Source organism: Balaenoptera acutorostrata, chromosome 1, assembly GCF_949987535.1.
Source record: "Balaenoptera acutorostrata chromosome 1, mBalAcu1.1, whole genome shotgun sequence".
Taxonomy (NCBI): domain Eukaryota; kingdom Metazoa; phylum Chordata; class Mammalia; order Artiodactyla; family Balaenopteridae; genus Balaenoptera; species Balaenoptera acutorostrata.
In genome coordinates, this window is record NC_080064.1 from 110,646,697 (window position 1) to 110,933,680 (window position 286,984).

Consider the following 286,984-nt stretch of genomic DNA (forward strand, 5'->3'; position numbering starts at 1 on the left):
CAGGAGGATTCTTAACCACTGCGCCACCAGGGAAGTCCCACCAATACCATACTGTCTTGATTCTTGTAGCTTTGTGACTAGTCTTGAAATTATTTTCAACTTTGTTCTTCTTTTTCAAAGTTGTTTTGGCTATTCTAGATATTTTGCAGTTCCATATGAATTTTTTAAAAAACTTATTTATTTATTTTTGGCTGCATTGGGTCTTCGTTGCTGCGTGCGGCTTCTCACTGTGGTGGCTTCTCTTGTTGTGGAGCACGGGCTCCAGGTGCGTGGGCTTCAGTAGGTGTGGCTCGCTGGCTTCAGTTGTTGTGGCTCACGGGCTCTAGAGCACAGGCTCAGCAGTTGTGGCACACAGGCTTAGTTGCTTTGCAGAATGTGGGATCCTCCTGGACCAGGGCTCGAACCCGTGTCCCCTGCATTGGCAGGCAGATTCGTAACCACTGCGCCACCAGGGAAGCCCTCCCTTATCTTTTTGATATTTGTGAGGTCTTTAGTGATATGCCATGTTTCATTCCTATATTTGTAATTTGTCTTTTTCTTGTCACTCTTCCTAGTGGTTTGTCAATTTTATTGATTTTTTTCCTCAAAGAACCAACTCTTTGTTTCATGGATATTCTCTGTTTTTCTTTTATAAGTTTCATTGATTTCTGTTCTTTTTCTCGTCTTCTTTTTATTTCCTTGCTCATGCTTGTTATGGGCTTAGTTTGATCTTCTTTTTCTAGGTTCTTGAGGTGGGAGTTTAGATGATTGATTTTTAGACCTTTCTTCTTTTCTAATATATGTGTTTAGTGCTATAATTTTCCCTTAGCACTGCTTTAGCTGTGTGCCACAAATTTTGATATGTTGTTTTCATTTTTTATTTATTTATTTATTTATCTTTTTGACTGTGTTGGGTCTTCGGTTCGTGCGAGGGCTTTCTCTAGTTGCGGCAAGAGGGGGCCACTCTTCATCGCGGTGCGGGGACCGCTCTTCATCGCGGTGCGCGGGCCTTTCACTATCGCGGCCCCTCCCGTTGCGGGGCACAGGCTCCAGACGCGCAGGCTCAGCAGTTGTGGCTCACGGGCCAAGTCGCTCCGTGGCATGTGGGATCTTCCCAGACCAGGGCTCGAACCCGTGTCCCCTGCATTAGCAGGCAGATTCTCAACCACTGCGCCACCAGGGAAGCCCCCTGTTTTCATTTTTATTCAGTTCAATTTATTAAATTTTTTTTTTCTTGAAACTTCTTCATTGACCCATAGGTTATTAAGAAGTGTATTGTTCAGTTTCTAAGTATTTGGAGATTTTCCTCTTATCCTTCTATTATTGATTTCTAGTTTGATTCGTGGTAGTCAGAGGACACATTGTTTGATTCAGTTCTTTTAAATTAGTTGAGATTGGTTTTATGGTCCAGGATATGGCCTATGTTGGTATATATTCTGTGGGAGAATAAAAAAATGTGTATTCTGCTGTTGTTGGTTAGAGTGTTCTATAAATGTTGATAAGGTCCTGTTGGTTGATGGTGTTGTTGAATTCTTCTGTATCTTTGCTGATTTTCTATCTAGTTGTTCTATCAGTTGTTGAGAGAGGGGTATTGAAGTCTCCAAATCTAATTGTGGATTTGTCTACTTTTTAGTTCAGTTCATTTTTACTTCACTTGTTTTAGTTCAGTTCATTTTTACTTCACTTGTTTTTCAGCTCTTTTGTTTGGGGCATATGCATTTAGGATTGCTATGTTTTCTTGGTGGATTGGTCCCTTTATTATTATGTAATGATCTTCTTGGTGTCTGGTAATTCTTTGTTCTGAAATTTTCTTTGTCTGATATTGATACAATGATGCCTGCTTCCCATTGCTTAATATTTGCATGGTATAACTTTTCCCATCCTTTTACTTTCAACTTGCCTATATCATTTTATATATATAAAACCCTCCAGAAAGGGTTTTATAGTCATTTTCACAATGTTGATTCTTCCAATCCAAGAACGTGGTATATCTCTCCATCTATGGTTTCCTTTGCTGTGCAAAAGCTTTTATATATATATATATATATATATATATATATATATCTTCCAGTTTTATTGAGATATAATTGAGATACAGCACTGTAAAAGTTTAAGGTGTACAACATAATGATTTGACTTACATACATCATGAAGTGATTATCACAGTAAGCTTAGTGACCATCCATTATCTCATATATAAAATTAAAGAAATAGAAAAAAATATTTTTCCTTGTGATGAGAACTCTTAGGATTTGCTCTCTTAACTTTTATATATAACATACACCAGTGTTAATTATATTTATCATGTACATTACATCCCTAGTACTTATTTATCTTATAACTGGAAGTTTGTTCTTATTGACTATTTTCATCCAGTTCCCCTTCCTCCCATTGTATCATTATATTTAAAGTGAGTTTCCTGTAGACAGTATATAGTTGGGTCACATTTTTTTTCATCCACACTGTGGATCTCTGTCTCTACTTGGTGTATTTAGACCATTTACATTTAATGTATTTATTGGTATGGTAGCGCTTAAGTCTGCCATTTTATTTTTTATTTTTGTTTGTTCTGTTTTCTTTTTCCTGACTTCCTGAGGATTTCTTGAAAAAAAATTTTTTTTTTCATTTTTTAAATTTTTTAACATCTTTATTGGAGTATAATTGCTTTACAATGGTCTGTTAGTTTCTGCTTTATAACAAAGTAAATCAGCTATACATATACATATATCCCCATATCTCTTCCCTCTTATGTCTCCCTCCCTCCCACCCTCCCTATCCCACCCCTCTAGGTGGTCACAAAGCACTGAGCTAATCTCCCTGTGCTATGCGGCTGCTTCCTACTAGCTATCTATTTTACATTTGGTAGTGTATATATGTCCATGCCACTCTCTCACTTTGTCCCAGCTTACCCTTCCCCCTCCCCATGTCCTCAAGTCCATTCTCTAGTAGGTCTGCATCTTTATTCCCGTCTTGCCCCTAGGTTCTTCATGACCTTTTTTTTTTTTTTAGATTCCATATATATGTGTTAGCATACGGTATTTGTTTTTCTCTTTCTGACTTACTTCACTCTGTATGACAGACTCTAGGTCCATCCACCTCACTACAAATAACTCCATTTCATTTCTTTTTATGGCTGAGTAATATTCCATTGTATATATGTGCCACATCTTCTTTATCCATTCATCTGTCGATGGGCACTTAGGTTGCTTCCATGTTCTGGCTATTGTAAATAGAGCTGCAGTGAAAATTGTGGTACATGACTCTTTTTGAATTATGGTTTTCTCAGGGTATATGCCCAGGAGTGGGATTGCTGGGTCATATGGTAGTTCTATTTTTAGTTTTTTAAGGAACCTCCATACTGTTCTCCATAGTGGCTGTATCAATTTACATTCCCACCCACAGTGCAAGAGGGTTCCCTTTTCTCCACACCCTCTCCAGCATTTATTGTTTGTAGATTTTTTGATGATGGCCATTCTGACTGGTGTGAGGTGATACCTCATTGTAGTTTTGATTTGCATTTCTCTAATGGTTAGTGGTGCTGAGCATTCTTTCACGTGTTTGTTGGCAATCTGTATATCTTCTTTGGAGAAATGTCTATTTAGGTCTTCTGCCCATTTTTAGATTGGGTTGTTTGTTTTTTTGATATTGAGCTGCATGAGCTGCTTGTAAAATTTGGAGATTAACCCTTTGTCAGTTGCTTCATTTGCAAATATTTTCTCCCATTCTGAGGGTTGTCTTTTCATCTTGTTTATGGTTTCCTTTGCTGTGCAAAAGCTTTTAAGTTTCATTAGGTCCCATTTGTTTTTGTTTTTATTTCCATTTCTCTAGGAGGTGGGTCAAAAAGGATCTTGCTGTGATTTATGTCATAGAGTGTTCTGCCTATGTTTTCCTCTAAGAGTTTGATAGTGTCTGGCCTTACATTTAGGTCTTTAATCCATTTTGAATTTATTTTTGTGTATGGTGTTAGGGAGTGTTCTAATTTCATTCTTTTACATGTAGCCGTCCAGTTTTCCCAGCACCACTTATTGAAGAGGCTGTCTTTTCTCCATTGTATATTCTTGCCTCCTTTATCAAAGATAAGGTGACCATATGTGCATGGGTTTATCTCTGGGCTTTCTGTCCTGTTCCATTGATCTATATTTCTGTTTTTGTGCCAGCACCATATTTTCTTGATTACTGTAGCTTTGTAGTATAGTCTGAAATCAGGGAGCCTGATTCCTCCAGCTCCGTTTTTCTTTCTCAAGATTGCTTTGGCTATTCGGGGTCTTTTGTGTTTCCATATAAATTGTGCAATTTTTTGTTCTAGTTCTGTGAAAAACGCCAGTGGTAGTTTGATAGGGATTGTATTGAATCTGTAGATTGCTTTGGATAATATAGTCATTTTCACAATGTTGATTCTTCCAATCCAAGAACGTGGTATATCTCTCCATCTGTTTGTATTGTCTTTAATTTCTTTCATCAGTGTCTTATAGTTTTCTGCATACATGTCTTTTGTCTCCTTAGGTAGGTTTATTCCTAGGTATTTTATTCTTTTTGTTGCAGTGGTAAATGGGAGTGTTTTCTTAATTTCACTTTCAGATTTTTCATCATTAGTGTATAGGAATGCAAGAGATTTCTGTGCATTAGTTTTGTATCCTGCTACTTTACGAAATTCATTGATTAGTTCTAGTAGTTTTCTGGTAGCATCTTTAGGATTCTCTGTGTATAGTATCATGTCATCTGCAAACAGTGACAGCTTTACTTCTTTTCTGATTTGGATTCCTTTTCTTTTTCTTCTCTGATTGCTGTGGCTAAAACTTCCAAAACTATGTTGAATAATAGTGGTGAGAGTGGGCAACCTTGTCTTGTTCCTGATCTTAGTGGAAATGGTTTCAGTTTTTCACCGTTGAGGATGATGTTGGCTGTGGGTTTGTCATATATGGCCTTTATTATGTTGAGGTAAGTTCCCCCTATGCCTACTTTCTGGAGGGTTTTTATCATAAATGGGTGTTGAATTTTGTCAAAAGCTTTTTCTGCATCTATTGAGATGATCATATGGTTTTTATTTTTCAATTTGTTAATATGGTGTATCACATTGATTGATTTGCATATATTGAAGTATCCTTGCATTCCTGGGATAAACCCCACTTGATCGTGGTGTATGATCCTTTTAATGTGCTGTTGGATTCTGTTTGCTAGTATTTTGTTGAGGATTTTTGCGTCTATATTCATCAGTGTTATTGGCCTGTAGTTTTTTTTCTTTGTGACATCTTTGTCTGGTTTTGGTATCAGGGTCTTGAAAATTTTTTAGAATTACTTTTTGTTTTTGAGTGTATCTCCTTGTATAGCTTTTTTAAAAAAATTAATTGGCTGCTATATATATTATATATATATAACTTATCATTGCCTACTGATGTCATTATTTACCAGTTTGAGTGAAGTATGGAAACCCTACCTCTCTTTAATTCTCTGTTCTCTTTCTCATTTATAATATAATTTCTTAACATATTTCCTCTACATACCTTTAGAACCAGATCAGACAGTGTTATAATTTTTTCAACAGTCAAACATAATTTAGAAAACTTAAGAGGAGAAGGAATGTCTGTTGATTTTACCCACATTTTCACCATCCCTGCTATTTCTTCCTTCCAGATATTCCAAGGTTTCTTTTTTATTGCTTCCCTTCTGTTTAGAGAACTTCCTTTAGCCATTCTTTTAGAGTAGTAAGTCTACTGGTGACAAACTTTTAGTTTTCCTTTGTCTGAGAGTGTCTTAATTTCCCCTTCATTCCTGAAGGATATTTTTTTCTGGGTATAGAATTCTTGGCCAACATTCCTTTTCATCCAACATTTGAAAAATAGGGTATCACTTCCTTCCTGCCTCCATGGTTTCTGATGAGAAATCTGCTATCATTTGAATTGTTTTTTTCCCTTATAGGTAAAGTGTCATTTTTCTTTAGCTGTATTCAAGATTTTTTTGTCTTTAGATTTCAGAAGTTTAATTATGACCTGTCTTCACGTGGATTTCTTTGGGTTTATCTTGTTTGGGGTTTGCTTAGTTTCTTGAATTTGTATGTTTATGTCTCTTAACAAATCTGGGAAATTTTCAGCCATTATTCCTTTGTGTACTTTTTAAGCCCTGCTTTCTTTCTCCTCTCCTTCTGGGACTCCAATGACAGGAATCTTAGATCTTTTGTTATAGTCTCACAGGTCCCTGAGGCTCCATTCTTTTTTTTTTTTTTTCCAGTCTATTTTCTCTGTGTTGTTCATATTGGGTAATTTCTATTGTTCTGTTTTTCAGCTCACTGATATTCTTTCCTCTGTCTTCTTCATTCTGCTCTTGAGTCCATCCACTGAACTTTTCATTTCCATTATTACATTTTATAGTTCTAATATTTCCACTTGGTTCTTCTTTATATCTTCTGTTTCTTTGCTGAAGCTATTTTTTTCCCATTTGTTTAAAGCATGTTCATAATTGTTTGTTGAAGGCTTTTTATCATGGCTGCTTTAAAATATGTCAGATAATTCTAATATCTCTCAGTACTGGTATCTATTGATTGTCTTTTATCATTGTTTGAAATCATCTTGGTTCATGGTATGATGAGATTTTAAAAAATTGGAATCTGGACATTTTTGTATTATGAGACTCTGAATCTTAATTTAAAACTTCTGTTTTAACTGACTTCTGTTTTAACTGACTTTCTCTTACACTGCTTTGGCATAGAAGGGAGAAGTAGGTCTTCATTGCTGCCAGGTAGAGTTTCAGATTTCACACTTCACCTCCATTGACAACCAAGGGACACAGAGCTTCTCTTTACTGTTAGGTGGGGGTGTGAGTTCCAGCTCCCTGCACGGTCTCCACTGATACTGTGGTGGATGTGGCCTCATTACTGCTGGGTAATGGTGAAAGTGCCGACTCTCGACTAGGCCTCCTCTGACTTAACCGTGTAGGAACGAAGAAGGGTGCCTCTTTTCTGCCGGGTGAGAGTGAATTCCAGGTTCTCCGCTGACACCATGGTCTTTACTGACACCAGGGACGGGTAGGAGGACTCATTACTGGCTGGTGGGGAAGAAAGTCATAGTTCCCTATTTGATCTTCTGTGACACCACCTGGCAGGGGTGTTGGGGCCACTTGTTATAACCTTGTGAGGATGGAAGTCTAGGTTCCCCACTCAGCCTTGGCATGGTGGGCAGTAGGACCACAGTGTTGTCTGTGGTGTTCGGCTAGAGTGGAGCAGTTATTGTCTAAAAGTTTTCTTGCTAGGCTGCCCCTTTCCTTTGGCTAGCAGGAGCAGGCTTTTATTGAGGCTTCTTATTATTTTTATTTTATTTGTGGCCCAATTTGGCATTTCCAAATTGCTGGTTCTTCAGCTCCAAGTCTGGGATAAATGAGGCAAAAAGAAAACCCAAGGGACTCACTGCAGTGTTGTTCCTTGGGTCCTGCCATTCCTAAGCAGTTTGCTTTCTTCTTTCCACCTCTCAAAGTTATCTTATGTTTGTTTTATGTATAATTTCTAGGGTTTATAGTTGTACTAGGAATGGTGAAAGTATATCTACTCTACCTTCCTAGAAGTAAAATTCCATCAGTGTATTTTTCATGTCAGGTATTGTATTTTTCATCTCTAGAAGTTCCATTTGGGTCTTTCTTATATTCCATTTCTCTCATTATATTTTATTTGCCTTTAGTCTTAAATGTATGAAGCATATTTATAACTGTTTTAATTCCACCATCACTGTCATTTCTAGGAAGATTTCTCTTGGTTTGGGGTAACATTTTCCTGTCTCTCTTTATGTCTCTTTTTTATGGTAATATTTAAATGGGTATCAGACATTGGGAATTTTATGTTGTTTAGTGTTTTTTTTTTTTTTTTTAAGATATAGCTGTTTATTTTTTGGCTGCATCAGGTCTTAGTTGCGGCATGCGGGATCTTTGTTGCAGTGCATGGGCTCTTCATTGGGGTGCAAGGACTTCTCTTTAGTTGTGGTGTGTGGGTTTTCTCTCTCTAGTTGTGGCGCGTGGGCTCTGTAGTTTGTGGCACACAGGCTCAGTAGTTGCGGCGCGTGGGCTTAGTTGCCCTGCAGTATGTGGGATTTTAGTTCCCCGACCAGGGATCGAACCCGCGTCCCCTGCATTGGAAGGTGGATTCTTTACCATTGGACCACAAGGGAAGTCCCAGATTTTTAAACAAATATTTATTTGGCTGCACTGGGTTTTTAGTTGCTGCGTGCAGGATCTTTGTTGTGGCATGTGGGATCTTTAGTTGCGGCATGCAGGATCTAGTTCCCTGACCGGGGGTCGAACCCAGGCCCCTTGCATTGGGAGCGTGGAGTCTTAACCGCTGGACCATCAGGGAAGTCCCTAGTGTTAGATTTTATGTTTGTTGCATTTCTTTCATGAGTGTTGGTCTTGGTTCTGGCATACTTGGTATTAGTTTGATCCTTTGAAGGCTTGCTTTCAAGCTTTGCATGATGGTCCAGAGTAGCCTTTATTCTAATGTCCTTTTGAGGACTCTACCTGGTGCTGTACCCACACTGGCTGTCAGGAACACAAAACATTCCCAATATTGTGTGAGCTCTGGGAATTGTTTGGCTTACTTCTTTCTGGTGTTTCCCCCACGCCCAGCCTCATGGAGTTTCACCTGATGCATGCACAGATCAGTATTCAGACAAAGATTTGAGGGGACCCACCGCAGATCTTCAAAGCTCTCTGTATCATTCCCTCATCTACAGTGTTCTGCTTCTCAATTTCTCGCCAACTTATCCTCCATCAACTCTAATCTCTGTCTTCTCCACTCACTGAGACTGCTGGCTTTACTTGGGTTCCCCCTTCTGCACTGCTCACAACAGTACAGTGCAGGAAACTACCTCTAGGCTGTAAACTCAGGCAGTCAAAGGGCTCATCTCATTTGTTTCCCTTTTCTCAGTTAACAGTGTTCTGCCCTCTACCTGCTTCCCAATACCTATAAACATTTCTTTTTCTTTTTTTTTTTTTTGGCTGCACCGTGTGGCTTGCGGGATCTTAGTTTCCTGACCAGGGATCGAATCTTGGCCCACAGCAGTGAAAGCATGTTGTCCTAACCACTGGACCGCCAGGCAATTCCCTATAAACATTTCTTTTTAAATGTTTTTTCTGGCTTTATAGTTATTTATAGTGGGAGAGCGATTTAGGTAGCAGTAATTCCTTTATGGGTAGAAGTGGAAATCTTTCTGAGTCAGTTTTTCAGCTGGAAACAACTAATGAAAGAAGATGCTAGGTCCCTAGGAGAAAGGACCATGAAACATCATGTCAAGAGTATAAGGTAATAATTCCCCCAGTCCTATCCTGTAGGGACTTATGACCATTTATTTGCATAATACACTTTGGAGAAAGAGGAATATCCAACTATTTCAAGACTGTTGGATACAGGGTCCTATTTGACTTTGAAACCAAGTATCTGAAACATCATCATGGCCCCCTGTTAGAGTAGCAGTGTATGGGGGCTAGGTAACAAATGTATTCCAGGCCCAGGTCTGGCTCTTAGTAAGTCTACTGGGTTCACAGATCCACCTAGTGGTCATTTCACCTGTCCTTAATTGGACTGTTGAGATGGACATAGTTGATAGTTGGTAGACCTACATTAACCATGACAGGTTAAGAGCTATCATAGTGAGAAAGGCCAACATGAAGTTCCTGAAATTGCCTCCACCATCTCAGGCTAAAATAATAAATTAAAAAATATCACATTAGTGCCCCTCTTCAAGACCTAAAGGATGCAGGAATGGTGGTCCCCACCATAATGCCATTTAATTCACCAGTCTGGCCTCTGCTAAAACCAGACAGGTCCTGGAGAATGACAGTGGATTATGGTAATCTCAGTCAAGTAATTTCAATTTTATCTGCCGTGCCAAATGTGGTTTCTTTGCTGGAGCAGATTAACAGCCTCAGGTAGGCAGTAGGTGAACGTTAATCTGAGCAATATATTCTTTTCCATCTCTATAAGAAACAAGGATCAAAGTTTGCTTTCACTATTGAGATGAGCAATAAAATACAATTTACAGTCTTGCACCTGAAACATGTAAACGCTCCCACGTCTGTCATAATATAACATGAAGAGACTTGGACCATCTGGACGTTCCATAGAATACCACATTACTCTACTGATGACATCATGGTAATTGTACAGGATGAGCAAGAAATAGCAAGTCCACTGGAGGCCTTGATAGGATAAACATTCTCAAGTGTTTTACATAAACCCTGCAAATGTTCAGGGAAGTTTTTAGAGATTCAGTAGTTTGGACAATGCTAGGACATTTCCTCCAAAGTAAAGGAAAAATTTTTTGTCTCACACATCTCGCCACTAAGAGGGGGCACAGTGCCTGGGGAACATCTTCAAGGTCTACAGATAGCTTATTCCCCACTTGGGAATACTGCTCTGACTCATATATTGGGTGACACAAAAGATAGTGAGGCCTAGAGCAGGAGGATTCAGCAGCAGGTCCAGACTGTGGTGCAAATGTTCCTGTTGACCGTGGTGCAAATGTTCCTGTTGCTTTGGTCCACAAGACACCCTATTGTATTAAAGGCGTCAGTGATGGGAAAAGATGCCACATGCTGTTTATGGCAAGCCGCAATGGGAAGTCACACATAGACCCCTACCATGCTTGAGCAAGGCCATGCCTTCTGAAAGGGTATTTTTGAAAAGATAGCTCCTGTCGTGCTACTGAGTCCTAGTTGAAACGAAGTGCTTCAAGTGATCATGTAGCCAAAAATGCCTATTATGACCTGGGTTCTGTCAGACCCAAGTCATAAGATTGGATGGGTCCATCAGCAGCACTTCATAAGATGAAAGTGATATGCATAGAACTGGGCATAAGCTGGGCTGGAAGGTCAAAGCAAGCTGCATAAGCAGGTGGCCAGACCCCTGTCACCCACCACTATTGCACTGCTGCTGCTTTTTCAGTTCACATCTATAGCCACATGGAGTGGAGGAATCCCTCATGACCATATGACAAAAGGCTGGGCTTGGCTAATATATGCGTTGTCTCTGTAGGTGGAAGTAAGCTGAAAATACTCTGGATGTACTATGGCCCCACTTTGGGGTAGCCTTGAAATACAGCAGTGAGGGGAAATCTTCCCAATGGGCAGAGCTTCAGGCAGTACACCTGCCTGAGGAAAGAACACAGACTCACAGACAATGGTGAATGGCTTGGCTGGTTGATCAGGAGCCTAGAAGAAAAATTTGAAGGCTGAAGACAAGGAAGCCTGAGGAAAAGGCATGTAGTTTACTTGAGAATGGGTACAGTGTATGGTGATCTTTGTACTGCATGTTAATTCCCACCAGAGAACATCCACCACAGAAAAGTCACCAAACCACCAAGTAGATTGAATGACTTAGCCAGTTGATGTTAGCCAGTCTCGGTCATTGGCACCCCAATGATGGCAAAATGGGCCTGTGAATGGAGGAGCCATGATGGAAGCTATGCATGGGCCCAACATCATGGCCTCACCAAGGCTGATCTAGCTACAGCTACTGTGACTGACTGTCCAACTCATCAGCAACAGACACCAACACTAAGTCCCTGACATGTCACCATTCTTCAAGGAAACCATCCAGCCACTTGGTGGTAAGTTCATTACATTGACTCCCTGCTACCCTGGAAGGGTCATTGTTCCATCTTGACCTAAATTGTTGTGTATTACGGGTATGGGTTTACCTTTCCTGCCACCATCATCCAAGGGCTTACAGAATATCTGATCCATTGGCATGAGATCTTGCATAACAGTGCACTGGACCAAGAGACCACATTATAGCAAGGAGGTACAGCACTGGGTACATATCATAGGATCCATGGTCTGATCATATACCACACTATCCAGAAGCAACCCACCTGATACAATGGAACGTCTTGTTAAAGGCACAGCTGAGACACCAGCTTGGAGATGACACCCTGTAAAGATGAGACACTGTCCTCCAGGATGCAGTATATACCCTGGATCAACAGACAACCTAGAGTGCTATCTCCAAGTAAAATATATGGGTCTGGGAAACAGGGGTTGGATGTAGGAGCAGCCCACCATTATTATCACTCTCAGTGACCCAACTGGGGAAAACTATACCTACTATCCCAGCTCTGAGCTCTGAGGACTTAGAAGTCCTGCTTCCCAGAAGGGGAATATTTCCACCAGTGGACACACTAAAAGTCTCATTAAACTTTAAGCTATGGCTGCCACCAGATTACTTCTGATCACTATCAATCAAAAGACGAGGTTAAGGAGAGGAATCACTATCCTGGCAGGAGTAACTGACCCTGACCATCAGGAGGTAGGGCTGTTATTACACAATGGGGACAAGGGAGAATATATTTGGCACCCAGGTCATCCACTTAGGTATCTCTTGCTCCTCTCTTGCCTAATTTTGATGGTAAATGGACAAGCTGCAGTCATGGCCTGAGAAGGGCATGATGACCAGGTACCTTATCAGGTAACCCATGTGGACTAACAGAAGTATAAATTGAGGGGGTGTGGGGAAGAATCTAGAATGGGTAGTAGGAGGTAAGTACCAGTTGTAGACTTAAGCTACAGCAGCAGGGGCTGTAGTCTGTCCCAGATCTTCCTCCAAGTTTTCCCAGGAAAGGAAGCCCATCAGGATCCTGAAGGGATCGTTTTAGAACTTATGAACAAACTGATCTGACAGCACAAGAAGTGGACTGTAGTGGAGACTATGGTATGCTGCCCAGATGGCTCCCTTCAGCACCGAAGCACTCACTTCCCAAGCTGCTGAGAATGTGCACAGCTCTCATCTGAGTTCCCCTCTGGGAACTGCCTGTGCCTGAAATCAGTCCCCTCACCCAAGACCCTTTCCTGGTCAGCGTGGGGGGGGTCTACAGGTCTGGCCACCTGCCTCGACATGGTACACACCTAGATGGCTCAAGCCACCCTAGCTTGAGCTCCCCAGGGGACTAAGGCCTTTGTTGAGACTGCGTCAGCTCAACTTCTCCCTCTACCGAATTTTGCTTCCTTCACTCCCCAACAGGTGTTAATCTAGAGGACGCCCCCAGTAAACTTCCTGCACCCAAATCTCCAACTCAGTCTGTTTTGCCGGGAACTCACCTCATGACAAGTATTTGGACACTTTTTGAGGTTCGCTCTGTGGAATGTTGCTCCTGTTGCTCAGTTTCAGAGAGCTTCATCATGGTGATGGTGGGGGTGTGGAAAGATGCAGTATTAAGTGAGCTTTCCATTTCAAGGACAGCAGGGATTGATGGCAAATCTGACAATCAAATGGCAATTGCAAACAATACTAGTGCTCGACCTGTTACAGAGTTCTGGCAAGTGTGAGGTTGGATACAGATATTAGTGCAACTACTGATGACAGAATTCTCAATAGCAGGGATGGCTTTGTGTGGATGAATGTAGTTAGTTGGCTTGGCAAGGCAGGTGAGCTCACAAAGGATGATAGAAACCAATTTCTCTGGTAAGGGTAGCAATAGAGTCAATGGTCTCATCTTTATCCTTCCTAAACTGCAAAATCTCATATTTATTTGAGTGACTCTGGCACAACCCACTTGTCAACAGTTGGTCTTTTTTCCAGGAATGGACCTTGAACTTACGCAGAACTATCTATCTACTTGCCTCATCTCCTATTCCATAATTACCTACGAACTAGCCCCATATCTTAACCTCGGTCTGGAAACCAAGGAATTTTCTTTTTCAAAATTTCAGGAGCTGGTTGAAGAAATAAAACAGAAGTTCCCTTTTTAAACTTATTTCATCCCAGCATCATTTTCTCCAACAATTTCCCTTAGGCCTTATTCAGATCTCCTTAGAAAAGTAGACTCCATTGTGCTTATTTGTACTGAGGGCTTTATTAGCATACCTAGTAAGTTTTAAGACCATAAGGCATATCAACTTGTTGAGTAATTTGTCCATAGCAACTGTGGGCTGTAGACTGCAAATGTATTCTCTTTTTTCCTTTTTAGCAGTAAACCCCAGTGGCTCAAGAGGACATCCCAATTAGAGGTCCTGTCCCCAGTCTACTCAGTCCAGTAAACAACACCTAAAAAGAACACAACCTCTTTATTTCTTTTTCAGATACAAATGTTTAGTTTGCATGATGAGAATGAGCTAGCTCTATCATTTATTCCAATGAATTCCAATGTAGGAAGAGGCTAAATAGATCTAGACTCTTTTGGTCTATTAATATTTAGCTTATCAAATCTACAGCCTGGTACTTCTGGAGTAGGCCTGCCCCAATAACACTGCTGAAGATGGCAAATATAGACAATTCAACGTATATTCGGTCTAGTCTGCTGTCGCTGTCTCCATATGCTTTCTAAAATTCCATGTTTGGTCAGAGCTGGGAGTGATATCACGGTGCTGGCCCATCTTCGCTCCACCACTCCTCTGATTCTGCTTTGCTGCTTTCAAGGTAGAACAGGTTCAGATGGTCTGGGAGCTTGTGGGGGCCATGCCCTTGGCAGCTTGCTGGGCTAACCAGTACTTATATATTTTGGTCTTGGGCCTCTCAAAGTTCACCACAGACATAGGTACCCTCACAGTATCAAGCCCATTTACCTGTACACAAAACAACAGGAATCTTCAGATCAGTGGGGCAGATACGAACTAACACCATCCAATCCCAGCTTTCTACCCAGTGAGAAAAAGGAGACAGGATGTGAGACACTCACCGTCACCTCACACCAGTACTCGCCCCTCTGTGTGATAGGCTCTTCTGGTAACTTTAATGCATGTGGGGCAACCACAACACCAAGCTGCAAAAAAAAATCACAGCCAAAGGGAGCTCTGTTTACATGGTTGCCACTCCAGGCAACCTCTAGATTTTCCTCTACATGGGTGAATAAAACTGCGGGGTTTACCCTGGCTGATCCCATGAAAAGGCACAAACCTCCATAAATAGTGGCAGAATAACTCAGTCCTAATTTCTCAGAAAGGGAGGTGAAGTCACAAAGAGAAACAGGGCTTGAGATCAAACTCACTTCATCCACAAAAGTAAAAATTCTCCAGTGAGTCACATTTCCTCAGGTTTTCCCTAGCTAGAGAAAATAAATGATCCCACCATCTTCTCCTATCAGTCTTCAGATTCTATGTGACCATCCTTAGTTATTTCCCTCCCACACCCCTGCAAACCAATCAAGAACGCTTTCCCTAAGTTGGACAGCCGCATGTAAATCAGCGAAGTTAGAACACTTCCTCACACCATACACAAAAATAAACTCAAAATGGCTTAAAGACTTAAAATATAAGACAGGACAACATAAAACTCCTAGAAGAGAACGTAGGCAAAACATTCTGACATAAATCGTACCAATGTTTTCCTAGGTCAGTATCCCAAGGCAATAGAAATAAAAGCAAAAGTAAACAATTGAGACCATTTACAAGCTTTTGCACAGCAAAGGAAACCATAAACAAAACGAAAAGACAACCTATGGAAAAAATATTTGTAAATGAAGCTACTGACAAGGGCTTAATTTCCAATATACTACCAGCTCAAACAACTCAACAACAAAAAAACAACCTAATCAAAAAAAATGGGCAGAAGACCTAAACAGACATTTCTTCAAAGGAGATATACTAATGGCCGACAGGCACATGAAAAGATGCTCAACATCGCTATCAGAGAAACGCAAATCAAAACTACAATGGGGCTTCCCTGGTGGCCCAGTGGTTGAGAATATGCCTCCCAATGCAGGGGACACGGGTTCGAGCCCTGGTCTGGGAAGATCCCACATGCCGCGGAGCAACTGGGCCCGTGAGCCACAATTACTGAGCCTGCGCGTCTGGAGCCTGTGCTCCGCAGCAAGAGAGGCCACGACAGTGAGAGGCCCGTGCACCGCGATGAAGAGTGGCCTCCATTTGCCACAACTAGAGAAAGCCCTTGCACAGAAACGAAGACCCAACACAGCCATAAAATAAATAAATAAAAAATAAATAAAAACTGTCAAAAAAAAAAAAAAGTACAATGAACTACCACCTCACACTGGTCAGAATGGCCATCATTAAAAAGTCTACAGATAGGACTTCCCTGGTGGCACAGTGGTTGAGAATCTGCCTGCCAATGCAGGGGACACGGGTTTGAGCCCTGGTCTGGGAAGATCCCACATGCCACGGAGCAACTAGGCTCGTGAGCCACAATTACTGAGCGTCTGGAGCCTGTGCTCTGCAACAAGAGAGGCTGCGATAGAGGCCCGTGCACCGCGATGAAGAGTGGCCCTCACTTGCTGCAACTAGAGAAAGCCCTCGCACAGAAACGAAGACCCAACACAGCCATAAAAAAAAAAAAAAAAAAGTCTACAGATAACAAATGCTGGAGAGGGTGTGGAGAAAAGGGAACCTTTCTACACTGTTGGTGGGAATGTAAATTGGTACAGCCACTATGGAAAACAGTATGGAGATTCCTTAAAAAACTAAAAATAGAGCTACCATATGATCCAGCAATCCCACTCCTGGGCATGTATCTGGACAAAACTATAATTCAGGGCTTCCCTGGTGGCGCAGTGGTTGAGAATCTGCCTGCCAATGCAGGGGACACGGGTTCGAGCCCTGGTCTGGGAAGATCCCACATGCCGCGGAGCAACTGGGCCCGTGAGCCACAATTACCGAGCCTGCGCGTCTGGAGCCTGTGCTCCGCAACAAGCGAGGCTGCGATAGTGAGAGGCCCGCGCACTGCGATGAAGAGTGGCCCCCACTTGCCACAACTAGAGAAAGCCCTCGCACAGAAACGAATACCCAACACAGCCATAAATAAGTAAATAAATAAAGTTAAAAAATGATCTGTTTGTACTTAAAAAAAAAAAAAAAACTATAATTCAAAAAGATACATGCACCTCTCTATTCACAGCAGATCTATTCAAAATAGCCAAGACATGGAAACAACCTATATGTCCATCAACAGATGAATGGAAAAAGAAGATGTGGTACGTATATACAATGGAATACTACTCAGCCATAAAAAAGAATGAAATAATGCCATTTACAACAACATAGATGAATCTATAGAGATTATCATACTAAGTGAACTAATAAAGACAAATGCCATATAATATCACTTATATGTGGAATCTAAAATATGACACAAATGATGTATGAAACAGGACTTCCCTGGTGGCGCAGTGGTTAAGAATCCACCTGCCAATGCAGGGGACACAGGTTCGAGCCCTGGTGCAGGAAGATCCCACATGCCGCGGAACAACTAAGCCCATGAGCCACAACTACTGAGTCTGCGCTCTAGAGCCCATGAGCCACAGCTGAGCCTGCATGCCACAACTACTGAAGCCTGCGCGCCTAGAGCCCGTGCTCCACAACAAGAGAAGCCACCGCAATGAGAAGCCTGCGCACCACAACTAGAGAAAGCCTACGCACAGCAACGAAGACCCAACGCAGCCAAAAATAAATAAGTAAATAAATTTATATTAGATAAAAGATCTATGAAACAGAAACAGACTCACAAACGTAGAGAACAGGCTTGTGGTTGCCAAGGGGCAGGTTGCATTGATTTACATGAGGCTGTCCAACTTAGGGAAAGCGTTCTTGATTGGTTTACACGGGTGTGGGAGGGAAATGACTTGTGGTTGCCAGGTGGGGGAGGGATGGATTGGGAGTCTGGGATTAGCAGACGCAAACTATTATGTATAGAATGGATAAAAAACAAAGTCCTATGTATAGCACAGGGAACTATATTCAATATCCTGTAAAACACCATAATAAAAAAATATGAAAAAGGATGTATATATATGTATAACTGAATCACTTTGCTGTACAGCAGAAAATTAACACAACATTGTAAATCAACTATACTTCCATTAAAAAAAAAATGCTTCCCGTAACTCCAGCTGGATGATCACACCCTTTCCTAACAAAGGGATCAGTCCTGGGGTAGCTTCTTCTTCCCAGGGGTAGTTTCCACCCTCAGGGGTATAGCAGTGTTTGGGAATACTCACATTTCTGAGGAAGTGGCGGGCAACTATTTCAGGGTTTAGCTCCCATTTGACATTGTTCTTCATTCCTACCTGCAGGTGACATCTTCTCAGAAATCTCACTGTCTGAGAGGAATTATACACAGAAGATAGGTTAAGAGTTGTAATCAAGGAGAGGAAACATGTTAGCAAGAGGCCAAGAGCCACACAGTCTGAGAGTTCAGGCAAAGCACAATTTCTGCCTCATAGCCAAGATAGGTGAGATGATGAATACGAAAGATAAAAATTCTCATTGTCTCAAGGCTGATATTATGGAAAGATGTTTTAGCGATGCTCTGGAAGGAAATGCTGCCTATACGTGGCTATTCCTAAGCAAGGAGAAACAGGCCATGTCAAAGTTAGGCTCATCAGGGACTTCCCTGGTGGTCCAGTGGGTAAGACTCCGTACTCCCAATGCAGGGGGGCCCGGGTTCGATCCCTGGTCGGGGAACTAGATCCCACATGCACGCTGCAATTAAGAAGTCTGCATGTTGCAACTAAGACCTGGCGCAGCCGAAAGAAAGAAAGAAAATTTTAAAAAAACTTTAAAAAGTGTTTTTTTAAAAAAAACCCAAAACCAAGGTTAGGCTCACCAATGGGGGCCGCTGGTATATCTCAGGATGGAATGATTTTCATAGACTGTTTTAACACAATATTCTAGCCCTTCAATCCCACCCCTACACCATAATGATTCCTCCCTGCTTACAGAACGAAGTATAAGTTCATTAGCTGAGGATTAAAGATGTTTTGTAAATCATGCCCCAACCCTCTTTCCAGTCATATATTTCCTAATAGAAGTCCTCTGTTTTAGCTAGACTGGTCTACTTTCTATTTTAGAACATGCTTTAACTGAGCTATCACCTCACACCTGTCAGAATGGCTATCATCAAATAACAAATAACAAATGTTGGCGAGGATGTAGAAGAAAGGGAACCTTCATACACTGTTGGTGGGAGTGTAAGTTTGTGCAGCCACTGTGGAAAACAGTACAGCGGTTTCTCAAAAAACTAAAAATATGACCCAGCAATTCCACTCCTGGGTATATGTCCGAAAAAAACAAAAACACTAATTTGAAAAGATACGTGCAACCCCAATGTTCACAGCCGCATTATTTACAATTGCCAAGATATGGAAGCAACCTAAGTGTCCATCAACAGATGAACTGATAAAGAAGATGTAGTATATACGTGTATGTACACACACACACAAATATGTATGTGCATACACATACACACACAATGGAATACTAAGCCATAAAGAAGAACAAAATCTTGCCATTTGCAACAACAAGGATGGACTTGGAGGGCATTATGCTAAGTGAAGTAAGTCAGAGAAAGACAAATATTGTATGATAACTTACATGTAGAATCTAAAAAATACAACAAACCAGTGAACATAACAAAAAAGAAACAGATGCACAGATATAGAGTGTAAGACAGGCTACAAGGATGTATTCTACAACATGGGGAATATAGCCAATATTCTGTAATAACTGTAAATGAAGTGTAACCTTTAAAAATTGCATACATTTTTTTAAAAATTAAACAACAACAACAACGTGCCTAACTATCTACTTTTTCTCCCTTAAGAATACCTTTCCCACCCTCCTGGTCTATCCAAAGCCTACTAATCCTATAAGGCCTAATTCAATCCCATCTGAAAAAAATCCTTTCCCAATCACCCTAATCCATTTTGGTCCATGTCACTCATAATTTACTGCCTTAAGTTTATCACTTTCTCATGTGTCTATGTTCTCTCCAACTTGTCTGTAAACAACCCCGAAGGCAGAGTCCTCATCTCACTTTTCCATGGGTCCCCTGGTACCCAGCTTGGGGCCTCCCTCAATAAACTAGAGCACTTCACCCAACAGGTCAGGATATCCTAGGATATCTCAACACCAGTTATGGTAGTCACAACACTTCCCCTTGCCCCTACCTTGTGCTTGAAATCAGGAGACTTCAAGGAAATCAAGAAGTCTTTCAGGAAGAGATTGGTGACTTTGTAGGTGACCAATAAATAAAGATTTTCTATGTTTCTACTCACCGTCTCACCTGCCTTGGTCTGGATCTTCTCTAATTTTCCTTCTTGTCTCAGCTAGAAAAGAAAGTTATAGATGGAAAAAAAAAAAAGAAAAATGAGTTTGTGGTAACTAATAACAAACTCTTGCTATGCTCGGCACAGGCTGGGCTTCTGAATTCCTGTTCTTCTAGTCTCTACTTCATTTGAAAATGAAGTAGGGACTCGAAGAAGTTGCTACAGGTAATCTTAAGGTTTTACTTCCTCCAAGTCCCTCTGCCGTCTTCTGGGCTCACCAATTTCTCCTCTTCAAACAGCTTCCTGTTTTCAGGAGATGCATATACAGCCAGTCCTTGAGGAAGTAGTCGATTACGGCCTACAGATTTTTTCACTGAGACCAGGTCACCTCGGACTCCAAGTTCTGCCAACAGAGCACAGAGACACTGGATCAGAATTATCGAGCAATCCCTAAAAAAGGAGACGATCAAAGGAAAAAGGACCTCTTATTCCCTCACAGTGCTTATTCTTCCTAGAAGAAATATTAGCATTCACTAGGACAACACTTAAGAGATTTCTAATTCATTTCTTTAGGACCTGATTTAGAAACATAATATTCCCTGTACAAAGTGAAGCACTGTCCCATCACGGGATTTCAGTATCTGTGGCACACACTGTCAGGCCTCTTTCTCCCCACACACTGTTAATGATGCTGCTGCATTCATGTTCTGATTTTCTATGTAGGAGGCCAGTGTCACCATCACAGTACTTTTTGTGGCTTCCTCTTCTCAAATATGAGCTGGTCATTCCCCCAAATTAGTGAAAAGGCAGAAAAAAGCTGATGCCAAACAGGCCCAGCCTGAGACAGGAAGCACCTCTGCCGGGGCCTTACCCTCCACCGACTGCGTGAGAATGAGCTCCAGGTTGTCTTTGGGCCGGTGTTTCGTGTCCTCCGCCAGCTTGTAGACGCGGTGCCGCCGGTGCAGGCGCGGCTTCCGGCCCTCTCCCGCTAGCGGCACCTTCCACCAGCGCTCCACAATGACCGTGCCCTGGCGGCCGGGGGAGCGAGCGTGAGCGAGTCTCCACGGAGAAGCTTCCTCCTCTGGCCGCCGGCCCCTCAAGGAGAGCCCACCACCCGCAGGCCGGGGCCCCACCAGGTCTCAACGCGCCCCAGTCAAGGAGCCCCAGAACGCACACCCGGCCCTCACCCGACTGTGAGACAGGCTGAAGTCGCGCTCCGAGCCGGAGGTGCCCCCTTCAAGTCGCGGCCGGAGGAGTTCCCAAACCCCTCCTCGCACCAGCCGCTCAGTGCCCGCCCGCAGCAGAGCTCTGCCCGAGGCCGCCGCCATGTTCTCGGGCGCGGACGGAGGCGTAGAAGGCCCCCGGCGCCGGCGGCAGGAAAGGCCCCCACAGGGTGCCCGCGGAGCGCCTGAGCCGGCGCGGCTCTGTCCGAGGTGAGCCCGGGGGAAACCCGGGGGAAGCCCGGGGGAAGCCCGGGCCCGGATTGGGCTGCGACTTGGCTGCCTCGAGACCAGAGATCTGGGATGAATGCTCCACGATTCAGCATTCCCCTACTCCCTTCTCCCAATTTCTTTTCGGGGGAGGGACACCCGTAGCCACTGACACATAGTGGAGTGACTGTTAGGTGCACTGACACCGGGAAAGACACCCTCTCCCTCTTGGCTTCACTTTATCTTTAAGATGGGGGCTTCGACTGAGCTCTAGTAGCTCTCTGAGGTCACTTCCAATTCTGACATTCTGTGATAACTGGATGCTGAGGGGAGAGGGTGCTGCTCTCATTTTTCCTTACTTCAAACCTGCCTAAAAGCGGTGGAAGGATGGGATCCTCTGGAAAACTTGCAAGCCCCAGGAAGTCGTCTAATCCTTAATCGTGACACTGCAGTATTTAGGCTCATGTTTAAAGAATTCTAAGTCACAAGGGAGACGGTTCCCTCCGTGGAGGGTCTCAGTACTGGGGAGTAAACCATATAAATGGAGTGAGTAGGGTCTGTTTGGCAGAAGAGATTTATGGAAAGATGCTCTATACATCATGTTATTTGACACATAAGCAGCCTTTGACCAGTAGTCCCTCCTCTTAATTACACTTTTTTAGCTTCCAGGACACCAATTTGTTTTTATCTCCTTCCTACTTCACTATTTTCCTTCACAGTCTCCTTTGCTGATTTCTCTTTTATTCCCCACTTCTCAGAGTGCCCCCAGGACTCAGTTTTTGGATCTTTACTCTTCTCAATGTACACACTCTTGGTGATCCCATTCAGTCTCATGGCTTAACATACCATTTATATGCCAATGACTTCAAATTTCTGTCCTCACCCTAGTCTTCTGAACTCCAGACATGAGTATCCAACTGCGTGTCATCTTCCCCTTATAGGTCTAACGGACAATTCAAAGTTAACATGCTCCAAACTAAATCCATCTCTATACCCTGCCCCATAGTGCCTCACCTGCAGCCTTTCCCCTCTCAGTTGATGGTAACTCCATTCTTTCAGTTCTTGGACTCAACTTCTCTCCTACGCCAGGAAATCCTGTGGGTGCTACCTTTATACTATTTCCAGAATCCAGCCACATCCCATCACCTGCAATGCTCCACCCTGGAATAAGACACTATCTTTCTCCTGGATTACTGCAATAGTCTCCTAACAAACATCGTTTAAAGCTCTACAGTTTATTTACAATACAACAGTCAGAATCTTTCTAAAAACACAAGTCAGATCATGTCTCTTCTACCCAAAACCTGCAATGACTTCCCCCTTTACTCAGAGTAAAAGAAAAAGGCCAGACAATGGTCTACAAGGCCCTACAATGATCTGGCCCCATTAGCTCTCTTCTTTTTATACTCTCCCTATAGCTTATACTACTCCACCCACAGTGGACTCCTGGCTGTTTGTGGAAAACATTTGACACATTCTCCTTAGGGCTTTTGCACTGGCTGTTGCTTTGACACAGAATGCTTTTACCCTCAGATGTTCACTTGGCCTAAATCCCTCACCCTCTTCAGGTCTTTGATTAAATGTCACCTTTTCAATGAGGCCTATTTAGATCACCCTATTTATTACTGCAACTGCCCCACCCCCTTCACACTCCTGATCCTTCTTTATTCTACTCTATTTTCCTCCATAGCAGCTATCATCTAACATATGAAATAATTTTCTTGTGCTTAGTGTTTAGGTTTGTTCTTTCACTATTAGAAGTTCCATGGGGCAGGGGATCTTTGTTTTGTTTACTGTGTATCCTAAGCTCATAGTAGGCCCTCAATAAATATTTGTTAAATGGATGAATAAATGAATATGCAGAGGTCTCAAACTGGTGGCCCCAGAACCAAATTTGACTCACCATGTTGATTTTTTTTAATCAACAATTTTTATTTTTTAAGTTAGTAGCCATTATTTTTTAAAAATTTGAGATATTTATCACAAAAATCTATCTTTCCAGTTTCTGTTGAAAAATCATATGATCTGGTACCACTGAGTCTGCATTCCTGCATGGCAGCTGTTTGGAGCTATTGTGTCACGTTTTTTTAGGGTGTGAGCTTTTCATTTGGCTTCAGCCCCGCCCCGCAGCTCCACTAATTTCCATTAATTGTCCAGGCCCCCGGAGGCATTTGGTTTGTGATTCCTACCCTATAAGGCAATGAGAAAGTTCAACAACGTGTAGCACCACTGGCTTATTAAAGGTAGGGATGATAATAAAAATATTTAACTGATAGGAACCAGGAACCAACCAGTCAGGTCAGATGCTGGATCAGGGCCTTAGAAGCTTCCTGCAGTGTCAGACCCCAACCCTTTAGTTGCTGAAGTGTGTGTTTGCACGTGCACATGCCAGAGAGGAGCCCACATTGTGTGGGCACAAGTGGTCAGCCAGGGCTGTTTACCAACCACTACAGAAGTGAAAGTATTTTAACTTCTGATATAGCTGTGAAGTGCATACTAGTTGAACAGGAGCCTTGGGGCTACCTAAGGGGGTAATGGGGTAGGGAGCAGCAGAGAGGAGTCCTGAGGTGATGTAAGGGCTGACGCTTTGTCCATGTCATAGTGTTCACCGTGTCACAATGGCACTAGTTGCCTGAACCTCTGCCACCCTTCCCTGAACCTCACTTTGCCTTGGGGAGGCACTGAACTAAGAAACTGCCTTGTAACAGGTCGCGCCCCTCTATCTACTCCCTTTCTTATATCAAGAGGGGAAAAACACGGAACTACCGCTACCCGATCTGGTCACCATACGCCTATTACCTTTACTGTTACAAATACCGGATCACCCTCCGGGAGAAGATGCTGCCTTGTTATAAAAGGTACTTGTTTTCATCTCTACTTGTAGTTGTTTACATAAACTGTAAAGAAAAAAGAACTCGAAAGAACTTCCCAAGTGGCAAAAGATGATAATAGCAAAATAGGGTAGAAGGCTGGCATGGAGCTTCATAAACTTTTTCTATCTGGCTGGCTTGGGAAAATGGAAACAGATCGGTTGGTTCACATAAGATACAGAAGATAGTGCCAGAGCCTGGCCCTGTGTACCTGGAAGTTAAGAGTCTTTCACCATCTCAGACTCAGAAATAAACTAATTTGGACCTCTTTTTCCCAATCAGCATCACTTATAAGGAACAGGAGGACTTGACACTCCGACCCCGTTGCTGCCTTCAGTGCTCCTGAGTCCCTAGTAGGCCTTCAGGGGGGCAGAAGCAGCGAGCAGGGTGATCAAGACCAGCTTAAAGAATTGCATTCGGTAAGTGGACTGGTGCTGTGACACAGTAGCCCCTTGCCGTAATGACATCTTGCAAAGGGACATTAGCTAGTTGGAAAATACATCATAAGAAGCTAGAGCTAGATGAGACCTCGGAGCTCATGTGTAAAAGCTCCTTTATAGACAAGGATTCTGGTCCAGAGATCTTAAGGCAAGGTCCTAGGGCTGGTGGTGAAAAGCAGGATGGGAAAAGAGAAAGTGGAAACAAAGATAGACTGTATTAAGACATAAAGCTGTTTAGATGCTAAGTTCTGGGACTAGAACCCAGAACTCCTGCCCTTGCCTTTGTATCATATCTCAATAACATGCCTGGGTATGAGCTATGCATTTTAAATAAGAAATGGGAGAATTTAGAGAAAACTTATATGATGGAAAAGAGTAGAAGAGTATTATCAGTGAGACAGTAAATAGATGGCCTGGGTATGAGCTATGCATTTTAAGTAAGAAATGGGAGAATTTAGAGAAAACTTATATGATGGAAAAGAGTAGAAGAGTATTATCAGTGAGACAGTAAATAGATGGCACAGCTTTGTTTAAAGAGTAAGCTCTCTGCTGTAAACATAAGTTTCTGAGTGGTTAGAGCACACCGAGTGAGGTCAGCAGGCAGTAATACTCCATTGACTCCAGGTTCCAAATTATTTGTATCAAAGAGAACTCCATGATAGGAACAGAGTTAGGTCCCAGGACTAAGGGATATTGAGTAAGACCTTGGCTCCACTTCTCCCAGGCTCTCCATCAGCCCCTGCCTTGCTTCCACAGACACACCCAAACTGGCCTGAGATATGATTTGAGGGTTAGGTGAGCACAGAAATAGGAGACTATTACTCTCATTTTTACTCCTTTTCTAGGCTGGGAACCTGACGGTTCTGGCTACTGACCCCCTGCTTCACCAGGACCCGGTGCAGTTAGACTTCCACTTCCGCCTCACCCCCCAGACCTCTGCCCATTGGCACGGCCTTCTTTATGACCACAGACTCTTCCTAGATATCCCATACCGGGCCTTGGATCAAGGCAGCCGGGAAAGGTGACTGAGCCTGTATGGGGGAGAGGGGAGGAAAGAGGTTAGGGGATTTCGCTCTTATGTCATAATCAGGTAGTGGGCATGCTAACCAGTGAGGGCTTATTCAGGAGCTGGATACATTCAAACCACTGAACAAGCCTGTGAGCTGAGCCAGGATCTGGGGTTCAAAGGATAACAGCCCATGGGAGGTTGCTAAACTGATTCAGAAACACAAGTGGGAATCCATAAATAGTTGAAAGGAAGCGCTCTCTAGCTGTTTGTCTTTATAGAGTGGCCCCTTCACCCCAAGCCCCTTCCATGGCATGGGTGTCAGTCCAGTAGTGTATAATCCCTTGGCTTCAGAGAAAAAAATCTATCAAAACTAGTTTAGCAACTTTCATTTCCTGGCTTGGGTCAGGAAAAACTGAGTAATAACATTTCTTCTGCTGCAAGTAGGCGTCTTTCTGGATTTTGAGTTTGCTGAACATTACATTGACCATCTTCCCTCTGGCCCCTAGTTTGACTGCAACACTGGAGTATGTGGAGGAGAAGACCAATGTGGATTCTGTGCTTGTAAACTTCCAGAACAACCGCAATGACAGAGGTGGGGATCTGCTCTGTCCTTCCCGGCCCTTTGTGCTGAAGCAGCTGACAAGTGACTTTTCCTTTGTAGACCTTCTTCCCCTCACTCTTTAAAAAAGGGCATGCTCAGGCAGTTCAGGGATTCAACACCCACCCCCTACTCCCCGCCAAGGAAATTAAGGCATCTAGCATTCTGTTCATTCAAGTCATAACTAGACTATGAGGAAGGCCCTGCACGTAGATTTCAGAATCTAGACTGAAGGAGCACTGGTGGAATTACAAAGAAGCCATTCAAGGGATCTGGCTGGTAGGACAGAAAGGATCTCAAGTGTATTAAACACCTATAGAGTGAAAGGGTCAGGCATTAGGCCAGCAGGATAGGAATATAATTAACCAGATGCTAGGCACACGTTACAGAAACTACACCTCCTCCCTCAAGGAGTTTATACTTCATTGGATAAAAGACAAAGATGGTCAAGAGTTTACTATACCATCCCGGCATAGTAAACTCCAGCCAGGTTAGAGTCTAGGTTTGTTTGACTCCAAAGCACATCATCCCAGTGCCTGCACTACACTGTTTCCCACACCCCTCAAGTCATTTCCTACTGGAAGAAGCCAAGGCTGGGGGAACAGTTGTATTGAGTTTCAGAGTGTTCTAATTTGTTCTCTCTTTTCACAGGTGCCCTGCTACGGGCCTTCAGCTACATGGGCTTTGAAGTGGTCAGACCAGATCACCCGGCCCTTCCTCCCTGGAACAATGTCATCTTTATGGTGTATCCCCTTGAAAGGGACCTAGGCCACCTGCCCAGTGAACCTCCCTGAACATGCTTATTCCTACTCTGTGAAGGGCTGGGAGCCTTGATAAATGAGAACCAGGGGCCCAGGATGTGATTCAGAACACCTTCCATCTTAGGAATAAAGGGTAGTGCAATCCTCAAGTGTTCACTGTTTCTTTGAGCCTTACAGAGCTGAATTCACTGTAGGATAGATAGATAAACATTTGACGACTGAAAAGATCAAAGGGGCCTGAGCCAGGGAGAGAAAGGATCCAAGGATTTTCAGTTTTTGCCTTCCCCTATTTATTCTAACCATCTGAGCACCTGCCAGCAGCAAAACCAAGCACTAGGGAATTCAGGAAGACTTAAGCCTTACTGGGAGACTTTCATCCATATATTTTGGTTCAAATTGGAGACAAGTGTTATTTCCTTCTCTTTGAGGTGGAGGAAATCAGAGAAGGTACATGGTTCCTGTGGCATTGGCTCAAGGGAAGGAACACCCCAGGAAGCAGGAGAAGTAGAGAGTTATATTGGATTAGGGAACCCATCAGAATGCAATGTAAACTGACAAGGCTTAAAGGCCATATTAAAGGAACAGGCTTTCATACACAGTGACAAACTACAGTTAAGAATGAGACACTACTCATTTTCCAGAGCAAGAAGTCCTATGAATGTTTTCTATCAGGGGACCTCTCAAGAGTAAAGGCTGATAACAAGGTCCTACTGATAGCACAGGGAACTATATTCAATATCCTGTGATAAACCATAATGGCAAGGAATATATAAAAAATGAATGTCTATATGTGTAAAACTGAGTCACTCTGCTGTACAGCAGAGATTGGCACAACAGTGTAAATCAACTACATTTCAATTAAAAAAATAAATATTCCAAAAAAAAAAAAAAAAAAAGGCGTAACGGCTGAGGAAACTGGGGACTAACTGGCCTCATGACCCTGTTGTACAGCAGCTCCAATTCCAGGGCCGAGCCTGCTTCACTGAGTGAGTGCAGCCAAGGTCTGAAATGTCCTATCAATGGTAGCCCTTCACTGATTCCTGTGGGACTACCCAAGCTACTCAGAGACGCTCCTTCACTGAAGCCTTTCTGCTGCTTGGTACTGAGACTTTTCTAAGACAATAAAATTTGAAAATTGTGCCTATGGGAAAATATAGCTGCCATGTGTATAGGGGTGGATGTCACTAATTCCTGGATTTAAAAAATCCTGCATATGATAGCCTTATATACTAGTTTTAAGTCTTCTACTTTACCTTGCTGATCTTTAAAAAAAAAAAAAGTTCATTTGCCATCATTCTACCACCCACATTACTTTCAAATACCTTCACAGTTCTCACTGGATCCTCAAAATACTGTCAGAAATGGAGAGATGCTATAAGGAAACAGGCCCCGCAAGTTCACAACAAAGATCTATCCCTAGAACCCATGTTTCTAGAATCCTAATCTACTCCTTTTAGGTAGGGTCTTAGTGAATGATTAATTCTGAAGTTGCTTTACGGCAAGAATATGATCTGTGCATGAGAGGGACAGATGTTTCATAGATGGGCCCCTCTGTGTGAGGTGTTTGGCAGTTTTCACCAGATTTCAGTTCACAAGATACCCATACACTTGTTTCCACCTTGTGATTCAACCAGCATTTAGTTTTAAGTAATTTTCTTGAGAACTTTATTCAGCAAAGGACCCCCCAAATGATTTGAACAGCTACATAAGTTCTCTCTATGGCTGTGTGTGTATACATATATATTATAGATACTATACCAGCAATTTAGAATATTTCCTGAGTTACCTCTCAACTATGGGAAATAGTTGGAGCACTGTTTCAAAAAACTTGTCTCCAATAACATATCAGCAGTTGAGGCTGGGAGGCAGTATTCTCTTCCCACTTCCCGAGGCTTTTCAATATAATTATGCTGATTTTTGCCTTTGCCTCCTGACTCAACTGCAGTCTTTGAGTTCACCACTCAAAAAACTCTCCTTAACCAGTCACCTGATGAGGTGAGTCAGAAGTCTGCAGAATCATCATTTCCAATAACCAAACCCTGGCTGTTTCCCAGCCTCAAAAGGACACAGCCTAGCAGCAGTGTGCTCTGTGACTCGCCGAGGGGAACGAGCTGGACGCTGAGCAGGCTGAAAGTAGCGCAGCAGCACTCAAACACTGGAAGGGGCGCAGGGGGTGGTGGTGGAGTAGGGGCATGTGTTTGTCTCCCTCCACCCCTCACACTTTCTGGTAGTCCAGTGGAAGGAGCAAATGCATTTGGTTCACAGCAAGCCAGATCGTGTATATAATGAAGGAAGAACTGCACTGATCTCTATCACAGGCTCCTCTCTTCAGGCACCAAATCTTATGCCAAATCCTGCCAAAGACACAAAGACACAAAAAGCTTGAAAGGGCTCAGTCTGAAAGTAAAGCTGCAGGAAAGCAGCTGCAGAGAAGTAGTAGTAAGATGGGCTATGGGGAAGAGGCAAGGCCCCTGCTGTCACCCTAATTACTTTCCTGTTGCTACAGATAGATGATAGCTTTACTTACCGCAAAGCGGATGGCTGAGGCAACTGAAGGTGACTTCAGAGTAAGCAGTCATCTTCAAGGTTATCATCACCAGACATAGAGGCAGCTTCTAATTAGCGGAAATGAGGATAAAGTTAGATACTGCCCTAATTTAGCAGGCACTGCCACTGAGGCTCAGGGGAAAAAAAATGGGCTTCTTGGTGCTCGATGACCACCTTGGTTAAGAGGTAAGTCTTAACAACCTCCCTAGTTGGAGAGGCTGATTAAGAAATGGTAACTTCCAGAGATGCTCTAGGGAGCAAATGCTGTTTGTACCTAATAAACTGAGGCAGGACAGGGTATCTGCCATCTCTCCAGGGCTCTTCTTGGTCTCAGTGACCGTGCTGCGGAGAGAGACATCTGTTTCTGTGGCCTGAAGGGATGAAAACAAGAGAAAAAGGAAGAATGTGTTTGGAGAAGCCGTCCCATCATTTTGCTCACAGAATCTGGTTTGGCTGCTGAGGCACCCAAGGTCTCCTTTGATCAACTAGTGGAGCAACTCAGAGTCCTTAAGAGAAGAGAACGCTCTACAAACTGTCATGCACGACTAGACGCCCTCTTGTCTCAAGGCACCAGATTTGCCCCAAAGCAGCACCCTGAATGGCTACAATGGCTCACTCACCACACCGTGCAACATTACTGGGACAGCTCTGTTTTCTTCCATGTCTTCAGGAAGCTCAACTGCATATCCTTTACGAACTAATTCTAACCCAATATCAAGTTTCTGAGAAGAAAGATGAAAAGGGAATGATGTTCTCTCTGAAGGAAGGGCAAATCAGAGGAAATAAGGCAGAAGAGCTAGGATTGATACTTTAAAAAATTCCTTTACTGGTTCAGTAAGTAGGATCTTACGAGTTAGAAATATCATCAAGTAAGGGTTTCTGGGAAAGAAAAAGTAAATGAGGCTATAAATACACTGAAGAGACAGTGAGCAACGTGTGAACCCCAGTCTTACCTTCCCATTGCTAGTATCATATAAGTGGATCTTGGGCCAAGTTGAGATCCCAGACTGGACGTAGCTAGAGATCTTGGCCATCAGGGGCTTCCAGTCAGCACAGTGAGTGAGTCTGTCAAACTCATCCAAAGCTTCCTCTTCCCATTGTTCACCTCGTAAAAAATCGTAGAGAGCGCCTAAGAAGGGGTCAGTGCTGACGGGGGTGGGATTATGTCCTGGAGGAAAACCGGAACTACCTTTGTCTACTTCAAAAGGCACCTATGTCTGACTGCCAGGCAAGTTTCTGGCCGTTGCTTTCTAGCACTGGTGATGAAAAGGCACCTGAGCCCCCCGAGCTCAAAAAGCCTGGGAATGTGAGACTCCCTCCCATGTGCTCTATGAAAGTTATTCTATATGGAGGCAAAGTCAATAGGTAATAGGACTAATTTACCTGAGGGGGCTATCCGTGCCAGACTACACTCTATTGCTTGAAATGGAAGGCTTAGGAAGTCACTCCTAAAGTGAAAGAACTTGAAATTAGAATCCTAGTGCCAGAAGGGCCTTCTTATATTCCTGGCTTTTAGACAGCAGTTAACCCAGCAGAAGATGATAATCATCTGATCACTGTAAAGAGGTTCTCTTCCAACGCCCCCTGGTGATAAGTGCCAACAGCTCACCACCCTATGGCCAGGACTGAGTCAGTAAGTGAGACTCCAGCCTGGCCCCCACGCTGACCTGAGCACCCTGAGGTCCCTCAGTGGGCAATCTCCATTATCTCCAAAGTCAACGAAGTAGAGGTCCAGGTTCCCATTCTCCAAGGTGCCAAGGACCCGGGCTCGATACCAGGAACCATTTGTAGGTAAAGGTGCTGCGACAATGTCTCCTACATGTACTGTCAAGTCTTCAGGCTACACAAGGGGATGAGGAGGCAGGAGAGGGCAGAGTTAGGAAGGGGTAGGCTAAAAAATAAACAGTGGATACCAGAAGGAAGGAAGAACAAGCCGCTGCTCCACAGAAAAGGGAAGAGAATATGTCACAATGAAAAAGATATGCCCCCTTTCCATCAAACCCCTGCCCTGTCCCTATGGCAACTCACCAGACTATTTTCATAGTGCTGGGTCATCTCACTGACAAGCTTATCCAGTTGCAGGCTGCGGGAGCCAATGATTTGGATCCAGAAGTGGTTAGGATGTTCAGAGGCAGAGACATAGACTTCTAGGAATTCATCAGCATGGAAACTGAAGTCCGGACTGGGGACTAACCACAGGGATAAGCAAGTTAAGCTGCAGAATCATTATTAACTAATATGGTGACCATTATTAGAATCATCTCTGGTTGAAATGGGAAGACTGCATCAGGAGGGTGAGAGGTACAAATACCAAGTGGCTATTACCATTTAAAAATGGCTAGAGGGACAACTGGATGCATCATACAAGAACATCCTGAAGAAAAATACGAAGCTATGTTCTGTTCCTTTCTATGTATCTGAGTAATAAGAGTTCGGTCACATTCTTAGTCATCTGCCATGTATTCAAATCAGCCACCAGTTATAATGAAGGGAAATCCCCATATGCTAGCTGCAGCATGGACCAGGGAGAAGACACATGGACAGATGTGGGCCTGTTCCAGATCCCTTTCTACCACTGACTCATTATGTGACCCTGGACAAGTCTATGAACCTCTGAGGGGCCCTGGTCTTCCCTGCCCATCCCAGTACCTATACATAGAAGAAAAAGCCCACAGCCTTTTTATTCTTCTTGAATGGTGTCGATTTTTTAAAACAGTAATGATTCAGGAAAAAAACTGCACTCAGTATTTTACTTACTTAAATAAATAGGTTTGGAGAAAGAATACCATGTAATTCAATTATTTGATGTATTACTCACAGACTAGTTTCCTGTGAACTAGCATATTTCTATATTGTTTTCTATAATTATTAGCTGGTTTGTATTCAGAAAAAAAGTATCTGTGTTTAGTACTAATCCCAAGTAAAATACTGCCAGAAAGTCCTATCTGTGATTAAAGACTTGTAAGTGTAGTCGAGAAAATAGACATTTTTTTTTTTTATTGTTTCCTATTTTGGGTTATCTAAGCCACTTTTTCTATCTTCCATACGGCTCATGGGTTCCCTCTTTCTTACTTACTTTCAAACATGGATGTCTCTGGACTGGTCTGGGCTCCAAACTTCTGAAAGTTGTCATCATTAGGTTTCTCGCAGGAACGCTCTTCTGGTCCTACAACAGACGTGTCGCCACCTCCTTTGTGGGGAGGAACGGCCAGAGGTGCAGCCTGCTCCAAGCTAGTGCCAGTGTTTTTCCATAAAGCTGGCTCTCCAGCCCCAGCTGGCTCTGTCACTTCCTCTCTTCTTACGCTGATTGGCTGCTTCCGTGGGACTCTGGTTTCTGCAGAATGAGCAATTCTCTTCCTAAGTTCTTCATCTTCTAAAACTTTCTCCAGTATCAAATGCTGTGGAAAATAAGACAAGGGATGATATCTACGTGGCCAGATATTGACCTGGGATGGAGTAAAGTGTTCTTCTCACTCTTAGATACAATTCAAATCTATCAGCTACTTGCCTTAGCTGCTGCCACCTCCTTCTGTGTTCCTGAGATTTTTATAAGTCTTGATAGTAGCAATGTCCCCTCTGATTCTTTGTCACAGGTTACTCTGGCTCCTGAGGCCTTACAGATAGAACGAATTGTCTCGCCGCCTCTCCCTGCATTGCACAATACATAAAAACCTGTCCTTCCCTCCTCGCTAACCTTAACTACTAGAGATACCACTGTTTTGTACATAGTAGGAGGGGAGAGTCAGTTCTCATTTTCAAACTAAACAGAATGGAAGATAGTGAATGGAAAGCAGGAGCTACTGAAATCTGTATTATACTAAGGGGAATACTGGATTATTTGCTCTATCCATTTTATTTAAATTTTACACATTGGCTAGGTTAATGTGGTCATGTCACTTGCATTTTTTGGCCACTCGGCATACTTTACATCCCCACTTCATTAGAAGATACCCTACACAGTGCGTGAAACAGTGGACCAGGGACAGGACATTTCTCTGCCTCTACCAGCAGCATAAGGAATGCTCCGGGGAAGGCATAATAGGTGCTTTCTAGAGCACTGTCTTGAAAGACTTCGGATAAAATGAGCATCCTTAGCTTCCCTTTAAAAATCTGAGGTAAATACATTTACCTGAACCCTTCTGGAACCTATTTGTAAGGTTCAGATCATACAACTTCTTGAGGTAATGAGTTTTGCTTTACCACTGCTTTTACTTCTGTAAAAAAGTAAAGCTCTGGTCTCAACGTCCCTGCCTTTTTTTCTCAGCAAGGTGAAGCGGAAGTAGGCCAGGAGAAACCCTTGGGAAGGTGTGAAAGAAAGGCAAAGGTAAACAAAAAAGGAAACAGCAGAGGAAGCTGTCCAGTGGTACCTATGATTCTGCCCACAGATCTCTGGGGAACTGAGAGCTGCTCAGACACTGGGGTACTCTCAGTCAGGATCTGATGAATTGCTGCTTTGGCCTTGCACACCTGAACAGGAAAACCACTGATAAGCAGCACCCGCTCATCTCCTACATCCTCTGTGTCCACATCGATCCGAGCACCTGTCTGTTTTCGTAGCTGCAGAGAAAAGGATATGTGGTAGTACGCGCTGGACAAGCTCTCATCTGGGTCAGCCAAGGATACTCTAAACCTAACCCTGGAGGTAGATGGAACTGGACACAGCAGTCAGTGAAATCAGGGTGCTATAAGCAGTCCTCAATTACGTGTACTTATGGAAGGAGATTAGAGACAAAGGTAACCCCAAATAGCAGTTAATCCAAAACAGTTTCTCTGTGTTTAGAACACTCTTTCCCCCTAATTTGGATTAGAGAATCAATTATTTTACTTCACTGACATTCCAACTGAACAACAGGAGATGGTAAAAAGAATCAGGGAGCAATTAGTTACTGTCAATTAATGAGAGTTCATAATTCCATAGTAGAAAGGAATGATTCAAGCTATACCAGGCTGAGAATCATCCAATTAAAAATCCCCATTTCAAGTTAAGTCACCCATTCTCTAGGGAGAAGTACTCATCTCTAGAAGGAAAATAGCAGTTAGCTAAAAAGTTCCTGTATTTTTTCTGTTTAAAATATACATAGTGTGAGTGGGTTTTATGGAATGGGGGCAGAGGAGGGAAAACAGAATCAATCCCTGGGAAAGCCGTTGCCTGCTCACACAGTTACCTGCTTAATATTGGCTCCTTGCCGGCCAATGATGAGCTTCACAGCCTCCTGGGGGACTCGCATCTCTATCTCGATGTCATCCTCCCCAACAAATGTCAGCCGCTCTTCTGCATAGATAAACAGATCATACTTAGATAATACCCAAAGCTACTACCTGCCCTCCCCTGAATCTAGCTGTCAAAGAGATGTGGATGCAAGAGATAAACTGAGGATCTCAACCACAAAGAGAAGGAGAAGTAGCATCTGAGTGGGAATTAAAAGGTCCTGAAAGACCAGAAGATGGGCATTCTTTCTGGGCTACTGTTTTCATATGTTAAAATGGGAAAAGTCATTTGGTTCTGCAAGGAAGGGGTGATGGATTCTGGGCAAACTACTTCTCCCAAGACACGACTCCTGGAGAAGAATGAAGGCTAGAAGTTGCCTGAGGAGCCCACTAGGCTCAGAATTTCTCTTGTTTGTACGTAAATCATTTCTCTAGGTCCTACTCCCTAGGTCCAACCTGTGGGGAAACTGGACGGGACAGTTAGCCTTCTAACAATAGAAGGAAAATATAAACAAGTGTATGGGTATAAAAAAAGGAGAAAGAAAGAACCCATTGTAGTGTTGGTGTTGCTGAAGGGAAGAGATCAAAAGAATTATAAAATGAGTTCTTTATTTCACAGACTAGCTTCACATTAACATAGAAAAGAAAAAACTTTGTTTCAAAGATCCCTCACAGGGACTTCCCTGGTGGTGCAGTGGTTAAGAATCCACCTGCCAATGCAGGGGACGCAGGTTTGAGCCCTGGTCCGGGAAGATCCCACACGCTGCGGAGCTACTAAGCCCATGTGTCACAACTACTGAGCCTGAGCTCTAGAGCCCGCGAGCCACAACTACTGGAGCCCATGCACCTAGAGCCCGTGCTCTGCAACAAGAGAAGCCACCGCAATGAGAAGCCCGTGCACCACAACGAAGAGTAGCCCCCGCTCGCCGCAACTAGAGAAAGCCCGCGCGCAGCAACGAAGACCCAATGCAGCCAAAAATAAAAAATAAATGAATTGATTAAAAAAAAAAAAAGATCCCTCACAGAAAGCCAATTACATCCCAACAAATGATACCCAGTCTGGAACGGAAGTTTTCATTTCAATTTAACAAGGCCAGAACATAGTTTAAACATTTCCATATGTACAGCCATGGATTCACATACCTCTGCTTTCCCTATATCTGCGGTATAGGATATAGGCAACCACTGCACTGGCTGGGATCCCGAGGCCCAGTGCTATTTTCTGAATAGTGGACAAACTTGTCCAAGAAGTCCGTTCAGTGGACATTTTCTGCTGCTTCCTAAAATAAGCAAATGAAGGAAAAGGAGCTTTCAGACAACTTTTATGACAGGTAGAGAATGGGAACACATTACAATATTAAGAAGAATATTACTGCCTAATTTCCAATTTCAAGAGCTTGAGCAGTCTCAAAGTCTACTTCATGTGAAAGTCTCGGTATTTTTTTTAAAAAAGTTAGCTAAGGGACACATATATATACAACTAAATAGAAGGTTACTTCTCCCTCCCCAATTTCCCCAAAGAGAACTATACACTGATCAGTTTTAAAAGACAAAGGAACAAAAAAATTAAATGAATCAAATATTTTTAAAAATTTAGTTTTCATATCAAACTATTTAAAATTCCTTATATGTGCACTTCTATACCTCTTGGTCTTTCCAGAAGCTGTTGTCTCTGCCAAAGGAATGGCTTTCCAGGCCTAGTTTTAGGCTTTGCTACTTCTACTTTTCTTTCTTGGAAGTGTGGTCTATTTACTATCTGTATTCCGTATTTCTACTTACTCCCCATCTGACAGTGAAATGGGGTTCTCTCCTGTTCCTTCATCAAAACTACAACTTCCCAGGTAATCAACCTGGATGGCACATATAAGCCTTAACTAATCTTACCTCTGTGCCCTCTTTCCCATGGTTTTTCCTGTTTACCTAGAGGAGTCTTCTGAGTTTTGAGCTTGTCTTCCAGTGGTCTCTAGCCATTGCTATTGTCAGTCTGCTCTCTTTGGGCAATTTTATCCATACTTGAAGCTTGAACTACTACCTATACGCTAATGACCCCAATATCGTACCTGAATTGATTCAGAAGCTCATCAAATCTCATTTAGACCACTGCAATGGCCTTCTTGCTATTAGTCTCTCTCTGACACTGTATCTTCATTTTGCTGCCTAGCATATATATATATATATATTTTTTTTAATTTTATTTATTTTTATTTATTTATGGCTGTGTTGGGTCTTCATTTCTGTGCGAGGGCTTTCTCTAGTTGCGGCAAGCGGGGGCCACTCTTCATCGCGGTGCGCGGGCCTCTCACTATCGCAGCCTCTCTTGTTGTGGAGCACTGGCTCCAGACGCGCAGGCTCAGTAGTTGTGGCTCACGGGCCCAGTTAGCATATATATTTTAAAAATTTATTTATTTAATTTATTTATTTTTGGCTGTGTTGGGTCTTCGTTGCTGCACATGGGCTCTCTCTAGTTGCAGTGAGCGGGGGACACTCCTTGTTGCGGTGTGCGGGCTTCTCACTGAGGTGGCCTCTCCTGTTGCGGAGCACGGGCTCTAGGCGCGAAGGCTTCAGTAGTTGTGGCACATGGGCTTCAGTAGTTGTGGCACACGGGCTTCAGTAGTTGTGGCACGCAGGCTCAGTAGTTGTGGTGCGCGGGCTCTAGAGTGCAGGCTCAGCAGTTGTGGCACATGGGGCCTGGTGCTCCACAGCATGTCGGATCCTCCCGGACCAGGGCTCGAACCCGTGTCCCCTGCATTGTCAGGCAGGTTCTTAACCACTGCGCCACCAGGGAAGTCCTGCCTAGCATATTTCAGTATGTCCCTCACTCTATTCCTTTATTCCATGTACTTTCTCACCCTCCCAATTATTTCATACCGCCTCTTCTCAAACCTCTAGTGCTTCCTTCTCCATCCTCCCTCTCAACTGATGTCTTTGCTTCCTATTTCACTAAGAAAGTAAAGCATTCAGAGAAAGTATTAACAAACTTCCAAACTGACCCACCTACCTCCATCTGTGCCTAAATATTCTATCTTCTTTCCTGTGTCCATTGATGAACTATCTCTGCTCCATATAAATGTTGCTCTCCTTCCTTATCCTGCATCATTAATGTTTTCTGCTCTACTGAATCTTTCTATCAGCAGACAAACATGCTATTATTTCTCCTTTCTTAAAGAAAATCCTTTCTCAATTCCACTTACTCCTCTAAATACTACTCATTTTTTCCCTTCCTTTTACAAGAAAACTCAAAGAGTGTCAATACTTCTGTGTTCGATTTCTCTTCTTGAATCCACTCTTACTGCTCTTGTCAAGGTCACCAGTGACTTGGACTTGCTGAATCCAATGATCAATTCTCAGTCCTCCCTTTACCCCCACCCCTCCCAGGGTCTGGCACAGCTGGTGACTCCCTCTTCCCTGACACTTTCTTCCCTTGGCTTCACATCACTCTTTCCTGGTTTTCCTTCTCCCTTTCTGGCTGCTCCATCAGTCTACTTTGCTGGTTCCTGCTCCTTTTTCTAACCTCTAAACACTGGAGTGCCCCAGGGCTCTGTCCTTTGCCCTCTTTGTTCTACCTCACTTCTCTGGGGATTTCATCAAGTCTCAGTCAGTCTTGGCTTTAAACCTTATCTATATGCTGATTTAATCCCCAAATTCACAGATCTAGTTAGGACCATTCCCATGAACTCCAGGTCTGTATATCCAACTGCCTATGAGATGTCTCCATTTGATGTTTAATAGGCATCTCAAACTTAACAGGTGCAACACCTAGCTCCTGATCTCACCCTCTTCCTGTAGTCTTTGCCATCTCAGTTAATGGCAACTCCATTCTTTCAGCTCCTTAGGCTAAAAATCTTATTCTTCCCCTCAAACAGCACATCCATCCTGTCAGCAAATCCTACTTGTTCTACCTTCAAGTTATCCAGAATCTGACCACTTTTTAACCTCTCCACTGCTATGACCGCCATCTGCTCTAAACCATTATCTCTTGTCTAGATTACTGCAACTGCTTCTTAATTACGTCCCTGCTTTTGCCATTGTCCAGTTTATTCCCAACACAACAGCTGGAGTAAGTCAAATAGTGCTATTCATCTGCTCAAATCCTTCCAAAGTTTTCCATTTCACTATGATTAAAAGTCAGTCATTATAATAACCTGGAAGGTGTTCACTTTGATTGTCTCCCCATTAGAAAGTTAACTCCCCAAAGGCAGGAATTTTTTTGTTTTGTTTTGTTCCTCAGTACTTAGCACACAGTAGCCACTCAATAAATATTTGGTCAATAATAATTTGTTGAATGAATACACATCCTCTTATTCTTCAGCAACTCTCCTGCCTACATGTAAGCTCAGTGGCATGAAAGGTTCTTTATAATCTAATCTCTGCCTACCATCTTCACAGCCTTATATTCTAAACCTACCCTTACAAGGGGAACAGGATGTACCCTCTTAAGTAGCCTCGCTCTGACACATGTCACTTCCGCCTTCATAGTCTTACTCCCTAGCCCATCAATACACTTACAACCATTCTGTTTTTCACTTTAATAAATCACATGTGATGAAATAAAATTTCATATTCTAAGGCAAGTCAAGGATAATTTAAACATAAAAAATTTTCTCTGCCCTTTGGCCTCCTCTCTCTACTGTGCATTGTGTATCTGCACCATGCATTGACCAAACCTCCCCACTGGCAGAAGTACCTGCCCAACCATAAAGCGTAACATTCTTGGGGAGCTAGACTCAGAAGCAGCACACATTTGATCCACCACACAGTCCCCATAATGCTGTTCAGATCATATCTCATATCTGAATTAGGCTACCAAATTAATAATGGGAAATCGTGCCTCAAAGGCCAAACAGCTCCTGTGGAGACAGACAGCCACCTATGGGAATACCAGCTGGGTTTATGTATGCTTGCAAGTACTTAATTGGAAATTAGAGGAAACCCCACCCTGAAATGGCCAAGATTGGGTTCTCTTTTTGCATTCCAAAACTGATTTTTTTGCATGCAGTTAAAGCTGGCAGTCTCCTGGATGTCTGCCTGCAGGGTCTACTGGAAACAGTGGTAAGAGTTTCTCTTTTACAAATTAGGTTAGCAGGGAGAAATATTTGTATAGGGCTAGCTTTTTGAAACTTTGGATCCTCTGAATTGGAAAAACTTCCAAATTGTTAAAATTTTAGAGAGCTCTCATCTTAAACTATTGTACCCATTTTAAGTGATATGAAGAAGCCCAAAAAAGCTCCAAAATTTCAAAATAGCCTCATTGAAAGAATTGTTGTAGAAGGCTAATGAAAGATTAATGGTACCTAAAACTTTAACTACTGCTCCCCTCTATCCTCCTTTGAGTACTCATTCTAGTGATCCTCTATCTGAATTGCCTTTCTACTCTGAAGACACTATTAAATGGTTACCTTTAGAAATGGGACCACTTGAGGAATGTAAGTTGGTGCAGCCACTATGGAAAACAGTATGGAGGTTCCTCAGAAAACTAAAAATAGAATTACCATATGATCCAGCAATCCCACTCCTGGGCATGTACCCGGACAAAACTATAATTCAAAAAGATACATGCATCCCTATGTTCATAGCAGCACTATTCACAATAGCCAAGACATGGAAATAACCTAAATGTCCATCGACAGATGAATGGATAAAGAAGATACGGTACATATATACAATGGAATACTACTCAGCCATAAAAACGAACGAAATAATGCCATCTGCAGCAACATGGACAGACCGAGAGATTATCATACTAAGTGAAGTAAGTCAGAAACACAAAGACAGGGGGGGATTAACCAAGATGGCGGAGTAGAAGGACATGCTCTCACTCCCTCTTGCGAGAGCACCAGAATCACAACTGGCTGCTGTACAATCATCGACAGGAAGACACTGGACTTCACCAAGGAGGATACCCCACGTCCAAGGACAGAGGAGAAGCCACAGTGAGACAGTAGGAGGGGCGCAATCAGAGTAAAATCAAATCCCATAACTGCTGGGTGGGTGACTCACAGAATGGCGAACACTTATACCACAGAAGTCCACCCACTGGAGTGAAGGTTCTGAGTCCCACGTCAGGCTTCCCAACCTGGGGGTCCGGCAACGGGAGGAGGAATTCCTAGAGAATCAGACTTTGAAGCCTAGTGGGAATTGATTGCAGGACTTCGACAGGACTGGGGGAAACAGAGACCCCACTCTTGGAGGGCGCACACAAAACAGTGTGCGCATCGGGACCCAGGAGAAGGAGCAGTGACCCTGGGGGAGACTGAACCAGACCTACCTGCTGGTGTTGGGGGGTCTCCTGCAGAGGCGGGGGGTGGCTCTGTTTCACCATGGGGACAAGGACACTGACAGTGGAGGTTCTGGGAAGTGCTCCTTGGCGTGAGCCCTCCCAGAGTCTGCCATTAGCCCCACCAAAGAGCCCAGGCTCCAGTGTTGGGTTGCCTCAGGCAAAACAACCAACAGGGAGGGAACCCAGCCCCACCCATCAACAGTCAAGTGGATTAAAGTTTTACGGAGCTCTGACCGCCACAGCAACAGTCAGCTCTACCCACCACCAGAGCCTCCCATCAAGCCTCTTAGATAGCCTCAACCACCAGAGGGCAGACAGCAGAAGCAAGAAAAACTACAATCCTGCAGCCTGTGGACCAAAAACCACATTTACAGAAAGACAGACAAGATGAAAAGGCAGAGGGCTATATACCAGATGAAGGAACAAGAAAAAACCCCAGAAAAACAACTAAATAAAATGGAGATAGGCAACCTTCCAGAAAAAGAATTCAGAATAATGATAGTGAAGATGATCCAGGACCTCGGAATAAGAATGGAGGCAAAGATTGAGAAGATGCAAGAAGTGATTAACAAAGACCTAGAAGAATTAAAGCACAAACAAACAGAGATGACCAATACAATAACTGAAATGAAAACTACACTAGAAGGAATCAATAGCAGAATAACTGAGGCAGAAGAACGGATAAGTGACCTGGAAGACAGAATGGTGGAATTCACTGCTGCGGAACAGAATAAAGAAAAAAGAATGAAAAGAAATGAAGACAGCCTAAGAGACCTCTGGGACAACATTAAACGCAACAACATTCGCATTATAGGGGTCCCAGAAAGAGAAGAGAGAAAGGACCAGAGAAAATATTTGAAGAGATTATAGTCGAAAACTTCCCTAACATGGGAAAGGAAATCGCCACCCAAGTCCAGGAAGTGCAGAGAGTCCCATACAGGATAAACCCAAGGAGAAACACGCCAAGACACATAGTAATCAAAGTGGCAAAAATTAAAGACAAAGAAAAATTATTGAAAGCAGCAAGGGAAAAACGACAAATAACATACAAGGGAACTCCCATAAGGTTAACAGCTGATTTCTCAGCAGAAACTCTGCAAGCCAGAAGGGAGTGGCATGATATACTTAAAGTGATGAAAGGGAAGAACCTACAACCAAGATTACTCTACCCGGCAAGGATCTCATTTAGATTTGATGGAGACATCAAAAGCTTTACAGACAAGCAAAGGCTAAGAGAATTCAGCACCACCAAACCAGCTCTACAACAAATACTAAAGGAACTTCTCTAAGTGGGAAACACGAGAGAAGAAAAGGACCTACAAAAACAAACCCAAAACAATTAAGAAAATGGTCATAGGAACATACATATCGATAATTACCTTAAACGTGAATGGATTAAATGCTCCAACCAAAAGACACAAGCTTGCTGAATGGATACAAAAACAAGACCCATATATATGCTGTCTACAAGAGACCCACTTTAGACCTAGGGACACATACAGACTGAAAGTGAGGGGATGGAAAAAGATATTCCATGCAAATGGAAATCAAAAGAAAGCTGGAGTAGCTATACTCATATCAGATAAAATAGACTTTAAAATAAAGAATGTTACAAGAGACAAGGAAGGACACTACATAATGATTAAGGGATCAATCCAAGAAGAAGATATAACAATTATAAATATATATGCACCCAACATAGGAGCACCTCAATACATAAGGCAACTGCTAACAGCTATAAAAGAGGAAATTGACAGTAACACGATAATAGTGGGGGACTTTAACACCTCACTTACACCAATGGACAGATCATCCAAAATGAAAATAAATAAGGAAACAGAAGCTTTAAATGACACAATAGACCAGATAGATTTAATTGATATATATAGGACATTCCATCCAAAAACAGCAGATTACACGTTCTTCTCAAGTGCGCACGGAACATTCTCCAGGATAGATCACATCTTGGGTCACAAATCAAGCCTCAGTAAATTGAAGAAAATTGAAATCATATCAAGCATCTTTTCTGACCACACCGCTATGAGATTAGAAATGAATTACAGGGGAAAAAACGTAAAAAACACAAACACATGGAGGCTAAACCATACGTTACTAAACAACCAAGAGATCACTGAAGAAATCAAAGAGGAAATCAAAAAATACCTAGAGACAAATGACAATGAAAACACGACGACCCAAAACCTGTGGGATGCAGCAAAAGCAGTTCTAAGAGGGAAGTTTATAGCTATACAAGCCTACCTCAAGAAACAAGAAAAATCTCAAGTAAACAATCTAACCTTACACCTAAAGAAACTAGAGAAAGAAGAACAAACAAAACCCAAAGTTAGCAGAAGGAAAGAAATCATAAAGATCAGAGCAGAAATAAATGAAATAGAAACAAAGAAAACAATAGCAAAGATCAATAAAACTAAAAGCTGGTTCTTTGAGAAGATAAACAAAATTGATAAGCCATTAGCCAGACTCATCAAGAAAAAGAGGGAGAGGACTCAAATAAATAAAATCAGAAATGAAAAAGGAGAAGTTACAACAGACACCGCAGAAATACAAAGCATCCTAAGAGACTACTACAAGCAACTTTATGCCAATAAAATGGACAACCTGGAAAAAATGGACAAATTCTTAGAAAGGTATAACCTTCCAAGACTGAACCAGGAAGAAATAGAAAATATGAACAGACCAATCACAAGTAATGAAATTGAAACTGGGATTAAAAATCTTCCAACAAACAAAGGTCCAGGACCAGATGGCTTCACAGGTGAATTCTATCAAACATTTAGAGAAGAGCTAACACTTATCCTTCTCAAACTCTTCCAAAAAATTGCAGAGGAAGGAACACTCCCAAACTCATTCTATGAGGCCATCACCCTGATACCAAAACCAGACAAAGACACTACAAAAAAAGAAAATTACAGACCAATATCACTCATGAATATAGATGCAAAAATCCTCAACAAAATACTAGCAAACAGAATCCAAAAACACATTAAAAGGATCATACACCACGATCAAGTGGGATTTATCCCAGGGATGCAAGGATTCTTCAATATATGCAAATCAATCAATGTGATACACCATATTAACAAATTGAAGAATAAAAACCATATGATCATCTCAATAGATGCAGAAAAAGCTTTTGACAAAATTCAACACCGATTTATGATAAAAACTCTCCAGAAAGTGGGCATAGAGGGAACCTACCTCAACATAATAAAGGCCATATATGACAAACCCACAGCAAACATCATTCTCAATGGTGAAAAACTGAAAGCATTTCCTCTAAGATCAGGAACGAGACAAGGATGTCCACTCTCACCACTATTATTCAACATAGTTCTGGAAGTCCTAGCCACAGCAATCAGAGAAGAAAAAGAAATAAAAGGAATACAAATTGAAAAAGAAGAAGTAAAACTGTCACTGTTTGCAGATGACATGATACTATACATAGAGAATCCTAAAACTGCCACCAGAAAACTGCTAGAGCTAATTAATGAATATAGTAAAGTTGCAGGATACAAAATTAATGCACAGAAATCTCTTGCATTCCTATACACTAATGATGAAAAATCTGAATGAAAAATTATGGAAACACTCCCATTTACCATTGCAACAAAAAGAATAAAATACCTAGGAATAAACCTACCTAGGGAGACAAAAGAACTGTACGCAGAAAACTATAAGACACTGATGAAAGAAATTAAAGATGATACCAACAGATGGAGAGATATACCATGTTCTTGGATTGGAAGAATCAACATTGTGAAAATGACTATACTACCCAAAGCAATCTACAGATTCAATGCAATCCCTATCAAATTACCAATGGCATTTTTTACGGAGCTAGAACAAATCATCTTAAAATTTGTATGGAGTCACAAAAGACCCCGAATAGCCAAAGCAGTCTTGAGGGAAAAAAAATGGAGCTGGAGGAATCAGACTCCCTGACTTCAGACTATACTACAAAGCTACAGTAATCAAGACAATATGGTACTGGCACAAAAACAGAAACATAGATCAATGGAATAAGATAGAAAAGCCCAGAGATTAACCCACGCACCTATGGTCAACTAATCTATGACAAAGGAGGCAAAGATATACAATGGAGAAAAGACAGTCTCTTCAATAAGTGGTGCTGGGAAAACTGGACAGCTACATGTAAAAGAATGAAATTAGAATACTCCCTAACACCATACACAAAAATAAACTCAAAATGGATTAGAGACCTAAATGTAAGACTGGACACTATAAAACTCTTAGAGGAAAACATAGGAAGAACACTCTTTGACATAAATCACAGCAAGATCTTTTTTGATCCACCTCCTAGAGTAACGGAAATAAAAACAAAAATAAACAAATGGGACCTAATGAAACTTCAAAGCTTTTGCACAGCAAAGGAAACCATAAACAAGACGAAAAGACAACCCTCACAACGGGAGAAAATATTTGCAAATGAATCAACGGACAAAGGATTAATCTCCAAAATATATAAACAGCTTATTCAGCTCAATATTAAAGAAACAAACACCCCAATCCAAAAATGGGCAGAAGAGCTAAATAGACATTTCTCCAAAGAAGACATACAGACGGCCACGAAGCACATGAAACGATGCTCAACACCACTAATTATTAGAGAAATGCAAATCAAAACTACAATGAGGTATCACCTCACACCAGTTAGAATGGGCATCATCAGAAAATCTACAAACAACAAATGCTGGAGAGGGTGTGGAGAAAAGGGAACCCTCTTGCACTGTTGGTGGGAATGTAAATTGATACAGCCACTATGGAGAACAATATGGAGGTTCCTTAAAAAACTAAAAATAGAATTACCATATGACCCAGCAATCCCACTACTGCGCATAAACCCAGAGAAAACTGTAATTCAAAAAGACACATGCACCCGAATGTTCATTGCAGCACTATTTACCATAGCCAGGTCATGGAAGCAACCTAAATGCCCATCAACAGACGAATGGATAAAGAAGTTGTGGTACATATATACAATGGAATATTACTCAGCCATAAAAAGGAACGAAATTGAGTCATTTGTTGAGACGTGGATGGATCTAGAGACTGTCATACAGAGTGAAGTAAGTCAGAAAGAGAAAAACAAATATCGTATATTAACGCATGTATGTGGAACCTAGAAAAATGGTACAGATGAGCTGGTTTGCAGGGCAGAAGTTGAGACACAGATGTAGAGGAAAGACATATGGACACCAAGGGGGGAAAACTGCGGTGGGGTGGGGATGGTGGTGTGCTGAATTGGGTGATTGGGATTGACATGTATACACTGATGTGTATAAAATTGATGCCTAATAAGAACCTGCAGTATAAAACAAACAAACAAACAAAAAAAACAACTAATACTAAACTTTCATTGGGTTATTTGTATGGAAATATGTTAACATAAATGTTTCAGACATTACATGAAATTTCTAAAAATCTTATATGTTCTGGTATAATGTTATAAGTCATAATCCTAGTTATTAGTTTAAAATGTATATCTCAGAAATAACTAATTTTCTTGTCAACTGCATTATTATGAACTTTCATCAAATCTTTAACTGTGGTCATTTTTAAGTCTTTTGTCATCTACAGACAGTTCTGGGTGTACTCTGATGCTTTTGCAAATATGTTCCTATAAAAGGGTTTCATCTTCAAGAAATTCATAGAAAAGACTCTGACAAGTACAGGTTTCTGGTAAGTGACTGTACTACTGAACTGAATGAATAAGCATTTTCAGAACTCTAATGAAAAACTGATGAACTCATAAAAGTGCTAACAAAAGATCAAGATGGAAAAAAAAATTAATTACATGGGACTGAGTGAACTGATGAGGATGAGTATAATTTTTGTGACTTTGTTTGAATTAAAAAAAAAATCCCACAAGGACTCAGAGGCAAAGAATATACAAATCAATTTTCACTGCAAAGTAAAGGAGCTGTCACAGTGGAGGATTACTGGACTGAATGTCAATATTATGACATAGTTTGAGTGTGTTTCATGTTTGGTAATTGCAATCATTGCTGCTTTTGTTATGGTCATCCATGTAAAAAAAAAAAAAAGAAACACAAAGACAAATACCATATGATATCACTTATATGTGGAATCTAAAATATGGCACAAATGAACCTATCTACAAAACAGAAACAAACTCACAGACATAGAGCTCAGACTCACGGTTGCCAAAGCCGGGAGAGAGAGGGACGGAAAGGGATGGGCTGGGAATTTGGGGCTGGTAGATGCAAACTATTACATTTAGAATGGATAAACAATATCTCCTGGGATAAACCATAATGGAAAAGAATATTAAAAAAAGAATATATGTGTAAAACTGAGTCACTTTGCTGTACAGTAGAGATAGGCACAACACTGTAAATCAACTCTACTTCAATAAAAAAAAAAAAAAAGGAAAAGAAAAAGAAAAAGAAATGGGACCATCTGAGGCTGTAGGCCATAGTTAAAAGAACTTCTTAAACCCACGAAGGATCCTTAAAAGTGTTTGTAAATGGATTACCAAGATGGGAGGCCACCGGTCTGACTAAACTGACCATAGCTGATATTCAGAGCCTGATAGGAATTTTACTGGGGAGGGGGGGTCTTTGTACCCTAAGCTAAATGAGGGAACGTAAAATTCCAACAGAGGTGAATGGGTATGTCAGTGCTTTCACTGAGGTGGCCACCCAATTCTTTGAGGAATTAAAAACAACTGTCTTTGTTTTAAAATTCTACTCTTTACAGGACCAGAGATGTGGCTCCAGAAACAATACAAAACCCACCAAACCTTTCACCACTTCCCCAGCCTCACCTATGAAGAGGCTTGTAAGTACTTTTTTAAATTAATTATTTATTTATTTATTTATGTTTGGCTGCATTGGGTCTTCATTGCTGCACGTGGGCTTTCTCTAGTTGCAGCAAGTGGGGGCTACTCTTCGTTGCGGTGCACGGGCTTCTCATTGCGGTGGCTTCTCTTGTTGAGGAGCACAGGCTCTAGGCGCGTGAGCTTCAGTAGTTGTGGCTTGAGGGCTTCAGTAGTTGTGGCTCACGGGCTCTAGAGCGCAGGCTCAGTAGCTGTGGCACACAGGCTTAGTTGCTCCGCGGCATGTTGGATCTTCCCGGACCAGGGCTCGAACCTGTGTCCCCTGCACTGGCAGGTGAATTCTTAACCACTGCACCACCAGGGAAGTCCCGAGGCTTGTAAGTATTGAAAAACAAAAATCTAGCCTTTAAGGAACAAAGTCCTCCTAGGAGGAACTTGCCTTTCTCCTCCTATGCCTTTGAGATGCAAATATTCTATTTGATCTTCTCCAGGAACTCTTATCTGGACCATCTTTTTTTTTTTTTTTCTTCTTATTTTGGCCGTGCTGCTGTGGCTTGTGGGATCTTAGTTCCCTGACCAGGGATTGAATGGGGTCCCCCGCAATGGAAGAGCAGACCACCAGGGAATTCCCCGGACCATCTTTTTAAAACACAAATTTCACGCAAATCAAAACTGCAATGATGTACTACCTCACACTGTGCAGAATGGCCATCATTAAAAAGTCTAAAGGGTGTTGGGGAGACAAGATGGTGGAGCAAAGGGACTTGAGCTTACCTCATCTCACAAGAACACCAAAATCACAACTAACCGCTGAACAACCATCTACAAAAAAGATTCAAACCTACCAAAAAGATATTCTACATCCAAAGACAAAGAAGCAGCCACAAGGAGATGGTAGAAGGGATGCTTTCGCGATATAATCAAATCCCATACCCACCAGGCGGGCAACCCACAAACTGGAAAATAATTATATCGCAGAGGTTCTCCCACAGGAGTGAGAGTTCTGAGCCCCATGTCAGGCTCCCCAGCCTGGGGGTCTGGCATCAAGAGGAGGAGCCCCTAGTGCATTTGGCTACATCAGTGGGGCTTGAGTGCAGGAGCTCCACAGGACTGGGGGAAACAGAGACAACACTCTTGGAGGGCACACACAAGGTTTCACATGCACTGGGACCCAGGGCAAAGCAGTGACTCCATAGGAGCCTGGGACAGACCTACCTGTGGGTCTTGGAGGGTCTCCTGGGGAGGCAGAGGTTGGCTGTGGCTGACTGTGGGGGCAAGGACACTGTTGGCAGAAGCCCCAGAGAATATTCATCATTGTGAACTCTCCCAGAGGTCACCATTTTGGCATTGAAACCTGGCCCCATCCAATAGCCTGCAGGCTCCAGTGCTAGGACACCTCAGGCCAAACAACTAACAGGATGGGAGCACAGACCCACCCATCAGCAGATAGGCTGCCTGAAGTCGTCCTGATCCCACAGCCACCTCTAAACGCACTCCTTGACATGGCCCTGCCCACCAGAGGAACAAGACCCAGCTCCCCCCAACAGTGGGCAGGCACCAGTCCCTCCCACCAGGAAGCCTGCACAAGCCCCTGGACCAACCTCACCCACCAGGGGACGGACACCAGAAGCAAGAGGAGCTATAATCCTGCAGCCTGAGGAACGGAGGCCACAAACACAGAAAGTTAGACAAAAGAGAGTAATGATAGTAAAGATGATCCACAATCTTGGAAAAATAATGGAGGCAGAGACCAAGAAGATACATAAAACGTTTAACAAAGAGCTAGAAAATTTAAAGAACAGAGATGAACAATAACTGAAATGAAAAATACACTAGAAGGAATCAATAGCAGAATAAATGAGGCAGAAGAATGAATAAGTGAGCTGGAAGACAGATTGGTGGAAATCACTGCCACAGAACAGAAACAAGAAAAAAAGTGAAAAGAAATGAGGACAGTCTAAGAGACCTCTGGGACAACGTTAAATGCACCAACATTGACATTACAGGGGTCCCAGAAGGAGAAAAAAGAGAGAGAGGGCCTGAGAAAATATTTGAAGAGATAATAACCAAAAACTTCCCTAACATGGGAAAGGAAGCACACAAGTCCAGGAAGCATAGAGAGTCCCATATAGGATAAACCCAAGGAGGAACACACCAAGACACATAGTAACCAGACTGACAAAAATTAAAGACAAAGAGAAAATATTAAAACCAACAAGAGAAAAGCAACACATAACATACAAGGGAATCCCCATAAGGTTATCAGCTGATTTTTCAGCAGAAACCTTGCAGGCCAGAAGGGAGTGGCACGATATACTTAATGTGATGAAAGGAAAAACCTACAACCAAGAATACTCCACCCAGCAAGGCTCTTTTCAGATTTGGAGAAATCAGAAGCTTTACAGACAAGCAAAAGCTAAAAGAATTCAGCACCACCAAACCAGCTTTACAACAAATGCTAAAGGAACTTCTCTAGGTGGAAAAGAAAAGGCCACAACTAGAAACAAGAAAATTATGAATGGGAAAGCTCACTGGTAAAGGCAAACATACAGTAAAGGTAGGAAATCATCCACACACAAATATGATACCAAAACCAGCAATCGTGAGAAGAGGAAAGCACAAAAGCAGGATATTGGAAATGCATTTGAAATTAAGAGACCAGCAACTTAAAACAATCTTGTATATATATATAGACTGCTATATCAAAATCTTATGGTAACCACAAACCAATAATCTACAATAGACACACACACACACACACACACACACACACAAGAAAGCAATCCAAACACAACACTAACGATAAGTCATCAAATTACAAGAGAGGAGAACAAAAGAGGAAAGAAAGAAAAAAGACCTACAAAAACAAATCCAAAACAATTAACAAAATGGCAATAAGAACAAACATATCAATAACTACTTTAAATGTAAATGGATGAAATGCTCCAACCAAAAGACATAGACTGGCTGAATGGATACAAACACAAGACCCGTATATGTGCTGTCTACAACAGACCCACTTCAGATCTTGGGACATGTACAGACTGAAAGTGAGGGGATGAAAAAGGGTATTCCATGCAAATGGAAATCAAAAGAAAGCTGGAGTAGCCAATATGCATATCAGACAAAATAGACTTTAAAATAAAGACTTACAAGAGACAAAGAAGGACAGTACATAATGATCAAGGGATCAATCCAAGGAGAAGATATAACAATTGTAAATATATATGCACCCAACATAAGAGTCCCTCAATATATGAAGCAAATGCTAAGAGCCATAAAAGGAGAAATTGACAGTAATACTATAATAGTAGGGGACTTTAACAACCCACTTATATCAATAGACAGATCATCCAGACAGAAAATCAATAAGGAAACACAGGCCTTAAATGATACATTAGATCAGATGGACTTAATTGATATTTATAGAACATTCCATCTGAAAGCAGCAGAATACACATTCTTCTCAAGTGTACATGGAACATTCTCCAGGATAGATCACATACTGGGCCACAAAGCAAGCCCCAGTAAATTTAAGAAAACTGAAATCAAATCAAGCATCTTTTCCAACCACAACAATCACAACACTATGAGATTAGAAATCAGCTACAAGAAAAAAAACTGTAAATAACAAACAAGTGGAGGTTAAACAATATGTTACTAAACAACCAATGGATCACTGAAGAAATCAAAGAGGTAATCAAAAAATACCTAGAGACAAATGAAAATGAAAACACAATGCTCCAAAATCTATGGGACACAGCAAGAGCAGTTCTAAGACAGAAGTTTATAGCAATACAATCCTACCTCAGGAAACAAGAAAAATCTCGAACAACCTAACCTTACACCTAGCAACTAGAGAAAGAAGAACAAACAAAACCCAAAGTTAGTAGAAGGAAAGAAATCATGAAAATCAGGGCAGAAATAAATGAAAGAGAGATGAACAGCAGAAAAGATCAAAGAAACTAAAAGCTGGTTCTTCGAAAAGATAAACAAAATCGATAAACCTTTAGCCAGACTCATCAAGAAAAAAAGGGAGAGCGCTCAAATCAATAAAATTAGAAATGAAAAAAGTTACAACTGACACCACAGAAATACAAAGGATCAAAAGAGACTACTACAAGCAATCATATGCCAATAAATGGACAACCTAGAAGAAATGGACAAATTCTTAGAAAGGTATAGTCTTCCAAGAATGAACCAGGAAGAAATAGAAAATATGAACAGACCAACTACCAGTACTGAAATTGAATCAGTAATTTAAAAACTTCCAATGAACAAAGTCCAGGACCACATGGCTTCACAGGCAAATTCTATCAAACATTTAAAGTAGAGTTAACACCTATCCTTCTGAAACTATTCCAAAAAATGCAGAGGAAGGAACACTCCAAACTCATTCTATGAGGCCACCATCACCCTGATACCAAAGCCAGACATAGATACCACAAAAAAAGAAAATGACAGACCAGTATCACTGATGAACATAGATGCAAAAATCCTCAACAAAATACTAGCAAACTGAATCCAACAATACACTAAAAGGACCATACACCATGATCAAGTGGGATTTATTCCAGGGATGCAAGGATTTTTCAATATCTGCAAACTGATCAGTGTGATACACCACATTAACAAATTGAAGACTAAAAACCATATGATCCACCTAGAGGGGTGCGATGGGGAGGATGGGAGGGAGACCCAAGAGGGAGGACATATGGGGATATATGTATATGTATAGCTGATTCACTTTGTTATAAAGCAGAAACTAACACCATTGCAAAGCAATTATACTCCAGTAAAGATGTTAAAAAAAAAACCCAACATATGATCATCTCAAAAAAAAGCACAAAAAGCTTCTGATAAAATTAAACACCCATTTATGATAAAAACTCTCCAGAAACTGGGCATAGAGGGAAACTACCTCAACATAATAAAGGCCATATGTGACAAACCCACAGCTAACATCGTACTAAATGGTGAAAAGCTGAAAGCATTTCCTCTAAGATCAGGAACAAGACAAGGGATGTCCGCTCTTGCCACTTTTATTCAACATAGTTCTGGAAGTCCTAGCCATGGCAATCAGAGAAGAAAAAGAAATAAAAGAAATCCAAATTTGGGACTTCCCTGGTGGTGCAGTGGTTAAGAACCCACTGCCAATGCAGGGGACACAGGTTTGATCCCTTGTCCAGGAGGACCCCACATGCCGTGCAGCAACTAAGCCCATGCACCACAACTACTGAGCCTGTGCTCTAGAGCCCGAAAGCCACAACTACTGAGCCCGTGTGCCACAACTACTGAAGCCCATGAGCCTAGAGCCCGTGTTCTGCAACAAGATACGCCACCGCAATGAGAAGCCTGCGCACCACAGTGCAGAGTAGCCCCTGCTCGCCTCAACTAGAGAAAGCCCGTATGCAGCAATGAAGACCCAACACAGCCAAAAATAAGTAAAAAATAAATAAATAAATAAAACATTAAAAAAAAAAAGAAATCCAAATTGGAAAAGAAGTAAAACTGTCACTGTTTGCAGATGCCATGATACTATACATAGAAAATCCTAAAGATGCTACCCAAAAACTACTAGAGCTCATCAATGAATTCAGTAAAGTTGCAGGATACAAAATTAATACACAGAAATCTCTTGCATTTCTATATACTAGTAATGAAAGATCAGAAAGAGAAATTGAGGAAACAATCCCATTTACCATCACATCAAAAAGAATAAAATACTTAGGAATAAACCTAAGGAGGCAAAAGACCTGTAGTCTGAAAACTATAAGATGCTGATGAAAGAAATCAAAGATGACCCAGATGGAAAAATATACCATGTTCTTGGATTGGAAAAATCAATATTGTCAAAATGACTATACTACCTAAAGCAATCTACAGATTCAATGCAATCCCTATCAAATTACCCACGGCATTTTTCACTAGAGCAAAACTATTTTAAATTTGTATGGAAACACAAAAGATCTCGAATAGCCAAAGCAATCCTAAGAAAGAAAAAGGAGCTGGAGGAATCAGGATCCCTAACTTCAGACTATACTACAAACAGCTCATGCAGCTCAATATCAAAAAAACAAACAACCCAATCAAAAAATGGGCAGAAGATCTAAATAGGCATTTCTCCAAAGACATACAGATGGCCAAAAGGCACATGAAAAGATGCTCAACATTGTTAATTATTAGAGAAATGCAAATCAAAACTACAATGAAGTATCACCTCGCACTGGTCAGAATGGCTATCATCAAAAAGTCTACAAACAATAAATGCTGGAGAGGGTGTGGAGAAAAGGGAACCCTCCTATACTGCTGCTGGAAATGTAAATTGGTATAACCACTATGGAGAACAGTATGGGGGTTTCTAAAAAACTAAAAACAGAACTACTATATGACCCAGCAATCCCACTCCTGGACATGTATCAGGAGAAAACCATACTTCAAAAAGATACAGGCAGCACTATTCACAATAGCCAAGACACAGAAACAACCTAAATGTTCATCGACAGATGAGTGGATGAAGATGTGGTACATATATACAATGGAATACTACTCAGCCATAAAAAATAATGAAATAATGCTATTTGCAGCAACATAGATGGACCTAGAGATCATCATACTAAGTAAAGTAAGTCAGAAAGAGAAAGACAAATACCATACAATATCACTTATATGTGGAATCTAAAATATGACACAAATGAGCTTATTTACAAAACAGAAACAGACTCAGACTTCGAAAACAAACTTATGGTTACCAAAGGGGAAAGCAGGTAGTGGAAGTATAAATTGGGAGTTTGGGATTAGCAGATACAAGCTACTATATGTAAAATACATAAACAAGGTCCTACTGTATAGCACAGGGAACTATATTCAATATCCTGTAATAAACCATAATGGAAAATATGAAAAAAGAATATGTGTACATATGTATAGCTGAATCACTTTGCAGTACACCAGAAACTAACACAACATTGTAAATCAACTATACTTCAATTAAAAAAAAAAAAAGATAAAATTCAAGTTTCAGGAAGGGTGTAGGTAATTTGGCACTTGACTTGTCAATGACAAAATCTTAAGTGTGTCTCCATAAGTATTAGTAAAAAGGTTTAGCCATCTAAACAGGTGACTTTGATTTGTTACATGTGCCAGAAACCCAATTTGAATCCAACAGCTTGTTACTGATGGGTTTAATATTTTTGTCCCTGATTCATGGTTGAAATTTTGGAATGAAAACTATGGGGTGTCTCTTTCTATGTGTCTATGTGTGTTGTAGATGTGTTGTATTGCCAAAATTAATTTGTACAAGAACTCTACTTAACTGGCTTAAAGAAAATTAAGCACTTATATAAATACTTAGAAATATAAAAGAAACTGGCCGGAAGGAATTTCGGATTCACATGATCTTGTAAGCAGATAGGGTAAGAGGTCCCTGGGCATGGTTTTCTTGACAGTAGAGAAGGCATTTTTGGCCCAAGTCATTACATGATCCAAGCCTGGCCACAATGCTTGTCATTGAACAGGTCTCAGTAATTAATGATTTTAAGGGAACAAAAGAATGCAGAAACAATGACTTATCAGGCAAGAGAAGTAATGATGGCAAAGATAATATATCAGTTGTAAAGACTCCTGGTTCTGTTTCAGTGGTAAAGATTAGCCTGAAGCACTGAACAACCAGATCAACTGGCACCAAGGGATGATCTGGTTGATGATGATGATGATGTTGACTTTTTCTGACCCTCCTGACATCAATCAGCTAAAGCTTGGACTCTCAACCACCCAAACCCCTTCATGAATATGCATGTACCCTTACTTAAAACTTCCCCAATTTTGCTATTTGGGGAGACACTGCTTTAGAAAAGATCCTCAGTGTTCTCCTTACTTGCTGCAAGAAATAAATCCTTCCTTCTCCCGATCTTTGGCTTGGTTGTGTTTTTTGGCTTGACAGCCACCAAGAGGTGGACCCAGTTTTCCGGTAACAATCTGGGAAATATTCAGTATTGAATTAATGTCAGGTATTAAAGTTAGCTTAAGCTTGTTGGTTTAATTAACAATATATACCTTTAGAATCATCAACATTAAGTATAATACCTTTACTGTACCTAGGTTTACTGGAAATCAAACAAGACCTTATTATATCTGTTGCAAAGTTTGCTGGCAAGAAAATAACTTGATATGATGAAACTTTTAAGTAAATAAAATAGAGGTAAATGAGATAAGAACTTTAGGTAAACTCTTTAGGAATAATTATGTTTGGGAATGTCTATTTAAAATACTCTCTAGATTTTGATAATTTGAAACTTTAGAGTTTTGCTAAATTAAGTTAAATGATGGAAGTCTACTGAATAGATAACTCCCAAATAAAATGAGATACTGAAGCATTAGTCACTGAACACAGACTTCCTTTTACAAAGAAACTAAAGATATTTGAAACTATTTAATATGTTTGGTGCCACACTAAGACACTTACTATAAAAAAAGCACGTGTTTTCTAGAAACCATAAATATTATTTATAAGCTTGCTAATCTACAGAATGCTAATGTAAAAGACAGTTAATAATTGCTTACTTCTTAGTTTTCATTAAAAATTAGGGATTTAAGAGCTGAGATTTCTAATTAATATACGTAATTTAAGCTACTAGAATAAGCGAAACATTTCAGTATACAAGGAAAGAGGAGTGTTTTCAGGAAAAAGAAGGTATGAGGAATGGAAATACATTTCCGTATTTGCCTTTGAGATCTTTGTCACTTTGATTCAGTGAATAAGTATTGTTCCACAGTGACCTATGATCCTACTTGACCAAGTGTTTTAAAACTTTTTGATATTTCTGACAAACTTCGCAAAGATCAAATTCTAAAGAAAGTTCATTTGACCTCTAGCTAACTTTGAGGTTTTCCAAAGGGTCCCTGGAACACCTCAAAATGTTTTTCTCTCCATCTCAGAGAGAGGATAGAATGACCCTAGTATGACCCGCTATACTGAGTTGGATTTCATTGCTACTGGTTTCCATAGTACACCAACCATCCCTTCATAACACATGCATTGCTTGTAATTCTTGATTAATGGCTATGTCTGTAGTGAGAATGAACTGAAGGCAGCAACAGCAGGTGTAGGGAGACCAATTCAGAGGCTAGTCCAGGTGTCAGTGATAGAGATGGAAAGAAGAAGACAGACGGTTCAGAGTTTTCAAAGGTAGAACACACAAGACCCAGCAACTGATTTATGGAAAGGTTAGAGGGTGAGCCAAGGAGCTGGCTACCAGGTTTCTCATTTGAGTAGATGGTAGCATTTGAGATAGAATATTGATGATTTGGTGGTGGAGGGAGTGTGGGTGGCAGGAAGATGAATGTCCGTGACAAGGATGAATTTATCGGGTGAATTCTATTTGAACCAAAACCTAAATTTTACTAACACCTCTTCAAATATTACAAATGAAGTCTGTGCTAATTTTGTTATCAGCTGATGTCTCACAGAAAATCTACCTGATTAATATTAATCAAGTATAGTTTTGTTTACAATTTACATATCCTTTCATATTGTTAAGTTTCTCTTAAGAAAAATAAAAGTGGGAAATATCATGGAAATGGGAATAACTGTATACTACCAAATGCTAGCTTATGTTTGATTTTATTACTGCAAATTGAATGTGAAGAGGAGACTAAAACTTAAGAGCATAGCTCCTGGGGAAACCAGGTAAAGAGGAGACACGTGGGTCATTTCAAGGTTGAGAAATATGGCTAGACAACGCTTTTCAGAAAAAGCTAACTTTGAAGTTTCCTGACATTTGTATTAAACAGTTGCTAACAACTATCTGATATGCATTTCAAAACACAAAGTGAGCTCCATGGGGGCAAGGATCTATCACTCCAGTATCTCCTAACAACCAGAACTTACAAAGTACCTAAAACATGGTGATAGGCTTGTTGAACTGAAGCAGCTCATTCAATTTTCTCATCCTTGCTACATTTATTTTTAAAGCAGTGCGTGAAAGAAGCCTCCACCCACTTCTCGCAAGCTGAGGAAAGAGTAGCTTTGACACGGGAGTCTTGAGCCAAAACCCACGATTCTATCTGTATTAAGAACTAAAGAGGGAAGCTGGAAAAACAAACAAAACCCCCTTACTCTGATGACTGTAAATAGTCATCCTATCAGAGATAATTAAAGAAAAAGCTGTGGAAAATAAAAGGCAAACTGATAAACTGATGGTGATTGGCTTGGGGCAAACCCTCCCGCACTGGTGCAAGGGTCCGTCGTGGCTTAATCCTGGGACGAGCGCATTTCCCCTGGATACGGTTACTAGCCTCGGGGTGGGGGAAAGCTTTCCCCACACCCTCTCCTCGTCCGGGGGCGCCTCCCTTCCCTAACCCCACATTTCCGCCTCCTTGTTGCCACTGGCACCCCTGGCCCAGCCTCCCCCACTCCCCAAACCTCCGCTCCCGGTCCCCGCCTTCACTGCTCCTCGAGTCAGCCGTCGCGCGCTCCGCCTCGCACCTCAACCCAGAGGCCGTCGTCTCCTCTCACTCACAACGCCACTCGGAACCCCGCGGTCCTAGCTTCAGCCGTCACTTCCCCGCCCCCGCAGCCCGCTCGCACCAATCAATGCCCGGGTCGCAGCCCGACCAATCAGTCTTCCCCCCCATAACCAATCCTCACGGGGGCTGCCCCGAGCGACGGCGTTGCTGCGTGCTGGTACCCAATTACCCGGATGGAATTCAAAGCCGGCCCACCAGGTCAGCCAATAGGCTCCAGGGAAAGCACACATCGTTAATTGAGATTGCACCTGCTGAGTATTAAACAGCCAATTAGAGGCTCCTGGAGTACTCCCTGCCAATCTCTAGGCCAATTACCGATGAGGCTTCCACGTCCTAAGCCTGTGGGGAAAAACCGCGCTCCCAAGGTGCGAGGGGGTGGCATCACTCAGCCGCATCACCGTTCGCACAAAATTAGTGCCTTTGTACAAAGTCAGTGCGACCCCACAACCCAGTGACCATTGGGGCAGCCCCCTCCTGATGGGCGATGCTCCGCCACTTGTTTCATTTGAGATCTTTTGCCTCGATCGGTCCCCATACTGTGACAGGGACTCAGGAGACACGGAAAACATTTTTTTTGCGGGAAAACATTAAATAGGCTTCGTAGAGATGGAGAGAAAGCCAAGGGGAAGGAATTGCGCGGCAGAGAGTGAGGGGCTCACTCTACTTCTCTGTCGAGGAATGAACAGACGAGGAGCACCGACACTGCAGCAGGAGGGATGGCGAGGGACCCGAGTTCGAAGCACCCCGTGGTAAGGGAGCTGTGGGTAGGGCGGTCATCAGGGCCCCCCCCCCCTTTCCTGGGGATTAAAGGGAGACGGGTCGGGGCAACAGGCGCGAAGGCACAAGCCACCGGGCCGTTTCTGTGGGGGCGAGAAAAGGGGAGGGTTCCTGCAGACGGCGGTTTGCTTTGGAAGAGTGCATTCCAACCGCCGTCTGGGTCCTTGGACCGTTTAAGACGGTTGGACCCTGCTACGGACTCTGAGCCGCCGGGAGCCTCGCGAGCTGGCCCTTGGCCCCTCCCGGCCTCCAGTCCCCTCCCCGCACGAGGGGCTCACCCTTGACAGGGGTTGAGCGCTCCTTGTAATGCGGGGATCTTTCGCACCAGCTTCTGTCACAATGCCTGGGGCATGATACGCACGCAGTAAATGTTTGTTGAGTGAATGCAAGATTATATCTCTGGTCAGCTAAGGAGATGCCAGTGGGCCTCAGTTTTTCGTTTTGTGTTAATCTGAAAAATATATATGTGTTTTGAGTAAGTAGTACATGCACATTCTACGAAGGAATAAAAGGTCTGTCTTCCCTAAGAAGCAACCGGTTTTACCAGATTCTTGTGGATTTTTCACAAGATATTCTATAGTAAACATGTATACATTAAATATATTTATATGTATTACCAAGTCGGTAACATGTTTTACATTACTATTTTGCAATTTCTTTTTATATGGTCTAGATATCTGTCCATAGCAGCACATAGATATCTGCCTAATAGTTAAGTTTCATGGTAAGCCTGAGGGATGTATTAAGATATATTCAATCAGTCCCATTAACATTATACTGATACCCAAGTATATTTTGTTTGGCTCTTATATATCTGTACAATAAATACTTAGGGCTGCAAACACTGTCTGAGAAGTGTGTGTATTGTTTTTTCATTTGGATAGATACAATTTCACAAATTCTCTTTCTCCCACAAAGATTTTTCTCATTTTCATTCCACCAACAATGTTTGAAAAGGATTTTGGTTAGTATTGCCAAATTGCCTTCCATGCAATTTTTACCAATCTTCTCTCTCAATTTTTACCAATCAGCAAGCTTATACAGCCTGTTATCAAACTTTTTGATTTTTGACAATCTGATAGTGTAAATGGCATCTCATTGCAATTTAAATTTTCATTTCTCTTATAAGGTTGAGCATCTTTTAATATGCTTAAGTGCCAATTGCTTTCTATTTTTCTGTAAATTGTTCATACACTTTGTTCATATTTCTATTTGGTTGTCAGGACTTTTAATATTTGCCTTTTGTTCATGTATAAGTTGAAAATATTTTCCCCCTTTCCCAGTTTGTCCTATGTCTTTTTACTTTCATGGTGACTTTTTTTGTTATGCAAGTATTTTTTATTTTTATGTAGCTGAATTTGTCAGCATTTTCTTTGATAACTTCTGGGTCTCATATTTACAAAAGCGCCCTATGACCTAAGATAATTAAAAAATTATCCTATGTTTTCTTTAAATATTTTTATAGTGTATTTTTGCAATGTAATTTTTAAAAATTAATTAATTAGTTAATTTTTATCTTTGGCTGTGTTGGGTCTTCGTTTCTGTGCGAGGGCTTTCTCTAGTTGCGGCAAGTGGGGGCCACTCTTCATTGCGGTGCGCGGGCCGCTCACTATCGCGGCCTCTCTTGTTGCGGAGCACAGGCTCCAGACGCGCAGGCTCAGTAGTTGTGGCTCACGGGCCCAGTTGCTCCGCGGCATGTGGGATCTTCCCAGACCAGGGCTCGAACCCATGTCCCCTGCATTGGCAGGCAGATACTCAACCACTGCACCACCAGGGAAGCCCCATATGTAAAATATTTGATTCACCTGGAATTTATTTTGGTGTTAAGGTGTGAAATAATGATCCAGTTTTGTCTTGTCCAACCCTTATTGAATAACACATATTTCCTCCATTGTTTTTGAATGCTACCTTTCATAAGATCCAAATTGTCATGTATTTGGGCCTATTTCTGGGTTTTTCATGTTCCATTGATCTCTCTATTCATGTTCTAGTACCATACTGTTTTTTAAAATTGATGTACATTATGTGTTATTTTTACCACAATTTTTAAAATTGATGTACAATATATACACAGAAAAGTGCACAGATGAAAAGCATACATGTTGATGAATTTTCAAAAATGGAACACATTTGTGTAACCAACACCCAGATCAAAAAAACAGAACATTATCCCTTCCCAGTCACTACTCCCCTCAAGGGTAAACTTGCTTCTGACTCCTAGTAGCAGAAACTAGTTTTGCTTGTTTTGTTTTTTATACAAAGAGAATCACACAGTAAGTACTCTTTTGTGTCTGGTTTCTTTTGTTCAACATTATTTTTGTGACATTCAGCTATATTATTGTGTATAGTTTTATCCCATTCATTCTCATCACTGTGTAGTATTATATTCTGGGAATATACCACAATTTCCTTTCTGAGTATACTGTTAATATTATTTTTGGGAATCACATATTTTTAGATTACATAAGGGAGAATTGTTATATTTATGATATAGAATCTTCCTATAAACATGTGTAAGTCATTGATGTCCCATCAGTAGTGTTTTAAAGTTTTTGTCATGTAAAATTTACATATTTTTTTAAAGATTATTTCTAGGTATTTGAGTGCCTTGATTGCTATAGCTACTTTTACTTTTAAAAAGGTAAAGTGTAGTTCAGACCTAAGGAAGAGTGTCCATTGTTGCTATAAAAAGCACAGGCCTACTTTATGGGCTCATCATCTTCCAGCTCCAATGGGAGCTGGTGAGCAAAGAAGAGGAAATGAAGTGGAAGTCCAAAAAGAGGGATTAAAATTAAAAATTAAACCACAGGATTAATTTCTTAATCAGAGCAGTGAAAAGCCAGGTGTAATCACTTTTCCTGGAAATTTTCTGAAGGAGGGTGGATTTCTAATTGGTTGGGTAGGGAGACTGGGGAGTAGAAAGGATAACTTTAGGTGAGATGATTCCAAACTCACTCTCAAGTCACTGTGTATTTGGGATTTGTCATCTCATTCCCCCTCTAAGAGCCCAAACCAGGATTGAAAGATTGAGTTGTGAGAGACTAGGATTGGGTGAATTGTGATTTCTTTATTCTCATCTCCTGTTCTGAAGAGTCCAGTTCTGTTTCCCTGAAGGGTGTTCCGAACAAGGTGCAGGTGGCAGTAGGTGAAACTGATTAACATAAAGTGTGGGTTGTCCAGAGAGTTCAGTGGGCAGGTGTTTCCACTCAGTAAGCCAAAGCAGGAAAGTAGACTTTAGCTAAAGGGCTGGGCAGGGAGGGGTTCTCAGACACAGTAGCCTAGTTCTAGAGCCTTGGCTGCTTACAGAGTTCCCTTCCTGGATAACATGCAAACCATTCAAATGATATTCAGCTATCTGAGGTTTTGGAAAACAGCACACTCCCTTTGTCCGTTGTAGGAATCACCCCTTCTTCCCCCGTCACTCAAGGCTCTTCACCAGAAACCAGCAACTGGGAGTGTGGGTTTAGTATCAGAAATTATGCTGGTGCTACTCTTTCGTCTTTCGATCAGATTGATGACTTGTGGCAGGGTGTCCTAGGAGAGACACATTCTCCTCAGCTTCTCTGGCCACCACCATCCAGCTCTAAGTCTTCTTCCATAACTCCCCTTTACAAAGCAGTTTGGAGGAAGAGGACTCAGGAGTCCTCTGATCTCACATGCTCGCCGGCCTGAATCATCACCACACTCACTTCTTAGAGCAAAAGTCCTACCCAAAGCCTCCTGCCTCTCTCTGAGAGATGGATGCTGGGGGAAACTGAGAAGAAAGATTAAAAACTAACAACCAATCCTCAGCTTCCTGAATCAGGTGCATTAGAGTTACTGAAGGAAGGTGAGGACCAACAACTGACCCCAGTTCCCCTTAAAAGAGTTGTTCGGAGTGGGTGGGGCTGAGGATGACCCCTGGATTCTACCTTTCTCACAGGTCAGTTCCTGCAGCTGAGAGACCCTGGGAAAGGGGGTTATAAGAGCAGACAGTGACTGGAGCAGTATGGCAGGGTGGTGGAAAGCATTTGGATTTTGAGTTAGCCCTGAGTCCAGAAGCAGCTCCCTTACTAACCAGCTCTGTGTACCCGAGCAAGTTAATCTATTTGACCTTTAGTTCCATCAGCCAAGATTCCCTGTCTTATAGGGTTGATGTGAGGATTAAATAAGAAAACATACATATAACCACTAACATAGAATAAATGTTATTTTTCTTCTATCTCCACGACTGTCCCTCCAGGGGAGAGCTGCCATTGGATTGCCTCTGACCTGGACCATAACATCCCTGCACGTGCACACATACCACCCGCCTGCGTCCCTGGTTGCCATCACACACTTGTCCACACACACACACACACCCCTGAGCTAAGGGCAGCCTTTTCAGGCAGATGGGGTAAGGGGCTGGCTTTCTGATGATTGGACAAGCTGTGGAAGTGCTCATTGCAGTAACCTTGTTACGGTAACTAGCGTCCCTCCCTGAAGGTGTTCTGGAAAGGCCATGTCAGGAGAGCAAGGGGTGGTAGTTGGGGAACCCCACAGGCATTTCCTCTAGGTTGAATGTGCTTCTCGAGGGACACTTTGCCCACCTCTGGTGAGGAGGACCTAGTCTACACCCAGAGTTACAGTGTCTGGAGCTGTGCTGTCCAATATGGTAGCCACTGGCCACATGTGGCTACTGAGCACTTGAAAGATGGCTAGTGTGACTGAGGAGTAGATTTAAAATTTATTTAATTTCAATTAATTTAAATGTTAAAACCAATACTTGATTTAGTTATTGGAAAACTTTTAATATGGAACAACTTGGTTGGAACAACTTGGACGTGTGAATTGACTTTTTCAACAGTGAATTTTATGAAACCTAAATACAGATCAGATATTTCTGGTGAGAATTTAGTTATCAAATTGGAATGTGTTGTAAGTGTAAAGTATACACTAGGTTTCAAAGACCTAATATGAAAAAATAATGTAAAATATTTCATTACTCATTTTTATATAGCTAACATGTTGAAATGATCATAGTTTGGGTACACTGGGTTAAATAAAATAGAGTATTAAAATTAATTGTATCTGTTTCTTTTGCTTTTTTGATGGGATACTAGAAAACTTGAAATCACATAAGTGACTCACATTCTGTTTCTATTGGGCTGCTCTGGCGGCTGTGGGACTCAGGCAGCAGCATCTCCCAATCCAGACACGTGTCATCCATTCCCCACTGCCTCAGGGGGCTTCCCAGGGTGGATTTCTCTGAACAGCATTGCTGCTTCTGCCCTTTTCTGCATTGCAGTGTGGGCAACTAGTATGAGAACCTCTAGCACCTGACCCCCACAAGTCCCAATCTCACAAGCTACTGATGGAAGATTTTAGACATGAGGGAGAGGGCTGTGCCCCAGGGAAACCTTTCTGCTGTCTAATAAACTGGAGAGGGGAGGTTGCTGCAATGCTAAGAGAATTGTGTGTGCACGGTGCCGGGAGCAAGGTTGGAGGCTCCGGATGCGCAAGATTGTGTGATCCTCCAGCCTCACTCTCCAAACTGCCGGGTTCTCTCTCACATTCACCTCTGCCCACAGCCCCCTGCCCCCAGATTCCCACCTCTGCCCCACCGAAGAGCTTGCCTGCTGGTGAAGTCTGGCTGCCCCCATACGGTGCCAGCCTCTCTCACCTGTCAGGGACAGTTAGGGCTGGGAATCTCCTAATGAGTGTAGTCTCCTCAGAGGAAGGACGAGGGCAGCAGGAATGGCTAGGAAGCTGATGACGCTTGCATATTGTTGGGTGAGGGGTGGGTGGGGGCTCCTGAGGGTGGAGGGGAACTAAGGCCGCTGTGCAGATGCTGCTGCAGAGAGAGAGAGAGGCTCCCAGGGACCTCGTGACTCTCCACTTCTCGGCCCCTCCTCCCTGCTCCTTTCCTCTCCCTTCACTCCTCCCCTTCCGGTGGTGCTGAGGCTGCTGCCCTGTCCCTTGAGCTCTCAGCATCTCTAGTTTCCTAGCTCTGCTTTGCCCTCTCTTTGGAGTACACTCAGAGGCAGTCGGCATCTCCTCCTCCCACTCCGCCTCTGCATCTGGGGTCTCCATAAGACAGCGACCTCTATCCAGAGACAGCTTCCCAGCGGGGCTGCACTAAACACAGAACCAGGGGAAGCTGCTGAAGGACGGTGGAAAGGCAGGTAGTTCCTGCTGCTCCTTCTCCCCTCCACTTTTCACTACAGCTTGCAGTGCCCCTCCCACCTTGTTCCTTCAAACCTAGTCCTGCTATGTTCTGGGTCTCTCTCCTTTGACAGCTGCATATTCTTGCTTTTGTTAGTCATTTTCTAGGAGTTCTCTTGCTTTCCTTCAAGGGCACTAGGGATCTGCAATACAGGAATGTTAGGGAGATTCCAACCAGAATGAGAAAGAAGGGAAGGAGCTGGGTGCCCTGGGTTGACATTTCTGCAGAGGGATCCTTTGGAAGGCAGAGGATCTCTCCTCCAACTCTAGAGAGGGAGAGTACAGGGGAAAGGATTGACCCTGAAATGGGCCGGGAGTGCTGATCTCTCCAGGCATGGCCGGCAACCTTTTGCATAAACCCCTGGTTGTCAGGCTCGTTAGATTCAGGCAAGGCCATTAGGATACAGGCTCCATGGGCAGGCAGAAAGGGTAGGAAGGGGGAGATCTGACAGAAATAAGGGGTGGAAAAGACTAAAGAAAACTCCAGGGATCACATTTAGTTGTGGCTGCTACTGTCATGGCCTTTTGGCAACAGGTTTAATGATGTGACAGACAGAGGCAGGTGGTGGGGCTCATGCACACTCAGTGCCAGTGTGTAGTCTGTCCTCCTCCCCGTCCCACACTCCCCTGTCACATCCTCTTCTCCTTAGCTTGAGGTCATTGGCCCTAGTTCTTTGCACCTAGAGAGGGGACAGAGCAGACAAGAGAGAGAGAGACCACCTGGTTGAGGAGCAGAGGCTCCAAGAAGCAAGTGGCACTTCCCAGCCCCATCTCTGAAGTAATCTGTGGCTGTGGTTGGCGATTGGTATTGGTTATGAAGGTGTGTGTAGGTGGGTGTGAAGGAAGCCTGGAGCTTAGACTAGCAGACTGGAGGGTTATATTTCCTGCTTTGTATGTGGTGTGGGGAGGACTGGGCTGACTACAGGGTCTACATCTTCAGCTTCCCGGGACCCTCAGGGAAGAGATGACAGTGCTATCCTCAAACTGCAAAAGCACAAGGAGGCAGGCTATGAGGAGGCAGCATTAGCTGCTGGCATGGTGCAGGCAGGAGGTGTGCGAGATCTATGCTGTTTGGGACTAGCTTCTGGTCCAAGCAGCCTTGGTCCTCTTCCCCTCTTGGATGGGTCCCCAGTGTGGAAGGAAAGGTCAGAAGAGCTTGGCAGTGACCCGGTTACCCCCAGAGTTCTTATCCCCAGAGGTTCGGGGTGCCACAAAGTCAAAGGTCATGTGATGTTTGACCCGGCCTTTGCCTTTGCTCCAGAGGGCAATGAGGCCAAAGCACAGGGTTACTGAGGTGAGGAAGGGGAGGAAGCCGACTGCCAGCACCATAGCTATGCCTCTGCTATCCAGCAAGAAGGGCCCTGGGATCCCTGGCATGGTGATGTTGGGGTCAGAGAGAGTGCTATTTGGTGGTTCAACTTGGATTACTTCCAGCCAGGTCCTCAGGGAGTCATTCCCAGCTACATTGCTGACCACACAGACATAGGCCCCTCTATCCCGTAGCTGCACGGAGCGGATCTCCAGCGTCCCATCCTCCAGGACCCTTACTCTCCCGGCCCTTCCCAGCCAAGCCCCCTGAGGCCTCATCCAGGAGACGATGGGGGCTGGGTCTCCATCTCCAGAGCAGGAGAAAACAGCATGCCCCCCCTCCTCTGCAATGACCCATCGTGGCCCGGACTTTCGGATCAGGGCTGGTTGGCAAGTGAAGTGCCCTGGAGGTAGGATGTCTAAAAACTCCCTCAGACTCTTCCCCTGGACGTGCTGGGGGCCGGCACAGGCAGGGGGGGACATGCCAAAGTCCAGGCGGCGGCGGAGCCGGAGCAGCCAGACGAGGCGGCAGTCACAGGTCAGGGGGTTACCAGACAGCCTCAGGGTGACCAGTTTGTCTGGAGAAGGGAAGGCCGTTTCCTCCAGTGTCTGCAGGGCGTTATCCGCCACGTCTAGGAGGTGGAAGGCAGTCAAGCCATGGAAGGCGTGGGCAGCGATGGAGGTGAGGCATGCCCCTGACAGTCGGAGCTCCTGGAGCCGCACCAGGGGGCTGAGCCCCCGGGCCGGGATGGCAGAGATGGGGTTCTGAGACAGATCCAGGACCCTGAGGAAGCTCAGGTGGTGCAGCGCCTGGGAGGGCACCGAGCTCAGGTTGCAGCGGGTGATGGCCAAGCTGCTGAGATTGAGCCCAGTCAGGCTCCCAGGCTCCAGCGCCTCCAGAGATGGCCAGTGATGGATCTCCAGCTCCTTTAGCCGCCCCAGCCCTCGCAGCGCCCCTCCCGGCAGCCTCCCAATATCTAATTCTCGGAGGCTTAGGGCCCCTAGCGCTGGGAGGCGGGCCAGGGCCGGGCCAGGCACGGCGCTGAGGTTGCAGCGCTCCAGGGTGAGGGTGCTCAGCTTGGCCAGTCCAGCAAAGGCTCCCGGCGCCACAAACACCAGGTGGTTGTCCCCAGCCTCAAGCTGCTGGAGGCTGCCTAGCTCCCCGAAAGCTCCATCGAGGAAGAGGACAATCTGGTTGAGGCGGATGTCCAGCAGCGTGAGGGCAGACAGGCCTGAGAAGACCCCGGGGCCCATGATTCGCAGACGGTTGCCCTGCAGCCTCAGGGTGAGCAGGCCCTGCAGACCATGGAAGGCCCCTGGCTCGAGGGTGGACAGCTGGTTGTAGCTGAGGTCCAGTTCCCGGAGCAGGCCCAGGCGGGAGAGCATTCCCCGCTGAAGCCCCCATAGGCGGTTCCCACTCAGGTCCAGGAGCTCGGTGTCCAGCGGGAGTCCCCCTGGTACAACCTCCAGCCGCCGCTGGGCACAGAGCACTGCCCGGGGTTGGGAGGTGCAGTCACACACAGCAGGGCAGCCGCCGCTGCTCCCCCCAGACAGGAGGAGCAGGAAAAAGATGGGGGGCCACGGGGGCCAGGCTTGCTTTGGAGTAGTGGCTGCAGCCATCCCTTCTTCAATCCTGGAATAGACGATGACATGGCCCTTTTTGGAAAGTGGCTTCAGGTGATGGGAACCCTGGACTTCCCTGGGCCTCCTTAGAGGAGAGAGAGATATTGAGCTACCCATCCCAGCATGGCCAGCAGCTAGGGTGCAGATCTGGGAGGAAATCTGGTGCACACCTCCCTGGAACCTTCTGGAGCTCCTCTTTGGGGACTCTCTACTTTCCTCCCGCTCCCAACCTGGGTAACAGGCCAAGTGCTTACTAGCTTGTGGAACCCTAGTCGGGTGGGGAAAGTTTTATGGGAGGGAGACAGGAAGCAGCAGGGAAGTAACTTTTGAGTTTCCCTACATCTGTGAGATCCAGAAATACCTCAGATCCCTTCTCCTTGATAGCTGCTCTCCCGATCTCTGCTCTGTGCCTCTCTGCTCACCCTTCTCCCAGGTTATCTACCCACAGCTTTGTCTACGGCTTAAGGGGGATCATATCCCTGGATCCTGATTGGAGACAGGCATCACCTTGACTAAGTCATCCAAGGCTGGGAAGCATGTGGGCCTCAGCTCTGCCCCCCAGGCTCCACTTATTGCCTCTCTGCCCTCCTCCAGCCTGGCCCAGGGCCTGAGGCCCCAGACTAACAAGATCCAATCTCCCCAGAACACCTTGTGGACGACAGCCAAGCTGCACATTAGATATGGCACAGGATGCAGGGCGTACATGAATCCCTCACAAGAACCCCAAGGGCAACCCCGCCTCCCCTATAGATGACATTAGGGTGTGCGGGACCCAAGAGATGCCCCAGTTTTGTTGCTTGGTCCTCAGACTTAGGCTTCTCTCATACCCCTCCTTCATGGTGTTTTGATTCAAGCCCAGTGTGTGAGTCTGAGGGAGATCTCTTGTCCCCTTTGGCCTCCGCTGCCTGAGAAAAACACAAGAGACAGACTGAGAGCCAGGGAGGCATAGACAAGTGAGGAGAGACAGCGCCTGGCCAGACGCTATGGTGGGGACCAAGGGAGCCCTTGGCTGGCACAGCAGATCTCTGGGCACAGGCTGTGTGCCCAGCCTGTCAACTTAAAGTGGTTTCTGGGTGCCAGGGGCCTGGGCAAAATCAGGCGGATGACCACTGGAGCCTGACTGAGGTGATGGAGGAGAAGAGGTCCCATAGACTCACCCTGTTTAGTGACAACCGGGACCCCAAGGGAGGGGAGGTATTGGAATTGGCAAGGGATGCTACAGAGATAGGACAAGAGCCAACTGAGGCAGGCCTGGGTTTCTTTCTAGCCGCAGATCCCAATCACCTTTGACCTTTCAGGCCTCAGGCTTTCTGGGCCCTACAGGGTCAGCTTTCTACCCCACGGCCCATTTTCTCCCAGGTGGAACTTAGGAGAGGCAGTTTAAGAGATGGTGTGATTTCTTCCCCTTTATTTCCCACTCTATACCCTCTCCTAGAAGGATCGTTCTGGTGGCTACGCTATAGCTACTTCAGAGGACGGTAGTAGTTCAGAAACTGAAGAAAGAGGCCCAAAGAGCAGAGGGATGTAGGACACCATTCTGAGGCTTGGGTGTGAGAAAGAATGACACGGCAGAGGCTGCTGAGAAGACCCCTCTGTTCCCTATCCCAACCTAGCAGGTATGGATGGCATGCTAAGAGTTCTCCAGGCAGAGAAATGTCCCAGCCACCCTCATTCCCCTGGGAAGTCCACCTGACAGCTAGCTCTTTATCACTACTGCTGCAGTTCCTGCTCATCCTTCTTTCCTGCATTCAGCAAAAGTGCAGCGAAGCATGTAACCCAGCTTCCCTCCTTGCCACTCCTGTGAATGTCCTCTTAGTCTCCGAAGCCCGCTGGGCCAGGGGCTGGGGACCTGGCCCCTTCTCTTTAAAGGTCGCTAATGTAATCATAAACTTCCCTTGCCAATCTCCACGGCTACAGGACTGGCTTCCGGCCACTTTGCAGGAAGAGATAGGTGTCAGGACCACTACTTTCTCTCCTTGTATGGGCTGGGGTCTGGGGCATCACCCTCAAGGAACAGGGAGCTTTCTTCTTCTTGTCTCTATGTGGCAGTCCAGAGACACATCTGATCCTGGATATCCTCTTTAATGCAGACCTGCGTGAGGCATGGGGACCTACACGGGGAGGGGGCTCTTGGAGGTAAGATTTCTGGAATATCCACACGGATTGCAGGAAAACCCCTCCCAGAGGTAGAGAGAGCACCCGGGAAATGGAGGGAGGTCTCCTTGGAGTCCTTCCCTCCGGAGAACCTGGGCCATCTTAGTTTTCCCATCAAAGTCCTATGGGGTCAGGATCGATGGTTGGCTGGGCCTGGGGTGGGCACAGGCCCTCTAGCCTTGACGGGTCTGGCCTTGTCTCTGAGAATGTTATGGAGAATGGCAGCTGCAGCTCTGGGACAGGAGGTGGGTGCACTTACCAGAGAAGCTGGAGGGTGGCATCAAGTTGGGCACTGCATCTGTGCAGGGCTGGGGGCCCGTCCCGCTTGAGCTGCACCTCTGCCCCGCACCTCCCCGTGCGCCTCTCTCCCCGCTGTCCCCCTGCCCGCCTGCCGATGCTGCTGTTGCTGCTGCAGCGGCTGCTGCCAAGACCGAGGTAGAGAGAAGAGCCAGGAAGCATTTCTCCTTTTTTTTTTTTTTCCTCCTCTCTCTCTTTTTAAACCAGGCGAGAATGAGTGTGCAGCAACCCTGTTGGTGCAAAATAAATAAATAAAGCAACCAGGGAGGGCTGCAGCAGGCACCACTTCAGGATGGCAGTGGAGGGGAGGGAGCGCAGAGGGAGGCTCCGGAGCCCCGGAGCCCCGAGGGGTGGAGGGGTCGGCGGCGGAAGCAGCTGGGCAGCTCCGCAGGGTCTCTCGGGCATCCTGATTCCCCCCTGCGGAGCTCTGGGGCCAGGCACTTTCCGTAGGGTTGTCTTTCGGTCTCCCAGATGCGGGGCAGTTCTGTGCAACCTCTCATTCTAAATGTTCCCTGTGGGTATCATTTGTGGGGAAAGTTCTCAGCCCAGAACACCCACGGTGGAGCTTAGTCTGAGACGGCTTCGGTGGGGGGCTCCTGAGGACCAGCTCCCACGCCTCAGTGGGGGACAGCTCAGGGCGGGTGCAGACTTCTTACAGTGCTGACGGCTGGCAGGGCTGGGAACCTGGGTCCTCACGCGGGAATGAGATTGCAGAGCAGCAATGCCTCTTGCCTTTGAAGTCATTTTATAAAGAATGGCACAGGTTAGGGTTTATGTTTACCCTCCCCTGAGAGGAAAAAAAAAAACAAAACCGTCCTGACCACCTGCTGTTTATCCCTCAGAGGAGGGCTCACAGCTATTTATAAAGGCAAGAGAAGTTCTCGGGCAAGATCACGGCTGGAGAAACAGGTCTCCTTCACCCTGCCAGACTTGGCAGTACCCAGGCACAGAGTGGTGGAATCGCATTTGCTGCCTTTCTCCACAACGAGAGCAGGGCTGGAGGATGGGGCCCAGACAGTCCTCCGGGGGTCTGTCCTTGGCCTTCTGACTTATCAGTGTCCAGCCATCTCTTCTTTTAGGGTTTCCTTTGACAGAAGACAGCTGGGGCTGGGATAGAGTTTGGGCCACCCCACGTCTAAGATTGGTGAACTGGGGCACCAGGTGAAAATGTTCTGGGGTCCCTCAGGATTGGGATCTTCCCTGAGGCCACTAAGTTCCTCTGATCTGTGACCTCAAGGAAGACAGAGACTGTCAGATTAAATGCGTCTATAGAGCTGCATGACTACAGGTTAAGTGTGTGAGTATGTGTTTCACATGTATGTGGACGTGTGTCTCTGAGCAGATTTGTGTAACCACTAAAGTCTATTTTTAAAGTGCACATAAGAAGTTTGAGTTCTAACTGTCTGTCTGTCTGTCTGTCTGTGATGCTCTTGGCCTTCGTCATACCCTATCCTTATACCCAAATCCCATAAAAATATTATCCCCAGCCCCTCCCTTACCCCCATCCCGTCCTTACCCTCCACATATCTAGTCTATTTTAGACCCCAGGGTTCCCAACAATTTCCTTGCTGAGCTGGGAGGAAGGGGGAAGGCAGAAAATCTAAAGATCCAGATTCATGTTATATACAGGTCCTTCTGGGCTCCAGATGCCAGTCTCTGAGCTTGATGCATCTCCCCAGCCAAAGCCCCCAGGGAAATGCAATGAGGTATTTCAAAGGCCTATTCTTAGCTTCTGAGCCCAGAGTTGAGTTCTGTTTGTCCAGGGTGTCCTGGATCCCCCTGTTGTCCTGGGGACACCTAGGTCCTCCTAGAGGTCCTTGTATCCCACCCCAGGTCTCCCAGAAGCTGAGAGGGGCCAGGACAAAGCTGAGGCTGGAGATGGTGTTCCTCCATCCCCACCCTCTAGCTCTTGGCCCGCTGCCAGGCAGGCTGGTGGGCAGAAAGCCAGTCTCCGCATTTGCTCACCCCCCCAAAACAGGCAGAGACCACCCTCCAGGGCGCACAGGAAAGGAAAAGGCCAAGGGGAAGGTGAGCCACCAGGCTCTAGGGAAGGGAACGGAGTCCCTCTTCCAGGTCACTTGGACAGCCCCTCAGGTGCCTCGATTTCAGTGCTGAAGAGTTCCTTGTAGAGCGGAGGGAAAGCAGCTTGGACCACGATGGGGTGGAGATGCTGGAAGGTTTGCAGCTTTTCCACATGCTGGCTACACAGGCTCCGAAGCTTCCCCTTGGGTGGCAGCTGGACATGGGTTCATGGGGAAGGAGGGTCAGTACTACAGCTCTGTCCCCAGAGCAGAGAAGTGCCCCCATCCTTCCTGGGCTGGGATAACTCTCCTTGCTTTCTCCCTGCACACTTGGCACTTGTGGAACAGCCAGATCCCATTGGTAGGGGTAGGTCTGTGTTCAGGCAACTGGAGGCTAGCGAGAACTGCTATGGGACAGGTACATGTTTTCTGGCTGAAACCCCCAAATGGTGTTCCTGCTACTCCTAAGATGAGCCCTGTTAAAGACTCTCTAACTCACACTTTATGCTTTTATAATAGTGAAATTCTGTCACTCTCTGTTATATGTTACGTGCCTCTTTGCCTTTGTTGATACTGTTCCCCTCCCCTGGAATGCCTTTCCAATTCTTCTGTGCTTGGCTAATTCTTACTCACCTTCAGTGTTACCTCCTCTAGGACTATTTCCCTGGGTTAAGGGCCCTTCCTTTGGGTTTCCCTCTGTGCAGCACTGAAATCCCATTTTAGGAAAATGATCCAATTTGTCTGTCTCCCTACCCTAGATTTAAACTCCTTAGGTAGGGTCTCTCTCTCTCCCTTCCCTCCCTCCCTCTGTCTGTATCCTGTGTACCTATCAAGCTGCTTGCACATGGCAAATGCTCAATAACTGTTTGTTTGGACTAAGCAATTTCCAAGCAGGTACCCAACACTGCAAATAGTAAACCAACACTGCCAGCACTCAGCTGGTGGAGGGGAATGAAAAAGGCCCGGAGAGCCATGAGGAGACAGAGGCAGGGAGACCTCACTGGAGAAAGGCTGAGAAAACCATTTATCTTCTGCAGTTTCCTGTATAACCAAGTGAGCCTTAAAAATACCTCTCACCAGCCACCCCCTTTTCCCCAGCTTAGTTGCCTAGGAAAGGGACAGTCAGGGAAGAGCAGGCAGCATGGGATCCCTTGAAATCTCTTGAATTCATCCTCTTTTTATTCCTCCTGCTTTATTTTGCGTTTGTCTGGGCTATTGCAATAGCTTCATTCATTCATTCTTTCATTCATTCTCAAATATTTGTTGAGACCCTTTTGGCTAGGAACTGTGATGGATTGTGGTGATAGATCAGTGAAGAAAATAAAATCTCTACCTTTATTAAATGTATATTTTAGTGAGGGAGCCAGAAAATAAATATATGTTAGAAAACTTCTTTAAAAAACAATAAAGCAGAGTGATGGGTAGAGGGCTTTTTGTATGGGGTGGTCTGGGAAAACCTCTCCAGAATGAAGGGATGCAGCAGGCCATTCGGAAAACTAGGGGAAGAACCTTCCAGGCAGCTGGAACAGCAAAGTCCTGAGAAGCAACCGGGCTTGATGTGTTCAAGGAATAGCAAGGAGGCCAGTGTTGCTGGAACAGGTGACTGAGAGGGCAGTGGAAGGAGATGAGGTGAGAAAAGAAGTCGGGGGTCAGACACATCATGAGGCCAGTAGACCACGACACAGACTCTAGATTTGATTTTCAGCATGATGGGCAGCTCTAGGAGCACTGCGAACAGTGCTGTGTGGCTGCCGTAGGACAGACAGGGATGGAGCAGGGGTCCAGTTAAGGAGGCCTCTTTAATGGTCCAAGTGAGAACTGACAGCTAGGGGGTAACAGTGGGAGGTGATGTATTCTGAAGGTGGATCCAACAGAGATTTGCTTTCCAACTGCTCTCTCAGGTTCTCCTCCTCCTAATCTATTCTACCAGACTTGAAGTTTATTTAGGGCAGAGCCTGTCATTTAAGGCATTTCTGTATTCTCAGCACCTAGCACTCTGCCTGGCACATAGCAAGTGCCCATTGCTTGAACCATTACATAAATGGTTCCTTTACACTGGTTCCAAATTAAATTGCCTAAATAATAGCTCTGATGATATCATTCCTCTAGCCTTTGGTGCTCTCCATTGCCTGGAAATAAAGTCTTAACTCTTTAATATGGCCTTAAAAGTCCTCTCTGATTTGCTCCTTGACCTAATTTTCAAGCTTGTCTTCTGCTACTTCCCTGCCCCCATCAATCTATCCCAGCTCCTGACCTTACACTTTAGTCAAAATGTTCCATGAACTATTCTCCGTATATGCATTATCTTGCCTCCTTATTTTTGTCCATATTTTTCCCTAAGCTTGGAATGCCTGTCCCACCCCCTGAAGGCCCGTTAAAATCTTACATATTTCATGGCCTAGTTTAAATGCCACCTCCTCTAGGAAGCATTTATGACCCACTCCTTTTACCCTCAAGTTATTTTTAATCTCTCTTCCATGCTCTCACATTTCCCCAATATCTCTTACTGTAGTACTATATTAGGGGCACAGGGATACGGTAGAAAAAGCCCTGGGATTAAACCTTACATTTATCACTTATGATTGCATAAAATTGGACAAGTCATTTAAGTTTCCTTATCACTACAGGGAGATTTTAACACCTATCTTACTGACTGAGTTGTCATAAAGATGAGCATATCTGTGAAAGCACTTTGTTAATCGCATTATTATTATATCCCATAACACATTCTCCTCTATGTTAGGGTCATTGGTACACGAGTCTCTTCTTCACAGCAGATTAAAAACTCTTGGTGGGGGTAAGGACGGCATCTCTGTATCTTTCCATTCTACGGTACAAGCAGGTGCTGGGTAAGCGGTGGCTCTATTAAACTGAATTGTTCCCTGGAGGTCCCTCCCAATTCCAGGCTCCCTAACTTCCCATCTTTACCCACATGGAAGTGACTGATCAGTCCCCTTGCCCCCAAGCTGTTGCAGGCTCTCTCACACAACTTAGCACTCAAGCACTTCCTCCTCTGGACCCTCAGACCATGGCCCTCGCAAGCCGTGATGTCACAGATCTGGCACTGGGCCTGACCTCCTCTGTCCCAGGGACTGCTCCTACCTTTGCCAGGATGCCGTGGCGATGAGTCTTGCAGAGATGATGATGAAAGGCCAGCTCCAGATTGTACTGCAGCTGTTCTACTTTCCTTTTCTCTTGGAGCCCTGGCCGGTCTGAAGGAGGGGATGGGACCATAGCAAGAAAAAGAAAGAGCATGGACGTTAACTTCCCCAAAAGGGTGTGTCATTCTGGACATCTGTGCTGAATATAGATCTTCCTAGCTGAGTGAGAGAGAGTGTAAGAGTGTGTGTGTGTGTGTGTGTGTGTGTGTGTGTGTGTGTGTGTGTCTTGGTTTGATAATGGTAAGCTATGGGGCCTTGGGCTGGGCTAGCTTTCTACAAGGAAAACTGGAGGGAGATGAAAGGGATAAGACATTCCAATCTCCCAGTTCCAAGCTGCCCTATCCCTGGTACCCTGATATTTCACATAGCTAATTCAAAGCTAGGCACTAAAACTCTGCTGTGGGGAAGAAAAAAAAAAAAAAGTTCTCTCTTCTTCCCCGCCACCTGGCAGGGATGGCCCCAGATAGGAAGATGGGCTTTGTGAAGCCACCTAGGTCAGCATCAAGGCCTCTGCAGCAGTCTGTGGCTAACTCCAAGAGACAAACCACCTTTTGCCCTGACTCCATAAAATACCCAGAAGTCATCTTTTAAGTCTTTATTTCCAGTTCAAGGGGAATGTTTAGGTCTCTACTCATTGGCAGAGCCAGAAGACTGATAATCTTGGTCTGCAAACTAGGGTTAGCAGCTCAACCCACTTCCCCAGGTTCTCTGAATCCTTAGCATTCAGCTGGCTCACCCAGCCCACTCCATTCCAGTGGAGTGGACATCCAGAGTCCTGCCATGATGGCATGTTGTCTTTTGTTTTGTTTTGTTTTTTGTTTCTGTTTCTGGCTGCGCTACGGGGCTTGTGGGATCTTAGTTCCCCAACCAGGGATTGAACCCATGCCCTCGGCAGTGAAAGCGTGGAATCCTAACTACTGGACGGCCAGGGAATTCCCGATGGCATGTAGTCTTGAAATGAGTTCACAACAGAGCAGTGATTCTCAAGCTTGGTGGCACATTACAATCACTTGTGAGAGGCTGTTAAAACTTCTGGTGTTCCGGCAGCACCCCAGATCAATGACCTCAGAGTCGCAGCAATCGTTTTGAAAGCTCCCCAGGTGATTCCAACGTGCGGCCGCAATGGAGTCACTGACGGGGACTCACAAGCAGACTAATTTCTCCCAGGGAAATGGCTCACTTCCTCTCTTCCTCGCGTCTCCCCACTTCTCCAACCCCGCCTGCGCTGCTCTTTTCCCTCTGTCAGGCTCCTCTGTGTCTGTATTTTAACTCATATATTTTTACAGCAATATTCAGGGGGGCTCATTCAGCTCTTTAAAGTGACTTGCCAGATTTAACCACAAGCGAAGGTCCAGACTCTTCAGTATCTGTTGCGCCACATACCCCCCCCCCCCCACTGCCCGAATGTCCTTTACCCAAGCCCAGTGACACTCACTGGCATTGATGAGGACGAGGGCCGTGTAGAGGGCAATCTCGTCCTCGGAAAAATGCAAGGCACTCAGGGAGTGGGAGAAGTCAAAGATGGAGCTGATGAGCTCGCTGCAGCCTGGTGGGGTGGAAACGAAAGAGTGAGCAAGGTGGGTGAGGCCACAGTGCCCGAGGACACCCGCCCCTTGGTGTTTGGAGCAGAGCGGGCAATCTGTCCTGAAAAGAGGGGGCCCCGGGTCTCCAAGCCTCGGACGGGGTTGGCATCCGACTCCTCTCTCTCGTTTCCCCCTGCCCCTCACCCAAGGCTCGGAAGAGCTCCATGCCACCGTATTTGCCTTCAAAAAAGACTGTGTGGTTGTCAGCATTGTAGGCCCGGCACATCCTGACCAGCACCACTTCCATGGCTCCTGGGGAGTGGGGAGAAAGGCAGGTACACCATCAAACACGGCCAGGAGTCTGTCTCTGTCTCCCTCAGTGTCCCAGTTCCCTTAAGTCGCCTCCCTCCACTCAGCCCTGCCCGTTTCCTCATCTGTCCCCACTGCCCCCAGGCCTGCCCCCTCTCCCTGGGCACCTGCTTTGAGTAGCACGATCTGGTCATTCTGGCAGAGCTCCATAAAGCCCGAGAGCCTCTTAGCGAACTCCACCACGTACTGAATGGCCTCGGTGAGGCGGTGGGCACAGCGTTCCCACATCTCCCACATTGACTGCAGGGAAGGAGGGGGTCCCACTGTAGCCCTCTTTATGACCCCGGGCCCCCCGCCAAGGCCCTGGGAACCCAGACAGATAAACTGCAGGGGGTAGATTCTGAACCACCACATTCTCAGCACCCATGTTTTTAGCCTATTCTTAGCACAAATGTGCCCTCCAGGTTAATTCCTGTCACTTGGACGCACTTACTGAGCGCCCACCAGCCACTGGTGCAGAGTTAGCTGTTGTGGGGAATTAACAAACGTCTGAGATACAGCTTTGCCCTCAAAGAGTGTGCATCTTGTTGAGGTGACTAAGACATACTCAAGTTCAGTACCAAACAAGTGCTTTTAGCGCAGGAGGTGTTGTCAGAGTGACAGGACGGAGAGAACAAGCTTTGGAGCCCGATGGATCTGAATTTGCTTTCAGATCCACTACTTTGCGACGAGGAGTAAGTCTACGAACTCCTCTGAGCTCAGTTTCTCGGTCCATTAAGAACAGAGATAGATGCCAGCCTCATAGGTTGGTTGTCCTTAGGGTCAAGGATAATTTATGTAAAGCGCTCAGCACAGTGCCTGGCAGAGAAGGAGCGTTTAACAAATGCTGCTCAGGATTCTGACTCTTGTCGTTGTTGACGGAGGAGGAAGGAGCTTAGGCCGAGGTCTGTTCGCCAAGGTCGGCGTGATGGGGGAGGTAGGATGAAGGCCACGTAAAATGACCATAGGCAGGAGCTAAGGAGAAGCTCTCATCCAACTTCTAGGGTGCATACTTAACCGCGGTACCCACTGTGTCTTTCTGGGATACCCTGCCTCGCCCCAGCCCACTTGCGTGTGCAGGTGGCTGTCTCTGGACCCCCCAGTGGTGGTGGGAGGGCCTCCCTTCCCCGCGCGGTCCCCTGGCCTCACCTTCCTCTGGTAGCCGGCCACCTCCTCTCGGGAGAAGACGGTGGAGCGCTGTCCGAGCAGGTCCTCCAGCCGCAGCTGACACGTCTCTCGGTAGGACTTACAAACGTTCTGCACCAGATGCTCTGGGGCCGGAGGAGGAGGAGGAAAGCAGGGGCTCGATCTCAGCCAGCTCCTACCCTTCCCGTACAAAGGGCACTCCTCTGCCTGGCCTAGCCCCGCTCTGCCTCCCCCCGAGGCCCCTGTGCACGTCTGGTTTACAGAGGGTGCTGACGAGGGCCCCTTTCTTGGAAGCCCCTCCCTTATCTTCCTCCCCCTCCCTTCTCCCCAGCTACCTCCCCAGGGGCTCACCAATCTCCGTCAGGGAGGCATAAGGCGCCTCCGGGGTGCTGCGGAAACTGGGGCTGAAGTAGCTGTCGGGGCCCCGTCCTGGTTCCCCAAGCCCAGGGTGCCTGGGGTCCTCGAAGTGGAGTCCACACCTGTCAGGGGCCGGCTGGCTGCCTGTGCCATAGCAGTTCTCTCTGCCCCCGGCCTTGCCCCGCTCAGGGCTGTATTCCAGGTGGTACGAGGCCCCGTTGAGCCCGGCCTTGGCCAAGCTGTTGGAGTAGGAGGGCCCGCAGCCTGGGGCTCTCAGGAGACTGGGGGGACAGGCTGAGGCCTCCGGCAGGTCAGGCGAGGAGCCCAGGGGCAGCTGCCCATCTGGGAGCCCCAAGGTGCAGGCGAGGGGGTCTGCTCCTTGGGCTCCTGCAGGAGGGGTCTTGGCCGCTTGTTCCCTCTGCTGCTGTTGCCGCTGTTGCAGTTGTTTCTGTACCTCAGCATGCAGGCTGTCCCTTTGCTTCTTGGACATGCGGCCAAACTTGACAGCTGAAAGAGGTTCGGGGATCAGGAGTTTTTGAGGGGGGAGGACAGGGTACAGGGCAGAATGAGTAGGCATCTGGATCATCACAGGATTAACCTGCTGCTCCCTGAATAGCTGACTCCCAGCAGAGCTTCTCCAGTCTTGCCTGAGAGCCTCCCTTCAGGGCACTTTTGTTCAAGACCCCTCCCACCTCTCACTCTGGTTTGCTTCGGGGCTCGGTCCAGCTCAGACATTTCAGTCTCCTGGGCAAACTCTCCTGGCTCGAAACCAGCTTCTACTGGTGGCAGAATGCAAGCAATGAGTCCTAACTGAGGGCCCTGGCCTCGTGATATGGGGCTGGGGGTGGCTGAGTGGGGGGCCTCGAGCTGTATTGGGGTCACCTCGCCTGTCTAGGAGGGTTGGAGGAAGAGGAGAGCCGAGAACGCAGGTCCCCCTGTGGTCAGGCCTGCAGGCTCCCTGGTGACCTAGATACTCACCACAGCCCAACCCAGGCTCCGCGGCTGGTTTCTGAACATCCTCTTCTGCTCTCTCTTTCCTGCCTTTTCATTTGCCCGCCACCCCTCCCAGGTGTGGGGACACAGCCCCTCGTCGCCCCGCCTGCCCCTTTGTAACACTGCGTGTTTCCTTTCACTTTGTTATTTTGGGCGCTGAAAAGTGCTGACAGGCTCCTTCTGGCTCCTCATCACCTCAGGTCTCCCCCAGCCCCGGCCTGGGCTCCTTCTGTGGTGTTGCCGGGGGAGCAGTTTGGGGGCTGCGAGGGGCAGTGGCTGAGGAAGGTGGAGAAAAGCCTCCAGGAACAGCCGGCCTCCCCAGCCTCAGCCTTCTGGGCTGTTCTCAGGCCAACTCTGGTCCCATTCGCAGCCACCACCCCCTGGCCCAGGCTGCGGATGGGGCACTAGGGAGGGAGACGGAGCTGGAACTGGAGCCATGGGGCAGGAGGGAAAGATGTGGAATGCGGATGGGATCTGGGTCACAGGGGAGTCGGGTGAGGAGACTCCATCCCGAGGAAGGAGAAAATGAAGAGTCTGGGACCTTGGGGAAAGGAGGGTTGTTGTAGCAGAGCCTGAAGCTGGGCACTGTGAAGACCTTTGTTGAGGGTAGCCTGCCCACTGCCATGGTGAACAGTGGAAGAGACAAGGGCCTGCCAGAGGGAGGGACGGAGCTCCCGAAGGGCGTTCTAACCCCTGTCTGGCACAGCAGGTCAGGCTGCCCCTCTGGAGACTGAAGCCCCGTGGGCTGCCCGCTTGGCCTCACCGTCTCGGGACATGCCCAGGGCCAGGCATTTCTGCAGGCGGCAGTGCTGGCATCGGTTTCGGCTGGTGCGGTCGATGGGGCAGTTCTGCTGACGGGTGCAGGAGTAAGCCACATTACACTGCTGGCTCCGGCGGAAGAAACCCTGGGGAAGGCAGGTGGAGACCAGGGCTGCTGATCCGGGCCAGGCCCAGCTCAGTCCCAAGTGCCTGCAGCCCGCAAGCTCTAGCCCCACCTTTTCCAGATCTTACACGACGCCTCAGTTTTCTCTCCTCCATTGTAATCTGTCCTGCAAATCACTTCCCTAGTTGAAGACAAGGCCCTCCTGTGCGCCGGGCTCTCCAGGCAAGGTGCCACCCGGGTAGCTCTCTAGCTGTCTCAGGAGACCAGCCCTGCAGGCAGAACAAAGGCCGCCGAGGCCCCTCTCCCCACCTCTGAAGAGACTGTGTATGTGTGTGTACTCACCTTGCACCCCTCACAGGTGATAACCCCGTAATGGATCCCAGATGATTTGTCCCCACAGATTTTGCAAGGGATCACTTCAATTTGTGCTAGAAGAGGGAAAGAGCAGAGGTCAGCCCAGGAGCCTTCGGTGTATCCTACCGCCTGTACCTGGGGGACAGATACAGGGACACGGTGCTTCCCCTGCTTCCCTCCCCCGCTCCAGCTTGCTGTTTCCCTCTTGCAAGACGGATGAAGGAGTGAATGCCAAATGCCACTCAGCAAAGTGTCTGTGGAGGCTGTTTTAGTTTCTCGGGCTGGCCGGGGGTTGTATCAGTTCTACGGGGGCAGAGAAAGCAGCTGCAGAGGCCACCTGTTCAGCCCTTCAAGATGAAAAGCTCTAGTTGCCTCCCTCTTGCCTGGGGACCTAGGAGTCCTCATGGCTTCACAACACCTGCTTCCCGCCCAGGGGGCTTCCTCTGTGCCGCCCTCCCCCACTGGGGCTCGGCCCACAGGGGCAGAGTGTGGGGCATGGTGGGAAGATGTGGTCCACCAGGCAGGAGGCACCTGGGGGACAGGTAGAGATGCCAGCCATCCTCGGCTGGGCAGTGAAGGCTCAGGGAGGGGCTGTGCAGAGACCACGGGCCGAAGGGGGCAGGGTCCACTGGGTGGACCCCAGAGAGGGTAAGGAGAAGCCGAGATGGAGCCCAGGAAAGTGGGGTCAACAAGCCAGCTCTGCTGGATGTCTGAGAGCCAGGGAGCAGATCAAACAGGCCTCCTAGGTTCCTGGCCCCAGAGCAGAGGGTGGCTGTGCGAGTCTCCACGTATGAGAGTGTGCATGCTTACGTGTGTACGAGGGCCTCTGCGTCCAACTGTGTGCGCACGAATCATGAAGGTTAACACTGGCTGGGGCTACGGACCATCAAATTCAACCTCTTTTTTTCCTTCACAGATGAAGGAATAGGCCAAATGAGATCGGGTGGTTGGCCCAGGTTCATACCGCTAGTTTACCCAGGAACTGGGTCTATATCCCAGTTCCCCATAGCTTTCCATTTGGCTGTTCTGTGTATATGACTTTTGGGGCACACACATCAGTGGGCATGTTGCATGTTTGAAGGGGTGCTCATGTGTGTGTGTGTGTGTGTGTGTGTGTGTGTGTATGTGTACACATGAAAGGTACATGTGGTTCGTGAGCCAATAGGCATGTCTGCTTAAGCCAGTGTGCACACGTGCGTATTTGTTAGTGTTTGTTCACTGGCTGCCAGGACCCCCCTCTCTCCCACTGAGCTCACTATAACCTACCTCCCCGCTCCCTTCACTGTGGTTGGTTACTGGCCCCAGGTTTGCCCCATCCTTGTCAATGCCCACAGCTCTCTGCTGAGTTTCAGGGACCAGGCATTGGCCTCCCCCCAGCCAATCTTTGAAGGCACTGGGCAGAGCTGGTGTCCCTTTTAGGTGTTTTCATCACTCCTAAGGGCATGTGGGTCTCTCCTCTGACATTGCTAACCTGCTGCCTCCCCTCCGAGGGGGCATGCCTGGGGTGGAGCACGTCATAAATTGGTCTAGGACCGTAGCCCCTTCTCATCTGTGATCCCAAGGGTCAGAGGAAGCAGCAGCCTGCCTATAGGGCAAATCCACAGTCCTGTGAACTCTCCTCTGGTCCAGGCCTGGACCCTGGTTGCGTGTAGGACCTGCTGATGTGAGGTGGGGAGGGTGACCATGGCTCCGTGGCACTCCCTGAAATATTGTTTCCGTCATCCTTAAACCATCATCCCCTCAGGCTAGCCTTGAGCTGAGTCAGAGTAAGCAGCTGCCTTCTCACGGGGGACGGGGTGCATAGGTGTCTGAAGTCCCTCCATTAGAGCTCGAGCCTTCTCCTCACCCCCAGCCCCACTAGTCTGCCCAGCACCCACACAATAGGCTGTGATCATCCAGGACAGACAGCAAGGGAGCTTTCAGATTCTTTCCAGTAAATTAAGAGCAGATTGGAATGAATGGAGGGAAGAGAGAACAAGGGGGGCGATTGGGTGCCCGGAAAAGGGGCAGAGAACGTGGGGGCACGTGCACATCTAGCCACTGGATTCTCTGGGTCTCAGTTCCTTTGCCAGTAAAAAGGTAAGCATAGCCTTCACCGCCTGTCCAGGGGGTGATGGACGGTAGCACCGTGGGTATGTGGTATCACCTGCGGAAAGCGCAGCGCGGCGCGAGCACCGTGTGTGCTGGCTACCACCAAGCACAGCAGTGGGCACAGAACCCAGAAGGCATTTGAGGCCCAAGAGAAGTGCTTGTGCCCTGTGGAGTCTGCCCTTGCCTCTCCCCAACGCATTTCCTCTCCAGCACCGTGGGATCTCTCTCCTCGGTGGCCTTAAGCCCAGAGAGGGCAGAAACCAACATGGGTCACCCAAAAAAGTAAGCGGGAGGGAGACTAGGCCAAGCCGCAGTGGGAACTCGGGCTCCAGCCCAGTCCTCAACCACAGGCCTCCCTGCCTCTTCCCTTCTCCAAGAGCCACATCCGTGTGCGTGTGTGAGCTGACCACACGGGTAACTCAGACACATCTCTCTGCCCCACAGCCTGACTCACTGCTGGTCCTGGCCCTAGGAACCTCACAACAGTGTCACCAAGACCTCGCCCTTCTCATAGGATGATGTGGCCAGCCACAAACCACCTTCACAAATACCCATGTTTGGGGGACACCAGAGTTTAGACCCCGGCCACCAGGCCAGCCACTCCCCCATGCTCCCCAACCATAGTCCGAGACAGAGGTACACAGTGAGGCAGGCACCCAGGGAATGAGACAGGCACATAGGATCAGGGGTTTCGGGCTAGAGGGTCAGACCCTCTAGCCTCTGAGCTAGAAAGACCAAGAGTTTGGGGACCAGGAGACAACAGAGACAGACCCAGAGAGAGAGGGAGCCGCAGGAACACAGAAGAACCCACACTCGTGTCCTGGGCCCATGCCCAGCCCCTGACCCTCTCAGCAGTGTCAGGCCCTCTTATCCTACTCCTCCCTCCTGGCCCTGCCACCTGTCCCCCAGCAATGCCATCTACCCAAAACCTCAAAGAGAAAGTACCGGTGCACACGAGTGTGACTTGTGGAGGAGGGGAGGGGAGAGAACGGGAAGAGGACTGGCAGAGGTGGCGGTGGGGGGAGCCAGAGCTGAAAAACACCTCGGATAGCTCACCTTCAAAACCTCCCCCTCGAGCCCTGTCCCTGAAGCAGCAGGTGGTGGGAACGCAAATTGGGGAGGGGAGCTGAGTAATCACAGGATTACTCAAGCTGTTTCCCGGGAGCCTGGCCTGCCAGGAACTTACCATCTAAGGGCCTGACAGTGCCAGGAACTAGAACCAAGCCGAGGTCAGGAACGTCTAGGCCAGCCCCTGCAGCACGGCTCCTGCAGCAGCCCTCACTCTGCCCGCCCTCACTTGCCGCTTCGGGAAGATCTTTGTAGCTCACACTGTAGCCCTCTCCCAGGGCCCACCAAAGGAAACCCTCCAATTCCAAGGAGGGAGAAATGCCCCTGTGCACATGATACCTCCCGAAACCACCTAGTGACTGCGTGACTCTAGACCTCTGAGTCTTAAACAAGATCACCTAGGGAGCTTGTTAAAATGCAGGTCCCTACGCAGCAGGTCTGAGGGGGAATCCAGGCTCTCCGTCTGAACAAGCTTTTGGTTGGTGCCCAAGCTTGCTGGTCCTCACCCTACCTTTCTGAGTAGCAAGAATTTAGTCCCTCTTCCTGTTTATGCCTCTTTCTGGGGCATAAGGGTGGGGTTGGTGGTCTCTTCCCCAGCTCATTCTTGTATCTTCCCTGCCATCCAGTGTGACCTCTAAAACTTTATTCTGACATGGTACTAGGAAAAGAAAATGAATCTCTTCTGGACTGCTTCAGGGATTGAAGGATCCCCAGGGAGCTTCCTCTGGGCACCTCCTGTGTGGGGAAATACGGTAGAGACAAAGTAGGCTGTCCCCCCTCCCGCCAGCCTCCTCTAATCTCACCTTTCTCACAGCTGCGAGATTCATTGATAGGGCTCTTTGAATGCATCCAGAGCCTGGCCCTGTGCCACCTTAGGAAGACAGCCCTGGGCCCTGTCCAGGTGCCCTACGCCACAGAGAGGAAGTGGTGGGAGCAAAGGAGGGGCTGCAACCCAGGGGGATCTCTCCCCTCAAACCCCGGAACCACCCCCCAGCTCTGGTAGAGAAAGGATGCAGCCAGAGGAACCGTGGGGTCCTCGTCTTCTCCTGGTGCCGCATCAGTCTAAAGCTAGGCTTTTCCTCTTTTCTCTTTCTCTCTCCTTTTCTCCAATGGACATTGATTAAGGGGGAGTAATAAAGATAGACATAAGCACTGACTGAATTCTTACTCTGTGCCAGGCATTACATACATTTTTCATTTAATGATCACAGCAATCCTGTGAAGTAGGTACTATTTGTATTGTCCCCATTTTACAAATGAGAAAACTGAGTCCAGGGGAGAGTAAGCGGCTTGACTAAGGTTACACAGCCAGAAGTGGCAGATCTGGCATGTGAACCCAGGTCTCTGTAACCTGAGAGCCAGTGTCCCCAACTATTGAACCATATACTCTATAAGGATGAGACGCCCAAATGCACTGGGCAGAATGGGATGGGGGACAAGGTTACCGGCTGCAGGGGAAAGTGTGAAGTGAGGGGGTGGGCTAGGAACGGAATTCAGGGAGGACACCCGTGGAACTAAAGCCAAGACTCACGTCTAGTCTAAAGATCCAGAGAGACGTTATTCCCTCTGTCCCACACCTTCTGTGGTGCCAGCCCCCTCCTGCCTTTACCCTTGGCTTCTAAGGCCAAGGAGGCATGGCTCGCCCATCCCACCAGAGCTCCTGACTTGGGGCTACTCGGGAGACCACAGCTCCCTTGGGGTGTGGCCTGGCTTTCACACACCTTGGTAGGTCTCTCTGCAGGAACGAATGAGTGAGTGGGCAAGAGGAATGCATCTCTTTTCTTAGCTTAGGGCCCCCTCACCCCACAGCCAAAACTAGTCCCTCTCCTCCCACGGAGACCACAGCTCCGACCAGGGAACCCCTGTGTACCCCAGCCTGTCACCAGCCTCCCTCCTTTCTCAGCTCTCAGTTCCCGCAGCTTCTGCAAAGCTGGAAACCACGGCGGTGGGCTCCGCCACAAAGAGCAGGAGGGGGAGGGTTGGGTTGGGGGTCAGGAGAGAAGCAGTTGTCCCTGGTGAACGCTCCTCCCTGCCCATGGTGAGAATTTTCTGCTGATACACCCAGATCCCAGGCTGAGAAAGTAGTGAAGCTAAAACTCAGGTGGGCGAGGGAGAGTCTGGGGTTTTGAAAAGCCACGAAAGACAGCCAGCCACCTGAAACCCCCCGCTTGGTGCCCTGCCGCCCCCGCAGTCTGGGACAGGAGAAAGGAGGGGAAACAAAAAAACTGAGTGAAAACAACCAGTGGCTGGGGGGAGGGCATGAATCACCAGGAGGAAGCTGTGAGGAGCGGGAGCCCAGACGTCACAATCAGCGGCCTTCCCGGCCTCCGGGCTGCATCTCCTCTCCAGAGTGCCTCTGCTGGTGCAGGAGACCAGTGGACCCAGAAGGACCCTGGCTCTGGCCCCGAGGCCCTGCCCTGTTGCCGTCCCTCCTCCCAGATAGACATCTCCATCCTTTCTGAGCCCAGAGGCCCAGGGAGGGGCAGCACTGCAGCAGCAGGAGGAGTGGAGATTAGATCTCAGAAAGGACTAGTCACTGGGGGACGGGAGGAGACCCCAGGGCTGCCTTTCTTGGAGAGCTCTTAGCATGGGAAAGTCCCCGTTCCCTGTTTGAGGCAGTGGCCTGGGGGCAGGGGAGGGGGAGGGAGCCCCTGGGAGGGGCAGCCGCACCAACACCCACATTTCGTTGCGGTGGGACGGGCTGGGATGCTCCCAACATCTAGGGCCTTGGGCTGGGGGTGTTTGGGGGTCCCGTTAGGAATGGGAAGAGAGGAAAAGGCGAAGGTGCGACAGTGATGCGAGGAAGGAGGGGGCCCTTTGTAAAGTTCTCAGATGGCCCTGGGCTCTCAGGCTGAGGTCTGTGGCACCCGGGGACTTGGACTTCTTTCTGGCCCATGGCTCCTCATTTTCATGACCAGACTTGAGAGAGATCAGGGCACAGCAAAGACAGGCATGCAACCTCATACCCCTCGTCCTCCCACCTCCCCATCCAGGCCTAATGGTGGGGCCTCATGTCTATTGGCTCCACACCGTCCGTGCCCCAGAGTGAGCTGATGGGGCCACCCTCCCTCTGGCTGGCTGGGGAGTCTTTCTGGCTAATGGACATTTCCTCTCTCCTGACCAGCAGGTTGCCATGGCAGAGAGCCTGTATCATTCTTTCAGAACTTCTATAAATACCATGCCTCCCACTTCCTGCCTTCCTAGACCCGATCAATACTCAGTGTCTCCCCTCTCCTGCCAGCTTTCTTTCCTCTCTGTCTCTCCCTGCGTCTGTGTGCCTTTCCATCTTTGCATTCCAGTTCTGTCTCAGGCTAGACACCGCAATGTTTTGACTCTCCTGGCATTTCTCCAGTTATCTCTCTATCTGGACATCACTCTCTCCCCATGTGTTTCATAGATCTTTCGTCATTTGAGTTTGGCCTCTGCATCTCTCTTTATTTCTTGATCTATTTCTGCTTCTTGTGTGTCTGGCCCTTGGGTCTTTGGGTGTGTCACAGTCCCAAGACCCCAGTGCTCTGCCCGCCCCAGCTAAGGTCAGAGAACATGGTGATGGCTGGTACTCCCTAGGGGGTCAGGGCAGTCAGATAATCTGGGGCTATGAGATACCCAGGGATGTCCAAGTGAGAAGGACCAGTGGTACCAACCCCCAGATTGGAGGAGACCCCTCTCTTGCCTACTGCCCAGGGGGATATCATGTAGAGCTGACCAAGTGTCTCCCCTGTCCAGTCCCAGGGACTCCTGCCCTCCTGCCATGCTCTGAAGCACATCTGATCATTGCTTCCCAGGGTGGATTTGCTGATCTGAGACCATTTCTGGGAAGACCGGTTTGCTAACCTTTGCTGCTAATGGGAAGAAGCTAGAAGGGAAACTGAAGCCCCAAGAGGCCCTTCTTCTTGTGGAAGATTTTGGCTCTTCTCCTCACCCCTCCTGACCTGCCCCAGCTCATACACAGGTACTGGAGTCTCTGTCCAGTGAAAGCTCTTTCCTTTCCTTGGCCGCCTCTCTGTGTACCCTCTGGGAGAGCTGAGTTTCCTCCACTACCCTTGGAGGTGCTTAACTCAGAGACCAGCGCTCTCTCCTTGGTCCTGGGCCCTCAGAACTGGGCGCTTCTCCAAAGTTGGTTTTGTTTTAAAATTCAGCTTACTTGTTTTACAGGAGACAAGGGCCCAATGACTTGCCTAAGGCTACAAGGCTAGTCTGTGACAGAGGTGGCACCAGAACCTGGTCTTTAGACTCAGCCCACGGGTCTTTCCAGGATCTAATATGGCCTCTCTTTTGTGGGTTGTGGGAAGACCCCAGGTTGAGGCTGGGGGTACCTCAGGCCTCAGGCCACAGGGGCATGGGACTTCCCTTTTCCTCCTTCACCCTGTGCTCTGAGAGGTCCTCTGGCTTCCCTTACAAGGGCGAGTTGCCCACCCCTGCTCTGCTAGAAGGCACAGGGACCCCAGACATCTGCCCACCAGCTGTTGGCCCATGGCTCTGGGCCAGGAAACGGGTGAAGCTGAGGGCTTTTTGCTCCCATCTCCACTGTCTGATCCTACTCATCAAACAGGCATCTGAACCTGGGGTGGGGGGGTCTCTTTCTCTCTCTCTTTCTCTCTCTCTTTCTCTCTCTCTCTCTCTATCACACACACACACACACACACACACACACACACACACACACACACACACACACACACACACACAGCACCCTGGCTGGATTCCACTTGGTCATCTTGTTCCTGCATTGGGCAGAGAGCGTGATGGCTCAGAGGCCTGGATGCTGGGGTTCTGACCGCCTCTGCCTGCTGACCTGGCTTTACCCTCACTGTCCCACCGCTTCAGGGTACAGCAACTCCTCCGGACTCTTTTCTCACCCTACTCTCAGGCAGTTTGGAGGCACGGAGGGAAACACTGCAATGGGAGCCAGGGGAGTGAGTTCAGGCTGCCTGTTAATTACCAGCCTCCACCTACTACAGCTGTGTGATCTGGGGTGAAGCACTGGGCCTCTCTGGGTCTCAGTCTCCTTTTTGTAAAACGAGGGGCAGGGTACCTCAGATACTCTTGGAGATCCTTTGCAGAGCCCATGACACAGGAGTTCCTCAATAGTCCCTTTACTGTGGCTGCTCTAAGAGAACTGCTCAGGGAGCAAGACTCCCCGACTATTCCACCCATCTCCCCACAGACCTTGGCCTTGACCGGGACACACCCTGCCGGGGAAGAGCACTCAGCTCTGCTCACACTGTTCCCAAGGTGCCCGTCCTTTCCAGAGGGCCCCAGGCTTCCCCTCTCCCGGGTGGCCCATTCACTTACTTCTCATGACTGAGTCGTGGGCTTTGCCGCCTGGGCTCCCTGTCCTTCTCAGCGGGGGTGTTCCAGGGATGGGGCGCAGCTGGCAGTGGGGCTGCGGGCCGCGGCTCTGCACCTAGCTCTCCCCCAATGCTTCTGGGCGGGGGGTTTAAGATCTGCACCCCACAGGTGGCCGAGTGACAACCCCCCCCCAGCTCCACCCCCCCCACCCCTCTGGGGTGTAGCGGGTAGGATGACAGGCGCCCCATGTGGCCAATCTGGGCCTGGGGCAGAGTGTGAGGGGCGGGGCAGCCAATCGCAGGGGGCGTTGGAAAATTCCAAAACCACAGGCGACAGACACACGCGGTAAAAGCTGTTTCCACCCGCCAGGGTAGTTCTGGCTGGGGAGCCAGAATGGAGCCCACGCGAGCCTGGGGCCAGGTCCCTACTCCCCCTCCCCCCGAGGATCCCAGAGCCTGACCCTCTTTGCCAGGTGACTCCAAGGACAGGGATATTTCTAGAGGTAAGTCACAGAATGTCTGCCTGGGGCCACCTGCGACCCTGTGGACTGCCGAGAGCCGAGCTCAGTGAGATGCAGTCTGGGCGGCTGCCCCACCACCTACCACGCTCACGCCCTCCCTACAGACACGGTGCATGCCCTGGGCTAGGGAATAAATGATAATAGCAGCAGTAATAATCATCAGACCAATGCCACTATCTGTAGGAGGGGTTAGTCCATCAGAAATTTCCTCAGGAGCAAAACTGCTGAAATTGGAATGCAGATGATGATGATGATGATGATGATGATGATGGCTTAACTATATGTCAGAAATGGTTCTTAATGTTTTATGTGGATTAGCTAATCCTCAAAAAATACTTTATGTGGTAGGTACCATTATACCTATTTCAAAGATGAGGAAAGTGAGACACAGAGGGGTTAGGTATCTTGCCCAAGGTCACACAGCTAGTAAAGTGGTGGAGTCAGGATTCAAAATCAGGCAGTCTGGCCCCAGATTCCACTCGAGGAATGGGAAGTTTTCTCTGGTTCAGGTCTGCTTACGAGGGTCTCCTGGTGTGCGAATCTCTCTGTAGAGTTTCTTGGCCTTGGGGTCCTTCTGTGGAGCCAGTCAACTTCAGAAGCTCTCTGAGCCTCATATCTGCTCCGTGGGGTACCTCAGCCTCGGGGTTCCCTCTTCAGGATCCCTTAGTAATCAGGCCCCCTCTTGGTCTGGGGGTCCCTCTCGGGTTCCTCCCTTCTTGGGGTTGTCTCAGACCCCCTTTGGGGGGCTGTCTCAATTCTGGAGCCCATTTTTCAGAGCCTCTGGGCCTGGAGGAGGTGTTCATCTCTCCTGGATTCTCTGGGCCAAAACTCCTAAGAGGTCTCTGATCTTGCCAGGACTCCAGGGCTCCTCAGCCTGGCACAAGCCTTTCCCCGCTGGCCTTCCTCGGGCTCTCAGGAGCTGGGCAGTGGCTTGGGGGAGGACACTCATCGGTGGGGGTGGGGTGAGGGTGCGGCTGCACGGGGCCAGTGGGTTGCGAAGGGGTAAGGGGGTGTGGTCCTGGCCGAGGTTTCTGCGGTAAGGGGTTAAGGGTAGGAATGGAGTTGAGGCTCTTCCAGTTCCAGATGCTCCGAAAGTCCCCCATCTCCCCCCACACCCACATATGGTCCCTGGTCCTCACCTCCCCCACCTCACCCGCGTCACTCCTTGACCCGCTTTCCTCCCAGGGCCCTGCTCAGCATTTCCGTGGGGCCCTGTGGCTAGGGGCAGGCGAGGCACCGATCAGGATTGTGCTGAGCAAAGCAACCCCCCCACCAGAAGGATGTAGCCTCCCGGTGGCCCCCCAGCCCCTGTCTGACCAGCTCAGGGAGGAGGGTGGTACTTTTGCCCTCTGAGATCTCTCTGCTTGGAACAGGGAGCTCTAGGCAGTTGTGACAGCAGGAGGAGCCGCAGTGAGCTCTCAGGGGGAACTGGTAGGCAATCCAAGGGAGGGCCATAGAGAAATGCAGGTGGCCTTTCCTACCTCAGAGTTGTCCTCATCAATTCAAGGATGCTTAGAAGGCCTTCCTCAGAGTGCCCTCAGGCTGGTAAGGGCATGTGGCTGGGACATGAGCTTTGAGACCAAGGTGCAGTGGATGCATTTTCTGGGGGAGTAGCCTCTCCCGTGAACTAGGAGGATAGATCTGATGTGCTGAGAGTTCCCTAGAGAGGATGTTACTTGCTAGTATCCACTGGGAAGTCCTTCCTGAGTTCTAACCCCTTTCTCACACGCTATAGCCTCAGTCTTTCAGGGCCCCAGGACCCAGAGTGTTCCTATCTGTATGTTTCCTACGGAGATGAAGGCTTTCCTGCTCTCTAGCCCTGCACAGGCTGGCCCCAGGCTTGTTCACACCTCGGGATGTGTTAACCACAGAGATGAACACCAAACCTGGCTCTGCCTCCACAAAGCCTGGTGCAGGCTCCCGGAGTTCCTGAGGCCACCCTGCCTCCCCGTCTCCCCGCTGGCCCAGCGATCTGCCCCACCCCCTTGCGGCTCCTGTGCCTCTGTCCAGCAGCTTCCTCTCCTTCTACCATGGCCCGCTTTCACTGTTCTCTCCTTGTTTCTTTGCGATGTTCCCTCTCACTCTTCAGGCTTCTTTCTTATCTCTTCCGATTGCCCTGATCTTGAGGTTTCTTCACCCCTGCCTCTCCTTTCCCCATCTCCCCATCTCCCCCGTTTTTCTGGGCTCCACCTCCCTTCAGGCCCGGACATCTCTGCCCAGCTGCTCCATCTCTGTGCAAGGCACATGCCTTTCTTTTACACGGACCTCCCTGGAACCCTTGCTGAATTCTTTGCCATCTCTCCACGCCCCAGCACCAGTTCCTACCCCAATTCTCTACTCACAGGTGTGGGTCTTCTTTGCAGCCAGCAGCTCTGTGAAGAGAAGAGAGGGGGTCAGGGCCAAAGGTTGAGGACCACGGAGGACCGAGAGACACTCCCCAATGCCCAGGCCCTCATCCCCACCCCATTCCTTCCCAGCAGAACCTGCCATCTGAGGAGAAGGTAGGACCACCCTCCACTGCACCCCTCTCTTCACTCTCTGCCCTACAGTCACACGAGGCCTCTTCCGGGTCCTCAGAAGTGCCAGGCTCCTCACTACTCTGGGACTGCTCCACACTATTCCTTCTGCCTGGAATGCCCTTCCCTTGCCCCTCCTCAGTCTAGATAACTTCTCATCCCCCAGGTTCCTGATTATGTCTTTTCCTTGGAGAACTCCTCCTGCCTTTGTGCTTACACACTCAGCACGAGCATTTGAGTTCCTGGTACTCACCACATCATCTCACTGCTATAACTGTGAAATCTGTGAAACGGGGCTTTCCTGCTAGACAGTGAGCCCCATGGAGGCAGGGACCGTGTCTGCCTTGTTCATCTTGTGATTCTGTTGTGCCTGCCCCTTAGAGGTGCACAATAAATACTCCGCAGCCGGAGTTCAATCTCTTGGTTGCTTATTTGTGCCTGAGAACAGCTGGGAATTCCAGAGGTGTGGTGGTTGAGGGTAGGGTAGTGAGGATGTTAGGGGGAAGAGGAAGGGAGAGCTGCAAGCACAGACCCCTGCTATGCCTCCTGCAGGCTCTGGCTCCACTGGCTCACCAGCCTGCAGAGGACAGGATCCCCCCCCCCCGCCCCGCCTCCGCCCTGCTGCTGTGTGTGGCTGGTCCAGGGGGAGGGCAGGCAGTAGGGAGCACAGGCGGGTTGATGCGGGGTGGGCAGGGAGGCCCAGACCTCCAGAGGGGCAGCTGCTGAGGGGAAAGCCTTAGCTGGAGCCTCGTTGGAGTGGGGGGCGGGGGGGAGCGTGTCACTCATTCATCCATATGGTTAGCTTTTATTAAACACCTACCAAGGGAGCCCCTGAGAAGAAGCTTCCCCTGCCAGGCCTTGGTGCATTTCTTACATCCACACAGCGGCTCCTCACAGAGCACAGGGCCAGTCTTTCATTTCAGAAAACCCTGCAGGCCTGCCTTATGGCCCCTATAGTTTCCCTAACCTCTGACTCTGCTCTCCTGTAGTTTTCTTCCTTCTACTTGTCCAGTCCTTGACGCCCCCCCCTCCCCCCGCTTCCGTTCAAGCCCCCCGCACACACACACGCTGTCCGCCTGCCCAGGAGATGCTCCTTGCAAGCAGGCTTCCTCTGCTGGCCTGGGCGGGGGCGGGCGAGGGGACCTGAAGGCCTGGGTTCTGCCGGGGGCGGGGTGGGCGGAGGACTGCCCAGAGAGGGAGTGGCGCCATCCGGCCCCTCCCACCTCCCCACCCATCCTGCCTGGCTCCACCCAGCTTCCTCCCTGACGTGGCACCGTCTCTTTGGCCTCCAGCCTTGCGCCTCAGAGCAGGCCTGGGGTAGGGGTGGTCCCCGTGCTTGCCCCGGCAGTGGAGTTCTTCCTACACCAGGTGGCCCTGCAGCTTTTCCCCTCAGCGCTCACACCTGACCTAGCACGTGGCCCTGGGATCCTACCGAGAGAGTCTCTGAGTTAGACCATCTGCGGGCCCAAGGACCGCCTGACTCTCCGTCCCCCGCTGCCCCGTCCCCCTGTAGTGCCCCACATTTTCTGCAGAAATGAGGCCCCATCCCGCCAGGCCAGCGGGGAGGAATGTGCTGGGCTGGTGGGCAAGGGCGGTGGACAGGGTTCTGTTGCTTTCTCCCCGACCCTTTGTCATCCCTACAGGCAGGACGGCTTCCTCCGTTGCTGAATGAACAGAAGAAGGTGGAGTGGTCAGCCTCCCACTGCTGCCTGGGGTCCCAGCCAGATGAGCAGTGCCTGCCTTTTCTCCCAGGGGGCGCTCACACTTGGGACGTGGACCCTTCCTCCCTCCAGCTTCCCTGACTCTGCTCCCCTCTCTTCCCCCATCCCACCCGTCTCTTCCTTCTTCAGCTCTCCCCTTCTTTCCCCTCCCTGTGCTTCCTGTCTCTCTCCCTTCCTATTTCTCCTCCTCTGGCAGGTCCCCAGCACCCCCTCCCATTTCTCCTTCAGTCTCTATCGAGGCCTGTCCTTTCTCACCGGCCTGCCTTCCCCTGCCGACTCATCTTTCTCTCCTTCTGTCTTTGCTTGCCCCTCCTCCCTCCTCACTTCCCGACCAGTCTCTTGCCATCTCTCCCTCTCCTCTGAACCTCCTGGCAGCCCCTTCCACCTGCCTGCAGGGCCGTAGGGCCTCTTACCCTGCGAGGCTCGGTGGTGTCTCTGTGGGGCCCTGTCCATGGGGCAACTCCCTTGGTGCCGTCCTTGCTGCCCTGGCTGCCCAGGAGGGCAGGGAGCAGGGCCCAGGGGAGGGCAGAGGGAGGAGGGAGGGAGCACCTGGCCCAGCATCAGGCAGGGGAAAGGAGTGGCTGGCAGAGCATCCTGGCATCAGGAGGGGACAAGGGGAGAGATGGGAGGAACAGAGTTTGGAGCCTTGAGGAGAAACAGGATAGGCGATGGGAAGGGGGCTAGCATTTATCGATCACCTTCTGTGTGCTGGGCCCTTTGCCGGTCACTTTATGGAAATCCGTGATTGTCTCCAATCCTCCCAGCATCCACCATGAGGCCAGCACGGCTGCTCCAGATAACTATGTGGTGCTTATAAGCTAAGTGATGCTCAGAGATAGTCATGAGTTGCCCAAGGGCTTGCACAGGACAATAAGTGGCTGAGCTGTGATTTGAACCCGGGTCTCTGTGACTTTAGAATCATGTGCTTTCCACTTGACCAAGACAGGTGACAGGAACAGGGGAGGTGGGGACGGGAGAGATGAAGACGGGATGGCTTATTCGGGGGATGGTGCCTCTTCTACAGGATGAGGTCAGACTCATCTCCATGGTTCTTGGGTTCCTTGAGGCCTCCGCTTGCTTAGCCTCTGCCCTTTGCTGCCCTTCCCTAGAATTCCCTGGCTCCCTGATGCCTCCACATCCTCCTGGTCTGCTGGGGGCTGGGGGCAGGCCTGGAGGAGTGTGCTGAGGCCGAGGAGCAGTGGGACGGGAGAGGAGAGGAGCCACGCTACACTGCACTAGTTGCGGCAAGGAGACCCTCCCACACTGGGCAGACCCACGCTGAGGAAGGGCTCTGTGGAGGGCTACAGGATACTGCTTCCGCGGGACCCGGATGCCACTAATCTCCTGCACAGCCTCGGCCCAGAGTTTGATTAGCTGGGCCTGGCTCTCCTGCTTACCCAACAGGCCGGCTGGCCAGAGGCCAGGCTGCAGCGGGGAGGCTCCCTGGCACCTCCTCCTGCTCTCACTCCCAGCTGGTAAACAGCAGAGCAGGAGCCAGCCACGCCTCAGCCTCGTGACTGCAGCCCACTCCCCCCAGCATGGTGCACGTGGCACCTGGCGTGGAGAGGGCAGGCAGCTGTCCCTTCCCTCACCTGCCCTCCCATCTCACCATCCTCCACTCGTGCCCCACCCTGGAACCTCACGCTCTGCTACCATCAACACCTCCGTTCCTGGGTAGCTCCCAGAGACTCCGGAGGGGCTGCAGCTTACGGGACAAAGGTTGGAAGTAGAAAAGGACTTTCCAGCTCCCAGGATGGTTGACAAGGGTGCAGGGAGTGAGGAAGAGTGGAGTGGAAACTTTTGGGGGCCTTCCTGTACCGAGAGTCTGGGGGCGTGTGTCTGTTCCTCTGAGACTCTGATTATCCCCGTGTCCTTTTGGTAAATGCATGGCCCACGCGTCTGTGTATACTTCTCTGCACAGAACAGGATGTTGGTCTGTTTGGGGGCTCAGCCCCTTGGGCAAGCTTGGAGTAAGAAGCGAAGCTCTCTAAAGCACCACACAGGCCAGTGCCCAGCAGACAAGTAGAGCCGGCAAGAGGCAGAGGGGCAGGGTGCAGGGGGTGCTGGGGCAGTGTTGCTCTGCTGTCCCCTTCCCTGCCCACGATTGGCTTTGCTTCCTCTCAGTATCCTCTCTCTGTGTCTCTGCCTGCCAACCCCTCCATGCCTGTGGCTCTTCTGTTTTCTGTGCCTTGGTAGCTCATCCCTCTTTCTATTTTCTCCTCTCTAAGCCTCTCTTCCTCTGTGACTCTGGGTCCCTCAGGATCCTTCTTGACCTCCCAAGGATGGGCATGGAGTAGAGGCCGTGCAGAGAGCCTGGGGATGGGCACTTGGCCCTGGCATCGTGCCAGGCAGCCCTCCCCACCCCAGATATGGTAGGTCTGGCTGCCTCTCTCAGCCATGCCACTTCGTGCCACTGTGTAAGGTGGGGAGGAAGTGACTGGTGGTTGGGAAGACAGGGTCCTGGCCTCTAGGCCTAAGCTAGTCTCATGCTTCCCAGACATTCTCGTATCTCTACGCCTTCCTTACCCTAAGCATGGATGGCTGGTGTTCTTTCTCCCTGGGGCAAGTAGGTACCCTGATCATCCTTTTGGGAAGTTTCCCCCCCCCCTCATGCCTACACTTCCTCCCCACTGCTCTAATCACAGCTGCTTTTCTGGAGGAATCAGTCCTTTCAGAGCAGGGCAGTGGTTATTTCCTCCCCAAATACATTCTCACATTCTTATGCAAGGAAGAGGCTGATAGGGATCAGAGAATCAATTCACCCACCACTTGCCCAAGTTCCCTTATCAGGGGAATCTGAAGGCCAGGGGCAAGCAGCCTGGGGGCGTGGAGGGTGGTAGTGGTGGCTTGGAACTGGGGAGCAGTCACCAACTTCTTCTTCCCTTCCTTTCCACCCCCTAGACCACAGAAACCACTTAAAGCTCGTGCAAGCCTGCCCCTCCTGGGAGGGCCTGGGGTGTAAAGGTGGAAAGTTTGTGGGGCCTGGGCAGCCTGCATGCCACATACCACCTCAGCTCCATCCTTCGAGGGCCACCCGCTCTGGGAGGCCTGATCCAGTGATTAGGAACACCTGCCTTTGTGTCCTTCCTAAGAGGTCCATGCCTGGGGAGACCTCAACCCACTGGAGTGACTCAGGGAGGGGGCACAGTCCCCTCAGCCATTAAAAAAAGGACATCTCCGGCTCTATAAACATCTGTAGATCTCACAGTCACAACCCCTCCCCTTTCCTGTTACAAAGGCCACTGTGGGTGGAGGGCCCAGTGGGAGTTTGACCTCAGCTCCTGGCCCTGAACTTTCCATGTGACCCTGCCTGTAGCACTCATCTGTCAATTAACATTTGTGGTCATTTAGACTTGGACGTAGCAAGGAGGGTTGAAAAGCAGGAGCTCTGATTTTTGGAGCCGAAAGACGGGTAAGAATGTAGCCTACTATTAGTCCTCAATTACCACATTGTTAAAAAGGGGACAGTAATATCTGTCCAGACTTGTGTCTGTGAACATGCTTTGAGGCCAGAGCAGTCTGCACACAGGAGGGGTTCTTACGACCTTATTTGCCCCAGGGCATGCTTCTGTGGCTTTAGTTTAGCCTGGAAGTTCCTCCAGGGACATTGTGGTCCCCATGGGGGTGGGGGGGGTGGGGAGGGGGAGGGTCACAGCTGTGGATACTGAGTGAACTGCTCCTGACTGGAGTGGACTTGAATTCTCACCTTGCGGGCCTCCTCTGAATGGCAGGTGAGGTAGGAGGTCTGGATAGAGCCACAGTCCTAAAACTTCCCTGCAGTCAGGGCTGATCCTCAGGCCAGTTTACTTAACCTCTCTGATCTATCTTCTCAGTAAAATGGTAACAGTACCCGCCTTACTGAGTGGTTGCAATGATTAACTGGCATAACAATAAAGTACAGGACCTACTGGTACAAAGTACTGTGGTTAAAAAGCGATGTTTCTGTCCCTCCCTCCCTCTTTCCATTCTTACAATCTTCCTTTCTTCTCTTTGTCTGACTCCCTTCCTAATCTTTCTCCTGCTTTATTTTTCTCTAGAACATATTACCAGGTAACATTTCTACATTTTACTTATTCATTTTGTAAACTGTCTGATCCCCGTGTCTGTTTTGATCACTGCTGTATTCAATGCCCAGAACCTCCTGGCCTTCCCTAAGTATTTTGTTGAAGCACTGCATAAACGAAGGGTAAATGGCCTCTACTTCTCTTTCCAGCTACTTTCAAATGGGCATCAAATCGAGTTACTCACCAAAGGTTGTTAGGGGAGGATTTGGGACTGAAGTAGGACAGTACTAGGGATAGAACTGGACCTATGGGTGGACTTCACAGGCTGAAAAGATTGGAGAGCTATCATCCTGGAGAAGGAAGTGATCTGACTGGGAGGTGGCAGCTGGCATTTAGGGATATTATAGTGAGGTGATTAAGAACCCAGATTCTGGGGGCTTCCCTGGTGGCACAGTGGTTGAGAATCTGCCTGCTAATGCAGGGGACACGGGTTCGAGCCCTGGTCTGGGAAGATCCCACATGCCGCGGAGCAACTAGGCCCGTGAGCCACAGCTACTGAGCCTGTGCGTCTGGAGCCTGTGCTCTGCAACAAGAGAGGCCACGACAGTGAAGAGGCCCGCGCATGGCGATGAAGAGTGGCCCCCACTTGCCGCAACTAGAGAAAGCCCTCACACAAAAAAGAAGACTCAACACAGCCAAAAAAAAAATAAATATGAAAATAAATAAATAAATAAAAGATTAGTATTAAAAAAAAAAAAGGAACCCAGATTCTAAGGCCAGACTCTCTGGGTTTGAATCCTAGTTCTACCCCTCACTGGATGAGTAAAACCCAAGGTCACACTGGATAAAAATATTAACAATAGTACTTAACCCTCAATGGGGTTGTTGGCAAGTTGTTGGAACAGTTCCTTGCATGGTGATTATCTTGGCGTAGCTGTTAGCACTTAATATTATTTGATCAATGCTACCACCTAGTGGACATCTGGAGCAAGATTTCCCTGGCCTAGGGGGTTGAGGGTGGGGTGGGGAGGGACCTAATCAGGGGAGGGAGAAGGAACCGAGGGGTGCTCTGAATGCAAGTGTGTGTGTTTGTGTGTGTGTGTGTCGCTAGCATTACACATGCTGAGGTTTATCTAGATCCAGCAGGCTTGGCCCTGGTTAGGGCCACCGGGCAAAATGCGAAAGGGGGAGGGAGAAAGAAGTTGGGTTGGCACTGCACCTCCCTTCCTCCCTCCCTCTCCCCCTCCCTTCTTTCCTCCTCCAAGCCTGGCCTGAGCCAAGAGGAACCAGCTCCAGGGAAGGTGGGGAAGAGAGAAGAAGGTCACTGCTGACGTCAGGGACATTCAGGTAGGAGGTAAACACAATGTGACCTACATTTATCCATTTTCCACATTCTGCCCCTACTCACTGGGGTAGCCTTTTCAGGGCACCCCTGAGAACAGCTCTCACAGTCCAGTGGGACCCCCTCCTTCCCCAAGACCTCAATCCCTGGGACATTCTATCTTGGTCTTTCATTACCCAGGCACTGTTCTAGCTCCTGGCTCCAGCATTACCCCCAAGGGTGGCACAGGTGTGGAAGGGACAGGCAAGAGAGAGGACACCTAAAGGCATAGTGTGCTAGTCTTACAGCCACTGACTCACTCCCAAGACACGGAAATTTCATCTCTCTTCAGAACAGATTGGGGTGGGGGGGGTAGATGGGTGGGGTAGTGCTGCTTTCCCCTGTGCAGCCCCAAGGAACCCCCAGCGGAAGGTGGCTTATGCTGGTTTCAGTCACAGAGATTTTTTCTGGAGTGACTCAGTGATTGGAGGGCCCCCTGAAGGGGTAGGGACCTTGTTGAACAGGGAACCTGGGACCTACTCAGGCCAGACCTACTGAACTAGTGTCAGGGTCTCTCAGGAATGGAGCCCAGGATTCTTTCTGCATGTTTATCAAGCTCATCCAGGATTTCTGATGTCTGGTTATCGTGATGCTCATTCAAGTTTGAGAACCACTGCTTAAGGTCTGCTCCAAATCAGTCAACTGAATGAGCTTCCTCCATCCCGTGTATGGCCAGGGCAGAGGGAGGAGGGTAGGCTGCAGATCTGAGAGCGTAGGGTGCCAACAAGTGGGAGAGATACCGCTAGAGACAAACAGATATTTTATTAGCAAAAATAAATACATGCCGGGCAGATGGAAAGAATGAGGACTGCAGACCCGGTGGAGTCCTCCGGAGGAAGAGACAGTCTCTCAGGCTACAGGCTGAGATGGGCAGGCGCCAGGGAGGCTCCGGGACCTGGCCCATCACGCATGGGGGGCAGCAGGGCAATCAGGGGCGTCTCACACTCCCCCAGCAGCACGTCCCTGCGGAAGCCTGCTCCCCTGTCCAGCACCTTGGCCCTCAGACTGTGGGCGGCCAGGTCTGGCGGGCCGAGCCCGTCGAAGAAAAAGTCCTCATTGAAGATGGGGTTGGCGCTGCATTTGACCACGCGGCTCCGCTGGCCCCACGCCCGGGCGCGCGGCCGCAGCCTCAGCACCACGCAGCAGCCGCCGCCGCCGCTCCCGGGGCCGGCCGGCGACCCGGGCAGCCCCTCGGCGCTCACCAGGCGCAGCCGCAGCCGCCCGGGCCAGGCCTGGTACTCGGCGGAGAGCCGCAGCTGCCCGCCCAGGGGCTCGAGGCGCAGCACGCTCTCCTTGGTCGGCCGCAGCTGGCGGCACAAGAAGTCGAGGTGGAAGAGCGGCGGCCTGGGCGGCCCCGCTCGGCGCGGCGCGTACGGGCTGGTGTCGGCCGAGCCCGCCTCCTCCGGGGACAGCGAGCGCGGCCTGGGCGGCCGGGGCCGGTCGGGGCCTGGCCGCGGCGAGCCAAAGGGCGACGAGTCGGGCGACGAGGCCGCGTCGCTGTCGGGGGCCCGGCAGAGGCGCAGGTCCGGGGAGGAGACGTGCAGCCTGGACTGCGCGGGGGGCAGCCCCCCGGCGGGGGCGGGCGGCGGCGAGTGGAACAGGGACTCGCGCCGGCGCGTGTGCGGACTCTCGGGCAGGAAGGCCCAGCCTTCGCGGCCCGCCAGGTGCGGCAGCCAACAGGCCGCGGGGAGGCCGCGCCCGCCCACGCGGCGCCCGCTGAGGGGCTCGGCGCCGCCTGGGTCGGGGAGCCGAGGCGGGATGAAGAACTGCGGAATGCGATCGGGGGTGAGGACGTTGGGGCAGGCGCGAGCCAGCGGGCACGGGGTGCGGCGCTTAGGAAACAGGCCGGAGGGCGCCCACCGGGGCCTGGGCTCCGCGGCCCCCACCTGGTAGCCAGCTTTCTCCACGAGCCACATGCGGTGGGGTGGGGGGCTGAAAGGCCGAGTTCCACGAGGCCGAGACGGTCCAAACCCAGCGTCTCAGGTGGAGGCCTGCACAAAGAAAGAAGGAAAGTCCAAGGTGGGTGATGCTGCAAATGGACACCGGGTGGTCTGCCGCCGTGCCCTTCTTTACGGTCCCACGGGGTGCACAAGCCCCTGTTTGAGCGGGGTCGGGGGAGGATGGGGAGGGACAAAGGGCTTCAAAGTCTGGGGGTCCGGGGAGAAATAGAGGGAGCCCAGGGCTAGACAGTCACATTTTCGGATCAGGCCTCGGACATCCGAGTACACAGGCTCTCCCATTGCTCCCGCTGGTACTGAAGATGTACACCCACTTCAGATTTAGAAGGCCTAACACACCCACTAGAAGCCTAGACTCCTATTAGGAGAATAGAGTAACACCCTCATTAACAAAAGGTCTGTAGCCGCAGACACCGACCCGGGTTCGGAATCCCCGCTCATATACACTCTCCCCCTGAAGAGACACCGCGGCCCTTGGAGGGTTCACCCCCTTCTCCCATGCCCATTCCAGAAGACTAAGGCTCTCCTCCAATGTCTGATCTGGCGCCCCTTGGGACTACCCCCCTTTCCCCAGCACCCCATCCCCGCAGGCTGCACTCCTCGGCGGCACCGCAAGCTTCTCCAGGCTGAGCCATCCTTCGGCCCTAGCCCCACCTGCCTCCTCTTGCTCCTCCCTCGCCTTCCCGAGTCGTTCCAGGCCAGAAGCAGACTCGCTGCGCACTTGGCTGCTGCTGCCCTGCGAGCACCTAGGGCCGGTTCAAGGAGACGCACCTCTCGGGAGCACAGAATCCCACCCCTCCTAAAGCCCTGACTGTTCCGCTCCCTGCGTCCCAGCCCTACCGCATCCTGAGTTCTGCAGCGCGGGCCCAGCCGTTGGGCCGCCCCTCCCACTCTCCACTCCCTTTCTCCCTAGGAAACCAGTGAGCACAAAGGCAGCATTGATCCTCTGCCACCCCCTGAGCTGACTCCGGGAGGCCCCGCCGCCAGCGCGCGCTTACTGCACCCCCTCGCCGCACCTCAGGGAGCGCGATGTTCAGACTTTCTGCCTGGGAGTCTGAGCCCACGGCAGCAGGCTCGGTCAGGCGCCCAGAGTGCAGGCCTCACCGGTGGGCCGGCGACGTTCAGAGCCCGGAGGCGAGCAGCTTCCTCTCCAGCCTGCTACCCAAGCCCAGTCCTGGGAGGAGCTGGCAGGGGCCTCCGTTGCCTACGTACGACCTCTTTTCCTGGGTAAACACAGCTCTGTCTTTGCGGCCATCAGCCCGTCCTTCTTAACTCCTTCTTTCAGGTTGCTAGCAGCAAGCCAGCCCTGTGCCCTGGGGCCTTCTCTGCTGGGCCCCGGCTGCTTGGGAGTTGGGGAGGGCTGCAGTGAAAAGGGAGACAGCCATTAGTGGGCAGTGGCCTCCATCCCTTAATGCTACGCTGGCCCCACCCAGCCCTCCTAGGTGAAAGCCGCAGCCACTGCCACACAAGTGGTAACTTCTGCAAAGCCCTCCTTGCTGGAATCCTGCCTTGGCCCCCATTGTTCAGTTCTGGAGACATCCCAATTGCTCCCAGAGAGAGTTATCTGTAGTGACTGGTTCTCTCAGTTACACTGGATCAGGGAAAAGGGACCAAGCTCGAAATTTCTGGACATAGAGACACTGAGGACAGAGCTGTTTCCATCAGTGAGTCAAAGTCAGGCTGTGCCCACCCGCCCCCCATCCTTGTCAGAAGTGTGTTAAACTGCAAACATGGAGGATGTCTCCCCCTTCCTTCCCCTCCTCAAAGGCAGATCCTAGGAAACACAGGCCACCACTGACAAGATGAGACCATCAGCTGTACTCCAGGCACACTCACTATCCTTCATTCACTCCTTAGGATGTTTGCATAAGCTATTTCCTCTTCTAGGACCACTTCCCCTTCACCCTTCAGATCTGGAGGCCCTCACTGACACGCTCCCATTGAAATTAGGGGGTTCTCTTGTCTACTTTCACAGCATCCCATACTTTTCCTTTATGGTACTGTTCACAGTTCTGTTTTGTTTTTGTTCTTTTCTGTGATTTATTTCTGTGATTATTTAATGTCCTCCTCCCTTAGCAGACTGTAAGCATCACAAAGACAGTGCTTAGAACAAGGCAGGTGCTCAATCAGGATTGTTGAATGGATGAATGATATTAAGCAGAACTGTGTCTGAATTAGTTCTTTTATCCCTTCATTGTGCTAAGTGCTGGGGAGACATAGAATGGGGAAGCAGACAGGCAATAACGACAGCAACAAGACAAATTGTGAAATTCAGGAAACAAGATGATTATTTTGACATCTGATACTTGAGGGTTTTGGGGGAGCAAATGTTTCTTTTATGGAGATCCCTGGCGGCACGCAGACCCTCCAATCCTGTGGCTGCTGACTCAGCTCAGCCCTGGTGTCATTTCTGGGGAGGGTGGTCTGTGTGCAGTGCTGCAACCAAGAACTCACAGCTGTGGCATCAGTTAGGTGGGTTGGGGATCTGGGGACTTACTAGCTGTGTGACCTCTGGCCTGTAACTTAATCTCTCTGGGGTTCACCTTTCCCATCTGAAAAATGGAGAGAAAATACCTAACTCTCAGAGTTGGCATGAAGATTAAATAAGATCACAAGTGCGCATCAGTTAGGCTGACTTCTGCTAAAAGTACATGAAAAGAGAAACCCCACTTCAATCTGACTTGACAATAAGGACATTTTTGTCTTCTATGATAAGCAGTCCAGAGGAAGGGTAGGATTTAAGGAAGTTTGATTCTGTGGCTTCATTCATTCATTCATCCATAGTTATTGACTACCTACTATGTGCCAGGCACTGTATACTGCACTCTGGGGGTATAGCAGTGAGAAAACAGAGAAATCTTCTGGCTAGATGGAGTTTATACTTTAGTGGGGGAAGAAAGACCACAGACAAAAATAACTGAGCAAAAAATACAGTTTATTAGATGGAAATCACTGTTGGGGAGAAAATTAAATTAGGGGAGGATCATAGAGGGTGTCAGGAGAGCATGCAATTTTAAATAGTGTGGTCAAAGATGGCCACCTTGAGAATGTAACATTTCAGTAGTGATATGAAGGAAGGAGGAAGGATATCTGAGGGAAAAGCATTCTAGGCAGAAGCAATGGAAATGCAAAGGCCCTGAGGCAGAAGTGTGCCTGGAGTGTTCAAGGAGGCGAAGAGGCCGGTGTAGCTGGAGCAGAAGGAGTGATGGGGAAGTGAGGTCAGAGAGAGCAGGGCCAGACTCTGTGGGGGCTTGTAGCATTTGTAACAATTTTAGCTTCTCCTTGTGGTGAGCTGAGGAGTGATATGACTTGACTTATGCATTAAAAGGGTTGCTCTGGTGGCTGCGTTGAGAATAGAATAAAAGGGGTAAGGCCATAAGTAGGGAACTCAGACAGGAGAATATTGAAATAATCTTGGCACAAGATGATTGGGGCATGGATCCGTGTTGTGGTAGTCAGTTTCTGGATATATTCTGTAGATAGAGTCAGTAGGATTTCCCGATGGATCCATCCCCATTTAAGAGAAAGAATTATCCAAGGTTTTTGGCCTAAACAACTGGAAGAATGGAGTTGCCATTTACTGAGAGGGGAAAATATCAGGAGCTCAGTTTTAGATCTATTAAACGAGATGTCTGTTAGACATCTAAATGGAGATGTTGAGTAAGCAGTTGGATATACGAATCCGGACCTCAGAGGAGAGGCCCAGACTGGAAGTATAAATGTGGTCACCAAGAGAAATGTAGATGGAATTTAAAGTCACAAGATTTGATGAACTGAAGGTAGAAAAGAGAAAGGATCCAAAGACCGAGTACTGAGTGCCCAACAGTTAGAGTGGGAGAGGAGGAGGAACCAGCTGTGGCAGATGCTGTGGGAAGGTCCAATAAAATAAGGACTGAGAGTTGACCGTTGGATTTAGCACTGCAGAGTCCTTAGTGACTTTGACAAGACCAGTTTCAATGGAGTGGTGAAGGCAAAAGCCTGATTGGAGTGGGCTTGAGAAAGAATAGAAGGAAGAGAGCAAAGACAACTCTCTGGAAGAGTTTGCTAAAAGAGTAGGGAGAAGTGGGGCAGTGGCCAGAGAGGGAGTAGAATCAAGAGAAAAAATTTTAAATGACAGAAATATGGTATGTTTGCTGATGGGAAAAATCAAATAGGAAAGGAAAACTGATAATGCAGAAGAGAGAAAGGAGAACATTTGGAGCAATATTGCCAAGTAGACTAGAAGAAATAGGTGTCACGCATAAGAAATAGAGCTAAGGATGGTCCCCTGCCTGCTGTGTGAACAGTTCACCCACAGCTACTGGAGGGGAAGTAGAATAAATTGGTAGAGGTAGTAGGTGGAGAGATGTGGTAGTGGGAGCTTGCTCTTTCTGAATGCTTCTAATTTCTCAGTGAAACAGGAAGCAAGGTCTTTAGCTGAGAGTGATGATGGGGGAGGAGGTGGTGCTAGGCGTTTGAGTAGAGAGGACCAGGAATGAAACAGTCGCCTAGGAAAGCAGGAGAGTGAATGATCTAGGAAACTGCAGGATGACTGCTGGGCAGTATCACTAGGATGACTGCAGGGCAGTGTTACGGGCCCACTTTAGGATAGCGATCTAGACTTTAAAGTGAGACCGGACAGCAAGCTTGTGTGGGTTTTCTCTAGCTGTGTTCAGCTGTGCAGTGTGCTGGGGGAAAACGGGCAGAGATTTGGATTTAGCCAGGATTATGCTCAGTCTTTGACAGTTCATTTTCCTCCTTTCTCTTGCCTTCCATTTCCTTCTCTTGGTGGATATTAAATTAAGGATGCATGCAAGGGTGTACAGCAGTGGGATTGAAAACTGACTGCAGATAATCCACAACCTGCCTGTATTAGTTGGGGTCTGGTGAGGAAAACAGCAGTTGCTAGATGGTTCAACAGAGGGAGTTTAACACAGGGAATTTGTTACCAAGGTGGTGGAAGAACAAAAAAGGCAAATAGGAAGGTGAAGGCTGTCCAGCAGGATCTGTAACCATGGAGACACAGCCACTACTTGAGTTGCCTCCCAAAACAGAGAAGGGGAGAAATACCCTTACATCTCTTTATTTCCCACCTTCCAGTCTGCCGCCAGAGCCTTCCAAAGCCAGATGACAAAGGAGACTGGGAAATGTAGATTGTAAGCACTAGCCCTCTGCAGTCTACGGCAGAGTAGGGGAAGGGTGGGGATCTGAGCGCAATCAAGCAAATGACTGACACACTGGGTAGCCAAACAATAAGACATCAGACCAGGAACTTGGAGATCACCTCATCTACTCCTTCATTTTTATAGAGCAGGAAACAGACCCAAAAAGAAATGATGACCAAACAGTAGCAGAGTTGAGACTAGAACCCAGATCTTCTATCTTAAAGAGCACTGTTCTTTCTTGTACCCCAGGGGTCTTCATAATTGAGCAGAGCTTCTCCCTTGAATGAGGACCCGGGATGTGGCCTCCTCACCTCTTCCAGCACCATTGCTGCCACTCAAGAACTATGTAGGGGGGCTTCCCTGGTGGCACAGTGGTTTAAGAATCTGCCTGCCAATGCAGGGGACACGGGTTTGAGCCCTGGTCCGGGAAGATCTCACATGCCTCGGAGCAACTAAGCCCGTGCGCCACAACTACTGAGCCTGTGCTCTAGAGCCCGCAAGCCACAACTACTGAGCCCGCATGCTACAACTACTGAAGCCCGTGCGCCTAGAGCCCGTGCTCCCAAACAAGAGAAGCCACCGCAATGAGAAGCCCGCACACTGCAACGAAGACCCAATGCAGCCAAAAATAAATAAATAAATAAATAAATAAAATTTATTTTAAAAAAAAGAAAAAGAGAAAGAACTATGTAGGTGACCCAGGGCCTTGACCTCCTTTTTCTCACCAGTGCCATTGTAGAGGGACACTTAGAGGACTGGGCAGTACCGAGTGCTTTCCTGGGTTCAAGCCAGATGAAGAGACACAGAGGGGACAGACCTTTCCTCCAGGTCGGCAGACAACTGCTACAAGACTCCCTGGGCTTTTCGGCTAAATTGTCCTGTGTCTTTGAGCGGTGGCCTCAGGCAGCATGACTTGGCCACCAATGCTCACTGCAGGTGCTGGCAGGTGATAGGGTTGGTGATATACTGTGTCTTGCAGCTCTGGCTCCTCACCTAGGACCCGTGATAAATGACCTAACTCTGCGGTCTTAGTTTCAGGAAGACCTTAGGGGCCCCTTCTTTAAGAGCTGGTATGAACTATTGATGTCTCTTGCCTTCTGGAACTGGTTGGTCTTACAATTGCCTTATTCACTCTTTGGTTTCTCTTGGCACTTGATTCAGACATTTGGAGAACACATATCCTTCAAGCAGAATAAGCTGATTCAAGCACAATAAGCTGTCACATTTGCCTGGATGGCCTGTTGGATTCTACCCCATCTACCTATGTAGTAGCTGTATTCCAGATGAATGCACTACACATGGAATTGGTTTTTAAAGTGTGGAGGCAGAAACTCCCCTTGTTTCTGCCTAGAAAGCTGCAATACTTGGTCTCCTGGGAGAAGAGAGGCATCTGTCAAAGCCCTCGACACTAGAGAAGTATTCCAGCAGCTGATGACCTCATTCCCCTTACCAAGATCCCTGCCTGCCCACTTGGCCTTCTCCAGTCAAGGCTGACACTCCCAGCCTGGCTGTGGGGCCTTGACTGAGAGCCTCCTACCTCTGTAGATTTCCAGCTTTTGCCTGTTTCTGTTAGAAGCTGGCCCCAGTAGAGAAGTGACAGTGTGCATCCAACCTCTGAAATCCTCAACACATGACTTCCAAAGTCATCCTGGGTGTTGACATCCAGTTTCCAGACGAGAGAAGAGGGAAGCAAGCTGTACTTGAGTTTCCAAGTACCACTGTTTTGGTTTCCTTCCTTTTTTTGACTGCATAGGAAGGATAGAACATATTTCCCTTCTTCTCTTGGAAGTGTTTAAACGAAGATTAGGTCCTTTTTGACCATGAATAAAGGACAATATGTTTTTGGTATGCACTGATTTAGACTCTGGGCTTAATAGGTTATCAAAGGCAACTGTGAAAGCACAGCAGAAAGAGATTTTCTGTGAGTATATGGGGGAGGGCATAGTTGGCTGCCACAAGATTTCTGGCTATGGGCTCTAGTAAGTCTCCCATTTTTGGAGGGCACTGGATCAAGTGCCTTCAAATCCATGTCAACCAATCTTTTGCTCGTTTTTCAAGACTGATGGCTTAGGAAGTGTGTGGTCTAGTTACTAGAAAGAGAACCTGATCCACCCACCTCTCCACCACTGCTGAATTTGTGTCCAACTCTCTGACCCTGTTCCATGCCACAAAAACTGCCTTCTCTCTGATCCCCTGAATCCCCAGCCCTAGTCCCAGGTCCTGGAATCTTAGCTGAGGCCTGAACTTGAATTCTTCACTTGTTAGGTTGAGGGTTTGGACTCAGACCCATCCCTCCTCTGCCTATCCTCCTTTCAAACTGAGGCAGTGGCTGCTAGCTACTTACCAAACCTATTTCTCTTTCTTCTGCAACATATAGTTAGATCATATTTTCCAGCCAACCTCCCTTGCAGTTTGGTGGGGTCTTGTGACTGAGGAAACACTTTGAGGTTTGGCCCCCTAAACCTCCCTTGTTATTCTCTCTTCTGGCAACTGGATGTCAACACCCAGGATGACTTTGGAAATCATGTGTTGAATCATGCTTGTCAGTCAGGTTCCTGAATGACTGCTAGACACCAAAAATTGGACTTTGTGTGAGTGAAAAGTACAGTCTATTTAAGATACAGGTTAGATTATGGAGACGTAAAGGTTTATCTGTTTCAGCATTTGGCATCACCATACCTAATAATAAAATCCTTTATGACATGTCACTTGGAGCTCTCACTCTTTGGTAAAACTCCTCTAACCTTTGACCTCTTCCTGGACATCCCCTCCACCTACTGGCCTTGATGGAATCCTGCCTATCCCTGTGGAAGCTGCTCAGTTTCCCACCCCTCTCCTCTGCAGGCCCAGAGGAGATACAGGCTTCTCCCGGGTGGCCATTGCCTCCTCCAGTCCATTGTTCTTCCCCCTCACATCAAACCTTTCCTCCCTAGAAATGTGCACCAGCCATGTTGCTCTTTTCCCTCCTTTACCACTGTGCTCACCTGACTCGTCTGCCATTGCCCTTGGGTCTTGCCGGCTGGTTCACACCTTGCTTTCACTCCAGGTTGGTGCCACTCCAGATACCCGCTTTTCACCAGTAGCTGGGCCTTCAGCATGCCTCAGCCCACGTGTACTTGGTCAGTTTGTTTTCCTGTCCCCCACCGTGGCTTATCCAAATCACTGCCCTTCCTCTGGACCTCTTTCCCCACTGATGGCCTTGCCTCCTATTTCACTGAGGAAGTCGAGGTGCTCTGGCATAAATCCCGGCAACCTTCCATCCTGCTCTGCACCCCCCACTTCTTCCTTTTGGTCTCAGAGTCATGTTGATGCTGTCCTGTGACTCTTGTCTCCACTTGTGCTCTGGATCCATCTCTAAGACCAGATAGCTGTTCTGTTGGATGACACCTCTCTCTCTCCTAGGGTTTCAGCCTCTCTCCACTGGCTCCTTCCAAAGCAATTTATAAATATACTCAAATCTCTTTCTTTAAATAACATAACAACAACAACAACAACAAAATTCCTAGAAAGAATCATCTAGCTTCACTTTGTCATTCCCATTCATTTTTTCATCCACCATAATCTGGATTTTGTTCCCACCTCCTGGCAAAGAAGACCACCACCTTCCTCTCTGCCAAGTCCAAAGGCCTCTTTTTAGTTCCCATCTACCTTGCCTTCTATTTAGCATTTGATACTGTTGAACTCGCCTTCTTTTTTTTTTTTTTAACATCTTTATTGAAGTATAATTGCTTTACAATGGTGTGTTAGTTTCTGCTTTAAAACAAAGTGAATCAGTTATACATATACATATGTTCCCATATCTCTTCCCTCTTGCATCTCCCTCCCTCCCACCCTCCCTATCCCATCCCTCTAGGTGGTCACAAAGCACCGAGCTGATCTCCCTGTGCTATGTGGCTTCTTCCCACTAGCTATCTATTTTACATTTGGTAGTGTATATATGTCCATGCCACTCTCTCACCCTGTCACATCTCACCCCTCCCCCTCCCCCCTCGCCTTCTTAAGGATGGTCCATCCTGTCCTATTCTTGGCTTCCTCAGTGGGTTTTTGATTCTCTGCCCCAGCTTTAAGCCTTAGTGTGACCAAAGGTTCTGTCTTTGACCCCTTTCCCTGTCCTTCCTTTCTCTCCCATCCTGTCACTCTCACACCCCTTGCCTCCTCTTCACTTTCATTCTGCATAATCCACTCCCAGGGATTCTGTGTCAGCTTTTATATTGATGACTTACAAATCGAGTCAGTATGTCATCAATTCTGAGTTCCAAATTACAATATCCAGGCTCCTGCTGGTGATCACCATGTGGTGGAGGTTCCATGGGCACTTCAAGCTCAATGCATGTGAAACTGAACTCATTATCTTCCCCCACCTCAAACCTGCTTCCCTGTATTCCCAATGATGCCACCTGGAACCACCAAGCTGGGAACTTGGAGTCATCCTTGAAGGCTCCCCTTCACAGATCCACTACATAAAATTAGTGGCAAAGTTCTGTACTCTTTTGTTTGCAACATTTTCCATATCTCTCACCTTCATGGCTTTGAACCATGTCAGGTCCTTCCTATCTCTAGTTTGGAGCCCTGCAAGGGTCTCCTAACCAGTGCTCCCGCCTTCAGTCTTGCTGACCTCTTATTGCCACCAGAGTCATCTTTTGAAAAGACAAAACTTTGTCACTCCCTAGCCCAAACACTTTAAAGGCTCCCTGTTGCCTACAAGACAAAGTTCAAGCTCCATTGCAGGGTTTAAGGAGCCTTCCATGGCCTGCACCTGCCCTGCCCCCTTCTCTTTCCCTAGACTCCTGCCCCACTCAACACTTTTCTGTTCTCCAGAGTCACTGTGCTCTTTCATCCCTTTGTGCCTTTGCTCGCAATAGTCCCTCTGTTTGGAATAGTCCCCTGCCTGCCTGGTGGACACCACTTAACTTCTGAGACTCAGTTCAAGCACAGCTTCTTCTAGAAAGCCCTCTAGAAAGCCTTCTTTGATCGCTTTCCTAGAGTAAAATTGACCGCCCACCCCCCTTTGTGTCTGCACTGCACCCATAACCAGAGCCACGGTGGGGTGGGAGGAGCTGCTCCCGGCCCACAGTTGTGCATCTCGAGGCCAGGGGCCCTGTCTTTCATCACTGTGTGCTTGGTGCCTCACCCAGTGCCTGGTCCCTGGCAGATCTCAGTACTTCGCTTCTATTGGTTCTGGATGGGAAGGTGGGTATGTGGAAGGGCCTGGAAGGATTTTGATTTCCAACTGCAGAAGGGTCTTGGACTGCGAACAGGGCTGTGAGACTTTATTTATGCAAAGGAAAGTGCCTTCTCCCTCACTTCACCAGTTACTTCCCGGACACCCCTCGCTGCTCTGGGGTGTGTCCCAGGTAGGCAAGGCGGTTGGCAGTAGGCTCTCCTGAAGGCATAGTTTCTAGTATTGAGATGAATCCTCTTCCAGCTGCAGCTGGAGGAAAGTGCCTGCAAGAGAAGGGGGAGCCAAGTGGCAGGAGCCAGAGCACAGATGGTAGGAGCTTGATGGGGTGCTCAGAGCATTTGCACCCCGTTACTCAGTACCTGGGTCCTCTCCTGTGCTACAGGTTGGGCCACTCACACATAGAAAAAAAAATCCTGGCTGGGTTTTCCCTCACTTTGTCTGTGTCTCCTGCAAGTACCCAACCCCACTCTAAAAAGCTGGACCCCGGCTTGGGACTGGATCCTTAACATTCCCCTTCTATTTGTTCTGGGTGTCGCGGTGGCAGGACAGGGCCTGGGGCTGAGGCTGAGGACCTCTCTACCTGAAGCTTTGGCGTAAACTGTCTGCCGGTCCGCGCTCTGGGCGACACAGGATATGTAAAGCTTCTGGTCCTCAATCTTTTCCACGTCAACGTTCAGCACAGCCAGAGAGCCCACGCGGATCAAGCTGGGAGAGGAGGCGGCTTAGCCCCTCCCTCACATGAACCCCTGGCCGCCATCCCTTTACCTCTTTGTCCCCCCATCCTTCTCTTCATCCCACCCTGCCTCGAGGACTAAAGTGGCTCTGGGCTCAGGGCCCATCTGCCAGCAACCAGAGTCTGACAGCAGAGGTTGCATCCCGGCCGGGGACCAGAGGACCGCGTGGCTGGGGAAGGAGAGTGACAGGCAGGACTTCTACACCTCAACTGCCACGCATGGCTGTCCCCTCAACGGCCAACACCCCAAGGATCCGTACTTACTTTTTTTTTTTAATTTTTATTTATTTATTTATGGCTGCGTTGGGTCTTCGCTTCTGTGCGAGGGCTTTCTCTAGTTGCGGCAAGCGGGGGCCACTCTTCATCGCGGTGCGCGGGCCTCTCACTATCGCGGCCTCTCCCGTTGCGGAGCACAGGCTCCAGACGCGCAGGCTCAGTAGTTGTGGCACAAGGGCTTAGTTGCTCCGCGGCATGTGGGATCTTCCCGGACCAGGGCTCGAACCCGCGTCCCCTGCATTGGCAGGCAGATTCTCAACCACTGCGCCACCAGGGAAGCCCCGTACTTACTTTTTGAACCTGATGCTGAGATTTAGTGTGAACAGCCCCTCTCCAGCCAGGTAAGCAGTTTCAGAGAAGGTCTCGTCTATCATGGCTGCCAGTGACCCTCCGTGGGCAAACCTAGGGGTGCGGGCAGGGAGCAAGGCCAGGGCTGGAACCACCCCACCTCCATCTTTCCCCAGGAAAGGAAAGGAAACAGATCTGGATCCCGTCTGATCAAACCAGTCAAAATCAACTGATTTTTCTTCCATGTTGCTACAGCATGTGTTAGCAACCACTGATACCGTGATTTTATTTCACCAGGAAAAACACTTTTTTTGCTGTTAGAGTTAATGGAAAAACCTTTTTCAGATTCATCAGCTAATTACTGGTGGCAACTACCGTAATTTGGAAAGGTGCACTCCTACAGGGAATGGAAAAGCCCCTGAACTTCTGGGCTTTAGTCTCTAAACCATGACCTTGGGCCAGCTCTCACCTCACCAGTCACTATGGCCAGTGCTGAGCCCACATTTTCAAGGTGGGTAAACGTGGAACTTAACTTAGGACCTATAAAGTGCTGACGAGATAGACTCCCGAGCAGTGCTGCCGGTGGAAAGCCGAGAGCCGGCTTCAGCAGGATGATGCCAGCACGTGCTTTATGTACAGCACATAAAACTCTCATTCTCACTTGTGTAAGCTGACCTTCATGCCAAAGCTCCATTGCTGGTCAAGCTGGGGACAATAGAAAGGCACCCAGCTGGGGGCCATGCAACCACACCCACCTGGCTTGACTCCTTGCCTCCACCTTCACTACATGTTTGATCTTGTGCAAGTTGCTAAACCTTTCTGAGCTTTAGTTTTCTCACTGTGAATTGTGAATAAAAATAATTTCTATCTCATCAGATCAAATGAGGTAATGTTTACAAAACTTCTTGTACGCTTCTAGTCACCTCCCTCCCCATATTGCTTGAAGGAGGGGAACAGTTGTTGCCAAAGAACCCTAAGCCTGCTCTTCCCTTGTTGTCCTCGCTGGCCAGGCAGGAGACCCATCCGCAAGTGTGTAGGTGCTGCAGGGTAGCTCTTGGTCAGCCAGAAGCCTACCCCGCCTCATTGCCTAGGGGCTGGGTGGGTACTTGTCAAGATAATAGAAAATACAAATATTGGTCTCTGCCCCTGATTCCTGGCACAGAGCTCCTGAAACCCTCTATTTCCTGGGTGATAGGAGTGTCTTTTGTTCTAATGAGGTGACTCTGGGCCGGCTCCTGGTTGAGGGCTGGTCACCAGAAAGACCAAGCCATGATTGGAAGCTTGGAATTTTCAGTCCTGCCCCCCGCGCCTCTCCCAATTCTCTTGAGAAGAGAGAAGGGCTGGAAATGGAGTTAATGATTGATCATACCTATGTGTTGAAGCCTCCATAAGAATTCCAGTTAGTATGGGGCTCAGAGAGCTTCCAGGTTGGCGAACACACCCACACTAGAAGAGTGACGCACCCCAACTCCGCAGGGACGGGAGCTCCTGAGCTTGGGATTCTCCCAGACCTTACCTTATGGGTTTCTTCCACCTGGATGTTCATCCTTTATCATATCTTTAATAAACTGGTAAATATAGTTGTTTCTCTGAGTTCTGTGAGTGGTTCTAGTAAATTAATCCAACCACAGGAGAGGGTTCTGGGAACCACCAATTGTAGCCAAATCAGACAGAAGTTGTGGGTAACCTGGGGACTTACACTTGCCATTGGCACCTGAAGAAGGGTGCGAGCAGTCTTGTGAGACTGAGACTTTAACCTGTGGGATCTGACACTACCTCTAGGTAGACAGTGTCAGAATGGAGTTAAATTGTAGGACACCCAGCTGGTGTCACAGAGCATTGCTTGTTGTGGGGAAAAATCTGTGAACATTTGGTGACCAGAAGTGTCGGAAGGGAAGTGTTCTATATGAGAGTAAAGGAGACTCACAGGAAAGACAGACGTAGCAGGGAAAAACTGGGTTTTTCCTTACCCAGGAGATAGACTGAACTGGGTTTTTCTAATTGGGCACTAATTTCTTCTCTGGACCCCCTCAGTCCTCTGGCCTCAGTGTTGGGTGGTCCTCCTCTGACTCCACTGCCCCACCTCCATGAGGCCCTAAATAAAGTCAGCCACACTCCGCCCTATCCCTGCCTTCTTGGGGGTTTTCCTCTTCAGAAGGGAGGGGACCCATGGCCTGGGTAGAGCTCTGACCTAGTCCCCCAGCGTCTGCCCGCACTAGTGTGGGAATCAGTGTCCCCACGGAAGATACTTTAAGGATGGCCAAGGTGACAAAGGGCTGCAGTCTGAATCCATGGCCTGTAGAGGTGCTGACATCTATTAAGCTCTTTGAATTCTGTTTAACTGCAATTGAGTCTCTCTCAGGCCTTGGGACCCTAAAGCTTCTCCTTCCCCCTCCTCCCTCTTCTCCCTTGCAGGAATTCTGACACCAACAATAGCATTCAGTGAGTGTCTAAAGCAGGAACAAGGATGGAGAAGGCAGACAACCGTGGACATGGTGACCCAGTATTCTCGGGCAAGAAGCTCAGGGCCAGCCTGATTTCCCTCGTGAATGTATTTATGTCCAGTGTGAGTTCTTTCCTGGGTCTATTCCCAGTTTGGAGGCAATGGAGTACAGTGGAAGAAACAACGGACTTGGAATCCCAGCTCCTGGATTAGAGTCCTGGTCCTGACCTTGATTGCCTGTGCTACCTTGGGCAAGATAACTTACCTCTATGTGCCTCAGTTTGCCCATGGATAGAAGGTGAAGTTTGGATAGATGGTCTGATAGCTATATTGTGCTTTATGGTTTATGAGCACATACATATAGGCCCATAATATCATATCTATCAGCTATTCTGGAAGGTAGATATTATTGCATCAAGATTTAGGTAAGGAGGGCCTCCCTGGTGGCGCAGTGGTTGAAAATCTGCCTGCCAATGCAGGGGACACGGGTTCGAGCCCTGGTCTGGGAAGATCCCACATGCCGCGGAGCAGCTGGGCCCGTGAGCCACAATTACTGAGCCTGTGCACCTGGAGCCTGTGCTCCGCAACAAGAGAGGCTGCGATAGTGAGAGGCCCGCGCACCGCGATGAAGAGTGGCCCCCACTTGCCGCAACTCGAGAAAGCCCTCGCACAGAAACGAAGACCCAACACAGCCATAAATAAATAAATAAATAAATAAAATTAAAAAAAAAAAAGATTTAGGTAAGGAGACCGAAGGCTAGAGGTTAAATTGCTTGCTCGGTGTCTCCAAGCAAGCCTGACAGAGCAGGACTGGAAGCCTGGCTCCTAACTCCAGATTCTGTCTTCTTCCAAGTCCAACACATCCTTCTCAAAGTGGCTTCTAAGACCCCTTCTTAGGGGAAAATTCCCAGTCCTGAATAAGGAGGCTCTTTATTATCTGCACAGTGGGGACTGGACCAGATGACAGAATATCCTTCCAAGTCTGATACTGTGAGACTGGAGCCCAGAGCCTCCCACTCCCAACCCAGCTCCTTAGAGAGAGGTACAGATCCCAGAGCCCGGCTGTACCCAGTCCGTCTCCTGAGCCAAGCCCAGGAAGCAGCAAAGATGTCCCCCCGCGGGCCTGCCTGTGGCCTTACCCTGGGGGCCCTCCAGGGAGGGGCCTGGTTGGAAAAGACAGACGGACTTCTTGGATGGGTGGAAAAAGATGCCATACTCGTAGCCTTGTCCTTCCATTTTGATACACCTGGTGAAGATGCGACAGTCACTTTTGTCTGGGGAGAGATGGGGAGTGACACAGCTGAAGAAAGGAGTGAGTGAGGGCATGGGGCCCAGTCAGGATGAAGGACCAGTGGTTCAGCAGCATGGATGGAGCCCGGCCTCAGGTATAGGGTTGACGAGAGAACCAGAGGACATACAGGCTCTGCTCTCAGGGAGCCTTCAATTGGAGAGCAAGGCACGGACCTGTCCTCAGGGCCCTCGGTCTGAGGGGGACACAGCCCTGTCCTCAGGGAGCCCTGGGTCTTGAGGAAGAAACACTCATGAAGTTCCCTGGCTGAGAGTAGATGTAGGGTCAGGGGCAGGTCAGACTTGAAGAGACCTTAAACATTGAAAATTAAAGTGTATGTCATTTAATTCACATATAATTCAAAATAACAATACTGAACAGAAAAATAAGTGCAGAAGAGTCCCCCAAAGTTCTGATTATTTTTCTCAAGGCGACTATAAGAACTATATCCTTTTTGGATGGAATCCAAAGTCTTCAAAAAATTTTGGTGCGCCTGCTTTGTTTTTTCCCTAAACCCAATGTACCACCCATTCATCGCTGGGCTGGAAGAACACATATGTGAATGAGAGAGGCAAGTTAACACACACACGTGCTCACACACACGCACACGCAGAGAGATCAAAGTGGAAAACTCTGTCACTCTGATCCGTGGGTGTTTCAGGAGAGCCTCTGGGCCTAGCAGAGCAGGGATGGTGTGCGGAGGTCTGCACTGGGCAAGGGGGAGTCCTCAGACCTTTGTGGGGTGGGGAGGAGGACTTGGGATAAGGCTTGACAGTAAGGGAAGCAGCCCGGGTGAGAAGGCAGCGGGGCAGGGAGCTGAGTCAGCAGTTCTCCTGGGTGCAGTTCACCCAGAGTGGGTGCACTCTGGGCTGGGAGCAGAGGCAGCTGCTAGGGTGTGCTCTCTTCCCCTGGGAGGAGGGGAGCCAGGGGCCTGAGAGGATGCTTTTCTCATCCACCTGCCTGGGGCTGCAGTGGGAGGGGTGGAGTTAACAGAAAAAACTTCTGGCTGAGAACTGGCCCAGAGCTTGTGAATTTCCTTCTTGAGCAACTCTGACCACAGGGAAAGGGGCTGGCTGATCTGACCCTGGTGGGCTGGGGTGCATGTGTGCCGATGGGCCCTCTCTGGCCAGGCCTTACCTGAGGTAACCGTTAATGCTAATGGGAGCTTGAGCCCCTGGATGTGGTTTCTGTTGGACTTGAAGGAGGGCAGTCTGATCCAGCCATCGGCCTTAGTCTTCTCCAGAAATTCGTGGTACAGGTTCAGCATGTCTGGACACCAGCTGGCATTGGGCAGGGTGTAATTCTTCAAATCTGTCTTCTCCTGACAGAATCTTGAGACCTGGGCAGGAAAAATCAGGGAGACTAGACAGCTTCCTGGGAGGTGGGCTGCTGCTTGGGCTTCGGGACCTGTGGGTAGTGTGCTCCTGGGTTCTTGGGCTCCTTAATCCCTTCCACCAGTGTTGACTTGAGGGAAATGGCCCTTGGGGACTCCTGTGGGGTGACCAGGGAAGGGGACACTAATGTGCAAAGGAAGGGAAGGAAAGGCATGGGGGCTGACAGTTAGAGGCATGCTGCTCTGTGGTGGCGCATTAAAATTGTCCTGTTTTAAAGCCTGTGAGGTATTCTTTGAGGCTGAGAACGGCTAGTATTAGCCCCACCTTCCAGATGGGGAAACTGAAGAAACACGGCTAAGGTTGCCAAGCTTGTGAGTGTGTGAGCTGATGGTCAGACTAGAGCTCATCCTGAGACACTGTCTACCCTGGGGGTGTGACCACAGGTGAGGATCACTGCTACCACCCCCTCACCTCAGGGGCTACTCCAGCTCTGTCCATAGCCGTGGGCCTGCCCGGGGAAGGGGGGCTCCTTTGAAACCTGTTCTGGGTGCCCACAGTGGTGCGGTACCTTCTGTGGGATGAGGAGGAGTCCTCTGTGATGCCGGATGCTCACGCGCCAAATGCACCCATGGGCAGTCGGCCACACACAGGGTCCTTTGTCTGGGGGTGTCGCAACTCAGCTGCAACGGTCTGAGTCCCATAGGAGGAAAGTGAGTGGTGGCCACACAAGATTCAGATCAGGATGAAAGTCACCTGGTAGTCTTAGTTGTGGATCTGGGCTACTTGGTTTCCTTTGCCAAATCAAATAGCTCCCAACAAACTGCTCACCTGCCCCGGCCACAATCGGGGAAGAGGAGATTCAGGGTGCTCCCTACACCCGCGGCCCCCAGGAGAAGGGCTGCGCATCTGGCTGAGCGGGGCACTCACTCACCAGGGAGTCCGTGGAGGATCCGAATGCTGAGGCAGGGCTGAACCTGGGCAGGATGTAGGGGCCACCAGCGAGGGCTCCGTGGTGGCCACGTCTCGCTGCCACCTGGAAGCCTCTTCTTATCGTGGCTGAGCGCTGGGATTGGGGTTGGCAGGGCTGCAGCAGCGAGGCGAGTGAGCCCTTTTCAGCTGCACCTTGGGGCTATCGGGCCAGCCACCTCTCAGACAAGCCTCACTCTTCTCTGTCACAAGGCTTTCATTAGCAAGCTGCCACCGCAGATGATTAGGCAAGGCTGGGCTGGTTTGATACAACACCCATAGATGCTTGGGGACTGTACCTGGTCCAGAGTCCCACCCAGCACTTGGGGAGGGGGCAGATGCTGCTTGGGCATGAATGCATAGCAGGACTGGCCTGAGTTCAGAAAGAAATATTTATTAAAGGAGCAAAAAAGTACATAATGAAATAGTATAGCGTATAGGAAGCTTTGGAGAGTTGCCCTGGAGATTTTCTGGGGAGAGCCCAGTAATATTCCCAGAAAGATAAGGGAGGTCTAATCCTTGATTGGAGGCTACTGGTGGAGTGTCTGTGTGTGTTGGTGGAGTGTTTGTGGCAGGTGCTCTGCAGCAAGACTCTGAAAGCTCTGGTATGATCCTGGGACTCAGAAAACCAACTCACAGCCCTCAGCCACTCCCTTCTTCTATCTCATACAGAGGGAAGCCCAGGCAAGCCTCCACCTGCTGGTCCCTGGTGAGGACGGGGTGGGGAGGAGTGGGGTGGGGGGAGGAGGCCTTGGAAGGGGAGGCCAGAAAATCATTCAGGGAGGAAGCAGCTTAGCAAGGGCATTCTGTGCTTTGGGAACCCCAGGGAGTGGGTGATGGCAGCAGGCAATGCTGGGAGTGAGGCGGGGAGTGGGGCAGAGGAGGCTTTGCTGATGATGAGCCTGGAAAAGAGCCAGCTTTGAGTGGGGGAGTGGGGAGGAGTGCTCAGTCAGCATCTGCAAGGGTGCGGACTCTTTTTGGTGGTGGTATTTCTTGCACTGAATTAAAACTGCCAGTTTTCAACTAAAAGTCCCAGATTTTAATTCACTAGAATAAAGCTTATTCTAAAGGTCAGAACTATGCAAAGATGGAATTATAATGATGATGATGATGATGATGATGAGTTTGGTAGGTTCTGAAAGATCGTACTGATTTAATATGGAAATTTAAAGATTTTATCCCACCTTCTGTAGTTAGCTGCCCTAGAAGACGAGGATATAAATATTTTCCTCATCTCTTGTCAAGGTTCGAAGGAAACTTCTTCAAGGACTGGGGGAACCCAGTTTTTTGGTTGATTTAGTCTCTGGGTCTAATCATAAATATCTGAGTTAGTTGCCAACATTTAAAAACAGGGAGTTGGGACTTCCCTAGTGGTCCAGTGGTTAAGAATCCACCTTCCAATGCGGGAGACGTGGGTTCCGTCCCTGGTCTGGGAACTAAGATCCCACATACCACGGGGTGACTAAGCCCGTGCGCTGCAACTAGAGAGAAGCCTGTGTGCCACAACAAAAGATCCCACGTGCCGCAACTGAGACCCAATGCAGCCAAAAATAATACTCTGGTGCCCACAGTGGGCCCTTTGGAAAGGAAAATATGTTGGAACTGATGAATCATTTGGCTCTACGCTGCTTCAGGGTTTTTGCTTTATCCATTTTCTAAGGTTCTTGGTCTTTGCTGTGGGTGGGAAGTGTTAATGGGAGGCTGGGCCTCAGACTGGCCAAACAGGAGAAAAGGCTGTCTTCACCAAACCTGGGGCACCGGGTGGAGTTAAAAGGAGTTGTTGCTAAGTACTCTGCCCAGAGGGGCTCTGGGTGGGCTGCTGGGATGCTCACCTGGGAGAAGAATAACACAGGGAGGGCAGGGCTGTGGCAGAAGACCCCATGCCCAGGGGAGCTGAGCAGCTGATAGGCAGCTGCTGGCTCCAAGTGCTGCTGCCTGGTGTGGTCACTGGGCTGAAGGAGGGGGTCCCCCCGGCAGAGTACAGAGTCAGGGAACTAGGCCAACCCAGGGAAACCTGAGCTCCTCCCAGAAATGCGAGAGCTCGCCCAACTGCTCAGCTGGAACTGATTTCCTATCTGTGAACTGCTAAGAGGCAGAGAGAGGCAGGATCTCTAAGCTCAGAAAGTGACAAATCCTGAAGGGGTGTGTGTGTGTGTGTGTGTGTGTGTGTGTGTGTGTGTGTGTGTGAGTGTGCACATGTGCACTCATAGGCCTGGCCAGGCCTGCAGCTGAAATTCCCCCTTTCTCATACCCAATCCCTTAAGAGATGGTACCTTCAAAACCAATGGGACAGTCACATCTGTTTTCCAAGCATGGGGTACAAAGTAAGGTCACATTCATTTTATTTATTTATTTATTTAACATTTATTTATTTATTTGGCTGCGCCAGGTCTTAGTTGCAGCCCGTGAGATCTTCGTTGCCACGTGCGGGACCTTTAGTTGTGGCATGTGAACTCTTAGTTGTGGCATGCGGGATCTAGTTCTCTGTCCAGGGATCGAACCTGGGCCCCCTGCATTGGGAGCACAGAGTCTTAACCTCCTGGTGGCACAGTGGTTAAGAATCCGCCTGCCAATGCAGGGGACACGGGTTCAAGCCCTGGTCTGGGAAGATCCCACATGCCGCGGAGCAACTAAGCCCGTGCGCCACAACTACTGAGCCTGCACTCTAGAGCCCGTGAGCCACAACTACTGAGGCTGTGTCCCACAACTACTGAAGCCCGCCTGCCTAGAGCCCATGCTCTGCAACAAGAGAAGCCACAGCAATGAGAGGCCCGTGCACCGCAACCAAGAGTAGCCCCTGCTCCATGCAGCTAGAAAAAGCCTGACCACAGCAACGAAGACCCAACACAGCCAATAAATAAATGAATGAATGAAAAAAAAAGCATATTAAATGACTAACACCTGCCCCCATGATATCCCGAGCCCCTTTCTCCCCTGAAAACTCTGAAACAGGGTTTTGTTAACTGTTGAACTGGCTCAGGGGCCAAGTTCATGAGCCCTCCAAGTATAGGTGATGGTGACATCACCAACTGCTGCTAGGTGCCCAGGACTCCTGCCCTCTTCCTCAGGGCCATGGGCATCCTGGGGCTGGAGTATGTCCACACAGGATAATCAGATGGGTATGGAGTCAAGTCCCACGGCCCTGATGGGGTGGGGCGAGGGCCAGGTGAGAGCCTTGAGGGCAAGTCCTCTTCAGGTTCCCAGGAGGAACCATGTCAAGCCCTGGGGCCAGGTGGAGGGAGACGCTCACTAGGTGATTCGGCTCCCAGGTGGCTGCTGGAGGAGGTTTTGAACACTGTCCTTCGCAGGGGAGCCTCCCAAGACTCTGCCACCTCCAGCCTCCATCCCTGTGCTTCCCAAACAAGGAGGCCTCACCTTTGTTGGGCCATTTCCCCTGCTACCCCCACCCCATAACCACCCTCTCGACCTCCTCTATCCCCAGCCAGCCCTCCAGACCTCCACGTAGTCGGGCAGGAGGCCCCTTTCTTCTCTGAATTCTTCCCTCTTTCACAAGAGTTCCCAGAGCTCTCAAAACCCAGCCAGAATGATTAGCATCCAAAAAAACCTGGTTCTTACTTCCCTGGGGGCTGGTAGGGCTCTGTCTTCACACTTCCCGGGGACTGAGGGGAAACACTGGCATTCCATTGTCTGAGTGCTGTGAAAAGATCAAGTTTCATATTCAACTGGCCTGACCATGGATTCCATTCTCGAAGCCAGGTTGTCCAGGAGCATCTGGCTCTGGGGCTTGCCCTAGATTCTGTCTATTAAGACAGAGAAAAGGACCTATTGGGAGGTCTCTTCCTTCCTGTTGCTGTGGTTTCTGGCCTAAAGCAAGGCGGGGCAGCTTGGGACATGTGGCCTCCTCTCCTATCCACAGCTGGGCACCAGGCACTTGACACACGGCATGACCACTGTTGCTTGGTGGCCCAGTCAGCAAAGAACAATGTTGTTACAACTCTGGTGTAGAGTTCCTTGGTGCAGAGAAAGCCCTTCTCCCTCCGCAGTGCCCTCTGCTAGGCTGAGCTGGCCTGGCTCCTGGACACTGTAGACCCCAGTACTTTACTCCCCGCCCCCACCTTCGGCAACTACAGTTCCAGAGTTACCTGGCTCTTTTAGTGCCTGCACAGGCACACACACAGAGGCACGCACACGCACTCACAAACATACTATGCATGCCCACACGCACTAACATTCACATGCACACTCACACTCATACACGGATGTGGATATGCGTGTATATACTCATGCACACAACACACACATGGGTTTATGTGCACACATATATACATTTACACACATGCATGCATACTCGTATGCATGTATATACATTACTTGTATGCGTGTATTGTATATACAATACACACAGGTGTACACACGCAGCCTCACAAAAACACAAATATGAGCACACTCACATGCACAGAGACACAAATGCACGTGCATGCATACACATGGCATAAGTATCCACATTCGCATACATGCATGCTCACTCACACACTGACTCACATAAATATCACACATGTACACGTATGCACATACACTCACCCATTTACATATTGTGATATTGAGAGTTATTGCCCCACACATTGCTCATCATGGTTTAACGTTTTGCTTCTCCTTTAAAATGTGAAGATTCCAGCGAAGAGCCACTTCGCTGGAGTGGCTCTTCAAAGAGCTTAGTAACTGTAAGCAGTTAGTTATTTTACTTCTTAGTTTAAGTGGGATCCTGAAAGTAGGTTTTGATAAGGAGAAGGAGAACAACCTTGAGTCTGAGTTTATGGAAGCAAAATTTCCCTGGATGCACAATTTTTTTCAGGTACCCCTTCCCTGAAAGGGCGTGGCTGGACCAGACCGACTGACTTCTTCCTAGGTGAAGTTCAGAGAACCCTCAGACTATCTGAGTCTGGAGGTGCCTCTAAAGAGCCTTTGGTCTAATCCCCTCATCTTATAGATGAGGAAACTCAAATTCATTGAGATTAACCAGCTTCATTGATTGTACTTCCAAAGTATATTTTAATCCGCTTCCCTCCTCCATAGAATCAAATGAAACCTGGAAGGGCCATCTGCCAAGTCAGCATAGTTCTTTTACCAGAAGACAAGGAGGAAGGGATGATGGACAGACAAAAAACAACTGACGTCCATGGCTGTATCTTAGCAGTAGTCCAGAAGTTTTTGCCCCAGAGATGAATAGAAGTAAACAAAGAGGTCAGTCATGATGGGGAAGGGTGGCCGAGGAGGCATGTCCCCAGTATGAAGATTGGTTTTGGGAGAGAAGGGATGAAATGGAGCCAAAGTAAAAGAAAGGAGGAGTAAAAGTGGCTCTCTCTCTACTGAGGCTCATTTAGAAGCACTACAGTTCAGAGGCTGTAACTCCAGAGTTCTTCAGAAACGTGGGAAAGTTTGTGGGGCATGTCACAAATGGCTGAGGAAGTGGGTGACTTTATGGAAGCATTTCGCCCCCACATTTTAGATATGGGTGAGGTAGATATTATTCCTGGGTCTTAATTTCAGTACTTTTCCTTTTATCACATTTATCCTTACCTGTGTAGGATTTATTTTTTTCCTGAGAACAATAAGTTACTTCAGAGGGAATCGACAGCTGGCCGAGTGCTTCTCCTTGGAAAATTTATTTCATTTGCATTCCTGAGTCAGCTAATGTGCATTTAGAGACAGTTAGCTACAACTCTATAATGTCCGTCCCCAGTCCTCTACACTTTTACTTACTTATTATTGTTATTATTTTACAGGTTGTTTTTTCCCTTATCCTAAATGGAAACTAATGATATCTACTATTAAGTTTTGCCCTATTATTAAATTTTAACCAATTTCTTGATTGGGGTATTTATAAAGTATAAAGTTTTCAAAATTCAAATTTGAAAACTCTGGCCTTCAGACGTAAAAGAAATGTCTCTTCCACCTCTGCCTTCTCCAGGATCTCTCACCAGGGTCTAGCACTTACTCCATCACACTTTTACACACTTCAGTGCCCGAGTCAGTAATCACAGGGGACAATAAATCCCAGTGTTGGAAGCTTGGGGATCTGGTCTGGAGTCAGGAGGACCCAGATGCAAATCCCAGGTTTGCTTCAGCTTCCTCATCTGTAAAACGGAATAATCAGAGTACCTATTTCATAGGGTGGCGGTGTGATTTTGGGAAATGTACTTAACCTCACACAGTTTGCTCACCTGTAAAATAAGGCCATCAGTAGCATCTAAGAAGGAAAGGGGGTGAAGTAAATAATGTGTTTACACAATGCCTGGAAAATTGTAATTTTAAGAAATAGCTACTACTTTTTTTTCTTTTTACAATACTTGTCCTGCAGTAGGCTTGAACCACTCTGGAGGAGAATTATGGGCCAATTCACCTTCGTTCACTCATGAATACAACCTCTTCATAGGCAGCCTCTGCATGTCATCTTGAACATTGCTTCTCCCCTGTGGCAACTCAGGACACCATCAGCTGAGGAGGGCAAAAGCCTTGCATTAAAATCTGTTGTACTTGTGCTTGTAAAGATTCTTTAAGGCCAATGTAAATCACTGCCACCTGGAAGTTGGCAGCCCTTAGCTTCTGACTCTCTTCCTTCTCCCTCCCCTTTTGTACTTGGCTAGATTGCCTTGTACTGGAAGCAAACAGCTGAGGGCATAAAAGGAGGTGAGTGAACTATCACAGCTCAAGTCCCGCTCTATCTAGCCCCAGAGGTGAATCATCCGTTTGTCTGTCGTATCCTACCTGTTAGTTACTTAGCCATTTCCCTAAGATTCACTGCCATAGTATCGCAGTGCTTGTGTTCCAGTAACCCTTATTTTATTTAAGAATGGCCCCAAAGCACAAGAGTAGTGATGCTGGCAATTCAGATATGCCCAAGAGAATTGCCAAAGAGATAGTCTCTCTTTTAAGTGAAAAGGTGAAAGTTCTCAACTTAATAAGGAAAGAAAAAAAATTGTATGCCGAGGTTGCTAAGATCTGCGGTAAGAATGAATCTTCTATCCGTGAAATTGTGAAGAAGGAAAAAGAAATTCATGCTAGTTTGCTGTTGCACCTCAAACTGCAAGAGTTATGGCCACAGTGCATGGTAAGTGCTTAGTTAAGATGGAAAAGGCATTAAATTTATACAATAAGATATTTTGAGAGAGAGATATCACATTCACATAACTTTATTACAATATATTGTTATAATTGTTCTATTTATTATTAGTTACTGTTCTCTTACTGTGCCTAATTTATAAATTAAACTTCATCATAGGTATGTATGCAGAGGAAGAAACATAGTATATATAGGGTTCAGTACTATCCGAGGTTTTAGGCATCTACTGGGGGTCTTGGAATGTATCCCCCACGGATAAGGAGGACTAGTGCTTATTATCTGTGACTGCTTTTGTGCTACAATGTCACAGTTGTGACAGACTATGACCTACGAGCTTAAATATTTATCATCTAGTTCTTTAAGATAAAGTTTGCTGACTTCTGCCCTGTTTAAATAACAGAATTGACTAGATAGAATTGTATAAAGACGTTAAAGAAAAAAAAAAAAAAAGACCAGTTTGTTCCTATTCCATAATTCCCTTCCTTCAAGGAAAGGGTTTAAATAGTTTTATTAAGATTTTGAGGTTAAGACGTCAGTGGGAAAACTTTCTGATTTCTTATTACTTTGTTAGATAACTAGGCAATTTGGTAAGATTCAGGTCATAGTACTGAAAGGTTTTTGAGAGTTAAAGATAAGTGGAATGCGTTTGAAAAAGCTCTGCTATTGAGAATGGCTGTAGCCTAGGAAGAACCTGGCAGAGAAGGAGTAGAAGAAAAGTTTCTTCTTCGAAGAAAACTTTGAAGTCTCTTGCTTGGGCAATTTTGATTTCCTCTGAGCAATAAATTAAACAAGATCTGCAAAATAAACACATCACAAACACAAAATTGATACATTTTCCAGCCCACTTAATTTTTAAACAATGAAAATAATTTTAATTTTATTTAGTATCAATACAAATCATATTTTTGCTTTTACTAGAAACACCTTATTATAATAGTATTTTAAATGAGATCAATGAAACAGAATACGTCAGTCAGTTTTATCCTTGTAATGTGACTGACAAAGGACTCCTGGAATGTAAGTGACAGCTCTGCTGTTTTCTTGTGTTTGCTCTTCAAAAGTTTGCTTTACTCAAATTTGATTTTACAAAAGACCTATATTAGTACCTGTTTTCACTAACTGAAAGATACCTGAAGAGGATTTTCGCTTTTACAAAAAAAGTTGAAAAGCAATAATAGCATTCAGCACTTTACAGCCAGCCTTTTATTTTTTTTATTTTTAAAAATTTTCTTGGCTGCCGTGCTGCGCGGCATATGGGATTTTAGCTCCCCGGCTAGGGACTGAACCCATGCCCCCTTGCATTGGAAGCATGGAGTCTTAACCACTGGACCGCCAGGGAAGTCCCTACAGCAAGTCTTTTAGATGCAGTGGGTACCCTGAGCAGCAGTGGCACTGCCAACTCCTTCCCAGGGAACTACACTCAGCATCCCAGCAACAAGCAGCCACAGCTTTGAACTGTGTCTGTGAGCATCAGTGCTTTATCTTAATTTATTAGCAAGATGTGTACTTAGGTAATTGCTTCTTTGCTTTACACTATTTCAGTTTATGAAAGGTTTCATAGGAACATTGTACTTTGGGATAATGGGGGAAACATGTACTTGCATTATTTAAATTATTAAAAAAAAATTATTTATTTGGTTGCACCGGGTCTTAGTTGTGGCAGGCAGGCTCCTTAGTTGCAGCATGCAAACTCTTAGTTGACGTATGCGTATGGGATCTAGTTCCCTGACCAGGGATTGAACCCAGGCCTCCTGCATTGGGAGCACAGAGCCTTAACCACTGCGCCACCAGGGAAGTCCCTGTACTTGCATTTTTAGTATTACCTTTTTTAACAGCTTTGTTGAGATAAAATTTATTTAACATACAATTCACACGTTAAAGTATATAATTCAATGCTTTCTGTATATTACATTAAATTTTAAAAGTTGCGGTAAAAAAATATAACATAAAACTAGCCAGTTTAACCACTTTCAAGTGTACAACTCAGTGGCATTAATTACATCCACAATATTGTGTAACTATCACTATTTCCAAAACTTTTTCATCATCCCGAAAAATTCTGTACCTATTAAACAATAACTCCCTATTCCTCCCTCTCCCCAGCCCCCTTTTAACCTCTATTTTCTGTCTCTATGAATTTGCCTACTCAAGATACTTCATGCAAGTAGAATCATACAACATTTGTCCTCTTGTGTCTGGTATATTTTGCTTAGCTTGTTTTCAAGGTTCATCCATGTTGTAGCATGTGTCAGAATTTCCTTCCTTTTAATGGCTGAATAATATTCTATTTTATGGATTTTGCTTACCCATTCATCTGCTGATGGACACTTGGATTGCTTCTACCTTTTGGCCATTGTGAATAATACTGCAATGAACACTGGCATATAAGTACCTGTTTGAGTCCCTCTTTTCAATTCCTTTGGAATGGCTGGGTCATATGGTAATTTTATGTTTAGCTTTTCGAGGAACTGCCAAACTGTTTTCCATAGTGGTCGCACCATTTTATATTCCCACTAGCATTGTCTGAGGGTTATGCCAACACTTGTTATTTTCCACTTGGGTTGTTTCCACCTTTTGGTTATTATGAATAATGCTGCTATAAACTTTTTTGTACAAGTTTCTGTGTGGACATATGTTTTCATTTTTCTTGGACACATACCTAGGAGTAGAATTCCTGGGCCATATAGTAATTCTATGTTTAACCTTTTGAGGAACCACCAAACTGTCTTCCATAGCAGCTGCATCATTTTATATTCTGACCAACAATGTAGGAGGGTTCCCATTTCTTCATATTCTCGTTGACACTTGTTATTTTCCATTAAAAAATTATAGTCATCTCAGTGAGTATGAAGTGTGGTTTTGATATGTATTTCCTTAATGACCAATGATGTTGAACATCTTTTCATGTGCTTGTTGGCAATTTGTATACCTTCTTTGGAGAAATGTCTAATCAAGTCCTTTGCTCATTTTTAAATTGTGGGCTTTTTTTGGGTTGAGCTTTAAGAATTTTTTATATATTCTGGATACTAAACCCTTATCAGATATATGATTTGCAAATATTTTCTCCCATTCTGTAGGTTGCCTTTCTACTTTCTTGATAATGTCCTTTGATGCACAAAAGTTTAAAATTTTTATGAAGTCTTGTATGCTGCAACTTTGCTGAATTCGTTTATTAGCTTTAGTTTTTTTGTAGGTTCTTTGGGATTATCTACATATAGACCTTGCCCCCCCACAACCCAGCCCAATTCATATGTTGAAATCCTAATGCCCAGTGTGATGGTATTAGTAGGTGGGGCTTTGGGGAAGTGCTTAAGGTGGAGCCCTCATGAATGGGATTACTGTCCTTATAAAAAAGGATCCAGAGAGATCTCGAGCTCCTTCCATCAAATAAGGACACAGTGAGAAGGTACTAGATATGAACCAGTAAGTGGGCCCTCACCAGAAGGTGACCATGTTGGCATCTTGATCCTGGATTTTCCATTTTAACTGTGAGCAATAAATTTCTGTTTTTTATAAGCTACCTGGTCTGTGGTATTTTGTTACAGAAGTCCAAATGGATTAAAACACTTAGGAAATGAATACAGGCTCCTTCCAGTGATGATATTACCAATACTGTGCTATTGGTAAGATACAATAACACAGCCTATGTTAAAATGGCACAGTAGTTTAATCCCTAGAATCCAAGACAACAGATGTGAGGTATCCAATCCTATAGGAACTAGTTGTGTTTCCTACTGTAGCCAAAAAGATTTGTTTAGATACAACAAAGCTGGTTTTGTAATTTATAATGCACACACACACAACACATACACATACACACGTATTCGTGCACTCACATATTTATTCCTTCCTTTGGTTTTCTGGCATTTCCAAGTTTGTGGTAAAAGTTTCAACATGATTTTTTTCTCCAGAATGCAATGGATCAGACATCACACCTATGCAAACTTAAGGAGCCTATTCAAATTTTAGGAGAACCAGACACTTATCCAAAGGAGACAGAAAGAACTGCTGATACTCTCACAGGGAGTGTCTCTGTGTAAAAAAGTTTGGAAGGTGGAAATGGAGCTCCTTCAATTGTATTCAAAAGACTTGTTTAGGAAGGTCCGTGTTAGCAGGCTTCACCTGATGGGGGATTTAACAGTGGATGAGTAGAACAGGACTGAAGACAACTGCTTCTTCTGGAGGAGGGAGAGCCTTACGCAGATTGGTGTGGAATTCACCAGAAGCTCTTTTATGTCAAACTTTTTTCAGGATCCAGCTTTATAAATAAGCCTAAACAACAAAATAACAGAAGATGATTATAAGTCAACTGACTTCAATCTGATGGGACTTCTCTAAGTAGAAATACATATATACACATACAAAAGCACTTTGATTCATATCGGTACCTTCAGGATATATGCCCACTCTCATTTTTCAGCCAAATTAAGAATCAACTTTTGGGGACTTCCCTGGTGGTCCAGTGGTTAAGAATCCGCCTTTCAACGCAGGGGACGCGGGTTTGATCCCTGGTTGGGGAACTAAGATCCTACATGCCGCAGGGCAATTAAGCCCACGTGCTGCAACTATTGAGCACGCAGGCCACAACTAGAGAGGCCACGTAGAGCAACTACACAGCCCACGTGCTCTGGAGCCTGTGTGACACAACTAGAGAGAAGCCCCGCTCCACACTGAGGAGCCTGCGCACCACAGGGGAGGGTCCCGCGTGCTGCAGTGAAGATCCTGTGTGCCCCAACCAAGACCCGGCACAGCCAAAAACAAATAAAATAAAAACAATAGAATTAAAAAAAAGAAAAGAACCTTAAGAAAATTTATTAAAAAAAAAAAAAAAAGAATCAACTTTTGATTCTCACAATACTATATTAGCTCTCCTGGGTAACCAGGTCCTCTGCCACTTGGTCATTTCATGGTTCATTACCACTTCCATTAGAGATAGTCAAGGAAGTGAAAGGAAGTAAAATTACAACTGAGCCGTCTGTTACCTTTATGATACTGAAAGGTTTAGTGAGACAGAAAGTATAAACCACAGCCTGGAATAGGATTTTTAAATTGACTGTGGATTCAAATTATTCATGATCTTCCTCCTGCTTCTTTTATCTGTCATTCCTGCAAACAGCTGACACTTAAGGGAAAAATGAATTTCTTAAACAAGACACAAGAAGCATTAACCATAAAGGAAAAAATTTAATAAATGTGACTACATTTACATTAAAAACTTCTGTTAATATAAAAGATAACTTAAAGCAAATAAAAGACAACTTATATACTAGAAGGAGATATGTGCAACTTATATAGCCAACAAAAAGATTCGTTTTATAAAAAATAAAAAATTCCTATAAATCAGTAAAAAAAAAAAAAGAGGACAAAAACCAATAAAAGAGGCTGAGAAATCAGGAATTTCACAGAATAGGGAACAAATATGGTCAATAAATATATGAAGAGATGCTCAGCTCCATAGGTAATCAGGGAAATGCAACTTTAGATCACACTGAAATACCATTTTATAACCATTTGATTGGCAAAAATCAAGAAATTTGACTTTACCAATTGCTAGAAAAGATAGGGATCAACAGAATGTCATATATTGCTGGTGGGAATGTAATTCGGTACAGCTTTAGAAAACAGTCTGGCATTTCCCTGTAAGGCTGAACACTCTTATACCCTCCAACCCAGAAATTCCACTCCTAAGTATATGCCAAGCTCTTGCCCATATACACCAGCAGGAGACATGAATAAGAATGTTCATAATAGCGCCATTCATAATAGTCAGAGGCCCACCATTAGAGGAAGAGATAAATCCATTGTGGTATAGTCACACAATGGAATATTATACTGCAGTAAATGAGCAAACTTCATAGCCAACAACATGGGTGAACTTCAGTAACATGAAGCTGGGTAGAAAAAAAAAAATCAAGTCCCAGAAAAGCACATATAGCACAATCTCTTTTCTACAAAGTTCAAAAACAAACAACTAAACAATATATTACTTAGGCACAAATATATTCTTAATCAAACTTAAAAAAAAAACAATAAGGTATAAAGGAATGAAAATCACAAAATTCTAGATCAGTTACCTCTGAAGGAAAAACAGGAGGATGAGGTGGGGAAAAGTAATTAGGTAGGGATATAATATTATTAAGATTCTGGTTCTTGTTTGATTGTAGGTTTCAGGATGTTTATTATTAAATTAGAAAAATAATACATTAGTGAATGAGTAAGTAAAAGATGACCATTCACGTACCAATAATAGCTGTGTATCCTAAATCAAGGATTCTGAGTAACCGAAACATGTGCATCTGAGGTCCATTAAAATAAAAAATAAAAACAACAAAAAGGGACTTCCCTCGTGGTCCAGTGGTTAAGACTCCATGCTCCCAAAGCAGGGGGCCGGGTTCGATCCCTGGTCAGGGAACTAGATCCCGCATGCTGCAACTAAGACCTGGAGCAGCCAGATTAAATAAATAAATAAATAAATAAATAAATAAATAAAAACAAAACAAAAAGCATTGGATATCTAAATTAACTTGTCTAAGTCTGAAGCTACTGAAGGTGAGGCTTCCAGGACCCCTCACTTGCAAATGCCCTGTGACAGCTGACGATATGCAAAGTTACTCATTACAACAGTATTTGCAAGAGCAAAAGACTGAGAAAATATCCATGTCCAGCCTCTCCAACTCCAATCCAACACAACAGGGCTCATTCTTGTTAACTCTTTTTCCATATCTGGAACTCCTCTGATGTGAGAAACCTGGCTCCCGTCACGGCTGCCAGCCTGTGCAGACGCCACCCTCTCCCTGTGGGCTCTGACACCCACGCTGCTCCCCATGTGGACTCCTTCCTTCCCATAGTTGGGCTCTGACATCCTGTGCTGGGCCACTCCCCTGTGCAGACACCCTCCACTCCACTCAGGCTCCCAGACAGCAATGGGCTGTTGTAGCCACCCCTCCCTGTGGCTTCCCCCTTATCCCCCAGCCTACCATGCCCGACTCTACCTAATAGTTTTAGAAATATTTAGGAAGGAAGGAAGGGGTGAAATGGAAGGAAGAAGAAAAAGGCAAGAGAATGGGAAGAACCTCTCTATTTTTTCTACACTGATGATAAACACATTCACTGCCCCGTAGCTTGTGTTTTTCATTCAATATATAGTAATGATAAATAGCTCCACACGATACAAGAAGAGTTTCCTTATTCTTATTTATGGCACACACAATATAGTTTACGGATGAGCTGCAGTCTCTTTACCTAGTCTCCTTTTGATAGGTACCTATGTTTTGCCAATCTTGTGCTAGTCCAAATAACACTGCATGAGTAGCACAATTACTGGAACCCTAGAGCAACCTTACACGTTGTAATGGTGCACACATGTTAGCATACCTATGGGATAAAATCCTGAAAATGGGTCAAAAGGTACATGACTATAATTTTGAGAGATATACCAGCTCTCTACCAGCAATGAGTTAAGAATACCTTTAACTTGTTCTTTGCATGCAGGGAATTAAGAATTTCTTGGCATGTATGGGTTATAAAACCAAACCAAAACAAAACAAAAAAACCCAAAATAAATTAAACCAAACCTAAAATAGAAAGTGGCAGCTTCTTACCTGTTGCCTCTGAGTACAGGATCTTCTCATCAACACTTCGAACATTACAAGAAAGAAACAATTTCCTCCCCTCAATTTTATCAAGTTGGCTATTTATCACAACAACAGAACAAAGAGGGATAGGTCTGCAGAAAAAAAAAAGAAAGAAAGAAAAAATCCAGCTTTTATCAGATTTATGTAGCATTGAGAGATGATCAAGTTAATGACAGGAGTGGAAATTTATGATACCTGGTATCAGTGGGTGCTGTTTTAGATAAAATGCTCCTAAAAGGGGTTGACACCACCAGTTGCTCACACCCCCTTCCTCCCAAGCACCATTGCTCTCAGGCGGCTCCTGGGCACCTGGTCCAGAGACTGCTGTTGTGGGTTAGGTTCAAAGAAATCACCAGATGATTCCAGCTCTGCGATGGCAGAGGCTGTCCCATCTGAAGGGAGCTGAAATCCTTTAAAGAAATGAAAACAGGACCAGGGGATGGTCCCAGTCAGCTTCTCTCATTTTCTCTGTCATAACTGAAATTTCTCACCCAATCCCCTTTAGAGTAGTTGTCACTAGAAAGACACCGAATAACAAACTCCTGGTAACAGCTTAATGTGCTAAGTCAGTGCTGTCCAACAGAACTTTCTGTGATGACAAAAATGTTCCACAGCTGAGCTGTCCAATATGGTAGCCACAGATGCCTACTGAGCACTCAAAATGTAGTTATTGTGAATGACAAACTGAATCTTTACATTTATTTAATTTCTATTAATTTCTATTTAAATTTATATAGCTATATGTATCTAGTGGTTACAGTCACCTCTGGGAATCTTAGAGATATAGTACTATAATGAAAAAGGTATCTCTTTAAAGGTATAATTTTAGTTGGTAGAAACATAATGTAGAGTAGGGAGATGTGTTTTATGTTCCTATAGTACCATCATGTGGGTGAAGGAACTACTCCATGTGGAAAGGAAATTAACACTCTGATTACCCCTCTGTCCAGTTTTTGCTCCCAGTAGATTTTCCTGAACTTCTCGATGGAACAAGTGAGCTTTGCCAATCCAGGATTTACTAAGACCCAGCGGACATTAGGTGTTCTTGCCTGCTCAGCATCTCCCTTTCCTACTAACACTGCGTCTTTCATTTATCCATCTGTCCTACCCCTCACCACACTCTCTCATTCACACACTTACATTCCCCTTTCTTTGGGGAATCACCTCAATTTTCAGCCCATGTAGGTTAACTAGAGTTGACAGCTGACTCTTACCCCCCATGCCCCCTGCCGCCCCCCCCACCAGTGACTGGTTGTGCAGGTGGACATGGGTTGAAACTGTCAATCCTGGAGCTTGTGCTGGAGCCCTTGGGGCTGGGTTCTTTTTCTGCTGGAGTTGCTAGGATTGCAAGATACAAGCCTGCCTGGTAGCTGTGGCACTACATTGGGAAAGGCTACCCGAGGATGAAGACGACCTAAAGGAAACGTGTGGCTGAGACACAGGCACAGATTCCTAATGGCATCATTGAATACCTGCACCCAGCCATAACTGTCTTCTCAACCATGTAAGCCAATATGTTCCTTTTTTCCTTAAGCTATTGTGAATTAAGAGATCTATCCCTGGGACTTCCCTGGTGGTCCAGTGGTTAAGAATCTGCCTTCCAACGCAGGGGACACAGGTTCGATCCCTGGTTGGGGAACTAAGATCCCACATGCCATGGGGCAACTAAGTCCACGTGCCACAACTACTGAGCCCGCGTGCTGCAACGAAAGATCCCGCATGCCGCAACAAAGATCCCACGTGCCGCATCTAAGACCCGATGCAGCCAAAAATAAAATAAATAAATAAATAAAATAAATATTAAAAACATTATCACCACCACTGATACATTAAAAAAAAAAGAGATCTATCCCTTACAATGAAAAATTCCTTGATTAATAAGAGAAAGAGAAAGGAGAAATACAAAATAATATAATAACTGTTTATAGAGTATAATTTTCTAAATGCAACTAATATTTAGGCACAGGTAAGTCTGATTGGCATAGAAAGCAGGCTTCAGATCATTTCATTTATCCAGTTTTGTTAGACAACTTACTTAGACTTGTGTTAAAGGCAAAAAAAAAATAAATAATAGAGATAAACAAATTTTAAAAATAAAAGAGAAAACATACATATATAACAGAGAGGCTTAAAAAGCTAAATGGTGGCTCTTTGAAAAGGCTTATAATCTCTGGCAAAATAGATCAAGAAAAATGAGAGTGAGCATAAATAAATACTATTGGCACCAAAAAGGACATAACTACATATTTAACTGAGGTAAGAAAAATTGAGAACACTGTGAATAACTTCATGTCAATAAATTTCAAAACTTAGATGAAATGGAAAAGTATGCAAAAAAAAAATTATCAAAATTGACAAAAAAGGATTAGAAAGCCTGAATAGTTGAATAAAAAATACACTGAAACCCTAAGAGGATAGAGAAGCCACACCCAGGAAGAAGCCCAGGTCTTTGAATCATTTCAGGGGTGAGTCCTTTACTAACTTTCACACACAAAACTATATGCAAACAAAAAAAGTCTATCGATTTAAGTAGGTAAAATGTAGGGTTTGTAATAGTACCTAGTGCTACCCCAACTAATTTACTACAATTTTTTTTTAAGTCCTTATTTTTTACTCCTAGTTTAATGTGGAGAGAACTTGGCCTGTAAAATTTTGACTCTTTACAATATATTGAGATTTGATCTATGGACCAATCTATGACCAGTTTTTGTAAATGTTCCATGAATACTTGAGAAGAAAATGTATTTTTCTCTAATTACTAAATATAGGGGTCTACATATGTCCAATAAATCATACTTATTATCTTGTGGTGTTTAAATTTTTTTTTCTAATTTTTTTTTTTTTGGTCTGTTTGATCAATAATTGAGTGTGCTGGAATCTCCCACTATGAAAATGGATTAATTTCTTCCTATGAATCTACTAATTTTGTTTATATACCTTGAAGTTATTTTATTATGTACATACTGAATTAGAATTGTTACTATCTGCTGCTGAATTGAATCTCATTACTATGAAGTAGTCTTTTCTCTCCCCAATATTACTTTTTTGATAATTTATTATTTTTTCCTGATATTCCAGTTTCTTTTGACTAGCTTTTGCCTGGCATATTTTTTCTTCCATTTTCTGTGTCATGTTTTAGATGTCTCATATAAACAGTTTATAGCTTTTTGTATTTTAAAACTCAATTTTATAGTCCCTTTCTTTGAACTGATGGTTTGGTCCATTTACAGTTAGTGTAATTAGTGACTTATTAAGAGCTATTTCTACCATCTTATTTTGGTGTTCTATTTGACTCTAATGATGCTTTTTTCCCCTCTTTCTTGCATTTCTAAAAATTAAAATTTTCATTTATTTAGTTATTTGGTTTTTACTCTTCTACTGGTTAGGCTTTAATTATATGCACTCATTTTTTATTATTTTAATCACCCTCCCCACTGAAAAATACAAAGATTAATTATGTTCACCACCTCCCCAAACTACATACTATTTTTGTCCAGTATTTTAGCTGTCCTTTTTAAAATCCCCAGAATATAGCCATTATTACTATTTACATATAGACTTTGTTGAGATTTATGTTATCAACATATTTACTGATGTAGTTGCTTATTATTCTTTCTTTCATCCTCCTGCCTAGTGGCATTACTTTCCTTCTTTCTGAAGTATATCCCTTAGAAGTTCCCTAGGTATTGTTCTGCTGTTTGTAAACTTTTCCCATTTTTGTTTAAATAAAAATGTGTTTATTTTGCTTATTTTTGAACTTTAGTTTTGCTGAGAGCATGATTCTAAGTTACATGTTTCTTTCAGCACCCTGAAGATATTTTATTATCTTCTCACTTCCACTGTTGCTGATAAGAAGTATACTGCTTCTAAGAGACAAGACTACTCTGTTATGGGTGCCCTGTCTTTTATCTCTGACTACTTTTAAGATCTCTTTGCCTTTAGTATCTGTAATTTCTCTATAATATCTCAAGATACAGATTTATTTTTATTTATCTTGCTTGTTATATGTTGTACTTTCTGTATCTATGGCTCGTGACTTTCTTTAGTTCTAGAATATGCTTACCCATAATCTCTTCAAATACTAGATCTCTTCCATTCATTCTACTGTCTTCCTCTAGGACTCCAACTATAGCACATTAGGACTTTTCATTTGTCCTCTTAGCTTAACCTCTCTTGTTTTTCACCTCTTTTTCTCTCTGTGCTGAATTCAGGTTAATTTCTTCAGCTCTATATTTCTGTTCACTTTCAGCTGTGTTTAAATAGCCCTTTAACCTATCTACTGAGGTGCTTCTGTTTTTAAACAATTACATTTTCATTTCTAAAAGTTTTAGGTTCTGTGGCAAATCTGTTAATTTTTATAGCTTCTTGTTGCTTTCTCTTTTTGTGATTTCATCTTTTATTTCTTTAAACATCTCATACATAGTTCTTTTATACTGTGTATCTAATTATTGTGTTATCTTAAGCCCCTGAGGATCCAAGTCCATTATTTATCGTTTCTGCTGGTTCTCACTTATGGTGGTTTATTTCCTTACACATTTGGCACAGGATCTAGTTGTTCTGAACAAGGAATGTCCTTCAGAATTTCTTGTCTGCCCTGTTGCATGAAGAAGTCTAATTCAGACCTTCCCAACCAATATGCCATGAATGGGTTATAGAAATGTTGAGATATTGATCCTTTCAGCTGGCTAGCCACCACTAATCATTAGCTTCTTTGTCTACTTATCTTAATGTGCTAGGCACAAGGAAATAAATCAAGTGTGACATTTGGATCAGGGGGCTGGAAAGTATTTGGGATGATTAAGAAGCAGTTTTGCTTCTTAGAAGAAGGAAAGTAAATTAAGACACCTGATGATTGACACTGTAAATTATCTTCAATTAAATTTTAATCCCAGTGGTTGTCTCTAGCATCCTGGAGGGCCAAAGATTGATTAGATTAAACATGTTTTTATTATTATTACTGTTATTATTATGAATCTAACAATCCTATACAAAAATATAGGGACTGATAAAGTTCTAGACTACTTACACAATCTAATAATGTAATGTTTTATTCTGGTCTTTAATCATCAATTAATAGACGAGAATGGAGGTTGTGCATTGCAGTGAAGAGAACCAGACTTAGAGTCAGAAGACATGAGTTCTAATCCCGGCTATATTCTCTCTATGTGACTTCAGGTAAAACTTGTTTTCAGTAAGTTTTCCAATTGTGGGTAACAAATGAATAGCTAAGTAACTGATTTATGTGAATAGTTTGTTGGATGAGACAAGGACTAGGGATAGGACCTGGCAAGTAGCATGTGCTCATACACAAACACAAGTTGAGCTAAATTGTAATCGAAATACTCTGCTGAGCTTGTTTTCAAATGAACCCCTTTTTTTGTTGAGAAGAGAGGTTGTATTGCATTCTTCACCTTTATTTGAATATAGAAAAATATTTTAAAAATTGTGAAATAAGGAAAAACGTTAAAACATAATTTAAAATATATTATTTATCATGTTAAGAAAGGCATTTCTAGAATCTAATTTTTAGTCATAAATAATATAAAATATTGACTACATGCAAGGATGACAATTTCTCCCAAATTAATCTTTAAAGTTGGGACTTCCCTTGTGGCACAGTGGTTAAGAATCCACCTGCCAATGCAGGGGACATGGGTTCGAGTCCTAGTGGTGGGAAGATCTCACATGCCATGGGGCAACTAAGTCTGTGTGCCACAACTACTGAGCCTGCGCTCTAGAGCCCGCAAGCCACAACTACTGAGCCTGCGTGCCACAACTACTGAAGACCGCGTGCCTAGAGCCTGTGCTCCGCAACAAGAGAAGCCACCGCAATGAGAAGCCCGCAAGCTGCAAAGAACAGTAGCCCCCGCTCGCTGCAACTAGAGAAAGCCTGTGCACAGCAACAAAGACCCAATGCAACCAAAAATAAATAGATAAATTTATTTTAAAAAAAAATCTTTGAAGTCAACATAACTGCTAACAAAATCACATTTTGCTTTTGGGTAGATTTTGACAAATTTATTCTAACTTTAATTTGCTTCACTCAAGTGATACAGAGAGGTGGTTGATGAGACATAGGGTTATATAAGAGAAAGGGGTACAATAACAGTCTGGGTGAGGGGTTAAAAATCTAAGGCACAACTAGGAATATGGGAAAACTACTTCAACATCATAAAGGCCATATATGAAAAGCCTACAGCTGACATCATACACAATGGTTGAGAGACTGAAACTTTTCCTCTAACATCAGGAACAAGACAAGACTCCTACTCTTGCCATTTCTATTCAACAAAGTACTGGAAGTCCTAGCCAGTGTAGTTAGGCAAGAAAAAGAAATAAAAGGCATACAAATCAGAAAGGAAGAAGTGGGCTTCCCTGGTGGCGCAGTGGTTGAGAATCTGCCTGCTAATGCAGGGGACACGGGTTTGAGCCCTGGTCTGGGAAGATCCCACATGTCGCGGAGCAACTAGGCCCATGAGCCACAACTACTGAGCCTGCGCATCTGGAGCCTGTGCTCCGCAACAAGAGAGGCCACGATAGTGAGAGGCCCGCGTACTGCGATGAAGAGTGGCCCCCGCTTGCCGCAACTAGAGAAAGCCCTAGCACAGAAACGAAGGCCCAACATAGCAATCAATCAATCAATAAATCTTTAAAAAAAAGAAAGTACATGAATTCTTAAAAAAAAAAAAAAAAAAGAAAGGAAGAAGTAAATTATCTCTGTTCACAGATGAAATGGTCTTATCTGTAGAAAACCCCAAAGATTCCACAAAAAAAATGCTAGAACTAATGAATAAATTCAGCAATGTTACAGGATATAAAATCAACACACAAAAATCAGTTGCATTTTTATACACTAACCATGAATAATCTAAAAAAGAAACTGAGAAAACAGTTTCATTAAAAATAGCATCAATAAGAATAAAATACTTAGGAATAAACTTAACCAAGGAGGCAAAAGACTTGTACACTGAAAACTACAAAACACTGCTAAAAGAAATTAAAGACACAAATAAATGGAAAGACATCCCATGTTCATTGATTAGAAGACTCAATATTTTTAAGATGTCAATACTACCCAAAGCGATCTACAGATTAAGTGCAATCCCTATCAAAATCCCAATGGCATTTTCTGTAGAAATAGAAAAATCCATCCTAAAGTTCACATGAATCTCAAGGGACCCTGAATAGCCAAAGAAATCTTGAAAAAGAAGAAAAAAGCTGGAAGTCCCACACATCTTGATTTCAAAACATATTACAAAACTACAATAATCAAGACAGTGTGGTACTGGCATAAAGACAGACATATAGATTAATGGAATAGAACAGACAGCCTAGAAATAAACCCTTTCATATGTGGTCAAATGATTTTCTACAAGTGACCAAGACCACTCAATGGGGAAAGGACAGTCTCTTCAAAAGTGGTGCTGGGAAAACTGGATATCCACATGTAGAAGAATGATCTTGGACCCTTACCTTAAACCATATACAAAAAATAATGTGAAATGGACTGAAGACCTCCATTGGGGAAAAGCTTCATGACATTGGGTCTGGCAATGATTTCTTGGATATGACACCAAAGGTACAGACAACAAAATAAAAAAATAGACAAATGGGACTACATCAAACTTAAAAACTTCTGTGCATCAAAGGACACAATCAACAGAGTAAAAAAGCAACCTTAAAAATGGGTTGCAAATCATATATCTGATAAGGGGTTAATATCCAGAATATATAAAGAACTCCTACAATTCAACAACAAAAAACTCACAACAACCTGATTTAAAAAATGCTCCTTCAAGTGAAGGACTTGAATAGACATTTCTCCAAAGATGATATACAAATGGCCAACAAGCATATGAAAAGATGCTCAATGTCACTAATCATTCGAAAAATGCAAATCAAAGCACAGTGAGCTATCACCTCACATCCATTAGGATGGCTACTATTAAAAAACAAAACAAAACCCAAATAACAAGTGTTGGTGAAGATGTGGAGAAATTGGAACCCTTATGCATTCCTGGTGGGACTGTAAAGTGGTGCAGCAGCTATGGAAAACAGTATAGTGGTTCCTCAAAAAATTAAAAATAGAATTACCATGTAATCTAGCAATTCCACTTCTGGGTATACATCCAAAAGAACAGAAAGCAAGACCTCATAGAGATATTTACACACCCATGTTCATTATAGCATTATTCACAATAGCCAAGAGGTGGTAGCAACCCAAATACCCATCAACAGATGAAAGAATAAACAAGATGTGGTATACACATACAATGGAATATTATTCAGCCTTACAAAGGAAAGATATCCTGTTATATGCTACAACATGGATGAATCTTGAAGACATTATGCTAAGTGAAATAAGCCAGTCATAAAAAGACAAATATTGTATGATTCCACTTATATGATGTAACAACAGTAGTCAGATTCACAGAAACAGAAAGTAGAATTATGGTTGTCAGGGGCTGAGGGAAGGGGGATATGTGAAGTTATTGTTTAATGGGTACAGAGTTAAAGTTTTGCAAGATGAAAAAGTTCTGGAGATCTGTTTCACAACAGTGTAAATATACTTAATACTACTGAACTGTACATTTAAAAAAGGTTAGGACAGTAAATTTTACGTTATGCCTTTTTTTTAACTAAAGCTAGAAATTTAAAAAATATTTTAAAAATATAAGGCATGAAAGATGTTAAATCTAAAGTATCAGAGTGAACTCATGACCTTATTAAAGATTAATAACTTTCCAGCTCTGACACTGTAATGGCCTAGCGGCAAGGTCATCCTGCTCATCATGAGAATACATGTGGAATAATCTAATATTTTTCTGGTCTTTAGCACTATTCTTCATTAAAAGGAATCAGGGATCTTTGTAGACTAGCTATTCTATGTCTTGGCACAGATGTACTTTAAAACGTTGTTGTTAGAAGTAAAAGTAATAATAACAACAATGTTAATGATAAAAATAACAAGCAGCTAACACTTACTGAGTACTTGTTATGGGGCCAGATACTGTCCTAGATGCTTTGTATGGGTTAATTCATTTATTGCTCACAATGACCCTATGAGGTAGGTATTATTATCCTCTATTTAAAGATGAGGACATTGAAGCACAGAGAGGTTAAGTAACTTGTTGAAGGTCACACAGCTAATAAGTGGCAAAATGGGCCTTTGAACCTGTTCCAATGTCTGTCCTCTTAACTAGGGATTATACTGTCTCTCAGGAGACAAGAGTACTTAAAAGCTAGCACAAGAAGTCAGATAGCACAAGGAGTCAGTCTAAAGAGACTTCTATCGGCCAAATGTAACATAAGCATAGAAAAGAGGGTGATAATTATAGCTAACTACATTACGGAAAGTTCCTAATGATTCTCAAAAAAAGGAAAAGCTAGCTCAAGGAGTATAAAACCATAGCTATAATTCAAGGACGACTACAATAGGATAAGTTTAATTTTTTAAACAGTTTACACATAGAGAAGAGTGTTGACAAGTAAGTGTTTCTTCTATGAAGTATGTATCTGTCTTATATGTATTTTACTCTGTAGAAGTAGTAAATGGTAGACACAGAGTAAGGGGTGTGTACAGGTAAGGTTTGGGGGGGCTGTATTCAAAGAATTATGCTCACACACACCATGGCATAAGCAAACCAATAGTTTTCTTAGCTGTGAAGTGTGGGTAGAGGTATGTAGAGGATACCTACATTCATCAGGGAGTCTTTCATGTGTTAGTCAAAAAGGCTTGAGAGTCTGCATGAACAAGGCAAAGACTTGTACAACCCTTAGCATCTGCATCAGGGCTGTTACCTCTTATGTTCCCCCAAAGTGTGTGAGGTGCAGGTGAGCTGACAGGTGAAAAGAATATTAATGTACATTCAGTGGATTTACATCCATGGATGTATGCCATTTGGGGGTTCAAAGTCCTGCATAATCTCCATAAGAACCCCCAATAATCCCCTCCCCCACACCAATAGGCAGAGAACTGTGAGGAAGCCAAACAATTCTGGAAAATGCAAGAATTATTCTCTTAACAAAATGCAAGAATTATTCCCCTAACAGAAAGGACTGATTACAGAAAAGAACCAGATAGAAAGAAGGTGAATGTCTTGCCCATTTGAATATCCCTGAAAGAAAACTACATAGTCACTTGTCCTATCTCATGAGAGATGTTACCTCTGCCAATTAAATGAGATGCATTTAATTGTAGGTAATCAGTAAACCAAGGCAGAATAAATATGACTAAGACAAGTAGACTTAGATACTAAATAAGGGGAAGTACTAGGTTGTAAGGACAGGTGTAGATTTGGAAAGTCCCCCTGACACAGCAAGGAATCCTCAACTCCAAGAGGAGCTCAGCCTCATGAATTCAGGCTCATGTTCCAATCATCTTCAAAGGCAAAATCCTGTCACATCAAGAATCACCAGGTTGACAGATTAGAACGTACAAATTTGGCTGATGTGAGTTGGTTTCTTTACAGTCTGATACAATTACCATAAGCCTGGGGAGTTTATAAGAATGAGTTATTCTAACCTCAGGAAAATATAGGTATTGACAGCCTGAAGAAATTAATCAAACCCAGAAAAAAAAATTTAATAGGCTAAGTGTAGGTGAAATAATAAGTTTTGTAATCACTGAGATAATTTTGCTTAGAAAAAACTACCATACTAGGCTTGTTATTTTCTTTACTGAATTAGTTAAATCTGATTATGTTTTTAATTAATGCTTCAGTATTTAAAATAATTTATGTTGTATTATTTATAAGCATGGATTTATTAATATGTCTGTGGTTGTGTTAGTTGCTGACACTGAATTTATTTGAGGTGATAGTATTAGCAGTTAAGGGACCACTTTCCCAATCTCCCTTAATGCTAATGAGATTAAATGGGCGTGTTGTGTAGTACTTCCAGGAAGTCTCTTTGAAAGAGAGAAGACAGCTCTTCCCCCCTTCCTCAATCCTGCTGTGTAGGACATGTGATGATGGCTCTTGCTGCCACTCTGGACTGTAAAAAAGATGAGCTACAAAGAGCCTGCATCTCTGGGAACCAGGGAGCTGCCATACTAGATTTCTTTCACATGATAAATTTCTATCTTAAGTTATTTTTATTTTGAAGTTACTAATATTGGCAGCTGGGGAGGAGGAAGTTAAAGCAGCTGGCCTCCAATTTATTCAGTGTGTGTGTGTGTGTGTGTGTGTGTGTGCGTGTGCGTGTGCGCGTGTGCGTGTGCGTGTGTGTGTGGTGGGGAGCAAAGAGAAACACTCCTGGGGAAAAAAAGGAGGCAAGTGACCCTGTCTAATTTTTTCTCACTGGGCCTGCAGGTAAATAGACCAGGAGTTGACAAACTATGTTTCACTGGCCAGCTGCCTGTTTTGTAAATAAAATTTTATTGGAACACAGCTATACCCATTTATTTATATATTGTCTGTGGCTGTTTTTGTGCTACAGTGGCAGAGTTGACTAGTTGTGCCAGAAACTGTATGGCCTGCAAAGCATAAAACATTTATAGGAAAAGTTGTGATGACCCCTGAAATAAACTAATGATATTTGCTAGGGGGAAGAGTCCTTTTCTATAGAATGCCCTGAGTAGGATATGCCTGGCTAAGTATTACTTAAAGTATTCAATAAGTAAACCCATAATCTATGAAGCATGGCTCCCTGATGACTGCCACATAAGCCATACAACTCTCTGGGGTATAAAATGGAGATGTTCCTACATGCTTCCTACTGTGTGAAGTAATAACCCACAGAACCTCATTTGGAGATCTCTATTGAACTCTGTTCTTAAACTCTGTTCTGCCCTATTGCTCTCTTTCTCTGTGCCTATGCCAGTATCCATACTACTTGACTGTAGAGATATAGCTGCATAATTGAAGAATTAAATAAGCTCATGTTGAGCTTTGTTTTTGACAGATACCAAACTTTTCTTGCTGCCCTTTTACTTCTTTGTGTGAAGTTATGTAAAACTTATGTTTTGTTATGTAGTGGATGCTGGTGCTTCACTCAGATCCCCTTCAATCCTTTTTTCACCTTTGTTTTTTGGATATTTTTCTTAGAGCCTGCTTTGCTCAAACACAGTGAGCAAGAAGTACCTGGGAATTTATAGTCCCCTGGATAGCCTTTATCCTATGACGGAAGTGTGAGAGAATATGAGGACACCAGCTCCCTTGCCTGAGGTAGGGAAAATACTGAGGCACACATTTCACTCCAGAGTTCCTTCCATGATCAGGCTGAAGCTACCCTTTGCAGGACTGAGAGCCCAACCTTGGGTGGCTTCTTCCCCTTCCCTGTCCTTCTTCTCCTACACCCTAGCTGGTTTCCTCTGGGAGTACTTCCTTTCTTGCATAGAAATCCTTTTCTCAGGGTCTGCTGCTGGGGAACCTGACTTATGACACCTAAGTAAAGAATACCCATGACTTTACCTTTTAAAATTGATGTTGAGATTGGCAGTCATGACAATTCCCCCAGGTATAGCTGCACACATACCAACAGTAGCATCAATCATTGTTGCAATGGCACCTCCATGAAGGAATCTAGTTACAAGAGGAAAAGAGAAATGTGTTCACAAGTTCTGAAAACAGCCCCTTAAGAGAGAAAAATTATCCAAGCCTCCCATATAATCTACTTCTGAAAGTTCCACTTAATTCATGTTCAATGTACTGAATGTCAAATTATATCCATGTTCTCACCTTCATTTTGTTCATAGCATAACACTGTAGTACTTGTAACAAAGCCAGAACCTAATGATAATCAGGTCACAAGTAAGCAAAAAGCTAAAATCCAATTTAGAAAATTTATATTATGTTTTTATTAAACTAACTATATACATCATTGTTTAAAAATTTAGGAAATGCAGATAAACAGAAGAAAAAGAAAAAGAAATTAAAAATTATAAGGCTGGGCTTCCCTGGTGGCGCAGCGGTTGAGAATCTGCCTGCCAATGCAGGGGACACGGGTTCGAGCCCTGGTCTGGGAAGATCCCACATGCCATGGAGTAACTGGGCCCGTGAGCCACAACTACTGAGCCTGCGCGTCTGGAGCCTGTGCTCCGCAACAAGAGAGGCCGCAATAGTGAGAGGCCCGCGCACCGCAATGAAGAGTGGCCCCCGCTTGCCACAACTAGAGAAAGCCCTCGCACAGAAACAAAGACCCAACACAGCCATAAATAATTAAAAAAAAAAAAAATTATAAGGCTATCTAGTGACAAACCAATATTAACATGTTAATGATACTCTAAAATTATACTCTTTTGCCCTATGTCCTACACTTTTGTCATTTAATAATTTACAGTAAACATCTATCCATGTCAATAAATATATATCTACATTACCACTTTAATGTCTTCATTGTAGTCCATGGATACAGGGCGGTACTATAAGATAACAACCTCTTAGAGCCCCATTTCTAGGCTATCATTCTTACCCAGGTACTCCTTGCAGATAAGGACCTCCTTGAAACAAGCAAACTGTCCTTTTCTCATCATCGTTATAGAAGATCACATATTCAAAGCCCAGGCCATCCTCATAGCCTCTGGTGAAGAGCTGGGCCTGTGACAGTTGTTCTTTCACAAGCTTTGAGTCTGTAAGGAAATGAAGTAGATGGGCACATGAGAAACAGGTATGAGAAAAATACCATGACAGAGACAAATATCTGTACCCTGCAAGAATCACAGGTCAGTGGATGATTGATTAAAATGCCAACCAGGTGCAAAACTGAAGGGGCTGGGAGGGTCCCAAAGAAACAGAATACAGGATCTTTGCTCCAGTGGAATTAGTCTAACTGGGAACATAGTAAAAATAAATGAAATCAAAACAAAGTACTAACACATGGCAATCAGGAAATATAGTACATAAATACAAAGGGTATATGGAATAAAATAGTAAGGTATAGACAGAAATCCTTCTTAGAATAAGTGTGATTTAAATGAGATTTAAAGAAAGTGAGTAATGTAACAATAGAGAGGTTTTCCTTGCAGACATGAGTTTAGCCTGAGCAGAAGATAGTTATCATACTGAATCAGAAACAGAGGCAAGTCAGCCCAATATTCAATGTGATTATGACTCCTGAGTCTCCAACTCAGGGTTAGAACCGTTAGGGTTCATGAAATCAAATTAGTGGGTTGTAGGCAGACTTTAAAAAGAAACTGAATGCTTCACATATATCCTGGATAAGTACTAATGTGCTCATTTAGATATGTTTTTTCAATTACACAACTGTGCACAAGTTGTGTGTTCTGGGTTGTGAGTCAAAATGTAAGTAACTTCAAAATAAAGACTGAAAGCTACTGCTGTGGGAAGGGCATGTTTGTCCTTTCATACCCATTTTAAGATTTAATTCCCCAAACTCTTAGCTTTCTTTCACAGCTCATCATGATTTGCCATGTATAACGCTGATTCTTTTATTGATACCAAATTTACATTTACAAACTTGGAAAAGGATATGAGATGAGAAGATCTGGGAGAAGTGGGGAGGACAAGGGAAGATATTATTTAGGCCCTGAGCATCTGGGGGCAGGCACCCTGTCTCTTGGACTTTGTGTGCTCAACGACTGGCAGATAGGCACACACTGTATGCGCTCTAGCAGTGGTTGAGAAATTGAACGATTTGGAGGGCCAAAGAAACTTAAAATTGAGAATCAGTCTCATGGTACAGTAGAAAAGAACCTTGTCCTGGAAGTTGGGAAATTTTTCATGACTTAGCTTTGGCCTAGAACTTGCTCCCTTCTCCATACTTTATCCATACAGTGGGGGGATAAACCTAAATGACCTCTAAGATCTGTTCCAACTCTAACACTCTGGGACTTCAGGAAAAGATAGGCATCAAACCCTTCTAATTTTTTAGTTAGGAGTTCAAAATTTCTGGTTTAGATTACTAAACCTTGAGGTTACCTCATAAAAATGGGAAAAATAAAGATGGTGGGGAAGTCTGTTAGAAATGCAGAATATTGGGCTCTACCCCTGACCTACTGAAGCTGAACCTACATTTTAACAAGACTACCAGTTGTTTCATATTCATGTTAAAATCTGAGAGGAACTGATCTTTTAAGCCATGGGATAACACTGAAGGTAGCAGAGGAGTAACACGATCAGATTTGAATTTTGAATCACTCTGCTAGCTGGACGAAAGGAGGGGGATAAGAAAGATGAGTGAGAAGATCACTGAAACGCTATAAAATCACAATCACCAAACTTTTCTGCTTGGTGGGGTGATTTTCTCCAGCTATGTTCAGCTATGTGAGGGCCTGAGCAAATAAGAGATGGCAGATGTTTAGATTCATCCAGGGCCGGGGTTTTCCTAGATAAGTACACTACAGAAGTTCAGATAAAAGAGGGCTATGGGGACAATGAGAAAGTAGAGGACTCAATGAACTGAAGGTCTTAATGAGGCCAAAGAATTTTTTCTGTGGGGGCTTTGAACAAGTAAGCTGGAAGGAAAAAGGTTGTGGTCAGAAAAAGGATGTCTAAATGTGTGGATTTGGAGGTTGTGCACTTTCTGAAGATGATAAGGCTCAAGATGTCCTCAGGAGTGCATTGCTGGGGCTGTGCAAAAGAAAGGTCATAGGTGATGAGAAGGTAAATAAACTGAGGAGCCATGGTGTGGATGGTGGGTTGCTGAGAATGGTGAATAGAGTTGGGTAGAGAGGAAAACAGTTAACCAGGTGCTGAAATACTCAACATATAGGGAGAGGTTGGTAGATGACAGCTACAAGAAGGGGAAGTTGAGGGTGATAAAGTCGGAAAAAGTGAGATGGTATAAACCTCAAAAGGAATGGGGGTTTTCTAAGAAGCAGGGGAAATAATAATTTGAAAGCAAGTATGGGTAGCAAGGAGGACCTCAAACTCCTCCCTCTTCTGAGAGGGTCAAGTTTCCAACAAGAGACGATAGTTAGGTTGGATGAAGGGATGAGCAGAAACATGTGGGAATTGAACCCTGGAAACTACTGACATTTAAGGAGTGGGTAGAAGGAGAAAGGGAAAATTGGTCAGAGGTTTGTGAAAGCCAAGAGACAAAACATTTCAAGGAGAATGAGATTAACAGTTAGGTCCAGCACAGTAAGGGCTGAAAAATGCCCACAAAATACGGCAATTCGGTCGCTAGTGGCTTAAGTGAAGAAATTTCAGTAGAGCTACTAGAGTAGAAGCCAGATTGCACTGGGTTAAGGACATTCAATTAATTTTGTGATATGATAAATAGTTAGAATGGAATTAGTAACACAAATTACTAATTTTCCCCTTCATTCGTAAAACAGAGTTAATTCTTATTTCTCTCTATATTGGTGGTTCTATAAAGAAACTTATGAACTCTACCATTTTTCTTGGTTAAGGTAGTTTTATTTTTGTTTCATTCATTTCTTTTTTTCTTTTTTTGGCTGTGTTGGGTCTTTGTTGCTGCACGGGCTTTCTCTAGTTGTGGTGAGCGGGGGCTACTCTTTGTTGAGGTGCGTGGACTTCTCATTTTGGTGGCTTCTCTTGTTGCAGAGCATGGGCTCTAGGTGTGTGGGCTTCAGTAGTTGCAGCACATGGGCTCAGTAGTTGTGGTGCGTGGGCTCAGTAGTTGTGGTTTGAGGGCTCTAGAGCACGTGAGCTTCAGTAGTTGTGGCGCAAGGGCCTCGTTGCTCTGTGGCATGTGGGATCTTCCTGGACCAGGGACTGAACCCGTCCCCTGCACCAGCAGGTGGATTCCCAACCACTGCGTCACCAGGGCAGCCCCTGTTTCATTCATTTCTTCAGCAAATATTGAAGTATTCAGCAAATACCATGAGGAAACTGAGGCAAGAAAAGGTAGAGTAACTTGCCCAAGGTCACACAGCTTTAAGTTGTAGAACCAGAATTTGAACCCACTCACTATATTTCAACCATGAAATTAGTTAAGTCGTCAGCTTTTGGATGGCCTCTAAAGCCATGTGACTGAATGAGATTACCAACAGAGTACAGTGAAGCAAGGAGTACTAAGGATTGAGACATGGGGCACCCTAACATTAAGTTTGAGGACAAGGAGGAACTGGCAAAAGAAACTAAAAAGGAAGAACCAGTGAAGTAGAAGACTATGGTGTCCTGGAAGCCAAGTTCAAGGAGAAAGGAGTTATCAGCTGTGCCAAAAGCTGAGCAAGGTCATTGGTTAGCAACATGAAGGTCACCGGTGACAGTAGTTCTGATGGAGTGGTGGGAGTGAGAGTCTGCCTGAAGAGGTTTAAGAGAGACCAGGAAGAGAGAAACCCAGTTGTGGCATGTCGGTACACTGATGAGAAAGATCTAGCAGAGAGGGATATCCTTAAGTAGGCCAAAGGGATAGAATACAGTACACCAATAGAAGCCTTGGCCTCTCATAAGAGTATGGTCAGTTCATTCATAACAGGAAAAAGCAGAACATCAGGCACAGACGCAGGGAAGAGGGTAAACGAGGTAGGGGTTGCTTGGAAATTCTCTTCTGATTGCTTTTATTTTCTGTGAAACAGGAGGCAAGATCAGCTGAGAGTGAGGCTTGAGAAAAAGAAGGTAGGAAATAGTCATCTAGGAGAGCAGGAGAGTGAGTAGACAAGGGAAAAATGAAATATGATTGTCAGGCAATGTTAAGGGCCTACTTGAGGTCATTAAAAAAAAAAAATCACGGGAGTTCCCTGGAGGTCCAGTGGTTAGGGCTCTGTGCTCCCACTGCAGGGGGCATGGGTTCCATCCCTGGTCACGGAACTAAGATCCCGCAAGCTGCGTGGCGTGGCCAAAAGAAAAAAAACAAAGAAAAAACCCTCCAAACATCACAATCCCCAAACACCTACTAAAGGTATGTTTAGATGATTAACAGACAATGAGTAAAATAAGAAATATCTGTATAAGCTTCATGCAGTCAGGAACCCCATCTATGTACTCAGGCTTGTTTCAGGAATGCGACACTTTGCACAGCACAGATACTCAACAGATAGTTGTTGAATGAATATATAAGAGACGTTGTGAATAAGAAAGCAAAAAGGTCTTTACAGGCTGACTCTAAAAATGAAGAATGTACATATATTAGGTATATATATAAAGTTCTTCAGTTAGGCTCAGTAAGTCAGCCACATAGGTGCAGAAGAGGGGAGACAAATAATTCAAATGAAAGCCACAGGGTGTTAGCTGACTGTCAGTCAACAGTGTGACGTGGCTACCTACTTAGTGCTAATGTCTTACTCTGCATGGAAAGACCATAATTTGAGTTTCAATCTTAGTTCTGGGAAGCATATACTAAGGATCTGAGAAACTGGAACATGTCCTGGGAAAAGCAACTAGGAATGTGAAGGAGACTGAAATACCCTCTGGGAAAAAAAGCCAGAAAACAACAGAGAAGATTGGCCTGGCAATGAGAATTGGCAGGTACACAGGAGTGAGATACATAGATCTGATTCCTAAATTCCAATATATATTGATATATTCTAATCCATATAAAATGATGCCAAATGAAAGGATTATACTTACTCTGTGTGTTCGTAGATGGTAGAACTAACTGAATGGATGAAAGTACAAGAGAGATTATAGCTCAATACAGTTAGAGCTGTCCAAAATGAAAAAAGCACCCCAGTCCCAAGTACTCCATGATTGGAGGGGTTCAAATTAAGTCTAGATGACTGGCTGTAAGGTTTAAAATAGAAAGCAAGAGAAGACAGAGAAAGGTTAAGACTGTAGTTGTAGCTCCCAACCCGTTTTCTATTCCAAAACAACTGAGGTTAACCTTTTGCAAGGAAAATTTACATTTATAAAGGAAATCTCCATTTGTAAGGGTGTCTCCCTCTCAGTACCAGGAAGAGAAGAACAACTCTAAATCACAAGAGAATCTTTTCAATGGAGAAAGCAGCAACTTACATCTTTTCCTGGTAATCTCCTCCCAACGCCCCTTACCCCCAACACCCTCCTTTTGTCTTTAGCTGAAAATGGTATTTAAAGTGGTGGTTTAGGACTTCCTGGTGGCACAGTGGTTAAGAATCCACCTGCCAATGCAGGGGACACAGGTTTGAGCCCTGGTCTGGGAAGATAACACATGCCACAGAGCAACTAAGCCCGCAAGCCACAACTACTGAGTCTGCGCTCTAGAGCCCGTGAGCCACAACTACAGAGCCTGCATGTCACAACTACTGAAGCCCGTGTGCCTAGAGCCTGTGCTCCACAACAAGAGAAGCCACCGCAACGAGAAGCCCATGCACTGCAATGAAGCATAGCCCCCACTTGCAGCAACGAGAGAAAGCCTGCGCGCAGCAACAAAGACACAATGCAGCCAAAAGTAAATAAATAAATTAATTAATTAATAACAAAAATAAACTGGCGGCTTAGGCTACCTCGGGGAGTTACTCACTTTTCCCTGGGCATCTCCCAGGTATACATGAGGTATATGTGCTAATAAACTTCTGGTTTTTCTTTTTCCTTTTTTAAAGAAAGCAACGGGGCTTCCCTGGTGGCGCAGTGGTTGAGAGTCTGCCTGCCAATGCAGGGGACACGGGTTCGAGCCCTGGTCTGGCAAGATCCCACATGCCGTGGAGCAACTAAGCCCGTATGCCACAACTACTGAGCCTGCGCGTCTGGAGCCTGTGCTCCGCAACAAGAGAGGCTGCGATAGTGAGAGGCCCGCGCACCGCGATGAAGAGTGGCCCCCGTTTGCCGCAACTAGAGGAAACCCTCGCACAGAAATGAAGACCCAACACAGCCATAAATAAATAAATAAATAAATAAATATTTTTTTTAAAAAAAGAAAGCAACGGGCAAAAAAGAAGGTAGTCCACTGTTCCTCCCAATTCCTATATGAGGGATCTCCTTTTTTTTGTTGTTATTAAAGTGCATTTATTTTTTTCACAACATGTATCACCATCTGACCTACTTTGTTTTTGGTTTTTAGTGGTTTGTCTCTCATCACTAGAGTGTTCACTACAGGAGGGAAGAGATTTTAGGTAAAATAAAAACCAAGTAGAGCATCTTAAGCAGGTTGCCTGGTGTGTGTTTCTTCCCTTCCTTCCTATCTTTCTTCATCCTACAAATATGTATAAGGCACTTACTATGTATCAGGTACTGTTCTAAGCACTGGAGATATAGTGGAATAAAACATACAAAAATCTCTGCCCTTATTAAATGTCAACTATGAATTGGTATTTTCCATTGGCACTTGCCATCTACCTCTACAAGGATTAAATCATGTGCTGCTGCAGCTGCTGATTTTCGACACCCCCTGAAAGGAGTTCAGCATGGAGAGCAGAAATGAGGCATCCTGTGCTCTGGGAAAAACTGGCAGAAAAGGTCTTCAGACAGTTAGATATTTTCAGGAGCCGATTTTATGAGCCCAATTCTTGTATCTCCTCATATCTAGAAAAGCACTAAAATCCTTCACGGTGACATCTGCTCCTTGTGACTAGCAGTAACCTTCACTAGAGACTCGCTCGATTGCATGCATTCCCCCTCCACCAAAATCACATATATACTGACCTTCCTCCCCTACCTCTTTGGAGCAGATTTTCAGAGCTATCTGAAATGCTGTCTCCTGGGCTGCAGTCCTCATTTTTCCCAAAATAAAACTTAACTCACAACTCTCACGTTGTGCATTTTTTTCAAGTTGACAGTTTTATGGCGACCACGAAGGGACCCAGAGTGGAATTCTCTCCTTCGCCTAAACTCTACGAGGAACCGGAGCCTTGGTACCAGCAGAGGCTCCTTGCACCCATCCGCCTCCTTGGAGAGTCCAGATGAATTTGGGTAAGTCTCTCCTGGTTCTCAGATCTCCCGTGTTGGTTGATGATCCTGAGTTTTATTTGGCAGAGTAGCAGGTACCTGCCTCCTCCTAGTTGAAAGATACGGGGTGGGGGCCCTGGTTAAAAGATACTAGGGAAATATCCACCCAGTTGAAAGATACTGGGGGAGGCTCGGTTGAAAGATACCAGGGAATACCCACCCAGGTGAAAGATACTGTGGAGGGGGAGCTGGTTGAAAGATACCAGGGTTTGCTCAGTTGTAGGAGACTGAGTGGTCTGCACTGAGTGGTTAGATAAGAGGCTGATCTGATGCTTTTCCTCAGTTCAGCTGCCTTAATAGAATTTGTCAAGATAAAAGTGAAGATATTACATGAGAGTTTTGCTCCGAAGAAAGGGCACAAGACTCCTCCCGGCCTGTTCTGGCTTTCTCAGGTGACTGAGAAATTTACGGGAGTGGTGGAGGCAGAGTCCTCATGCCATGCAGTGATCCCATAGGTAAACCTACTCATTAATTAAAAGGCTTCCTCATCCAGGGGCATGCATAAGAATTGGCCATTCAGTGATCCGAGCACCCGTGGTGGCCTTAGACCACTGAAGGGAGAAACTGAGACATGTTAAGAGGGCTGAAACAACTCTGGGGTGAGGCCTAGAGGAGCTAAGCTCACAAGCAGCACACTGGCCCACCACACAATTTCACTAGTAAATTTTATCCCTGACAAATTCAACTTAAAATGGGAGATAGAGCCTCTCAAACACAGAAACAAGGGGCATCGAAAGCCAGCCTCTGACTAACACTCCAGGCAGGTTTATGTATGTACAAAACTCATATTTGCAAGTACCTATTTAATTGCGGAAATATACCAAAGGAGATCTCAACCTAAAATGACCAAATTGGGGTTCTTTTGATATTCCAAAATTAATATTTTTGTGCACACAGTTAGAAAAAAGCCAGCCATGAGCTCAAACAGACTGAATGGAATGTTTACTTCAATTGGTATCTAGAAGCTTCTAAAAGAGGAAATGATAGAGTAACTTCTTTTCAGGAAACCAACAATTAATTACTTGAAACTATATCAGACCAATTTTTCAAAACCATTAAAAAGAACGAAAAGGGGGTATCTATGAAAATTATGAACCTTCAATTGTGCCAATTAAGTACATAATGCCAGTTGTAGGTTAACCAACCCCCATTTAATTCCCAACTAGTAAAGAAAGCTAGCTTGAAGGAAAAAAAAAAACCCCAAAAAACAGAAACATATCTTTTCAGAATTCTGACCCTGAGGAACAAGTCCTACTAGGAGAACTTGATTTTCTCTCCCTGTGCCATGAAACTAGGGTTCTCAGGAACAATTATCTTATATAGACCATGTCTAAGTCCTGAGTCTGAGGAAAATAACAGGGAACAAAGCCTTTAAAATTCTTTCTTATTCCAACTGTTAGTTAGAAACTAGTGAGTTTTATATTTTGATATCTGATTCATGACTAAGTTTAGAAAATGAAGCTATATAGATCTCTCGCTGTGTCTGTCTAGATATATGTATGTCTCAGTATGTGTGTCTCTTTGGATAATGCTGCTGAGGTTAATTTGTAAATGACCTCTATTTAATTGGCTTAAAAAAAAGTAAGCACTGACATTCACAGAAAGATAGACAAGATGAAAAGGCAGAGGGCTATGTACCAGATGAAGGAACAAGATAAAACCCCAGAAAAACAACTAAATGAAGTGGAGATAGGCAACCTTCCAGAAAAAGAATTCAGAATAATGATAGTGAAGATGATCCAGGACCTCAGAAAACAAATGGAGGCAAAGATCAAGAAGATGCAATAAATGTTTGACAAAGACCTAGAAGAATTAAAGAACAAACAAACAGAGATAAACAATACAATAACTGAAATGAAAACTACACTAGAAGGAATCAATAGCAGAATAACTGAGGCAGAAGAACGGGTAAGTGACCTGGAAGACAGAATGGTGGAATTCACTGCTGCAGAACAGAATAAAGAAAAAAGAATGAAAAGAAATGAAGACAGCCTAAGAGACCTCTGGGACAACATTAAATGCAACAACATTCGCATTATAGGGGTCCCAGAAGGAGAAGAGAGAAAGAAAGGACCCAAGAAAATATTTGAACAGATTATAGTCAAAAACTTCCCTAACATGGTAAAGGAAATAGCCACCCAAGTCCAGGAAGCGCAGAGAGTCCCATACAGGATAAACCCAAGGAGAAACATGCTGAGACACACAGTAATCAAATTGGCAAAAATTAAAAACAAAGAAAAATTATTGAAAGCAGCAAGGGAAAAATGACAAATAACATACAAGGGAACTCCCATAAGGTTAACAGCTGATTTCTCAGCAGAAACTCTACAAGCCAGAAGGGAGTGGCATGACATATTTAAAGTGATGAAAGGGAAGAACCGACAACCAAGATTACTCTACCCGGCAAGGATCTCATTCAGATTTGATGGAGAAATCAAAACCTCTACAGACGAGCAAAAGCTAAAAGAATTCAGCACCACCAAACCAGCTCTACAACAAATGCTAAAGGAACTTCTCTAAGTGGGAATCACAAGACAAGAAAAGGAACTACAAAAACAAATCCAAAACAATTAAGAAAATGGTAACAGGAACATACATATCGATAATTACCTTAAATGTGAATGGATTAAATGCTCCAACCAAAAGACACAGGCTCGCTGAATGGATACAAAAACAAGACCCATATATATGCTGTCTATAAGAGACCCACTTCAGACCTAGGGACACATACAGACTGAAAGTGAGGGGATGGAAAAAGATATTCCATGCAAATGGAAATCAAAAGAAAGCTGGAGTAGCAATACTCATATCAGGTAAAACAGACTTTAAAATAAAGAACGTTACAAGAGGCAAGGAAGGACACTACATAATGATCAAGGGATCAATAGAAGAAGATGATATAACAATTATAAATATATATGCACCCAACATAGGAGCACCTCAATACATAAGGCAACTGCTAACAGCTCTAAAAGAGGAAATCGACAGTAACACAATAATAGTGGGGGACTTTAACACCTCACTTACATCAATGGACAGATCTTCCAGGCAGAAAATTAATAAGGAAAAACAAGCTTTAAATGACACAATAGACCAGATAGATTTAATTGATATTTATAGGACATTCCATCCAAAAACAGCAGATTACACTATCTTCTCAAGTGCGCATGGAACATTCTCCAGGATAGATCACATCTTGGGTCACAAATCAAGCCTCAGTAAACTGAAGAAAACTGAAATCATATCAAGCATCTTTTCTGACCACAACGCTATGAGATTAGAAATCAATTACAGGGAAAAAAACATAAAAAACACAAACACATGGAGGCTAAACAATACATTACTAAATAACCAAGAGATCACTGAAGAAATCAAAGAGGAAATCAAAAATACCTAGAGACACATGACAATGAAAACACGATGATCCAAAACGTATGGGATGCAGCAAAAGCAGTTCTAAGAGGGAAGTTTATAACAATACAATCCTACCTCAAGAAACAACAAACATCTCAAATAAACAATCTAATCTTACACCTAAAAGAACTAGAGAAAGAAGAACAAACAATACCCAAAGTTAGTAGAAGGAAAGAAATCATAAAGATCAGAGCAGAAATAAATGAAACAAAGAAAACAATAGCAAAGATCAATAAAACTAAAAGCTGGTTCTTTGAGAAGATAAACAAAATGGATAAACCATTAGCCAGACTCATCAAGAAAAAGAGGGAGAGGACTCAAATCAATAAAATTAGAAATGAAAAAGGAGAAGTTACAACAGACACCGCAGAAATACAAAGCATCCTAAGAGACTACTACAAGCAACTCTATGCCAATAAAGTGGACAACCTGGAAGAAATGGACAAATTCTTAGAAAGGTATAACCTTCCAAGACTGAAGCAGGAAGAAACAGAAAATATGAACAGACCAATCACAAGTAATGAAATTGAAACTGTGATTAAAAATCTTCCAACAAACAGAAGCCCAGGACCAGATGGCTTCACAGATGAATTCTATCAAACATTTAGAGAAGAGCTAACAATGCTTCTCAAACTCTTCCAAAAAACTGCAGAGGAAGGAACACTCCTAAACTCATTCTATGAGGCCACCATCACCCTGATACCAAAACCAGACAAAGATACTACAAAAAAATAAAATTACAGACCAATATCACTCATGAATATAGATGCAAAAATCCTCAACAAAATACTAGCAAACAGAATCCAACAACACATTAAAAGGATCATACACCACGATCAAGTGGGATTTATCCCAGGGATGCAAGGATTCTTCAATATACGCAAATCAATCAATGTGATACACCATATTAACAGACTGAAGAATAAAAACCATATGATCATCTCAATAGATGCAGAAAAAGCTTTTGACAAAATTCAACACCCATTTATGAAAAAACTCTCCAGAAAGTGGGCATAGAGGGAACCTACCTCAACATAATAAAGGCCATATATGACAAACCCACAGCAAACATCATTCTCAATGGTGAAAAACTGAAAGCATTTCCTCTAAGATCAGAAAGAAGACAAGGATGTCCACTCTCACCACTATTATTCAACATAGTTTTGGAAGTCCTAGCCACGGCAATCAGAGAAGAAAAAGAAATAAAAGGAATACAAACTGGAAAAGAAGAAGTAAAACTGTCACTGTTTGCAGGTGACATGATACTATACATAGAGAATCCTAAAGATGTCACCAGAAAACTACTAGAGCTAATCAATGAATTTGGTAAAGTTGCAGGATACAAAATTAATGCACAGAAATGTCTTGCATTCCTATACACTAATGATGAAAAATCTGAAAGAGAAATTAAGGAAACACTCCCATTTACCACTGCAACAAAAAGAATAAAATACCTAGGAATAAATCTACCAAGGGAGACAAAAGACCTGTATGCAGAAAATTATAAGACACTGATGAAAGAAATTAAAGATGATACCAACAGATGGAGAGATACACCATGTTCTTGGATTGGAAGAATCAATATTGTGAAAATGACTATACTACCCAAAGCAATCTGCAGATTCAATGCAATCCCTATCAAACTACCAATGGCATTTTTTACAGAACTAGAACAAAAAATCTTAAAATTTGTATGGAGACACAAAAGACCCCGAATGGCCAAAGCAGTCTTGAGGGAAAAAAACGGAGCTGGAGGAATCAGACTCCCTGACTTCAGACTATACTACAAAGCTACAGTAATCAAGACAATATGGTAATGGCACAAAAACAGAAATATAGATCAATGGAACAGGATAGAAAGCCCAGAGATAAACCCACGCACCTATGGTCAACTAATCTATGACAAAGGAGGCAATGGTATACAATGGAGAAAAGACAGTCTCTTCAATAAGTGGTGCTGGGAAAACTGGACAGCTACATGTAAAAGAATGAAATTAGAACACTTCCTAACACCATACACAGAAGTAAACTCAAAATGGGTTAGAGACCTAAATGTAAGACCGATACTATAAAACTCTTAGAGGAAAGCATAGGAAGAACACTTTGACATAAATCACGGCAAGATCTTTTTTGATCCAACTCCTAGAACAATGGAAATAAAAACAAAAATAAACAAATGGGACCTAATGAAACTTAAAAGTTTTTGTGCAGCAAAGGAAACTACAAACAAGACCAAAAGACAACCCTCAGAATGGGAGAAATATTTGCAAACGAATCAACAGACAAAGGATTAATCTCCAAAATATACAAACAGCTCACGCAGGTCAATATTAAAAAAAAAACCCAATCAAGAAATGGGCAGAAGACCTAAACAGACATTTCTCCAAAGAAGATATACAGATGGCCAAGAACCACATGAAAAGCTGCTCAACATCACTAATTATTAGAGAAATGCAAATCCAAACTACAATGAGGTATCACCTCACACCAGTTAGAATGGGCACCATCAGAAAATATGCAAACAACAAATGCTGCAGAGGGTGTGGAGAAAAGGATAACCAGCATAGTAACTAGGAAATTGGGCTGGGAGCCTTATGGACCGTGACAATATACCATTTCCCTGAAAGATAACGATTGGTACAGAACAGACTAAGTCAGGTGACCTGAAGATATACTGGGCTGCACCTAATGGAAGTTCTTGGCTTAATTCTCACCTATGACTTTAATAATATTGCTAGCTATGTTATTTGCATTTTGCCTGTTTTACAAGATTGTTTTTTCTTGCATTACCAAATGTGTGACTGAGCCTCCAACAAAAATACATAGTTTTATATGAGATCAATGATTGTAATACTGTAACTCTAGATATGGGAAGATACAACAAGAGGGAATTTTCCTGGACCATAACAGATTAGTAAGACAGGTGGTCCAGAGGCCTTAGTTACTGTTAAAAGACCTAGTCCAGTAATAGCACACTGAGTGGCCTATCAGCGAAATCTTTGCCAGACCTAGGAATGAGCCTTCCTAGCACCATGGGACAAAATGGTCATGAAATGCCGCCCAAATCATGGTCGAATTTATGACCATGAGGAGGCCCTGTCAACTACAAACTGGCACTTGCCATTGAAACTTACCATCTCCCTTTACAAGGATTAAATCATGTGCTGCTGCAGCTGACTTTCAACACCCCCTGAAAGGAGTTCAGGGTGGAGAGCAGAAATGAGGCATCCTGTGCTTTGGGAAAAGCAGAATAGGTCTTCAGATAGTTAGATATTTTCAGGACCGGTTTTATGAGCCAATTCTTGTATCTCCTCATATCTAGAAAAGCACTAAAATCCTTCATGGTGACGTCTGCTCATCATGACTAGCAGAAACCTTCTGCAAAAAAAATATGTGCTTGATTGCATGCATTCCGCCTTCACCAAAATCACATATATACTGACTGACCTTCCCCCCTACCTCTCTGGAGCAGTTTCTCAGAGCTATCTGAAATGCTTTCTCCCGAGCTGCATTCCTCATTTTGCCCCAAATAAAACTTAACTCGCAACTCTCACATTGTGCTTTTTTTTTTTTAAGTCGACAGAAGCAAACACTCTAGTGGTGAGAGACACACCGTTAAATAAACACAAAACATGTCAGATGGTGTAAGTGCTGTGGAAAAAATAAATGTACCTTAATAAACGTATATTATTAAGTGAAAGAAAACAATCTGAAAAGGCTACATACTGTGTGTATTCTGGAAAAGGCAAAACCATGGAGAGAGTAAAAAGATCAGTGGTTGCCAAGGGTTCGGGAGAAGGAGGGACAGATGAACAGGAGGAACACAGTGAATTTTTAAGGCAGTGGAACTATTCCGTATGATATATGTCATTATACATTTGTCAAAACTCATCAAGTATTACACAGTGAACCCTAATGTAAACTATGGACTTTAGTTAATGTATTAATACAGTCTCACCATTACAACAAATGTACTTTACTATCGCAAGATGTTAATAAATGGAGAGCTGGCAGAAGGAATTAAGGGGTATATGGGAACTCTGTTCTTTCCACTCTTTTTTCTATAGACCTGAAACTACTAAAAAAAAGTCTATTAATTAAAACACATACACACACACACACACACACACACACACACACATACACAGGACAGGAAGTGCAATGTGTATGTGTTGGAGGTGGGGTAGTTTGCCTTGGGAGTTTAGAGTCTGGGAGATGAGGGGATGACTTGAGTATTCTGAGCTTCTTAGGGTGACAGAGCCATATATTGGGATAAACAGTAAATTGAGGTTAGTGATGACAGCCTCAAGACAGAAAGGTGATGAGAATGTGGTAGGGTGGAGGCTTTCTGGGGCTGCTTCCTGATAATGGTGATGATGATGCCATGGTGGGGGCATTCTTATTAATGGCAACAGACTTTATGCTCTCCCACAATCTGTGAAATTTATTGAGATTTCTGGCCTATAAAACTGGAGAATATAGCAAACCCCCTGCACTATCCTCCTTCCTTTTTCAAGTGGTAACAAGTACTTCAATCTGTTCTTAGTTTTGTATTTGATATTTAAATATTCTTTATGGGAGTGTAGCTATTCCTACCAAGAAAATAGGTTTTGAAATCTTCACTCTTTTGAGTATATTTACTTTTATATGAAGGCAAACGTTCCCAGGAGCCGTCTTCACATTTCTTCATGAACTGGTCAAAGAGGAGTCTTAAGTCCTTGCTCCAGCTGGGGTTGGGGAGAGCATGGTCCTTAGGAATGACTTTCTCAGTAGAAAACCACCTCTAAAAGAAAGGAAAAAACGGAGAGTAATGGGAGGTACATCCTATTTCATAACATATTCTCTTATTTTCTAAGACTATCTTGCTGCTTTTCCTCTTCCCAAAAGCTTGTTGTTTTGAAGTGGAAACAAATTTCTAGGATCACCTGGTCCTCCCTCCTTGGGAGAATTGGGAGATTGAGAGAGGATAAATGATTTGCTCAACGTCATCCAACTAGCCATTGGCAGAGTTGGTATTAAGCCCAGGTCTGCAGACCCCCTTCTTTTTTTTAAACCTTAATCAAGCACAGGTGAGCCACGTCAACTACAAACTGGCACTTGACATCCACCTCTACAAGGGTTAAATCATGTGCTGCTGCAGCTGCTGATTTTCAACACCCCCTGAAAGGAGTTCAGGGTGGAGGACAGAAATGAGGCATCCTGTGCTCTGAGAAAAACTGGCAGAAAAGGTCTTCACATAGTTAGATATTTTCAGGAGCTGATTTTATGAGCCCAATTCTTGTATCTCCTCATATCTAGAAAAGCACTAAAATCCTTCATGGTGACGTCTGCTCCTTGTGACTAGCAGTAACCTTCACTAGAGACTAGCTTGATTGCATGTACTCCCCCTTCACCAAATCACATATATAGTGACCTTCCCCCCTACCTCTTTGGAGCAGTTTCTCAGAGCTATCTGAGATGCTGTCTCCCGGGCTATAGTCCTCATTTTGCCTCAAATAAAACTTAACTCGCAACTCTCGTGTGGTGCATTTTTTTAGTCAGCAGCCAGCAACTGGTGATAAAGAGAGATGAAGGACAGACAGTTTTCCTCCATGTAAAAAGTGTTACCAGTAGGAAACACACAGGAAGCCAGAGCACAGGGGAGAGGTATTCATCTCAGATTGGGTATTCAGGTAGGGGTTCTTTGACTTGAATCTTCATTAGACAAGCAGAAATTAGCCAGATAGAAAGAGTATTGTAGGCAAAGGAACACTGTGTGCAAAGGCAAGGAGGCATGAAACAGTTTTGAGGGGCCTTACAACAACCATATGAAGTAGGTACTAATTATTATCCCCATTTTACAGATGATGAAACTAAGGCCTCAAGGAAGCTTGGTATTGTTTCAGTACAAGGGGAGGAGCAGATGGCTGCAGAGACGTAGGCAAGGGCCTGATTGTGCGAAGCTTCCACACTAAGTTAACTGGTTTGAATTGCATCTGCAGTGCTCTTGGAGGGATTTTGAATAGGGGAGTGACAAGATCAGATTTGGCCATAATACGAAAGATAGTGGGAGTGATTTCAAGATTGGAATCAGAGGGCCCTGTCTAGAGGCTACTGGAATAATGCAGGTGAAAAATTATGAATGCATGAAGCATAACTTGGTAACTATTTGGATAAGGAGAGTGAGGAAAGAGGAAAAATGCAAGAGCCAATCTCAGGTTTCTGAACTGTTCAACGGAGTAGGTGACAGAGCCAGATGCCAAGAAAGAGAATACAAAGAAAGAGGAGGAGGGGGTTGGAGGGGAAAAGTTCTTGGTGTCATAATAACCACAGCTTCCACCACTGCTACTTTTCTGTAGCACTCAGCACTGCTACCACTCCAGTGCTCACACAGCAGATGGAAAGGTACATGGGCCCTGGAGGACTTGGGGGACAAAGTGTCACCTACAAAAGAGCTGGACAAAGCAAATGCCCGTCGGCACCAGAAAGGAAAATCAGTTATTTTGACTTCTGCAGAAATCCTGGAACATTAAGATCACAGAAGCTATCAACTCTGTGGCATTCTACTTCCAGGCACCCTTATCAATTCATTCAGATTCAATGTACCTACAACACTTGCACTACATGCCAGGGTACAGGGAGGTGCTGTTATTGTGATGGAAGAACCAGCCAACCAGCCTTCTGCTGACCTCTGGGCTGGCTCTGATCCTGGCCTGATGGTAAGAATTTAGGGAGCCTGTCCCAAGAACTCTATGAAACTAAAAACTTCCTGGCTAACAAAAGGAAGTCTTGAATTCGTGAGGGGAAACATGAGTAGGGCTGAGACCACTCCACTCCCTAGCTCAGTATTTGTACCTTTGTTTTTTCCTATGGTTTTGGATTCGCTTATCCCTTCAGACTTTCAGCTCAGAAAATTTGGGAAGGAAAGAAAAGAAAAACAAAAATTTTTAACCCACTTATTATCTCTCCATCTTAATATAACTAATGGTAAAATTTTGATATATTTCCTCCAAGTTTTTTTTTTTTTTTTAATATTTATTTGGCCGTGCTGGGTCTTAGTTGCGGCATGTGGGATCTTTGTTGCCACGTGCAGGATCTTCAGTTGAGGCATGAGGGGTTGCAGCATGAGGGATCTTTTAGTTGCAGCACGTGGGATCTTAGTTGCAACATGTGGGATCCCGACCAGGGATTGAACTCAGGCCCCCTGCATTGAGAGCTTGGAGTCTTAACCACTGGACCACCATGGAAATCCCTCCTCCAAATTTTTTTAACTACAGCTTTTCTTAATATACTTGTAATCTCAGTAAGAAATATAATTTTTCTTTTGCTTCATTACTTAAAATTCTTTAGCGTTCACTTTCTCATGCCCTTAATCTCAGTTATCACCATTTTCAACAGCAGAAAAATTGTCCTTTAAAATGATATACTATAATTTACTTAACCATTTAAATTGTACATGTAAATTGTTTCCAATCTTTTCCTGCTTTAAATGAAAAGGATCATTGGAACACTGAATATAGTCTTTTCTCTACTTTGGATTATTTCCTTAGAATCCAGTCCCAATCATATAGTTTTTCTTTTTTTCTCTTTTTATTTATTTTTCAAAGCTATTACTCATGTGCCTATTCTTGCCATCAAATTCCTGTATGCACTGATGGCTTTTTTTTTTAAAACATCTTTATTGGAGTATAATTGCTTTACAATATTGTGTTAGTTTCTGCTGTATAACAAAGTGAATTAGTTACATGTATACATATATCCCCATATCCCCTCCCTCTTGCGCCTCCCTCCCACCCTCCCTACCCACCCCAATCATGTAGTTTGTAAAGTACATAAATTCTGGAAGTAACCTAACACACACAATTAGTCATAAATTAATATGTATTGACTAATACCTGTCAATTAAGAGGTAGAATAGGATGTGTAAGCTTTGGAGTTGTGAATTTGGGCTTAGCGCATCCATAGGTCTCATCTTAAATAGGGAACTCTAGGTTTGATCAGTTCTAGCATCCTTTCATGGACCAGTGCAACAGAGATAATAAAGGCTCTTAGGAATTAGAATGACTCCCTTGACCCTGGGCTCTCCTACCTGATTGTAACTTTGAAAGTCTGGGGGATTCAGCTAAATGCAACAATCTTTTTTTTTTTTTCCCCCTTTTTTGGCACTGCATGGCATGTGGGATCTTAGTTCCCTGACCAGGGATCAAACCCAGGCTTCCTGCAGTGGAAGTGCAGAGCCTTAACCACTGGACTACCAGGGAAGTCCCGCAATGAACTTTTTTGAGCCCTACTATATGCTCTGGTTCTGTGCCAGGAACAGGTAATACAAAGAGAGAAGACTTAGGCCCTGTCCTCAAGTGACTGCTGCCTCGAGTGTGAAAAATGTTACAAAAGAAATAGAAACAGACATAGAAGGAGTGACTTTCAGGGAAAACTTCAAAAAGATGAGGACTGACACAGTGATTTCTAAAGTATGAAACGTTCACTAAGGAAAGAATAGGAGGGCTGCTCCAAGCAAAGGCACAGAGAGATGGCGAACTGCTAGGATTTCAGTCTTCATAGATGAAAGGTGCAAAGAGAACAGCAGCAAGATAGGGATGGCAAAGCAGTAGAGGGATGACACTACAGTGGCTCTTTGGCTTTAACAAAGGCTTAGATTTCATCTTCTGGGTTAATGTTTCCAAAGGCCAATAGGAAAGATGATTTTAGCTGGCACAGGACAATGATATATGTATTTTTAAATGAATATTATATCAATAAAAGGACATAAATAGCACATCACACTTCGGATTTCATAAATGTTATTGCTTAGGATGAAGCTAATTAAAGAAAGGAGTCTTTAAAGAATCATGAAGGTGGTACTTGAGTGGCAAAGTACTTTTTCCATTATGGGGAGGCTTAAGGAGTTTTAAGCAAAGCAGTAACATGAACTTAGGTTTTAGAAAGCTCCCTCTGATGTAAAGGATGAATTGTAAGGTGAGAAGCAATGGTAAGGAAACCAGTTAAAAGACTGTTGTAAAGGTCCAGGAGAAATGTGGTCAGAAGGTGAACTAGGTAGAGAGGAATGAAAAAGATTTAAGAGATATTTAGGATATTGGGACCAAGGATTGTGGCGTGGGTTTGATCCCTGGTCACGGAACTAAGATCCCACATGCCATGCAGTGCCAAAAAAGGGGGAAAAAAAAAAAAAGATTGTTGCATTTAGCTGAATCCCCCAGACTTTCAAAGTTACAATCAGGTAGGAGAGCCCAGGGTCAAGGGAGTCATTCTAATTCCTAAGAGCCTTTATTATCTCTGTTGCACTGGTCCATGAAAGGATGCTAGAACTGATCAAACCTAGAGTTCCCTATTTAAGATGAGACCTATGGATGCGCTAAGCCCAAATTCACAACTCCAAAGCTTACACATCCTATTCTACCTCTTAATTGACAGGTATTAGTCAATACATATTAATTTATGACTAATTGTGTGTGTTAGGTTACTTCCAGAATTTATGTACTTTACAGACTACATGATTGGGGTGGGTAGGGAGGGTGGGAGGGAGGCGCAAGATCATGGGGGAAGAGAAAGTAGAAGAGTTTTGGATGATTCCTTACTTGTGGTTTGAAGGTTGGAGTGGAAAGAAGGAAAAGAAACAGGAGGTTTTCGTTAGTGTTCATGTACACGTCAGGAGGCGGAAAGTAGGAGTGAAACCATTAATTTTAGTTTGGGGCATGCTGAGTTTGGGACCACAGATGAACACTATGATGTTGTGAGAAATAAAAATGAAAGTTTCAGTCCAAGGAGATGAGAATTAAGAGATACTTGAAGTAAAGGCACCTGTAAATTCACAGCATAGACTCTGTGCATGAGGGATAAATGTTAGGGATAATCACTATTTTTTGTTGCCCTGAATAGAGGAGAGGTCTTGCTAGATCTTTGATTATGTATTTTTCAAGTGGGACTTAAGTTACAACTTTTTAATGTGTCTCTTTTTAAGATTCAGTTACTGAACCAAAAGAAGCATGATTTGTAAGCCCTGTAAATACTACTGTTATAAAGCCCGTAAATACGTTAATATAAATATTCTCAACATAGATTATAAGACACCAACATATTAAAGAAACGAATCTGTCTTTGTTGTGAGATTAGCACAGGGCATTTTATTTTCCAAAGTGCACGATGGTACAGGATTAATAACCGATCTGCACTCATTATTCTTTAAAAGTAAGCTGGCACAGGCTCCTTCTCTGGGCTTCGGTTCTGCGGGAGACGCAGCAGAGCCCGCGTCGTCGCTTCCTGGCGAGCTTGAGGGGGCCACAGGGCCTTGTCCTACCGTAGTGGTCCGCCGCTGGCTCGCTGGTTCGGGAGCAGGGCGCTGCAGCCACCCCATCCCGGTCAAGGTGTTGGGTAAACAGAAGCCCCAGAGTATCGGGAGCCTGCAACCCTTCGCCTGGAACGGCGGTTCAGGCGTGAACCGTGCTGACGGAGGATGGCAGCCTCCGGGGTGGAGAAGAGCGGCAAGAAGACCGAGAAGAAACTTGCTGCTCGAGAGGAAGCTAAATTGGCAGGCTTCATGGGCGTCATGAATAACATGAGGAAACAGTGATTTAAATCCACCACCCAACTATAGTTGAATCTACAGTCTACCCAGGGATTTATACCCAGGGTCAACTTGAAATCACGCTGGGAGGGACTGACTGCAGAACCTTGTTGACAAGCTACATAAATCCAAAGAAAACACTGTGTGATGTGATCCTTATGGTCCAGGAACGAAAGATAGCTGTTCACTGTGTTGTCCCTGCTGCAGCCAGTTATTTTTTAAACTTAATGTTCACAACTAACATGCTTGAATTAAAGTCCTTTGAAGTAAAACTCAGAGATGCTGAACCTGACATTATTAAATAACTTGTGGAATTCGCTTATAGCATTAGAATTTCTGTGAATAGTAACAACGTTCAGTCTTTGTTAGATGCAGCAAACCAGTACCAGATTGAACCTGTGAAGAAATGTGTGTTGATTTTTTCAAAGAACAAGTCGATGCTTCCAATTGTCTTGGTATAAGTGGGCTAGCAGAGTGTCTAGACTGTCCTAAATTGAACGCAACTGCAGATGACTTTATTCATCAGCATTTTACTGAATTTTATAACTGAAGAATTTCTACAACTTGATGCCAGGCGAGTTACACATCTCCTCAACCAGGACACTCCAACTGTGAGAGCAGAGGATCAGGTTTACGACGCTGCAGTCAGGTGGTTGAAATATGATAAACCTAATCGCCAGCCATTTATGGTTGACATCCTTGCTAAAGTCAAGTTTCCTCTTATATCGAGGAATTTCTTAAGTAAGACAGTAGAAGCTGAACCACTTATTCAAGACAATCCTAAATGCCTTAAAATGGTGATAAGTGGGATGAGGTATCATCTCCTGTCTCCAAAGGATTGAGAAGAACTGGTAGAAGACACAAGGCCCAGAAGAAAGAAACATGACTACCGCATAGCCCTATCTGGAGGCTCCCAACCACAGTCTTGTAGATATTTTAACCCAAAGTTGAAAAGAGAAGTATATTCTGCACGAGCCTGGAAGTGAGACTGTAACTTTAGAATTCTCTTTTGATGTCTTTGTTCTTATAAATGGCCCATACTTAATGCTCTTTTGTATATTCAACCACAAGTTTTTAGACTTCAAGTGGAAAAATTTAAATAACTGAGGAAATAACTGCCAATAAAAATATCCTCATTCCATCAATGATTACTTATTCCCTAAAGCTAACACCATTAGAATTCCATTACAATATTTATTAAATGTTTCTATTAGAAGTGCCAGTCTCTCCTTTCTTTTTGCTAAAAACTTCACCTTAAAATTTTTTAACCGTTTACTATTACTTATTTTAATATAAGTTGGTTGTCTTTATTATTTCTAATATTAAAACAATCAAGGAAGCTGATTTCATTATAAATTATTATTAGTTACCTTGACTCTGCCAAAGTGAACATTATTTCATTATTCAATTCAAGCAGACTGCTTAATAATAAGGACTGTATAGAAATTGTCTTAACATTCTTGAACTTGGGACTTCCCTGGTGGTCCAGTGGTTAAGAATCTGCCTTCCAATGCAGGGAACACGGGTTGGATCCCTGGTCTTGGGGAACTAAGATCCCACACGTGGTGGGGCAACTAAGCCTGTGCACCACAACGAAAGATCCCGCGTGCCGCAACTAAGACCTGATGCAGCCAAAAATAAAATAAATCAATATTTAAAAAAAAATAAAAATTCTTGAACTTAACATTTTCAGAGATGTTAAAATGGTTTTAACTATCATTAAATGGGATCCACTTGTGTGTGTCCTTTACGAGTCCAAAATGATTATTTTCATTGAACTGATCTCATTCAGAGAGGACAATTTAAGCAGTACTACTTAATTGAATTATTTAGAATTAAGCCAATATCCCTATAAACTATTATCTTTAGATATTCCTTGGATATAGCTGGTGAGAGGCAGCAAATATTTGTATTAATTGCTGACTGAAAAATGATAAGACAGAATATCTTAAGTTTTTCTAGTAGATAAGTAAAGCAGTAGATAAACTAGTAGTAGAGAACTAGGATTAAACCCTTGTTAGAGACGTGCTCTTCTCCTGAGGGTATAATGTAATGGTTAGGAGGCGGACTGCTTAGGTTCAGATTCCAACTGTACCACGTGTTTTCTATGTGACCTTGCTTAAGGCACAACCTTTCTTTATTAATATTAGTAGCAGCTGTATTCCTTGACCTGCTGACATGACTCAAGCATCCTGCACACTGCTTCAAAACGGGTCACCCCACCTAGAGGGGGGGTGGGAGGGAGGCTCAAGAGGTAGGAGATATGGGGATATATGTATACGTATAGCTGATTCACTTTGTCATACAGCAGAAACTAACACACCATTGTAAAGCAATTATACTCCAATAAAGATGTTAAAAAAAAAAAACCAACAAACGGCGTCACCCTCCTGTGCAGTTTCTTACGGCTTGAATCTCAGGACTGAAAGATCCGGTGACCCCGTTAACATTGATGCCTCTTGGAGCTGATGTTAGCTTTTATTCTGAGGTCAGTCGGATGAGGAAATGGATAAACAGCTGAACATATCCATATCACAGGGTTGTTCCTGACGGAAAGTCCCACCCCTCTGTCCACTTCCGCCGCTCCGCGCCCGGGACTTACCCGCGCGAGTACCGGGTCCCTCGCTGCGGGGGACGCGCCTTCCCGCCTGCCGCGTAGGGCCCGGAGCGTGCGCAGTGCCGCGGTGCAGCTCCTCAGCATGGCTCCGAGCGTGCGCGGGGCTCCGGCCGCCGGAAGCGCGGCGGCTGGCTCGCGGCCGCGGCAGAGGTCAATTCACCCAACCAGCCACCCAATGGCCCGCTCTTCCTCTTTAACTTAGGGGAGCGGAGGGCGAGGCCTGGCGCGCGGGGTGGGGGCGGGGCGTGAAGGCAGCGGGGGCGTCGGTCTTTTCTTCCGGTTAAATCTTAGGCCCTCCTCGGGCGCCGGAGCCACTTCCGGAGCAAATGTCAAGCCTCGAGAGGGCGCCTGGAGCGGCGCGCGCGGCGCCGGCGGCTCGGCGGCCTGGGGAGGACGAGGAGGTCTGAGAGGGTGGGTCCGCGGCTACAGCTCACGGCCCTCAGCCCCTCAGCCCAGGCGGCCACGCGCTACTAATGAGGATTCAATGGCTTTTTTCCCGTCTCGCGCCGGCCGACCGAATTCTGTGCTCTCTGTTCCCTAGTAGTTCTCCCTCCCGCAGAAGACTTAAGCCGTCAGGTGGGTAGGACCGCACACAGCGGATTGTAGGAATAGAATATTTTCTTGGAGGCCATGGACAAATCCATGGTTGGGATTGATCTGTAGAGAGACTTCTGGGTGCAAAGGACATACGCTTACAAAGCTACGTTCTCTACCTCTTGCGCCGCCCCTCTACACACACTCTTAAGGCTCCGGGCAGAGCTAAAAGTCCTGGAGTCTGGCTTTTTCAACTAGAAATCGTAGCAACACCTGACGGATGCATTCATCTCTTAGCTTTGGAGACATATCTGAGCTCCAAGTCCCACTCCACCACCTAACACCTTGTACGCTCTTTAATTGTACCTGGGCTCTTGTTTCTTCATTGTTGTATTAAAAAGAGTATATCAAATTTTACTTGTTGCCAGGATCTTCTCTTTCAGTAGGAGTCACGGAAGTTAGAAGTTACTTGAAGTTACCTTGTATTTATCTCAGAAAGAAAGTACCCCCAGGCCAGTGGTGTGTTGAAGGTGACTTGTACGGTCTCGTTAAAATTGTAAGTATTCCGCTAGCCAATCCTTAAACACTGACATTATTAAAATTTATATAAACTTACAATTAAGTAATATGAAAAAAATGAAGGTATTGTAATGACACTCCTCAGTCAGTCCCCAGCAAGTGTCCTTCTGACCGGTGTCTTGGAGCCAGTAGGAGACCGAGTTTGGTTCGGACGCAAAGGAAGTCAGAGAATGAAGAGGTGGGAGTTCAAGCTCTCAATTACGTGCTCATCCCCAAAGGCGTTTGACTGGGGCTGCTTTATAGGGTTCTTGTCAGCAGGGAGGGGCCGGGTCCACGCAGGCACCCCCCCCCCCCCACCACCACCACGTTTGCTGCTCAAGGCTTCAGAAAGCAGTGTGTGGGAGGTGTGGGTGCAGTACATCTGCACTGGGCCTGCCCCTGCCATCTTGCATAGCAGGGGCCTGTGCAGCACTTCTGGACAGGGGCCCAGAGCTGAGGTGCCAGGCCCAGCCTTTTCACACTAGGAACTCTGGTCTGAAGGGCCTGGTGTAAGATCTCTGCATGCAGCACCCTGTGAGCAAGTGAAACTAGACTAAGCACAAAGAAAAAGAAAAAGGTTAAACTTTGTCTTATTACCCAGATTCTATTTTTATTTCCCGGGAATTGTTAATGGGCTTGGCCAGTGACAGTATTAGATGCTAAAAGCTGTAACTACCTAATTATTTTTAGTGCATTTTACTACTGTATGTGCTCTTGAGGTTATTTATCTCTATCTCATTTGTATGGGGGGAATACTAGGCACACATCTTCCCAACATGGCATTTAGTCACATCACAGTGGTAGCTTAAAATTGGCTGACTGGGAGTATTCACTTAGATACTGCAAATGAGGGCCTTCCTTTCTTACATTATTAAATATTTACCAATATACCACAGTCTTGGTCCATCCCGAGGTGAAGTTTTAAGACTCTTAATGGTTACTAGAATAACGGGTTACTAGAATTGCTTACCCCCAGCACATCATTACACAATATTTTCCCACCAACACAGCTGTGTAACTACTCACATAGTAAAGGTGGGACTGGAGGGACTATTATAAGGAGAGATTTATCAGAGATAAATAAACTTGGCTTTGGGCTTGGGTCTAAGTTCAGAGAGTCCCCTTCTACTTTTTTTTTTTGTGAGCAATTAGTATCAGATATTTTCCTTGATTACATGAACTTCTCCATCAGTTTGTCAGTAGGAAAGAATGCCTGGTGTATTTTAAACCCACCATATTAACTGGGAGTAAGGGTATAGCATTCTGAGACAGAGGGAATTTGAGAGTTAAGGCATGTAAGAGCGACTCAAACTGAAGATGATTCGGCATAAGGGGTGGCTGTTGATATTATGTAATTTTTTTTTTTTTTAAGATTTATTGATTGATTGATTGATTGATTGATTGCTACGTTGGGTCTTCGTTTCTGTGCGAGGGCTTTCTCTAGCTGCGGCAAGTGGGGGCCACTCTTCATCGCGGTGCGTGGGCCTCTCACCATCGCGGTCTCTCTTGTTGTGGAGCACAGGCTCCAGACGCGCAGGCTCAGCAGTTGTGGTTCACGGGCCCAGCTGCTCCACGGCACGTGGGATCCTCCCAGACCAGGGCTCGAACCTGTGTCCCCTGCATTAGCAGGCAGATTCTCAACCACTGCGCCACCAGGGAAGCCCCCGATATTCTGTAATTTTAGGAGACTATCTCATGGCCTGCCTTCCCCCAACACGGGTACCCTCTATCTCTAAGAGAAGTTGTCTCCTTTTCAATATAGTATTCCAGTTTCCTGAGGGCGTGGACGGTGCCAAATTGTCTTGTTAATTGTAGTACTTCTTTTAATAACTCACACACATTGCTTCAATACTTGTTTAGCAGCAAGAGCCGGAAATATTTTTTGTGTTTATTGTCTTTCCATGTGGTGCATGCAGATAGAGGCACATTATAAAACAAACCCATAAATCAAGATGACTTCTGTTAGTGAATAAGAAGATAGGTTATACAGATAACTTAAAATTGTATATATGTACAAATTACAATGTAGCTAGAGTCCATCAAAACCCATAAATAGACTCCAGCCCTGCTAAGATTGTAAATGTACCAACAGCTCTTCTAGGTCAGTTACATTCAGTATAACTTTCAAATTTGTCAGGTACTGGTAATGCATTTGGATCAGTCACCCACACTCTGACCTGGCTTCCTCACCAGGTATTTATCTGAGGTATTCATGTCGACAACACATATGAAATGTCTGGCCGAGTTTGGAGGGAGATGGGGTGGATGACGGTCTAGGAATAGGATTGGTAGTCTTGGAAATGGAAGTTTTTCTTGGATGTTTGTGTGGCTTATGCAAAGAATAAATTTTCATCCTTGTTTTTGATAAAACTATGCTTTAATGAAATAAGCCAACTGTGTGAAACTTGTGTTTTCACCATTCTCCTTTAATACTGTAAACAGCTTTATAGAGGTTTAATGGGGGCATATAATAAGCTGCATGTATTTAAAGTGTACAAGTTGGTAAATTTTGCTACATGTAGACACCTATGAAAACATCACTACAATCAAGATAATGAGCCTGTCACCCACAAGTTTCCTCATGCCCTTTGTAAACTCTTCCTCCCACCCTCAAGGCAAACACCGGTCTGCTTGCTTTCTTATTTTTAAAATAAATTTATTTATTTTATTTATTTTTGGCTGTGTTGGGTCTTCGTTGCTGTGCGCGGGCTTTCTCTAGTTGCTGCGAGTGGGGGCTACTCTTCGTTGTGGTGTGCAGGCTTCTCATTGCGATGGCTTCTCTTGTTGCAGACCGCGGGCTCTAGGCGGGCAGACTTCAACAGTTGTGGCACGCAGGCTCCGTAGTTGTGGCTTGCGGGCTCTAGAGCGCAGGCTCAGTAGTTGTGGCGCACGGGCTTAGCTGCTTCGAGGCATGTGGGATCTTCCCAGACCAGGGCTCAAACCCGTGTCGCCTGCATTGGCAGGCAGATTCTTAACCTCTGCGCCACCAGAGAAGTCCCTGGTCTGCTTTCTGTCACTTACAGTTTGCAATTTCTCACGTTTTAAATAGAATCATATAGTATATACTCTTTTTTAACATCTTTATTGTAGTATGGTTGCTTTACAATGTTGTGTTAGTTTCTGCTTTATAACAAAGTGAATCACCTATAAATATACATATATCCCCATATCCCCTCCCTCTTGCGTTTCCCTCCCACCCTCCCTATCCCACCCCTCTAGGTGGTCACAAAGCACGGAGCTGATCTCCCTGTGCTATGTGACTGCTTCCCACTAGCTAGCTATTTTACATTTGGTAGTGTAGGTATGTCCATGCCACTCTCTCACTTCGTCCCAGCTTACCTTTCCCCCTCCCCATGTCCTCAAGTCCATTCTCTACGTCTGCGTCTTTATTCCTGTCCTGCTCCTAGGTTCTTCTGAACCATATATATATTTTTTAGCTTCCGTATATATGTGTTAGCATACGGTATTTGTTTTTCTCTTTCTGACTTACTGCACTCTGTATGACAGACTCTGGGTCCATCCACCTCACTACAAATAACTCAATTTCGTTTCTTTTTATGGCTGAGTAATATTCCATTGTATATATGTGCCACATCTTCTTTATCCATTCATCTGTCAATGGACATTTAGGTTGCTTCCATGTCCTGGCTATTGTAAATAGTGCTGCAGTGAACATTTTGGTACATGACTCTTTTTGAGTTATGGTTTTCTCAGGGTATGTGCCCAGTAGCGGGATTGCTGGGTCGTATGGTAGTTTTATTTTTAGTTTTTTAAGGAACCTCCATACTGTTCTCCATAGTGGCTGTATCAATTTACATTCCCACCAACAGTGCAAGAGGGTTCCCTTTTCTCCACACCCTCTCCAGCATTTCTTGTTTGTACATTTTTTTAAATAATTAATTAATTAATTAATTTCTGACTGCATTAGGTCTTCGTTCCTGCACGCGGGCTTTCTTTAGTTGCGTCAAGCAGGGGCTACTCTTCGTTGTGGTGCGCGGGCTTCTCATTGTGGTGGCTTTTCTTGTTGCAGAGCACAGGCTCTAGGCATGCGGGCTTCAGTAGTTGCAGCATGCGGGCTCAGTAGTTGTGACTCGCGGGCTCTAGAGTACAGGCTCAGTAGTTGTGGCGCGTGGGCTTAGTTGCTGCATGGCATGTGGGATCTTCCCGGACCAGGGCTCAAACCTGTGCCCCCTGCATTGGCAGGTGGATTCTTTTTTTTTTTTTTTTTTAATTTTATTTATTTATTTATTTTTGGCTGTGTTGGGTCTTCGTTTCTGTGCGAGGGCTTTCTCTAGTTGCGGCAAGCGGGGGCCACTCTTCATCGCGGTGCGCAGGCCTCTCACTGTCGCGGCCTCTCTTTTGCGGAGCACGGGCTCCAGACGCGCAGGCTCAGTAGTTGTGGCTCACGGGCCTAGTTGCTCCGCGGCACGTGGGATCTTCCCAGACCGGGGCTCGAACCCGTGTCTCCTGCATTGGCAGGCAGATTCTCAACCACTGCGCCACCAGGGAAGCCCGGCAGGTGGATTCTTAACCACTGCGCCACCAGGGAAGTCCCACCAGTACCATACTGTCTTGATTCTTGTAGCTTTGTGACTAGTCTTGAAATTATTTTCAACTTTGTTCTTCTTTTTCAAAGTTGTTTTGGCTATTCTAGATATTTTGCAGTTCCATATGAATTTTTTAAAAAATAAATTTATTTATTTATTTTTGGCTGCATTGGGTCTTTGTTGCTGCGTGCGGGCTTCTCACTGTGGTGGCTTCTCTTGTTGTGGAGCATGGGCTCCAGGTGCGTGGGCTTCAGTAGGTGTGGCTCGCTGGCTTCAGTTGTTGTGGCTCACGGCCTCTAGAGCACAGGCTCAACAGTTGTGGCACACGGGCTTAGTTGCTTTGCGCAATGTGGGATCCTCCCGGACCAGGGATCAAACCCGTGTGCCCTGCATTGGCAGGCAGATTCCTAACCACTGCACCACCAGGGAAGCCCTCCATATGAATTTTAAAATAAGTTTGTCAATACCTACAAAAAACGTGCTGGCGAAGACCCAACACAGCCATAAATAAATAAATAAAGAATCCTGGTCAAAAAAGGTGATGATTTACTTTCTAAAAAAAAAACCTGCTGGGGTTTTGAATTGACATCTTAGCATATTGAGTCTTCTCGTGAGCAAGTTATACTCATCAACAAAACTTTTCATGAACAGGTTGTATATCTACATTTATTTAAATCTTCTGTGATTTCCCTCAGCTATAATTTGTAATACAGGTCTTGTCCATCTTTTGTAATATTTATCTTTAGGTATTTCATATGTATTGATGCTATTGTAAATAACGTTTAAAATTTCAATCCCTGATTGTTTATTGCTCATATATGGAAATACAATTACTTTTTAATATATTGATCTTATATCTGTAAACTTGCTAAACTCATTTACAAGTTCTAGTAACTTGTTTTTTTAAATTTTTTTTATATGAATTTATTTTATTTTTGGCTGCGCAGGGTCTTCGTTGCTGCGTGCGGGCTTTCTCTAGTTGTGGCGAGCGGGGGCTACTCTTCGTTGCAGCGTGGGCTTCTCATTGCGGTGGCTTCTCTTGTTGCAGAGCATGGGCTCTAGGCATGCGGATAGTTCTAGTAACTTTTGATTAGATTTCTTAGATTTTCTACATAGACGAACATTTTATCTGTAACTTTTAAATAGATTCCTTAGATTTTCTACGTAGATGATCATGTTATCTGAGTTTTACTTCTTCCTTTACTCTCTGGACAGCTTTTTTTTTTGCCTATTGCACTGGCTAGAACCTCAAGTACAGTGTTGAATAGTAGTGATGAAAGCAGATATGCTTGCCTTGTTGCTGATCTCAGAGGGAAAGTATTCAGTCTTTCACCATTAAGTATGATGTTAGCTGTACATTTGTTGTATTGATAGATGCTCATTAACACATGGAGAAATCCTTCCTATTCCTCATTTGCTGAGAGTTTTTATTAGGAGTGGACGTTGGATTTAATCAAATGCTTTTTCTGCATCTATTAAGATGATCATGTCATTTTCCTTTTTAAATTTGTTTAATATTGTGAATTACTCTGATTGACTTTGAATGTAAAACTAACCTTGCTTTCCCCAGATAAACCACATGAGGGATATTGGTCTGTACTTTTCTTTTCTTGTAATATCTTTTTCTGGTTGTGATATTAAAGTAATGCTGGCCTTATAGAGTGAGTTGGGAAGTATTATCCTCTTCAATTTTCTGGAAGAGTTTGTGTAGAATCGACATTTTTTTCATAAATGTTTGATATAATTCACTAGTAAAGCCACCTGGGCCTGGAGTTTACTTTGTGAGAAGGCTTTTAACCATGCATTCAGTTTCTTTGATAGATGCAGGACTATTTCTACTGTAAGAACCTTGCAACATTGTAATTTCTTCTCTTCTGGCCTTTATGCTCTTTTTGTCATGCATTTTACGTTTGTAAATGTTAAAACCCTCATAGTACATTGCTATTATTTTTGTTTAGGCAGTCATTTGTCTTTTAAAGAATTTTAAATAATAAGAAAAAAATCTTATTCATTTAACCATGTAGTTTTAATTTCTGGTGCTCTTCATTCATTTGTGGAGATCCAGATTTCCATCTGGTATCATTTTCTTCTGCTTGAGAACTTCCTTTATTTCTTGTACTGTGTGTCTCTGTGTGTGGTGTGGGATTCTTTTAGTGGGTGGTGTGGTAATGAGTTCTTTCAGCTTTCATGTGTTTGAATATATCTTTATTTTGCTGTTACTTTTGAAAGATTTTTGTTGAGTATAGAATTCTATGTTGACAGTTTTTTTTCTTTCAGTATTTTAAAGATACTGCTCTACTATATTCTCGCTTGCATTCTTTCTTTCTTTTTTAAAAAATTAATTAATTTATTATTTTTATTTTTGGCTGTGTTGGGTCTTTGTTGCTGTGCGCAGGCTTTCTCTAGTTGTGACGAGCGGGGGCTACTCTTCGTTGTGGTGCGTGGGCTCCTCATTGGGTGGTTTCTCTTGTTGCAGAGCACGGGCTCTAGGCGCGCAGGCTTCAGTAGTTGTGGCGCTCAGGCTACTGAGTTGTGGCGCACAGGCTCTAGAGCACAGGCTCAGTAGTTGTGGCTTATGGGCTTAGTTGCTCCGCGGCATGTGGGATCTTCCCAGACCAGGGCTCGAACCCATGTCCCCTGCATTAGCAGGCAGATTCTTAACCACCGGGCCACCAGGGAAGCCCTCGCTTGCATTATTTCTGATGAGAGATCTGATGTCATCTTTATTTTTGTCTGTACATGAGATGTCTTTTTTCTCTGGATGCTTCTAAGATTTTCTCTTTATCACTGTTTTTTTTTTTAAACAATTGGTTATGATGTGCCTTGATTTTTTTTTTTTTCATATTTCTTGTGTTTGGGGCTCATTGAGATTCTTGGATCTGTGGATTAATAGTTTTCAACAAATTTGGGAAATTTTTGGCTGTTATTTCTTCAACTTTATTTTCAGTTCTCTCCTCTCTCCCCTTTCTTTTAGGGACTCCAAATACTTGTATATTAGGCCACATAACATTGTCTCACAGCTCACTGTTGCCCTTTTCTTTCTTTTAAAGTTTCATTAAAAAGATTCTCTTTTCTGTGTTTCATTTTGGATAGTTTATACTGCTATACCTTCAAGTTAACAAATCTTTTTTTCTGAAATATGTAATCTGCTGTTAAATCCCATCCAGTGTATTTTTCATCTAAGACACTGTAACTTTTATCTCTAAAAGTTTGATTTGGGTCTTTTTTTATATCTGCCATATCTCTACTTAACCTATTGAACTTATAGAATACAGGTATAATAACTGTTGTAATGTCATTTTATGCCACTTCTAATGTCTGTGTCAGTTCTGGATTGGTTTCGACTGGCTGATTTTTCTCCTCAATATGGGTTGTATTTTCCTGCACCTCTGCAAGCCCGGTGATCTTTATTTAGATGAGGAAGAACTGAATGCCAGACATCGTTAAATTTACCCTGTCAGGTGCCAGATAGTTTTGTAGTCCTGTAAATCTTGAGTTTTGCTCTGGGATGCAGTTAATTTACTTGGAAACAGTATGATCCTTTTGAGTCTTGCTTTTAAGATTTGTTAGGAAGGACCAGAGCAGCGCTGAGCCTGTGACAAGGTTTCTCAACCTCAGCACTGTTGACGTTTTGGACCAGATAATACTTTGTTGTCCTGTCCACTGCAAGATGTTTAGTAGCATCCTTGGCCTCCCCTCTGGATGCTAGTAGCACCTTGCCTCTAGTCCTGACAAATCAAAAATGTCTCCAGATGTTACAGACATTGTCCCCTGGTTGGAGGCGGGGGAAGCAAAATTACCCCTGGCTGAGAACCATTAGTCAGGGGTTAATGATTTCCCACTACTGAAGAAAGACCTTTTTGATACTCTATCCTATGGCCTATGAAACATGATGTTTTCCAGTCTAAGCTGTTGGGAGCAGGCTCTCTTCCTGTTTACTCTCATTCTTTCAATAGTTCTCTCCTCAGCATCTGCAGGATAGTTTCCTCGCACAAAGGCACCAATGAATACTCTGAATACCCTCTGCAGATCTCCAGAGTTCTTTCTCTGTACAGGTCTGTCCTCTCTAGCACTCTGTCCCACAAACACTAGCCACCTTGGGTTCCCCATACTCTCAGCTGCACTTCCTCAACTCAGGGAGTCCAACAGGTTCACCTGAGTTCCCCTCCCCTGTGTGGCAGCCTGGAAACCCTCTTAAGTTAATCGTAGGGCTCTCTCCTCATTTGTTTCCAGTCTCTCAGGGATCACTGTCCTTCATTGGCTGATGTCCAGTATCTTGAAAATTGTTGTTTCATATACTTTGTGTGGTGGTGGTGTTTTTTGTGGGGAGTGGGGTGGGGTCAGTGTTCTTTAAGGTGAGAGGGTAAATCCAGTCCTTGTTACTGCATCTTGGACTACAAGTCGGTCCTTTAATTTTTAACCTTAGACTGGGTGCCTTATTTCCTGGTAAACTTACCCCCCCCCCCCCCGGTAAACTTTTACATTACTTTTTTAAAAACTGCAAACTTAGACCTCTTTATAAAACAGAAGTCAGAATGAACATGAACATATAAGCTATAGTGGACCTTAGATATTCTTGAGAGTTAAGTTTCAAGACCTTCACAAATCTCCAAAATTTCCGATATTACCATTGAGGGGGAGCAGAATATGTGACCCCAAAATATACCACTTTGGCATGTGGATTTTAAGTTGATGAACAAACAAGGCCCAGCGGACTCTGGAAGAGCTGTTTACCTTCCCCTCAACTGCCTAAAAGAATTTAGATTGACAGCAGGAAAAGAGCTAATACCAAAGATAACTTTTTATCAGAGAGACTTAGCTATGTGGTATGGCAAACATTTGTTTATCAAACATTTGCTCACCAAACATTTGCTCTTCTCATCCTCCTGTGAATTGCCTTCCTCCCATTTGAAGCCCCAGACCCTTACCCCTTCTTCTTAGCTGAGGGTGGCATATAAACCTCAATTGCCTGAGTATCTTTGGGGCTCCGATATGCATGAAATTTGTTTTTCTTCTGTTAATCTGCTTTATGTCAATTTAATTATTAGACCAGCCAGAAAGGAAGAAGGGAAAAGTTTTCCATCCCTACACCGTAATATACCATCTCTTCTAAAATTTAATAATTTTATTAGGGAACCAGTGGTGATCCAGTGGTTAGGACTCAGCACTCTCACTGCCAGGGGCCCCAGGTTCAATCCCTGGTCGGGGAACTAAGATCCCGCAAGCCACAGGGCTCGGCCAAAAAAAAAAATTTAATGAAGTATAATGGAAAAAATTTAAGAGGTACCTTAATGAACCATGAACATACATGAGTTTTAAAAATTATTATACTTATTATGTAATGAGGGAACCAATGAGATGTACAACTATTTTAAAGTAGAATTCAAAGAGCAGATACATCAATGCAATCACATATGCTAAAATGGATTTGTTAATACAAATATAAATTCACAAGGCAATAATTGCAAATTATTGCAAATACACAAGACAAAGTCAGCTACCCTCATCAGGAGTTATTTGCACTGTTGTCAATTCTCTGTGTGAACATACATGAATTGTGAGTTAATCTCAAATTTATATTTCCTGGTTATAAATCTAGGGATCACCCTTGACCTGTCCTTGTTTCACATTCCTATACCCCATTCAGTTAGCAGACACTCTTGAGTTAACCCTGTAAGCCAGTGGTCTTCACATTTTTGTTTTTTGCTAGAATAACCTGAAAATAATTTTGAAAAATTATGTGTTCTCATACATCTTAAAATTGATATTTAAATTTTTTCTCATAAACTTAAATAGTTATAAGGTTTATAATTTTTGTGTATTGTATAATGAATATGTACTTTAAATATACTTTTGTCAAAATCTTATGGCTGCATATTTAGCTCATTTAAGTTTTGGAAAATGTTTGCCATATGAACTAATAGGCAAAATCAATCCTCATTGGAAAATCAGTCAGTGAAATCAATCTTTCTATTAGATAAAGTCTGTAATTTTTCAATTCAAATAATGGTGTTAATATGTATCGCTCTGATAACCATTTCGCTTTTGAATTTTAAATTAAATTCGGAACCTTGCATTTATACGTAGCCTGGATGACAGTAAGATGCTGCCTCATTTAATATTTCTTGCTGAATTTCTCTCTGATTTGTTATCACAGGACTCTTCCTCAGGAAGAACTTATTCTTGACTTCTTATCCCCGGAACAATGCACCAAAGTGAGATGCTGGGTAGGTGAGGGTACATAGTGGGAGAAGGGTGACTGTGAAAGGGGAAGTTGGAAAGCAGACTGCAGGCTAATTTTCAGACAGATACAATTCATTTGCATCATTACTATTTTGGTGTAGTATCTAGAGTTGTTGTGTGGTTTCTTAAAATGATTTTCGTCACTTGGGGGAAAGGGAGATTTCTACCTTGGGTGGCCAGGTAGAAGGTGTTATCATTTCCCAACTATCATGTGCTCTAGCCATACAGGTCCCCTTTCAGCTCTGGGAACATCCCAAGCTCTTTCCTGCCTCAGGGCCTTCTTGTATGCTCTTTCACCCCATTCTCTACGTAGCCAACTCCAACTAATCCTTTGCTGTCAGCATAATTGTCACTTTCTTAGTGAGGCCTTCCTTGGCTAGAGGGTTTACTATATGTCAGACACTATACTAAGTGCTTTACATACAATATTTTATTTAATCTGAATTAGGTCCTCATTAAATTCTCTCATAATGGCTGAAACTTTTCCTTTAAAGCACTTATTATAGTTTGCAGTTAAATATATATTTCTCTGCCTCCCTCAGGAGACTATAAGCTTTCTCTGTGTCTCTTTGGCTCACCCCTGCATCCCTAGTGTCTAGTACAGTAACTGACTGATCATGGGCACTCAGAAAATAGTTGTTGAATGAACAAATGCATGGGAAACATTTGGAAAGAGGGCTGGGGCTTTTTATTTGTCTCTCTGAACCCTCTCTCTTTAGGTTACCTCATCAATTCTCAATTTAAACACCATCCATATGCTGATGCTCCCAACTTTTTATCTCCAGTTCAAAGTTCTCTTTACTTAATCATCTGGATAATTGTGTGAAAGAACCATTATTATCCCTATTTTACAGATAAAACCCCTGGAGAAAATTACATGGTCCAGTGCCATCATCAAATGTAGGGTTTCATGGATGCTATAATGCATTCCTAAGAAGGTTCTACTATATCATTCTCATTACAGAGTGCTGGATCAGTCTTATTCAACATTACTTTCATTGAATTCAGAGTTAAAGACTCCCGTAAGATTTGTTACGTAAAGACACCTGGATTGGTTGATCCAAGCTGTTAGATAAAGATTCTGGTAATGAGTGAGGTCTGTTGTACTGGATAAGAAGCATTCTTTACAGAATTCTGATTTAACAAAATTGGTATGCCATGAGTAATAAAAAGCACGATTTATAAATACTTACAAATGCCCAATACAGATTTTAAGGCACCAACATGTACCTAAAACAAATCCACTTCTGTAGTTGTGGCATTACTATAGGCCATACTTCCTTTACTTTTGTATAAAACCATTTAGGATTAGACACTAACCCAAATGCCTTAAGAGTCTTGGAAAGGAAAGCTACAGTGGATTAACAGTAACACTGTCCCTGCATGAGTTACTAAATCCCTGAGCAGGTGAGGTCTGAGTTAAGTCTTGAGGGGCAGATAGGAGTTGGCCCAGAAATGAGGTAGGAGAGGACAGGACGTTGCAGGTGCAGGGTGTCCAGGCGTCATTCTCCATGCCAGAGGACAGCATGGGGGTCACTCAAATTCAGGGAACTACCAACAGTTTCTGAGGTTTGAGCATGGTTAGGACAAAGGTGTAGGGAGAGACGAGGCTGGAGAAGCAGGTGGGGCCTTCAAGATCCTGAAGGATCATTACCACCCATACTGATATGCTGGGGGTTTACTCTGGGCAGCGGGAGCCAAGGAGGACTGTTATGTCCTCTGAGGGACATTATCTGATCGATATTTCAGAAAGATCATGATGGAGACTATTAAAATTGTATTGGAATCAGGAATACACTTGAGACTTGTGGGGGTGGGTTGGAGTGAAGGGATTTGGTAATGGATGAGACCTGGGGCATGGAGAGAGGAGGAGTCAGGGTGTCACTCGGTTTCTGAGCTTGGATGGGGGATGGTGGAAGGTACTCTTCAAAGTGGGAAAAGAAGTGTTTGGGGGCAGAGGGAAGAAAGGTGAGCTCTGTTTTAGAGATACCTGTGGAGATGTCCAGTGTGCAAATAGAAAAGTCAGGAATTTGAGAGAGAGACCTGAAAATGTCTTTTGATTTAATGACACAGAACATATTAGCGACCTTAGCAAATTGCTGCTTATGTGAAGTGAGGCTGGAGGCCAGACTGGAGGTTGCAGAGGGATGAGTGGCATGTGGACAAATTCATACAAACAGGAATAGAATGACTGTTCTTTAGACACCTTACCCTGAGGAGGGGAGAGGGCAGCAGCCAGGGGTGAAGAAAGGATTGTTTTTTGAAATAAGGATTTTTCTTACTTTTTTTTTTTTCTTTAAATACAGAGAAAATATCAGTTGTACATGCTGAGAAAATTTAACAACACAGAAGTTATAAAAATAAAAGTAAAAACTTGTCAGCCTGCTTTTTGACCAGACTCTTCAGTTGTGGGCCTGGCATCTACCATTAAGCACTCTCCACTTCTGGCCCATTTCTGTTTAAACCTGTTCAAGCCTCTTTCACCCAAAACAACAATCAATAATTATAGTAGAAACCCTCACTCCTATACTACTAACCCATTGCTATCCCTTCTCTTTCTACCACGGCCGAAGTTCTCAAGAAAATAAAACAAACACATTTTTCAGCTCTTTATGTTCAGGCCCCAGGTACCGTTTGAATTGTCATCCACAACTACTAAATTTAGTAGATATTTGTCAAGCCTTGTCTTATTTAATCTCTTCACAGCATTTAATAGTATTGATTACTTTCCTTTAAACTTCCTTTTCTCTTGGTTTCCTCAACATCAACTCATCCAAGTTTAATTCCCATGTCTCTGGAAATTTGCTTCTTTGTGGAATCATTTACTTTCTTACTAAATTTTGTGACATCTGTCCTCTGCCCTCTTTTCTTTTCATGTGGCATGATCTGGCAACCTTAATTATTCTTTAACTACATTGTGGAACAAAATTTGCGTTCAAATCAAACTGTCCCTTCCTGACTGAATGTTTGGTTTTTTTCAAACAATGACCAATTCTCCAATTTTCCGATACCAACTGGGTGTTCTATAATTTAATTCAATTATGACTCCAACTATCTGGAGTCAGTACAGACCCTGGATTAAGGGCCCAATCTCACAAGACTGCTCCCACTTCAGATGCCAGCTGCAAATGGGGTGCCCAGGTTACCGCCACTTCTGCCTGGCTGACTATAAATTCAGGGATTCTCATGTCCCTCTCCCTGTACCCCCCACCCCAATTCAGTAATTCACAGAACTCAAGAAAGCATATAGTTTCCATAACAATTTTATTATAAAGGATATATAACTCAGGGACAGCCAAATGCAAGTTCTAGGGTAGAGGTGAGAGGGTGGAGGGGCATTGGTGCAGAGCTTCCATGCCCTCTAGCATACTACCCTCCCAGCACATCAAGTTCACCAACTTGGACTCTCCCCCAAATCTTGTCAGAGTTTTTATTGAGGTTTCATTATGTAGGCACAATTGATTAACTCATGGGTCACTGGTGATTGAATTCAATCCCCAATACCTCTCCCCTCCCCAGAGGTCAGGGGGTGGACTGAAAGTTCCAAGCCTCTAATCACATGGTTGGTTCCCCAATCCTGAAGATAATCTAGGGCTCTGCCCTGAGTAACTTCATTAGTATAAATTCAGGTATGGTTGAAAAGGGCTTGTTATGAATAACAAAAGACTATCACTCAGGAAATTCCCTTTATGTCTGGGGTATTAGACTCTCTTAGTTCTTTTTCCATCTCTGGCTGTTCCTTCTGTCTCCTTTGAAAGTTCATCCTCTTTCATTAAACCTTTAAATGTTGGCAGTCTTTAAGATGTGCTTGATTCATTCATTCATTCATTGAGTTTATTCAATAAAGTGTTTATTGAACATCTACTGTATATCAGGTTCTCTTCTTAGTGCTAGGGATAGAGCAGTCAACAAAATATACAAATATTTTAAAAAAGTCATTTATGGGGGCTTCCCTGGTGGCGCAGTGGTTAAGAATCTGCCTGCTAATGCAGGGGACGTGGGTTCGAGCCCTGGTCCGGGAGGATCCCACATGCCGCAGAGCAACTAAGCCCCTGCACCACAACTACTGAGCCTGCGCTCTAGAGCCTGTGAGCCACAACTGTTGAAGCCCACATGCCTAGAGCCCATGCTCCACAACAAGAGAAGCCACCGCAATGAGAAGCCCATGCACCGCAATGAAGAGTAGCCCCCGCTCGCCGCAACTAGAGAAAGCCTGCACACAGCAACAAAGACCAACTCAGCCAAAAATAAATAAATAAATAAATTTATTGAAAAAAAAATCATTTATGGATGTTATGATGCATTCCTTAGAGGGTTCTGCTGTACGGTTCTCATTGTAGAATCTGGCCTGGTCTTTCTCAACATTGCTTTTGTTGAGTTCAGAGTTAGAAGGTGATCAGAACTAAGGAAAAAGATAAAGCAGGAAAAGCTGATAAGGAGTACTAGAATGGGGATTGGGTTACAATTAAATAGGACAGTCAGGGTAAGGCCTCCCTGAAAAGATGACATTTTTAACAAAGACTTGATGAAAATGGGGGAGCTAGCCATTTTCATATTTGGAAAGATGACAAATGCAAAGGCCCAAGGTGGGCGTATGCCTGGTTTTTCAAGGCATATCAAAGAGGCTAGTGTGTCTACATCAAAGTGAGTGAAGTGTATGGAAAGAACTAGTGAAGGCCAAATTATGTAGAGCTTTGTTGGTCATTGTAAGGATTTTGGCTCTTACTCTGAATGAGATGGGGCACCACTGGAGGATTTTGAGTAGAGCAGGGACATGATTTGACTTACACAAGCTAACTTAACAGTTACTTTGGCTGTTAGGTAGAGAAGGGACTGAAGGGGTGACTTTCTTCCCTCTACCCCCAAGCCAATTTCTTTCCTATCCCACTTTGGAAAGCAGTTACTACCATCCAAGCCCAGAAACCTGGATGGCATCTGACTCCTCCTTCTCTCCCATGCCTTACATCCAATCAGTTACCACTAATCAGGGAGACCAGTTAGGAAGTTATTGCAGTAGTCTAGATGAGGGAGGACGTTGGCTTGCACCGGGGGGGGGAGTGATAGAGGTAGTTATTCCAGATGTAATTGAAGGTAAAGGCAACAGGATCTGCTGATGAATTACAAGTGGAATGTGAGAGAAAGAAACAAGTCAGGATGATACCAAGGATTTTGGCCTAAGCAACTGGAAGTATGGAATTGTCCGCAGTTGAGACGGGGCAGACAGTAAGGAACAGGTTTAGGGAAGAAGATCAGGAATTCGGTTTTGGATGTATTATGTATGAGATAGAAAGACCCATGCAATAGAATACAGTGCAGATATGTGGACATACGTGGACACCTGATTTACAATGAAGGTGTCATTGCAATTTGGCAGAGAAAATATGGTCTTTTTAACAAATGATGCTGGATCCATTGGATGGCTGACGAAAAAAAAATGAGCCTTGACCCTATTATATCGCATGCACAAAAATCAATTCCAGATGGATTGTATATATAAACATGAAAGGTACAACAGTAAAACTTCTGGAAGATCTTCATGACTGTAGAGGCAATATTTCTTAACAAAATACAAAAATAGCTAACCATAAAGGAAATGTATTGATAAATTGAACTTCATTATAGTTAAGAATTCTTATTAATTGAAAGATACCAGTAATCATGAAAAGGCAAGCCTCAGAATGGGAGAAGATATTTGCAAAAACACATATCTGATGAAGGACTTTAAGTATAAAGAACTCCTACACACCAATAAGGAAAAGTCTAACAACACACATACATATACATAAGACTTGACCAGGCACATCAAAAAAGAGGATATCCAAATGATTAGTAAGCAAATAAAAGGGTACTCAGCTTTCTTAGTCATCAGGGAAATGCAAACTAATAAGTACACACCTATCAGAATAGCTGCTAAAAAACTCCTGACAATACCAAATTTTGATAAAGAAGTGGAGAAACTGGAATCCTCATGCTCAGCTAGTAAGAGTTTAAATTGACAAAACCACTTTGGAAAACTGGCTGTATTTACTAAGGCTGAACATACACACTCCCTATGACCCAGCAGTTCTACTCCTATGGTATATACCTAACAGAAGTGACTAAAAGAGGCAAGGAAAAGAATGTCCATAGTAGCTTCTTTTATAATAGCACTGAAGTGGGAGCAACCCAAATATCCACCAGCAGTAGACCGGAAAAGTTGTGGTAAACGCATACAGTGTCTTTACTGCAATGATGAAGAATAGACCCAACAGCCTGGTCAATCTCATAATATTGAGAGAAAAAAGCTAGGCACACAAGGGTATATTTAGTTTCATTTATACAACCTTTGAAAACAGGCAAAACTAAAATGATAGAACTCAAGACGGTTTTACCTCTGGGGAGGTAACACCATTGTTGATAAGGAGGGGCACAAGGGAATCCACAGGATGCTGGTAATGTTACACTTCTTGAAATGAGCAGTGGTTACATGGGTATATCCATTTGTATAAACCCATTGAGCTGCACGTAAGATTTATATCATATTCTTAATGTCTTGCAGCTCATTTTGAAATAATAGGTTACAGTTTTGGTCTGTTTTGTGGGTATGTCTTTCTGGATGCTCTATTGTTTGTAGGGATAGTATTCTGTTCCTTACTCTTTTTTTTTTTTTTTAACATTGTGAGAATTCAACCTAAATCCTTTTTTGTTGTTGATTTTTATGTATTCTTACTGAACTTTTAGAGTGAGGCAGGAAAGCTTTTTATACCTTCACAAAGATCCCTCTGTGTTTTGGTATAATGTTAAAAATATGAAGCCTGCTTTCTGAGATTTGTGGGATCTGTTCTTCCTGGACTTTGATCAGGACCTTGCCTCTCTCTTGTCCTTGTCCTGCTCAATTTTGATTCTACTCCCTGCATTTTCTCTCCAGCAGGGGGCCCTGTTCTGGAAGGAAGCCCTGGGAGTTGAGTTCTGAGAGTTCATAGGGGCCAAACTGCCCCAGCCTCCTCAGTCCTTACTGGGTACCCTTTGTACTCTCCCAGTTTCACCTGTGCCTTCTGTACCTGTTGCTATTTTGGAGTTCTGTTCTCAGGTCCATCATACACTGCCTCATTTCTTCCTTCTTCTCACACATGCTGATACAGTGCAGGTTTTGTGACTGTTGATTTGTCCCTGCTTGCTTTCATTTGGAGGTTCATGGGGATACTTTATCATTAAAGCTTTACTGTGAATGTCCGTAGGGTTTAGTTTTGCTTTCTAGTTGCTTATCTGTTTTTACGTGAGGATTCAGAGATTGAAAAGCTGTGCTGCTGCCACTGCTGCCACTATCTTCCCAGAATCTCCTGTATGTATACTTTAAAAAGACTTCATTTTTTAGAGAAGTTTTAGGTTTATAGAAAAATTGAACAGAAAGTACAGAGAGTTCCTATATACTCCCTCTCCTCCAGTTTCTCCTACTATTAACATCTTGCATTAGTGGTACATTTGTTATAATTGAAGAACCAATAGTGTTACGTTAACTGAAGTCCATAATTTACATTTGTGTTCATTCTTTACGTTGTATAGTTCTATGGTTTTTGACAACTGTGTAATGTGATGTATATTATATTTCTATAAGAGTTAAAAAGCAGAATCACCCTCCGCTTAGAAGCAGCTTACCTGTTTCTGGTACTGAGACCTTAAGACATGGATTTATACAGAGGTTCTCATAGAGGGGATTCTATTCAATATATAATGAAGCAAATAACATTCTCAAAGACAGCAAAAAGTCTCTCAGGGGCTCTACCATGTAATGTCTCTCAATATAAGCAATGGCACTGAAGTCCAGTGAAAAATTCAAGGCGAATGGAAGAGACCCAGCAGGGGAGGCAAAACAGTATAGTATATGTATACAGCTTTCTGATAATCTGGCCTAACTCAGAGGGTAATGTACAAGCATACCTCATTTTATTGCCCTTCACAGATATTGTATTATTTTTTTTTTACAAATTGAAGGTTTGTGGCAACCATCTGTTGAGCAAGTCTATCGGCGCCATTTTTCTAACAGCATTTGTTCGCTTTGTTTCTCTGTGTCACATTTTGGTAATTCTTGAAATATTTCAGACTTTTTCATTATTATATTTGTTATGGTGCTCTATGATCATTGATCTTTGATGTTACTATTGCAAAACAATTATGACTTGCTAAAGGCTTAGATGATGGTTAGCATTTTTTAGCAATAAAGTATTTTAAAATAAAGGTATGTACTTTTTAAGACATAATGTTATCACACATTTAATAGACTACAGTATAGTGTAAAAATAACTTTTATATGCACCAAAAAATTCATGTGACTTGCTTTATTGTGATATTTGCTTTATTGCAGTGGTCTGGAGCCAAACCCACAGTATCCCTAAGGTATGCCTGTTCTGAGACTTATATATACTTTAGGTAATCCTACATAAAAATTTTGATAGATACTGAGAAGCAACAGCAACATTATAGAGCTGTTTGCTTATTAAATATTCCTTCTCCAGTGCATGCCATTTTTTAGGGGGCTTGAGAAACTATAAATCTGCATTTTTAGGCTGATATTCTATATGGGGAGAGGTGGGCTTTAAGCATGGTTAATAGTCCACTGACAGCTGTGATATCTTACTAGTTGTGGAGACATGCATTGGGAATAACACCAGATTCCTTATAGCATTTTTATTACCCTCTTTTTGTGTCTCTGTGTGGAACTGCTTACAGCTATATATTCCATGAAGTTTGTGGTTTTAATCCTTCCACTTAGATTATAGTAACTCTGCCTTCCATTTCTTTCTTAAAATTTTTTTCCCCTTTCATTTCTTTTAAAATTACCTTATAGTATCACTGAGCACACACAAAAAGAACATCCCAGAATTTGCTGACAATTTTGATCAATATGTTCTCACCAAAATGCACATTAACCTTAATAGCCAAAAAAGTTTCCTATTGATGCTGGAACAAACAAACAAACTTAGTGGCTTAAAATGACAAAAATTTATTATCTTATAGTTCTGGGGGTCAGAACTTTGAAATGGGTCTCATGGGGCTAAAATCGAGATGTAAGCAGGGCTGGAGGATTTGCGGGAGAGTCTGTTTCCTTGCCTTTTCCAGCCTCTAGAGGGTGCCCTCATTCCTTGGTTTGGGCCCCCAGCCAGCAATTGTATATCACTCCAACCTCTCTTTCTGTTATCACAACTCCTTTAACTCTTCTGCCTGCCTCTTTCACACCTTAAGGACTGTGTGATTACACTGAGCGAAACCAGACAATCTAGGATCTCGAGATCCCTAACTCAATCACATCTGGCAAAGTCCATTTTGCCTTGTGGGGTTGCATATTCCAAGGTTCTGGGGACCAGGTGTAGACATCTATCAGGACCCACTATTCTGCCTGCCACAAATACATTTAGATAATTATCTATTTCTTCCATTTACTTTTTAAAAATTGAAGCATAGTTGATTTACAATATTATATTAGTGTCAGGTATAAACATAGTGATCAATATCTTTATAGATTATACCACATTTAATTTTTCCATCCTGAATCTTCTGAATTTCTGGTCAGTAAAATTTTTGGTAATTAGAAACATCCTTTGAGTAATTAGGAAAATTTTATACATCATTATTTCCTAATATACTTTAAGGCTATTTTTCCTCAATAAGCTAATAGGTATGTTTATCTCAATACCTAATAATAGTTTGTACCTTTAACTGATGACCACTGTCTTATTAGGGGCTTAGAAGAACTTCAAAATTTAATCTGCTGGGCCTCACACAGAGATAGATTTCTCCATTATTTAACCTTTTTGGTTTCCAAATTGGGTATAAAAGAGCCAACAGATATATAAAATGAGATCTTGGCAACTCTTTCCTCTTCTGTAAAAAGAGTGGTAAGATGCTCCTCTTGTATTTCTACAATTCTTATATCCATGGCAGGACTAAATATGCTAGAGGATGATGAAGTATGTTTAGCGATTCAAACTAGCTCAGAAATTACCACCAAGAATACCCATCTAACTAGTTCTCCTTGAAACCTGGACTGCAGTGCTTGTCACCATCAAATCTTCTGGAAGAGCAGAGGGGATAGACTTTTGAATTGTTACTTTTGGGTGCTCTGCCAGTGTGGCTGTGCAGCAGACACATGAAGAGTGGCTAGAGCAGTGCCTATGTCCTCCCCCAGTGGGATTAAGGTCAGAGAAAGCAGGTTCCAAGGCACAGAAATCTATTGTGTGAAAAGTCTGTAGGTGGAGGCTCTGCCAACTTTCTAGGGCTGCAAGACGATAGCACTATGAGCCCTGGAAAATGCGTCACACGGAGGACAGCGCTTTCTCACAGGGGAGCTGACAGCTGCAGGTAGCAAGGGCTCTACCTCTAGAACTTCTCACTTCAGAGCACAAACCACAGAAACTACAACCATCTTTCGCATGGAGGAATAGGCGAAAAAACAAAAAAATAAAAAAGAGAGAGGAGAGAGGGAGGAAGAATAAAGAACATAAGACTATTATTTACATTTCCTTGGTTTCTGGTATGACAAGGGATATAGAGCTCTTAATATAATATTTCACTATTTTTCTCTTTGGAATGAGGTAATAAAAGCTACCACTTACTGAGGAGCTACCAGGTACTAGATATTGAATGAGGCACTTTATACCCATAATATCTCACTTTATCTCATAGCAACTGATAAGGTCTGTCTTGATATCTTCATTTTAAAGGTGAAGAAATAGCTTCAGGAGATTAATGAACTTTCCCAGGATCACACAGTTAGTAAGTTATAGAGCAGGAATTCAAACTCAGGTCTTTCTGACAATATAAATCATGGTGAAATATCTCATTTCATAAATATGGGGAATTCCAAGGCATAATCTCAGTATCATTCCCAGAAACATACACTTGTTGAAGCCTGTAGTTGCTCTCTCTCATTGCTGGACCCAGGTTTCTATGTAAAGATTAAGTACCATCTGGTAAATCACATTAAAAAAGAAAAGAGAAAGAGAGAGCAGTTAGACTTGAGGACCTGCAGGGGGCATCAGAGGACCACTGAGCCTTAGGACTCAGCACAATTCAGAAAGAAGCCAAAGGGCACTGTGACTAGGGGTGTGGCTCTGTGTGTGGGGATGAGGGGCAGGAATAAAGTGAAATGAAGCTGACAGATGGAAGGAGATGTCTCACTTTGCTTCCTGCTGTTTTCCTACCACATTTCTGTTCCTCTTTTTTTACATTTTTTGTTTTGTTTTCATGCTCTTTCAACTTTCTTCCTAATCCTGTCTACCATTAATTGCATTTTACTCTCCTCCCTATTTTTTTCCCCTTCCCTTTAGGTTATTTCTCTCTCTCTTTTTTTTTTGGCCACAACTGCGGCTTGCAGGATCTTAGTTCCCCGACCAGGGATTGAACCTGTCCCTGGCAGTGAAAGCACCGAGTTCTAACCACTGGACCTCCAAGGAATTCCTTTTCTCTTATTTTTTTTTTTTTTTTTTAAAGGATTTTCTTATTTATTTATTTATTTATTTATTTATTTTTGGCTGTGTTGGGTCTTCGGTTCGTGCGAGGGCTTTCTCCAGTTGCGGCAAGCGGGGGCCACTCTTCATCGCGGTGCGGGGACCGCTCTTCATCGCGGTGCGCGGGCCTTTCTCTATCGCGGCCCCTCCCGTCGCGGGGCACAGGCTCCAGACGCGCAGGCTCAGCAATTGTGGCTCACGGGCCCAGCTGCTCCGTGGCATGTGGGATCTTCCCAGACCAGGGCTCGAACCCGTGTCCCCTGCATTAGCAGGCAGATTCTCAACCACTGCGCCACCAGGGAAGCCCCTTTTCTCTTATTTTTAAGAACCTCAGATTTGTCTTAAAATGTACTCATTTAAAATTGTCTCTACACATGTAAATTATAGGTAACACTGGACTTCCCTGGTGGCGCAGTGGTTAAGAATCCACCTGCCAAACCCACGCACATATGGTCACCTTATCTTTGATAAAGGAGGCAAGAATATACAATGGGGAAAAGACAGCCTCTTCAATAAGTGGTGCTGGGAAAACTGGACAGCTACATGTAAAAGAATGAAATTAGAACACTCCCTAACACCATATACAAAAATAAACTCAAAATGGATTAAAGACCTAAATGTTAAGGCCAGACACTATAAAACTCTTAGAGGAAAACATAGGCAGAACACTCTATGACATAAATCACAGCAAGATCCTTTCTCACCCATCTCCTAGAGAAATGGAAATAAAAACAAAAATAACCAAATGGGACCTAATGAAACTTAAAAGCTTTTGCACAGCAAAGGAAACCATAAACAAGACGAAAAGACAACCCTCAGAATGGGAGAAAATATTTGCAAATGAATCAACTGACAAAGGATTAATCTCCAAAATTTACAAGCAGCTCATGCAGCTCAATATCAAAAAAACAAACAACCCAATCCAAAAATGGACAGAAGACCTAAACAGACGTTTCTCCAAAGAAGATATACAGATTGCCAACAAACACATGAAAGAATGCTCAGCATCACTAATCATTAGAGAAATGCAAATCAAAACTACAATGAGGTATCACCTCACACCAGTCAGAATGGCCATCATCAAAAAATCTAGAAACAATAAATGCTGGAGAGGGTGTGGAGAAAAGGGAACCCTCTTGCACTGTTGGTGGGAATGTAAATTGATACAGCCACTATGGAGAACAGTATGGAGGTTCCTTAAAAAACTAAAAATAGAACTACCATATGACCCAGCAATCCCACTACTGGGCATATACCCTGAGAAAACCATAGTTCAAAAAGGGACATGTACCACAATGTTCATTGCAGCTCTATTTACAGTAGCCAGGACATGGAAGCAACCTAAGTGTCCATCGACAGATGAATGGATAAAGAAGATGTGGCACATATATACAATGGAATATTACTCAGCCATAAAAAGAAACGAAATTGAGTTATTTGTGGTGAAGTGAATAGACCTAGAGTCTGTCACACAGAGTGCAGTAAGTCAGAAAGAAAAACAAATACCGTATGCTAACACATCTATATGGAATCTTAAAAAAAAAAAAAAGGTTCTGAAGAACCTAGGGGCAGGACAGGAATAAAGACGCAGATGTAGAGAATGGCCTTGAGGACACGGGGAGGGGGAAGGGTAAACTGGGACGAAGTGAGAGAGTGGTGTAGACTTATATATACTACCAAATGTAAAATAGATAGCTAGTGGGAAGCCGCCGCATAGCACAGGGAGATCAGCTCCGTGCTTTGTGACCACCTAGAGGGGTGGGATAGGTAGGGTGGGAGGGAGATGCATGAGGGAGGAGATATGGGGATATATGTGTATGTATAGCTAATTCTCTTTGTTATAAAGAAGAAACTAACACACCACTGTAAAGCAATTATACTCCAATAAAGATGTTAAAAAAAAAAAAGAATCCACCTGCCAATGCAGGGGACACAGGTTCAATCCTTGGTCCAGGAAGATCCCACATGCTGCGGAGCAACTAAGCCCGTGCACCACAACTACTGAGCCTGCGCTCTATAGCCTGAGAGCCATAACTACTGAGCCCATGCACCACAACTACTGAAGCCCGTGTGCCTGGAGCCCATGCTCTGCAGCAAGAGAAGCCACCGCAGTGAGAGGCCCGCGCACTGCAATGAAGAGTAGGATCCGTTTACCACAACTAGAGAAAGCCTGCGCGCCGCAATGAAGACCCAACCAAAAAAAAAAAAAAAGGTAACACAACAGCAGCACCGACATTATAAATAATTACTACCAAGAGAGGAGAATGCTAAGTGCTAGTAGGTGCTCATTGGGTTTTTTTGGGGGGAGGTGGGGGAGACACTGAATTAAAATTGAATTGGGTAATTCACTGGCAGTCCAGTGGTTAGGACTCCATGCTTTCACTGCTGGGGGCCAGGGTTTAATCCCTGATCAGGGAACTAAGATCCCACAAGCCACGCAGCGCCGCCAAAAAAAAAAAAAGAATTGAAAATAATAGCAATACCTATACCTTAATTTGGAAAAAAGGGAAAGTTTAACAAAGGTGCTTTGAATTGAGATACATTGAGATTGTGCTTCCTTTTACTGTTTTAGAGAAAATTTTTCAGTGATGTAACCACATAACTGCTTCCTGCAATCTAAAAAAACTTATGGACTCAGGCAACCTAACAAACACATCCATGAAAGGCAGTAAGCATTAAATTCTATTTAGACTCAAGGACTTACAGACAGTTAAAGATGAATGAGACCTCAGAGAGCATCTAGTCACCCCCTTTCTCTCCTGCAGTGACTGTGAATCTCCTTGAGACCAAGGACAAGGTCCCATTCTTGACTCCATAAAGCCTAGCCCAAACCCTCATCAGTAGCAGGTGTTCTGTAAATACTTGAATGAGAACACTTGAGGCCCAAAGAGATGACTGATCCTTATAACTCCATACAGCAAGTCTGTTGTGGAGCCGGACTCAGACGGGCGTCTCCTGACCCTTGCTCACTGGTCTAGCTTGTCCATCTTGAATCACTGCAGCACCACCTTTGCACTCATCTGTCCACCTGAATTTAAAACCAGCTGTGGGCCGTGTGTGTGTGTGTGTGTGTGTGTGTGTGTGTGTGTGTGTGTGTCTGTATTCTGAATTCCGCTTTTTTCATTTAATAATATTTTATATTTTCAGGTGTATTGGTTCTCTATTGCTGCTGTAACAAATTACCACAAGTTTAGCAGTTTAAACAACACAAGTGTACTGTTATCTTACAGATCTGTAGATTAGAAGTCCAACACGGGTCCCACTGGGCTAAAATCAAGGTGTCGGCAGGACTGTGATCCTTTCTAGAGGCTCTGTGGGAAAATGTGTTTCTTTGCCCTTTCCAGCTTCTAGAGTCCACTCACATTCCTTGGCTCATGGCCCTTTCTTCCATCTTCAAAGCCAGCAATGTTGCATTTCTCTGTACCTTTCTTTAATCACATCTTCCTTGACTCTCACTCTTCTGCCTCCCTCTTCCACTTTTAAGGACTCTTGTGACTACGTTGGGCATACCTGGATAATTCCTAGCTTAAGGTGAGTAACCTTAATTCCATCTGCAACCTTAATTCCCTTTTGTCATGTTATCTAACATATTTTTATGTTCTGGGGATTAGGACATGGACATCTTGGTGGGGGGCATTATTCTGTCTGCTACATCAATTACCAACATAGCTGACCTACTTAACATCTATTGACTAAAGAATTTGTTGTTTGCATAATCTGTCGGTTAATGAATTCTCTTTTAATCATGGGCTCTGAGTATGGTCTTTCCATCACTTATGTGCATCCCCTTTCATAACAAATACTTTGTAATGATCCCTTTACTCTGCTGAAACAAAATTCATAGATAATATAACATCTATATGCATAACTTAAAAAAAAACTAACATCCAAATAGTCATGTAAAAGAGAAATAAAAGAGAAGTAATTTATAACAAAACACTATCAGTTCCAATATGTAATTGCTCAGGCATAGCTCCCTTAGAAGACATAATGATGCAATAAGAATCTTGCAAGTACACATAGAATCACTGTGATTGCAATAGCTGTAGATACTGGCTGATACAGGTATGCTGATGACTCAAATTGTTGTTGGTCATCTAATTTCACAAAATGTGAACACTTAGGAAGGTTCTGAATAACATGAAGTTTAGCTTCACTTGATTTACATGATAGTTGCATTCCTGGAAAATTCAGTAATATTTAAGCTGTGTAAAAAATGCTTTGCATTTATATGTGAAATGGAATTAGGCTCCAGGTTCAGATAATCAAAGTTTTTTTACCTACATGAAGACTGGGAGGATATATAAAGTTGTGTAGGATGTGGGACCGTTGACCATTGCACTGACCCATGAATTGCAGAACATCTAGTATCTAACGCCAGCCCTAACCCTACCCAATGAGTGCTGGCAGTGCTTGCTAATCATTGTGACAACCAAGCCAAAACATAACAAAACAAAACATCACACTTGTAAATTTCCCAGGCTAGAGGTGACATCATCCTTGATGAGAAACACTGGTTGATGGGGTCATCATTTTTGAGTTACCAGTGATTTTCATTGGGAGAGATGATAATAATAAAGTTGACATTTGTTGAGTGCTAATTATGTGCCATCCACTGTTCTAAATAAATATTTAATCTATTTAAACTCATTTAATCCTCACAACAACCCTGCTAGGTAGGGTCTATTATTATTCCCAATTTACAGATAGGGAACTTGAAACTTACTAAGTTTAGGCAACTCATTCAAGAAAACCTAGCAAGGGAATTCCCTGGTGGTCCAGTGGTTAGGACTCTGTGCTTTCACTGCTGAGGGCCTGAGTTCAATCCCTGGTTGGGGAACTAAGATCCCACAAGCCACACTATGTGGCCGGGAAGGAAATAAAAAAAAAAAAAAAAAGAGAGAAAGAAAAAAAGAAAAGAAAACCTAGCTAGTAAGTAAAGAAATCGGAACTCAAACCTGGGCAGTCTGATGCCAGAGCCTGTGTGAGTAACCATTGCACCCCACTGCTTTACGTCAGAAGCTGGTCAATCTTGAATCACTTCTGCCCAAATAATAGTGATTCCATTATAATTTATCAGCGTGTCCTAAACTAATCTGACTAAGCCTGCTGCTGGGGAAATTGATCAAGATATTTGACTCCCTTTCTAGCTGTCCTGCCCCATTTCTCACTTATACATACACACACACGGCAGTCACATTTTTTTTTCTTTCCCTGTGGCTCACTGGAAGGAATGATGATATCAAAGCTACTGCAGATCTCTGAGCAATGGTAGTGAGGACTGGAGAAAATGAGTCAGGAGCCATTCATTGGAAAGATCATGTGTGTGTGTGTGTGTGTGTGTGTGTGTGTGTGTGTGTGTACTGTATTTTCACTACAGATGTAGTAACTTGGTTACAGTCGCTTGGTAACTATTCACCGTTATACATAATTTAAAAAAATTGAAACTGGTTCTGGTAAAAGTCTACACGGCTTTTTCCACCACTTTTACAATCTCTAGTTCTCACTACTGTCATGGGAAAACAAAAAGCTAGTAGCTCCATGCTTTGCCTTTCCCCTTAACTCCTCTTTTGGGTTTGGCGGCCACTCCTAACACTCTTTATGCCAAAGTTTGCAAGTTCAGGCATTTGAATGCATGGCATGGAATTGCTTCACAGTAGCTTTTTAGATTGCTAATTTTAGATATTTGCTGGCAAAACTGTAACACTGCTAACACTGCAAAACTGTAACACTCCTTCACTGAAGGAGAAGAATTAAATACATTTTGTATTTGGGGTGGTCAACATCCTACCGCACTGAATTTGAATGTAGTAGTACCCCTAGTCTGAGAGGTGGGCCCAGTGGAATCCCAGGACTTTAGGCCGAGGTGCCAGTAGAGCCCCACTCCTCAGCTAGAGTGCATGGCTGCCCGGTGACAAATCCCCAAGGTGTACTTGCTCTGGGACCTTGGGTAGGTTACTCAAACTCTTCAAGACTCACTTTTCTCATCTGTGGGTGGAAATAGTACTAGTGTCTAACTCAGTGTTGTTGTGGGGGGTGAAATGAGATGATGGGTGTACAACAGCCAGGCCCGTGGGTACCTAAGCAAGTAGTAACGTGGGACAGTAACGTGGGACAGTAACTTAATATCATGAGTGCTCCAAGGTCACCAGACCTTTAAAGGTGAGATGCAAATGTTCAGGGGGTGTCATTAGTGGTCAGAGGTAATGAATTACATATTTGGTCACCCATGCAGTCCCTGAAAAACATTTTATTAATTTTTCAACTTTAAAAATCAGGAGATTTCATATAATAACCTGAATTTCTGGCTTCTCTTGAAAATGTGGGAATGTCTGAAAATCTCCTGCCATCTTTCCTACCTGGCAGCAATAAACCTGAACTGAGATGGGGTTGTACCCCCAGGCACTCTCTCTTCATTTGTCATCTGCCAGCTCCAAGGCATTTGAGTTAGCTGCTACCTGTTATGCAGACAGTCTTAACCAGTGCGTGTACCTAGAAACAGTAATCGCCATTGTGTGTCCAGCCCTTCCCACATAGAGGAGCTGGGAAGCAAGAGCCCAGTAAAGCAAAGTTACTGAAGGTCACATCATCTAAGAACTCCTGTAACTGAACTGGAGCATCAGTAATCTTACTAGTATTAGCAGCTTTAGGCCCATTCTTGAGAAACATTTCAAGCTAGTGGACAAGAATCTATTTACATGCCCGTCACATTGGGGTATTTAGCTGGAAATTCAAAAGGAAGTTCTCGAATCAGGAGAATGGCTCTGGTCAAATAGCATTTATATGGCCTGTCTTTTTCCCTTTTCTAATACATCTAGACAAAGCCTAGTTTTGAAATACTCCAGGATGCCTCATTGATCTTGATGGGGGAGGGGAGAGTGGGAAAATAGGAAATTCTCAAAATACTCTTAAAACATGATTGATAGACGTCCTTGATGTAACTAAACACTTCTGCCATAGAGTGTGAAATGAGAGAAGTGGCAGTAAGCAAGGGGCAATTTGGGGCACTTTGGCACTTTATTCTCCTCATGAGTACCTGCCACAAGGCCCTGCAAGTAAATAAGTAAATATGCAACCAGGTCAAATAATCCTTTTTGCTATCGCAAAAGAAGCTGCAAGGTAAGTACCCATGGCCCCCCACTGCCCCCCTGACTGATACCTCTAGATCCCTTCTTTTTAGGAATTCTGAGGAAATGTGGCTGATGGCAGCTTGCACCCCTCTTGCTGAAGGGTATTGTGAGTTAAAACAATGGGGATTGGGTCCCCTTCCTCAGAGCTGGCCATCCTTGCATTAGCGGATTCATAGCAAAGAAGGAGGTGGCCTTATGGTTTGTTTTTCTGAAATCCATCTGACCCTACCCGACTCCCCTTCAAACTTGATCCAGGTGCTTGGTTGGGACTGTGATCTGAGTTACAGGATTTTAAAAAGTGACTGTGCTTGACTTTGCCCTGTTAGGGCTCCAGTATTCTGGGGAGGCCCCTTTGGCTGTAAATACTTCAGAAGAACTGAACATGAGGAACATAGAGACAAATTAGATAAATCTGAAAAACCCCTTTTTATATAGTGGCCTCCCAGTTAGCAAGCAAACTGACCTCCCCCACAAAGCATATTTCAGAGGTCAGACTGAGCTCAGGTAGAAATAAGTAAGCTCAACTGAACGGCAAGTTCTTAAATCTAAGATTGAAATGTGTGGCAGGATGTCCAGGAAGCACCTGGCATGAATTAGTTTCTTTAATCCTCACAATCACCTTAAGAGGTAGGAACTATTACTATCCCCTTATTTTGAGTAATGAAACTGAGGGACAGAGAAAAAGGTAACTTGCCCAGTCCCAGAACTAGTAGATGGCAGAGGTAGGGGATGAGCCCAGGCAGCCCCACTGCAGGGTCCGCACTGTGACGGTGAGATGAATTTCTGGCAATCACAGGTTGCTGACCTCTCTGGGGCAGGCCTCACAGTGACAGGCTGGTGCACTTGTTTATTGTGGCATAGCCATTTTGCATCATGACATAGCATAATGCCATAAACCCACAGGGACTTCATCTTACCTTTAATGACCTGAATTAGGTCTAAGAAAACTGCTAGCCAAAAGTGACAGAATACTTAAATCACTTCAATGCCTTAAAAAGTGATTACATTTAATTCTCTTTGCTTTTGAATGTAGGTTCAACCAAATCTCCACTCTTAGCTGCACATTAAATGAATGTGGTCACTGCCTCCCTTTTCATCTTCTCAAATCATGGCTCTGGACCCAGAGTTAATAGCCCTTTCTTGAGTTCAAGCAATTCAAGCAGCAGATGGGGGCATCCTGGCGAATAAGGACACTTCTTCAGGGCATAATGCTGTCCTTGGTGTCCCTGATGGCCCTCTGTTGGTAGGATAGGTTCCGTGGGTTGTGTTTCCAGTAATGGCGGCGGACTTGTGCTGATCTGTCCCCAGCAGAACACCCCTGTGATGAGGGCTGGGATTTGTGAGATGCCTGGCCAAAGTGGGCCAAATCTGTGGTTGTGGAAGAGTGAAGCTGCCTGGTGTAAGGAGGATATTTAGGTTGATTGGCACCAAACACAGAACTTTCTCCATGCATCTGTGTGTGGAGCATGTCCGTCCTACTAGTCAGGTCTCTGCTGTACCACTTCTTCTGTTTTTTGCTTATTTATCAGTTAACCTTCAAATTAGAAATCCATCCTGTTTTAGTCTTTAAAGCCTTGATATAATTTGACTTTAGTTGGGAAAACAAATAAACCAACAAAGAACACAATCACACAACTTGTGAGGCTCCTCCCCTCCTATAAGCTGTGGTGACCAGATATAGCTGTTAGGAGTGTGGGTCCTTGGATCAGGCTGCCTGAGTTTGGATCCTGGCTCTGTAGCTTACCAGTTGTATAACCTTAAGCTCTGAGTGTCTCAGTTTCTTCATCTGTAAAACAGGAATAATAATAAGTGAGAGGATTAGGGTGCCTCATAGTAAGACCTCAGTAATTATTATCTCTATTTCCCATCTTCCTCAGGTCGTTCAGTGTTGTCTGTGACAAAGTTAAAAAGTTATTTGTTTTGGTAACAAAAAGTTAATTGTATTGTTTTGGGTCTCCCTCTTTTTGCCTCTTGCACTGCTGTATGACAACTCTCTCATACCAAATGGCCTCTTCCTGTGATTAATATTTCAAATCTATAACTAGTCAAATAAACAAAAAATAAATAAAAAAGCGGTAGTACTTAGTCTAACCACACCCAAGTGAGGGCAGATGCTTGGCTGTTGCCATGGTGATGCACAGTATTTTGTAAAACACTTGGCCTGGGGGACAGGTGATGAGTCATACTCATGGCTGGGTGGGGAGAGGGCAACTGCTTTCAATTAAAACCGCCAGCCAGACCAATAGCTGAGTTGGGAGACTCCCGTGTTTCCTGCAGTAAATCAGAGACATCTCAGGTCTGGGGGTTTGGTTGTACACATGGTTCATTCGTCGTGTGAACATTTTCTCCTCTTTTCTTCCTCTGGGTAGAGGGAACTATAGATACCCTTTTGCTCTTCCATGTATATCAAGAAACTGCAAACTTAGTTCTGATAAAAATAAGGTCTGTTTTCCCGTGCAGTCCTGACACAACTAAACCTAGAAAAGGCTTTTTTTGTGAGCTGCTTCTTCGCTCATTCCCTGTCTCTTCACACATACTCATTGTCCATAAGTAAGGCATGCTGAAATGTGTTATTCAGCATTTTCTTTTTAGTAGGAGTTAAGCACACGGGAGGACATTTTTCAGACAGAAGTGTTTGAACAACTACAGGCATTGTAATTTCAGGATGGAAAATCTGTACCAGATAGACTCCTCTGGAATTTACTATCTGGCTGAAGTCAGTAAATCAGCATCAAGCAAGCTGAGAAGCAGAGTGACATGCTATCCCCTGATTAGGATGCGCCGTGGGTCTCCAGTGGTTAGTCCTGATCAATATTGCTCAATTGTCATTGATCATCCATAGCATATTGGGCAGGAGCAGAATTTACATATGCCCTCTAGGTCTTACTGAGCTGTCATCATGCCCAAGGTACCAGGCTAGGCCATGAGCAGAGATGTAACCACTCTAAAACACAGCTCTTACCTTCTGAGAGTTTCTAATCTAGGTGAGAGAAGACAAAAAAAGCAGGAAAAAATAATTAGCAATAATATGATGCACGAGGTAATATAACATGAATAGTATCAGCAATGGGTGACACGTGTGGAAGAGAGAGAAATCGCCATGGGTTGTGGTCAAGGCAGGTGGGATTTGAGATGAGCCTTGAAGGATGGGTAGAGAACGGGGAGAGGGCACTCAGGAATGGGAAAAACAAGAGCAACGTGCAAAAGTCAGGTCTCAGTACTAGAACTTGGTCTAAGAAGGGGTGTTAGCACAGGTCTAAGGAGGGTCAGAAACTGAGGACAAGACAAGGCATAGGTGTGGGGTGTTATTAGCCTATAGTGGAGGGGTGGGCGATCAGCAGCACAGAGATTAAAGATTGTGGATCCAAACAAAACCAGGAGAGACATGTAGAATCCAAAAGAGGCTATTTAAAAATTTGTGAGTTATGGCCTTGCCAAGAAAGGAAAAGATGAGAAGAATACAGAATTTGGTCAACTCAAATCATGCAATAAAGCACAAAAGTTTACAATGTAATTCCATTAGGATCAGAAGATCTGATGATATTACAATGACTTGAGAGCCAAATGGAAGGTCTCATTAATAGAAAAAAAATTAAAAGTAAAAGCAATATATACTAAATCTACGAAGTCAATTTTAAATTACTTAAGGGCATTTAATTAATTTGTGAAGGCACACCTTAAATGTGATTGTTGAATTTTGCGATTGTTGAATTTTGCTTGATTAATAACTAGAATATGAAGATTTATACTAGAAATACTAGGCTTTAAATTTTAACTTTAATAAACCAAATGTTAATCTTAAAAATCAAAGCATCTGCAAATAATTTTTTCTGTGTACAACTGGACACCAACAACCTGATCTTGGTGTGGGGCAGGTTTCAGCAGCAGACCTTCTGGGGAGGAAGACCGTGGCCGCTGCTGAAGAGCAGGGATGGCTGCAGGCCCAGCACAGCGTGGAGGTGTCCATGGTAGGACAAAGGTGGTTCAGGCGGGCAGGGGGTGAGCACCAGAAGAGGGCTGTCAACCATTGGGATTGAGGTTTGGGGAGGGACTTTAGTCCCCGGAAGCACGGAAAGGAACAAGATACAATGACAGCATAGGATCCCGGGCAGGAAATGGAGTCAGCTGTCAGACATTCTAAGTGGCAAAAGGTCTTCTCCCACAAGGTAATTGAGCACAGGGAAAAAGAGAACTTCTTATAAGGAAGAACATGTGGAAATCTAACTAAATATTTTGTTTTTGCTTTGTATGTAATGAAACCCTATGTAACCATGAATAGAACTGGTACTGGTCTCTTTGTCATACTGGACGTTAATTATCATTAATCTGTACCTTTAAGTAGAATTCAGTGTGCGCTGAGATCGGGCCAAAATTCAGAGGCTTGATGTAAGGCACATTAGAACAGGAGAGCTTTTAAAAAATAATACTGATTTAGGTTCCACTGCTGACCAATTGAATCAGAATCCCTGGGGTGGGGACCTGGCATCACTGTTTTTTTAAAAAGCTCCCCCCACGATTTTATGCACATCCAGGGCTGATTTTTTGAACCACCAGTGTGATGGAAACCATGTTCTGAACTGGAAGCTGAAAGACTAGTTTTAGAGTCCCTGGTCTGAAATAGCTCACTGTGTATCCTTAGGGAAGTCATTTTAACTCTCTGGTTATCTGTTTACTTCACTAAATAAGATTGGCCCCTAACTAGTTCCAACATCCTGTGATTCACTGAGGAGAAACTGCCTTCTTCATTAGCTCAGATACTGACCTGTCCACAACCACAACCCAATGGCCCACTCATTCTGGAAGAGCTTCACACTGGAAAGAAGATGCTTGCAGTCACTCCAGAGGCAGGCAGGGCTGGTCAGGAAAACAAATGAGAAAAGAAACAAATAATAGGAACAACAAAAGCAGACTCACCTTCCCTTGGCTTGCCTGCATCCTTGTTTCTAAAGTAAACTTGAACAGGCAAAGAATAATTAACTCTCAGGAGGCTTATGTCTTGTGTTAATTTTCTGTTGTTGCTGTAACAAATTACCACAAATTTAGCAGTTTAAACAACACAGATGCATTATCTTACAGTTCTCTAGTTTAGAAGTTTGACATGGTTTCACAGGGCTAAAATCCAGGTGTCCACAGGCTGCATTCCTTTCTAGAGGCTCTAAGGGAAGACTTGTTTCCTTCCTCATTTGGGTTGTTGGCAGAATTAGTTCCTTGTTGTAGGACTGTGATCCCTGAATCCTTGCTGGCTGTCAGCTGAGGACTATTCTGGAGACAACCCGCATTCCTTGACTCATGCCCCCTTTCCTCCCTCTTCAAAGTCAGCAATGGTAGGTTGAGTCCCCCTTACCCTTCCAATCTCTCCTTCTCCCCTTTCTTCTCTCTAATCTAGCCAGGAAAGTTTCTCAGGACTAGTGTGATAACATGGAACCCATGCAGATAATCCAGGATAATCTCCCTATTTTAAGGTCCTTAACTATAATCACATCTTCAGAGTCTCTTTTGCCATGTAAAATGACATATTCACAGGTTCCAAGGATTGGGATGAGGACGGGGGTGGGGTGGTGGGAAAGCATGGGGCGAATAAGGCATTTTTCTGCCCACACTATGCCTCTAGGTGAAGATTTTTTAAAAAGATAGGAAACAGGAGTGTGAGTTTGTGGTATGGGGTGGGTCTGAGTTTTATTTTCAGAATCACTGCCTACTGATCCTGGAGGGGATGAAAATATTTATCTGATATAAATGGTTTCCCAGAGTAGGTAGAAGGGAATCCCAGACACTGAGAATGATAGGTCTTGTCTTTCTTTTTAGTTCAGGCATAAGGAAATAGCATGTCCAATTCTATTAGTGTACATTCTTTGAGAGCAGGCATCAGGGGCTAAAAACACCCTACCTTCTGGGCAGAGCTTTTCATCCCTGTCCCATGGAATTCTCTGCTTTTCTAGGGATCCTTTTTAGAAAGAAGGTCTGACCCTGTTGGTTATGCTTAATTTGCTTCCAGTTCATCTTCTTTAGCACTAACAACATCAAGGAATGGAATTTGGGGCATTGACAAAATGAATGAAAGAAGCTTCAAAAAAGATGAAAATAATTTCTGTTTTTCAGATCCTCCATATATTTAGGATCTGAACTCCAGGTTAGATGGCTTTGAACTCTTAATACAGGAATGGCGAGGATCTATTTGTTCAATAAGTATTTATTGGGTGCCCACTGAATACAAGACACAACAAGTCGAACGATCTCTGAGAGGAAGAGGCAGGGCAGTGTTCTAATCAAAACAGGCATGGAGCCAACTCTGTGTTCTTGTGAAAGGACTGGCCTTGTTGACTTGCAGTGTGTGCACCTCCCACAATTGTTTAATGGAAGAGAGGACTCTGAGTCTCCCTGGAGTTATGTCCCTTAATTATATAGTCAATTAATTATTCAAAAGTTTGTTTCCACTTTATAGCAGGAGGAAAAAAGATACAGTCTTTTGACTTTTTCTTAGCTTTCTTAGGAACATTTTTTCCTGGCACACTCTGGCAGAGAAAGGAAACAGGTTTGTTTTGAAGAGGATGGAAATATTGCATTCCAGTGCTTTCTACTCTGGTGGTTGATTCTGATAAGCGGAATTTGGAAAATGTTGCTGGAAAAAAATGATTTTTCCTGATCTTCCATTGAAATGTTGTGCATGACTTTCTCTACGTTAATTTAATAGTGTCTTTGATTTGAAGGATTTCAGTTCTGGATATTGCAGTGTGCCAGAGTGGGAAAAGCACAGACGAAGAGAGACAAACGGGCCTAGATCGAAACCAGCCCTGCCACTCCTGGGTTATATCTTATTTTGTGGGTCACTTAATCTCTCTAAGATTTTGATTTCCCTGTGAGGGAAATGAGATAACATCCACCTGTATTAGCCAGGGTTCTTAGTTTATAACAACAGAAACCAACTACACATTTAATTGCACACTTAAGCAGATAAGGATTTATTAAAACGGTATTGGATAACTCATAGAGTCTCGAGAAAGGAAAATGCATAGGAACAGGAGGGGCCAGGCAGCTGCCAGGACTACAGGGGAAGTATGTTACAAATACTTCTCCTCCACAGGTGGAGACAGCAGTGTCCTGAAGCTAGACACTGATGCTGCTGACACTGGACACTGGATGTTATATGGTACCTTTGCCCTCTCTGCTTATGGAAACTCAGGATTGCTGCCCCCCTGCCCCGCCACTGAGTCAGTGGATTCTCTGCAGTCTCTAACTAGTGTCACTAACTTCCAATTCAATGTTTGGGGCAAGGTGTGTCTGCTTGGAGAACTTAGGTCATCTGCTATTCTCTAGCAGTGAAGGAATCTGGGAAAGAAAGTATGTAGTGTTTCAGCTTTCAGTAGAGAGAGGTGGGCTCTCCCCATTCACCCAAACTCGGAAGACTGGAAAATTTCCAAACACAGGAAGAGCATCCATATGCCAGGTAACCCAAAAAAACCCCACAAAAAACCAAAAAACACCCCCTACTGGAGTCCATTCCATTGGTAGCCCAACAGTGACCTACCTCCTTTTCCCTATATTTATACTTACAAAAGAAAAAATTTCTCCCACTCAACCTAATGCAACTATAATTTGTATAATTTAAAATGCTTTCACTTTTCCCCCAAGGGGCATACAAAAGTCTCATTTGTTCATCTCCATATTCAAGATCTGTAGGTGGTGTCCATTCCTTCTTCAGGTCTAGCATGATCCCATCTCAATGTTCTGTAATATTGTAGACTGAGTTGTAAAGTTAATCATAACCAACATACCCTATGTAAGAGAGAGAAAGAGAAAATTAGTTTAAATATGTATTTACATATATATCATTGCAAGAAAGAAACTATGGATAAATGCTATATTCCATGCTACTGCATCAGGTCACAAGGCCAAAGTAAGTATTTGACTTCCCTCCTTCATTCCCCCATTCCACATCCTTTTATCTTGGCAGACTGATGTTCTTTATACAGTGGTGGTGTGAACCAAACCTCCACTCCTGGGGATCCAAGCCCTTGGCAATCCTATCTGTATCTTTTCATTCTGGTCATTGGACATCATGGCAGTACTAGGAGTTACCCCAAGGATCTCCTGCATCCAGCCATCCTCTTCCCAGCCTTATTATATGGCAGCATCCCAATTTCCTCTTAATATTCAGGGTCAACCATCTCTAACAACTCCGTAACAAGCAGAAAGCCGTTTCACCAGTGGCATCAGGAGTCTGACCTTGTAGTTGGCTCTTCAGGGCATGTTGAGATCTGCTCTGGTCAAAGGCTCAGGACAATGAATGTCAGTGTGGGTCAACTGATAGGAGATGAACTGGCTTCCCCTTGTGCAGTGATGGCAGAATCATCAGGGGAGGCTGTAACAGTCTCATTGGACAAGGAAGGAGTGGTGGCTTTGGTTGTTTAGGAAGATTCAGTGAGAGTGAGATTTTTGAGTGCTCTGAGTAGGCCAAATGATACCATATTTCCCAATTCCAGTACAGATATACCTTGGAGATATTGTGGGCTCAGTTTCAGACCACTGTAATAAAGCAAATATCGCAGTAAACTGAGTCACACAAATTTTTTGGTTTCCAGTGCATATAAAAGTTATGTTTACACTATACTGTAACGTGTGCAATAGCATTATGTCTAAAAAAACAATGTATATACCTTAATTAAAAAATACTTTATTGCTAAAAACTGCTAACTATCATCTGACAATGCAGGGTTGCCACAAACCTTCAATTTGTAAAAAATGCAATATCTGTGAAGTGCAATAGAACGAGGTATGCCTGTACTTGGGGTTAAATTCTTTATGCTCAGTGCCCTGAATCTCACACAAAAGGTCTTGCAAGGCTATGAATTGAACATATAATTTGGTGACCCACAGAATCAAACTTTGTGATGTTTTTTGACTATCTCAGTCTTGTGGCCGTAAAAGATAAGAGTTTCATATTTATTTTTTAAGCATTTAAAAAAATTGTGGTAAAATACAGATGAGAGCTTTATTTTTTGAGTTATATAGTTTTGGATTTCAGTCTATGTTGTGCAGGTAAAATGTAGGAATTTGTGCTTATTATTGTCTTTGTCTTTCCAGTAATATTAGAAGAAACCACTCTACTACACAGTCCTTGGAATGGAATTCCCTGTACTGTTCCTATTGGTCTATGATTGTTTTGGCCGTCATATCTTCCCTGCTTTGGTTCTTTATGCCGCGTGACCACAGGTAAGCATTTAATTAGCAGAGATTCTTCATAGTTCCTGCTTCTCTGGGTCACTAGCTTCTGATTCATGTCTGGATCTGTCTGTCTGATAGGTGGCCCAGGTCTCCTGCTAACTTCCTAGTTGTAAGGGAGTCTTAGAAAATGAGTACCTGGCTTTCCAGCCTTTTAGAGGGAGCCAGACTGCGTCCCACAAGACTCCTAAGATAGAGAATTCCTCAAACACATGCAGGGAGTTCAGATGCTGGGCAGCCTGAAACCTGTCCAGGGTTTACTGCAATTCCTTATGAGGTTGTTAGGGAGATTAAAAAAGATGATATAGATAAATCATCTAACATAGTACCTGGTATGTATTACATCTCAATCAATGTTATTTCCTAGCATCTCCCTGGTTAATAAAATTAACAGGACTGTGAAAATATAGTTAGACTCAAGCATTGAAACTATGATGTATGATTTATATCAAAGTTTAATAGGCAGGCTAGAAAAGGTTATATTAAGGCATTGTCTTCTGATACTTAGAAAACTTCTATTTTTGGTATAAATATTGACATTTTAATTGAGGAAAAGTGTGAATATACTAGTCCCTCAGCATCCATGGGGGGATTGGTTCCAGGACCCTCAGCGATACCAAAATTTGCAGATGTTCAAGTCCCTGGTATAAAATGGCATAGTATAGTTGGCCGTCCTCATCCAAGGATGCGGAACCTGCGGATACCAGAGGGCCGACTGTATTCAACTTTTTCCCTAAAAAGTTCTTTAATAAAATCAGTTCACCTATTTTTATCTGGTTCTTGTTATTATAAAGAAGATTAAAAATTAAACAAAATTGAGTCCATCTTCATCCATAGAAAGTTGTTTAGACTGGACATAGATTCTGTATTGCGTTGATTTCTCATTGGACAGGAACTTGTTCCTGCTTGCTGTTCCATCTGGGTGTCTGAGTTGGTTTTGCGTGTTTGGTTTAAATTTATGAATATGTATGAAAGGATTAGTAAAAATGAGAAAATACTGTTTTGACCTCCTAGCCAAATCTGAAATCAGAATGAAATTGTTGATGCATTTTCTAGTCACAAGCTGCATTGAAATTAGAGGCCCCAGAGGCATATTTATTGGCTTGGAAATATTATCTTCATCTGTTGGCTTCTGTAAGCAGCAAAAGAATGTCAACACTGAAGATTTACTTTGCATGACTTGTGATTCCTTCACATGTATATACATGCATTAATTCATTCATCAAACATTTATTGAGCTCCTAGTACATATTGGATATTTTGTAGACTCTGAAAATACATGAAAAGACTTGGTCCCTGAACTTAAGGAGTTCACAGTCTAAAAGGTAAGGTAGATGTTTAAAGCAAGTAGTTGTAGTGTAGTATGATGGTCCATGTATGTACAAGAAAAGTGGTGGCTCAAAGGAGAAAATGGTTAACTATAGTTGGGGCAGGGTGGGGGATGTGGATTTGCAGAGAAAGAGGGACTTGAACTGAATCTTGAAGAATAACATAAGGGTGCCCTGGGAGAAGGGGAGAGGGCATTTCAGATAGAGGCATGGCATGTGCACAAGCTTGAAGGCATGAAGTTGCTTGATGCTTTGGGGAACTGCAGGTAGTTTGGAGCATAGAGAGAGAGGGAATGGCAGGGGATGAGATTGGAGGGGTAGGCTGAAGCCAGACCTTGGCGGGCCTTTGATGCCATGCTGAGGAATGTACACTTCATCCTAAAAGTACTGGAGAGCCATTGATATGATTTAAATGGGGCAGGTTTGAATTTAGAACAGTGACTCTGAAAGGCAACTGTATGATCAATGGGAAGTGGAGATGAGGGTGGAACAGAGTGAAATTGGAGGCAGGGAGATCAACAAGGGCAGAGAATATTGCAATGATCCCTGTGAGAGAAGCTAGCAATGTCCATCTTTGACTCTGTCTCCATTCAATACGATGAAGGTATTGGAGCTGTAAGCTACAATTCAGTTTCCTGCAGCAGGTGGCAGAGGCAGCTAGCTGACCACCAAAGATTTGTGTTCCCCTTCCATGGCCTAGGGCAGTTGTTGGGAAGCAGATGCCCAGCCAGGAGCTACGTTAGCAAGTCCCTGACCTTGCATCTTGGTGGGGACATGTGACTGGTACTCACAGAGGAATGTAAGTGGAAGGGAAGGTATTTACTTCAGGGCCAAGGCACTTAAATATCAGATGTGGGCTCCTTCATACTCTCTGTTTTCCCTCTTTCCCTCCTCCCCCTTGTTGACTGAAGTCCCTGAGTTACCACTTGAAGGAGAGCTGCCAGGCCTGATTAGACTTTATTGTGCTATTTGATGCAGCAGTTAACCTGCTCTGATACAGCCTCTCTTCTGTTGCCAGATTACAGAAATTTGTTATTAGACTTTGAGGACCTGCTGCTAACTTATTAAAGCTAACCGTAAATCAGTTCATCCAGTTATGGATTATTTTGACAGTGATACTATCCAAAGACCTACATAATTTGTGTCCTATTTATTGAAAGCTATTTTCATGATTTCTGGAGTTGGTGGTTGGTCCATTCTGTGTTCCACAGAGTGTCTCAGGTGACAACCAGAAGGAAGTTGAACCATAGCATCGTATGCTGCTTCTCTGAACTGTGTCTTGCCATTTTGGCTAAGTTATACTGTGACTTGTTTTGAACACTGCTTCAAATTCTTTCCTTTTCATTTCCACAAATATTTTTTGGCAACTATCATGTGCCAGGCACAGTCATAAAGTTTTGCTTTGGGCCTAGAACTGTGCTAGATTGTTCTGGTGCAGTAATGAGCAAGTACTCCTGAAACTTAGTGAGTGCTGAGGCAGAGAATTGAGGAAACTTTTACAAAATGATATGATAAGTGCTATGTTTGGGAAGAACAGGATGTCCTGAGAGCAGATAGAAGGAACACAAAACATGAATTTGGAAATTCAGGAAGGCTTCCTGGAGGAAGTGACATTTAAGCAGATATTTCAGGGTTGAATAGGAACTAGTCAGATGAAGAGTAGGAGATAGAGTGTTCTAGGAGAAGCAAGATAGAATGTGCAAAGGCCTAGAAGAGCGAGAGCATGAAAGGAGCTGAAAGAAGGTCTACACACCTTGAGAACAGAGTGCAGATTGGGAAGTGGTAAAGGCTAATGTTGGAAGAGGAAGCAGGGCCCCAGTGATGAAGGGAATTGTAGACCGTGTAAGGGCACTATCTTAGGTTGGGGTACCCTGAAAGCAGCAACTGAGGCAAGGGTTTGGGCAGAAGTAGTTTATTTGGAAGGTGGTTCCAGGAAGCATGGTGAAGCAATGAGGAAGTAAGACAGAGAAGGAAGAAAGCTTGTAAAGGCTGTATTGACCAGCAGGGTACTGCCCTGGACAGCTGAAGCTCAGTGCCACTGGAGACCCCTGAGAGACCGTGTAGGACATGCCTCTTAGTTGTCACATTGATGTGAGGAAGGAGGCACATTTATCCAGCACTCTTGTCCCTCGTCGGTTGGAGGTTGCTTCTGGGGACCTGCCCCAGCTTCTCAGAGAATGCCCTCAGGCAGGCTGAGAGGCACAAAGTCATTGCCTGTATGGGAGCGGTCTGTAGGTGATAACCAGGGTGGGCCAATAGGTTGTGAGCAGGGCACTAACAGCAACACCTAAGTGTCTAAACTTTGCCCTAAGAACAAATGGAATCAACTGCAGGGTTTTCAGGAATGCATTTTAGAAAGCTCACTTTGGCTGAATGGAGAGGGTTGATTGGAGTGGGGCAAAACTGAAGTAGACAGATGAGTTAAGAGTTACTTTAATAAAATTGCCCTTCTGCTTCAATAAGCCCAAGTGACTTTTTATTGTTTGAACCAAGAACCCCCAAAGGGTCAGCTTTTTATTTGTGGGGTGGGCTAGTATAGGGAAAATGGTAAGTATAGGTTTTTTAAAAATTATACTTTATTTTTTTAGAGCAGTTTTAGGTTCAGAGCAAAATTGAGCAGAAAGTACAGGGATTTCCCATATACCCCCTGCCTCTACCCACACACAGCCTTCTCCCCCTTTATTAACATCCCCCACCAGAGTGGTAAATTTGTTACAGTGATGAGCCTACATTGAGGCATCATTACCATCCAGAGTCCATAGTTTACATTACAGTTCACTGCTGGTGTCGTACATTCTATAGGTTTGGGAAAATTTATGATGACATGTATCTACCATTATAGTGTCATTCAGACTAGTTTCACTGCCATCTGTGCACCACCTGTTCATCCCTCCCTACCCCTTAGCCCCTGGCAACCACTGATCTTTTTACTGCCTTTTCTAGATATAGTTGGAATCATACTGTATGTAGCCTTTTCAGATTGCTTCTTTCACTTATAAGCATTTAAGTTTCTTTTGTGTCTTTTCATGGCTTATAGCTCTTTTTAAAATAAAGAGCTAAATGATATTTCATTGTTTGGATATACCACAGTTTATTTATACACACACCTACATCTTTGTTGCTTCCAAGTTTTGCCAGCTATGAATAAAGCTTCTATAAACATCCATGTGCAGGTTTTTATGTGGACATAAGTTTTTTCAACATGTTTGGGTAAATACCAGAGAGCATGATTGCTGAATTGTATATTAAGAGTATGCTTAGTTTTGTAAGAAACCTCCAAACTGTCTTCCAAAGTGGCTGTGCCAGTTTGTATTCCTACCAGCAATGAGTGAGAGTTCCAGTTGCTCTACATCCTTGTCAGCATTTGATGTTAATCAGCGTTCTAGATTTTGGTCATTCTAGTGTCTATGTAGTGGTATCTCATTGTTGTTTTAATTTTCATTTCCCCAATGACATATGATGTGGAGCACCTTTTCACATGCTTATTTGCCATCTGTATATCTTCTTTGGAGAGATATCTACTAAAGTCTTTAGCTCATTTTTTAATGGGCTATTTTTTTTTTTCTTACTGTTGAGTTAAAGAGTTCTCTGAATATTTTGGATAACAAATATTCAGAGAACTCTTTAACTGCTCTCTATATGCTTTAACTACTCTTTATATGTCTTTTGCAGATATTTTTTCCCAGTCTGTGGCTTGTCTTTTCCTTCTCTTCTCGCAGAACAGAAATTTTTAGTTTTAATAAAACCTATCTTATCAATTCTTTTTTTCATGGATTGTGCCTTTGGTGTTATCTAAAAAGTCACCACTAAACTTAAGGTCATTAGATTTTCTCCCATGCTATAGCCTAAGAGGTTAATAGTTTTGCATATTACGTTTAGGTCTGTGATCCATTTTGAGTTAATTTTTATGAAGGTGTTAAGGTCTGTGTCTAGATTAATTTCTTTTGGCATGTGGATGTCCAGTTGTTCTAGCACCATTTGTTAAGAAAATTATCTTTGCTCCATTGTATTGCCTTTGCTCCTTTGTCAAAGATCAGTTGACTATATTTATGTGGGTCTATTTCTGGGCTCTCTTTTCTGTTCCATTGAGCTATTTGTCTATTCTTTCACCAATACCACACTGTCTTGATTAGTGTAGCTTTACAGTAAGCCTTGAAATTGGGTAGTGTAAGTCATCCAGCTTTGTTCATCTCCTTCAATATTGTGTTGGCTATTATGTGTCTTTGCCTCTCCATATAAACTCTAGAATCTGTTTATATCCACAAAACAAATTTCTGGGATTTTAATTAGGATTGCATTGAATCTATAGATCAAGTTGGGAAGAACTGACATTTTTTCTTTCTTCTTTTTCTTGAAATATAGTTGCCTTACAATATTATATTAGTTTCAGGTGTACAACATAGTAATTTGATATTTGTATAGATTATACTACATACAAAGTTATTATAAAACATTGACTATATTCCCTGTGCTGTTCATTACATCCTTGTAAGTTATGTATTTTACACTTAGTAGTGTGTACCTCTTAATCCCCTTCACCTATTTTGCCCTTCCTGCCACCCTTCTCCTCTCTGGTAGTCACTAGTTTGCTCTCTGTATCCTTGAGTCTGTTTCTGTTTTACCTGTTCATTTGTTTTATTTTTTAGATTACATATATAAGTGAAAACATACAGTGTTTGTCTTTCTCTGTCTGACTTATTTCACTAAACACAATACCCTCCACATCCAGAAGAACTGACATCTTGACAATATTGAGTCTTCCTATCTGTGAATGTGGAATATTTCTCCATTTATTTAGTTCTTCTTTGATTTCTTTCATCAAAGTTTTGTAGTTTTCCTCATATAGATCTTATAAATATTTTGTTAGGCTTATATCTAAGTATTTCATTTTTTGGGGGGTGCTATTGTAAATGGTATTGTATTTTTAATTTCAAATTCCACTTGTTCATTGCTGGCATATAGGAAAGCAATTGACTTTTCTATATTAACCTTGTATCCTGCAACCTTGCTATAATCACTTATTAGTTCTAGGAGATAGTTTTTTTTTTTTAACATCTTTATTGGATATTAATTCTAGGAGTTTTTTTTTAACATCTTTATTGGAGTATAATTGCTTTACAATGTTGTGTTAGTTTCTGCTGTATAACAAAGTGAATCAGCTATAGGTATACATATATCCCCATATCCCCTCCCTCTTGCGTCTCCCTCCCACGCTCCCTATCCCACCCCTTTAGGTGGGCACAAAGCACTGAGCTAATCTCCCTGTGCTGTGTAGCTGCTTCCCACTAGCTATCTATTTTACATTCGGTAGTGTATATATGTCAATGCTACTCTCTCACTTCGTCCCAGCTTACCCCTCCCACTCCCTGTGTCCTCAAGTCCATTCTCTACATCTGTGTCTTTATTCCTGTACTGCCGCTAGGTTCATCAGAACCATTTTTTTTTTCTTAGAATCCATATATATGAGTTAGCATACAGTATTTGTTTTTCTCTTTCTGACTTGCTTCACTCTGTGTGACAGACTCTAGGTCCATCCACTTCACTACAAATAACTCAATTTCATTTCTTTTTATGGTTGAGTAATATTCCATTGTATATATGTGCCACATCTACTTTATCCATTCATCTGTTGATGGACACCTAGGTTGCTTCCATGTCCTGACTATTGTAAATAGTGCTGCAATGAACATTGTGGTACATGACTCTTTTTGAATTATGGTTTTCTCTGGGTATATGCCCAGTAGTGGGATTGCTGGGTCATATGGTAGTTCTATTTTTAGTTTTTTAAGGAATCTCCATACTGTTCTCCACAGTGGCTGTATCAATTTACATTCCCACCAACAGTGCAAGAGAATTCCCTTTTCTCCACACCCTCTCCAGCATTTATTGTTTGTAGATTTTTTGATGATGGCCATTCTGACTGGTGTGAGGTGATACCTCATTGTAGTTTTTTTTTTTTCCACACACACACACTGTATTTTATTTTTACAAGAGATAAATAGACTGACACCAAGCATTGTAAATGGATGACCACAACAAAAGCAACAATGATTGCAATTACCAAACATGAAACACACTCATACTATGTCATAATATTGACATTCAGTCCAGTAATCCTCCACTGTAACAGCTCCTTTACTTTGCAGTGAAAATTGATTTGTATATTCTTTGCCTCTGAGTCCTTGTGGGATTTTTTTTTTAATTCAAACAGAAAGTCACAAAAATTATAATCATCCTCATCAGTTCACTCAGTCCCATGTAATTAATTTTTTTTTTCATCTTGATCTTTTGTTAGCACTTTTATGAGTTCATCAGTTTTTCATTAGAGTTCTGAAAATGCTTATTCATTCAGTTCAGCAGTACAGTTACCAGAAACCTGTGCTTGTCAGAGTCTTTTCTATGAATTTCTTGAAGATGAAACCCTTTTATAGGAACATATTTGCAAAAGCATCAGAGTACACCCAGAACTGTCTGTAAATGACAAAAGACTTAAAAATGACCACGGTTAAAGATTTGATGAAAGTTCATAATAGTGCAATTGACAAGGAAATTTAGTTTTTTCTGAGATATACATTTTAAAGTAATAACTAGAATTATGACTTGTAACATTATACCAGAACATGTAAGATTTTTAGAAATTTCACGTAATGTCTGAAACATTTATATTAACATATTTCCATACAGATAACCCAATGAAAGTTTAGTATTAGTTGTTTTGTTTGTTGGTTTTTTTATACTGCAGGTTCTTATTAGTCATCAATTTTATACACATCAGTGCATACATTTCAATCCCAATCGCCCAATTCAGCACACCACCATCCCCACCCCACTGCAGTTTTCCCCCCTTGGTGTCCATATGTCTGTCCTCTACATCTGTGTCTCAACTTCTGCCCTGCAGACCGGCTCATCTGTACCATTTTTCTAGGTTCCACATACATGCATTAATATATGATATGTGTTTTTCTCTTTCTGACTTATTTCACTCTGTATGAAAGCCTCTAGATCCATCCACGTCTCAACAAATGACTCAATTTCGTTCCTTTTCAGGGCTGAGTAATATTCCATTGTATATATGTACCATATCTTCTTTATCCATTCATCTGTCGATGGGCATTTAGGTTGCTTCCATGTCCTGGCTATTGTAAATAGTGCTGCAATGAACATTGGGGTGCATGTGTCTCTTTGAATTATGGTTTTCTCTGGCTATACGCCCAGTAGTGTGATTGCTGGATCGTATGGTAAATCTATTTTTAGTTTTTTAAGGAACCTCCATACTGTTCTCCATAGTGGCTGTATCAATTTACATTCCCACCAACAGTGCAAGAGGGTTCCCTTTTCTCCACACCCTCTCCAGCATTTGTTGTTTGTAGATTTTCTGATGATGCCCATTTGAACTGGTGTGAGGTGATACCTCATTGTAGTTTTGATTTGCATTTCTCTAATAATTAGTGATGTTGAGCATCTTTTCATGTGCTTCTTGGCCATCTGTATGTCTTCTTTGGAGAAATGTCCATTTAGGTCTTCTGCCCATTTTTGGATTGGGGTGTTTGTTTCTTTAATATTGAGCTGCATGAGCTGTTTATATATTTTGGAGATTAATCCTTTGTCCGTTGATCCGTTTGCAAATATTTTCTCCCATTCTGAGGGTTGTCTTTTCGTCTTGTTATTGTTTCCTTTGCTGTGCAAAAGCTTTGAAGTTTCATTAGGTCCTATTTGTTTATTTTTGTTTTTATTTCCATTACTCTAGGAGGTGGATCAAAAAAGATCTTGCTGTGATTTATGTCAAAGAGTGTTCTTCCTATGTTTTCCTTTAAGAGTTTTATAGTGTCCAGTCTTACATTTAGGTCTCGAATCCACTTTGAGTTTATTTTTGTGTATGGTGTTAGGGAGTGTTCTAATTTCATTCTTTTACATGTAGCTGTCCAGTTTTCCCAGCACCACTTATTGAAGAGACTGTCTTTTCTCCATTGTATATCTTTGCCTCCTTTGTCATAGATTAGTTGACCATAGGTGCGTGGGTTTATCTCTGGGCTTTCTATCTTGTTCCATTGATCTATGTTTCTGTTTTTGTGCCAGTACCATATTGTCTTGATTACTGTAGCTTTGTAGTATAGTCTGAAGTCAGGGAGTCTGATTCCTCCAGCTCCGTTTTTTTTCCCTCAAGACCGCTTTGGCTATTTGGGGTATTTTGTGTCTCCATACAAATTTTAAGATGATTTGTTCTAGTTCTGTAAAAAATGCCATTGGTAATTTGATAGGGATTGCATTGAATCTGTAGATTGCTTTGGGTAGTATAGTCATTTTCACAATATTGATTCTTCCAATCCAAGAACATGGTATATCTCTCCACCTGTTGTTATCATCTTTAATTTCTTTCATCAGTGTCTTATAATTTTCTGCATACAGGTCTTTTGTCTCCCTAGGTAGGTTTATTCCTAAGTATTTTATTCTTTTTGTTGCAATGGTAAATGGGAGTGTTTCCATAATTTCTCTTTCAGATTTTTCATCATTAGTGTATAGGAATGCAAGAGATTTCTGTGCATTAATTTGTATCCTGCAACTTTACCAAATTCATTGATTAGCTCTAGTAGTTTTCTGGTGGCATCTTTAGGATTCCCTATGTATAATATCATGTCATCTGCAAACAGTGACAGTTTTACTTCTTCTTTTCCAATTTGTATTCCTTTTATTTCTTTTTCTTCTCTGATTGCCGTGGCTAGGACTTCCAGAACTATTTTGAATAATAGTGGTGAGAGTGGACATCCTTGTCTTGTTCCTGATCTTAGAGGAAATGCTTTCAGTTTTTCACCATTGAGAATGATGTTTGCTGTGGGTTTGTCATATATGGCCTTTATTATGTTGAGGTAGTTTCCCTCTATGCCCACTTTCTGGAGAGTTTTTATCATAAATGGGTGTTGAATTTTGTCAAAAGCTTTTTCTGCATCTATTGAGATGATCATATGGTTTTTATTCTTCAATTTGTTAATATGGTGTATCACATTGATTGATTTGCACATATTGAAGAATCCTTGCATCCCTGGGATAAATCCCACTTGATCGTGGTGTATGATCCTTTTAATGTGTTGTTGGATTCTGTTTGCTAGTATTTTGTTGAGGATTTTTGCATCTATATTCATGAGTGATATTGGTCTGTAATTTTCTTTTTTGTAGTATCTTTGTCTGGTTTTGGTATCAGGGTGATGGTGGTCTCATAGAATGAGTTTGGGAGTGTTCCTTCCTCTGCAATTTTTTGGAAGAGTTTGAGAAGGATGGGTGTTAGCTCTTCTCTAAATGTTTGATAGAATTCACCTGTGAAGCCATCTGGTCCTGGACTTTTGTTTGTTGGAAGATTTTTAATCACAGTTTCAATTTCATTACTTGTGATTGGTCTGTTCATATTTTCTATTTCTTCCTGGTTCAGTCTTGGAAGGTTATACCTTTCTAGGAATTTGTCCATTTCTTCCAGGTTGTCTATTTTATTGGCGTAGAGTTGCTTGTAGTAGTCTCTTAGGATGCTTTGTATTTCCACGGTGTCTGTTGTAACTTCTCCTTTTTCATTTCTAATTTCATTGATTTGAGTCCTCTCCCTCTTTTTCTTGATGAGTCTGGCTAATGGCTAATCAATTTTGTTTATCTTCTCAAAGAACCAGCTTTCAGTTTTATTGATCTTTGCTGTTGTTTTCTTTGTTTCTATTTCATTTATTTCTGCTGTGATCTTTATGATTTCTTTCCTTCTGCTAACTTTGGGTTTTGTTTGTTCTTCTTTCTCTAGTTCCTTTAGGTGGAAGGTTAGATTGTTTACCTGAGATTTTTCTTGTTTCTTGAGGTAGGCTTGTATAGCTATAAACTTCCCTCTTAGAACTGCTTTTGCTGCATCCCATAGGTTTTGGATCGTTGTGTTTTCATTGTCATTTGTCTCTAGGTATTTTTTGATTTCCTCTTTGATTTCTTCAGTGATCTCTTGGTTGTTTAGTAACGTATTGTTTAGCCTCCATGTGTTTGTATTTTTTATGTTTTTTCCCCTGTAATTCATTTCTAATCTCATAGCGTTGTGGTCAGAAAAGATGCTTGATATGATTTCAATTTTCTTAAATTTACTGAGGCTTGATTTGTGACCCAAGATGTGACCTATCCTGGAGAATGTTCTGTGCGCACTTGAGAAGAACGTGTAATCTGCTGTTTTTGGATGGAATGTCCTATAAATATCAATTAAATCTATCTGGTCTATTGTGCCATTTAAAGCTTCTGTTTCCTTATTTATTTTCATTTTGGATGATCTCTCCATTCGTGTAAGTGAGGTGTTAAAGTCCTCCACTATTATTGTGTTACTGTCGATTTCCTCTTTTAGAGCTGTTAGCAGTTGCCTTATGTATTGAGGTGCTCCTATGTTGGGTGCATATATATTTATAATTGTTATATCTTCTTCTTGGATTGATCCCTTGATCATTATGTAGTGTCCTTCCTTGTCTCTTGTAACGTTCTTTATTTTAAAGTCTATTTTATCTGATATGAGTATAGCTACTCCAGCTTTCTTTTGATTTCCATTTGCATGGAATATCTTTTTCCATCCCCTCACTTTCAGTCTGTATGTGTCCCTAGGTCTGAAGTGGGTCTCTTGTAGACAGCATGTATATGGGTCTTGTTTTTGTATCCATTCAGCAAGCCTGTGTCTTTTGGTTGGAGCATTTAATTCATTCACGTTTAAGGTAATTATCGATATGTATGTTCCTATGACCATTTTCTTAATTGTTTTGGGTTTGTTTTTGTAGGTCCTTTTCTTGTCTTGTGTTTCCCACTTAGAGAAGTTCCTTTAGCATTTGTTGTAGAGCTGGTTTGGTGGTGCTGAATTCTCTTGGCTTTTGCTTGTCTGTAAAGCTTTTGATTTCTCCATCAAATCTGAATGAGATCCTTGCTGGGTAGAGTAATCTTGGTTGTAGGTTCTTCCCTTTCATCACTTTAAGTATATCATGCCACTCCCTTCTAGCTTGTAGAGTTTCTGCTGAGAAATCAGCTGTTAACCTTATGGGAGTTCCCTTGTATGTTATTTGTCGCTTTTCCCTTGCTGCTTTCAAAATTTTTCTTTGTCTTTAATTTTTGCCAATTTGATTACTGTGTGCCTCGGCGTGTTTCTCTTTGGGTTTATCCTGTATGGGACTCACTGCGCTTCCTGGACTTGGGTAGCTATTTCCTTTCCCATGTTAGGGAAGTTTTCGACTATAATCTCTTCAAATATTTTCTCTAGTCCTTTCTCTCTCTCTTCTCCTTCTGGGACCCCTATCATGCGAATGTTGTTACGTTTAATGTTGTCCCAGAGGTCTCTTAGGCTGTCTTCATTTCTTTTCATTCTTTTTTCTTTTCATTCTTTTTTCTTTAGTCTGTTCCGCAGCAGTGAATTCCACCATTCTGTCTTCCAGGTCACTTATCCATTCTTCTGCCTCAGTTATTCTGCTATTGATTCCTTCTAGTGTAGTTTTCGTTTTAGTTATTGTATTGTTCATCTCTGTTTGTTTGTGCTTTAATTCTTCTAGGTCTTTGTTAAACACTTCTTGCATCTTCTCGATCTTTGTCTCCATTCTTATTCCGAGGTCTTGGATCATCTTCACTATCACTATTCTGAATTCTTTTTCTGGAAGGTTGCCTATCTCCACTTCATTTAGTTGTTTTTCTGGGGTTTTATCTTGTTCCTTCGTCTGGGATATAGCCCTCTGCCTTTTCATCTTGTCTATCTTTCTGTGAATGTGGTTTTTGTTCCACAGGCTGCAGGATTGTAGTTTTTCTTGCTTCTGCTGTCTGCCCTCTGGTGGTTGAGGCTATCTAAGAGGCTTGATGGGAGGCTCTGGTGGTGGGTAGAGCTGACTATTGCTGTAGTGGTCAGAGCTCAGTAAAACTTGAATCCACTTGACTGTTGATGGGTGGGGCTGGGTTCCCTCCCTATTGGTTGTTTTGCCTGAGGCAACCCAACACTGGAGCCTACCTGGGCTCTTTGGTGGGGCTAATGACAGACTCTGGGAGGGCTCACGCCAAGGAGTACTTCCCAGAACTTCTGCTGCCAGTGTCCTTGTCCCCACTGTGAAACAGAGCCACCCCCTGCCTCTGCAGGAGACCTTCCAACACTAGCAGGTAGGTCTGGTTCAGTCTCCCCCGGGGTCACTGCTCCTTCCCCTGGGTCCCGATGCGCACACTGTTTTGTGTGCGCCCTCCAAGAGTGGGGTCTCTGTTTCCCCCAGTCCTGTCGAAGTCCTGCAATCAATTCCCACTAGGCTTCAAAGTCTGATTCTCTAGGAATTCCTCCTCCCATTGTCTGCAGACCCCCAGGTTGGGAAGCCTGATGTGGGGCTCAGAACCTTCACTCCAGTGGGTGGACTTCTGTGGTAAAAGTGTTCGCCATTCTGTGAGTCACCCACCCAGCAGTTATGGAATTTGATTTTACTGTGATTGCGCCTCTCCTACCATCTCATTGTGGCTTCTCCTTTGTCTTTGGATGTGGGGTATATTTTTTGGTGAGTTCCAGTGTCTTCCTGTCAATGATTGTCCAGCAGCTAGTTGTGATTCTGGTGTTCTCACAAGAGGGAGTGAGAGCACGTCCTTCTACTCCACCATCTTGGTTCCTCTCCCCCTCATTGTAGTTTTGATTTGCATTTCCTAGGAGATTTTTTTGTCAATTCTTTTGGATTCTCTACATAAATGATTATGTCATCTGTGAACAAAGACAGTTTTACTTCTTCCTTCCCATTCTGCCTATCTTTTGTTTACTTTTTCTCTCTTATTGCATTAGCTAGGACTTTCAGTATGATATTGAAAAGCAGTGGTGAAAGGGGACATTCTTACCTTATTCCTGATCTCAGTGGGAAAGCTACTTGTTTCTCAGCAGTAAGTATGAAGTTAGCTGTAGGGTTTTTTGGTAGATGTTTTTCATCATGTTGAGAAAGTTCCCCTCTATTCCTAGTTTACTGATAGTTTTTATTTCAAATAGGTGTTGGGTTTTATGAAATGCTTTTTCCGTATGTGTTGATATGGTCAAGTGATTTTTCTTATTTAGCTTGATTTGGTGGATTACATTATTGATATTTAAAAATTTTTTTATTTTATATTGGACTATAGTTGATTTACAATGTTATGTTAGTTTCAGGTGCACAGCAAAGTGATTCAATTATACATATACATATATCTATTCTTTTTCAGATTCTTTTCCCATATAGGTTATTACAGAGTAATGAGTAGAGTACTGTGCTATACAGTATGTCCTTGTTGATTATCTATTTTATATGTAGTACTGTGTATATGTTAATTCCAACCTCCTAATTTATCCCTCCCCCCCACCTTTCCCCTTTGGTAACCTTAAGTTTGTTTTCTAAGTCTGTGAATCTGTTTCTGTTTTGTAAGTAAGTTCATTTGTATCATTAATTGATTTTTTTTTAAGGCTTTTTTTTTTAATTAATTAATTTATTTTTGGCTGTGTTGGGTCTTTGTTGCTGCGCATGGGCTTTCTCTAGTTGCGGCGAACGGAGGCTACTCTTGGTTGCGGTGAGTGGGCTTCTCATTGCGGTGGCTTCTCTTGTTGTGGAGCACAGGCTCTAGGCTCCTGGGCTTCAGTAGTTGTGGCACGTGGGCTCAGTAGTTGTGGCTCGCGGGCTCTAGAGCGCAGGCTCAGTAGTGGCACATGGGCTTGGTTGCTCTGTGGCATGTGGGATCTTCCCAGACCAGGGATTAAACCCATGTCCCCTGCATTGGCTGGCGTATTCTTAACCACTGCGCCACCAGGGAAGCCCCATATCATTAATTGATTTTTGAATGCTGAATCAACCTTGCCTATCTGGGATAAATCTCCCTTGGTCGCTGTGTATAACTCTTTTTATACATTGTTGAGTTTGATTTGCTAATGTAAGTGGCCTTTGAACAATGAGAGGTTTAAGGGCACCCTCCCCACAGCCAAAAATCTGTGTTTAACTTTATGGTCCACCCTTCATTTCCATAGTTCCACATCTATGGATTCAATCAACTGCAGATCATGTAGTACTGTAGTCTGTACTTGTTAGAAAAAAAATCCATGTGTAAGTGGACCCATACAGTTCAAACCTGTGTTGTTCAAGCGTCAACTATATTTTGTTGAAGATTTTTGCATCTGTGTTCATGAGATATATTGGTCTGTAGTTTGTTTTCTTGTAACGCCTTTGTCTGATCTTTGTATTAGTGTAATGCTTGCCTCACAGAATGAGTTAGGAAGTATTCTCACTGCTTTTCCATATATAAGAGATTATATATAGAATTGGTGTACTTCTTTAACTGCATGGTAGAATTCACCACTGAAACAATCTGGGCCTAGTGCTTTCAGATTATCTATTCTTCTTCTGTAAATTTTGACAGATTGTGTCTTTGAAGGAATTGGTCCATTTCATCTACGTTATCAAATTTGTGGGCATAGAGTTGTTTATAGTATTCCTTTATTATCTTTTTAATGTCCATGGGATCCGTAGTGATGTCCCTATTTCATTTCTGATATTAGTAATTTGTGTTCTCTCTCTTTTTTATTTTATTAATATTTTCAAAGAACTAGCTTTTGGTTTTGTTGACTTTCCCAATTGATTTGCTGTTTTCAGTTTCCTTGGTTTCTGCTCTAAGTTGCTGTCTTCTTCTTCTTTTTTCTGCTTACTTTGGATTTAATTTGCTCTTCTTTTTCTAGTTTCCTAAAGTGGAAGCTTAGGTATTTGATTTTTTTTGGCTGTGTTGGGTCTTCGTTGCTGTGCGCAGGCTTTCTCTAGTCGCGGCAAGCGGGGGCTACTCCTCGTTGCGGTGCGCAGGCTTCTCATTGGGGTGGCTTCTCTTGTTGCAGAGCATGGGCTCTAGGCGTGCTGGCTTCAGTAGTTGCAGCACGTGGGCTCAGTAGTTGTGGCACGTGGGCTCAGTAGTTGTGGCTCACAGGTTCTAGAGTGCAGGCTCAGTAGTTGTGGCACATGGGCTTAGTTGCTCCGTGGTATGTGGGATCTTCCCAGACCAGGGCTTGAACCTGTGTCCCCTGCATTGGCAGGTGGATTCTTAACAACTGCGTCCCCAGGGAAGTCCCAGTAATTGATTTTAGAGCTTTCTTCTTTTATAATATATGCATTCAATGTTATAACTTTCCCTCTAAGCACCGCTTTCACTGCATCCCACAACTTTTGATAAGTTGTGTTTTTATTTTCATTTAGTTCAAAATATTTTTAAGTTTTGCTTGAGATTTCTTCTTTGACACATGTGTTATTTAGATGTGTGCTTTTAATCTCCATGTTATTGATTTGTAGTTTAATTTCATTGTGGTATTAGAACAGACATTGTATGATTTCTATTCTTTTAAATGTGTCAAGGTATGTTTTATGGCCCAGAATATGGTCTATCTTGGTGTATGTTCCATATGAACTTGAGAAGAATCCAACTGCTGTTGGATGAAGTAGTCTATAGATGTCAGTTATATCCAGTTGATGGTACTGTTGAATTCAACTATGTCCTTACGGATTTTTTTTCCTGCTGCATAATTGAATACAGTGCTACTATTATTATTTTGAACAATCTATTTTCTGTTAGATCAATTAAGAATAAAAAAAATAAAAGTTTTAATTTTACCTTCACTTATTCCTTTTCTGATGCTCTTTCTTTCTTATGTAGTTGCAAATTTCTGACCTATATAATTTTCCTTCTCCCTAGAAAACTTTTTTTAAAAAATATTTATTTATTTATTTGGCTGTGCCAGGTCTTAGTTGTGGCACACGGGATCTTCGTTGATGTGTGTGGGACCTTTGTTGCAGCATGTGGGATCTTTAGTTGCAGCATGTGGGATCTTTAGTTGTGGCATGCATGTGGGATCTAATTCCCTGACCAGGGATTGAACCCAGGCCCCCTGCATTGGGAACGTGGAGTCTTAGCCCCTGGACCACCAGGGAAGTCCTGAGAACTTCCTTTAACACTTCTTGCAAGACAGATCTACTGGCAACAAATTCCTTCAGTTTTTGTTTGTCTAAGAAAATCTTTATTTCTCCTTCATTTAAAAACATTAATTTATTAATTAATTAATTTTTGGCTGCGTCGAGTCTTTGTTGCAGTGCATGGACTTCTCATTACGGTGGCTTCTCTTGTTGCGGAGCATGGGCTCTAGGTGCATGGACTTCAGTGGTTATGGCATGCAAGCTTCAGTAGTTGTGGCTCATGGGCCCTAGAGTGCAGGCTCACTAGTTGTGGTTCACGGGCTTAGTTCCTCCACGGCCTGTGGGATCTTCCCGGACCAGGGCTCAAACCCATGTCTCCTGCATTGGCAGGCAGATTCTTAACCATTGCACCACCATGGAAGTCCTCTCCTTCATTTTTGAAGGGTAATTTCACAAGATAAAAATCTCTAGGATTTTTTTTTCCTCTGAACACTAAAATTTACACTCTACTCTCTTCTTGCTTGCATAATGCTGGGTGTAATTCTTACCTTTGCTTCTCTATAGGTAAGGTGTTTTTTCCCTCTGGCTTCTTTCAGCATTTTTTCTTTATCTTTGATTTTCTGTAGTTTGAAAATGATATGCCTAGGTATAGTGTTTTGGGCATTTATCCTGCTTGGTGTTCTTTGAGATGCCTGGGTCTGTGGTTTGGTGTCTGACATTGATTGGGGGAGTTCTCAATCATTATTGTTCAAATATTTCTTCTGTTCTTCTCTCTTTCTTCTCCTTCTGGTATTCCCAATATGCATATGGTACACCTTTTTTAGTTGTTCTGCAGTTCTTGAATATTCTGTTTTTTTTGACATTTTTTTCTTTGCTTTTCAGTTTTGGAGGTTTCCACTGAGATATACTCAAGCTCAGAGATTCTTTTCTCAGCCATGTCCAGTCTACTAATAAGCCCATTCAAGGCATTCTTCATTTCTGTTGCTGAGTTTTTGATCTCTAGCATTTCTTTTTGCTCTTTCTTAGAATTTCTATCTTTCTGCTTACATTGCCCAGTTGTTCTTGCATGCTGTCTATTATATCCATTAGAGTTCTTAGCATATTAATCATAGTTGTTTTAAGTTACCTGTCAGGTAATTCCAACAACACTGCCATATTTGAGTCTGGTTCTGATGCTTGCTCTGTCTCTTCAAACTGTATTTTTTGCCTTTTAGTATGTCTTGTAACTTTTTCTTGATACCCAGACATGACGTACTAGGTAAAAGGAACTGCTGTAAATAGGCCTTTAGTAACAGTAGTGGTAAGGTGTGGGGGGAGGGGAAGCATTCTATAGTCCTGATTAATCTCAGCCTTTTGGTAGGCCTGTGCTTCTAGACTGTGCACTTCACACATACTTCTCCGTTCCTCCCTACCTCCCTTTAGGTGGGACAAGGTGGCTACAGTGGGCTGAAGTTTGGTATTTCCTTCTCCCAACTGTGGAAGACTAGAGCCAGCTGGAGTTGGGTATTTCCCTTGCCTCAGGTCAGTTAGGCTCTGATAAAACCCTAGCAAGTTCTGGTTTTAATAGTTTCTTCTGAGGACAGACCTTGTTAAGAAAGACAGAATGCGCTGGAGTATTTCATAATGGTTCTGTTTCTCTTCTCCCCGCTGGAAGCACTTTGGGATTTTTCTTTAATAGTCACTGTAAGAACCTGGTGGAACTTGAGGAGCTAAACTTTTTAGAAGTGTGGGGGCCTCCCTGGAGTTTTTGTCTTTCAGACTTGCCCACATTGAGCCTCCAGTAATTTATCAGTTACAGTTCAGATTTCCCTACTCTGACACTGATTCTTATGGACATTTCTGTTCTAGTGGGTTGTGATTCTTTATATTCTCCTGTTGACCTATCCAATTTGGGGGGCAGTGGTTTTCCCTGTGACCTCACTTCTCCCATGGATCTAAGAAGAGTTTTGATTTTTCAGTTTGTTCAGCTTTTTACTTGTTGTTAAGGTGGAGTGGTGACTTCCAAACTTCTTACATGCCAGACTGGAAACTCATAACTGTAATTTTTATGTTGAGTTTGAGAAGCCTGTGGAACATCCAAGTGGGGTTTTTGCAATATTGATGGTAACTGAATGGGAGAAGAGGTGTGGTGAATGAAACTACCCAGGGCAGAGTTAATGTGGGAAGAGAAAAGGGCCGAGGCAATATCCTTAAGAAAGATCAACATTTAAGGAAGAAGAGATGCCAACAAGGGAGAATAAAAATAAACCTGAGAGGCAGGAGAAAAATCGGAAGAACGAGACCTTGTGGAACCCAAGGGGAGAATGTTTTAAAAGAAGGAATAGCCAACAAGAGTGAATCCTGCTGAAAGGTCAAATATATTAAAGGCTAAAAATTATCTATTGGAGGGAGTTTTTTGGTAGTTTAGGCGAAACCATTTTCAGTGGAGTGGTATGGACATAATATAGAGCAGAAAGAATTAAGAAGGAGGAGGTGAGGAAATGGAGATAGCAGGTGAGATTAATTTTTTTTCAAGAAATTTGTGGAATATGGATCTGAGGGAGTATTTTTTTCTTCTAGTAGGAAGATTTAGGCATACATAAACACTGATGGAAATGAGTGGAATGAACTGGTAGAGGGAGTGATGGGAAGAAGGTATAGAAGAGAGTAGATGACTGGTGGAGTGAAATCTCTTAGAAGTCAGGGAGGAGCTGAGAACTAGAGCACAGGAGGAGGGATTAACCTTAGGGGGAAGAGAGATGTCTGGTCTATTTGAAAAGGAGAAAGGCAGGAAAGAATCAGTGTGGGTTACATATTATGGCATTTAGTCATTACAAAACTCTCCAGGGATGGATATTGTTTTCCCCAATTTTCAAGTTACCCGGCAAAGTTAGATAACTTGCTCAAAGTCAAAAAGGAGAACCTAGGTCTTCTGACCCCTAGGTTGCTTTGAACCCAAACTGTGATGCTCATTTGCCTGCAGTATTTTATAAGCTTAAGTTCCCCATAGGAAGTCCCCTGAAAATGACTAAAATGTAGTTATTCCCTTGTTTTATGACTTGATAAGCTAGAATGGAAAGAGTTTTTACTGGCACAAATGTGCGGTGTCATCTGGTAGAGATCTAGCAGAAGAGGCTGCCCTTAATTAATGTTTGACCAACTCAGTATCAAAGGTCTGCCTTTTCTTCCTGAGCAAGACTTTGCTAGAATAAACAACCTTGCTTCTGCCTCTGTGTATGGCTGAGAAACACCAATATGCATATTTTATATAATTATCTCCTTTATTCCTCCTAACAATCCTGCCACTTGGATATACTTGGGTCTGTGTTACAAATGAGAAAACTGAAGCTCAAAGAGGTCAAGTAACTTGCCCAGGGCTACAGAGGAGGTGGTGAAGTAAGAGTTGAACCCAAGTCTTTGTGACTCCAAAGGTCTTGCTCTTTTTTTTTTTTTTTTTTAATAAATTTATTTTTTATTTATTATTTTTGGCTGTGTTGGGTCTTCGTTGCTACGCGCGGGGTTTCTCTAGTTGTGGCGAGCTGGGGCTACTCTTTGTTGCGGTGCGTGGGCTTCTCATTGCAGTGGTTTCTCTTGTTGTGGAGCACGGGCTCTAGGCGCGTGGGCTTCAGTAGTTGTGGCTCACGGGCTTCAGTAGTTGTGGCTCACAGGCTCTAGAGCACAGGCTCAGTAGTTGTGGCGCATGGGCTTAGTTGCTCCGTGGCATGCGGGATCTTCCCAGACCAGGGCTCGAACCCGTGTCCCCTGCATTGGCAGGCGGATTCTTAACCACTGCGCCACCAAGGAAGTCCTTGCTCTTTCAACAAAGCATTATTTTGTGTAGCTTGAGGGTAGGGAGGGACCTGCTGGTTGGAAGATGAATTATGTGGCTTTATAATATCCCCTGGCATATAACCTGTCTACCAGGATTTTGTCTTTCTCCTTTCAACTTCCTAAACTTAAACCGAGAAAAAGTTGCATGACTAATAATAGTCAAGATTTATATAGTGCCAAGCATTGTTCTAGGTGTTGTAGACATAATAACTTAATCCTAGAGCAACGCTTTGAGGTAGGTTCTGTTATTGTCTCCATTTTACATAGGAGAAAACAGAGGGACAAAGAGGCTGAGTAACTTGCTCACGGTTACATAACCTGTAAGTAGCAAAGCCAGAATTTGAACCCAGAAGATCTGGCTCCTGAGTGTGGACTCTTAAACAATGATGATATTGCCCTGCAGGCTGGGATTGTTGGTCTCTAATGACGAGAATAACTAGACTTGATTCTCAAATCTGTTTTTCTGACTTCTTCCCTGTCTACTCAATAGTTATTTGACTAAAGGCATAGACTTTGGAGTCAGACCTAGGTATGAATCACAGCTCTACCACTTAAAAAGTTTTGTGACCTTGGACAAATTGCTTAACTTCTCTGCAGCTCGGTTTCTTCATCTGCAATGTGGGGACAATAAGAATACTCAACTCAAAGTGTTGCTGTGAGGATTAAATGAGATAAAGCATATTAAGAGCTCAGCAGAATGCCTGGCCAATAGAAAATGGACAATAGGTGGTACCTATTCTTATCAATATGTCATAAAGTTGACAGTAACAGGCAGGATTTGAGCACAGGTCTGCTTGACTCCAGAGCCCTAACGTTAAGTACTGTACCAGGTACCTCCCAAGCATTCTCATCACAGGGCTCGCAAGTCCCTCTCCCAGGCTTCCGGGATGTTGTCAATGGACCTCTCAATCTTCTGTCCACTCAAGCAGCTCCTCTGACCCCTCCCTCTTCCTGTTCCCACTCTGATGAGTGGTCAGTGCTGAGAAGGCAGAACCAGGCCCAGACTGAGAGTTGGAGGCCAGTAAAGGAGGGATAAGAAGGCAAAACCTGGTCCATGAAGTGTAAGTGGAGGCCACAGGAGGGGCCAAGGTCACACACCTGACCCACAGCATTGCTGACAGATTCCAGCAGGGAATGTGCAAAGTCTATGGGCTAATGTCAGGTCAAAGTCAGGATTTGGTTTAGACAAATACTCGTATATAATGATTCACTGCAGTTGGGCTTCTTTTGGAAGTCTGCCACCCCAGCCCCCAGCCCAAGGGGTCAAGCTTGCATAGGTTTTGAAGGTGCAACTAATACTTCTATTTTCCATCCATTTTAATGGGTCATTGAGTCCTGTTACATTTTTAAAATACTTTTGTTTGTCATCTGTGACCTGAGAATGCCTGGTGGGAGTGGTGCTCCCTAGGAGACTGCAGTCGTGTAGAAGGTTCTAGATTTTTCAGGGTGGTCTGAGAAAACATAGATTAGGGAGAATCTCTGTTAAGGAAGGAAGTCAGTATTGTTAGCATGCAAAGTGTGGGTGTGCCTCAGTCCTAAAGTTGGAGCAGGGCGGTAAATAAGAGCATAAACAAAGACATCAGACATGGGGGAGACAGGAGAGTGAAGGGCCCAGGGTAAATGGTGGGGGTCTAAGGGTAGAAGGGGTGTGAGGATGCTGGAAGCTTGCCACATGGGGCTGTTTGCATTGCATGGGGTGAGCCTGGCTGCCCAATGTGGGCTTCTCAAGTGGGTCCTCCAAACTGCTGGTTATAGCAGAGGAAAGTGAACACCTACCTCGTGTGTGTGTGTGTGTGTGTGTGTGTGTGTGTGTGTGTGTTGTGGGGAGGTATCCAAAAAGTGCAGCCAAAAGGAACACCCTGTAGGAGGGAATTTTCTTAGAAGTCCTGTGTTTTATGCTGAAGATCTGTTTTAATATAAAATTGTTTTAAATGACACCATTAAGTAAAGTGGGTGCTCCAGAAAAGTGCTCCCTACTGAGGCTATAACTTGAGTAAACTCTGTCATTGACTCTCACCCAAAACCCCCTGGCCACAGTGTGAAGAAGCACAGGCTTAGGGGATCCTTAGCAGATCCTACTTATCTGCTGTTCATTGTATATATTTGGTGTGAAGAGTGGCTTTTGAAGAATAAGTTCTTCAATTCCAATACCCATCCTTGCTTTCGATATCATTCTGTCTGTTTGCATCCACCTCATCCTTACATTCTTGCCTTGAGTACTCTAGTCCAAACCTTAACTTATCTTACTCAGATTATTACAATATGCACATAAAACCTTAAGAGAATAATGTGAAGCTTTGATTATTAAAACAATACATGTTTACTAAAGACAGGAAAGTTCTTTAAAATATTTTTTAAAATGAACTATTTTTTAAAGTATAATTTTATTAACTTTTGGTATCTCTACATGGACTCAAATTCTAATGATACAAAAGGACACATAAATATTCTCCTTCCCAATTCTTGTTCCTGCAGCCATCCTGTTCTTTCTGGGAAGCATCCAGTTTCATCAGTTTCTTGTATATTCTTTTCGGATATGTTTTTTGCATATTTAAGTAATTATGTGCTTACATTCTCCCCAGTCACTTCTTCACAAATGGTCGTTTAATAGACATATAGACAGACAGACGCACACTCTTCTGTACTTTTTCACTCTAATACTGTGTCTTGGAGACCATTCCGAATCAGCACATTGAGATCTCCCTCAGTGTTTTCACAGCAGTCCAGTGAGCAGTAGACTTGATTGGTAGGTCTCTAGTCTCTCCCACATCTGTTACTTGTGTCGCATTAATTGTGCTGAAATACCACTCCCTTGCTCAACACCTTGATGAATCCTACCAGCGGCCCCCACCCCCCATTAGCCGTGAGGAGGTCCGTGCCCATCCTCCATCTGACAGCACTCCCATCCCAGGTCACAGCCCTGCCAGGCTTCTCATTGCTTCTTCTTGCCTTTTCCACGTTTTCTATGTGTTCCTCTCTGTTCTTCCCAGCCTTCCCTGCCCAAAGCGGACCTTCCTCTCAGTCCTTTGTGGCCAAGTTGCTTCCTCCACGAAACCCCCAACCCTCAGAGCTAACACCACTGATGCTATTTCTTTACCTCACACACTGTCATGTATTGTTGCTGTGATATGTACAGCTCTTGTTCCACCAGACTGTAAACTCTTTGCAGGCCAGTGACCACATTTTCTGTGTCGTTTGCTACTCCTGCAGTGCTTTAAATCACGTCGTTGAAAGGAAATTTTAACATTTGTAAAATTTGTAAGAATGCCAAGAAACCTGGCTCTGTGCACTGACTCACCCAGGATTGGGTAGGACAGAGCAGAGTCTTCCCTGCCGAGACCAAAGCTGAGTCATCTCCCTCCTCCTTCTAGAAGAACAGGCTTGAGGCTAAGTGCTATTAATGCTCATCACAGCCTTGATGGATATGCCTAGAAGAGCTTGAAAGGGACAGGCTGAACCTTTTCAAGAAGAACCCGAAATACAGGGGCTGCTCATTGGTTAGCTGCTTTGGGTAACATGACAAATAGGATTTTTACATTGAGCAGTAGAAGTTCTGTGTCTGGAGAGCTAATTGAAATTATTTTTCCACCTTTGGTCAATCTTATTGAAAGGATGATGTATAAATGTTAAAGAAAACTTTAATAACACGACCATTTTTACTTTTACATAACTCTTCCAGACTTTACCCTAAAAAAATATAGGACAGGGACTTCCCTGGTGGCGCAGTGGTTAAGAATTGCCTGCCAATGCAGGGGACGCGGGTTCGATCCCTGGTCCAGGAAGATCCCACACGCCACGGAGCAACTAAGCCCGTGCGCCCCAACTACCGAGCCTGCACTCTAGAGCCCTTTAGCCACAACTACTGAATCCACACGCCTAGAGCCCGTGCTCTGCAGCAAGAGAAGCGATTGCAATGAGAAGCCTGCACACTGCAACGAAGAGTAGCCCCCGCTCACTGCAACTAGAGGAAGCCCGTGTGCAGCAACGAAGACCCAACACAGCCAAAAATAAAATAAATTAATAAATTAATTAAAAATATATATATAGGGTAGCTACAGTTGGAGTGAACATACCATTTTGCAGGTAAATGGGACTCATGGTGGGAAACAAGGTGAATTCGTGTTCCATGGAGGCAGCTTTCTCACCCAGACCTTATGGCCCCATCATCTTGATTTTCTCCCTCTCTTGGTTTTGGTATGACTTGGCAGAGGTCAATTTTTTTCCTTCCTCCTCTGTTCTCAGAGCTTCTTAGAAAGACAAATAAGAATCCCCACCCTGCTTTATCTTTTGTAGCTGGAATGTGACTGGAATGTGAAAGCTAGAGGAAAGTGGGTAGAACATTCACAAGAACACATTTTCTGCTGATTACCTCCTTTTAAACAAGAGGCTCATCTCTGTCTCCCAAAGGAGCAGAGATAACTCAAACCTTAGATTTGTAGAGTTTTTAATTCAGTGACCTCACCCACCACACTTCTCATATCGTTTACTATTTCCCAGTTATCATTCACTTATCACCTCCTACCTTTCCTGTGCCACCTACATGCACTTCCTTACGTGAATACACTCCATTCTAGCCTGCTGGACTGTGAAAGGCCTCCCAGGTGTTCTTTGTCTGGATATTACTTTGTGCTAGCATTACCATGTCCAGAGATGCACCAGGGAAGAGCGGTTAAAACCTTAGATGGTCTAGGTTCAAATTCTGCCCCCACCACTTATCAGCTTGGTACCCTGGTCAAACCACCTGTAAAGTAATAGCACCTACCTCATAAGCTGGGAGGAGCAATGAGTTAATATTTGTAAAGCACTAGAACAGAACTTGGATTGTAGTAAGAACACTATTATCCAAACTTCTTCTACTCTTTGAAGACCAGATAAGATCCTACCTCTTACACAAAACCTTCTCTGACTAGTCTTGCCCAGCCCACAATGATTTCTTACTCTTTTGAATGTTATAACATGCAAATAGCATCTTGACACAACTGCAGAATGGAAAGAAAGAAAGAGAGAAAGAAAGAAGAGAAAGAAAGAAAGGAAAGAGAGAAAAGAAAGAAAGAAAGGAAAGAAAGAAAGAAAAAGGCAATATCTGAGTTCAGATCTTGTCATTGTCACTGTGGGACTTTGAGGGAGTTACTTGAGTCTTAGTTTTGTCATCTGTAAAATGGATATTATAATGCCATAAGAGGGTTACTGTGAGGACTAAATAAGATAATGCTTAAGAAGTATCTCATACAGGTCTTGACTCATGGTAGATCCTCAATAAATACACATGCGCTTTAAAAAAATATTATTTAGAATTTTGTTTCCCAGATTGCGAAAGTAGAATTATTATAGAAAATATAGGTAACTTAGCAGTGTGTAGAGAAGAAAATTAAAATAAGCTCATAAACTTCTTTTGGGAGACAACAATTTCCCAGGCCAGTAACTCCTACCTTGGAAACTAAAACACATGTGGGTGTATTTCCTTTGGTCTTTGTGTGTGTATGCAGACACATATTTTAAAAAGGGTTTTATATATATATATATATATATATATATACACACACCAATTTTGCTGTCTGCTTTACTTTACATAGACAATTCCCCATCTTATTTAATATTCTTCAGTCATGGTTTTCATGAGTCATATAGTATCCCATGTGCATCTACACTTATTTAACCATAACCGTATCGTTGGACATGGAGGTTTTATTTGGGTTTTAACTATTCTAAAGAATGCTGCGTTAAATATCTTTGCATATGAATCTTTGTCACTTTCTTTGATTACTTTGTTACGAGAAATGCTTAGGGATAGAAATATTGGATCCAAGAAAACACATCAGAGGATCCTGGTACCTACTGCCAACTTTTGCCTCCTCCAGGGGTTGTATAAATTACATTCTTACCAACAGTGACCAAGGGTGCCCATCACATCTCACCTTTGCCAATCCTCTGTTGTGTTGTTATTTAACTTTTTGTCTGTTTTATCTATTCACTTGCAACCGGATTATAATCTCCCCAAGCAGGCCCTGTTCTGCTTCTTTATATCTGCCACAGAACTTTGCTTAGTGTCATTCATATAGTCGCCCTCGTAAATATTTGCCAAATGACTGAATTTCTATTCACAACTATTCCTCTGTGGTTAAGAGCCAGAGAAGTTACCTGAACAATCACTTTCAAATTGGCCGAATTGAGAGAGAGGTTTATATACTTGCCCTTGGTCTCCCACTGAGATGAGTTGGATAGAAAAGTATTACATCACAAGTAATTGGCTCATGGTCAGGCTCCAAGAGAGAAAATGAGGTGTTTTTCAGGGTCAGCTCTGCAGCACGTTTGAAACTGGCTTTCTGTACTGTTAATCGTTCTTCCTTCACAGCTGGGTGTGGGGAGGGGCAGGATCTGCTTATACAACTCAGCCCTGTAGCAGAATGAGTGGAATTTTCCAGATGGTTCCTCTTGATGACTGTTGGCATAATTGCAGCTTCGCCCCTGGGAGCCATTAAGCTGCGGCTCCGAACGGCTGTTTCAGCAGGTCAGATTGTGAGAGCCCTGTGTTTTCGTTGGCATGGAAAGCCGTGTAGGATTTCAAACCATAAATAGCCTTTTAATTTTCCTTGTACTAGCTCCCTACTAAGTGCTTCGAGCATTGGGGCTAAGGTGAGAAAAAGTATGTTATTGTCCACTTTCCCTCTCCTCTCCTCTCAGCCCCAACACACACACACACACACACACACCCCAAATACAGTGACTCAGATGATTCCCTGGCCAGAGCATCTGAGGCCATGTTCTGGGAATAATACGTTGCTTTAGAAATTTTTAGACTCTACAAATCCACTGTGAAGATGAATGATACTTCCTTTCTCCTAGCCCCAGAGCCCTCTCTCCTGGGATAGTTCTCTTTCTGTTTTCAGGTAAAGAGGCTTAGAGTGTGAAAGCTTGCTATGGATTTGGGGACATCTGAGCCTATAATATCCCTGTGTTACAATTTCACCTGCCCATTTGCAAACTGAACACCAATTTTATAACACCCAGTAAACATAGTTGCCCCAGGACGCAGGTGGTGTAAACTAAAAGGGTAAATTTGGACTGATACACATTCTCATGTAGAGAGACAGTTTGCCTTACTGGGATGGGCCAGTTTGCTTCTCTAGTCCCTGTAGCTGTCAGAGGTTATCTTTTAGAGTCTCGTTTCCTTAGAGCAATAATCTCTTTAACATACAGGTTGGAAGAGTTCTCTTATTTTTTTTTTTAATTAATTTTTATTGGAGTATAGTCACTTTACAATGTTGTGTTAGTTTCTGCTGTACAGCAAAGTAAATCAGCTATATGTATACATATATCTCCTCTTTTTTGGATTTCCTGACCATTTAGGTCACCACAGAGCATTGAGTAGAGTTCCCTGTGCTATACAGTAGGTTCTCATTAGTCATCTGTTTTATACATAGTAGTGTATATATGTCAATCCCAATCTCCCAATTCGTCCCACTCCCCCTTCCCCCCTTGGTATCCATACGCTGTTCTCTATGTCTGTGTCTCTATTTTTGCTTTGCAAATAAGTTCATCTGTATCATTTTTTCTAGATTCCACATATTAGCAATATTATACGATATTTGTTTTTCTCTTTCTGACTTACTTCATTCTGTATGACAGTCTCTAGGTCCATCGGAAGATTTCTCTTAGAATTAAGAATTGTCACTGTGGCAGATATGGTGGACTAGCATGCCAACTCCTAGTGTATAGAGGTTGGAAAATGTAAAACTTTATTTCCCAGACTCCCTTGCAGTTCAGGTTTTGATGTGATTGAGTTTCTGGTAATGAGATGCACTTCTTTGATACTTGGATGTGGGAACCAAGTCATGTGTGGAAAGAGGCAGGGTAATGGGTACCCATATTTGGTAGTGTGGACTGTGCCATGGGTTGTGTGGTTCTGGAGCTGCTAGCTTTAGCAACGGCTTCCCAGTTCAGCAGGCAGCTTCCTGAGCCAGCAGTTCCCTTGGGGGCCCAGTTCTATGGCATGGATTTGGGAATCACTCCTCGAGTCAGTTCTTTAGCTAGCCAACTCCGCTCCTCCATTTAATATCTTGCAGTAAATCCCTCTCTTTGTAAACCTGCTGATTGATATAACTCTATAGCTGCAAAGCTATCTGTTAACTATAGCTAACAAGATAAGTTGTCTTACCTTGTTCATTTGTTGGCTGAGACAAAATAAAATAGTTGGAATTTTATCTTTGGCCTTGATTTTATTACAGATATCCTTTCCCCAAAGATAGTTTTGGACTATCCTGTTCCCTTTTACATGCTTTTCCTTGTGATGGTGGATGACCTTATATTGAACTTTCCCCCAGAGTTATATTGATGTTTCCATCTTCATTGACCTATTTAATTGGGACAATTTCATGTGCCAATTAATACCTCATCACTCTATAAAAATATAGAATATTATATTATTAATAAGCATAGCTATTTAATAATAGCTATGGAATGCATATCTGCTGAAGCTTGTAACAGACACAGAAAGGGCTGGGAGAAAAATTCTGCTATTTATCAAGACATAAGGACTGGCATTTCATTTTCAACAAAAAAGCACTACCCCATTATATTATAAATCATGGCTAGCCTATTTCCTGACATCTTAGTACAATCATGGCATCTCATGACAGCTAAAAAAATGTTAACGTTATATTGTTAGAGGCATCACACTAGACTCTGATTTTGATTAGTTGTCTTATGGAACTATTCTTACCCTAGTTTGCTGAAACTTTGCTATGAGAAATGGACTCAGACATCTCAGGCATACAAAGTGCTGGTTGGAAAGGCACTGATTTAACTGGGCAGGACTATGCCAGGAATTATAAAGGTGGAATATACCCTGAAGTGCCTTCTTTAAATCCTTGGAGTTGTTGTCCTTCAGCTAGGAACAGCTACAGGGCAGATCAATTTGAGAAGTTAGACTCCAAGCCTGAGTGGAGAGTGCTTTCCCATTTTGCAGGTTCTGTGGAAAGAGCTCTGCCTTGCACTAGATGCTTAAGGGCATGTGGGCTCTTTGTGAATGAAGCAGGGAACAAACATTTCTGAAGAAGAACAAACATTCTGTCTCAAATTCAGAACTAAAAAAGGAATTTGTTTATTGAGGGCAAGGGGATGCAAGCAATATAAAAATCAAAAGCTTATCTGGCTTTAATTGACTCTTCTTTCTCTGCTTCTCAAGGTGGAGCTGGATTTTATTTGTACATTTTCTAAGGGTCCCAATCTGCTCAGGAAATCCTTATACAGGGGTAGCTGTGGGGCAGATTCCTTAAGTGACCCTTTATGAGAATTCTTATCAGGGTGGGAGTAATTGCTCAATGCTGCCTACTTCTTTCCCCTCTGCTTCATGTGTACTACAAAATAGTCATTGCATGCGATGGTGAGCCCAGCGATTAGTGAAAAGAAGCTCTGGAAGCCCACTTTGCCATCTCGGCACTGGTCCAGGTCCTTCATTATTTTGTCCACAGCCAGAGGGTCTTTTTGATTCTGAAAAAAAAAAGGACAGAGGCAAGAAATACGAGTCAATTTGGTTGCAATGACGAGCTTCTTTGATTTGTACTGCTGACAGCTATATATATAATCTCCTAATTATTTGAATTCTTGCTTTAGGTCATAGTGATCTTTGGAGGTCATCTAAATGTATTTTTCTGCTTTCAGTAAATTTCAGTAAATTTCAGTAAATTCATATTTATTTCAAGCTAGGAAAGAGGTTTCCATGGCATTCTTTTATATAACTCAGGGACTAGAAACAACCTATTTCTAGAAAGAGGAGATTCAGTGCCAGAGAAGGGAGACTCACGACTCTGAACTCTCAGTCCACTTAGAAACCAGCATGGCCTTCTGACATGCTTTACTTACAGTCCAACTGTTACCACGATTTTCAAAATCACAAAATTCTGTCTGAGAACCACCCCAAATTCCCCCATTTTGTAGTTTAAACTTATATTCTCTTGACAAACTTTCATTCCTGATAGCATGGTCAAGTCCTTAAAGAAGGAAACTCCTATGAAAGACCTCATGCGATTATTTAGGGAGTAAATTTCAGATCATTGTCCTGTGGATTTTAAAGAGGTGTTAAGGATGCCCTGGGGTGTGTTAGGTTTAAAGAGTTCAGGCAGATGGTCCTCATTTCTCGGCACAGCTGAGGCCAGTCTAGGGTGGCTTCATATCATATTAGCCAGGTGACCTTGAGTAAGTCACACAGCTTGGTGGGCCTTCGTGTAACAACTAAGAATTGAGGTTGGACTAGAGCGTTTCTAAGATTGCTTCTGTTCTTAATAAGTTGGTCAATCTATGCCATCCTCTACTCTTTGCTGGACGTACTCTTTGTTTTACACTGGATGTACTTCAAAAGCAGTATGTGTGATGGAGTTATAAAACTCCCCATGGAAAAAAAAAAACAAAACAAAACTCCCCATGATTCTCAATGCCTAGCATGAATACATGGAACTAAGATGAGCAGGTAAGATCCCCTTTGTTTTTTCTTTTACTCTGTTTTCCAGGTGATTGGCTTGATCACTCCTTTTCATAGTGATGATGCTTAGAAGTGGGAAAGTGTGGTTTCTCCCGTAGGGTCCATGCCATCAACCAGAGGGAAATATGGCCCTTTACAGGTGTTAAAGGACTCAGGTAAAATATTTATGAATTTCATTGATTGTATAGATGAGTGAGGGAACTGATACTCAGTGTCTCAAGTGTGCTGGATGTTTATAAACTGCACTCAAATCCCTTAAGGTAAAGCAGCAGCATTTCCTACACGCCCTAAGCAATCAACTATAACCTGTCTATGCAGCTACCTCTGCTTTTGGTGGGTTTCAGTTAATTCTGGCCTTAACCCCAGCTTCCTGGCTGTGGTCAGAAGGAGTGAAATTTGGATGATGTAAGGGGTCAACTTTAGAAACAAAACGATCTGTGAATGCAGCGAGTGTGGGTGTGCTTGGAATTATGACCCCATGCTTAGAATAAATTATACTGCCATGTTCAGTACTCGGTACTGAACACTTTATGTTTATCAAGCCACAAAGCCTTTAGGGAGGAAGGATCTTCGTCTCACGTGATATCATCCTGGCTTCTAACTTATGCAACAACACAATGAGTGTTTAGAAGTAGACCGAGAACACCTTTGTTTGTGTGATGGGCAGGTTTACAATGAGCACATTTTGTCCTTGAATTTTAAGCTTGCCTGGAAGGATCACAGAGAGTGAATGTGGTCTTGGAGATAATCATGTCCAGCCTCTCATTTTCCAGAGGCAGGAACTGAGGCACAGAAAGCTGAAGCAACCTTCCCAGTTAGGGTCCTGGCCTGGGGCTCTATCACAGAACTGTACAAAAGCAGAACAACAGTATCCTCTAACTCATTCTGGGATAGCATTGTGGTAACTGCAGCTCTGAGATACTAGTTAAGCTATTTATATCTGTTTATTTGGTATTGATAACATGTAAATCATCATGTACTACAAAACCCTGTGTTTAATGAGTCAGGAATCAGGGGCTTGATTAATGCTGTTTACCAGGCAGATGACAAGAGGCAGAACCCTGTCTTTTACCATCTCCTCCCTTCACCCTTTAGAGGCTAATGCACACCAAACACAGTACTGATCCCTTCAAATGACTCTGGCTGTGGCAGGGAGAGAAGGGCCTGCATTTCAATCTAATATTTTGTTAGGCAATGTTTCACCTTCAGTGAAACGCAACAACCATCTCTTGAGGGGCTATGATGTAAAAGGGCAACTGTGCCTTGTTGCCTAATGTCCTGAGTGGTGTATCTGAGCTCATGGCAGATCCTTTTCTGGTCTTCACGGACCTCTCGATCTGTCAAAGGTGTAGCATAAACTCAAACTGCGCTCCTGTGTTCTCATTGCATTTTCAATGTGAAAAGCAGTTATTTCTGGAGTGTCGCTTGGCTCTCATTCAGCAGATGCTTGACACCATTACTTTAGAGCAGTGCTGGAAAAAAATGTTAAAGCCTTTATCTAAAGGGATTTAATTTAAGAAGGGAGATTCAAGTTGCTCAAAGTGTATATGACCAGGATGTGGTACCTCCAGTGCCAGGTTTATGGACCTGAGGGCAACAAGGCAACCTGGTTGATTACTCTGGTGAAAGGCCTTCTTTCCTGCAACTCTGTCTTAATGGACACAGATGACTCCAGATGGAATCCTTCTAACACCTCGCATTATGGTGATTTGTGTGTAGTCTCATTTCACTTCCAAACTGTAAGCTCCTTGAGGGCAGGGGCTGTGTCTTCTTTACCTTCTGTTTCCTCCCCTAGTATATTACAAACAGTAGGCATTCAATAATGTTTAATAAGTAAATGAATGAAAACACCTTTCTAGTAGTGACTTCCACAGGGAAGGGCTGGAAAGAGGAAGGGAAAGGAACTAGGGCCCAGAAGCATTGATTTTTACATCTGGTTCTGGTTCTTTCTGAGCCTTTCAACACTTACTTCCAAAAATCCAGGGAACTCCTTTTCCATGAGTACTCTCAGGTCCTCCTTTGTTAAGTAGCCTTTATCCCCAGCAAATTTGTGAAATGTGAACATCATGGTTTCCATGGCGTGTTCCATTTGAGAGGGCATTTTGGTGAGGTCTGTTGGAACCTATTAAAGGATGTAAAGAAACAATTTACATTAACTTTTAAGCGACATGAATTACCAGTCTTTTGAGAATGATTGGAAGAGGGTGATTAGCTCATTCATTCAATCCTTTTCAGCTGTAAAATTCAATGAATATAAGCACTCAGGTTTTATGCCTCCTGCTGATGGAAATAGGCAGTTCAGGTATTGGTGCTCTGAATAAGGGATTTATCTAGTTGCCTGCTAATTTTGCATAAATCACCTAATGAAGAATAAAAATACTAATTATTTGTAAAAGCAAGATCAGTGCCCCTCCTTTTAACTGACAAAGCACCTACTGAAAGAACAGACGTTTCTCTGTTTCTCTTAGCGCTGGTAAATGGGACTCTTCGATATGGATATGGCTGAATACCAACAACCCACACAATCAAGCCTGGTTAATATAAAAACTTCAACTCTCCAAGCTTAACTAGGTAACCTTGTTCAGTCATTCTAGGGTTTAGAAATCTGCTTAAAAATGAATTTTGTCTCCTGAGCATGTATTGGCCTCACCGCGTGGCTCGCGGGATCTTAGTTCCCTGACCGGAACTGAACACAGGCCACTGCAGTGAAAGTGCCGAGTCCTAACCACTGGACCGCCAGGGAATTCCATGTATTCTTTACTAAAGTTCTGAACTTGTTATTGATTGTAACAAAGACATTTGCATCTTTGGTAGTAACATGCAGTTGCCCTACCCAAATAAAAGCTACCCAAAGCCCATTATCTACTTCCTTGAGAAGGAACAAGTAATAGTATATCCTAGTATATCCTAATTCCTTTGGGGATCTGATATATTCTTGGTAGCATTAGACAAAAGAGCTACTCTCACAGTCTGGGGTGCAGTGGAAAGAAAGGAAGAGCTTTTCATTGTGAATAGTTTAAAACAAAGAGACTTCCCTGGTGGTGCAGTGGTTAAGAATCCGCCTACCAATGCAGGGGACGCGAGTTCGAACCCTGGTCTGGGAAGAGCCCACATGCCGCGGAGCAACTAAGCCCGTGTGCCACAACTACTGAGCCTGCGTCCCACAACTACTGAAGCCCACACACCTAGAGCCCGTGCTCTGCAACAAGAGAAGCCACCGCAATGGGAAGCCCGTGCACTGCAACGAAGAGTAGCCCCGCTCACTGCAACTAGAGAAAGCCCGCCTGCAGCAACGAAGACCCAACACAGCCAATAAATAAATAAATAAATAAATTTAATTAAAGAAAAAGAAAAAAAGAAAGGAAAGGATGTGTCAGATCATTATATTCAGGTGTAATAATCTGGGGGCATATGTCTCATCAAGACCCAATACCTGGTACTTAATAGGAGCCCAGTGAATTTTGCTTAACTGGAAGGCATGCTTTAGCCAGAATGGAGTAGTTTTGGCTAACACCACCTAAAATCACTACTGGATAGGAAACAGGTGAATTTGAATTGAGACTGTAATATACCACTCAAAAAAAAAAAAAAAAAACCACAAAAAACCGTCAAGAATAAGTTTAGAGCAGAGATTGAAGGAGAGGCTGGCAACTTCCCCTGAAGAGTCTCAATAGGAACTGGAGACATGCTTTCAGTCTGGTTCCTTCCGCTGACGTATGCGTGCTCAGCACAGATTCGTAAATGCTGTCTGTTACAGAGAAGGTGGAGTTGGTGAACATGAGGATTGAAAAATTACACTTTAAGAGTCGAAAGTTCTACCCCTTAATCCCCAGAAAAGTACAGGAATCAGCATGCCAAAGAATGCTATACTCTAGAGAATGCTATAAACCAGAATCTGGCATGATTCATCTGGAAAGCAGTTCTCTTGGAGAGAGCAGCCAACTCAAGGTCCACTGTGGGATGAATTCCAGGGGAACCACACCCTTTCCCCTCTCTCCTGACACAGCCAGGATCTGGCTTCAGATGGCAGTGGGCTTAGAGGGAGTCAGCCTTGCCTGGATTGGCTCTGGAAGTCCAGCGACACAAGAGAACTGAACTGAATGAGTCACCTGTGGGAGAAGGCTGTGGCATCCCACCCCAGTTCTGAAATATCTCAGGAGAGGAGTCAGCCACCACAGAGGTTTAAAAATACCCGTGCCCAAGCTCAAGTGGCAGAGCACTTCACAACAAATGCCCAAAGATCCCAGAAACTGGAACTGGCTGTGGGACACCTAGTTCACATTCTTCACAGGGCAGAGCAGAAGGAAAATGCACTGCAAAGCCAGAGAAGTAAGAAAGGGAATACAGCAGGGTAAGGACCCCTAAAATAGGAAACAGGCTAATTTAGGAACCTCTAAGAAATACAACTTGTAAGCTGAGGAAGTCCTGGCCACCCCTGAATACCTTCTTCAAGAGAGTGAGGCCAGTCTTCCTCTAGTGAGCACTCAGGTCACTCCACACCCAGCCCTGGATTGTCTATGCTCATTGTGAAGTGCCAGAGCTTTCCTGCCCCACTGGATCTCCCTCTGCTGTTTACCCAGCACATGGGCTGTGGACACAGCAGTCAGCACAGACTCCCTGTTTGTTCTGCAATAAGAATGTAGATCAGGGGCTACTCAGGAGATCTAAGGTTGTGAAAGTGAAAACAGCTTTGAAAACCAGAGATGACCACCCTCTCATCAGTAACCAAGGCCCCTGAGGGCACTGACCTGGGTTATGAGCAAGTTATTCCGTTTTGAAGGTGAAGCCAGTACACTGGTTTTAAAGTAAGATGAAGGAAAAGGGGAAGATGTGATTAATACTGTTCTTTCGGCTAGTGGATGAATCCTACAGCTCTTCCAGAGTGCAGCGGTTGACCTACTGAGTCAGCCTGCCCGGCCCTCCCATCTTAGGTGGGGCTTGCCCGGCCTGGGCTGACGGAAGCACTGACCATTGGTTGCTAAAGCAGCAAGCAGTTCAGGGACTTGAATTCACCGTTTCCACACGCCCCTGCCCCAGAAGAGTCCCACCCAGGGACTCTATAGCTTCTGGCTCGGAAACACTTCCAATGGATAGCCTTGGGCTTGGGGTTGAGGGGCTGCAGCGTCCTCTGTTCCCCAGACAGCCTACTCTGGCACCTGAAACACTCCATCCATTTAATCATTTGCCCGTCTCTCTATCTTAGATTTAAGTTCCTCTAGGTTAAGAACTGTGAATTATTCAGTTCTATCCACGAACAACTAAATAGTGGTTTAGTGTTTGATAATGAGCGAATGAATCAATCTAACAATTCCCTTGGCTGGAGCTGACGTGCAGGTGTGATTACCGGGTCTGGGCTGAAACCCTTGAGGCTGGGAGCTCTGCGGGAGGAGGTGAGGGCTGGGAAGGGCCCGGAAAGGGGCGGCCTGTGAATGAATCGCAGAGTACATTCCATAGCAGAGTACATTCCATAGCGGAGGAGAAAACGGTGCGCCCTGCTAAACAGGTCTGGTCACCCAACACGACTTGACTTTTCTTTCTCTTCTCACTCTTACCGTTTTCTTGAGTTTTGGTTTATCCCACTTTACTGCTCTCTCACTGTGAGCTCCACAGGCTCTAACTACTTCATCATTCACTCACCTTTTATTGAATCATTTTATTCTTATGTCTGTGTATCTCCTACACAGGTCTGAAGAGTGGAAGCTCACGTGTCTTTCTTTGTGTAGTTTTCGCTTCCGAAAAGAATTCTGAGCTTTACAAATTTAGTTACAGTGGTGGGAATTCAATTTTCCATTTTTTCTGTTCCTTCACCGAGCACCTACTTTGCATGACCCTGTCATGGCGTTAGGCACACGTGGGTGTGCTCTCCACCGCCTCTGCCCCATGATGCTTGCCTTTGGGGAGTTCACCAGCTAAGGTCATACTATTTTAAAATATGTCCTGAATTCTAGTTAACTGTGTTTGTTTCTTTCCACACTAAACTGTGGGCTCCAGTAGCAGGGTCCCAGAAGCTAGTGCCCTGTCCTCAGAGCCTGCTCAATGAATCAGTAAGAAGGAAATTGACAATAATGTAAATTTTGATCCTTCTGGGAGTAGCAGGGAAGTAGGAGGCCTCCTTAGAAAAGTGTCTGCTCCTAAGCAATACCAAATGTTTGCTCTGGACCCATGCCCAGATCCAGGCCATAATTTCAAAAAGGAGACTTCCAAAGAGCAAGAAGTCTGATCTACTTTGCTCTTTCGTGTCTTGTCCATACCCTACTTTTCTTACAGCCCACCCAGAAAATAATTGGCAGAATGTCAGTAAAAACAAACATCTGTTATCTAAAATGTGTTTTAGGTTTCCTTCCTTTTGCTTTGAGGAATTTAAAAAGAAAAAAATTTGGGGGGTGGGGGTGGGTGGGATGGGGCATTGAACCCAGAAGGCATTCTTGATTTGATCCCTAAAGGAATTTCAGAAGAAGTGAGTGGAGGCAATGTATCTGATCCAGGCTGTCTCTCCCACCTCTCACCAAACATAAAACTTTCCCACTAAAAAAAGTAAGCAGCAAAAGAAAAGCTCCAGGTGCAATTCAATAGGAGAACTCTGAAGCCTTCTCTACCCTAAAAGAGTACATCTAGTTTTCCTTGAAGAGTTGTCAGGCATCACCAGAATTGGCAAACAATAGCCACTGTGACAACTGCTGTTAAACCCACTGAAGGGCTAGGAAGTGCTGAAAATTGTTAAAAATAAGCAAATTCATTCTTTTTGCTTTTGATGTGAGATTCCTAAATTGTTGAGTCCCAGGAAAATGAGAAGCTTAAGAAAGATCCTAATAAAAAGATCAGTCTAGCTTTCCCAGCACTCTGAGTGCTAATCTGCACATTATAACTCTGAAAGGATTCCATTGTTTCCCTCAACTTTAAAAGACTGGACTGGATCAAGGCCATACCAAGTGGGTAGTGCTCTAAAAAATTCACATTTTTGGAGCTGTCCATGGAAAGCAAGGAGGCACTCAGTCTCAGCTCCACCCAGCGCAAGGCCTGACCTCACTGGAGTGGCTGCTGGAGAGGCTGGACAGGGGCCAGACATGGGAGGAAAAGGGGCCATCTGATGTTGTATGCAGGAAAAGCCAGGGAAGACCATCACCTAGAAATCAGGGTGCTATGCTCAGTAGACCCTCAGGAAAATTTGAAGAACCAAAATAAGAATCTCCAAATGGTGTATCAAGGACCACAGTGAAGAAAGTAGCTTCTGGCTGTCAAGGAAGGAATACATCATTTGGAAGAGATGATTAAATAGAAACTGGAGAGGAATCTGTGGGGGCAGGGCTGATGAAGAAATTCCAAATGAGTTATATGAACTCATTCCTGCCCTAATGCCTATCATTACCTTTTGCAATTTGCTGCAACACGTTGGAGGCAAAGATCATTGACAGGGTGTTGAGCCTGGCCTCACCTGAGGTGCAGGATATAAAAATCCACTGCTGCAGGTTGAAACTCAGGCTGCAGGGGAAAAAGCATCTGCAGCAACTGCAAACCTCTTAACGGGAAGAGCTACCTCCCAAATAAAGCTGGGGCAGCCTGCCAGCAGGCATACAAGCCGATAACCCAGCAGCAGTTCTGCCATGGCCCTACCAGTCTAACTGCTGTCTTCACCCACAGTTCAGTCAAGAAACCTCTCCTTCAGATTGCGGGCCAAGTCCTGGTGTGACTCACTTCCTCTTGGAAAATGCCCTCTAAGATGGCCCAGTTCCCCTTTTCCTTCAGGGAGTGTTCTGTCTGAACCATCTGCAGAGAGAATCTGGAACCATCCGGGCCACACCCACACGGTCTCACAACTGAGTCACAGGCCTCCACTAGGAGAATCCGGGAGCCCTTTGTGCTAACCACGCCCTGCAGAAAGCTCCCAGCGAAGGGGGTGGGCTTAATGTATTCCAGAGTCTGGCCCAGGGCTCGGCTGCGCCTGGCACGAGGCTAGCTGCTCTGCTTTCCCCACCACCCCGGCCCAACAAGGCAGATTCCGGGTTTCAGTTAGGTGGAGCCCGGTCGAGGCGAGAGAGTGTGGTATCCAGACCTAGGGGCAGCGCCTGTCTTCTGGCCAGGCTCAAATCGTGACCAGGTACCAACAGCTCATTGCACTGGGCCAGATTAGTCTGGGTTAGAAGATCCTTCATTAAGTCTGCTCTTCCTCTATCTCTGTATAGTTCCACTTGTTTAAGACAGCAAGAAGGGATCCCTTTCAGTACACAAATCACTTCACACAGGTTTCACATAGGCTTCCCTCCTCCTCTTACCCCTACCCCCCAGCAAAACTGCGTTATAAAGAAAACTAATAGACCTTCCTCCCTCGGTCGGCAGTAAGAACCTTCCCGTCTAGCAGACAAAACAACAGGAAGCCCAACCTGAAGCATCGGGGAGAGGGGCTGAGGGGTGTCCTTTGGGTAGGGAAACCGCCGGCCCTCCCCGAGCCTGCACGGGCCGTCCAGCTAGGAGGTGGCTACGAACATCTGGACAGAGGTCAGCCTGCAGCCGGAGCACACAAAGAAATACGCCGGCCAGGACAGGGGGCCAGAAGCGGGGCTTCGGGTAACGGGCGACTAGTCGAAAAGTAGGAAAGTGGGTGTAAAGAAAGATAAACCGAAAGGTAGGAGAGAGCAGACCCCGGGGCACCAACACGGAGGTACAGTAGTGAAGGACAAGGGCTCCCTCCCCCCGCCCGCGAGGATCTGGGGGGTCGCGCCGGGGCGGGACAGGGGCGCTGCTCGCCAAGCCAGGGTGTGGCCCAGATACCTCCCCATCTCCAGCCGATCCTCGACCAGGCCCCCTGGCGCCCGGGACACCCGGCGAAGCCAGCCGGGCGAGCCAGAGCCGCCGATGCGGGGGTTTCCACGGGCGCGGGGCCTGGGGCTGGGAACCGCCCGGGACCGACGGGCGGAACTCACCGTGGCAGGAGGCGCGGCGGGGAGGCTCGGCTAGCGGGGGCGCTCGGGTGGCGGGGACGCGCGGCCAGTGAGCAGAGCGCCGCGGGCTGGGCGCCTTAGTAAGTGGGGGTGGGGAGCGGGGGAGGCAGGAGGAGCCTGGGCCGGTGTCAGGGCCTCCGCTCACCCCACCCCTTCTCCTCCCTCCTCTTCCTGCCCCCGCACCCAACACTCACACCCCGGGCGCAGCGCACACACACCCTTCTTTCGCTGTGTGGAGGAGCCTCGCTCCAGGGCTCCCCACCGCCCCCAGTGAGAGCAATACTGTAAACTTCTCTTCCTACTCAAATACTTTCGAATATTGTAGGGTATTCCCCACCCTCGGCCGTGCCCTTCCTCTCGGGTTTGGTTTTAGAGAGCGAGTGAGTGTGCAAATCCAAGAATCCAGCCATTCTGTGGGTGGGGCGCGCTGGCCCAGAACCAGATTGTAAGCACTCGTCCGTAACCTAAAGGTCTAGGAATTATTTTCTAGATGATACTGCAGGGAGGGGCCCGTGGAGTCCTAACGACCGCGAGGGCGTCAGACTTGGTTGGTTTCAGATTAGGCCCTAGGAGGTCAGTTGGTTGGGTCATCCAAGGCCTGGGCCCCCTGTCCACGGGCAACTCTCGGAGAAGCCGAGTTCCCTGCCCGCGCCTGCTCGCAGAGTGGAGGGGGGTGGCTGCCGTTTGGTGGCTAGTCAGCTCGAGGGCATTACAAACCCTTTGTTGAACTGGAGATTTACCCCTTTTAGTGTGAATGGCTTCCGTTGTAGTCGATATTGTTAAAACCTGTTTCAGGATCTCCTTTTTTTTGTCCTGAAATTGGCCTGTTTGGTCCTCGAATTCTTTAGAAGAAATTTAGAGAAAACCTAAGTGTTTCCTAGCTGACGCTATCCCCCCCCACCATATTTTTTTTATAATATTTATTTATTTGGTTGTGCCAGGTCTTAGTTGCAGCAGGAGGGCTCCTTAGTTGTGGCATGCAAACTGTTAGTTGCGGCGTGCATGTGGAATCTAGTTCCCTGATCAGGAATCCAACCCGGCCCCCTGTACTGGGAGCACGGAGACTTATCCACTGCACCACCAGGGAAGTACCCCCCCCCCTTTTATTTTAATTGTGGTTTAGGGTTAAATGCAAACTACTAGCAGCTGTTGGTGGAAAAAGGCCCAGTCCCAAGTCCTGGGTTTTCCTTTGTTCCCAGGGGAGGTCCTGGGAGGAGTGAGTGATCCCAAAGGAATGAGCAGACTTGGGGAATCCTCCAAGTGCCTCCAAGTGACTAATCTTGGCTCTTGCCAGAAAAACTCAACTTGGATTTCAGCTCTCACTCTGCTGAGTTCCTGCAACACTGGTGCTGAATGTTCAGGGGGGCACTCCTGCAAAAAACATAGGCTTCCTAAGTTCTTCCTAGGCCCTAGGTTACAGTCAAGAATGGAGAAAATTCTAGATCCCTTTAGTTCCAGGAAATATGCAACTGGGTTTAGAATGAGAATACCTGAGTTCCGTATACTATAGACTCCTTATTTGATTTCTTCATTTGATTCACAAACATTTAGGAATGCTTAATGTATGTGCTAGAGCCTGGGGATTCAGAAATCAAAGAATCAGTCCTGTCTCTCAAAGAGCTTCAAATCTTGTTGGAAGATAGATTAGCAAATGGCTAAAATCCAGTGAGCTCAGTGAATGATAGAGGACACGAAGGGACACTGTGAGAACATTGAGGAGGGTCCTCCAAGTCCCCATGGAATGGTCGCAGAACAATTCCTGGAGGAGGAACATTTGATAGACGTTCTTAAATAACAATAACGTTTACCATGACTTTTAAATCTGATTGTAAAAAAGGTTACATTCTTATTGTAGAAGGTTTGGAAAATATACCAATGTATAAAAAGGAAAATAAGATTATTTGTGAACTCATGGACCAAAGAGAAATACTTTTATATATTTCCTTTGATGGAAGAAGTTTTTACATTATGAGGTATGGGGAAGCCATTTTGGCTTATACATGATTTCACTTAAACTTTATGCTAACTAGAACAGCCTATTTTGTGGCTAAACATGCGTTGTACATCTGCTTTAATCATTAAAGAAAAGAGTACATTTAAAAAATCAAAATGGAGTAAGTGTGGCTCAGGCATCCTAAATGGAGTCCATTGTGGGTGACCATTGTGAATGTGATTTCAGATAGTTCCTACATCGTTAAGAACTTGAATTTTCTGAACTGTATCAGACTCAAGAACACCACCAGCCCCTCTCAAAACAGTATCTGCTAGGGACTTCCCTGGTGGTCCAGTGGTTAAGACTCCTCGCTTCCACTGCAGGCGGCGCCGGTTCCATCCCTGGTCAGGGAACTAAGATCCGGCATGCCGTGCAACGTGGCTAAAAAACAAACAAACAAACAAAACAAAAAACCCAGTATCTGCTAGCAGCTGCCAGCTGCAACCTCATGGTCTTAAGGTCTTCCTTTGTAACTGTGCAACCATTTGGGACGCCAACCAACCCTTACTTAATAAGCACCCTTACTTCTTGCCAGATCTAATTTTAATTCTCGACAAACAACTTATGTAATTTTGCAGTTTTTGCGTTTATAAGCCTCCTCATTTGTAGTCCAGTGGAACACAATTCAAGTGCTTCTTGATTCTGTGTCTCCTTTGGTATCATCCTCAGTTTGGCTCAAATACAACTATTTTTTATTCCTTTTATAGATTTTTTTGATTATTTCTGTCCATACCTTTTAGTCTTTTTATGCATATATATTACATATATAAATATAAATAAATAAATATATATATAATTTGGGGATTTAGGTAGATTTATTTATTTATTTATTTTTGGCTGTGTTGGGTCTTCGTTGGGCACACAGGCTTTCTCTAGTTGCTGCGAGCAGGGGCTACTCTTCGTTGCAGTGCGCGGGCTTTTCACTGCAGTGGCTTCTCTTGTTGCGGAGCACAGGCTCTAGGCGCGCCGGCTTCAGTAGTTGTGGCGCACGGGCTTAGTTGCTCCGCGGCATGTGGGATCTTCCCGGACCAGGGCTTGAAGCCACGTCCCCCACATTGGCAGGCAGATTCTTAACCACTGCGCCACCAGGGAAGTCCAGGAAGGATTTTTTTTTTTTTTTGAAAATTGAACCCAGAAGGGATTGTTGAATTTGATCCTTAAAGGGAATTCAGAAAAAGTTAGTTGAGGCAATGGATCTGTCTCTCCCACCTTTCACCAAACTTGCTCACTAAAAAACTGGGCAGCAAAGGAAAAGTTCCAGATGCAATCCAATAGGAAGAAAGAACTCCAAAGCTTTCTCTACTCCAACAGAGTACATCCAGTTTTCCTCAAAGAGTTGTCAGGCATCAGCCAGAATTGGCAAACAATAGCCATTGTGACAACTGCTATCAAATCCATTGGTGGGTTGGGTGGTAGTTATTTAGTGAAGAGCTAGGAAGTGCTGAAAATTGTTAAAAATAAGCAAATTCATTCTTTTTGATTCTGATGTGAAATTCCTAAATTGTGACCACACTGATTATAAAATTATGTATTCTATTTTTGTCCCATAATACCGTATCTTTATTACTTTGTATGTCATTAAATATCAAGAGCATGATTGTTCATTTACTCACTCATTTTTTTTTTTTTTCCCACTCAACAAGTAACTACAGTTGGCTGTCCATATCTGGGGGTTCCTCATCCTCAGATTCAACCAACCATGGATCGAAAATTTTCAGAAAAATAATTCCAGAAAGTTCCAAAAAACAAAACTTGAATTTGCCTTTCTGGCAACTATTTACATTGCATTTACATACTATCTACAACTATTTGCATGGTATTTACATTCTATTTGGTATTACAAGTAATCTAGAGATGATTTAAAATATATCGGAGGGGGGCTTCCCTGGTGGCGCAGTGGTTGAGAATCTGCCTGCTAATGCAGGGGACACGGGTTCGAGCCCTGGTCTGGGAAGATCCCACATGCCACGGAGCAGCTGGGCCCGTGAGCCACAATTGCTGAGCCTGCGCGTCTGGAGCCTGTGCCCCGCAACGGGAGGGGCCGCGATGGAGAAAGGCCCGCGCACCGCGATGAAGAGCGGTCCCCGCTTGCCGCAACTGGAGAAAGCCCTCGCACGAACCGAAGACCCAATACAGACAAAAATAAATAAATTAATTAATTAAAAAGAAAATCCTAAAAAAAAAAAGAAATTCTTTAAAAAAAATAAATAAATAAATAAATAAAATATATCGGAGGATGTGTGTAGGTTATATGTGATACTGTACCATCTTATATAAGGGACTTGAGCATCCGTGGATTTTGGTATGGGGGGAGTTTCTGGAACCAGTACCCACAAGGGTACCAAGGGAAAACTGTATTCAATTACACTGTGGCTTCTCTACTCTCTTCTTTGGCCTGCTGGCCAGATTCTGAGGGCTCCCACGTCTTAGTGGCCACAGCTCCACAAGATGGACAGGACTTCCAAAGTCCTGGGTTTCCAAAGCATTGTATTAATGGTTTGAATCATAGTTGTAGCAAAAGAAAACTTTATTCACCAATTACAGAGCCCTAGTAAGGAGTCACAACAGTCCTCCATGGCAGTTCCGTTGAGAACTACCAATTTACAGTTGCCTGGTCAAGACTTTTTGCTGGCAACCCCCAAATCAAAACAAAACAACAAACCCCCAAGCATGGCTTTACTAGTACACCCTAAATAGGGAAATGCAATTTATTAAACATTTCCCATATTTTTCAAACATTTAGGTTGTTACCAATTTTTTACTGTCATAAATAATAATTATATATAAAAGAACTACTTTTGAATAAACATCTTTGCCCATGTTTATTTTCTTAGGATAGATTCCTATCAGGGACTGTCCTTTTTGTTTGTTTGTTTATGGCGATCTTAAAGGACCAGTAAGGGTTAGCCACATTCTGTGGGTGGGCAGATAGGAGGGAAAAGCATGTGCCAGGGCATGGAATTGTGAGGTATTGTGTCTATTCCAGGAATTGCCTCAGTTCTGCATGGGGAGAGTGCAAAGTCCCTTAGGGCCTCAGATGGGGATGAGTCTCAAGAGGAGGTGCCTTTCTCCAGGGCACCTGGGATACTCTGCTTGTTATTGAAGCAAACTTCGGTCTGCTCGCCAGTGTACAGTAAAGTCAATCTACTGACCCCAGGTTGTGGTGAAGGAAAGTGCAGCGTTTATTGTAGGTGCCAGACAAGAAGTCCTGGGCAGCTAATGCTCAAAAACCTGAACTCCCCCATGGGTTTCAGGGAAGCATTTTTATTATTTTTTACTTTTTAAAATTAATTTTTATTGGAGTATAGTTGCTTTACAATGTTGTGTTAGCCTACTGTACGGCAAAGTGAATCAGCTACATGTATACAAATATCCCCTCTTTTTTTGGATTTCCTTCCCATTTTGGTCACCACAGAGCATTGAACAGAGTTCCCTGAGCTACACAGTAGGTTTTCATTAGTTATCTATTTTATACAAAGTATCAATAGTGTATATATGTCAATCCCAATCTCCCAATTCATCCCACCCCCTCTTCCCCCCTTGGTGTCCATATGTTTGTTCTCTATGTCTGCGTCTCTGTTTCTGCTTTGCAAATAAGATCATCTATACCATTTTTCTAGATTCCACATATGTGCATTAATATACGATATTTGTTTTTCTCTTTCTGACTTACTTCACTCTGTATGACAGTCTCTAGGTCCAACCATGTCTCTACAAATGACCCAATTTCGTTCCTTTTTATGGCTGAGTAATATTCCATTGTATATATGTACCACATCTTCTTTATCCATTCCTCTGTTGATGGACATTTAGGTTGGGGAAGCATCTTTAAAGGCAAGGTGAGGGAGGGGAGTCGCAGGGTGTGTGATCAGCTTGTGCACAATTCTCTGATTGATTGGTGGTGAAGTAGCAGGGCTGTGTCACAGGGGTTAACATTATCAATCCTCAGGCTCCAGTAGCTCTGGGGGCTACAGTGCTCCTGGTCATCAAGTAGTTAACTTCTTCCATTTGGTGGGGGTTTTAGCATCTGTAAAACAACTCAGGAAGTGTGCATCAGATACTGTTATCTGTATACTTCAGATAAGAACTAAAGATTCTGTGACTGCCATATGGCCGATTTACTCTTTAAATTCTTATAAGTTCTCCTGGCCCAACTGCTATTTTTGCCACTACATGTTCACATCCTCTCAATCATTAACTCTTGAGCCAGGCTTCTGTGACTCAGGGGCGGCCTGGGAGACTACAGCTTTTCTACAAAAAGGAGGCAGTCAGAGGACAAGCTGGTGAGGGGTCTGTCCCAGGAAAGTTCTATAGGGTCCTGCTCTGTTACGTGCTAAAGAATTTGGAGTTCATTTCTGAAGGTGACAAGGAGCCACCGAAGAATGTTAAAGGAGGAGTGAGTGACTCTCCCACTTACCAGCTGCGTGGCTCTGGGAAAGCCATCTCACCACTGTGAACCTGAGTCTCCTAATGGGTAAAAGAGGGATAGACGCCTGTCGTCTGGGGTGATGGCAAAGAATGAACTGGCTCATGACCATGAGGCATCCAGCTCAGCCCTGGTATGCAGCAGCTTCTGGGCAGCAGATCAGATTCTGTGTGATCCCTCCCTGCAGAGAAGAAGCTTTAAGGAGGCCAAGCAGGGCTGTTCTGTGGCCCAAGGTCCCTGGTGTGGGATTTGTGGGTGAACACCTTTGAGCAGACTTCCTTCTAGGGCACTGGGAGGACTCCTTTGAGGCTGTGCTTGCTGTGCTAACTTATCTCTTGGAGCAGCAGAAGCTGAAACCTTTCTTTTTTTAACACAAGAGAACTCTTAGCTTGGGGTTGGAAACCATCTGCTTTCTTCTATTGGTGAGCTGCAAATTCTAATGATTATAATCTATTAAATATTTACAGAGCACCTATTAATACCTGGAATCTTCTGGCTACTGGAGATATGTCAGGGACCAAGACAGACAAATTTCTGCCCTCATAGGCCTTTCATTCTAGCGGGAAAGGCAGATAAAATACAAGTAAAATGAAACTAATATAAAATTTTGGGTAAGTTGTAATGAGTGCCTTGATGGGAAAAACAAGGATCTGAGTGAGATAAGAATCGAAGTAGAAAGTCAGGGAAGACTACACTGAAGAGGGGACATTGGAACTCAGACCTAGAGGAAGAAGAGGAACTAGGGTTGCAAATAAGGGAGGGACTAGGAGGAAGCTTTCTGGGTGGAGGGAAAAGCACATGCAGAGGCTGGGAGGTGGGGAGGGGCTTGGTCTGGGATGGGAATTGAAAACCACCAGTGTGCCTGCAGCAAGGGGAGCACGGGGGAGGGGGACTGGACATTCAGAGAGACAGTTTGGCTACATATCACAGGGGTTAAGAGCGCAGGCTTGGGGAGTGAATCATATTTTCTCTGACACTCATTAGCTATGTGATCTTGGACATGTCACCAACCTTTCCAAACCTCAGTTCTCTCATCTGGAAAATGGACTCAAAAGGAATACCTGCCTCCTAGGAATATTGTGGCTATAAATGAGTAAATACTTAGCAGAGTGCCTGGCACATAGTAAGTGCCCCACTCCTGTTAACTATAATTATTATTAATAAGTGGAGGGTGGGTTGGAGCCAGACAGACTTGTGTTGAAACCTGGCTCTGCTGCATGATTGCTTTGTGCCATGGGCAAGTAAGTCTCCGTGCCTTCTGTTTCCTCATCCATAAAATGGACTTCATATTCCTATCCTGGGGGGTAGGTTATTATGGGGATTATATGAAGTGATTTATGTGCAGCCATCCTGAAGGTAGGAGCCAACCTCGCAAGGTCTTTTAATTATTTTAAAGTATTTTCCTGAATATATCCAGCCTCTTTTTAAACACTCAAAAAAGAGACAGACAAAACCTTAATGAGGGACTTCCCTGGTGGCACAGTGGTTAGGAATCTGCCTGCCAACGCAGGGGACACTGGTTCAAGCCCTGGTCTGGGAAGATCCCACGTGCCACGGAGCAACTAAGCCCGTGCACCAAACTACTGAAGCCTAGAGCCCGTCGTGCTCCGCAACAAGAGAAGCCACTGCAATGAGAAGCCTGTGCACCGCAACGAAGAGTAGCCCCTGCTCGCCGCAGCTAGAGAAAGCCTGTGCGCAGCAACGAAGACCCAAAGCAGCCAAAAATAAATAAATTTATATAAAAAAAAACCTTAATGAAAATCAGTCACAAGTTTGCGGGTCCACTTATGTTATGGATTGGGGTATCCGACAAAGAAAAACCTGGGAATTCTAGCCTTTCTCTTCCATCTTCTAGTCATAAGGGACTCTGATTTTCCAGATCTCTTCAAAGGAGGAAGAAAAATGGATGCTGTACCTTGAGTTAAGTAATCAGTCCAGAACAGAACACCAGCTTGTCTGGACCCCAAGAATGCTTGGAGTTGGGGGAGAACTCTGCAAGATAAGACCTGCCCATCATGGGCTGTAGTCTGCCAGTCTCATATGCAGTTACCTTTTCTTTATTAAAACTTGAGAGGAAGTGGTGTTCCAGACAGAAATTCTGGGGGCTGTATGAAAGGGAAAGTTATTTAAGCCCCAGATACTCTGTGTTCATGGATGATACTGGAATGTAGCTGAGGAGTTCTCAGACCCACAGAAATGTGACTCCATGGGGCCCTGGTGACACAAACCCCTTGTGAAAAGCTGGCCACTTAGTATGAACTGGTGCCTCAACAGTATTAGCCAGCAAGTAGCTCTGGGGGTTCCAGGCAATCCTGTTTGGGGGCTGGAAGCTAGGGAGGCACCGGGAAAATGTGAGGCACCGGGGAAATGTAAGCTTGGTGGAGATTTGTGCTAGGAGAGGGTGTGTCCTTGCTTCCTAGCTAATGCTGTGGGACCCTCTGGTGGCTGCAGAGTGCGTAGCTCTGCAGTTGGGTTTGCTTTCTCCTGACTGGGCCTGGCAGCATATGGAGCAGGAAGCCTTGTTGAGAAACCCGAGGGTTGAAGCTGGTGCTGGGAAGTGTACAGAGCTGTCCTGAGATGGAGGCTGTGATTTAGGTGGGAACCCTGCCCCAGTGGCTCATTCCTTTGGTAGCATTTCTCAGGGCTTGAACAGTGGGAACAGTAATGCTCTGTGTACATGATGAAAAAAAAAAAAAAAAAGCATGAAAATAGAGACATTAGGTTGAACTAGTGTTTGGTGCTATATAGATAAAAGCCTCAATTGGGACATAGAATTCAACCAGTTTTATTGGTTGCCTTTTAAGCACATTCATTCTAACAGTTTTGAGCACAGATATTCTGAAAACCCAAGTGCCTGGATATTGGAGGATATACTTGCTGGTAATTAATGGGGGGCATCTTTGAGGTCTATATTGGTCATGTCATATGAAAAGAAAAATGTAATCCAGGTCTCCCTTATTAAAAATTAACATAATAATTTCATAGTCTACAAAGCTCTGTCTCATGTGTTATTTTATTTGTTCCTTATAATCACCCCAAGAAGTATTTTAGATCGATTAAAATTATGATTATTGTAATTTATTGTGGTTTACATATATTATTTCTAAGTCTCATAAAATCCCTGTAAGACAGATGCTAAGTGTGTTTTCAGATGAGGAAGGGAAGCTCAGAGAGTTTAAATAATAACTTACCTAAGGGCATCTGTATGGCCCTATTAGAACCCAGATAAGCCTACTGTTAAAGCCTCCCTATTGCCACCACCCCCCTCTGCTTTTTTTTGGGTAGAGCAGCAACAGGACAGCTGCTTAGGAATGTAGCCATAATCTAGGCAGGAACATGGGAATATTCCCAAATAGCTCTAATAGGAGGTAGTGTGTGTGGCCAGTGTTGCCTGGGCGTAGACAGTAAGACCAGCAAGAATTTAGAAGAGCAGGCTTCCTTTGCTGGGATCCTTAAGCATAACTTCACGGGAGATAAGATTTGAAGAGAGCCTTGAACATTGGGTCTCTATCCCATTTGATAGGCATCGATGGGGCATGTGGAACAGGTGCTGAGAGGAGGACCATCCGGGGGAGGAGTAACATGAATAAAAACACAGAGGAGCGAATGTGCAGGACACGTTTAGAGAAGGAGCAAGTACAGCTAGAAAAAGGGTTAGGGTGAGGGATAAGGGCTAGATTATTGATGCTTTTGAGTTCCAGACTACAGATTTAAACTGTAGATACAACTAAACTGCAGAAGCCAGAACCACTGACTACCGGAGGTGGGAGAGAATGGGGGCCAGGAGATGATGGGGGTGAAGCTGGTGATGATACAGGCCTGCACTGGAATGGTGGTGGTAAGAGTAGACAGGAAGGTACAGATCTGAGAAAAATCTGCAGGAAGAGTCCTCAGGGCTGCCATTACTGAGCTGCAGGGCGTGAGGGAGAGGACGGGCACAGCTACCCAGAATTGTCCAGCCCAGGCACCTGGAGTATTGTGGTGCCTGCCCAACGCGGAGAGGAAACACTGGCTTCGGAAGGAAGGTGATAAAAATGCTGCCGGTGGGATTTCTAACTGGAAATGACCTGCTTTGTTAAGAGTGTGTAGACACAGGCTGTCCCAGTTGTCTGTTTCCCTGAGCACTGACCTTTGGCTACCTGTGCGTGTTTCATGGTCAGGCAGGGTCCTGGCAGGATTCCACTCTTGCAGAGTTCTTCCCAGCCAGGCTCATTCCACATCCCCTGGACCCCAACACCATTCACTAGCAGGCAGACAGTAGCCCCAGGACCACTGCAGCCCTGCAATCTGCCATGGCAAGACACAGCCAACACATCAGCAGGCCAGAACAAGCCCTGGGAGCCCTCTGGGCCCTGGCCCTCTCTACCAACTGGCCAACACAGCCTGTGGGCCCCTCAACCAGTGGTCCTGGGATCCAGCCCCACCCACCAGCGGGCTGACACCAGCTTCAGGACCCCCAGGGCCCTGTAACCAGAGACCACTGGGCCCCAGCCTCGGCTACTAGCAGACCAACACCAGTTATGAGACACATTGGACTCTTCAGCCAGCCACCCCAGGATCTATCCCCACTCACCAGTGGGCTAGCATCAGCTTTGGGACACCCCGGAAACTGTAGCCATCTGTGTCAGGAACCAGCCCTGCCTACCAGCAGGTCAACACTAGATCTGGGAACCCTGGCTTCACAACCACCCACCCTAGAACCTGGCTCTGCTCACCAGTGTGCCAGCACTAGCCTTAGGACCCCCCTGGGGTTCTGCAGCTAGCTGCCTTGTGACCCAGCTCCATCAACCAGCAGCTGGCAGCCTCTGCACAAGGTGGGGCCTGGCAGCCAACTGGACAAGGAATGAGCCATGCCTACCAGACTGCCCACAGTAGTCAGCCACCACAGCAGGACCCACGCAGCCCACATAGGGGGTGCCCCTAGAGCATACAGCTCTGGTGACCAGAGGGGAGTATATTGCTGGACACATAGGACATCTCCTATAAAAGGCCACTTCTCCAAGGTTGGGAAATATAACCAACCTACCAGATACATAGAAATATAAACAACAAATTAGGCAAATGAGGCACCAGAAGAACATGTTTCAAACAAAGGAATATGATAAAATCCCAGAAAAGCTAAGTGAAGTAGAGATAGGTAATGTATTCAATAAAGAGTTCAAGGTAGTGATCATAAAGATGATCAAACAACTTGGGAGAAGAATGGATGAATACAGTGAGAAGTTTTTAATAAAGAGAAAATATAAAGAAGAACTAAAGAGATGAAGAATATAATATCTGAAATTAAAAAAAATCACTAGAAGGAATCAACAGTAGATTAAACAATACAGAGGAATGGATCAGTGAGCTGGAAGACAGAATAGTGGAAATCACTGAAGCTGAGCAGAGAAAAGAAAAAAGAATAAAAAGAGATGAGGACAGTTTAAGAGACCTCTGAGACAATATCAAGTGTACTAACATTTATATTATAGGGGTCCAAGAAGGAGAAGAGAGAAAGGGGCAGAGAACATGTTTGAAGACATAATAGCTGAAAACTTCTGTAACCTGGGAAAAGAAACAGACACCTAGGTCCAGGAAGCACAGAGGGTCCCAAATAGGATCAACCCAAAGAGGACCATACCAAGACACATTGTAATTAAAATGGCAAAAATTAAAGAGAGAATATTAAAAGCAGCAAGGGAGGGACTTCCACCACTTCTGGTGGTCCAGTGGTTGAGAATCCGTCTTGCAATGCAGGGGATACCGGTTCCATCCCTGGTCGGGGAACTAAGATCCCACATGCTGCGGGGCAACTAAGCCCACGTGCTACAACTACTGAGCCTGTGCGCTGCAACTGGAGAGAAGCCCGCACACTGCAATGAAGAGCCTGCGCACCGCAACAAAAGATCCCGCGTGCTGCAACTAAGACCCGATGCAGCCAAAAAATAAATAAAAAATAAAATAAATAAAGCTTAAAAAAAAAAAAAGCAGCAAGGGAAAAGCAACAAGTTCCGTACATGGGAACTCCCATAAGGCTATCAGCTGACTTTTCAGCAGAAACTCTGCAGGTCAGAGGGGAGTGGCACAATATATTTAAAGTGATGAAAGGAAAAAACCTACAACAAGAATACTCCACCCAGCAAAGCTCTTGTTCAGATTTGATGGAGAGATCAAAAGTTTTACAGACAAGTAAAAGATAAAAGAGTTGAGCAACACCAAACCAGCTTTACAAGAAATGTCAAAGGGGGACTTCCCTGGTGGCGCAGTGGGTAAGAATCTGCCTGCCAACGCAGGGGACACAGGTTCAAGCCCTGGTCCAGGAAGATCCCACATGCCGCGGAGCAACTAAGCCCGTGCGCCATAACTACTGAAGCCCACACGCCTAGAGCCCGTGCTCTGCAACAATGAGAAGCCCACGCACTGCAACGAAGAGTAGTCCCTGCTCGCCACAACTAGAGAAAGCCCGCGCGCAGCAACGAAGATGCAACACAGCCAAAAATAAATAAAATTAAATCTTTAAAAAAAAAAAGAAAAAAAAGAAATGTCAAAGGAATTGCTCTAAGCAAAAAAGAAAAGGTACAACTAGAAACATAGAAATTACGAAAGGAAAAAACTCATTGGAAAATGCAAATATATAGAAAAAGTAGTAAACCAACCATGTATAAAGCTAGTAGGAAGGTTAAAAAACAAAAGTAGTAAAATCATCTATATCTGCAATAAATAGTTAAGGGATACACAAAACAAAAAGATATAAAATATGATGTCAAAAACAATAATCATGGGAAGAGGGAAGTAAAAATGCAGGGTTGTTAAAATGCATTTGAAATTAAGACATCAGCAACTTAGAATAATTTTATATATATATATATACACACATATACGTATATATGTATATATATATAGACCTCATGGTAACCAGGTTCTACCATTCATTAGCTTTGAGACTTAGGGCAAGTTACCTAACCTCTCTGAATTTGTTTTTTCATCTTCAAAGTGAGGATAATAATAACCAATATTTGGAAAAGCCATTGCACTTTATTATACAAATCATTTTTGTATATTCATTCAGAAACGTACTGAGTGCCAACTATATGCCTGGCGCTATCTAAACGCGAGGATATAGAAATACAGAAAATATAGAAAAATATAGAAAGACATAGTCTCTGTCTTCAGGAACCCCACTCTAGCAGGCCAGGCAGAAAAATAAAACATGTTAAGGTGAAAAGTATTATGGTCAAAGTGCTTCTGGTTGTTGGCTGGAGTGCAGAGAAGAGAGCAGAGATAGGGGAGCTGGGGAGGCTTCCTGGAGGGGGAGCCACCTGAGGCTAACCTGAAGGATGAGTAAGAGCCAGGTGAAGAAGGTGGGGGGATGAGGGAGTAAGGAAGAGGCATCCAGAGAACCACAGATGATTTGGAAGGTTTGGTGGGTACGTGGGATGTGTGGGTACCTGGGAGCTTGCAGGAGATCCAGACAGAGAATCTGTGAAGGGCCAAATCACAAAGAGCTACTGGTGCTGAGTGAAGAAATCTGAACTTTATTTTGAATACTGTGAGGAACATTGAAAGCTTAATACTTTTTAAAAATAATTAATTAATTAATTAATTTTCGCAGTGCTGGGTCTTAGTTGCAGCATGTGGGATCTTCTTTGTGGCATGCAGGATCTTTAATTGTGGCATGTGGGATCCTTAGTTGTGGCATGCGGGATCTTTTAGTTGCGGCATGTGGGCTTCTTAGTTGCAGCATGCGGATTCTTAATTTCAGCATGCATGTGGGATCTAGTTCCCCGACCAGGGATTGAACTCAGGCCCCCTACATTGGGAGCATGGAGTCTTACCCACTGGACCACCAGGGAAGTCCCGAAAGCTTAATACTTATATACCTTTTTCTGATTATAAAAGTAAACGGTATCCATTGATAGAAAAATGAAAAATACAGAAACATATAAAGAACAAATGGAGCATCCAGAGATAACCATTGTTCATATTTTGGTAAATATACTTGATGAAGTTATATGTGTATGTCTGCTATATCCTGGCTACTTAAGATGTGGTTCATGGGCCAGCAGCAGTGGCATCACCTGGGAGCTTGTTAGAAATGCAGAATCTCAGGTTCCACCACAGACTCAGGGAATCAGAATCTGCAGCTGAAGTGGAACGAAGCTGCGTGGCAGTGTATTCTTAAGCGCCTCATTGGTAGTGAAGTAGTTGAGGGACAGGGCGAGTCACACTGGTCAGAGTAGGAAGGGAGGCTTCTTAGAAGACCCGAGACTTGAAGTAAGTTTTGTAGAATATGTGGTATTAGGCCAAATAGAGGGGAGGGAAACAACAAATGGATTAGTGGTCAAGATAGGGTTTGGAAGTGTTTTAGTCAGAGTTCTCCAGAGAAACATAACCAAGAGCATATGTAGATACATATAGAAGGAAATTTATTATATCAATTGGCTCATGAGGTGATGGAGGACGAGAAGTCCCATGATATGCTGTCTGCAAGCTGGAGATCCCGGAAAGCTGGTGCGATAATGTAGTCCAAGTCCAAAGGCCCGAGAATTCGGAGGGCAGATGTTGCAAGTCCCCACCTGAGTCTGAAAGCCAGAAAACCAGGAGTGTCGAAGTCCGAGAGCAGGAGAAGGTGGATGTCTCAGCTCAGAGAGGGCAAATTCGCCCTTCCTCTGTCTTCTGTTCTATTCAGGCTCTCAAGGGATCTGATGCTGCCCACCCACATGGGGAGGACCTCTTGCTTTACTCAGTCTACCAATTCAAATGCTAATCTCTTCCAGAAACACCCTCACAACACACCCAGAAATCATATTTTATCAGCTATCTGGGCATCCCTTTTGCCCAATCAAGCTGGCACATAAAATTAACCATCACGAGGAGTCAGGCAGACTTGGCCTTGCCTTTTATTTACTGTGAGACCTGGAAAAAGTTCTCAGTCTCTCTGTGCCTTAGTGTCTTACTCTATAAAATAGGCCATTAATAATTGTGCTTATATTATAGGATTGTTGAGGAATACTTGTTAAGATATATGTAAAGCTCTTAGACACACAGTAAGTACTTAATAAGTTTTAGCGGGCTTCCCTGGTGGCGCAGTGGTTAAGAATCCGCCTGCCAATGCAGGGGACACGGGTTCGAGCCCTGGTCCGGGAAGATCCCACATGCCGCAGAGCAACTAAGCTCGTGCGCCACAACTACTGAGCCTGCGCTCTAGAGCCTGTGAGCCACAACTACTGAGCCCAAGTGCCACAACTACTGAAGCCCATGCGCCTAGAGCCCGTGCTCCACAATAAGAGAAGCCACCGCAATGAGAAGCCTGCGCACCGCAATGAAGAGTAGCCCCCGCTCGCCGCAACTAGAGAAAGCCCGCACACAGCAACGAAGACCCAACACAGCCAAAAATAAATAAATAAAATAAATAAATTTATTAAAAAAAAAAAAAAAAAAAAGTTTTAGCTATTAGAATTATTACTATTAATGCCAACAATAAGGGTACAACATTTAGGACGTGGAAGACAGTAAATTTAAGTTGAATCATGTCAAATTGAATTCCATGTGAAGGAAGAAACAGCAAAGGTGCAGAGGTAATCTATTTGTTGTTCCCCTCCCCTCTATTTGGCCTAATTTCACATATTCTACAAAATTTACCTGCAAGCTGGAGATCCTGGAAAGCTGGTGTGATAATGTAGTCTCAGTCCAAAGGCCCGAGAATTTGGAGGGCAGATGGTGCAGGTTCAAACCAGGTTGAAGAGCTTATTATTGTTAAGAGTGCAGAAATTGGACTTCCCTGGTGGTGCAGTGGTTAAGAATCCGCCTGCCAATGTGGGGGACACGGGTTTGAGCCCTCGTCCAGGAAGATTCCACATGCTGCAGAGCAACTAAGCCCGTGCACCACAACTACTGAGCCTGTGCTCTAGAGCCCGCGAGCCGCAACTACTGAAGCCCACATGCTTAGAGCCTGTGCTCCGCAACAAGAGAAGCCACCGCGATGAGAAGCCTGCGCACCACAACGAAGAGTAGCCCCCGTGTGCCGCAACTAGAGAAAGCCCGCGCGCAGCAATGAAGACCCAACACAGCCAAGAATAAATAAATAAATTTATTAAAAAAAAAAAAAAAGAATGCAGACATATAGGCCAGCAAGGAGTGCTAGTTGAAGTGTGACTGGTTATGACTTTCATTGATGGGAGAAACTAGGGACATAAGAGGAGAAGGTCAAAGACTGAGTTTGAGTCTTAAGGTACAGGAAGAAGAGTGGGCAAAGGAAACAAAAAGGATGAGAGGCTGCTAAAAGGAAGAAGGGATCCTTGAAGAAAGGTCTGGTGCAGGAAATGCACTAGATGATCTAGGAACATCTTATACCAGGAAGAAGGAAGTTATCAAAGACTACTAGGGTCATGTCATAGGAACTTAGGCCCCAACTCAAAGGAACTCCCACTGGCCAAACATGAGACAATATGAGTATTGATAAGGAAGATAACGGAAACATATTTAATATGCTTAAATCTATGAGTTAATAATGATACTAAATAATGACAGCAAAACGATCCCATTGCTCACTTTTTTTTTTTTGGCCATGCTGTGTGGTATGTAGGATCTTAGTTCCCAGACCAGGGATCGAACCTGCGTCCCCTGCATTGGAGGCATGGAGTCTTAACCACTGAACTGCCAGGGAAGTCCCCCATTGGTCACTTTTAGAGGATGCTAGGTAATGATTCTGACACCAACTACTGTGTGTGTGTTTTTTTCCCCACACCACCAAGCAATTCTCTGACACCAGCTGGGTGTCCTACGATTTAACTCAATTCTGATACTATCTACCTGGAGATAGGGTCAGATCCACACGTTAAGGGCTCAGTCTTTTCCCTCCCCTCACTTCAGAGCCAATTGAAAGTCCAGGTTGTCACCTGTGCTTCTGACCGACTGGCTATACTTTGGAGGTTCCCATGACCTCCTTCTTGGGTTCCATCACTTTGTTACAGTGGCTCACAGAACTCAGAGAAACATTTTATTTATTAGATTACTGGTTACATAAAGAATATAACTGAGGAACAGCCAGGTGGAAGAGATGCATAGGGCAAGGCTTGCGGGAAGGGGCTCAGAGTTTCCACATCCCCTCAGAGCACTCCCCTCTCTCCTTGTCTCCATGTGTTCACCAACCCAGAAGTTCTCCAAACCCCATCCTTTTGGGTTTTTATGGAGACTTCATTACATAGGCATGATTGATTAAATCATTGGCCATTGTTGATTGAACTCAATATCTAGTTCCTCTCCCCTCCCCAGAAGTCAGCAGGGTGAGAACAAAAGTTTCAACCATCCATTCAGGAGGTTTAATGGTGATGAAATGAGGAGAGTGTTGCTAGCATTTATGAAGCAACCTCTGCTGCCTAGGTGATGTTAATGTACACCTTCTCCAACTTCCACATTTGGTTTTCTTCCTCTGTCAGAAGTTAATCTCTTTGTAGACTGGACTTACAACGTTCCTGAGTTCTCTTTGTTTTGATTCCTACCAGAAGTTCTGGTGACTCCATGCATCATGTTTAAGATAATGTTGACACTAAGTCGCTGTGAGGATGAGATATGAATCTGGCGACAGCAACATTTCTCTCTGCGTGGGTTGCAGTTTCAGCCGAGAGAGGTGCGGCAAGGGCCCAGGATTACCGTTGTTCCTCTCCGCCCTCGCTGCCTGTTCTCACAGGGTGCTTCAGTCACTGAGAGCCAGTTCCCAGCCAGTGCAGACTTGTCTTTCCCTCTCAGAGTCTTCTTTCTTGACTGTGGCCATCCAGGTATGTTTTCACTGGTGACTGGGGGAGATTAGAGAGAGCAGAGAAACAAAGCGTGAATTATCAGTCTTGCTGTACAGGTGTGGTCCTCCTTGTCTCTCTGCCCAAGTTCCCAAAACATCTCTCACCAGGTTCGTGGAGAGTACAACAGGGTCGTTGTGAGGTGGCCGGGTGCAGTGAGTCAGCGAGGTCTTCCTGAGGTCTGGCGGGCGGGGACAGATCCTCCCCGTCATCACCCCAGCAGGGCCAGGGATTGTTGGTGCAACATCCAGCTTCATGATCCTTTATATATTTGCATGACTGTATATTTCATGTATAGACTCTCTATTTGCTTCTCTTTTTTTTTCCTACTTCATGTATCCCTGTTCTTGTTTTATGTATCTTACTTCCTGCCTTTATTTATTTGAACATTTTAAACATACTCATGTTAAAGTCCTTTCCAGATTGCTCTCTCTCGTTACTTGGGTGCAAAGTCTCTCATCTTTTGCATATACTGATAGTCTCTCATGTGCAGTGTAATGTTTGTAATGTTTGCAGCCTATTTTAGCAGGATTTGTCTTCTGTGGAAATCCTCCAGATGCCTGGGGTGTCTCCATGAGGTGGTTTGCATTTGCCTAGGGTTTTATTGTGTTTACTGCTCTGGAGCACTTTTAAGGCAGTTTCTTAGCCTGGAGATTCTGTACAAAGCAGCAGTGTGTGTTTGAGCCCCATGCCTCCAGGAAGCACAAGTGCAGCATTTTGACTTCTCTCAGATAACTTTGTTCCCCCTATGGCTTATTCTGAGTCTTGTCTGGGGTGGTGGGCTGAGTTTTTCAGTCTTCATCACTGATAGGGCAACTCTTTAGTGGTTTGTCTCCTTTAGCTAAGAGCTCCTGTTCTGCAGCCTAGGTTCACATGACCTCAATTCTGGCATAATTACAACTGTGGGTTTGTTTTTTGCTTTTGGCATCTGGATATTTCTCTTTCTGAATTTTGAACTAAGTATTTAAACTTATTTTGGGAGGGGGGTGTTCCATTTTATCCAGCATTATTTGCAGTAGGAAGGGGCTTGCTGTATTTGCTCCATCCTCAATCTTGACAGAAGTCCTAACATCATGGCCCAAACCTTCCTAAAAAGGGTTGGATCTTTGCTTGATTTTTTTTTTCTTTTTTTTTTAATTCTACATTCGATCTGGAAGTGGTTTTTTGGATGTGACACCAGGAACACAGGCAGTAAAAGAAAAATAGATACATTCACAATTAAAACTTTATCAAGATTAAAAACTTTCGTGCATCAAAGGACACTATCAATAGAGTGAAAAAGCAACCCACAGCATGGGAGAAAATATTTGCAAATCATGTATCTGATAAGGGATTAATATCCAGAATATATAAAGAACTTCTACAACTCAATAAAAAACCACACAACCCAATTATAAAATGGACAAATTTACCAAATTGTATACATAAATTATGTGCAGTTTTTTTATACCAATTATACCTCAGTAAAGTCGGGAAAAAATGGGCAAAGTACTCGAATAGATATTTTTCCAATCGAGATATATAAGTGACTAATAAGTACATGAAAAGCTGCTCAACATCACTAATTACTAGGGAAATGCAAATAAAAATAATGAGATACCATTTCATGCCTGTTAAGTTGAATATTATCCAAAACACAGAAAATAACGTGTTGGTGAGGATGTGAAGAAATTGGACATTGCTTGTACATTGCTGATGGGAATGTAAAATGGTGTAGCTGCTGTGGAAAATGGCATGGTGGTTCCTAAAAAATTAAACATAGAATTTCCATATGATACAGCAATTCCACTTCCAGGTGTATAATCCGGAAGAATTGAATGCAGGGACTCTAATGGATATTTGTACACCCATGTTTATAGTAGCATTATTCTCAATAACCAAAAGGTGGAAGCAATCCAAGTGTCCATTGGTGGGTGAATGGATAAACAAAGTGTAATGTATACATACAATGGACATACAATGGAATATTATTCAGCCTTAAAAAGGAAGGAAATTCTGACATGTGCCGCTACGTGGATGAACCTTGAGGACATTATGCTAAGTGAAATAAGCCAGTTACAAGAAAACAAATATTGTATGATTCCACTTGTATGAGGTACCTGCAATAGTGAAATTCACAGAGACAGAAAGTAGAATGTTTGTAGCCAGGGATGGGAGTAGAGGGGAGTGGGGAGTACAAAATTTCCGTCGTGGAAGAAAAAGTTCTGGAGATGAATAGTGGTGATGGTCGCACCACAATATGAATGTACTTAATGCTTCTGAATTGTATACTTAAAAATGGTTAAAATGTTAAATTTCATGTTATGTAAATTTAACCACAAAAAAAAATTTAATAAATTAAGGATATATACTAAAAAATATTTATTTGCATTAACGTTGGCACTTTATCCTCTGCTTCTCTCTCTGACAGGAGTAACTCTGTGGTAGGGAAATAATGATCTCACCTTTCTACGATGTGATGGATATTCTCTTTGCCCCTCCATATCCACTTTCTATGCTTCTCTGCCCTTCTCAGCTTTCCAGTTGGCTTGTCCCATGGGACGCACTGGCAGGAGATCATGAAGATGGGAAGAGAGAGAAATCGGTATTTATTCCCCTGGCTCCCTCCTGCTGCCTGTGGTCTGACAGTGGCTGTATTTCTATGAACAAGGCCACAGCATCTGTGGGGACCCCTCTCCCTTGCCTATGGTTCTTGCTAGCTTCCAGTAACTGCTCCTTGGTTTGCCCAGTCAGGACTAGTGGTGGTAACAGCTTCCTAATTTTGCTAGTCCCTGGTGCTTTGACATCCCTTGTGTTTCTCTTATCCCTGAGCACAACTTTGTAATAGTCTCTTCAATAAACTTTCTTCAGTGACCCTGGTGAGTGTGCACGTGTTTCCTGTGGGAACCCTGACTGATATGCGTAGTGTCCCAAGTCTGATTTTATAGCACTATCTACTTTTTCAGACCCACTATATGCCGGGCACCACGCTAGGTACTAGTGATACAGGGATGCATTTTTTTTTTTTTTTTTTTTTTTTAAATAATTTTTTTTTTTTTTAAACTTTTGGGTTTATTTATTTATTTATTTATTTATTTATTTTTGGCTGTGTTGGGTCTTAGTTTCTGTGCGAGGGCTTTCTCTAGTTGCGGCAAGCGGGGGCCACTCCTCATCGCGGTGCGCGGGCCTCTCATTAGCGCCGCCTCTCTTGTTGCGGAGCACAGGCTCCAGACGCGCAGGCTCAGTAATTGTGGCTCACGGGCCTAGTTGCTCCGCGGCATGTGGGATCCTCCCAGACCAGGGCTCGAACCCGTGTCCCCTGCATTGGCAGGCAGACTCTCAACCACTGCGCCACCAGGGAAGCCCGGGATGCATTTAACTAGATCCCTTTTCCTGAGTTCAAAGTCAAGTCTGGGAAGACATCACGGTTGCAATACAGAGTGATAAGTGCTGTAACAGAGGTGAGAACAGAGTGCTGTGGAGGCACAGAATAAGGGGAGATGACACTTGTGCTGCTCTATAGAGTAGGAAAAGGTGGGAAAGGGGCGAAGGGCTTTCAGGGCAGCAAGAAGAGATTATGAAGGGACAGAGGCACAGCACTTAGTTATCAGCTCAGGAGTGTTTGGCAAGTCTAGAGAGAAGTGGAAATGAGGCTGGAGAAGGGGTTAGAGATGCATCATGAAGGCCCTTGGGTGCCCAAAGATAACTGTGGATTTCATCTTGCTTATTAAGAGGAATCAATGCTTGGTTTTAACCAAGGGAGTGACATCATCAAGTTTGCCTTTAAAAACTCTTTGGTCACAGGGTGGAGAAAGGAGTGGAAGAGATCAAGCTGGGGCAGGCAGAAGAATAAGAGTTTATTGGGAAATGGTAGAGACTGTCTTTTCTGAAGGGTAGGGACCAGTAGCTGGCTGGTTAACTTAAAAAATCAGTTAAAATGGGTATTCATCAAAATATTCTAAATATTTAAACTTAAAACGTGTACATTTTGCTATACTGCTTTTTTTTTAAATTTTATTCATTTATTTATTTATTTTTTGGCTGTGTTGGGTCTTCGTTTCTGTGCAAGGGCTTCCTCCAGCTGCAGCAAGCGGGGGCCACTCTTCATCGCAGTGCACGGGCCTCTCGCTATCGCGGCCTCTCCTGCTGCGGAGCACAGGCTCCAGACGCGCAGGCTCAGTAGTTGTGGCACACGGGCTTAGTTGCTCCGTGGCATGTGGGATCTTCCCAGACCAGGGCTTGAACCTGTGTCCCCTGCATTGGCAGGCAGACTCTCAACCACTGCGCCACCAGGGAAGCCCCTATACTGCCTTTCTTGCATAAATCACACTCAGATTTTCAGTTCCTTTTTTTTTAAAAAAATTTATTATTTATGTATTTATTTGGCTGCACTGGGTCTTAGTTGCTGCACGAGGGATCTTCCTTGCAGCATGTGGGATCTTTTTTTTTTTTAAGTTGCGACATGCAGGATCTTTAGCTGTGGCATGTGAACTCCCAGTTGCAGCATGTGGGATCTAGTTCCCTGACCAGGGATCAAACCTGGGCCCCCTGCATTGGGGACATGGAGTCTTAGCCACTGGACCACCAGGGTGAAGTCCCAGTTCCTTTAAGTGGAGGAATTTAAAGATACTTGTGAGGCAATCTGAGTGAAAGATGCTTCTAGATTTTTATGAGGTTTTTCACATTTGTTTACAGTTGTTTCAGCTACACCTACATCAACCACAGTTATCTTCAGTGAATTTCTCTAATCAAGTTTTTGAAAAGAATTCAATTTGGCTTTCAGAAAGACAACAACTATCTTTTTGCACTCATAGTTCTTTATTCATTTATTGTTCCCCCCCACTAGAAGGTAACCTCAGTGAAGGCAGGACCTTGTCTGTCTTGCTGACTGTATCTTCAAAGCCTATGACAGTGCCTGTAGTAGGGGTGTATAGATGTTTAATGAGTGAACAATAAGTGACGTCTCTCCATCAGTCTGAGTAATTTAGATGATTATGTTGGTATCATTAGTCATGATTATGTATACACCCAAGATGCATTTTTACTGTTTACTTTGCAACTTCTGGTAACTGTTTCCATCAATCTAATTTATATTCTTCCCAGTCATCTCCCTTCCTTGTACAAATTTACTGACTCTCCAGTGTGTGCTTCAAAAAACAATATTATTTTATTACTACCAGCAGGAGTGGCCTGCATGGGGTGGTGGGTGCACTGGGCTCAGGGTATGTGTGGGCGGTGAGGGGTAGATGATAATTGGGAGGCTGAAGGAAAGGGAGTGGGGCTGGAGGCCAGGCCCAAAGGCTCCTCCGATTTACTTGTGGGAAGGGGTAGACTTCTTAATAAAGGAGTCATGGCAAGCTAGGGCCAGGCCGCCAATAAGATTAAGAAATTCTTGGAAATCTAGCTGTCCATCACAGTCGAGGTCCAGCTTCTTCATCATGCGGTCAAGGACACAAGGGTCCTTCTGGTTCTGCAAAGATAATAATAAAAATAATAATGATATTTATTAGTACCTTTATATTGTACTTTCTAAGATGCTTTCAAAAATGTTTCCACATTATATTCTTACAAGAGTGTGAGGTACCGGGTAGGGGTTATTAATATTCGCACTTTTCAGAGACAAAAACAGACTCAAACAGGTGAAGTGAGGGGCTTAAGCGGAAGACCTAGGACACGAACCCAGCTTTTCTAGCTCCTAGTCCAGGGTTCTTTCTGTGACCAGCAGGGGTTACTCAATTTTGTAAAAACAGTGGAAAACTTTTTCTAAGTGTTGCATGCAACTCCAATATACAAACTACATAAAAGCGGAGTGATTTGAGGTGGAAAGAGGATGCGGGCCCTGCCTAATCAGCCCCATCCTCCACTCATCCAAGCCCCCAGCACATACACAAACTTACATCCACTGGTTACATATGGCTACTTAATTAATTTAGAAAGTCAGTCCTTTAGTTGCTAGTGGCTACCATATCAGGTAGCGCATATATAGAACATTATTTCCATCACTACAGAAAGTTCTACGGAACACGGCTGCCCTAGAGGCTTTGGGATGGAGGAATAAAATTTGAAAACTCTTCTATTACTCCATTTACCATTTTGTAAGCCCCTCTCCTTAAATGAAAAAAATCACTGTTCCCTACCTATGTCAGTGTAGTTTGATAACTTTGATCTTTAGAACACACTTTATTCAAAGAAGAGGAGAACAGAAGGTCCTTTAACAGTCATTCAGAGCTCACTCAGCCCTAGGGGCTCAGCTGCTGTCCTTCACTCCTAGCCATTCTGCCAGGGTCTTGTTTCATGCTGTGGGTGGCCTTGGGGTGGGGGCAGGGACCAATACCTTTGTGAAGGCACCCAGCTCTGTATTCATGAAGATAAGGAACTCGGCCTTGGAGAGTTTGCAGTTGTCACCGTCCCTTCCAGCATGCTTTTGGAAAACAGCAATCAGAGACTCGATGCACCGTTCAGTCTCTGTAGGGCTGGATGTTTTTGCCTTTGGAAAAAAAAAAAAATTCAGGGTTCAGACAAGGGCAAGATATCAAAAGCTGGGTGCTAGGGAAAACTCCAGAGGATCTCGTCTCTTCATTTTGGGTCAAGCAGTTTCCTGAAAGACTTGGTCATTGTTTACGGGGATAAGGGGCCCAAGACAACCACAGAAAGTCACATTCGGTGAGCTTCCTCCCCACATCTCCTCACATGTTTATTCCAGGTGAAAATTAGTGAGGGTAAATATGGAGCATGCTGGTGTGTTTGAAAGCAGTAGACTGCCTAGATGAGCGTGAGGTGACAGGGTTCACTGATATTTTTAGAATGTGTGGGTAAATATATGTATAACTATATATCCACAAATCCATATGCATACCAAGCATTGTCTATAGATTAAAAAATTCCCTATTTTCCAAGGGTATATAGAGGCTACTGTGATAAATGAAATGGCATTTCTTTTTAAAGGAATACTGAATTCCCAGGACTCATACATTTTCTAGAAGAAAACTAAAAGCATAGTTATTATTGTGTATGGGGTAGGAGATCTGAGAATTTTTTGGATGTTGGAAAGCAGCTTTCATGTTTGAGAGTTAGAACCCCTTAATTTTACACGTGAGGAAACAGGCATGAGAAGGGAACTGACATGGCAGAGCTACTTCTACAATCTCAGCCTCCAGGTTGCTTTCTGCAGCCCTTGGCCTTTGCTCCTTCTACTCCCAGATGCCACTAATTCCGACAGAAAAGGCTGGTGGAACTTCTCTGGTCACTTCACACCAGGAAGGTTGATATGGGGGCTCTTAGATTGCCGCTCACACAGCTCCCATCGCATCTACGGAGCTGAACCACAGCTGTGGTTGCACTAGAAGGGGCACAAGGTTCATATCCTGTCTGGGCTCTGCTTTCCTTACAACAGAAGTCTTCAAGGAAATTCTGTCATGCTGAGTCTGCCCCTCATTCCAGCCAGCACCTGGGCCCCAGACGTGAGGAACTCGTGGGCTCCCCCTGGTGGATAAGAGGGGGAACTGCAGACTTTCTGGAAAACTTGCAGGGCCACACCCTTCCTCCAAAGCTTTCTCTCTGAACATTAACAATGTCTACATTGGATGATGACATTCGCAATGTAGCACTTAGCCCGTTAATTTGTTTTTGGGATGAACTTCCTGGAGCCCAGAGCTGGAGGCTTTCAGGCCCCATAATTAATATGTTAAGGATTGACGTGAGCCCTGTTATTGATCTGAGCTCTTAGCTGCACAGCTGCCAGTCTCCTTCCCTCCTTCAGTCTCTCCAGGTGCTTTAACTGCCTAGCCAGGTGCCCCGTGCTCATTGCATCCTGAAGCATCTATAAAGCCCCTTCTGGAGATGGATTCTTCCTCAACGGTCACATTGTCAGAACTTTTTCTTTAGAAAAGTGTTGGTAGCTTCAGAGTTTTGGTGAGAAACAAAATACCACAGCCTAGAAACATATGTGTTTGCACAACAGCTTTTCTTACCAGGACTACAATCTCACAGTCTTACTAATGTGTCAGATTACAGGAACAAGGGCTTTGTGATCTTTTTCTAGACCTACAGATGTGTCCTCTACCTCTTTTCTTTGTGGAATTCAGATTGCTTTTTGATTTTCCAGTTTCAAAGTGGCTTTCTGCTTTTCCTTTTTCTCTCCTTAACGTCAATCTTGACAGATTTTTTTTTTCCCCTCTAAAACTGTTGCTATCAGCCATATGGAGAAAATTAAAACCCCTGCATTTCTTCCCAGAGGTAATTTCCAGAGGAAAAGAAACACAATTATCAAATTACTTAAATGGAATTGCAAAATTTGTAGTGCTGGAGGGGCAGAGAGGCCCAGAGACAGGAAAGCTTTGCTCAAGTTGGAGCAGTGGCTGAAGGAGAAGAGGAGATCTCCTGCTTGGATGGAGGCCAGTGCTCCCCATCACTGCATCCTCAGAGTTGTATTTGATGGGAACAATGAAATGATAGGAAGGAGAAAACAGAATGATAAATGGGTGCTGTGAGAGAATTAAAAAAATGCATGCTAGGGACTTCCCTGGTGGTGCAGTGGTGAAGAATCCGCTTGCCAATGCAGGGGACACAGGTTCCAGTCCTGGTCCGGGAAGATCCCACATGCCGTGGAGCAACGAAGCCTGTGTGCCACAACTACTGAGCCTGCGCTCTAGAGCCCGTGAGCCACAACTACTGAGCCTGCGTGCCGCAACTACTGAAGCCCGCGCACCTAGAGCCCGGGCTCCGCAACAAGAAAAGCCACCACAATGAGAAGCCCTCGCACTGCAACAAAGAGTAGCCCCCGCTCTCTGCAACTAGAGAAAGCCCGCGCGCAGCAATGAAGACCCAACGCAGACAAAAATAATTTTAAAAAAATGCATGCTAAACACTCAACATTTGAGAAAGTTAAAAAAAAAGTAACACCTGTAAAAACTCAAGCACTGCAGTTCTCATTCTTAACTAACATGCTCCCTTTCCTCCCAAGGAGCCCTGGTGGCATCCACCTTCCGCCGGGGCGGTCATTCCAGGTCTTCACCGCTTGGTGGTCCTGGGTCTGCCTTTTCAAGGTTCCATGTGATACTGATTCCTCGCTGTTGCACGGAAAGGAGAAAGAGCAGTCGGGGGTACAGACTGGCAGACTAAAGCAGGGGTTGGCAAACGTGTTTTGTAAAGGGCCAGATGGTATAAGTTTTAGGCCAGTGCGGCTCATATGGTCTCTGTCACTCTGCTTTTGTAGCAGGGCAGCAACCACACAGAAAACTCATGAATGGGCGTGGCCGTGCGCCAATAAAACTTTATTTATGAACACTTGAGTTTCATATAATTTTCACGTGTTACAAAGTATTATTCTTCCTTTAACTTTCTTTCAACTATTTAAATATGTAAAATCCGTTCGTAGCTCGTGGGCGAACAGAACCCCGATTTGGCCCTTGGGCGGAAGTTTGCAGACCTCCCTTCACGAAGGAGAGGCCAAGGAAGAGGCAGATTTTGGAGGTGGATTAATGGAAAAGATAGAGTTCAAAATGGGGATGGCAGGAGCTGAGAAGAAAAACAGGAGACGGGGTGAGCGCCTAACAAGATGGTGGGCTAAGGGGAAAAAGAAAGGAGGAGGGGGCTTCCGGGCGCCGGGCTCCTCCCACATTCTTGGCCGCCGCTCGGCTAGCTGGGACCCACTTCAGTTTCAGTCTCTGCGTCTTGGCCGTTTGCGGGTCGTTTACTGAAACTCTGATTTCCCCTAGGGCTCAGACCACTAGGTCTGAAACGTGCCCTTTCCGGTCTCTAGAACTGTACATAACTAGCGTCGCCGCGGAGAATTCCAGCCCCTGTCTTTAGGTCGTACCCCGGGCTCCGCGGACACCGGCGGCGAGGGGCGTCCCGCACCGGCCGGACACCCCTGCCCCCGTCCCGGCTGAGCGCGGGGTCGGGGCGGCTTCACCCCGTGCGGGGCTCCGGGCGGGGCGCGGCTCGCAGTGCATTTCCTCTATCCCAACCCTAGACCTTCGCCTGGAAAACAAAAGAACCTCCCGTTGCTACCCCTAGGCTATTACACGTATAATTCAGGGCTTCTTCCATCCATCCGCTCTTTCCTAATTCCCTGTCATAGATTCATTCGTCCTGCTCTGTTTCCTGCCACGTCCACATAAAAATCAAAGACCAAGCCTGGTGAAAAGTATGCTGTTGCTTTTTTCTTTTCATGCAAGAGGAAGACAAAAAGCGCGGCTTACCATGTTCCGAGAGGAGCGAAGAACAGGGCTGCGAGCGAGGAGCGGCGAGGCGTGAACTGGGCGGCGGGCCGGGTCTGCTGCCTCCCGGGTCCGGCCCCACCCGGCTCCGCCCCGCGCGGCTTCCGCCTGACTCACGCGCCCCCTCCTCCGCTCCGCCCGCTGCAGCGCGGATCCGGACTGGTCGCCGTCGCCCTTCTTTGCCAAGCACACGGCTTCACCTTAAAACTCACACAAAGCCCATTGTCCTCGCCGAGCCCTAAAGAATCTCTCTCCCCTGTCCCGTGAACCTTGAAGATTTTGGACTTTTCCGAATTGAAAGTTTTGCATAGCGGTCTTCTGGAAGTCTGTCCAAGTCCGTGCGTCTTTTCCCTGTACAAGCTCACGAGCTCTTTCTGGTCATTCATGTTAGACAGGCAGAAAGGTCCCTTTGAAAAACGTGCAACGTGGAGTGTGGGCTATAAGTTCCATAGAAACCAGGGCTGTCTCGTCTTTCACACTGGAGACGTTAACAGACTAAACGGTAGTGATTTGTGCCAGCTGGAGCACCGTTGTCTCAGACTTCTCTCTAAACCGAAAAGTTAAAAAAACAAACAAAACAAAGCAAGACCCTAGACCCCAAAGAACTGCAACGGTACAGTACTACTGCAAACTACTGAACCCTGCAAGTAGGGCATTTATCTGTGTGCAGTTGGCAACGGAGTTGGGAGTTGTATGAAGAATCAGAAGCTCTGGGTTCTAATCCTGGATCTGTAATTACTTCATTGCAATACGTTTGGCAAAACCCCTCAGTCCTCTGAGCCTCCATTTCCTTACCTGTAAAAGTAGGTGCCCTTTCCTTTCCTACTTCACAAGATTGTTATGACTATCAGATAAAATGATGGCTTTGAGAGGGCTTCAAAAATGGGAATAGATGCAAAGGAAAGATAATGGGCTGCAGGGCATTGTGTAAACTGCTTCCTGGCATCCCCTCTGCTCCTGCAGCCTCAGCTGGTCACTTCTGAGCAGACCTTCATCTCTTCTCACCTACGCCAGACCCACATTTTCAGTTGTTCTTGAATCCACTTGAAAGTCTCACCTGAGCCTCAAACTCAATTCAAGAGATACTTGTTTGCCCTAAATTGGTTTCTCTTCTGTCTTCCTTACCTCTGCTAATGGTATTGCCATTCTTCTATTCTCCCGACTTGAGAACTTTGGAGCCAGGTTTTGACTCTAAATCCATTTCTTACCGGCAAATCTTATCGAGTGCCAAGTACCATCAGTTTTATTTTTACACTTTATCTTGGATCTGCCCCTCATATTTTCTATTCTCACCTCCAGTGTTCTAGTTTAGGTTTGCATTCCCTCTTTCCTCCAGTTTCCTAACTGGTCTCTTGCCCTCCAATCTGTTCTATTGACTGTTAAAGACACATTTTTCTAATGTACAGCTTTGATCAAGTGCCTGCTTAAAAACGAAACACAACAAAAGAACCAAACAAGATGGCTCTCTAATGCCTTTTATATCAAATCCAAACTTCTTAGCTTCTATCTGGCTTTGCAAATCCTCTTTAACCTTAATTAATGAATGACTGCTTCAATTTATTCATTCAAAAAATATTTTTGGAAAACTACTATGTGCCAGGCCCACTGCTAGGCACAAGAGATACAAACATAAATGTGATATTAATGCCTGCCTTTGGGGTGGTCTATGGATAGACTTGAGACCTATGGTGTTTTGGGGGGTGTTCCATGGATGGCTGCTGGGGTCCACAAATACCCTAAAGGTATATGTGAAATTTTCTGCATAAGAGAACTTCTTCTTCAGAGCTTTCATCTGTTTCTCAGAAAAATCTATGATCAAAAATAGTAAAGAATCATTGGTCTAAATTACTCCATACCTGAATCATGGGACCTCCCATACAACATTCCTCTTTAAGGAAAAACACCCCATTTATTGCCTCTGCTGAAAATCCAGCCCCATTAGTGAATTTTTGCATGATTTGACCCTGTGCCCACTGTCACAGCTGATTGGATTGAGGTTAGTGCTGGACTCAAGGACTGCTAGTCCAAAGAATGGATAGTAGTGGATGTTTCAGGACATGACGTGAAAAGATGAGCTGGGACCCTTCAGCTTTTTGGCAAACTGAAATTAGCAACACATAGCAAATCAGGCATTAAGAAAAGTGAAGCTGAACATTTGCATGGACAGAATCATGAGGTCATGGCAAATAAAAATTATGAAGAAGCAGACACCATAAATAAGTAGGAGCTATGAAGTTTGGAAAGAATGTGCAGAATAGTGTTCTTGTTCTTCCTGCACCTGGTTGTTTAGTTTTCCTGATTTCATGTAAGGCCTCTATTCTTTCAATAACTTCCCTGCCCTATGAGGTAGCTTGAGTGAAACCAAAGAAAAGAGCTGAATCAAATAAGTATGAATTCTCCAGAATTCTCCATACTCCAGGTTGGGGGATCAGCCCCGCCCAGTGAGGGCTGTCTGTGTTGACATCTCACCAGGGTCATGATGAAAGGGGTTTTCAGTTAAAGGAGGGGAGAGTTCAGGAAGATGACACGCAAAGTAGAATTGGCAAAGTAGGTAAACGGTGTGTCAAAGTGAAGGGCTAAAGTGGGCAAGGAGCTGAGGATGAGTGAGGGCTGGTAAATTGATACCAAGAGACAAAAATGAGGTACAGATGAGTCAATTTATTCAGGAAATAAATGTGGGGACTTCCACGGTGCAGGGTAATTCTTACGTGCAACCTGAGCTCTGTGCAGGGCTGGGCAGGATCTTAAATGGATACAGTAGCCAACCATAGTAACAGGGGTGTGACCAAGGCACAGTGATACTGCTGGGAATGAAGTGAGTGGTTAACTCTGGAGGAGCAGAGAAGGTGTTGTGGAGAGAGTGATGCTTGAGTTGGGTAGTGAAGGATGAATAAGAATCCACCAGGTGTAAAAAAAAAAAAAAAGTAAATAAAAGAATTCATCAGGTGGATGGGCACAGTGGTGAAGCAAGGTGAAGTCAGTATAGCACAGTGCTGCAACATATTATCTGTATGAGCTCCAGCAAGTCATTTATCTGCTCTGTGCCTTGGTTTCCTCAACTATAAAGTGGAGAGTAGTAGTACTCACTTCATATGGTTGTTGTGAGAATGAAGATGTAATCATGTAAAATACTTAGAACGTAGAGTGGTGTCTTCAGAGGAACCCTTCCATAATGGCTTGTGCAAAAGTAAGCAGGGGTGAAGCATATGTGTATTCTCAGTACTTGCAGGTGGTTCGGTAGTCCTGGGCTTTGGGTATGGGGTGATGGTAAATGTGAGCCAGGAGCTGTGGGATTGAGCCTGGAGAGATAAGGGTCAGAGCACTAAGGGCTACGCTTGGAAATTTGGATTGTATCCTGAGGGTTATCTATCAAGAACCTCTGAAGATTTTAAATCAGGAGAGTGACTTGATCCACTTCACCTTTTGGGAAGCATAGAAAATGTACCAGAGAGGAGAGAGACTAGAGGCAAGGAACATATTAGGATATTGTTGCAATAACCAAGGTGAGATGGCCATGGAGGTGGGGCAGGGAATTTCCAAGTACGGAGAAGGCAAAAGCAATCAAACTTGGCCTCTGCTTAGATGTGGGGGTTTGGAAGAGGAATGAAATCACTTTAGGAGAGAATAGGACCGGGAACAGTCACATTTGCTTATAGCTCTTCAAATCTCTGTCTCACCTCAGGGCCTTTGCACATCTGTCTGGTCTGCCTGCAATAGTCTTTTTCTCATCTTAGTCGTCTTGGACTCTCATAACAAACTCCCACAGACTGAGTGGTTTAAACAGAAAGTTGTTTTCTCACAGTTCTGGAGGCTGGAAGTCCAAGATCAAGGTACTAGTCGACTCAGTTCCTGATGAGGGCTCTTTTCCTGGCTCGCAGATGGTTGCTTTCTCACTGAGTCTTCACATGGTGGAGAGAAGGAGGGTTCTCTCTCTTCATTTTGTTATAAGGCCACATTCCTACTGAATTAGGGCTCCACTCTTATGACATTTAAGCATTTAATCATTTAACTGTAATTACCTCTTAAAGACCCTATATCCAGATACAGTCACATTAGGGCTTTAACATACGCAAATTTGTTGTTGTTGTTGTTGTTGGGACAGACACAGTTAAGTCCATAGTATCATCCTTCATATAACTTAGAAATCATCTTCCCTAAGCATTCCTCATCTCCTAAGAGAGTGCTAGGTATCTATGCAAAAAAAGAGTTAACATAGCAGCCCGAGACTGCTGTCCTTGGAAAGGCCTGCTTGCAAGGCTGGACTTTGGCTGGCATCTGGGAACTAGGATTTCAAGAGGGTTCCCATCTGTTCCCTCACTGTGCCTCACTGTGCCTAAGAGTGGCTCATTGTGCCTAAACTGTTGGTAGAAACAATGTAGTTTATGCCAAGCACCTGCTTTCCTTCTGGGAGTTTGGAGTTTTCCAGTACATGCTGGAGAGAGTGTGCATATGCGACCAGCCTCCAGTAAAAGCCTTGGGCACCGAGTCTCTAATGAGGTTCTCTGGTAGACAGAACTTCGCATGTGTTGTCACGATTCAAAGCTGGAGGAATTCAGCATGTCCTGTTTCCACTATATGTTCCCCCATAGCTCCTTGTATTATAATTCTTACTATACTCTATTGTCATTTTCTGTTTACTTATTTATTTTCCTCACTAGACAGCAAGCTACTTGAGGGCAGAGCCAGTATCCTACTTACTGCAGTGTTCCCTTGAGTGGGTTCACAGGGTATGGAGAAGGAGTTACCAGAATGGGAAGGCACATGTACAAGGTTGAGAGGATACAAATGATAGAGCAAGGTCTCAGAGGAGCTATGGTGGATGAATTACTCCACAGAGTGGAAAAGGGGAAAATGAGGAGTGAGACTATAGAGGGACCGTAGCTTTGGGAGGGCTGCAGAGGCGTATCCTTCCTGATACCCTTGTTGGCATATGAAGAGGGAGGTAAGGACATGCTTGACAGAGCCCACAGGATTTGAGTAGGAGACTTGAAGAGGTTCTCCATGGTCCCAGAGGGAAATGGAAACAGGAGCTGACTCAGATGGCTGAGTGGTGCAAAAGCTTAGGAAGCTATAATTTTGCAGTGACTCTAATACACATGGTTGTATGATTGTGAGGCTGTATGGCTTCCTTCTGGTGTGTTTAGAAATCTAGTCATTGGATCCAAGAGAGAGACTTGTGAAATAGGTTTAGGGTTTTACAGAATGGATATAACAAAAGGATAAGGCAGTGAAGGAGTTGAGGGTGTGGGTGAGAAAGTAATCCACTTGATTGGTCATTGAGTTCAGGAAGAAAAAGGAAGGAGTGAGGACATGGAAGGTGGGTGGGTGCAAAAAAATTTCTCCATAAAATCAAAGAACAAGTTAAGTGGAAAAGAGGGAGGAGAGAGCTGGGGATTTAAGAAGTTATTGGTATAATACAAACTTCCAGTGAGTTTAGTAATCTGTAGATAGAACTCTTATGATGGCAAAATCCAAGCATGGCTAAGGGCCTCAAACTGACTGCAGTGTATGTGGCATGGGCGTGAAGGAGGGTGGTCAAGAGCTATGAGGGTGGGGCGTTGGGTGGGTGATCTTCGTCAGTGCTGAGCTCATCCTGGATGATGAGAGGAGCTGGAATGGAGAGCAAGAGTGTGAAGCAGGTTATGCTGTCTGAAGTGAAACAGGTATAGGACACTGACAGGTTGTGGCAGGGGGTCTCAGCGTGTCATCTGCCACTTTCCTTTCTATGCTCCATGCTTTAACAAATGGAACCACTGTTTATCACTCAAAGATCCTCTATACTTTCTTACCTCTTTGCTGTTACCCAAGCTTTCTCTGCCTTTGAAACATCCTTAATTTCAGTTCCCTCTGATGAAATTCTATGGCTCCTTCAATGAAGCTCCTCCTTCATGAAGCTTTTCTGATCTCCACCACCCACATTTACCCTTCCTTCCATAATATTTTGTAAATTATTTCTTGTGGGGAGGGATTTTAATATTCTGCTGTGTATTACAGGGATTTATGTTAATAGATGTATCTTTTCTGATAGCATGTGAGTTCCTTGAAATTATGGATCTGTCATGTTCATTTTTGTGTCATTCATAGACATTTGCACATAGTAAGACCCAGTGAATGTTCATGGGATTGAACGAATAGTATGATTTCAGAGTAGGGGCTGTATTTGGTTTAATTCTGTGTGATTTAACATTCAGGACAATGTTAAATAATTGTTCCAAGAATTGTTGACTCTTTGTTTTGTTTTTCTTTTTAGGGGGGAAGGATCGCAAGCTATTTCTGTTAAAAGTCTTAAATTTTATACAAATTAAGTTATTCAACAAGTATTTATTGAGTACCAGATCCTGTGCTAGGGTCTGAGGGTACAAAGATAAAAAAGTCATGGTTCCTGCCTTTGAGGATCCCCAAATCTAATTTGATTAATAAAACAGGAATGGGCTCCTTCTAGAAACTGAGTCATCTGCATCAGAAGGTGTACACTCAGTCTCTTGGGTGAGGCTCTTCCCATTTAAGTCCTGGGCTGGAAGATTTACCGCTTGAAGATAAGAACTGTAAGGGGAGATCCTTTGATTTCTCCCATAATCTGCAGTGCTTGCCCATAGCACTGAGGCCACATT

At 44.2% G+C, this 286,984-nt stretch overlaps 10 protein-coding genes across 15 annotated transcripts; 1 reads left to right on the forward strand and 9 right to left on the reverse strand.

Annotated features, from left to right (window-relative positions):
- Positions 1–14,200: 14,200 nt before the first annotated feature.
- Positions 14,201–21,298, reverse strand: MRPL9 (mitochondrial ribosomal protein L9). The gene is made up of 7 exons (XM_007178073.2): positions 21,131–21,298; positions 20,815–20,971; positions 20,222–20,346; positions 19,953–20,003; positions 17,895–17,996; positions 14,625–14,708; positions 14,201–14,511 (listed from the first exon to the last, which is right to left on the reverse strand). The coding sequence occupies exons 1-7, from the start codon at positions 21,269–21,271 to the stop codon at positions 14,377–14,379; spliced, it is 795 nt and encodes a 264-aa protein (XP_007178135.2). The 5' UTR covers positions 21,272–21,298; the 3' UTR covers positions 14,201–14,376.
- Positions 20,794–27,200, forward strand: OAZ3 (ornithine decarboxylase antizyme 3). 2 transcript variants are annotated; one of them, NM_001290754.1, is given in 5 exon segments: positions 20,794–20,992; positions 24,526–24,662; positions 25,529–25,704; positions 26,199–26,284; positions 26,942–27,200. In NM_001290754.1, coding segments are annotated over 5 exon segments (573 nt in total). In that variant the 5' UTR covers positions 20,794–20,960; the 3' UTR covers positions 27,085–27,200.
- Positions 27,201–28,743: 1,543 nt separating this feature from the next.
- TDRKH (tudor and KH domain containing) lies at positions 28,744–58,466 on the reverse strand. 2 transcript variants are annotated; one of them, XM_007178074.2, is made up of 14 exons: positions 58,348–58,466; positions 35,950–36,086; positions 34,764–34,870; positions 33,966–34,155; positions 33,107–33,246; positions 32,675–32,996; positions 31,627–31,787; positions 31,266–31,438; positions 30,982–31,046; positions 30,552–30,703; positions 30,219–30,320; positions 29,873–29,969; positions 29,579–29,666; positions 28,744–29,405 (listed from the first exon to the last, which is right to left on the reverse strand). In XM_007178074.2, the coding sequence occupies exons 2-13, from the start codon at positions 36,071–36,073 to the stop codon at positions 29,614–29,616; spliced, it is 1,686 nt and encodes a 561-aa protein (XP_007178136.2). In that variant the 5' UTR covers positions 36,074–36,086; positions 58,348–58,466; the 3' UTR covers positions 28,744–29,405; positions 29,579–29,613. The 2 variants fall into 2 exon arrangements, with proteins under 2 accessions (XP_007178136.2, XP_007178138.2); XM_007178076.2 differs by lacking the exon at positions 30,219–30,320.
- A 7,440-nt stretch (positions 58,467–65,906) lies between these two features.
- On the reverse strand, positions 65,907–71,432 carry LINGO4 (leucine rich repeat and Ig domain containing 4). Its single transcript, XM_007178077.3, has 2 exons — positions 70,756–71,432; positions 65,907–68,352 (listed from the first exon to the last, which is right to left on the reverse strand). The coding sequence occupies exons 1-2, from the start codon at positions 70,953–70,955 to the stop codon at positions 66,558–66,560; spliced, it is 1,995 nt and encodes a 664-aa protein (XP_007178139.2). The 5' UTR covers positions 70,956–71,432; the 3' UTR covers positions 65,907–66,557.
- An 862-nt stretch (positions 71,433–72,294) lies between these two features.
- On the reverse strand, positions 72,295–95,292 carry RORC (RAR related orphan receptor C). 2 transcript variants are annotated; one of them, XM_057529147.1, is made up of 11 exons: positions 95,201–95,292; positions 92,893–92,922; positions 81,568–81,653; positions 81,106–81,247; positions 79,344–79,856; positions 78,996–79,117; positions 77,975–78,107; positions 77,739–77,810; positions 77,411–77,521; positions 75,917–76,026; positions 72,295–73,029 (listed from the first exon to the last, which is right to left on the reverse strand). In XM_057529147.1, the coding sequence occupies exons 1-11, from the start codon at positions 95,238–95,240 to the stop codon at positions 72,868–72,870; spliced, it is 1,521 nt and encodes a 506-aa protein (XP_057385130.1). In that variant the 5' UTR covers positions 95,241–95,292; the 3' UTR covers positions 72,295–72,867. The 2 variants fall into 2 exon arrangements, with proteins under 2 accessions (XP_057385130.1, XP_057385123.1); XM_057529140.1 differs by having other exon boundaries at positions 72,296–73,029; positions 77,703–77,810.
- A 5,702-nt stretch (positions 95,293–100,994) lies between these two features.
- Positions 100,995–102,088, reverse strand: C2CD4D (C2 calcium dependent domain containing 4D). Its single transcript, XM_057529158.1, has one exon. It carries the CDS (start codon positions 102,086–102,088, stop codon positions 101,027–101,029), a length of 1,062 nt encoding a protein of 353 aa, XP_057385141.1. The 3' UTR covers positions 100,995–101,026.
- A 10,584-nt stretch (positions 102,089–112,672) lies between these two features.
- THEM5 (thioesterase superfamily member 5) lies at positions 112,673–120,137 on the reverse strand. Its single transcript, XM_057553439.1, has 7 exons — positions 120,084–120,137; positions 119,750–119,947; positions 118,622–118,823; positions 117,342–117,470; positions 113,757–113,874; positions 113,037–113,161; positions 112,673–112,719 (listed from the first exon to the last, which is right to left on the reverse strand). The coding sequence occupies exons 1-7, from the start codon at positions 120,135–120,137 to the stop codon at positions 112,673–112,675; spliced, it is 873 nt and encodes a 290-aa protein (XP_057409422.1).
- A 10,551-nt stretch (positions 120,138–130,688) lies between these two features.
- Positions 130,689–172,035, reverse strand: THEM4 (thioesterase superfamily member 4). 3 transcript variants are annotated; one of them, XR_009007663.1, is made up of 7 exons: positions 171,806–172,035; positions 163,284–163,425; positions 147,913–148,069; positions 146,913–147,023; positions 134,467–134,591; positions 133,107–133,304; positions 130,689–131,137 (listed from the first exon to the last, which is right to left on the reverse strand). XR_009007663.1 is itself a non-coding variant. In XM_007178078.2 (6 exons), exons 1-6 carry the CDS (start codon positions 171,902–171,904, stop codon positions 131,097–131,099), a joined length of 675 nt encoding a protein of 224 aa, XP_007178140.2. In that variant the 5' UTR covers positions 171,905–172,034; the 3' UTR covers positions 130,689–131,096. The 3 variants fall into 3 exon arrangements, 1 of the variants encoding a protein (XP_007178140.2); XM_007178078.2 differs by lacking the exon at positions 133,107–133,304 and having other exon boundaries at positions 171,806–172,034; XR_450611.2 differs by lacking the exons at positions 130,689–131,137; positions 133,107–133,304 and adding an exon at positions 134,695–134,909 and having other exon boundaries at positions 134,466–134,591.
- Positions 172,036–241,644: 69,609 nt separating this feature from the next.
- Positions 241,645–252,132, reverse strand: S100A10 (S100 calcium binding protein A10). Its single transcript, XM_057543868.1, has 3 exons — positions 251,964–252,132; positions 245,015–245,167; positions 241,645–242,057 (listed from the first exon to the last, which is right to left on the reverse strand). The coding sequence occupies exons 2-3, from the start codon at positions 245,144–245,146 to the stop codon at positions 241,896–241,898; spliced, it is 294 nt and encodes a 97-aa protein (XP_057399851.1). The 5' UTR covers positions 245,147–245,167; positions 251,964–252,132; the 3' UTR covers positions 241,645–241,895.
- A 23,164-nt stretch (positions 252,133–275,296) lies between these two features.
- Positions 275,297–280,514, reverse strand: S100A11 (S100 calcium binding protein A11). The gene is made up of 3 exons (XM_007178080.2): positions 280,356–280,514; positions 276,488–276,640; positions 275,297–275,623 (listed from the first exon to the last, which is right to left on the reverse strand). The coding sequence occupies exons 1-3, from the start codon at positions 280,356–280,358 to the stop codon at positions 275,465–275,467; spliced, it is 315 nt and encodes a 104-aa protein (XP_007178142.1). The 5' UTR covers positions 280,359–280,514; the 3' UTR covers positions 275,297–275,464.
- Positions 280,515–286,984: the final 6,470 nt, after the last annotated feature.

Coding starts and splice junctions, on each gene's coding strand:
- C2CD4D (XM_057529158.1), bottom strand. CDS start 102,088: ATGTGGCTCGTGGAGAAAGCTGGCTACCAGGTGGGGGCCGCGGAGCCC.
- RORC (XM_057529140.1), bottom strand. CDS start 95,240: ATGGACAGGGCCCCACAGAGACACCACCGAGCCTCGCAGG. Junction 81,654..92,892: donor TGCAAAGAAGACCCACACCT/GTGAGTAGAGAA, acceptor TCCCTCTTCTAG/CACAAATTGAAGTGATCCCT. Junction 77,811..77,974: donor GATCGTGCTACTCAAAGCAG/GTGCCCAGGGAG, acceptor CCCACTCCCCAG/GAGCCATGGAAGTGGTGCTG.
- TDRKH (XM_007178074.2), bottom strand. CDS start 36,073: ATGTCCACTGAACGGACTTCTTGGACAAGTTTGTCCACTATTCAGAAA. Junction 31,047..31,265: donor AGGGACCTCAGGGTGCTCAG/GTCAGCGTGGGG, acceptor CTTTCACTTTAG/GAGTGACTTCCTAAGCCTTC. Junction 30,704..30,981: donor GGCACGGATAGCCCCCTCAG/GTAAATTAGTCC, acceptor ATTTTTTACGAG/GTGAACAATGGGAAGAGGAA.
- THEM5 (XM_057553439.1), bottom strand. CDS start 120,137: ATGCCCAAGCAGCATCTGCCCCCTCCCCAAGTGCTGGGTGGGACTCTG. Junction 117,471..118,621: donor AGCATTAACGGTTACCTCAG/GTAAGGCCTGGC, acceptor ATCTCTCCCCAG/ACAAAAGTGACTGTCGCATC. Junction 112,720..113,036: donor AGTTTACGCCAAAGCTTCAG/GTAGAGAGGTCC, acceptor CTTCTCTTGCAG/GCACTTTCCTCCAGCTGCAG.
- THEM4 (XM_007178078.2), bottom strand. CDS start 171,904: ATGCTGAGGAGCTGCACCGCGGCACTGCGCACGCTCCGGGCCCTACGC. Junction 148,070..163,283: donor ACGTTTGCCTTCATATAAAA/GTAAATATACTC, acceptor ATTTCCTTACAG/ACTCAAAGCTTGTGAAAGAA. Junction 131,138..134,466: donor CCTGTACTCAGAGGCAACAG/GTAAGAAGCTGC, acceptor TTTGTTGTTTAG/GCTTATTTATAAAGCTGGAT.
- LINGO4 (XM_007178077.3), bottom strand. CDS start 70,955: ATGCTTCCTGGCTCTTCTCTCTACCTCGGTCTTGGCAGCAGCCGCTGC. Junction 68,353..70,755: donor GCCACCCTCCAGCTTCTCTG/GTAAGTGCACCC, acceptor CGTCTATTCCAG/GATTGAAGAAGGGATGGCTG.
- MRPL9 (XM_007178073.2), bottom strand. CDS start 21,271: ATGGCGGCGGCCTCGGGCAGAGCTCTGCTGCGGGCGGGCACTGAGCGG. Junction 20,972..21,130: donor TCAGCCTGTCTCACAGTCGG/GTGAGGGCCGGG, acceptor CCCGGCCGCCAG/GGCACGGTCATTGTGGAGCG. Junction 20,347..20,814: donor TCTCACGCAGTCGGTGGAGG/GTAAGGCCCCGG, acceptor CTCTGTTGGCAG/AACTTGGAGTCCGAGGTGAC.
- S100A11 (XM_007178080.2), bottom strand. Junction 275,624..276,487: donor AGCTGGGTGCCTTCACAAAG/GTATTGGTCCCT, acceptor TTATCTTTGCAG/AACCAGAAGGACCCTTGTGT.
- S100A10 (XM_057543868.1), bottom strand. CDS start 245,146: ATGCCCTCTCAAATGGAACACGCCATGGAAACCATGATGTTCACATTT. Junction 242,058..245,014: donor AGTTCCCTGGATTTTTGGAA/GTAAGTGTTGAA, acceptor TTTTTTTTTCAG/AATCAAAAAGACCCTCTGGC.